The sequence below is a fragment of the Astatotilapia calliptera genome, chromosome 4 (genome assembly GCF_900246225.1).
Source record: "Astatotilapia calliptera chromosome 4, fAstCal1.2, whole genome shotgun sequence".
In the NCBI taxonomy this organism is placed as follows: domain Eukaryota; kingdom Metazoa; phylum Chordata; class Actinopteri; order Cichliformes; family Cichlidae; genus Astatotilapia; species Astatotilapia calliptera.
The window spans coordinates 21106117-21360027 of NC_039305.1; the positions used below are offsets into that span (position 1 = coordinate 21106117).

General features: G+C 41.1%; 1 protein-coding gene and 3 long non-coding RNA genes across 8 annotated transcripts; 3 read left to right on the forward strand and 1 right to left on the reverse strand.

The window, feature by feature from the left end:
- Positions 1-83384: 83384 nt before the first annotated feature.
- On the forward strand, positions 83385-213978 carry cacna1ha (calcium channel, voltage-dependent, T type, alpha 1H subunit a). Of its 3 annotated transcripts, none has more exons than XM_026165462.1 (38): positions 83385-83924; positions 85129-85625; positions 152527-152638; positions 153271-153404; positions 154247-154344; positions 158433-158592; positions 161990-162290; positions 166053-166145; positions 166946-167184; positions 168424-168956; positions 171650-171816; positions 172065-172259; positions 176647-176798; positions 178214-178399; positions 178529-178646; positions 183786-183941; positions 184379-184466; positions 184597-184871; positions 185937-186308; positions 188037-188140; positions 188711-188834; positions 190642-190710; positions 190830-191014; positions 192315-192441; positions 192758-192883; positions 193598-193687; positions 194243-194456; positions 198359-198510; positions 198611-198720; positions 199242-199375; positions 199569-199639; positions 201249-201327; positions 203278-203399; positions 204344-204502; positions 204580-204720; positions 205952-206117; positions 206455-206511; positions 208450-208465. In XM_026165462.1, exons 2-37 carry the CDS (start codon positions 85153-85155, stop codon positions 206463-206465), a joined length of 6036 nt encoding a protein of 2011 aa, XP_026021247.1. In that variant the 5' UTR covers positions 83385-83924; positions 85129-85152; the 3' UTR covers positions 206466-206511; positions 208450-208465. The 3 variants fall into 3 exon arrangements, with proteins under 3 accessions (XP_026021247.1, XP_026021245.1, XP_026021246.1); XM_026165460.1 differs by lacking the exon at positions 206455-206511 and adding an exon at positions 208701-213978 and having other exon boundaries at positions 83386-83924; positions 208450-208607; XM_026165461.1 differs by lacking the exon at positions 206455-206511 and adding an exon at positions 208701-213978 and having other exon boundaries at positions 83386-83924; positions 194243-194435; positions 208450-208607.
- A 4464-nt stretch (positions 213979-218442) lies between these two features.
- Positions 218443-220855, forward strand: LOC113020044 (uncharacterized). The gene is made up of 3 exons (XR_003272139.1): positions 218443-218475; positions 220308-220488; positions 220587-220855. It is a non-coding gene; the product is annotated as an uncharacterized LOC113020044 (long non-coding RNA).
- A 47-nt stretch (positions 220856-220902) lies between these two features.
- On the forward strand, positions 220903-223032 carry LOC113020045 (uncharacterized). Of its 3 annotated transcripts, none has more exons than XR_003272140.1 (5): positions 220903-221077; positions 221564-221725; positions 221978-222085; positions 222191-222306; positions 222449-223032. It is a non-coding gene; the product is annotated as an uncharacterized LOC113020045 (long non-coding RNA). The 3 variants fall into 3 exon arrangements; XR_003272142.1 differs by having other exon boundaries at positions 221978-222015; XR_003272141.1 differs by having other exon boundaries at positions 221569-221725.
- Positions 223033-245792: 22760 nt separating this feature from the next.
- On the reverse strand, positions 245793-246759 carry LOC113020046 (uncharacterized). The gene is made up of 2 exons (XR_003272143.1): positions 246596-246759; positions 245793-246177 (listed from the first exon to the last, which is right to left on the reverse strand). It is a non-coding gene; the product is annotated as an uncharacterized LOC113020046 (long non-coding RNA).
- Between the last annotated feature and the right edge of the window lie 7152 nt (positions 246760-253911).

Here is a 253911-nt window from a genome sequence, read left to right on the forward strand (position 1 = left end):
ATATGTAGTGCTTAATAAATGTATTAGACTATATGTCATAAAAAGAAGAAAACACAAATCGTTTAGAAATCTGTCAAAAACTTGTTTCTAAAATAAAAATTGCATTATTATTTATTAGGTAATTAACAGACTGGATTCATATTTTTCCACCGGACTTCTCTGAGGTGTCAGAATTGATGAATAAATCAAGCATAAGATTCAAGCACTGAACCGATTTTTCTGTTCAGAAATGCAAGTAAATAACTGTAATTTGGTGCTTTAATTAAAAAAGATTAACATGATTTATTTTTTTTTCAGCTTTTTTATAGAACAGTTCATTTGAAAGTTCATGGATACAAGAATAATTATATTTGAACATTAAAAATGTCATTTTGATTAAAGAGCTTGCACAGACTGGTGGATTAACCATCGCAGAAACAGAAGAAATTATTTTGGCAATTCAGGACAGCATAAAACTTACACTGGGTGGTGTTCTAGTAATTTATGAAGTACTGTATATGTTCCTTTTCTTAAAAATGACTAGTGTGCTTGAAGTAGTCTTTGAATTATGAGGGAAAATGTAAAAAGTTACAATTACCCCCAGTCTCCCCTGATGCTTTCTCTCTAAGGATATTCGAAAGGGTGCATTTTCACAAATATTATGATATTTTCCTAAATCTAACCACATAGTTTAATTGCCTCAACAGCACCAGAAAAGTGAAAATTATATAGAAATATTAAACTACATGGCAGAAAGCTTTTCTGGGAGAAAACCCTGAGAGCAAACCACGTACGATCAAACTACACCGAGGACCTGGTTGTTGCATGGCTGGGAGCTTTAAATGAAACCCAACGAGTCCCATTTCCAAATGTCAGGTCTGCCCTTCCATTAATCAAAGTGCATGACAACGACAAGCATACACTGTATAAACAGCATGTATGTGATGAACACATTGGTAACCCTAAGTGCACGAACATCGTGTTCTTTGTCAAGCGAATGGCACTCTTGTTTCTGCAAACAAAGATGGAAATGTGCAATTGTGGTTTGCCTCGCATTCAAATGCATTATATGGCAAACACATAAACAGAGTGCAGTGTTTCCACTATGTTCAACTGCGTAATGTTCAAATATGAAACAAATATAAGAGGGAAGTAGTATTTAGTTAAATTAAGTGGAAATGTGCTCAGCACTTTACCAAATTAACATTAAATTGTACAACATTATGGTAACAGCTGGGTTTGTAATGCAGTTCCACTGAGTTTATTCAGATGCTACTACTTTTAATTGGAAAACATCATCCACTATATTTTCTCTGTTTGCAACATGCTGCCACATTTTCAGTCAGGAGGATGTGCATTCATGTTCACGTTAAGAAGGTACAACGTTTTGCTTAAGACATAATACAAATCTGCTCCTTTAAAGATCTTAAAATGAGATACATACACCCTCAGATGAACTAAAAACAGGACAGAAACCAGCATGTTACCGCTTATTTAACAAATATTCCATATGAATCAAGTAGTTAAGTAGCAGCCAATCAAATGCACTTGATTAACTCATCATCAGCAAGTGTGATGTGATGACTTGTGCTTGTTTTGCACCACAGGACCTGGGCACTTTGCATTCATTTTGTCCACCATGAAAAAAATGTTTTCTCGGGTTAAATGTGAAGACCATCTGTCTGACGGCTAAAGCTTGGCCCAAATTGGGTCATGAAACAAGACAATGATCCCAAACACAGCACCAAATCTAGTGCAGAATCGCTGAAAAGGAAAGGAATCAAGGAGCTGCAATGGTCCAGTCAAAGTCCAGGCCTCAAACTGATTGAAATGCTATGTTGGGACTTTCAGAGAGCTGTGCATTAGTGAATACCCGCAAACCTCAATGAACGAATGTAAGGAAGATTACCGATTACTACAAGCTACTAAATCAATCAACAAAAATCATCAAAGATGTTGTTTGGGCCAGACAACACACCTGACATCTGCCCTTAATATGGTCGGGTTAGCTGAGTTGTGGCGGTCAAATCTGGGCCATACAGTCATTGCTATCTGTGGTAACCTACAATGATTGATGGGAACTGCAACTTTTAGGGGTTAAGAGAAACCAAAAGAGCAAAAGGCACATTAACAGAATATTCATATTCACCTGAACAAAATCCAGAACTTGACAAGATCACTGGATTGTCTCAGTTGCAGAAAGAACAAAGACTCCAAACACGTTTGGCGAGTCACTTCAAGAATATACCTGATGGATAGAAGTTTGTAAAGGTTAAGTTAAGATACAATATTACTGTCTAGCTGAAGTCCCATCTCAATGTGGAGCTAATTGCTGTAAAAACATAACTGGTAATATAGGGCAGCTGGGCTAAATATGTATGAAACTGTTTCACGATGAACCACACTGTAACTGCGCATTTCTTTTTAACTAACAGCTGAAACTGCATCAAACAAAGCCTCCCAGGTGCAGCTGCACCTTATAATCTGGGCTTGCCCACCAACCCTTACCAAATTAGAACATGGCAAGTGTTTTAAGGGGACTAAGTCTGCAGTGTGAAAATATTTTGCGATCATGCAAAAAGAAAACTGCTGCAAAAGGGAGTAACGCTTCGAATCCACCAGAGACTACTTTGTAGCAAATCTAAGGTAAGTCTGATTTATAGTTTTTCTCCTGCTCTGTTGTTTCTCTGTAGCCTCGATGCACTCTTTGCACTCTTTCCACATTACAATATGTCCTGTGGTTTAGCCACTCATTTTGTTCATCGAAAATCCAGCAGTTCTCAAACTGCTTTTGAAAATGTTCAAAAGGAAGAAACACTGTAGTCCATCCCATAGATGGAAACACATACAGAAGATCAACCGATTGCGTGTTTGAGAATGGAAAACTAGGCATTCAGCAGCGAAACCCTGTAATATTAGTGGTCCTATGTCCTCATCCACGGTGACACAGACAGTGGTAAAAGACAGGCTGCTCATTCGCCCACTTCAAAATAATACTCAAGACCTCACTGCAGCCATTCCTTTTTACATTTCAAAGGACTGGATGCCATTTCAAATTGTCCAAAGGTCTGGCTTTGTGAAGGTGATGAAGGTTGCCATGCCTCCCTACAAAGTGCCATCACAAACATTATTTTTCAAGACTGAAATCCCAACCTGTACAAGCAGATTAAAGCTGCTGCTACATAAAATAAAACTTCAGTTCAAGGTACATGCTTTGCAGCAAGTGCGGGGCTGATCTACCACAAAATCAAACTTTTCAGTCTCTGTTACCTCAGAACAAGCTGGCATCAACCCTGGAAACACTGTTTCCACAATATTAGATGAGTTTTGTTTCTCTGGGTTTTTTCAGTATGCCAGAAAAATACCTGAGCTGCATAACAACAGAGAACGCCAAAATATGTCTGAGGCTTTCAAGGTGTCTTTAGATCTGTGACTTGTGGCGTTTTGGCCGTTACTTGAACCTTGCTTTTAGCTGAAAATACTTGATGCTTCCAGTTATTTAGTCAACGGCTTCTTCTAGCTGGAAAAGGAGCATAGAATGCAAAACAAAATACAGATAGAGTGACCCAGTAGGGATCCACACATAAGCAGCTGTACATATTTGATGCCTAAAGGTTTTCTTCTGCGCTTTCTTAACTTATAAATATGACAAATGGCAGTTGCTTAGGGTGGAAAAAAGAAGGGAAAAAAAGCTATTGAGCGATTGTTGGGGGAAGTTGGTATGTTTGAACTATTTGATCCAATAATTTTATAAGAACTACAAGACAAAGATTTTTTTTTAACTCATTTTACTCAAAGTTCGGCATTTAACATGTTGATTTATGCAAAGTGGATACAAAGTTGCCTTTTAATTGCAAGTTAATTTTTCTATATTTCAAATTTTTACCTCTTACAAGGTAATGTGTTGATACTCTTTGTTCCTATTATGCATTTATTATAATCATTATTTTTATTATTTTAATAAAAGTCCATGTTGTCTGGTGGCTTTTGCAATCAACACAACACATTTATAAGTTTCTTTTTTCAAAACTGCCCTTAAAGAACAAATTTATTTCTATTTGCTAAACAGAACAATACTTGATTCACATTTTTTTACATTTTAAATCCAGTTATGACATCAGTTCAGTTCAACCAAATCACAACAACAGGCAAATTTAGTTTTTATGGCCGATGGTTGGGTTTTTTTGTTTGTTTGTTTTTGTAACGGTATAAACAGTGACAGGTGATGGATTGGCCAGAGGCTGGCAGTGTGTAAAAATAACTGGTGGTGGCTATGGGGGAGCTTCCAGAGGCCAGCAGGTGGATGAGGGAAGGGGAGGCAGGAGGAGGAGAGACCCGAGGCGGCCGCCGGTCCGAGTGTCAGGTGAACTGAACTTCAGGTAAGAAGTTATGAGCTGCAGTCTATCTGGGTCAGATATAAACCAAGTTTAGGTGGAGTTTATTTTCGTTGTGCTGACTTTTTACAGTCAGTTACAATAACTCGTACTGCGCACTAGCTAGCATGACGGAGTTTCTATACAGCTGGGTGGGTGCTATGATGTTACTGATAGTGAACTTTATTTTATTCATGAGGTTACTTAGTAGAGTTTCCAACCGTCCTGTAAAAATGAAATCGTCCCCTATTCAGAGAAAACATTACGCGTTTGGTATTGAGCTGAAAAGGAACACAGTTTGTCCCGGACTTCAGCTAGAGTGAAAAAAAAGACACAAAGCTGGAGTTATTCTGTGTCTTTGCTGCACAGCTGCCTCGTCTTCTCTCATTCTTTCTCCTCTTTCTACTTCAATCATGAAACTGATCAATGGTCAACTGATTGTTTTTTCTCTCTTGTTTGTTTATCGCCCACTTTGCGCCAAAACAAGGAAACCGGCGGATGTCGCGCTAAACAACAGCAGCACGTTTAAGCTTGATCAGCTGTTGTTAGAATTTATTTAATATTAATTTCTAGTATCAGCTGATGTTTGCTGGAGCCACAGCTGTAAAAGCTGCTGGTCATGATATGGTTTGGTTATCTGGTGAGAGGGAAACATGAAGATGAAACCAGGAGATGTCCTCACTGAATCATCAGAGCTGAACAGGTGATGGAGAAACAGGTTTACCTTTTAGGTGACATGAATGAGTTGAAGGGAAGTTATGAACTGTTTCTGAGAGACAAATAACACCAGCATCCTTTTCTAAGTAGCTGACAGCTGGTAACTGTGCAGGGGCGGGTCTAGCAAAGTGTTGCCAGGGGGCCAGGTAGAGCATTAACAGGGAAAGGGGGGCACAAAGAAATACTTTCTCATTTTCATTTAAAATGTCTGGCTGTTATTAAATAATTATCAGAAGCTTACAACCAAAGTTTTCATCTGATGTAAAATGTATAGACATCATACATATACCAACAAGACTGTACATCACTGTCACAACAGCATTTGTTTTCATTCAAAGACTTTATGGTTTTTCCTATAATACCTGGTGGGCCGGTCTCTGCGTGCGTGTTCATGGAGCTGCATTTTCACCTGCTGGACATCACTACCTGACAAGTTTAACTGTCTTCAGAACATTGCAGAGGCCTTGGTGACAGTGTGGAGCTCTACACACACGAAGAGTGTCCTCAGGTATCCGTGTGAATGCTGGACACTCGGAGACAAGAGATCACATTAACATGTGTATCTCTGTATTAACAAATATGTCACGTTGGCCCAGTTTATTTTTCTTATCATTGTTATGAGGAGACCATAAACAGCATTTGCATTTTCTGTTGTACAGTTCATTTGCTGTTATGGAGTTCTTGTTATGGATAAAAAGTCTTTTTTGTTTCAGAGTAGCTGATAACTATTCGCTGATAGCTGCAAACATCTGCAAACAAATATAATTCTATAAAGTTGTTCTATATAGTGTGTAACTGTTAATATAGAGCGTTATTAAATTTATTGCTAATGCAATCATATGGCACATCTTCTGAGGAAATTTTAGATGGCGCTCATCATCAGAAAGGTTGCTGACCCCTGTTCTACAATAATGTAGAAAAAACAGATAAAATCCCAACAATCATACGAGCAAGCGCCTTGGCAACAGTGGGAAGGAAAAACTCCTTTACAATGGGAAGAAACCTCCAGCAGACCCAGGACCAGGGAGGTGCAGCCATCTGCCTGACCGGTTGGCAGTGAATGAAGGAAGACCGGACAAAGACATGCAGTGAGATTAATAATAACTAATGATTAAATGTCAATCCTAAATCACTGACCATTTAGCCATTCATAGAACTAGCTACATTAAGAGTAGACTACTTAACTCGTTACTTAATAGAGAGCTTTTTAAAGAACTTAGAAAGTGGAGAATATCCATATCTGCCAGGTTTCATGAAACAAAAAGTGCAATTTAAAATTGCCCCGCTATTATCAGCATGATTTATTCCTTTAGTGCTGTTCAGAGTCAAAGATGGCCCCTCGTGTCTTTCTCGAGAGATGAAACATTATTATTACTCCAGAAGAATTAAGCTCTGTGTTATTACAGAGAAGGCTTTGACACTAATTTATTTTGAAGCCACTGCATTAACATTTATTATTCATAACACATTTATAATTTAGCAGTATCTAAATGATGAAGAAGTCAAATTTTCCAGACTTTTCAAACCCTACACCTTGAATTCACCGCAATGACGGTGGGGTTGGGTTCAGTGGGATGTATCCTGAAACGCTATCAGAAAGGACTTTGGCCTCAGAATGGTGAATAGGGCAATAATTAGGCTACATAGTTATTAGCTGCTTTTGTTCACATAATTAGCCATATTTTAGTTTCAGCGTAGAAAATCAGCTGTTTCTATCCACATATTTTTCTCTCTTTCTGATAGGCGTCTGTGTATTCTGCTGTCAGATAGTCTGACTGAATGCTGAATGCTGTCTCCATTCTATTTGTTCCACTTCAACACCATCATCCCCCCTACAATGGAAACCTCCTTTCCTCTCACCTACTGCATCCCACATCTCCCGAACCATTCCCTCAATTGATGAAGCTCAACAATGAAGCAGCTGGCAAACATTTCTCCCTTTTACTTCCAAACCCCATGCATCACTTCTCATCTTTATCCCAGCATCTCCCTAAACCTCCTTCCCATCCTCCCACCACCTCACTGTCCCTCCTTCCTCTCCTCCTGCTACATTTTGTCTCTATTTGTTTCTCCACCTTCCATATTCCTTCTCTAATATTCATCATTTCCCCATTGCTTTTAACCTCCGCCTACCTCCATGTCCCCAGCAGCTTTCCTGTTTTCCTCTCTCCTCATCTGAACCAGTTACATTCTTATTCTTTCTCTCCTCAGTCATCCTTCTTCCTGCCAACTACCTGATTTAGAGGCAGACAGCTTTATGACTGACAGCCCATTTAAAGCTGCAGCCAGTTCGAAGGGGTCAGCTGGCCTGTATGGGATTTCATTTTTCCCCCTTTTACCTAAAAACTGGATAAACTGTAAAAACTGGAGTGCTGTACACAATGCCAATGTTCATATTTTGAAATATAACCTCTATATACCATCACACACCATTCATCTTGTCACTTAATAGTTGCTTGGAAATGCCTATTGCTTACATTGGAAAAACACACATTTCATTGGATACAGTGGCAAATATTTTTATTTATTTTTTGTTGCTTTTTGGTCTAACAATGATCTCATGCCTGGAGGCAGTCTCTGGGAAAATGTCTGGATGAAGTGCCCTTCACAGATGAGTGTGAGCTATCCGGGACAAGGGGGTGCGGAAAATAGAAACAAATGGAGAGAGCAAAAGAATGAGAGGAAAAAGAGGGTTACGCCATATTTCAGACTTCCTCGTATAAACACGCACTGTCTCTAACAAGCTGTCACAAAACATTACTTATGACAAGCAAACAACAGGAGCGAGACATGCAGATAGAGTTCAGTATCTCAAGCTGTGACTAATGGTTTATGACCACTGGTGAAGCTCATAGGAGGAGACCTTCACACTTAACCTGCTGCTGAAGTGTATGCAGGGCTGAGCAGCTGTGTGTGTGGTGGGGGGGGGGCAGCCACAGAGAAAGTGACATAACCAGGAAGTAAAAGAGAGAGAGAGAGAGGTGAATAAGCAAAGTGGACAGGAAGGGGGGGGCAGAAATAATGTTGATGGAAATGGAGAATAATAAATAGAGAAGAGAGGGAGAAAAGAAATTGAAAAGGGGCTGGGGAAGTGTGAGAAACAGCCTGCTGAGAAAATATTGAAAGAATGAGAAATGATTAGCAAATTGGCAGGTTAAAAAAATCTGAATAATAATAAAAGCACTGCTCAGCTATGGTTCCCAAATCCGGGTGTTTTCACTGTATGCCTAATAACAGCTGTTCTGGACTGTGTGGGTGTGTACATACAGCTTGACATCTTTTTCAGCTTTGCTGCGCCTGCTGCGCTGAGACCGCTTACACCTTTATCACTTTTACAGGTCATTTTCATGGTAAATGTTTCTATTCGTCATCGTAGGAGAAGCGCAGTGTTGCTAATAACATTAAGTGTGGCTCTCCGCCCTCGCGAGCCAGCACGCGCGGCATCAGGACCCTGAAAACAAAGCGGTGAAATGGAATTCAGCCATCTTCAAATGTAATATTTATACCCATGCTTTTTACTGTGACATTTCAAAATATCTTTTGAGAAAAGGCTTACTGCATTCTTAATAGAAGTTGCCCTTCAGAGAGCTCATACAACCTCAAGAAGAGCCCTGCTCATTTTTAAAAAGACCCTATTAAGCTGATTTTGATCCTATCTTTTTTTGTAGGGATCTACTATAGAATGGTTCATTTTCATGTTCTAAAACCAAATAGTTTTCTTGTATTACACATTTCAGCAATCCTTTTCACGCTGCTTTTAGCTGCTAGCTAAAACTCCTATTGGTAAGTCTACTTATATTCTTCTAGCTTTCTCTCTAAGTGGTCATTTTACATGTTAATGCTTCAAAATCACAGCAAATCTATTATATTCAAGTTAAATGAATGATGATTTTTCTAGAATATGTTTATGTAATAATATTGTTTGTAATGTAAAATAGCTTCAAAGTGGTAGCTGGTTTGCGCTGTTTACTTTTAAACTGCTGCTTTTTTTTGGTCACTTTTTAATCCTTGTTCTGTGTGACAAAGGTTAACAGGGAAATATTTAGAAACGTGTGAGTAGCAACAGCTAAAATGAATTTTTTCTGCATAACTTTATCAGTATCTTTCATTTTGGAGGAATTTTGGCCCTTTATTCTACACAATGACATTCATTTGCGCACAATTCTCTTCAGGTTCAGCCACAGCATTTCAAACAGGCTTATCTGTTGATTGGACCATTGCATCTTGATTATTTTTTTCTTTTTCAGTTATTTTATCCATGTTGTAGATTTGCTGTCATGCTTGAGATTGTTGTACTGTTGTATGGCCCAATTTGGGCCAAGCTTTAGCTGTCAGACAGATGGTCCCACATTTAACTCTACGTAGAATACTTTGGTACACAGAGAAGTTCAAGGTCGATAGAATTACTAGAAGGTGCTCATTTCCTGTGGCTGCAAAGCAACCCCATACCATCACACCTGCACCACCGCACTTGACAGTTGGTGTGAGGTGTGTGTGCCATTTTAATTTGTACTGTCATAAACTTTAACATTATCATGCTAACTGGGGCCTATAGAGTTGCTTTAGAGCTCTTGATCTTTTTGGGGTTTTTTTTATAGTTTGTCCGAGTTTTGCTTGGTTTTCTGGGATACCTAGTCCTTTTTTGGCTCAAAAGATCACGACATTGTGTTGATGGACAGATTAATTTGTAGTAAAACCAAGAATGTTCATAATAGCGTCTCCGCTGCCAGAGAAACATCCATAGTTTTCATCCCTAGAAGTTGAGTCACTGGCTAAAATAAGCTGTCTTCATGCCGTCCTAACAAGACAGATTGTGTTATATTATCCCTATTTTCACTAGATGTCCATTAATTCATAAAGTAGCTTTTTATGAAGACAGCTACCTGTGCAATACCTAATATATCCTACCTGTCCAAAAAAAGAGAAGAAAAAACACTCCAAACTGTCAGCTGTAGTCCTTCACATTCGGTTTAATGAGATGTTTCTGTATCTGTCTTCTCCTCAGTCGAGCTTCTCCAGCTCGTTCTCTGTTACTGGCTAAACTATCTGCAGTTTCTTGTCTGCGTCATCTTCTTGTCTGCCTAACCTGGACTGCTTTATAGGGTAGCTGAATTTTACAGTTTGGCGTGCTCGTGTGTTTGTGCATGTGTGGGGCAACCCAGATAGCAAAGACTATTTTTCCCAAATGTGGCCCACATCTTCTGTTTTTTGTTTTTTTTTACTTGGGTTGAGTGTAGCTGCCACTACCCACCCACAGGTCTACCATATACGGGCTAAATGTCATTCAGACTACATCTGGCCTAGCCAGCACCTGCTGTAACCCATTTCAACCCCATCTCGTCAGTTTTTTAGCCACACCGGCTCACCATAATTGATAGCAAGCGTAACTTCGGACTACACCAGGCCCATACGACATTAGCTGATGCCTTCACTGGTGCCAAAAGTAGCCCAGATTAGGCCCTAATGAATCTTCTATCTGGGAAGTGAATGAGTGAGTGAGTGAGTGCCCGTGTGTGTCTGTATGTGTGTGTGGTCTGTCTTTGGCCCAGTTTGAATGTTGTATTCCCTGTGGGAGAGGTACCAAAACTCCACATCATATTTTTAAACTGCCCTCCCCTATCTCTGCCTCTCCCTAAATGTCTCTCTGCCTAAGACTCTGAGTCCTTTTTGCTCCCATGTGCCTATCTGTCCAGAATGAGGCTGGTCTCTTTGGGCTGAAGGGTTCTTTTCAGCTGTTGTGCACATTGGTACATATTTTCTCGTTAAAAAAACAACCCCCCCCACCCCCCAAAAAAAAACACAAAAAAAAAAAAAAAACCAAAAAAAAAAAAAACCCAGACACTATTCACACCTTAAAAAACTAATTTGACAGTATGGAAAATAGTTCTTCTTGCTGACAGATGAGAAAACAAATACAATATGTTCATGAAGGTGAGGCTACTACCAGCAAACAGCTAAAGACAGACAATAACGTGGTTAAGTAGGCTTGTAACAAAAGAACAAAATCTGCATTTACATGTAAACCTCGCTAACTGACATGTGATATCTTAGAGGGTTGGTGATGGCAGAGGGATCTGTTTCACTTTAGTGAGCCAAATCCTTGAGATATGTATCAGAATCCAGTATGCGGGAATAAAAAGTTAGAAATCTAAGCATAGTCGTCACCTATTCAGCTGGATAAAAACTGTCTATTCAAGAAGGTTGCTTTCGTTCCATATCTACTGCTGAAAGGCTAAAATAACACTCTGGTACTGATACCCCAAGCAGCTTTCGCCTCATCTCCCCTTCTCTGAGAGGTTGTACTGCCCGTAGGCTACCATCCAGCTCTGTAACCTCTACTGTCCTTCACGGAGGAGCCGATCATAAGAGGCAGAGGAGAGGGAGTGAACAAGGTGGTACGAGAGAAAGTTATAGGGACCAAAAAAAGATAAAGAGATGAGGCTACTGGTTGTAAAAGGTTGCCGCTTTCAAGTATCATCAAGGACTTAGCAGGGGAGAAAATCAAGCAGCTGTTGAGGAGGGGATGGGGAAAGGACAGATAGATCTGAAGAACTCAGAGGGGAGGTAATTTAGATATTCATCACCAGAGTGAGTCTTTAAGGTCAGCCTGGTCTACTGAGTGCACCAGTGGCGGAGTAATAACTCATGATGTTGTTGGCTCAGGTTGGAAAAAGGGGCAAGTGGGAGTAGGGGGAAGGGTGAGGGAGAGGTTTTTATGCATTCCAGACTGCCAGATAGGAGCTGATTTATATAATGATTTATATAACACAGTTACATTTCTGTTGCTCTGATTCTTTTACCTTGAATTGCGACACACGGTACAGTAATATTACGTTGAAGCAGAGTACGTATCACTCCGCGAGGCTCCTCGGTAGCCGTAATGCTACAACAATCCATCAAGCAGCGCAGCTTCGTAGCTTACCAAAGTCATACCAAAACATTTTTTGAAAGGTTTCCTAGCACTGTGTACCACATAAAATCGGTTCAAGGTTCGTAAGCACAACCAGAATTCATACATAAGGTGGACTGTCGATTTTTGAGAAAATGAAAGCATTTTAGGCCGTCTGTCAATGCGTTAGCCCGGTTAGCTCGTTAACGCCGTCCAGCCCCACACACGGGGTGATCCGTGGTATCTCGTTAACGGAGATTTGCCCTGTTAATGCAGTTATGGCGTTAACGTTACGCTGACAGCACTAAAATAGTAATCTTCAAATGTTTTCTTTTTACTGACCAGCTCCTCTTTGATAGCTGCTGTGTGCATCTTGTTGCCTGCAAGTGAAGCGATGGGGGAGGGGGAGTTGTGTTCAGTGAAGGAGACATTGTCTCTACGCAATGTCTCTACATTGCGTAGAGACAAAAGTGGATGAAAGAGAGGCAAACTTGCAGCTCCACAAGTATAATTATAACGTAACATAGACTATATCGATATAAACAATATTGTCACATCTCATATCTCGTATAAAAATATATCGATATATTTAAAAACCCGATATATCGCCCAGTCCTATCCTCTACCTAATCTCATGAGCCAAGTGTTGGTCACAATCACCCAGGGTTTCGGGTGAGCTCATTGTAAAACCTAGCCCCACCCTATCATGTGATTTCCTGAGGTCAGATGGCCTAGGGTGTGAGTGGGCGTTAAGGCGTCTGGGAAGGCATCTCAAAACTGGATTATAGATGGCACACAGTTGGTGTCGTAAACCACCGCCTCTGTTCAAAGATGGCCGCTCACAGTGGACATAAATGGCTTCTTTCACTCCTCTTTCAAACCATCTGTCTTCTCTGTCCAAAATGTGAACATCTTTGAAAGAGTGACCTTTGTCTTTTAGAAACAGATGGACTGCTGAGTCTCCGTGGAGGTGGCTCTTCTATGTTGTGCCATACGTTTGTGAAGTGGCTGTTTGGTCTCTCCAATGTAGAGGTCTGGGCATTCCTCGCTACACTGTACAGCATACACCGCATTGTTAAGTTTGTAACAATCTGCAGAGGTGAAACATCTTCAAGTAACTTAAAGAACTCCAGACGCTTTGCTTTCTAAGCTCCTTCCACTTCCATCCTTGACAGCTGGTACAGTGTTCTAAGGTTTGAAAGCCTCACCTTTATTCTTCCCATTGTGACCAAATAACTCAATCTCTGTCTCATCTGACCATAAAACTCTTCTCCAGAAGGCATTTTGCCTATCCAAGTAGGCAACTGCAAATTTCAATACAGGTTGAAAGTGTGGATTTTGGACCTGGGGCTTCTTTCTTGGTCTGCATCCTCTCAGTCCATGACCAGCATTTTCTAGTTCATGGCAGACTTGAGTCTTTGTGGATTCTGGGTTGTCAAATGTGTCAATGAAATGACACAGCATCTTATACAATTTCCTCTCATTTGAGAGCAACAGTTTGTTTCTCCTTCCAGGCATTAGCAAAACATGCACTTACTTGTTGTTTGAAGTGATGATCTTGGAATCTGAAGTTGTTTAGAGATGGCTCAAAGAGACCTTCCCAGGAGGAGAATTCTGTAAATTTCAGTCCATTCTTCTAAATTTCAAATTGTTTTGAGTATTTTTCAGTTCCATAAGTGCTGTCCAACAAATTCTTTTTATATTAGCAAAGAGAAACTACCAGTTCTAGTAAATTATTATCACTAACAGGAGGTTCATAGGCTTTGGTCTTATCAGGTTAAACAGTCTAGAACCTTCAGCATTACTTATTAAGACATTCAAGTGAGTGTTTGCATATATTTGAGCCAATATATACTTTTGACACTGTATAGATTAGAAAAATATCCTAAATAAATTCAAACTTGTGCACTTAATTCTTGTTTTTTAAAGTAATTAAACATGTATGCTGCACAATCATTCAACCCTGGAAAACAAACAGTTCAAAGAAATCATTAAAGGACCAAAATTATCATGACATTCGTGCCCATGATGAGTGTATGAAAAATTCTCAGCACAACTGTATTTACAGGATAAGAAAAAATATCCTGTTATCATCTTGCTTGATAACATAATTATCTGCATAAAGTCATAAAATGAGAACATTAAAGTAACATTAAAGTACATGAAGTACATGAAGATAGGTCACTGTACGTTTCTATTAGTCAGAACAGCCTGTAACAGCTTTTGTGAAGGAGCACACACAGAAAGCCGTAGCATCCCATGTCGCTACTCTAATTTCACCTCATTATTTGTACTCACAGAGATTACAGGAAGGCTCAAGATGCCGTGATCTACTTGTTCGTTTTCTAACTGATAACCTCCTATATCTGTTCCAACACCTGGCATTTCTGGAGCACAGCTGAATTTGCTGATTTAACAATGTTGTACCTGGTGGATGACACAATGAAGAATCATCATTATGTTGCTTTGATGGTCTCCAGTAATGTCTGCAGTGAACTAGAAGTGTAACTCATCAGATTTGTCAAGTGCAACACTTATGTGGCCAGAAGCCCAATACACTTACTGTAAGTTTCAACCAGAGGCCATGCTTTTCAGCTTGGTATGAGCGTGCTTGTTAAGTAGCTTATGTCTCAGCTTCAAAAAGAGCATCTGAATTTCATCTGATTTATTTTTCATCTGGCCAGTATCATCTAAAATAGGCTCCAGTCAAGCTGCAGTAACCTAATTTCAAAAATGTGTTGTCAAATTGTCAACAACTGCCTCAAATAACCCATTGAACCTGGTAAATCATAGATAACATAGTATCCCATGTTATTATGCCCAGTGCTAGATTAAGAATCGACATGTTTTAGTGTGCCAAAAACATGTTTAGAGATACTCAAACACAGCATATCAGCACAGACACCTCATACCAACTGTGGTGGAAGGGTGATGATTTGAGCTTCTTTTACACCACAGGACCTGGGCACCTTGCAGTCAGAAAGTCTACCATGAACTCCTCTGTTTAGCCAAAGCTTGTCCCAAATTGTGTCATGTAAGAGGCCAATGAGCTTCATGACAGCAGGAAATCTACAACAGAAAGTCTTAAAAAGAAAAGAATCAAAGTGTTTTGTTAGTCAGAGTTCAGATTTCAGCCTGACTGAGATATGAGACCTGTGCACGCAAACTTCAATAAACTGAACTTATAAAGAAGAGTGGGCCAAAATTCCTCCACTACAATGTGAGAGAGCGATAAAGTTATTAATAAAATGAATGCTTCCAGTTATTGCTGCTAAAGCTGGCTCTACAAGTGGCTGGAACATGGAGTGTACACTGCTTCTGCATTTTCATTTAGTTTTTGTTGAATAAATAAATGCATGGTGTAATCATCGTGTCATTGCTCACTCGACTAATGGTCAGACCTGTTAAGGACTAGCAGGTCTTAAAGCAGCTAGCAGGTAAAACTCTAGAATTTAAACAGGGTGTACTTTCTTTTTAGCATGATAATATGACCGCATGCTCCTGCGGACCACAAAACTTTATGACACAGCAACTGTGCTAACGGGATGATCTTGATATGGCTAGGGAAATAACCAGGAAGCAGACATGCTAATATGATTTATATCACATTCTAGCTCAAAGGAGTCTCGCAGAGATCGATAGAGAAATTGGCTTTATAGTAGCTGTCAGCCAGTGCATTTCAATTTTACAATATTACGCCCAGGTTGTTTTGACATTCTGGGCTTCTTTTAAAGTCATCAACATCTTATGTAATGTGCATGCATCTTGTGAACATAGTTTCACTGTAAGGGCTCTAAACCTGTAGCCTACTTTGACTGAAACTTGATCTGTTATGAAGCTTTTCATTTAATCACGTATACGTGAACATTAATCTATACAATATAAGTGTTTGCTTAAAGATTTTGTATACTTTGTGAGTGTTTTGGGGAGCTTTTTGATCATGTATTTACAGTTAGTTCACCCAAGTATGTATTCTCCATCCATCAATTGCTCCATTTTTCTTCAACTGCTTTTCAATATTGCCAGTCAATCGAAGGGCTATCGCAGTCAGATACATTCACACTTGCAAGTTATCCTCGAGGTTATGTTTCTCTTTGAATTTGGTACAGGTGGGTGGACGATAAGTAACATGTAAGTTGAGTGGCACACAAACACACTAACTGATTCCATTTATCCATCATCAATTCATCACGCATCTGTCCTCCTCTCTGTTATCTTATCTCGTACTGACATGTCTGACATCTGACTTCCATTATCACAAATATCAGCCGGCCAGTGCTCTGCAAGGACACGCACACACACACACACACACACACACACACACACACACACACACACACACACACACACACACACACACACACACACACACACACACACACACACACACACACATATTCTCAGCTGCCTTATAGAGCCAGAGAGACTCCAATACAGGCATGTTCAGACACACAAGCTGGTGGTAAAAACAAAAGAAATCCAAAAAAACTGGCACACGCATAGAGGTATGAAATTGAGCGTGGAAACACACACGTCCCAAATATACAAGCATAGTTCTTGTTTAATGTTTTTACAGCTGGTTTTTTATCATGCATCTCTGGTAGCATTTCCCTGAAAAGAAAGAAAATCATTACATGAAGTCTGCATTTTATTTTTTTGCTTACAGAAAATAACAATATGGCCTCAATAAAATTTTGATCGATAGCAGAAATGACTCAAGTAAACAAAACCGCCTGTGCGACTGTGTCTGAGTGAGCGTCAGCAAATGAGTAAAATAAGAGAGGTCAGGTACAAGTGTCACTGATTTATAGCTGGCGTCTGAAGGCTCAAGAATTTATTATGGAAGACTACTAGTAATGTAAGCATAACTGTATATACAAAAAAAAGAAAAGAAAAAGAGGGTGTGGGGCAGAGCATTATCATTAATATGGCTCCTCCATTAGCTTGAGTGCTTCTGTGACAACATAATGGCCGTCGCCCAGACAACAGGGTCATCACAGTTATGAACACGCCCGGCAACTGCTAGTGTCGACAAAGTGGGTCCCGAAGTTCTACGTGGGTGGAGCAGTCTCTTCAACTAAGATGTGTACAGATACTTAGCTTGGGCAGGGCAATTCCTTGGGATTCAAGAGGTTTTCAAGCTAATTAATAATAAAAGTGGGGATGATGGGAAATGAAAGAGAAAAAAAGCATGAACAAGCAAGAGAGCAAGAAGGACTGCAGGGGAAACAGCTAGTGGATGAAAATGAGAAAGTGCGATGGAGGAGCCTTCCTGTGAGAGTTGCTTCCGAGTCAGCGCGGCTACAATGGAGTTATACTGGTCCATTTTCCCAAAAAGCATCTTAGTGGTAAGATGAGCTGTTCCATTATGAACCGATGGACAGAGAAGCGCTTAAGATGGTTTCATAATTCACCGTCCATTAAAAGTGATTTGAATGTAATAGATTCTTGGAAGGATGAGAAAGGGAGGAGATGATGTAGACGAAGAAAAAAAACAACCGATAAAATAAAAGTCAGCATTATGATTTGTTATATAGAGGTTTTCCAAACTATGCCCATTCGTTGGGAGCAGGTTAACTGAGGCAATCTTGAAATCCTCCTCACTTGTAGATTTTTATAACTCCCCCTGTGGGATCCTGAGGCATTCCCAGGCAATCAGCTGCACAATCCTATCCGGCCTGTCCTGGGTGTACCCTAGGGTCTTCTGTCGGTTGGTGTTCCATCTTCTACACCAGGGGTCAGCAACCCTGGGCACGCGTGCCACTGGCACGGGAAGGGTTAACTGATGGCACAACCATAGCTGGACTGGCCATCGGGCCCACTGGGAAAATTTCGTTGTTTTGTTTGTTTGTTTTTGTAATGGTATAAACAATGACAGGTGATGGATTGGCCAGATGCTGGCAGATGTGTAAAAATAACTGTTTGGTGATGGCTATGGCGGAGCTCCCACAGAGGCAAGCAGGTGGATGAGGAAAAGGGGAGGCAGGAGGAGGAGAGACCTGAGGCGGCCGAGTGTCAGGTGAACTGAACTTCAGGTAAGAAGTTATGACCTGCAGTCTATCTGGGTCAGATATAAACCAGGTTTAGGTGGAGTTTATTTTCGTTGTGCTGACTTTTTACAGTCAGTTACAATAACTGACAGTAAAATAGCTAGCATGACGGAGTTTCTATACAGCTGGGTGGGTGCTATGATGTTACCTCTCCTGTTTCTACTTCAATCATGAAACTGATCAATGATCAGCTGATCGGCTTTTCTCTCTTGTTTGTTTATCACCCATTTTGCGCCAAAACAAGGAAACCGGCGGATGTCGCGCTAAACAACAGCAGCACCTTTAAGCTTGATCAGCTGTTGTTAGAATTTATTTAATATTAATTTCTAGTATCAGCTGATGTTTGCTGGAGCCACAGCTGTAAAAGCTACTGGTCATGATATGGTTTGGATATGTGGTGAGAGGGAAACATGAAGATGAAACCAGGAGATGTCCTTACTGAATCATCAGAGCTGAACAGGTGATGGAGAAACAGGTTTACCTTTTAGGTGACATGAATGAGTTGAAGGGAAGTTATGAACTGTTTCTGAGAGACAAATAACACCAGAATCCTTTTCTAAGTAGCTGACAGCTGGTAACTGTGCAGGGGCAGGTCTAGCAAAGTTTTGTCAAGGGGCCAGGTAGGGCATTAACAGGGAAAGGGGGGGCACAAAGAAATACCTTTCTTTCTTATTCTCATTTAAAATGTCTAGCTTTTAACAAATACTATCCAAATCGTACAACAAAAGTTTTCATCTGATGTAAAATGTATAGACATCATACATATACCAACAAGACTGTACATCACTGTCACAACAGCGTTTGTTTTCATTCAAAGACTTTATGGTTTTTCCTATTATACCTGGTGGGCCGGTCTCTGCGTGCGTGTTCATGGAGCTGCATTTTCACCTGCTGGACATCACTACCTGACAAGTTTAACTGTCTTCAGAACATTGCAGAGGCCTTGGTGACAGTGTGGAGCTCTACACACACGAAGAGTGTCCTCAGGTATCCGTGTGAATGCTGGACACTCGGAGACAAGAGATCACATTAACATGTGCATCTCTGTATTAACAAATATGTCACGTTGGCCCAGTTTATTTTTCTTATCATTGTTATGAGGAGACCATAAACAGCATTTGCATTTTCTGTTGTACAGTTCATTTGCTGTTATGGAGTTCTTGTTATGGATAAAAAGTCTTTTTTGTTTCAGAGTAGCTGATAACTATTCGCTGATAGCTGCCAACATCTGCAAACAAATATAATTCTATAAAGTTGTTCTATATAGTGTGTAACTGTTAATATAGAGCGTTATTAAATTTATTGCTAATGCAATCATATGGCACATCTTCTGAGGAAATTTTAGATGGCGCTCATCATCAGAAAGGTTGCTGACCCCTGTTCTACACCAACAGCCAAGTATAGGTGGCAAACTTAAATCAACCCTCCTCCCTTTAAAAAAAATAGAAACAAAAGAAAAACAGAAACCAAACTCACATTTTCCATGTCATGTTTCTTTAATTAGGAGAAACCAGAGCCCCTGCCGATTATTATTATTGTCCCATTTGATGTCTTTAAATTTCCGTCCCGACTCATCCGTGTGCTCGAATGTCGATTGCTTTTGACAAGTTAAAGCTAAAATATCTCAAAAACTATGGACTGCCAGTGTGGTGCATCTCAGAAAGCATTTCTCTACCTAAATACAGCCTCACAGGAGTGATAACATGGCTTCAGACTCACATTATTAACACCAGAGGTCGAGAAATAGGTGATACAAAGAAGACTGGTGAAGATGAGAGAGATGATAGAAAAAGCTGTGGAGTGGCCGATCGCCTCAAACGACTGCAAGAGTACAAACTTTACTACAAAAGGACATATAGAGGTTTGAAATACGTTCTAAGCAAGATTACTATGTTCATAAACTCGTGAGCAAAGCAGCACATACAGTTCCATCACAGTGTGTGTGTTTTTACATTTGAAACGTAAAGAGTAGCAGGCAGCGTCCCAGAGGCCATAAAATCTATATTTCAAGAGCTGCAGAGCTGCTGTAGGCTTCTGCTGGGTGCTTTGAAGACCAAAGCGGGGTGGGTGAGGAAGGGGGAGCTGGGTGCGGTGGGTTGAGGAAGGGTGAGAAATGTGGTGGTGGGTGAAAGAGACAAGTCGGGAAGTAAAGTCTAGAGGCAGGGAAGGAAGGACTCTAACACACATGACACATGTAGTTAACAGCTGATGGGAAAAGAAGGAAAACTGAACTAATCATAAAGACCCATTGGAGCAATTTTTCCAAATACTATGAAAAATAAAACACTTTGAGCATCTCTGAAGGCACAAATTATGGACAGGGTTTATAAAAGATCATTCCCAATATGTCCATGACTCTGTGCATAACATTTTTTTTTTATAAATTGGTCTAATAGGACAGAAAATACTTCCAGTGTCTTATCGTGTGTCTCATTCCAAGTAGTAAAAATAATCAAATAAGAGTTAGTCACTGAGTTATGAGAATAATAATATTTGGATTACTACACTTTGATGCAATGTTGTGATAGCTAATCCTAGCCTTTTATGGTTAGCACACGTCTTTGGCCCCACAGCAAGTAGCAACTTTGTTTCTCCAGTATGGGAAACATGTTAAACCTGTATGTTGCATGCAAGAGTTAAAAGGCCAGGAAGGGTGGCCTTTATCACCAAGAAGCCTTACCATTTTATGACGCACAATAGGACCTCAACTGTTTTCTCGCTATCTTCCTTTTAAAGGCCTCAATGATTACAGTGGCAGAGGTTGTGTTAAAGCAGTAGTCAAAGAGGTTTCAGGAATGTGGTGGTGATGTAATGGTGTGGGGATATTTTCTTTGCCAAGAGTTGCAGAAACACCACAGGCTACCTGAATACATCCTTTATGACCCCAGTGTGCTTCCAGCAGGATAACACACCATGTCACAAAGCTCAGATCATCTCAGACTGGTTTCTTGAACATGACAGTGAGTTCATTGTACTCAAATGGCCTTCAGATATCAGTCCAATGGAGGTTTCTGTCACGGTCTGACTAGGGCAGACCGTATGTTGCAGGGAAGGACTCAAGCGCAGACCGAAATGAGATATGAATAACAAAACAAGCCGTTTATTAAGGAAAGAAACGAGGGTACAAAATAATAGGGAATCGATGAAAACTAAACAATGACCTAAACTGGGTGAACTAAAACGAAACATACAAAACTCTAAACATAACGAACTGACAGGGATACCTGGAGCGGAGACATAGGAACAACGGAGCAGTACATAATTACGTCACAGGAGGAGAGTAACTGAACATGATGAACACAGACACGCCAGACCTCTTCACAATAAAACAGGAAACACAGTGAGATATAGACATGACAACTTGAACTTGACAACATAAGCCACAGACATGAAATACATGAAAAGCAGGGGAGACTTAACATAGTGGAAACACGAGGGGAAAATAACTAGAAACACCTAGGCATGATAGACTTAACATAGTGGGAACACAAGGGGTAAATAACTAGAAACACCTAGGCATGATAGACTTAACATAGTGGAAACACGAGGGGAAAATAACTAGAAACACCTAGGCATGATAGACTTAACATAGTGGGAACACGAGGGGAAAATAACTAGAAACACCTAGGCATGATAGACTTAACATAGTGGGAACACAAGGGGTAAATAACTAGAAACACCTAGGCATGATAGACTTAACATAGTGGGAACACAAGGGGTAAAAATTAACTGGAAACAACTAGGCATGATAACGATGAACTTAGGAAACCTGAAGGCTACATAAACTAAACACAAAACGCTGGGTCAGCAGACCCAGGATCATGACAGTTTCTCATGTTGTTCGCCATATTGGATGAGATCCAACCATCGGTTGCTCGGAGAAACATGTTTTCCTCCACTTAAAGAAGGCGCTGAACCAAAACCCTCCTAGTGGTTGCTTTGTTTGCCAGCACATTACCATAGTTGCCTGTAGTTTTTCATGTGTCTGTACATACTTGCTACTACTAGCTGAGTGTTAGTAAAACTAGAAATGCAAAAGAAAGAAGCTTCTGTTAAGCTGTGAAAAGTTCAGAGAAGGTTTTCCGTCAAAGTTGTGCCTCAACAATGCAGCCAATATCTTTCAAAGGGCGTTGAAGGAAAGCCTACTCCATTTCAAATTGTCCAGTGTCCACTTCAAACCACGACCAAAGCAATCATAATTAAAAAAAAATATGTATCAATCTTGGTCAATAGTGGAATAAGGACTGCTTGGGGACTGGTTGCCAACTGATTGGGGAATACACATTCTGTTTAGTTACCAGTGGTTGCCAATGGATCACTGACTTATCTGTGGTTTCATATGACTGGGACTTTAGTGTAATTTTCCCAGCGATTGCCACAAACTTCCAGCAACCACTCACAATCAGTAGGGGAATACACATTTTTTGACTGGTGGCTGGATACCAGTCTCTGGCCAGTTCTGAAGGCAAAACAAAGGTCACTGTACCTAACAAAGTGGCAAGTGAATGTATATTAAAGTTAGATCTAACAGTCTCTGTCACACCAATGGCTGAGTGAATGGCTTTAATTAGTATTTGTAATGTCAAAACCCTTATTAATTCATATTAATTATTAACATCACAATGACGAAGCAGGTGGCCTTTAGCATTCATAGCGCGTTAGCTCTGCTTATGCAGAATGCACTGAGGGCTGGTGGGGATATAGATGTGAGCTGATATGTGAGATATTTTCAGGTGATATTCTTACTGACAATGTACCTTCCTGAAACAAACATTGGCACAAAATAGGCAGCATGGAACATGGAGTGAATAATGTAAGTAATGGGAGGTATTTATATATTTATGTGATTTCCCAAATGACATTCTTTCTTAATCTACTCAGTTATTTAGCTTCTTTTTCAGACTTGAACTGCAATCCAGGAAAGGATTTTGATATTATGCTGAGAGAAGGGCATTTTCTGACCACTTACGGTAGTAGATCTCTTATAGCCAATCAGAATATAAGCCAATGATTGTATTAATATGCACATATATCAGAAAGAGAACGACTAAGAAACATGTATATTATTATCAATCCTACTGCACTTCATGTACATATACAAAAAAAGAAAAATCCTGGTGTACATATATAGCTTTTTGGCTTTTTTGTGCACTATTTTTATTCTTTTTTCCTATTTTTTCATTTTCTAATATATATGTGTAACTCACCTCCTGTAAAAAGTGAGTTTCCCCAGTGTGGGATTAAATAAAGTCTTTGTCTATGTCAAAGATGATGATGATGAACACGTTGAAGTTCAGCCGAAGGGTTGTTCGCGTCTGTGTCTCTCTGCAGAATTCCCACACTTTCTGCATGTGCGTGGGCGCGTGCACGTTTGCATGCACGAGCGCGTGTGCTCACAAGCATTAACTCGTCGCAGAGAGGATGCTTTACACTCTCAAACAGTGCAGTCTGGTCGCATAGCAACAACATCAGCCCCCTCCCCTCCTCTCCCTCCATCCCCTGTTCCTCCTCTTCTTCTTCTTCTGTTCTGTGCGAGCATTTGAACTATAGCGTAACCTGAAAACATCCTTAACGGTTTCGCACGCTCACCTCTGAGAGTGCTGCTCCCGTTCAAACGGCAACATGGCGCACATGTGTGCATTCGAGTCTCTGTCTCTTTGTGTCCCTTCTCTCTGTAGATTTCACAGAGCCGAACACATGAAAGCAGAAGATAGAGGAATAAGTCCTCCTTCCAGCTCTGCGGTATTACTGAGAGAGAGAGCGCGAGAGTCACACAGGAAACCAAAATCAAGACTGCAGTTCAGCTTTATACTGTGTGTAAATTTTGATGTGATGTTTTTACTCTTAATATCAGTGTGGGGCTTTAAAATCTGGCTTTAGAGTTTTCTCCTTCAGAGTGGCTTCCTTTTTTTAATATATATATATATTCTTCAATTTCTGTCTGTTTTTCCTCCTTCATCTTTCTTTTCTACATAGATCACCTCTGCTCTTGTTGCAAATTGGGATTTCTGCATGTCTTGACAATCAAATTACACCCCCCTCAGCCACCCCTGCTTTCTCCCCGCTTTCCCTTGTGGCCTAGTTAGAGAAATATGCATAACTTCTTCATTTACCCCTGCAGCCAAAGCAGTACACTAGATAATTCACTGTACTAACAGATGCTGCAAAACTGCCTTTTATTATCTACTTGACTGCTGTGATATCCTCCTGATGCTGTGCCACTGCCACAACTGTCACCGGATGAGATGCTGCTTTGATGTACTGATGCATGTAACGCATGAAGCCTAGAGCCATCGTCTCCATATTGAACAGTAATCATTACAACAGAGTATGCAATGGACGTAATTCAAAAAACCGAGCAAAGCCGGGCGACTGTAGCTCCAGATTAGCACTCGTATCTGGGGTGTAATTGTGTGTTTAAAGATGTGACGCCGCATGCATTTGTTTGGATTGCAGTGCAGAAATGCCCTGTGCTGGCTGTGGCAGGGTGCGTACAGTTTTGTGCATTTAACAATAGGCGAAGATTGGATTTGAATAAATATGACTGTAATGTGGTATCTCACTGCGCAGCCAGCAGAGAGGTTGTTATGACCCAGTAATCCAAACATTAATAAAAAATTTTTAAAAAGTTAAATTCTGCCAGAGGAAGGCAAAACAAAGCAGGAGTGTCAGTTACATTACTTCACATAAAGGCAGGATTTTTAGATGGAAAACACATCATAACATTTATAATAAAGACTGCCGTTGTTGTTGTTTTAATGGCTCAACATATTGCTTGAAGTGGTGAAAGCCTGTCTTGGATTTCTGATATTATGTCCTCCCACCACAGATAACACGCTGAGGCATGATGATAAATGCCTTTCGCGGTGTTTCTGCAACACGCCAAAGACTTTAATGAATTTAATGGTTGAAGATGTAAACAGAACAAAAGAAAAGGCAAATTTTATCTTGTGTTTAATTTTTAAAGTTTGTGATAAACTATAAACTTGTGATGGTTTTAGATTTTGTAGTAGTTTTGTTCTGGTCATCATCCAAGGTGTACTTGCCTGTGTCTCCTTTTTTTTCCACTTTTCTTTTTGTGTCTTTTACATAGACTCCATAAAGTGATTGATGTACTCTAGCCTTCAAGTCAAAAAGGTGAAAGCAGCATCTTTAACTGGCATTCCTTTATTGACCAGCAGGGGGCGACTACAAAATCCTCCTGTGTAAAGTCTATGATTACTGCTCTCATGATTCTTGAGTTTTTGTACTCGCCGTAGCCATACACCATTGCACACCTCTTAGATTTTGCAACTCATACTGGCCTGGTTGTAGACCTAAGTATGTGGTTGTACTGCCATTTCAATCTTAGTTACATTATTCAGAGTGAGATGCTGCAACAGCTTGAAAAGACTTCCTGGAAAAATAAAAACCTCCAAAATTTCTTTGCTATTGGTTTCAGCATCCTTGACTTTCATACCAGCACTAATCCAAAGATTTAGATTTTGTCTTAGTGATGACACCTATTATTCAAGAGAGCACTGTAACCAGAAGAAGAAGAAGAACCCGCGCTCTCAGCACCAGTATAAATTGTGACTGGGCTGTGGTCCTGAAGATAAAGTTTCACTAGCTGGGCCCACATCCTCATTTGAGGTTTGACAGGTTTTAGTAGATGAAGGTGTGGCGTGGACGTGAATCGAGCTGCGTTTTGGGGAAGGCCTCTAAGGGGACTGGCGGGGCCTCCCGGGTCTAGCAGATCCCCATGTACTAAACAGAAGTGAAGAAGTTAAAGAATTTAAAAGGGTAGGGAGGGTGGGGAACATAAACGAGACTGAACCGCTTGTAGAACTGGGGGAACATATATAGATAAGAACCAGAAGGAGCTTGTTTGGAGGCGTGGTCCTGCTCCTGAAATTCTGATACTTTGTCTCCAATGAAGATTGTGTCCTTTGTGGTTGGCATACCTTGTGACCTACAATTCACAACTGAGTGTGCGGTGTCCCTCAGTTTCTCAGTTTCCTCCACCCTTCATTCATAACATCTTCTTTTGAGAAGCTCAGATTGGCCCAGGGCTTCAGAAACAACCTTTGTGGTCCCACGGGTCCATGTCCATCTTTGACAAACAGTCTTTTACTGCTTTACCTTCTGTTTCAGTCCTCTGTCTTCCCCATGTCCTCATTAAAGTGGACTTACACTACATGTTTTAAAGCTAATTTACAGCATGGAGACCGACTCTAAAACACTGTCATACATTTAAGTCTGTGAAGGTCTCAGTCATCCAGGTCATGGTCTTAATCAATCTTAATAACTTGAAAAAGCAACTTCTTTAACTTTGTGAAGATGAACTGAAGAAGTCTCTTGGATGAGAGCTGAAACCTCTTCACATTAGTGATGTGCGATACCACTGATTTCCTTTCCGATCCGATACCAAGTAATATTCAGGGTGGTATCGACGATACTGATCTGATACCGATACTTTGTACAAAAACGTATTTTATTTATTGTATCTCAAATTATAGTTTCATAATGATTACAGGACATCAGATTACTTGTTCTTATCACTTAATAATGCAGAATTCATCATATAGAAATAAAGAACCTGAAGTTGTGCACTATTTGAACACCTTGCCTGCCTGCACCTGTCCCTGTCCCTCTCCTCCTCAGTTCGCCTCAACATACGCTCGTCATATTCTGTGATATGATTTACTCTGAGGTGTTTGACAAATTTTTGGTGTTGCCACAACACCTCACTTTCTTGCCACATGTATCGCAAACCACGTCTCGGCTGTTTGTGGATGTAAAATACGTCCGCACATAACTCCAATTACGCTCAGCCATTGTTGTGAGTGCGCACGCCAAGGGGCTGCGACATTTATACAGCCATATTTTGCACATGACTATGAAAGGTGGAAGAGGAAGTAGTTCCTTCCAATTGTAGACAATCCGAATGAAATAGTTTCTTTCCACTGTGTTCCTGTTAATGATAAACTACAAATTTACCCTAAATTACTAAAATATCGATATTTTAATGTGAGAATCGATTCTAGAACATGGATGATTGGTATCGGAGGAATCGATATTTCAGTATCGATCCGCACATCACTACTTCACATACTTAAAGAAGTCCAGTTGCTTTGTTCAGTCTAGCTCTTACTCCTGACAAAACCATAACAAATCCACGTTTTAATATTCACAGACGGTCACCTTTTGACCTCATTAATATAAACAGTCATCTGCAGTGATGAACACAAAGACACTACTTTCCAGTACCTTCAAGTTAAGCATGTTAGCTTATTGTTTTGGGCTTGCAGCCATTTATTCTTATGACTCTTGTTATGTTTCCAGCTGCAGCAGGTGGTTGTTTTCAGTGAGTTCAAAAAAACAACAAAGCACTCAACTGCACACTACCTGCCAGGCAGCAAGCAGAATGTACTGTATCTAAATTATAGCAGCAGATAACTGAACGTACTCGAGCAGTTAGTAGCTAAGGAAACATATTTTTCTCTGAGGTTGAAAGAAAGAGCAAAACAGAGCTCTTAAAAATCAATCAGGGTCATTTGAAAGTACTCTGACTGTAAGCTGAGGCTTCTAGTTCTTGGTAATTTTATGTACTGAGATTGATGAGTCCGCTCTGCATGGAGGCTAAATGTGGACGTGGACTTGTGCAGGAAGACATTGACAACGTCACTAAATTACTTGAGAATCAGCAGAGGCGTCACTGTGATGATGATGAGTATCAGAAATAAAGGTGACATCCTACAGTTCAGATTAATGATGCTGTACATAGTTTGTATCGGATATCCTAACTTGCTAATGTCCACTCAGGAAAAAAAACAAAACAAAAATGATTGTTTAGGGGAGACAGGGTTATATCTAGTGTGTGGTGTGAAGATGTTTCCACATCTAAAATATATGACATCACAAAGCGATTGTTCACTATGAATATTGAACCTGGAACACTTTATGCTTTACGAGGTAAAGCAAGTCCGTCTGAAGTCATTACACCCCGTTTGCTCAAAACGAATGCAAAATGACACGTATAAGCAGGATGCTACCACCACTGCCATAAACACACATACTTTTTTTGTCACGGCAATAAATCTGAGGGAAATTTAGATGCCTGTTTAAACCCGGATGATGAACGACAGAAAAAAACTGAAATGACTCCACAACAAAAACCACATCTTCTCTCTGATAGGGGTTTATGAAGGACGGATAGAGAATATGGAACGGATTGTGGGGAGGAAAGCAAGAGATGTGCGGACAGAATAAGGTACACCTGAGCATCTAAATCTTCTCGGTGTGGCTGACAGTCCTGGGCTGACTTTTTGTGTCCCCGCTCTACCTGTGAACAGCTCACACTGTCACAGCAGCCACCTTGCGAGCAACTTGAACTGAAGTAACAAGACAGTTTTGGGGCTCGAGGGTTTCTTCACTGTAGTGTCCAGAGACCATTTGTCAAACTCTGCCCTGCATGGTGACTCAAATCTCTTAGGGCAGCAGTCTTTTTGTTTTCTCTCTCTGCAGTTTTCTTTTAAAAAAATAAAGCCAATCTTTGGATAAAATTCCCATATTTTGTTTAGGATATTTTAAACTCGTCTGGATAAAGGTGATTGCACCAGCACCGTGTCGTGACATGTTTAAGACTTCCTGGTAGAAACCTTTGAGAGAGCAGTCTGAGAACCTGCAAAACATAACACTTAAGTGACCATTTTGGCAGCAGGTGGTTGCCCCTCACAGCTGATTGCATCCTTGACAGCTGTAGCCAGGAGCGCGCAAGTGGGCCCACGGCGACAGCACGCACGTAGAGAATTGCATTCATGCTACACTGAACTGACATTCTATTAAAAAACTAGAATATTAATGAGCGAATAATGAATCGATAACAGCCATCAAGTGTCCATTAAAGGAAATGTAGGAAAGGGGAGGAGAAAATGAGAGCTAGTGTTGATGACAGGCAATAAGACTACCGAGAGCACCACTCGTGTTTGGCCTAGTGTATTTAAAACAGAAAAAAAGAAAGTAATCTGTGTGTCTCATGCTGCTGCCAGAGGTGCAAATGTTCTCATTTCCTTTCATGAGAGGATTTCACTTGAACACAAGATGAAATTTTTAAAAAAGAGAAGAAAAGACATTAAATGGGTTGCTTAATGAGGCTGTTAGTGTCCAAAAACTTTTTAATTCTCTCAGTTATTGAGTGTGCTTAGTGTCAGTGTACGTGTGTGTGTGAGTGTATCTGCCTTGATCCATATTAATCAGCTACTGTCTAATCCAGACATGGTGATGGTGCCTCATGAATTAAACATAACCAAACTGGGGAATATTCAAGATATTTAGTGTTACAAGATAGTTAAACTAGTGCCAACGTCGACCGCCCGTCCATCTATCCATCCATTCATCCTCCGCTTATCCGGATTGTGGGGGCAGCAGCCTAAGCAGAGCAATCCAGGCATCCCTCTCCCCAGCTGCCTCCTCCTCCTCACACTGTGGGGTTCCCAGACCAGCTACAAGATATAATAATATAGACTCCCTGGCTCTACCCCAGAGCTTCCTTTGGGTAGGAAATGCCCTGAACACCTCACCCAGGAAGTGTCTATGAGGCTGCCTAGTAAGATGCATGAACATCCTCAACTAGCTGCTCTCGATGTGGAGGAGTAACGTCTCCATTCTGAGCCTCTCTTGAATGACTGCACTCCTCTGTAAGGGCGAGGCCAGCCATTGCTGACATTTATATCTGTAATCTCGTTCTTGTGGTGACTACTCATAGCAGGCGTTCAGAGGTGAGGGTACGGACAGAGGTCAACTGGAAAATGAACACATGAATATTTACAGTATATGCACAAAAGCTATTGTTTTGCTAAGATTTAACTTACTTTTTTTCTGTGATTTCTGACACTTTTCTATATCATTTGTTTCTAATTGTGTGGAAATCTTTTGTAACTTCAAGCAATATGCGAGGATATCATGTTTCACTGACTAGCAAAAGAAAGTCTTTATAATGTCATACGAACACAATATGATTGGTTAAAAAGTTTGCGATGAGCCAGGTTTAAACTTCCTGGTTCATCTTACATCTTCACTCCAGTTGGACATCATTTCCCTGTGAGGAGAAAGGAGAAACAACTCCTCCCTACGTATACACACACCAGAATCTGTGCCCCGTCCACTGTGTCCAGTAATTTCCCACTACAGGCTTGTATGAGTGTGGCATTTTCTTCAAACACCATTAGGGATGGGTATCGAAAACCGGTTCTTGTTGAGAACCGGTTCCCACTGTTTCAATTCCTTGGAATTGTTTGCCATTTTTGCAAACGATTCCCTTATCGATTCCAGTCGCCCCGAATGACGTCACCACGTTGCGGAGCGTCATTTACCTGGCAGGAAACACGACGGCTCAAACGCTCAAAAGTTTGGTTATACTTTACGAGAACGGATGATAACTTGCAATACTTGCAAAGTAGATATTTCATTTAAGGGAGGAAACACTACGAATATGCAAAAGCATTTGCTCACAAAACACACGATGACCTTAAATGAATGTCGTGTTTTTAATTCCGCTCCGGACTTGTGAATCTCAACCCAGCAGCAGCGGTAACGTTTGCACGTCCTCTCCCGTTAATGCGGCAGGTAAATCATCAACTAACAGTGCATATTATGTTAGCGCGATCTGCCTTATTACAAAACCTGCCATTACTGTGCATTTAGGTGACCATGATGAGAGAGACAGACAGAGTCTGGCTGGCTCAGATGCTGGCAGTTCTCGCTGCAGTCTACTGGTAGCGTCTCCTTTCAGGCCAGGATAGACGAATGTCACCGAGCAGTGACTCAGTTTGTGGTAAAAGGCTTGCACCCATTTGCCACAGCAGATGCCCCCGATTTTAGGTAAGTGAATGTGTTTAATTGTAGGCAGGGACATTACTGGATATTCTTGTGTAATTGCTACAGAATAATTTATGCTATACTTTGTTATTGCTACAGAAGAATATTTATTTTATTATTTTACATTTACAATTTTTTTCCTGGGGACCCTGTGACACCCATTGAAGAGCCGTAGGCTGGATCTCTTAAGATCTCACTGTTGGGTTTGTAAGGCCATGTTACTCCTAAATTTCTACCTTGTTCAAAGAGAAGATATAAAACAAAGTTCTAAGCTAATCTACCTTAGTGTTCTCCTTTTTAAAAAAAAGAATCGATAAGAGAATCGATAAAGAATCGAATCGTTAAACAGAATCGAAAATGGAATCGGACTCGTGAAAATCTTATCAATACCCATCCCTAAACACCATACTCCATATTATCCTATAAAACATAAATGTGTAATAAAAGATAAAACATAAATGAGGTTAATTCCTGACAGTAACAAGCAGAGGTATAAAACTAAAGATTCAAACTTAAGGAGCAAAACCAAACAGAGAACAGAAAATAAACAGCAATTAAAAATCCACAAACGCAACTCCCTGTCCAAAACGGGAGCACAAGAGTGCACAAATCATATTTTAACTAATAACTGTCATAAATGTGCAGATACTGGTCTGGTTAATTGCATGGTAAATGGACTCATATAGTGATTTTCTAACTCTACTAGAATTCTCAGAGCACTTTAGAGAAGTCTCATTCACACATTCACACGCACATTCATATAGATACTTTTCTTCCACATCTGACTCGTTTATATCAAACCATCAACCTTCTGATTAGTAGATGACCTGCTTTACCTCCTGAGCCGCAGCCACCACGTACGCATGTACATTGTGCTTATAATGTCAAATATGTTGTATTTTTATCACGTATTAGAAGTATAGAAAATTTGACACATCTCATTTTGTTACTGCCCAAGCCCTTCTGATGTTTCCCAAAGTACAGCAATAAGGACACAGGGAAACATCCATGTGCTTTAGCAAGTCGTGATAAGAACCAGAAAAGAGATTTATTTATTTCTCTGCAGTAGAAGTAAATCCAACACAAGGACCCTGATAGCTGTATTCAGAGCTCAACGAGATAGTGAGGGATTACAAAGGTTGACCACGATAGAAGGGATGCTACAGCATGACTATCCCCCACAGACCACACTCTGAAGTGTCACTTGTAGGATAATGCACGTTAACCACTTCAGCTCGGCTACGGCACAGATAACCACACAGAACATCTCTCAAGGACACTGAAATGGGCTCCTTGTTACTGTCCAAACTCCCCCAGATGCCTTTTCTCTCTGCTGAGAAATATGACCGTATGACATGGTCAGAGACAAGGAGTCAATCCAGAAAACACTCATTTAGAGGATACCAAGAATACCAATGAATATGTTTTTTTGAGGAAACTTTCTAATATGCTTGATAAATGTTGTGACTGGTATATAGCATTCACTGCTGTGATGAATAGGTGTGATTTGACTCCTCATAACAAGAGCCAGTAAGATATAGAGAGCAATGTCACGTTTGTGCTTTCAGCATCTGTCAAAAGTATTCACTACCCCCTCGTTATAAAAATAGTACATTAAATGTGTCATTTATTTATTTTTTAAACCAATTTTTTTTAGTTACATGTAAAAGTGAAAGCAGAGGAGAGAATTGGGTCATTGCATTGAGTCTCCTTTTCTGGAGAGCCTTCACAAGTGAACAGGAGTGCGCTCACCACACGAGCCCACACACCTGCACTTTTGAGTGCCATGTGAGTTGTGTTTGCCCACATCCTTTTGTTCCACTTTGAGTGGCTTCTCTAAGGGCGTTTTCACACCTATAGTTTGTTTGCTCTGGTCCGACTCAGCTGATGAGTTTTAAATCTTGTAGCTTTTTCCTGTGGCTTAAAATGTTTCCACACAGAGAAAAGTCCAAGCGAAAAAACACGTTGCTGCAAACCACATGACAATATTCAATCTGCTTATTGGCCAGATGTGTCGGGACAGGAATAACAAAAATAAATACAGGAAGAAGGTGTTCTGTGCTCTGGAATACTGGAGAACATGGAGAATTTATGTTCATTTCACAACTAGCTCATACAGATCTTTGCACATCTACTGTGCCTTTGTGCATCCAAGAATAAAGCATACATGGCTTCAGGAAGGGGTATTGCTTAAACTTGCATCGTGCACCTGGTAGTTGGGTCGGGTCACATTCACACCATAATTAAACGGTCTCGGTTCACTTGTTTTGGTCCACACCTCAGTGTGATTACTGACTTCACATCTCCACAGGTGAACTACACCAAGAGGGAAAACGAGCAATTCTAAAAGGAAAGGAAATGAACCCCCACACAGAAGCAGGGATCTGATGTCTGGGAGAAAAAGGCCTGTTTAAACAGGGGCAGGGCGAACCTCGTTACTCATTACACCATCCCAGCACGCAAAGGAGGTGAGAGAAGCAGAGGAGGAAAGAGGAAGCAAGCATTCTATGCACAAAATTCTGCTTACATTTGTATGTGTCATAAATCAAGTGCCAACATTTTCTTGCATGCGTTTGACTTTTTATATGCACACTTTGATTTTAAGTAGCGCCTGTTTCTGAGGTGGAGACGCATTCAGTCGTGCTTTCATGTACCCAAAGTGACTTGGCTGAATATGAGAGGATATCATGTTTCAGTCTATATTGACTTTACTGTCTAGCTATTATAAATGATTCCAGTCCATTTTCTGTATATTTGCAGCAACATGTTGAGCAACGAGACTGGCGGGTGTGCGATATGACTCGTATGCGTCAGAGTCTGTCAGGCAGCCTGTTTGTGTGTGTGTGCGTTTATTGTGTCTACATGTCTGTGAACATACGTGTGCATGTGTGTGTGACTAAGAGAGCGAGAGAGAGAGAGAGAGAGAGAGAGAGAGAGAGAGTGCTAGCATTTGCAGCTGTTCGCTAAAGAATTCAGTGTCCAACAGTGGACGTAGAGGTGGATTCTGGGAGTGAGTCTTCATTACTGTGAAAAGCCAGGCAGCTTCTCTACAACGCCACACGGTGTTGAATTTTAGACCTCTTATATCCTGCCAGCTCTGGTTTAGTTCAGGAATTAAGGTTACAGTTTAAGACTAGAGCTGGGATTAAGATTTTAGCCCCTTAGCTGCAAAGCATTCGTGCAAGTGTGTTTGTCTTAGCGTCAGGTAACTGCACCTGTTCCATCACAACACGCGCGACTGAGCTGCAAAAATAGTGAACCACACAGACAGGTTTTGTATTGGCCTCAAACACACCCAAACCATGACTCCCCATTATACGTTCACTCTCCATCTTTGTTTTTTTTTTCCCTCTCATGTTGCTCGCCGCTCTCAAACGATCATTGCATCAATATGTGCTTCATACAGCAAGCAGCTGGTTATTTGCTTTGGAGATATTAACCTCAGCCTGGCTCCAACATATCATTTGTCATGTCATTGCTGTAAAGGTTGACAGGATTTTACAATAGGCAGCAAAGAACAACATATTAGACCATTTCCTCATTTATGAGAATCTTGATAAGCTTCTGGTAGTATTACACGCTAATGTAGACTAGAGTAGAGTATTAGCTCTATAAAACATAACTACTGTCACTTAAAAACCAAGGATCATATTCTGTTCATTGTTTCCATTTCATGTTTTTTCTCCTTTCCATGTATTTACTCCATTACTTCAATGTTCTGCCAATCCTCCACAACATGATCATCTATTATTATTAATCACTCCATCACCCCCTCCTTCCTCTGCATCTCTTTATAATCTTAATTCCCGAATTCTTGCTTTCTCCCTCTTCCATCTCACTTCAATTAAGCTAAACTCACTGTAGTGGTAAATACCAGCAAATACTGCAAAGGCTTTTTGCTCTCATCAGTACTGATGAGAGCAAAAAGCACCAAGCCTGTTGAGAGTTAATGCAGATAAGCAATAATTATTTCCTGGAATATACTGTATACCACACAACCTCACTTTTCTTGCGTCAGGCTTTATCTGTCAGTTGAGTGCATACGTTCTGTATTGGTCACTTATGCCAGCTTTTTCCACAAAACAAAGCTCTTATGTTACGAAATTAAAAAAAACAACCTTCCCACAACACTTTGCTGTTCCCGGCCCATCCCATAAGGTCACTCTGTCTTCTTAGCTGATATAAGACTACCCCACCCCTTTCTGTATTTATAGTTTTTTAGATACATGTTTCAGATCATAAGATAAACATTTAATATTAGATAAAGAATACCTGAGTACATACGACATTTAGCTTTAAAATATGATTTAACTTATTAAGTGAGGAAACTATCCTTTATGAAAAAGGAAATAATTTCTTTTTAAAGTTCTTGCTGCCAACCAGCTGGCACAACCAGTTATTAGGTTTAGGGGGCAATTACTTTTTCACACAGGGCCACGTAGGTTTGGGTATTTTTTGTCCCTTTAATAAATGAAATCATCATTTAAAAACCACAAATTTGTTTGATAATCTGAAACATGCAGATGTGACAAATATGCAAAAAACTAAGTTTAACACATCACCAGGTTTTTTTTTTTTTGTTGGTTTTTTTTGCACTTTTATGACTGTGGCTGAGTATATTACGTGAACGTGGTTGTAATCATGCCTACCAGCTCATAGTGTGTTTTAATATGGTTTGTTTATCCTTAAATGTATTGTGAATGGCCTGGTACTAATGTAGTGTTTTTCTACTCAAAATACTTTCTTACTACAAGCCTCAACTCCTCTGAGCCACAGAAGGTAGAGTAGGTTAGAAGGTAGTGTAGCCTGTGAAGTTGGCCCAATGTGTGGGCTTATTTGTAATCCCAAAAGGTTGATTCTGTTCATCTGGACGTAGCGTTTTCAGTGGAAGAAACGTTTTATCACTCATCTAAGTGACTGCTTCAGGTTACGTCCACACGTACCCGGGTATTTTTGAAAACGCAGATTTTTCTCTGCGTTTGCACCTTTCGTCCACACGTAAACTGCGTTTTCGGTCACCGAAAACGGAGATTTTTAAAAACTCCAGCCAGGGTGGATATTTTTGAAAACTCAGTTTTTGCATTTATGTGTGGACGAGAAAAACGCAGAAAACGCAGCGTCAAAGCTGTGCGCCTTTTTTGACGTCACACTGTGCGCCACGTTATTGTTTCAGTGAAATGAATTTCTACAATACTGTTACTGTTAATTGTCCTCTCTGCAGTGTTTAAATGCTTACATATACACACACAGTTACTGTCCCTCCACACATAGGACTCGGTTCTGCTTCTATGCCCCATCCTTGTTTACTATTTCCCACTGAGGCTTCTAGACTTCTGATTGGCCAACATTTCTACACGGTTAGGAATATATCGCCACCTGTTGTTTTGGCATGTTCCTAGCAGCGTTTTCCTTCATTTCTGCCTTTATGTGTGGACGGGATTATTTTTTAAAATGAAAACGGAAAATCTCCCTTTTCAAAAATACCTGTGTACGTGTGGACGTAGCCTCAGTCTCAGCTGACTGCAGGTTTCCCCAATCTTATAAACAGTACATTTGCACAATGACTGAAACCAGCCCACCGAATGAACAATGGGCTTGGAGGTCAGTTCCTTGATCATTAATATGCAAATTGTCATTGATTGACAACCACTGATCAATGGTCATGAGGACCATTCACGGAGAGTTGGGGAATAGCTGCAATCACAGCTTTGTAAGATGGCGAATTCTTCATCTAGTGTTGTGTCTCACTCAATGACTCCTATAAAGACACATTCTGATTTAAGCACTGATTTCAGTTGCTGTGATTGTCTAGAGCAAGTGATATTGTCTAAGTGAAAGACAGTTCATTGCCTAGATTGACTGAATGATCTAAGATGTGCTACGAATCAAAAGAGAGACATTGTTTCTTTTTTTTCTCAAAGTATGACATACAAAGAAAAAAATGACAAAGATTGACAGCGTGAGAAGGATGTACACAGTTTGCAAATCCTCAGAGTGAAGGGATTTCTGCCAGAGAATTGAATTTAAGAACTCTCAAACCACCAGAAAAAAAAGGAGAATCGAGATTTTGGGGGCAGGCTACAGCGATGGATGCTTTTCCTGCTGCCCCCCTTAATAATCGAAAACCTTTATTGCAACTTGTGAGGCTGGGCACTGCAGAGGCACCACATTAAATGCACACGTACCTCTGTTATTCTTCATGTGACACATTATCTCATACATTAGGACAGACCCTCGCGCAAATAAAACGAAAAATTAATATTTGATGTTTGAAAAAAGATGCCGCGAGGAAAAAAAAATACTTCAAGGCTGATACTTTACAACCATCTGTTTAAATTAATAGCCTTCTGTGAATAGTGCTGCCAGGTTCACAGTGTAATGACATTCAATGTGTAATTGTTACCAGCTAACAGAGCTGGAACATGCCGGAGAGCAGAATTAAATAATTTGACATGCAAATTCAAACTGGCTTGGCCACACAGTTTTGGCCGTAGTGTTCTCTGCACCAGCTGGTCATTTCTGAGCCTTGGCTGGTTGCTCAGTAGTGGCTATACTGTCATGGTGTGAAGCTGCACAATTTGATGCCTTTAGTCACAGAGCGGTCTAGCGAGCGCCGTAAATGTCACACCGGTATAGTGATTCCCAGCAGATTAAAAGTGATGAAAGGCTGAGATTTTTAAAAGAAATAAAAATAGTATTTTCAATACTCACTGTACAGAGTGAGAAAGTATACCCATTTTGAAATTTAAGTGCATATTTTAATGGGAAGTTGATTATTTTCACTGTGTATTAGAAGTCATCTGATATAGGTTGTGGCTATCACACAAATCATGGGTTAATAACATACTCATGCATTTATTGCATTTTCCATATAATCGCAATCACTTAAATGTTTATTTTAGGCAGATTTTTTGCAAAAGGTTTTCTGCTTGTCGCCGCAAAGCTCTGCAAAGACGGTCTCTGGGATTACGGTTTATCACTGGAGACAAAAGTATTTATGTTGCTACCATAAATCTAGGCCACCAGGAGTGCAGGCCAGTGTTTCTCTAATGCATTTTAACAGTTTGAAATTTTACTGCTGACTAATGACACTTATGTAAGGAAGGGCAGGCTTATATAATCACTGTCACAGACAGCAGGAAGAACAAAGAGCAGATTTCCTGGTCTCCTGTGTCTGATCCTAATCTGGCTCCTGACATTTAAATAAAGGAGATTAATGTCATAAAGTGAAATTGTATAGGGCTAATGACAGATCGGCCATCACCTTTAAATACCAAAACCATGCACAATTGTTTTACCCTTTTTAACAATAGGATCATTGGCTGAATCCTGACCTTCTTCCCTGATGAGCCTCAGATGATTCTGTGTTGTTGTCGGAGCTCAGGACTATAAGACATAACAGCAGCTGAATTAAATATAACCCTACATCATTAAAATTTCAGTTTTTGGCTAAAGCATTGTTTCAATCCTATCAGCAAAAGACGAGAGAGCAATACTGCAAAAAGTTTGTTGTATTTTTTATTCAATCAGTTGTAATTCTGTATTATCAAGTTGTCCTAAAAATTCCCTGAAAAGCCAGCTGATCCAAAATGCTACAGCGAGAGTACCGACAGGGACGAGAAAGAGAGATTTCTCCCACACTGGCTTTTCGTCTTTGGCTCCCTGTTAAATCAAATCGAATTTAAAATCTTACTCCTTGTATACAGGAGTACATATGTATACTTAAAGACCTCAGAGAACCGTATCACACCAACAAAGCACTTCAATCTCAGACTATTGGCTTACTTGTGCAGTATTTATGTATTGAAAGCCTGCAGTTCTGTGGAACAAGCTCCCAGTTTGGATTCAGGAGACAGACACCGTCTCTACTTTTAAGATTAGGCTTAAAACTTTCATTTTGGCTAAAGCATATAGTTAGAGCTGGATCAGGAGACCCTGAATCCTCCTTTAGTTATGCTGGAGCTGGGGGTTTCCCATGAAGCATTCTTCACTCACTGGCTCCCTTCCACAGTGTCTTTTGTCCTGTCTCCCTTCCCTCACTCAGCTGGTTGCAGCAGATGGCTGTCCCTCCCTCAGCCAGATTCCTTCTGGAGGTTTCTTCCTGTTTAAAGTGAGTTTTTCCTTCCCACTGTTGCCAAGCGCTTGCTCATAGCGGGTTATCTAATGGTTAGCGTTTTGGCTGTATTATTGTAGCGTTTTTACCTTACAATATAAAGCAGCTTGAAGCAACTGTTGTGTGATTTGGCACTTCATAATTATTTTTCATCTTTTTTTGAGTAGTAAAGGAAAATACTGTGAAAGGAATAAATTTAAAGCCCACTTTGTATCATTTCATGTGCAGAATCCCAATGAGGTTCAGTGGATTTCTAATAAAGAACAACCCCTCCTCCAAACTCGAGCCTGATCACTTCATCAATATTCTATAACCAGCCCTGACCTCTCTCTGTGCGCCCCCCCCCAAAGTTGCACATACACAGCAGGAAACATTATGCTGAAGGAGGAATAAAAAAAACCCCAAAAAACAATTGCCCTTTTGGTAAAGATGGTGCTGCTGCTGTTGTTCTCCACTCTGACAGCCCAGGTTTGGAGTAGCAGTCACTGTGTGTGTTTGCAGCATTGTGCCCTCAGCGTTTGATAGGTGAGAATGTGACTGCGAGGGAAAGAGAGTCTTTATTGCAGACATCCATGATTTTAAATCTGTAGACTCATGAGCTGCATTTACAGCTGAACTGAGAAACTGCTATGAAAACGTGCGTTTAATGAATAATTCTTATACTTAATTAATTAAACAAACGTCACTGTCAGAGTTTACCCGACTCTGTAAATTTAAAAAATAACTTGAAGGCAGCACGGTGGCACGGTGGTTAGCACTGTTGCCTCACAGCAAGAAGGTCCTGAGTTCAATTCCACCATCAGGCCGGGGTCTTTCTGTGTGGAGTTTGCATGTTCTCCCCGTGTTTGCGTGGGTTCTCTCCGGGTACTCCGGCTTCCTCCCACCGTCCAAAGACATGCAGCTTGTGGGGATAGGTTAATTGGATAATCCAAATTGCCACTAGGTGTGAATGTGCGAGTGAATGTGAGTGTGAATGGTTGTCTGTCCCTATGTGTTAGCCCTGCGACAGACTGGCGACCTGTCCAGGGTGTACCCCGCCTTTCGCCCTATGATAGCTGGGATAGGCTCCCGCGACCCTGAAAAGGATAAGCGGAAGTGGATGGATGGATGGATGGCTGGAACTTGAAAACAAGCCAGAGGTTGGTGTATATTATGAAATATCAGGTTGGCCATTGAATAGTCTGACATTTTGGAAAGTTTGCTAAAAGTCAAATGAAGGTGAGCACTTGTGAAAGTAATTCTACCAACCACTTAACAAGTAAGCAAAATAGCTAGTTTCCCGAAATGATTCAAAATTCCTTTAAAATACTTGTAATAAATAATTTTATCCTTTCAATAGCAGTTTATTTTTAAACAGTGAATATTTGGATTAAGAAACAGTACTCTTGTTGTCCATCAGGTTAATGCTGACTGTCTCTACAAAAAACAACTTTTTAGCATTCAAATGTTTTTAAATCCTCGTTTATTGGCACTTGCTTAATCTCAACCCATGCCTTAACCCGAGCCTAACCTCAAACCGAGTCTCCACACTGAAATATAATGATGGTTTTATGGAGGTCCTGGTTTTTGTTTGTTCCCAGAGGGAAGACAGATTCCCATAATGTGTCAAAGGAACAGATTTATGTTCCAACAACATGACTAATAGAAACACACACACACACACACACACACACAATTTTCCTGTTCCACAGTGCTGGGGATTGGTTTACACACACACACACACACACGATAAACCTCTTTCCTTAATTACCTCAAGCCTGCAAAACTCCTTTACACGTACATTTGTAGTCACACATACTGCACACATACACATACAGACACACATATAATTTTACAGTTGTGCACTTAAGGGTATGTAATCTTTACTTACAGCTCAGTAGTTATTGACAGCTGACGTATCACACCTATTCAGCTCTCCTGTAACAAGAGGCCAAAGGGTTCAACGATGGGTCATCTGGAAAACCCAGTGTCGTCAACCACCTGTTTCTTGTGTGTGTGTGTGCGTGTGTGTGTGTGTGTGTGTGAGTTTCTGGGCATTTTGTGTGCTTGCTTACACAAAAGAGGGAGCAGGAGGAGAGCGCGAACAAGTGAGTGATTGATTTTATTTGACACTGTGTAAGAAACATAAATAAAATGACTGCAGGCGTGGAGGCATGTCAGCAGGAGCAGGGATAGCTGTCAGGACTATTAACAGCTCCCAACTCTGTTGACTTCAACGTCACTTTTTAAATCCCTTAAATCCTAACTCACAATCCACAAGTTTTAAGCTTCAATTTACAGCCACGTCTTCCAGTCGTGTCATTGTGGTAATTCGATGAAAAGCCAGTGATGGATGGGCCTGCTAAGTAGCATACCTGCACCGCCACAAATCAAATGTCTGCTGCACTGACTAGCAATAGAGCCTTTTTTAAAATTTGCATACTAGAAGTGTGAAAACTATCATCATTCCAGTCCAGGTTCAAATTTTCTGGAATTAACTTCTTCACAGTGGCATAATAAAAAATTGGGTATAGTCCCTACAAGAAATAATCCATTTCATATATTTCCACTGTCATCCATGCTCCAGTTATAGTGGCTATGCCCCACCACTGGATAAGACTGAGGTCAGAGGAGAAGGGGCAAACTGATAGGAAAGCAGCAGTAATTCAAAAACCCCTTGTTATACCGAGGTATGCAGAAGAGTATCTCTGAATGTACAACAATTGAATGTACAGCAGCAGAAACATAGAGCTGCTCTTCTCAGTTAAGAGCAGGAAATTGAGGATACAAGGTTAAAAGGATAAAATTTGGACAATTGAAGATTGGAAAAACTTCAGAGATTGATGTAAATAACATGAAAGCATGGATCCATCATGTCTGATATCAGTGGATCAGGCTGCTGATGGCGGTATAATTGTTTGAGGGCTGCTTTAATGGCAAACTTTTGAGGCAGCTTGTACCAATTCCTACCTCAGAATTGTTGCTAACTATGTCCATTCTTTTATAACCACAGTGCACCGATCTCCTGATGGCTCTTGGTAAATGGACTAGTTCTTATATAGCGCTTTTCTACTCTGAGTGCTTAGAGTGCTTTATATAACACAAACACTTCATCATTGAGCAACTTGGAAGTAGTATCTTGCCCAAGGATACTTGGGACAGGAGCAGCCAGGGATCAAGCCAATTAGTACATGACCTGCTCTACCTCTGGAGCTACAGCTTCCCCAACAGGATAATGCACCATGTCACAAAGTTCATATCATCTCAAACTGGTTTGTTGACCATGACTGTACTCAAACGGCCTCCACAGTCACCACATCTCAATCCAATAGGGTACTATTGGAATGTCATGGAAGACTCACTTCTTGGATGTGCAGCAACTGTATGATGCTGACATGTAAGTATGGACCAAAATCACTTAAGAATATTTCTAGCTGCTTGTTGAATCTGTGCCATGAAGATTTGAATAAAAGGCTGGGGACTGTATGTTATTGCATTAGAGATGTAGTGTTGGAATGAAGCACTTCATTGATAGCTATATTATGTTATTGTAGCTGCTTCCAACCTGGAGAAGTGCACATTAATAATGTATAAAATAGTTGCTGCAGGGGTCTCCATTACCAGGAAGGGTAATGCATTAATACAAAAGCTGAATCAGTGTGATTTTGACAGAGGAGCAATAAACAAACAGTACGCTGGTGCTGACAATGCAATCAATATGCGGATTAGCAAGGAAGCCAAATAGCATGTGGAGTAGAAAAAGATGGATTTTTCATGAGGATGAAACAAAAACAACTCATCACCTAGTAAATATCCATGAGTGCCAGATGAAAAGAAAGAAAAGAACTTTGATTTCAAACTCACATAACGCAACATAAACGGGTGCAATGTCAAGTTATTCAACAGTATAAAAGATGAAACTGACAAAAATCCAAAGAAGTGGAACAACGAGAGAGAGGAAACATTAGGAGATGAGCTGACAAACTGACAGACTGAAGAAGGAGACACAAAAGACACACCAGGGAGAGTGAGAATAAGACACAGGTTAGCTCAGTCAAGACAGCAAAAGGAACAACGAAGGGAGGCAAAAACACAAGAAGACCCACGTGGGAATAATATTTAAAAGAAACACTAAAATATTAGTTAAAAACAGAGAAGGCATTAAAAAATTTATATACACTTGTTTGTAACTCATAGTTGTCATATTTTATCTCATCTGCATGATGTTTAGTAGGGTTTTCACTATGTTTCGTGATTGTTACTCATCCAAGATGGCTGACAAGTTGATGTCACGTGGTAAGCAGTCACGTGTCCGTAAAACCTCTATAGAAAGGTGCGCAACAGATGTGGATAGCCTTGAGATAAAGGTGTAATTCTGATGCCATGCAAATCCCTGGAAAGATTTTAACAACCCTGCAAAGGGAAAAAAATTAGAGTATTTTTCACTGCTGCAAATCCTTTACAACCCAAAGCCAAGCTACTGTTTAAGATTAAATTCCCTTTATCCCAGGAGGATTAATGACATAAACTCTTTCTCCTCTCTTCTAGATATTTTACTTACAAGACTACTAAAAGAGGTTTATTTTTTAAAAGTCTTTTAAAAAATTTTCTTTTCATTCCTTCCAAAAAAAAAGAAACCTTGAACTTTACAACCTGAATAATACTTGCCAAACTCCTGGAGGAAGTTTATTCTAAATTTATAACCTACACAAGTGACCATTTACTATAGCAAAGGGTTTGTTCAAAAGGCTATATTTGAAAAAAATATATTTCTTTCCATTTTTAAACCAACGCTACATAAATCTGTTTAAATCTGCTATGTTTAAATCATTTGGTAGAGGTCCCATTACGTGCCCTTGAAGTTGTCCCTCTTCAAGTTATTCTGGATCTACTCAAACCGGGAAGTGTTGAGTCGGAGACTGTAATGGTGTAACCCCCAAAAAACTCTGGCACAGTCAACACCTGACAGGTTCAGGTGTATCAGGACTTTCCAGTTGAACAAGATGTTGACAATGCCCCTCTGTGGGACCAATGAAGAATGCAGGACAGCATTAATGTTGAAAAGAAGGGAAAATGGGTTGGAAATGGGTTCTGACTTGGAAATTGAGACCTAACTCTTATGATGATCCCATATATGAAATTCGGCGTATCAGACACAGAAGTTGACTTCGACTTCCACAGTGAACTAAGAAAAGAGATTGTGACCTTGAAAGGGGTAAACTGACAAACCTTTTGGTCACCTTTAACATGCCACTAACCTTGAATTTGGCCATGAACTAAACATCTTAACAGTACAAGTAAAACAGCTATTGGTTTAATTTGAACTATTGGCAGGATTTCTTTCCCTCAGTGATGGCCAAATTCCCATTGATGCTTTTTTCTCCATCAATCTTGATAATTGTAACTCATTATTCATTAGACTGCACTCTAAATGCATCAAAGAACTGTAACTATGGTGTATAATTACCCTATTCTTGCTTCACTATACTACTTACCAATGGTCTTCAGAATTGATATCAGGTTGTTTTTCCTTTCTTTTAAAAAAAAAAAACAACTTCAGTTTAAATCACAGAGAGGCCTTGTTCCAACTTAAATTAGGGACCTCCTCAACCATTACAGCTCACTCTCAAATCTGTAGAGCAGCTGTTGTTCTTGGTCCCAAGTTCAAGGCTTGAGATGGAAGGCAGCAGAGCATTTACCTTAAGGGTTTAACAATGTGGCACACCTTTCAGCTGACAAGAAGAAAGTCTTATCGTTATCCTGAAAAGCTCCTATTTACAACAATATAGTAGGTCTTGAGAGACATGAGTACCTAGCTTGGCTAAGAATTTGACCTTGACCATTGTTTGCCCAAGGTCAAAGTTGACCTTCAAGAAACCATATCAAGTAATATATCAAATAAAAGGGCACAGAGGGAGCTGTAAAACACACTTTTTATATTTTCAATATGATCCCCTAATATATCACAATGATGCCATAACAGGCTGACCTTAGCATTTTGTGATCAAAATATGATAAAACATCAAAGTTTTAGGTGGTCCTTGCCATTTGGGCCAAGTTGAGCTCTTCAAGTACTGTTGTTGTTGGAAAGGCTGTCAGCTGTGTGGGGGGGCCCCCTTGTGGCGAGAGAGCACAGTTGCACTATTGAGCACATGTTCCAGTGATCAGAGTTGGAGCTAGCACATAGCAAGAGCCGCCTGGAAGACTGACTCTGCAGGGGGTGTCTACACACGATGTGAGTTGTGTGCGTCGCTAAAGAACTGTGAGTAGACGTGGAGCCATGCCTGAAAAGGACAGTTTTAGTCTTTTTTGCCAATTAGACATTTAGTGGATGTAGAAGTGCAATGTGTATCGACCTGTTCGCTATGTGGCTAGTTCATGCTACTAATGCTACCTGTTATGCTACATACCTGCTAGCTGTAAGCTAAACGATTTGGTGTTTGTGATATATTGTTGTTGGGTGTATTGGCAATCAATGTCATGTACTGTAAGGGTTTGGGAGTAGTGTATGAAACTCGTGCATGTAGATGTTCATATAGGAATTCCCATTTGTAGTTCTGGTTAGATTCGAAGAACGCTAATGCATCATAATTCATGACTTAGATGTTTATTACATTCAGTATTCTGTATATGTTCTGTTCACAGACCACACACACCCACACCCCTCACCACTCTGTAAGCCTGCGGTTGCATTACTGTGTTGCTGTACTGAGCTGTTAAGCTGAGGAATCACAGTAAAGACGGTATAACCTTTATCTGTGCGTTCTGTGTGTTCTGACCGACACCCCAAGGTGAACACCACTGCTATTCAGCCAACGCCTATACAGTCCTGGGTTCAACCCAAATTAACATTGGTCCTTCGAGCCGGAGGGTGCTTTCCTTGGATCCTAAAGATGCAGCCTAGTTTCTTCTCCAGTGAAGATGTCTCAGAATCAACTCGCCCAAGGCGCCAAGTACAACCTCCTCCCTACCTTGCAGACTATGAGGTGAGCTTGGTGGGCCACCAACGAGACATGACACCCTACCGTCACTCGTACACAGCACAGTATGCACCCAGGCTAGAAGAGCAAAAGCAGTACGTGCCATCGGCAGTGTCTGTACAGACCTCCCGCTCGTCTAGCCCAACAAGTCAGCCTGGATGGGAACACACCGTGGATGAATGGACCGCTTCCTCGAATGATCTGCAGGATATGCGGCAGCATGTGCCCAGTAGGGATGGCCTGAACCATCAGCCTCCTTCTCCTTTCCATCGACCATGGGAAATGTCTGCAGTTTCGGGTTCGCAGTAGGGTATGAATGGCAGACCTCAGCCTTACGCCCAAACACGTGAACCAGACAGAGGTGGTTACCTGTCGGAGCAACGGGACCAGAGATCACCCCCAACACATGTCCCCCCTCTGTCTTCCTCCCAACGTATGCAGCCCATCAGTGTCCCCACGATTAGTTCCCATACACATAGAATAGATGCACGAACGAGTCCATGGCCGCAGTATGACAATAGGCAGGACATCCATGCTCAACAAGAATACCAAAGGCCATACTTTCGCCCACCATCAGCTCAGAGTATTCCACCCAAGGATACTACAATGATTGATACATTGGATAGGATGATGGGTGAACTACAGCTGTTAAAGGAGCAGACACTGACAGCTAGTCGGCCAACCCCGCCATTCCCCAACAGTGCACCTTCCTTTCGGTTTGAACATCCACCTATCATTCCGCAACATTTGAAGCCTCCTTGGCAGGAGCAGTTTTCTGCTAGTGCTTATCCCAGTTTCCAGAGTCAAGCCCCCACCAACATCTGGAGCCAGCAGCCCGTCGCCGAGGTATCAAAACCTATCATAACATCATCGCAATATAAACCTCATCCATCCCCAGCCTACCAGCCACCACATGTAATGGCACAAGAGAAAACATACAGGGGTCCAACTCCAAGTATTCCTGATCTCATTAAGAAGGACCCAAGCGAGTTTGCCCGGTTAAAGATCGCACTTGACAATCTACTGCCACCGGATGGGACAGAGCTTTTCAAGTTTCAGATACTGATGGATCATTTGAAACTAGATGAAGCACGTCTCATAGCTGATGCATATCTCAATTCTCCATCCCCCTATACTGACACCATGGCAGCCCTATCGGAGAAGTTTGGTCAGCCCCACCAGCTAGCCCTCAGGAAGATTGCCGGTGTTATGGATGCACCGGACATTCGTCGCGGGGATGTGGAGGCTTTTGAAAGATTCGCACTGCAGATTCGGGCTCTCGTTGGTATGCTGAAGACCCTTGGTCCGGATGGCGAAGTGGAACTGAAATGTGGCTCTCATGTGGCACGGTTCCTCAGTAAGCTGCCAGCTGAAATGAGGTCTGAGTTCCGGAGACACATGTGTCGCCATCCAGGGGTAGTATACAACCTAACAGACTTTTCAGACTGGTTACAGCTGGAAACATGGTGCCAAGATAGCAGTACCCAGCTTGGGGCTACAGGGCAGAAGGAGAGGGTCATCCAGAAACCAGAGCGCCTGAGAGAGGCGAAGTCAGTAAAGCGCATGGCCACTATCCTGCATGGCTCAGAGAACCTGCCGACGAAGCAGCCTGTCGAGTCGGTGAGCAGCAAACCAGCTGTCCATAGCAAGAAGAAAGGCCTGCTGAAAGCTTACTGCCCCTACTGTGATACGGAGGACCATTACCTGAGTCAGTGCCCCATATTCCAGTCGTTTGATAAGGCTCAAATCATAGACTGGATTAAGACAAACCAGCGTTGTTGGCGATGTGGCAGATCACATCAAGCAGCACAGTGCAATCTGAAGAAAGCTTGCAGCCTATGTCAAGGCAAACACCTTCAGATCCTGCATGAGGTCAACGCCAAGAGTGTGAAGGAAGGTACTTGCCTGGTGAGCTCTGCAACTGAAATACTCCACCTAGATAAACCTTCAGATTCTACCCGTGTTCTGCTTAAAGTGATTAGAGTTCTCCTGAGAAATGGTGACAAAACTCTGGACACTTATGCCATCCTGGATGATGGCTCTGACCGCACCATGCTGCTCTCCTCTGCAGCTCAGCAACTGGGCCTAACAGGCACACCTGAAGACCTCGCCCTGAGAACTATCCGTCAGGATATCCAAACGTTACATGGGGCCTGCGTTTCATTCACACTGTCCCCTATCATGCAGCCCCAGAAATCCTTCCACATAGCTAATGCCTTCACTGCCCAGCGGCTTGGCTTAGCTGAGCATTCATATCCAGTTACCATGCTCAAGAGAAGGTACCGACATCTGACGGACTTGCCCCTACAAACCTTCAGCAGAGTTTCACCCCTGTTGCTAATTGGGGCTGATCACCCACATCTCATAAACCCTATAGAGCCTGTGCGCTTTGGATCACCAGGAGGGCCAGCTGCGATGCGAACCCGACTAGGATGGACTCTGCAAGGGCCTGCAAAGTCGCTTGAGTTACAGTTAGAGTCTCAACAGTGTCTCTATACCTCCTGCAGCCCCCTATCTGTTGAACTCCAGAGGAATGTGGAGAAGCTGTGGCAAGTGGATGTTCTACCATATAAGAGTGAAAAGGAGGTGACAAGGTCGAAGGAGGATCATGAAGCCCTTCAGATATTGGAGGCCAGAACAAGGCGCGTGGAGGTTAAGGGAGTGCTCCGGTATGCCACACCCTTATTGAGGAGGAAGGATGCACCACTTTTTCAGGCCACCCAAGAGGCGACACTGCCCAGCCTGAGGAGTATGGAGAGACATCTGAGCAAAGACCCAGTTAGGGCTGCTGCATATATGGACGAGATTGAAAGGTTGGTGACCTCTGGGTTTGTAGCCAAACTGCAACTGGAGGTTGCCTCTCAGAGCCAAGAGAGTTGGTACATACCTCATCACATGGTCCAGCACAATGGCAAGAATAGAGTGGTCTTTAATTGCTCTTTTCGACACAAGGGACTTAACCTGAACGAGTCCCTATTGCCTGGCCCTGTCCTGAGCCCTTCTCTGGTTGGAGTGCTCCTGCGCTTCAGAGAACACAGCATTGCCATCAGTGGTGACATAAAAGGGATGTTTCACCAGGTGTGCCTACTCCCGGAAGACAAACCGCTCCTGAGGTTTCTTTGGCGCAATATGAATCGGGATGAGCCCCCTCACAGCTATGAATGGCAAGTCCTTCCCTTTGGGACAACATGTAGTCCCTGCTGTGCCTCCTTTGCGCTACAGCGGCATGTCCTCCTGCATAGTGAACCAGGAGAGGAGGTGAGGTTCTCCATCGAACGGTGCTTCTATGTGGACAACTGTCTACAGAGTGTTTCATCGATTGAAGAAGCCCAGCAGTTGGTCAAGAAACTACGGCAGCTTCTGGCTTCCGGGGGTTTTGAAATTCGGCAGTGGGCTAGTAATAGGCCAGAAGTGATTAGTCATCTGCCATCCGAGGTACGGTCAGACAAACTGGAACTCTGGCTGTCACAGGACCGACAAGAAGCGCATGAATCAACCCTGGGACTGAACTGGAACTGTGAGACGGACACCCTCAGCCTCAAGCACCGACCCATTGACTATGGAGAGCCCACTATGAGGAACATATATCGAACCCTGGCTAGTCAGTACGACCCACTTGGGTTCATCATTCCCTTCACCACCAGGGCCAAGATTATTGTACAGCAACTCTGGGACAAGCATCGAGATTGGGATGACCCCCAGTTACCTCATGATTTGCTGCACCAGTGGAAGACATGGAAGGGGGAGTTGGTGCATTTATCAGAGTTAACATTGCCACGATGTTACACACTGCCGCACATGGATCTATCTGACATTGCAAGAGAGGTACATATCTTTTGCGATGCATCAGAGCGAGCCTATGGCTCTGTGGCTTACCTGAGATCAGAAGATCATTATGGTAATGCGCAGCTGTCATTCCTCATGGCCAGATCACGGGTTGCTCCAAGGAAGCAGATATCTATTCCCAGACTCAAACTCTGCGCTGCACTCACTGGAGCCCAGCTCGCAAAGCTACTTCAGACAGAACTAACGTTCAAGGTGACCACATGTACGCTGTGGTCTGATTCAACCACTGTCCTCAACTGGTTGCATTCCACATCCTGCCATTTCAAGGTGTTTGTTGGCACCAGGATTACAGAAATTCAAGAGCTTACTAACCCCAAAGACTGGCGATATGTGGATTCTACAAGAAACCCAGCTGATGACATCACAAGGGGCAAAAGTCTCACTGAACTGGCCAGCCCAAATAGGTGGACTCAAGGACCAGATTTCCTCCTCCTACCTCCTGACCAGTGGCCCTCCTGCCCATCGTTGGGTGCATCAGACCCAGAGGATGGCATCGAGCTAAAACGTTCTGCCATATGTCATATGGCTAACACGACCCCGGGTAATCAAACCCCAGAGGCCCAGCAGTTCAACACATGGGCAGAATTAGTAGAAGCCACAGCTAAGGAGATTCAAAATGCAGCAATGCAGGGTGACCCAGCTGGGAGTAACTCATCTACTGCAGGGGCCTACACCGAGGCAGAGCAACAGATCTTGAGACAGATTCAGATGGACTGTTTCCCAGAGGACTACCACCTACTACAAGCAGGCAAACCTATACCGGCTAACAGTCAGCTGCTATGCCTAGCACCGCAGTATGATGCCAATCATAGACTGATCCGGGTTGGTGGCAGGCTGCGGCGAGCAGAGAGCCTTGATCTGTCTGTTGTACACCCTGTGGTCCTGGATCCCACCCATGTGTATACCAGACTACTTATTCAAGATGTGGATGCAGGTCTCGGTCATCCTGGCCCAGAGAGAGTATTCGCTGAGCTTCGGCGGACTGTATGGATCCTGCGAGGTAGAGAGGCCGTTAAGCGGCACCAACATAGTTGCATGGATTGCCGTAGGTGGAGGGCAAACCCAGCTTCTCAGCAAATGGCTGACCTGCCGCCTGCCCGCCTTAGGCTGTTCAAACCTGCCTTCTATTCGACTGGCATGGACTGCTTTGGTCCTTTCTGGATCAAGATAGGCAGACGCAGGGAGAAGCGATGGGGCATTTTGTTTAAGTGCCTCACTACTCGGGCCGTCCATATAGACCTCCTGACATCCATCGACACTGACTCCTTTCTGATGGCCTTCCGAAGGTTCATTGCGAGAAGAGGGAAACCGGCAGAAGTTTACTCGGATCAAGGGACAAACTTCAAAGGAGGGGAAAAGGAGCTCCAGCAGGCATTCTCCATCATGAGTCCGGACCTCCAGCAGAAACTGGCTAAGCAACAGGTTCGTTTCCGCTTCAACCCACCTGCAGCACCCCACTTTGGAGGCACTTGGGAAAGAGAAATCCGCTCTATCAAAAACGCCTTATACACCTCTGTCGGCTCTCAAACAGTGAGTGAGGAAGTACTCAGGACCGTTCTTACAGAAATCGAGGGTATCCTGAATGCCAAACCCCTAGGTTATGTTTCTGCTGATGTGGCTGACATCGATCCAGTGACCCCTAACTACTTGCTCATGGGGCGGCCTGACAGCTCCCTACCTCAGGTAGTGTATCCCGAAGAAGAAGCGCTAGGGAGGCGAAGATGGAGACATTCGCAAATCCTGGTGGACAGATTCTGGTCATCTTTCATCAGACACTATTTGCCTAATCTCCAAACTCGCATGAAGTGGCAGAGACCCATGGAGGACATAACAGAGGGAGCGGTTGTTCTGCTGGTGGATCCACAGCTACCCAGAGCATCATGGCAGATTGGGAGAGTGACGAAGATTCTTACTGGTTCTGATGGCCACACCAGAACAGCAGAGGTGAAGATACGTGACAAAACATACACCCGGCCTATAGTACGTCTGATTGTGCTTCCGGCGATCAAGGATGAGGATGACCAGGTGGGGGAGCCCTCGTCTGTATAAACAGCCTTTCCATGGGGCCAATTTGCACCGCAAATTGGGGGGCGGCTATGTTGGAAAGGCTGTCAGCTGTGTGGGGGGGCCCCCTTGTGGCGAGAGAGCACAGTTGCACTATTGAGCACATGTTCCAGTGATCAGAGTTGGAGCTAGCACATAGCAAGAGCCGCCTGGCAGACTGACTCTGCAGGGGGTGTCTACACACGGTGTGAGTTGTGTGCGTCGCTAAAGAACTGTGAGTAGACGTGGAGCCATGCCTGAAAAGGACAGTTTTAGTCTTTTATGCCAATTAGACATTTAGTGGATGTAGAAGTGCAATGTGTATCGACCTGTTCGCTATGTGGCTAGTTCATGCTACTAATGCTACCTGTTATGCTACATACCTGCTAGCTGTAAGCTAAACGATTTGGTGTTTGTGATATATTGTTGTTGGGTGTATTGGCAATCAATGTCATGTACTGTAAGGGTTTGGGAGTAGTGTATGAAACTCGTGCATGTAGATGTTCATATAGGAATTCCCATTTGTAGTTCTGGTTAGATTCGAAGAACGCTAATGCATCATAATTCATGACTTAGATGTTTATTACATTCAGTATTCTGTATATGTTCTGTTCACAGACCACACACACCCACACCCCTCACCACTCTGTAAGCCTGCGGTTGCATTACTGTGTTGCTGTACTGAGCTGTTAAGCTGAGGAATCACAGTAAAGACGGTATAACCTTTATCTGTGCGTTCTGTGTGTTCTGACCGACACCCCAAGGTGAACACCACTGCTATTCAGCCAACGCCTATACAGTCCTGGGTTCAACCCAAATTAACAGTTGTATTTCACTTTTTCAAGTGTTTCCTGATTACAATGTGTCTTTTTTATGTCAGTAAAACAATGATAACTAGATATAGGTGGGGAATTGAAGTACTATAATCCAAAATTGATTCTAATTGAAATTATAATTGCAATTCAACTGTGTCTACAGTGTTACATCAAAGTTCAAACATCTATCAAGCTAAACCACTTTTATGAATTCTGCTCAGTGGAGCAGATAGTGTTGCACAAGTGGCCCATTTGAATAGCAGAGATTTTTCTCCCATTGTGTCACTTTTCTCTTCTATTACGACAGGATGAGCACTCGCTTGGTAAATGCATTTTGAGAGTATTAGAACCCACATAAACACACAAGGAATAAAAAGAGAAATATGGGCCTTATGTGTGCATTTACCCAAATTTGTGTGTGAGTGTTTGTCTTGTTGTGTGAATGGATTGAGTTTGCAAGTGCAGGTATGGTTGTGAGTGTGTCTTTCAAGGGGTATTGGTGTCAAAGCGTGCTAAAGGTTACATCTAAAGGAAGAGAATACTCTTTGTCCAGAACACCTTGAGGCTTCACTATTTTTCTCACTTGCATTCATTACACATCGTTGGAGCTGTCTGTAGTATCAGTTTTTCTTTATTTTAATGGGCCTTCAGTAGTTTCTGATCTATTAAGTCGAATATAAAGCTATAAAGGCTTACCATCCACCACAGAAAAAGAGATTTACAGTAACCTCTAGGGCTGGGCGATATGACCCAAAATTCATATCTCGATATTTTTTAGCTGGATGGCGATATAAGATATATATCTCGATATTTTTTTTTTAAAGCCATAAGTTAAGAACAAAAAGAGAGTTCTTAGTCACACTGTGTCCCAGATGTCACACGGGCACTTTTATTTACATACAGCGTAGATGTACATGAAGAAATTACTTAAAAATTAATTATCAGCATTTCTTAAATAATCATGGTCCATAAATAAAAGAAAACAATGTTGTTTTTGTGCATAACAAAAAGCTCACAATTGTGCAGTCAAAATGTAAACTAATAGACGCTGAGAATAATAACAAAGAGACAGATTTCACAGCTGCACCACGTCTCTGAACAGGTGCCATTTGTGGTCCTTATACACACACAGTACGGTAATATTACGTTGAAGCACAGTACGTATCACTCCGCGAGGCTCCTCCCCGGTAGCCGTAATCCTCCAACAATCCATCAAGCGGTGCAGCTCCGTAGCTTAGCAAAGTCATATTAAAACATTTTTTGACAGATTGCTGAGCGCTGTGTACCACATAAAATCGGTTCGCGGTCAGTAAGCACAACCAGAATTCATACATAAGGCGCACTGTCGAGTTTTGAGAAAATGAAAGGATTTTAGGCCGTGCAGCTCCTCCGGGCTGCATGTCGTTAGTGCGGTTAGCTCGTTAGCGTGGTTAGCTCGCTAACACGTTGACGCCGTCCAGCCCCACGCACGGGACGATCCGCGGTAACTCGCTAACGGAGATTTTCCGCTTTCATCTTGTCATTGCCTGCAGGTGAAGCTATGGGGGAGGGGGAGTTGTGTTCAGTGAAGGAGAGGCGAGGCCGAGTAACGTTGCGTAGAGACAAAAGTGGACGAAAGAGAGGCAAACCTGCGGCTCCACAAGTATAATTATAACGTAACATAAGCTATATCGATATAAACGATATTGTCACATCTTATATCTCGTATGAAAATATATCGATATTTTTAAAAAACTCGATCGCCCAGCCCTAGTAACCTCCCAGCTGCAGTGCTTCAGCCCTGGATTAAAGGTTCCAGTGGACCCTGCAGTATAGACTGTTCAAAGAAAGCACGCAATCACCAGTGATTATTACTGGTTGGTCAGCCTGTCTGACCAGTGGTGAGGCAGACTAGCAATTGAAGGCCTGAGGGACATGCAAAAGTACTTGTTGCTTTAGTTATTCTCTGTAGGGTTTTTAGGGCGATCGTGGCTCAAGAGTTGGGAGTTCGCCTTGTAATCGGTTGGTTGCTGGTTCGAGGCCTGGCTTGGACAGTCTTGGTCGTTGTGTCCTTGAGCAAGACACTTCACCCGTTGCCTACTGGTGGTGGTCAGAGGGCCTGGTGGCGCCAGTGTTCGGCAGCCTCGCCTCTGTCAGTGCGCCCCAGGGTGGCTGTGGCTACAATGTAGCTTGCCATCACCGGTGTGTGGATGACTGGTTGTGTAAAGCGCTTTGCGGTCCTTGGGACTGGAAAAGCGCTATACAAATACAGTCCATTTTTTAAAAGTAGTATATTAAGGTAGTCGCGCATCTACATTTCATCTGGGCAGCAGACACTGTAAAGCAGGGGTGTCGAACTCCAGGCCTCGAGGGCCGGTGTCCTGCAGGTTTCAGATCTCATCCTGGGTCAACACACTTGAATCACATGAGTTCATTACCAGGCCTCTGGAGAACTTCAAGACATGTTGAGGAGGTCATTTAGCCATTTAAATCAGCTGTGTTGGATCAAGGACACACATAAAACCTGCAGGACACCGGCCCTCGAGGCCTGGAGTTCGACACCTGTGCTGTAAAGGACACCGTGGACAGTCACGTCTAGTGACAATGATACTTATTTTGCAGGTAAATGAATGTATTGAAATATTTCCTGATCTTTCTACCTGTGTAACATTTTTTTAATTAAAAAATGCTACTTGTACCAGCTCCTCTAAAGCTTAGTAAAAAGAAACTGCTGGTTGCCTGGCAACGTTTACAACAATGCCCCAGGAAGTAGAAATAGAGCCCAAAATTATAAAATAGAGCAATATCACTCAAAAGTCTTGAGCCATACTCATTTCTTTATATCTTGATAGGAAAATGGGAAGCTGCAGTGATATACTGAAACTCGGTCCACAAAAATTGATTTTATGTTTCGGGAAACAGAGTTTGTAATTCTGACGATCATAAAGTCAATATTTGGTATCGTTATTCTTCAACACAGTCTCTCTTAGGCAGCTTTCTTGTAATTTCTTTAAGTAGTCTTCAGGAACAGTTCCCCCGGCTTCTTGAAGGACATTCAAACCCCTCCTTTGGATGTCGGCTGCCTTTTGTTCAATTCTCTGTCAAGATGATTGCACGCTACTTCAATAAAATTGAGGTCCGGGCTCTGGGGAGGCCAATCCATGACTAACAGTATTCCACAGAGGTGGGACCAAGTCATTGTTTTGCAAGTCTCAAGTAAGTCTCAAGTCTTTATCCTCAAGTCTCAAGTCAAGTCTCAAGTAATGTCAGGCAAGTCAGAGTCGAGTCTCAAGTCACTGGTGTAAAAGTCCAAGTAAAGTCACAAGTCTGAAATTTTGAATTTCAAGTCCTTTCGAGTCTTTAAAAAAAAAAAAACGAAAAAAAGCATGTTGCAGTTTTATGCTAAATGTAAATATTAGACCATGTAATTTTTAAATCTGTGTTTTTCTCAACACATGACAAAATAGTGAACTTAGAAAATATACACAAATTGTGAAATTGCACCTCTTTAAAATGCAGCTCAATTAAACCTAGCTCCAAGAATAATTTTCACCGACAGTTCTGAGATAAGCTGCATGTTATTCTTGGATGCGGTTGTAGGACTGGCTTTAAAATCGCATGACAAAAATATCATACATAAATAAATGATTTTTTTTTAAAATATCATTTAAAAAAAAACTGCATCACCAACGTAGCCTGGACAACATTTGCTAGTTAGATGAAGTCAGCTATCTCATCGTAGCATATTTATATGCATATTTATAATTATACGGTTCTTGGAGTGAGTGCATACACTCATGAAGTTTAGTAACTTCCGGTCACTGCAACAAGCCCAGGTACAGTTTACCGACGGATGGGTGCAGGACCTTGAAATGCACCGTGTAGAAAGTAAAGACCATCGTACGTATCATAAGTTTACCAGTCTCACAAATCGTCGTCATAAATACACATTCGTTAACCGTTTATTAATAGGACCTTTGAGCTCAATGGTAATTAATTAGCAGTGGAAATAATTTCTGGTAGCATCACAGAAATGTAGCAGTGACAATAATACTGTATGCTGTAATCGTACTGGGCAATTAGTGATACAAAACAACTGTTTTATCCTGTGAATAAAAGTATATGTTTTTGTCAATGTACCATAATAACAGAAGCGAAACGCAATATTGTGTCAGGACAATTCACTATTTATGCACAATAAACACAATAAATAAAGGAGCATAGCGCGACAATTTCTGTTCAGCGCCAGATTTGCTTGTAACCTATATCACTAATTATGTTATGAAAATGACGTATTAACTACAACAGCAGACTGACCTTTGTGGAAATGCTTGGAGCAGACTAACCTGTGAGCTGGAGTGTTCTGGGACGTTATATTTGGTCTTTGAATGGCTGCAATCCAGTCGCCTCTTTGTTACTTCGGAAACATGGCTCGAACAATTTCTCTTCAACGACGTAATCCGATAACAACCGATCTCTTTAACCGTCGGCTTCCCGTGGCTGTCATGCGACCGGCTATTGCAGTTAATAATACAACAGCTTCTTGACATTTTTGTGTTTCTTTTTATCGCTGTGTAACTGATTTTAATTGAAAGCCTGCGTGCGCTAGTACCGCTTGCCACGAGTTCCCAGAATCCTTTGCAGTTCTACCTGTGAATGACGTCACATTTTCAATCTCTATATAATATGCATGTTAAATTTTATATTTGGGGTAAAATATCAAGTCTTTTCAAGTAAACCGGTTCAAGTCCAATTCAAGTCCCAAGTTATTGGTGTAAAAGTCCAAGTCAAGTCACAAGTCTTAGAACATTTTTTCAAGTCAAGTCTAAAGTCATAAAATTAATGACTCGAGTCTGACTCGAGTCCAAGTCATGTGACTCGAGTCCACACCTCTGGTATTCCATTGTGTGTTTTTCTATCCAGATAATATAGTACTGCAATGGTAGTCTGTTTTGAATCATTGTCATGCTGAAAGCATTTGGTAGTAAGATGCTTTGCAGATGGTATTGGATTAAAATCTGCATTCATAATTCCATCTGTTTTGCAAAGATTCCCAACACCACTCGCTGAAATGCAGCCCCAACTGTGTTTTACAGATGGACTTTACTGTTGTACCTCTCTCCTGACTTCCTCCACACACATTGGCAACAATTTAAAGAAAAATTCTTTCATTTGGATTCATGAGACTTTTTGCCACTGATTTTTAAGGGTTAAGGAAGAGCAAAGGTAGAGGTGGGGTGCAAAGCGGCTTGGAAATGGGAGCACAATCAACTATTTAAATAGGATCCCTTTATGAGATTTGCTACTTGTATGTCTAGAATGATGTCAACTTAGCGATTTAGCTAATCTTCCAGGATTGTGACCTCGTTCTTTGTACTTATTCGACTGATGACAAAAAAGGACAAAACAGTCAACCTGCTGCTTTGGTTGCTTTGATTTAACAACTATAAACCTTCAGGTATCTTCAGGTCCAGTTTGAAATGCAGGAATGCACACACTCCATTTATCTATATGTATAATTTTCTTTAACTCTTTATAGTCTTGAAAAATGTGGCTATATATTTGAATTTTTACCCTCACCTCTGACACCTTTATGGGAGCTTAAGAGTACTGAAAGCTGCAAAGTGCAATTATAAAACATTAATTCTAATAGTAAAGGGTGTCAAGAGAATTAGCAACACATAACTTTTTTTTTTTTTTGGCATAGATAATATAACAAAGGCAGGCAGCGTTATAAATACAGAGCACTACTTGTTCCGTGATGGGAATCTAAATGTTTCACGTGAACAAAAAATAAATGATGTAATTAGTCGCAGACTGGATTGGAGACGTGTGTTTCTAGCACTGCTACACTTCTCTCTGCTGGAGAAATACAATTGTGCCCCGTGTCTGAATCACATTTCACTTTATTTAACGGAGCACATTTATGTGTCTCAGGAAATTATGCTAACAGTTTGGTGCCAGGCAGAAAGAACATGAGCGATAAATTAAAACCGCAATGAATGTATGAAACCACAGTTTCTGCTGCTGCGTTAAACCCAACACACACACACACACACACACACAAGCCCATTTCGCTATCTTAGTGAGGACCTTCATTGACATAATGCTTTCCCTAGCCCCTTACCCTAACCCTAACCATTAAAGATGAATGCCTAACACTGACCCTTACCCTAAACCTAACCATAACCTAATTGTAACCCTGACACTAAAAGCCTCAAAAATGCCTTCAAATTTGTGAGGACCAGTGTGTGTGTGTCCTCACAAGTGACTGTTGGTTCTCACAAGTATAGTAGAATGCAGATTACAGTCCTCACAAAGACAGCTAGACAGGAAAACACACACACACACACTTCATACTAACACTCTCTCTTTCTCACTGACTTGCGAACACAAACACACACCTGTCAGAGAGCAATGTTTACCCACAGCGTGATCTGCCTGAAGGAGTATTTTCCTGGTAATTGGACCTGACCATTAGGTGTCCTGCAGTGCTGCTTCTGCCTCTGTAGATGCCCAAGTTTCTGTTCCCTCGGTTTGGATGCTGTCTCACACATCATGTGATTAAATCTCATTTGATGTTGTACCGTTATTAAGTTAAATTAATTTATGTAAGTGTCTTGTTTTCATTATCTTACTCAGGCTTGTCTGTATTACCCTTTTCAAACCACCCACCACCACTCAGTCCCTTCCTCCTCCTCCCTGCTGACTGCAGGTTATCCCACAGTCTCTCTAAACCAGGGGTAGGCAACCTTTCTGATGATGAGTGCCATCTAAAATTTCCTCAGAGGTCAGTGTGCCATATGATTGCATTAGCAATAAATTTAATAACGCTCTATATTAACAGTTAGACACTATATAGAACAAATTTATAGAATTATATTTGTTCGCAGGTGTTTGCAGCTATCAGCGAATAGTTATCAGCTATTTTGAAACAAAAGAAAAAGACTTTTTATCCATAACAAGAACTCCATAACAGCAAATGAACTGCACAACAGAAAATACAAATACTATTTATGGTCTCCTAACAACAATGATAAGTAAAATAAACTGGGCCAATATGGCATGTTTGTTAATACAGAGATACACATGTTAATATGATCTCTGGTCTCCCACTCAGAGACACAGGTCTCCGAGTGTCCAGCATTCAGACAGCTACCTGAGGACACTCTTCGTGTGGGAGAAAATCTGCTCACACAGATATGTAGAGCCAAATACTGTCAATAAGGCCTCTGCAATGTTCTGAAGACAGTTAAACTTCTCAGGTAGTGATGTCCAGCATGTAAAAATGCAGCTCCATGAACACGCACATCTATGGATTCCAGCTGCTTTGATGTCGCATTAACTGGCATTAACTCATCCAGTTAATGCGAGACAAATCTAGCTGCTCATTAAAGCTTTCTGGTTTGATCAGAAAAGAAAACATTGGACCATATGCCTGAAAGTCCCAAAAATGCATTGTGAATTCTGTCTCAAGTCTATGGATGTATCCGTGTATTTCCGTGGTGCTGATGCTGCGCTGAGCGGAAAGCTCCTGAAGCTTTTGAAGTGTCGGAATGTGGAAAGCTAACAACTTCCCTCTCACCAGTAGGCTAAGTTATTTTTAGCCAATTACAAGTTGAATCTGGTAGTTGGGGTTGTTAGCTAAGATACCATCATTAAGAAGAGGCACAACTAATGTGTCTATGCGAGCTAATTTGCGGCGATTTATTTTTTTAATGCACCTTCTCAGATTAATTCACTGTGTGTTGTGCCCAGGGCTGGACTGGGACAAAAAAATCGGCCCGGGCATTTTGACCGGCCCACCAGGTATTAAAGCCATAAAGCCTGTTGGTATATCTATGATTTCTATACATTTTACATCAGATAAAAACTTTGGTTGTAAGCTTCAGATAATTATTTAATAACAGCCAGACATTTTAAATTAGAATAAGAAAGTATTTCCTTGTGCCCCCCTTTCCCTGTTAATGCCCTACCTGGCCCCCTGGCAAAACTTTGCTAGACCCGCCCCTGCACAGTTACCAGCTGTCAGCTGCTTAGAAAAGGATCCTGGTGTTATTTGTCTCTCAGAAACATAACTTCCCTTCAACTCATTCATGTCACCTAAAAGGTAAACCTGTTTCTCCATCACCTGTTCAGCTCTGATGATTCAGTAAGGACATCTCCTGGTTTCATCTTCATGTTTCCCTCTCACCAGATAACCAAACCAACATAATGACCAGCAGCTTTTACAGCTGTGACTCCAGCAAACATCAGCTGATACTAGAAATTAATATTAAATAAATTCTAACAACAGCTGATCAAGCTTAAATGTGCAGCCTTTGTTTAGCGCGACATCCGCTGGTTTCCTCTTTCTGGCATGTTGTGGAAGTTTTCCATTAAATAAAGCCTGCAGACGAGCGGTGAGCTGTAGCTAACATTCTTTAATTAAAACACACAAAGAACAGACAACCAAGCTTGTGGAGAGCCTACATGACCGTGGGGCAGACGGTCAGCAGAGTCTCCCGAGCCTAACATGGCTCTCAGTTAAATACCTTCTTCAGGAACAAAAGGCAGTACACAGCTGTTTCATACCTTAAGGTTCACACTCCCTTGCTACCTCCCAGAGTAAGAGAAGAGACAAAAGATTCTTCCTGTGGAGTTGTCTGCTTTCCTCAACTTCCTTACTAGACCCCCACCATTTGTCTTATTGTATGAGTGTGAGACATGTTAAAATCCAGTGGCACCAAGGTATCATACAATAAAATAATTTGATTAATACATAAGTAAAAGAAATTCCTATACAGGCGCAAAGTGGGCGATAAACAAACGAGAGAGAAAATCGATCAGCTGATCATTGATCAGTTTCATGATTGAAGTAGCAACAGGAGAGGGAGGGGGAGAGAATGAGAGAAGAAGAGGCAGCTGTGCAGCATAAAGACAGAATAAATCCAGCTTTGTGTCTTCTTCCGTTCTACATGAAGTACGGGACAAACTGTGTTCCTTTTCAGCTCAATACCAAACCCGTAATATTTTCTCTGAATGCGGGACGATTCCGTTTTTTACGGGACGGTTGAAAACTCTAATAACTAACCTCATGAATAAAATAAAGTTCACTATCAGTAACATCATAGCACCCACCCAGCTGTATAGAAACTCCGTCATGCTAGCTAGTACGCAGTACGAGTTATTGTAACTGACTGTAAAAAGTCAGCACAACGAAAATAAACTCCACCTAAACTTGGTTTATATCTGACCCAGATAGACTGCAGCTCATAACTTCTTACCTGAAGTTCAGTTCACCTGACACTCGGACCGGCGGCCGCCTCGGGTCTCTGCTCCTCTTGCCTCCCCTTTATTATTATCTTTACACACCGGCCAGCATCTGGCCAATCCACCACCTTCCATTGTTTATACTGTTACAAAAAAAAAAATCATCGACCCACCGAGCAAATGCCCGTTATGCCCGATGGCCAGTCCAGGTATGGTAGAGCCATCAGTTAACCCTTCGCGTGCCATCAGTGGCACGCGTGCCACGGGTTGCCGACCCCTCCTCTAAACAGTCTTCTTGACACTCAGCTTCTTCATCTATACCCTTCCTGCCTTTCTTCCTCCTTGTCATAGCTATCCCTCTGCCCCTGATAATCAGTTTGAGGTCGAGCACTGACATTTTAAATTTTTGCTCCTCTGGCCTGTTTCAACTTTGTGCTTCTTTGCACCAAACTGTGTTTCTCCAGGATTAGACACATCATTTTTCTCTTGTAAGAATAACTGGTTATGTACCAGAAACTAGGAAAGATCTTACCATTAAATAACTGTTTATTAGTTTGTTAGCATGCAAATATATTGATGTTTTCAAATCTCAAACAGTAGACTAAAATTGTGGACTGAATAAAAAAATGCTCTTTTGTGCCTTGAGTTGAGCTGAGCTGGCTTCCCCCGTTTTGGGGTCTTGACTCCAGATAACATGAGGAGTCAATCTGACTGAGAAAACACTTTGGGAACTCCTAAATCACAAGGCAGGCCCGGCCTAAAGCATTGCCTGCTTTGTCTTCCTTTCCAACCTTTCCATAATTAATAGAAATAAAACTCATGTTTAATACATCCATATACAGAGCAGTATGACAAACATACCAAAAATGTGTCTTTCCATCCAACATCCCATGGCGCTAAAACAAATAAAATAAAAGTGGAAACAAAGAAAGTAGAAACAACTGCAGTTCCTCTAGGTGCCACAAGAGGCCGTGCCATCATACTTGCCCATGTTAAAATGCCCAACTTTATAACTTTAAAACGCACATTTACAGCCTGCTACAACAAAATGGTTTTGGCCTCTATAGATTGTTACCTCTAGCATAACAACTCTAAATAGGGTGTATAATTTCTTTATAGCTCATCGAATAACTGAGTTAGGGACACATCACATAATAGAGGCTACACCTCCAAGGTGTCTTTTACTGTTTGTCCTGATTAAACTCGCCCTCTTCATGTTGTCTTCATGTGCCATTAGAGGCTTTTGAAACATCTGTAATGGATTATCTGACCAACATTATGGCTTGATGTTTTTCCCGAAATTAACGTTTGTTGGTCCATTACTTAGTGTAATTAGACAATCTGTGCATCTGTATGTTGCACCCACAGAGTCTATGAGTGCAGTTTGCTAACCAAGCTTGCTACCATTAGCTAATAAATTAGTGCTAAACCATGTCATCCATACGGACTACAGTGGAACCCCGACTTACGAATACCCCATTTAACGAAAAATTGAAGTTACGAAGGCACTTAACGGCAATATTTCTGTCCGTGTTACCGCAAAATGCCCGCGTAACGTAATCCGCTGGCTCTGATCGGCTGAGCCTAGAATGCCTACAATGCCCACAATGCCTTCCGAATCATGTGACAACACCCTTGGCTTTCGTACTTGTGCTTCGCTGTTCCACTTGAAAGACGTATTGTTGTTGCCGTTAGCAATTAGCCTATAGCCTATTGTTCACTCAAAAGGCGCAATGGGTGCTTCGACTTACGAACATTTTAGACTTACGGGAATGAATTAATTTCGTAAGTCGGGGTTCCACTGTACATACTTACATAGCTTTCTTACTATAAGCTTCTTTTGTCTATTCACACAAGCACTTTTTTCTATGCCTAAGCACTTTGCATTCACATGAATACATTGTGGCAAACTCAAGGTTCTTGCCCAGGGATACTTTAACATGCAAGAGAAACCATAATGTGTTAAGTAATTTTTGGCAAGAAAAACCAATTTGGCTACAGCAAAGACTGGAACAGTGAAAATGTGGAGTCCCTAACCAGTAGGTGATGTAACTGTGGATTTATAGTCCAGTCATATTTTGCACATATTTTCTTGTCTTTTTTTTGTGAATGAATGAACATTTTGTACCCTGATTTTTATCATAGTCTTGATGATCTGATTACCAGACAAGCCCAAGGCATTATACACATCATTTTTATATCTAGTCATAATTTAGGGTGTGTAAACAGCGTGGTGGGTGCTGTGTTTTGTGTTGTGGTCAGAATTTTGTAAATATAGAATCTGATCTCCTAAAGTCTGATCTCCAAAGTTTAAATGCTCTTGTAAAATAGCTTGCAGACGACTATATGTGAAGGCTGAGATAGATCAGAGTTTAATGTTTACTTTGAGAAAAGTTGTTTTTTTTCACCAATTCAGTGTTGTTGCCAGGGTCCAATCTTTCAACCTGTTATTTTCATCCCAAGAAAATTACCTCAGCTTCTGCTAGTGACACTACAAAACATTTAATTCCCAGACCTCTGGAAATGTGAGCTGGTTCTCAAAAGACAGCCGGGCAGGACTGGCTCTGCACCAGCACAATCCCCAGCACTGTGTCAGTGAAAAAGAGGTGTTTGCTGCTCATGTTAGGAATTACCAGGAGAGATTTGGTTATTTATTTTTTACTCTCCCATCAAATAAATTTCAATTATCAAGAAAATAATTCACAATAATTCCTAGAGTGATTTTTACTGCCATCTGGATTGACGTCTGCTGTTTCACAGAGTTAGTGAGTGACACACCAATTGGATTACAAGGGCTACATAACCAGCAGCAGGATAGAGCAGCATTACTCTCCAGATTACATTAGATGATTAATGATCATCAGTGGAACAATGGGTTGTTTCTGCAAACAAAATGCAACCCAGAAAGCAAAGTGACACTACATTATGCACACAAGTAGATATATACAATCAGTTGCTAATTTCTTAGGCACTCAGCTAAATGTAACACAGTCTATTAGAACAGCAGTATTATCGACTGCATGTGTAAAAGATAAACCAACACCTCTGAGTGTAACATGTGCACTGCAAATCAACAGCACCACAAACATCCAAACATACATCACAGAGTTGAATCAGCATGTCTGTAAAGGAGCAGTCAAATGTAAACATTTTAACCCTGATGTAAGTAGGATTACTTGCATTTATTTACCATTATATTGATTACATTGGCAGCCCAAGTTTCAAGCACCCTAATCCTTTATGTGTTGGATTAATTTGGAGTTGCAATGGGCTCTGAAAGCAAACAGTGGTCACAAACTAATCAGCAGAGAACAGCTGACATCAGTACTTCATTAATCTCTCCTCACTGCATCAACCCTGCCCTTCCATCTCCATGCCTCCATGCAGCATGTCACCTTTGCCCCCCTCCTTACAGCCTGTCTAGGAATCCCCTTTGATCTGTAGTATGACAGCAGCTGCGCTGTGCGGCTTCCCAGAAAGCCTATAAATCAACTGACAACAGCTCTTTCTTGCTTGCTGTACACACACAAACAAACACTTGGTACAAATCTCAAAGGCACGCACAAAGTTTCTGAGTGAGCAGCTGGTTGGTCAGTTTACAAGTCAAGCCTATAAAGTGACGAGAGCATAAATGACAGTGGAAATGCACACAAAGCCATGGGCAGGTGGGAACTGGTTGAAGAAGAGTGATGCCAGGGGTGATATATCATCCTTCTACGCTTGTCTATGTCTGCTTTATATTTACCAAATATTTTGCAGTGTAGGTCTGTGGCTGGTGTTCGGGCAATAGAAAGGTTGGTGGTTTAAAAAGCTTTTGAACAAGAGGCTAAACTTTTCATGTATCATACAAAAGCAGTCCCACAAAAGTTTACTCACACCAGGTAAAGTTTGCCATGCCTGAGCACTTTTGACCCACCAAAGTCTGGTTCATTTGATTAATGCTACTGCTGAGAAGACCTGGTTCAGTTGGACAGACGCCCAAGGATAGAGCTGCGTGTCCTCAGTAACTGCCTCCATAAAAAATTATTTGTTAAGTGATTAAATCTTAGTGAGAAAACAGCATGTCACTGCTTCTAAAAACTGCTCCATTTAAGCCCCAAAATGTGTAAAACCATTGTGCTCTCAACTTTTTAAAGGTGTATGTGTGTGAAAATTAGTTGAAACTTGAAATGCTGAAACACAACTGTATTGTAGTCAGATCATAAGCACAGTGCAGGCCAGCGGAGAAGTGACGATGGGGAACACTCATGTCAAGGCAACCATGCCTACTGTGAGTAAAGGGGAGCTAAAGTGGGATTTTAGAAGTGGAGGAAACGTAAAGTTGGGTGTATCGGGTAAATGATTTACAAATAAGTGATGAAATAATCGGTATTGTGAGCTCCAGTCGATTTTCTTTAAATGACTGTGATCACCTGAGCTGTGCCGTTGCTGCTGGTGCTATTCTGAGAATCCAGCCTAGTCTTACGGGAAGTTGTGAAATAGTCAAGAAAAATCAGTCTCTTTGGTCGTGTTCATAGACACAAATGTGTAAGCACTGTATTTAAATAGGAAACATATTTTTCTTCACTGCTTTGAAAGAAGGGAAGAATTACCATGAAAAACCAACAAAACAAAGTTTTTAAAAAAGGTGACAGCCATTGTATTTTAACTCAAACCATGAACTTTTTCTGAATCTAATCTAGCAGTTTTTAATGCCTAAGCCTAACCAAGCAGCATATTTATCATTTATTTAAAAATAATACAATTAATGTGTGAAAATATGTAACATGTATGACTCGAAGTTGGGTCCATGGCTGTTGCAATAAGTCAGTTTGTGAAATTTCTTCCAAATGTCTGGGAATCTCAACGAAGTTTCACACGAACATCGTCACATAAACCGACAATATTAACATCCATATGTTTTTATTATAAATATGTTACCAGTTCTTTTAATTTTGATCATCCCCATGCAAATGCGACTTTACCTTCTCTTTTTCTGTTTGTTTCACATGTCACGTTTAATGTAAATTACCTGTACGTGACTTCGACTCGCTATTAAATACTTAACGAAGAAGAAAATCACCTATCATGAAACTACATGAGAGAATTTGACAGGCCAGCCAGCAGTAACCAAAGAAGGGCAGAAAACCTTAGTGAGTGTTCACTTGACACAAGGGTTCATGTTTACTGTGTTAGATCATCAGCTTCAGAGAGTTTTTACTAGTTTTTCATAGTGAACACAAACATAGTTAACACAGCGTGCAGGGCCCTGAGCTACATTTTCTGCAGACAGCATCACCGCAACAATGAAATGTAGATGACTCACAATAATATTCCTTAAGAAAGACAGCATAACAGAGCTCAAGGCAAAATCATACCAACAGCTTACAGAGTCAACGCCATCTGTTCTTAGAAGCAGCACTCCGATTGGTGGATGCAACGTGATTATAGTCTGGGCAGGCGATCCAGCACATCCAGCATCACATATTGTGTAGGATCATTATCAGTTTGTTCTCACACAAAGGCTATATTCAGATTTGATCACACTGCTGGACAATAATGCCTATGTTATAAACAGAGAGTAATGCGTTACTGTAATCTGATTACTTTTTCAAATAACGAGTAAAGTAAGAGATTACTATTGCAAAAAAGGTAATTATATTACTGTTCTATAAGCACGCTGTGTTACTGCGTTACTAAAACTGTGATTTTTTTTTGCGAGAATGTCTCATGACAGTGACGTAAGCAAGTGCTACGTTTGTGACAACAGCTGTGTGCAGATCAACAATGGATCATATATCGAGTGCGGAGAGAGTATGAGCGTGCAGCGTTTAAAGCGTGGAAGTACTGACCTTACTTTGAGTTTGATTCCGTAAAAAGTGACAAAAACATTAGTGTCCGTTGTGCGTGGGAAGAAAAACTTCTCTTTACAGCGGAAGAAAAACCCTTAAACTTCCAAGCAAGCACAGAGTGTGCTATGATGTAATGGGAAATTCACAGAGAAACTCGCGGAGTCTTCCACTGACCGCTGCGGCACACCTGCACCAGAGCACACCTCCGCCTACCCCACTCCTGCTTTACAGGTGAAAATAGAGCAACAGGACCGCTGAGTCTTTGATTTTATTTATTTTCTGCTGTGTTTTACTTGCATCTATTTGAAAGACTGAGTGTAAACACAAAAACTATTCTATTTTATGTGCTGGAATGTGCAGAAAATAGGTTTAAATGTTAAACAAATTTCTTCCAGTCAGAGAATGTTGCTATAATTACATTTTTGCTTGATGCATAAAGTTAAAAGATTAAAACTAATAAAAATAAGTTTTAAAAAGAGACTTTTCCACTGGATTACATTTTGTATTATGGATTATGCAGAAAAAGTAGAATTGGGCTGAAAGATCTATCGCTTTATCACCTATTCAGGTTGTAAATCATGTTTTTAAAAAGTAACTAAGTAAATAATTACTTTTGAAAATAAGTAATCAGTAAAGTAACGGGATTACTTTTGGGGGAAGTAATCAATAATTAGTTACTGATTACTTTTTTCAAGTAACTTGACCAACACTGGTTATAAACACATGTTTTACTCTACAGCAAATAGCCACACACAGTGTATCACAAATGCACATGGCTCAACAAACCAAATACAGAAAACCTTTGAAAAAGAAAAAAAATGACATAGAAATTCTCATAAACACAACTACAAAACAAGAAAATAAGGGGAAACAGACATAGAGTGTGACTCCTTAGTGTGTCACTGGGAGAGCGAAAAATGGGGAGGATTAGCCACCAGAAGCTGGCAGGACAAGGACCTCTTGGCCTCACATACACTTTCGCTCTGTCACACACAAACACACGCACGCACACAGGAACTAGGAAACGGATTAGTGAGTGGGGCTGTTTGGAGGCAGATCGGATGAAATTGTGATTCACCATGTCAGGTCACAGACTTTTAAAAGTCTGCTTTTCTGTGTGTGTGTCTGTGCATGCATGCGTGCGTGTGCATGCGTACGTGTGTGCCGCTGTCTCATTAGTAAGAGCAGTAAGGCAACTCTGTGGAGGCGATGCAGCCACAGACCTTGTTAGAGATCCATTCCTCTAACCTCACAATCCTCAAAGGACATAAACGAATGCACACACACGTGGACATGTGCACACGCATACACACACATACACACAGTGCACATAAATGCTGAATATCGTAAGCATAATATTTGATAATTATATCTAATAAGCCACATTTATTGGGTTTGAAAAGTGTGTGTGTGTGTGTGTGTGTGTGTGTGTGTGTGTGTGTGTGTGTGTGTGTGTGTGTGTGCATTTTGTAAAAAGAAAATAGGATGACGTAACTAAGCTGAAAGTCTAGTGTACACAGAGTATATAAACCAACAGTGAATGGCATCTAGCTGTAATTTGTGTTATAGCTATGTGTCTTTCTCATTTATCCAGATTAAAAAGAAGAAAATAAAAAACTAATTTCAAAAGCACTGCATGAAAGACAGAATTATTCCAAAAGGTAGCATGTAACAAACTTTGAAATGATCAAAGGCAAATGAATCCCTTTAGGCTGTTTATTGGCTCCCATCGTAGCACAAATATGCTCACCCCCTTAGGCTCAGAACCTTAAACAGAGCACGTGAAGTGCACAAATTTGTACACAGTCAAGGGTTAAACCCAATTATCCTGGATCCAACCACTTTTCTTGTCTCTAACTCCTTTGCACAAGGACCAGTCACAAGTATATCACTGAATTTGATCACTTGTTACAGCAGTGTCTCTGCAGTATTGTATTCACAATGGCCACAAGAGGGTATTTGAAGGTCCTGTTCTTCCTTATCTTAGGATGATCGTCATAAATTATAAGAGTGCATCAAAAAGCCACAAAGGACCATTACTCAAAATGCATTTAATACTACAGTCATTACTGATTACATCATTGTGTTCAGTGAGCAAACTCAATACTATTCTTCTTGGACAAATTTATTTTTAATGCCACCTTATCTGTGTCACCAGGCCCCCAAATTTAATGAAGATAGAAGTCCTATAATAAAAAGTGATTTTAAATCACTGGATAGAAAATTACACAGTGGAAGACTATCAATCATGGGTTGGCCTTCACCAGAGTCTTGACCTCAACATTATTGAAGCAGATTTGACAGAGAACAGAACAAAAGGCAGCCAACATCCAAAGAATAGCTTTGAATGTCCTTCAAGAAGCCTGGAGAACTTTTCCTGGAGACTACTTAAAGAAATGACATGCAAGCTGTCTAAGAGAGATCAGACTGTGAAGAATAAAGGTGATCATACCAAATATTGACTTTCAGGCTTTTTAGAATCACACAAGCTCTGTTTTTATTGCGTTTTTCCATAAATTGCTGCAGCTATTGTCCCAGGAAAATAAGTGTGTTGGGCTTACAGTTCTTCTGCAGAGGACTGTATATAATGGTATCTTCAAGTTGCTTGAAAAGAGAAATATTTAAAAGGTATACTTTGATTCTAAAAGTTTCATGGTTTGGTCCTAAATGTCAGCAGTCTGAAGGTACCTTTGAAGTAAACACAAGTTTGATGCATGTTCACCAAATTGTATAAATGACAATGTGCATCATTTTCCTCTGCAGGTTAGGATGTTGGGCTGTATTGGCTGTGAGTCATTACATATGATGCAGAGTATGGCAACAATCACCTGAGCAGTCAGAAACGTGAAATTGAACTCAAAGATTGTTGAATTTTCCTTCTAAATCAGGTTCCTGTTAGAATTAATATAAACCAGCTAATTCTTCTTAGTGTGAATCTTAGACGTGAGCTCGGAGACAGATGAACACACTTGTGTAGTGGATGGTATCAGTGACTTATCCAGATGGTAGGGAAGCAGAGGGTATTAGTGGATAATGTGAAGGAGGGGGAGGCTGGTGGAGCCCTCAGAAGTGGCAAGAGGGTAAAATCTCTCTGATTGGAATGCACAGCTGCACTAAGACACATACACACACACACACACACACACACACACTCGCAAACAAACAAATGCAAAAAAGCATATCATTACACAGCTGAGTATGGTGATGGGGCTGCACAGAAGTTTCTGGAAGTGTAGTGAGACTTTGCAGATCTGTGTGACTCAGCACGGGAAGTCTGCTACTTCCTGTCTGTCTCCTCATCCCCCTCTTTCTCTCTTTTTTTTCAAATCTCTGTGTCATGCCCAGCTCATTTTTCCCTACACCGTCTCACTTGTAATAGTGTGTCTCTTTTCAGCTCGCACACCTTCTAAAAAAACCACTCCGTTATTTACCGTCTTTGTCTCACGTTATGTCTACCTCTCTGCGGGAGCTCCTAATGTGACAGGCAGTGCAGACTCATCTGACAACTGTTTCAGATGCAGTCAATGGAGAGGAAAGTCTAGCAGAAAAACGCAGTGATGGATTTTAAAAGACAGACAGAAAGTACAGGAGTAAAAGAGTAAAACCTCAAATCAAGTTCACCTCACTTGTTGCCTTTTTCTCTATCCTTTTGAAGCCACTTATTTTTAAATAATCTGGACCTAAAACAGCATCCCATAATGCTTCATGAATTGTGTTAAATGAGGGCTGGAAGGAGTTAGTAGTGCATTGGCTTCCTGTTAAGTTTCGCATTCAATCCAAAATCCTGCTGCTCACCTTCTGAATTATTAACAATATAGCTCCGAGCTACCTGATTGAGCTACTTAGATTATACACCCCTGCTAGAGTATTAAGATCATCTTCCCAGTCACTTTTGGCACAGCCGAGATCCTGGCTGAAGACTAGAGGTGACCGAGCGTTTGCCTTGGCTCCACCCAATCTATGGAGTAACCTCCCCATTGCTATCCGTGAGTCTGATTCCATTCAATCCTTCAAATCGCAGTTAAAAACCCACCTATTTAGCCTCACTTTTTCTACCAGTTAATGATTGTTTGTTAGTTAGTTTAATGCTTATTTCTATCTTCAGTCTATTCTTAACTACTTTAACATGCTACCATGTTGGTACTTTGCCATAGCCTTCATCCTCCTTGTTACTTCATCTTACTCTTTTGTATGTTAAGCACTTTGATGCACCCCTGGTTTTTAAATGTGCTATATAAATAAAGTTTGTTGTTGTTGTTGTTGTTGTTGTTGTAGTAGTCATTACTACAGAAACTGGGCATCAGGGGTGGATCTACAGGGAGCAAGGGGGGGATTCTTGCCCTCCCAGCTGCCCCCTCAACCTAAAATACCTTTTGCCCATGCAAGATTGTTATTGATTTGCCAGTGAGTACTGCAGGGTGTGAGTGAAGTTTTTCTACTTTCAAGCTTGTAAAAAAAATCACCTGTGTTAAAACTTTTTTTTTTTCACATTTATACCTGAAAAGTGTCTTTGGTTTCTTAGAAGAGATGATGATTCAATAAATAGATTTAAAGTGTTTTTTGTGGATGTTTTGTTGACTCCATTTACATTTAGGGGATTTTCACATACTTATAGGTCTGCCTAGACCTCTTGCTCCTCCTTTGCCCCCTCCATGTAAAGTTTTCTAGATCTGACACTACTGGGCATTAAAACTGTTATTATAGTTAGGTCAATTAATTTGTCAGTAATAAAGACACACTTTTGGTAGTTTTGAGTCTTTACACCACCACAGTAAATTTGAAAAAAGTAAAGTGTTGCATGAACTTTTTATATTTTTATACACAGCCCAGCATTTTCAGAGGCTCAAAATTAATTGGACAGTTGACTGACAAGCAGTTTCATGGCCAGCTGAGGCCTGTTCCCTCATTATTTCCTGACAAATGAAGCAGACAAAATATCTGAAGTTGAGATTTGTATTTTCTAGCTTTTAACTGTCCTTTTTAGGCACAAAGAGATTTTCATCCCAGTATTATACAACAGTCCTTAGATTTGAAATGATCTTAGCTCGTCCAATTAGTTTTTAGCTTCTGAAAATGGAGGAGTGCGTATCAAAATGACTTTTATCTGTTTTTTGTAAAAACCTTGAATAAGAACTGTAAGTCTGAACTTCAGTCATATGCTGATTGTTTGGTTTAAAACCACTGTGGTTGACAAATGTGTTACTGTCCAAAAACTTGTGGGCATAAGTGAAAAATAATTCTCTCATAGGTCCCATATTTCCCTCGGCATCACTAAAGAGAGGCATACAGAATCCTGAAATGCATTTCAATACAAAAGTGATTGTAAACAACACTTTAGTTCAATAGCCTGTACTCCGTGGTATCTTAGATTAAAAGCTGTTACCTGGGGAAATACCATATTAAAGACAAAAGCTAGCATCACTTAAAAAAAGTGACAAAACAAATAAAAATAGAATTCAACAGATAATTTTAAAAGGATCCGTGTTAGCTCCATATGTGGGCTCCCAAAAAAGAAACATCACACATCATTTTGAAAAGATAATTCCTGTCACATTTCGTTCTTCTGTGGATTCATTTCTGTTCCCAGTGCAGCCGAAACTCTGGACCTTTTGATTTACGTTTTTTTTCTCCCCTCACAAGCTGTTTCCTGCACATTGAGTGTCTGAATTCAACTTTTATTTAGATATTCATTACAGTTCACCTTTAGAGTCAATGTCTGACACTAACTCCAAGTTTATTAGTTTCTTTAATTAATTATTTAGATGTTATTTTACTGTTTAAATATTATTTTAAGGGATTTTAAGGGAAAAATATAAAAAAAAAATACGTGATTTTACATGACATATTTAGTTTTTTTCATTATGTAAGCGTTTTATAAACTGTGACACAGCTTTCAACCGTTTTTACCAGTGTGATGTAACAGTGGTGTGTTCTTTCCCAAATATGCAATCCAATTAATCCTAAAGTCAAACGGGGAGTTTTATTTTGGAACTGGAGCTGTGACTGACAGAATTTCAATAAGTGAACGTTCAGGAAAATTAATTGTTCCCCGTCTTCTACTGACTTTGTTCATGTCCCAGTTTAGTTTAGCTTTGTTTTCCCTAATGTGAACAGCCAAACGCTGTAGGAGTATTTTAAAATCTGGATCTGGACCATAGCTAAATAAAGAGAATTCCAAAGAGCACGAGCATTTTGTGAGAAATTAACTGTTGGATGCCCTGGAAGCTTCATCTGTCATTCAGCTGTCCCTTCTTATGTCCCTTACAAGATGTTTAAAATAAAAGGACTCATTAATAATGACTAAAACAAACTAACTTACCTGAGTCAGACACTGGACACAAGTCAAATGGACTTGGGTTTGTGTGTCAGTATATCTGACTTAATCTAACTGGACTTTCTGTGAGTGTCAGTGATCTAGAGCCAGTCCAGTGACATGATGTAATTAAAGTTTAGTTGTGTTTGTTCTGGTACAATGAAACTGCAAAAGCCTCATTAAATCAGTTAGGGTTCAGGTTTAGTGATGGAAAGTCTGGGAAAAGTCCTTCCTAACGTTGTTATAATGGTGTTACACCAACGTATTGCCGGTCTTCCTCAGCGCCTTTTTCCTTCTGTTTTTCCAATCATAATGTCCTTTTCTTAACTTCTTTATTTGTCTTCCAAAACTGTTCTTTTAGCCCTTTTGGCTGTGCATATTATTGGTAAAATGCGTCTCCAGTATTACACTTCAAAAGCACTGATTCAGCGACTTTCCTGTTTCTTTATTGTCCAACTTTCACAACTATAGGTTATCTTGGAGAAACTCTAACAGTGTATAAGGCTTCATTTCATTGGCAGAGAAATGTCCGTAGATTTGAAGACTTTATCCAATGATTTCCTTGTTGCCTTACGCGGTTCATCACCATCTATGTGGACCATGATGGCACTGTTGTTTCCAGTTAGTCAGTCTTTAAAAAATAGATTCTCATAAAATAGATGCAAGAGGGTATTTCAAAGTCATTAGCCATCCAGTCATTGTGAAAGCAGCTCAGGGGGACTGGGGGACAAGGAAAGTTGTCTTTGCCTCTTAAGTCATCACATCACAGTAATCAGGACAGCTGGACAACAGCTCAACAGCCCAGTGGCCCAGCGACAAGGAACCATGGTTCTGGAGGTGTATATACAGGTACAATGACAAAGACACACAGTGCAGGTTTGATAGTTCAACAAAACCACTATATTTACATTGTGTCGTTATAACTGGGACACAATGTAAACTAAGACCTTTAGTATGGATATGACAATATTTAGAATTTAATAGGGTAATAATTAAAGTTCTACAAATATCATCCTGGTGATCACAATTAGGTCCTATTCCAAATTTATCATTGTTTTTCAGAAACTGGATATGCAAATATTATTAAGACAGTAGTTGTAGTGATTCATTGAAATGTGAGCAAACAAATGGAAATGGAGCATAAAAGGCAAAAACAGAGTCTGTATTAATCTAACAAGTTTCAAAGTCAGTATTTGGCATGGCCATCTTTAATCTTCAGCACAGTCTGAACTCTCTTAGGCAGCTTTCTTGTCATTTCATTAAGTAGTCTTCAGGAATGGTTCTCCAGGCTTCTTGAAGGACATCCAAAGCTCTTCTTTGGATTTTGGCTGACTTTTCTTTTCTCTGTCAAGATGATCCCACACTGCTCCAGTTATGTTGAGGTTCTGGGCTGTGTTCATAATTCAATCGGTTTGGGCAAGATTCCCAATTGGATTTGGATTCATCATCTATCCAACCTGTTGCCACTGATTTTCAGTCCAGTTCTTGTGTATTTGGCAAACATCAGCCTTTTCTCTCTTAAGAATGACTTGTTGACACACACTCTTCCACTGAGATCATTTCTGATGAGGCTTCAGTGAACAGTAGATAGATCAACTGGAGGGCCAGATGCATCTCTCAGGTCCTGTGTTGGGTGTTTGATGGACTTTTTCCTACAGGCAGATACTTTTCTGTCCTCAACTTGTCTGGTTTCCTTAAGAACACACTGCAAACAATGCTGAGATATGCCAGATTTTTTGACTAATAGCACGTTGTTGATGCAAAAATACTATTTTATGCCTGTCAGACTGTGTCATTTTTTGACTAAGGAAATTATGTGTTTTTTAACAGGCTGCTACTAACAAAGTGGAGAAAGATACAATTTAAAATTGGTTCTTTGCTAAGTTGTCTGTTATGTATAGACACAAGACTCACTCATTCTCTGAGTTATGGATTTTTTTATGATTTAAATATTCATAGAAAAACCTTGAGAGACCTCAAGAAAGCCCGGAGAACAATCGCTCAAGACCACTTTTAATAACTTCCAACAACGTCTGGCTGCTTGGAAACAAAAACTAAAGCCATATGGGTGGCTCTTTTGTCTTTTGCACGGCACCGTATCTGTCTTAGCTAGGGTTTATAACTAAGACACATGTTCTGTAGACACTGCACATTTGACACATGGCCTCTTGTCTGTCACGGTCAGCTCTGTGTTGCACATAAACCAGATAGCCAAGAGTTTGTGTGGGTTGAGTTGCATCAACAAAATAAACTTTAAAAAATGCAGATGTGGTTGCAGTTAGACAACAAATGTCTTTCATTCGCCATGTGAACAGGTTTGGGCAAATCGTGTCTTTTTTAGAATAAGGGCAAAAAAATCCAAACATGTTTTGTTATACAGTCAATGAGAGAAAGGGCTTTTCTAACAAGAGGCCAAAGGATGGAATAGTCAGTATTTAAAGGGTTGCTGCTTTGTATGATTGTTCATGTATGTGTTAATATAATATTACCCAGAAGGCTGCCAGATGCTGTTATACAACAGCAGATTATAATCCTGATGTTTCTGTCATTACTGCAGCTATGAAACATCATTGTCTCTCACTCTCTCAGTGTCAGCGTTTGTGCACTGCTCTCTCTCACTCTTCCTATGTGCGCGCATGTGTGTGTGTGTGTGTGTGTGTGTGTGTGTGTCCCACTCCATCTTTCTTTCTCTTTGATTACCTCTATTCCTCTCTGTTCAGTCTCTCCCCTGTTTCACTCTGAGCCTCTCTGTCTCTCTCTGGATCAGTTTGAAGTCTACCAGTAGGGGTGTATATGTGGGCAGCAACCTGCAGGTCTTTGTATCGAAAATGAGCTTTACATTTCAAGAGGTTAGCAGGTAGTCAGCTCTTGTCTATGTGTATGTGTGTGTGTGTGTGTGTGTGTGTGTGTGTGTGTGTGTGTGTGTGTGTGTGTGTGTGTGTGTGAGAGAGAGAGAGAGAGAGAGAGAGAGAGTGTATGCATGTGTGTGTGCGTGTGTGCGTGTGTGTGCATAGATAAAATCAGACAGGGTGCAGACAAATGTAATCACACTCCAGCCGTAGAGCACGAATCAGATCCACTTCTTGAAGGCATTCCCACATCAGTTTCATCAGGTCTTTTTCTATTCAAATGCCTGAACACAGATATGATTGGTTTTAGGTGTTATGACACAGAATCCAAATTTAATGAAGAGGAAGATAAACCAAGGAGGCAGGATTGCATAAGAAGGATGAATTTAAATGTTTTTAAAAAATATGTAACCTCAATAACTAATACATTAGTGAGTCATGCTTGCATCTTTCTTTTATGTATTGACATTTACATACAAGCCATTCGTTGTCTGTCTGTGTCTCAAGACAAGTGGAAACTCACTAAATAATCACCGCCTCAGACACCGCACTAATCAAAGTCTAAAGACTCTGTAATGTTTGTGAATGAACCCCAAGATTCATTTCTCAACCAGCCACTGGTTATCTCTATGATATACACTCCCTGGCCACTTTTTTAGGCACACTGCATTAGTAGCAGGGCGGACTCCCTTTTACCTTCATCTGGGACTCTCCACCATTTGACCCTAGAACTGAAGAAGCTTCTCGGATGAGAGGTGAAACGTCTTCAAGCAACTTAAAGAAGTCCAGATGCTTTTCTTTCCAAGCTCCTTAGACGCGTGTACCAGACCATGTGGCCTCTTTCAAGGTTGGAGGCACTAGAAACTCCATCCGCAAACTTCAGGTTTCAGGTGTTGCTCTTTACCCATGAAGCAAAACTATTAGCAAATGAGCTGCATCCTTCAAGTCATAAACACTGAATATTGATAACATGAGACTGAAACATTTCGGAGTGAAACATACTGATTGTCTGTAAGTATTTTAACACTGAGTTCAACCTTAGAAGACTTTAATGTCACTGAATGAGCTTCATGAGCAAGTGAACAGTCCTAACTGTTGAAACACACGCATGTACACAGACACACACACATAGACACAGGTATCGTTCTCATGTCAACATCTGTGAAGGACAAATTTCCCTCTAAATCTGGCTGTGATCCTGCTGCAGACTCTGTGGGTGGGTGTATGCGTGTGAGTTATGTAACTGCTTCCTCTTTCTTTTCTTGGTGTATTTATGAATGCACAGATATTTTTTCCTCTCCCATACCCTAATTAGAATGATTACTTTGGCACGCAGACAGACATGGGGTATTAAAAAAGCTCATCCTTTTCTCTTTCAACCATCCCTGCTTTACATTTTTTCATGCCTCTGTTTACTCCACTCAGTTTGATTTCAATAATACATCAAGAATATGTATATTTTAGTTGCTTTGTGCAATATTCACTCACGCACAGTATAGAAGTGCCTCATAGCTGCTCAGGAACAGAGGAACAGACCTCACATATACCAGCAGGTCTAACGAATAGACACCAGCAGAGCAAAGATGAGGGAAGGACAAAGACAACCGTGTGAAAGTAAGCTAGATCAGAGGACTAGCCTAGCCGAGGCAAAGATAATGGCATCGATGTTGAGCTGCGCCTCAACTTTGTTGATTTTATTCATTACTTTTGTCTTTGAAGTCTTTGTTGTGCTTTTGCCCTCCACATCTCAAGAGATCACATGTCAGTCAACACATGCAAAACCTAGAGATGCTTTTCCTTGAAATGTTTTGATAGGAAACTTGGCTTTCTTTGAAAATCCTGCCATTTTCCCTTTCACTGCTCACTCTGACCCTTTTCACAGTTGCGTAATGTAATGCACTCTTGCTTTCAGTGGAAAAGTAGTCAAACATGAATTTTCTAAATGACCCAGTTTGATATATTGCTTCTAAACGCCTTATTTACTTAACGTCACCAATTGTAAAGCACGATTTGACGTCAAACATTTTCACTTTTTCAAACTGGAAAGCTTTTTGAGACAGAAAAAAAACATTGTTTTGTGTTTGCAGTGGCTTCAATCTCACCGCAGCGCTTCAAAAGTCCAACTTAGCAGGAACAAGCAATGACACGAGATGAGGAAACCGGTAGGAAAAGGCCGGATGATGAAAGTGTGGGAGTCGGAGTGGAGGATGGTGGATGATGAGATGGGATTGGATGGGGGGGGGGGGGGGGGGGGGGGAGTTGCAGATGTCAACCTGACAAAGGAGTATTGATTATCTTTGGGAAGCACACGCGCTCCTATTGATTTGGAGCGTTGGCAAATGAATTGCAGTTTGTGAAGAGATGTTTTAATCCCCAAAGATGTAGGATAGTCTATTATTTGTCTCCCTTGCGGAATTTGTAACCACGTGTTGTGTACTTGCAGGTATTTCGACTCAGAGTTGATTTTGTTGTGTAATAAAAACAGAAACAAGCTGATATTATCAGCTACGGTTCTCCTTTGAGGAAGAACAAACTCCTGGAGGGGGGTCGGTAGAGAAAAAGCAGTTAGTTGACGAGAGAGGGAAACACAGGTTATCCAGGCCTCGTACACACAGCTGAGCAGGGCGTCAGAGTGGAGCCCGCATTAGCAAAACTCTCATAGGAGCCAAGCATAGAGTAATGAAGACAGAATTCCAAGTTTGCATGTACGAAAGCCTGGGGAGGGAGACGGACGGGTGGGAAGGAAAGACAGGTGTTGGGAGGGGGATGAGCTTGAAGAGCTCAAGCTGTCTGCATACTAGTCACTTTTTCTCACAGCTGAGAATGAGAATGGACACACACACTCACGCTCACGTCTCCTGTTGCACATGCAGATGATGGTAAAGAGTGATTCAGCTGAGCTTGTGGCTGATTAAAACCTGGGTAATTAGCATTTTCACAATATTGATGAGGAGAGCCAAAAGGGACATTTAAGAAAACCCATTGTCCCTTTAGTTTCACATCTTCAAAAACTCCTTAATTGGCTTTCAGGGTAATGGCTCAAACACCACAAGCCACAGAGGAGAACATCAACCTTTTGACAATTTATAACTTTGATCAGCTTAGCGATGAAAAGGTTTGGCAGCTGGCTCCCGTACTGTACACGAGCCCAGCATTTATACATTATTTTCCAGTATAACTGATGCTCCTAGGTGATCTTTGCACTACATAAAGCAGCTCTATTATTATTATTATTATTGTTTTTTTGTTTTTTTTTACTATTTAATTTGTAAAAATGTGTATACACACACACACACACACACACACACACACACGTAGGAAAATATTTAGTATACACATCCAGAAATGCATACACTATTATATATTGTACATATATTTATTAGTTTCAGGTTGGCCATTCTTGTATTTTGCTCGTTTGTGTTGTTGTGTTTGCACATCTCTGTTGCTTGTGGGGCTCGCACACAAGAATTTCACTCGCATGTGCTGTGCCAGTGTGCCTGCACATGTGATGTGACAATAAAAGTGATTTGATTTGATTTGATTCTCTAACGCAGAACTGTTCAATATATATATATATATATATTTAAACCTGTATTACTTGCAGTGTGATCATAAAAGGTCTTGCCAAAAGGTTTTCAAAACCACAAAGATCATTGTCAGCTGAAGACGTCTGCAGAAACGGCCAGTACTTGTCCTTTCCTGGCTCCAGTTTTTAGGCTTTTGGCACCCTAACTAGGAATTCAAGAAACTGAGTTCAGAGATTTTTAAAGCAGGGGGAGGAAGATTTGTGGTGTGGGGTGGCTTTAAGTGTCACATCTGGTCTGATTCACCCAGCGCTGCATTTTTGGATTTTGAAACGTGACGAGCCAGTCGCTATGTTTACTGCAGCACACAGACGATAAAAGCTGTGTGCATCTTTGCTCTGCATCAGTGTCTGTTTTAGAGTAAAGACGGTCAAATTTGATATAATTTACTGCATTGTCGTGCTCGACTTCAAGCTTTTTGCCCCAAAAAGCAGCAAAAGCTGAATATTGATACTGTTTAAAAACTCAGTGAAACCCACTGGTGTACTTATAAAGTGAACAACCAACTGCAGAATAATCAGGCTAAGTAAAGACAAAGATACACACAAAGATTAAAAAGATTATGTCAGATTGTTGACCTGCCAGTGTACTTAGCCATTATGTAATACACAGACACACAAAACAAAACAATCCCCCAAACTACTTTCTCTCTGCACACAGATGCTAATTATTTTACATAATGTTGCCACTAGAATGCTTGCGCTTCTATATTTTACGATGAAAGACTTTCTCGATTCCCAAGTTGACCCAAGCTGAAGTGTTAAGCATCTGCTTTTTTTTAGAGTTTAAAGTTTAAAAAGCTCTTGGTCTTTCCCTGCCACCTTTTTCACATGTTACCAGTCCATTAAACAACCATTATCACTTATTATCATGTGTCACCAGTGGGCTTGAAGCTCAAAATCCCCTCATTTCTGGAGGTATTGAAAGACACTGTCTGCTTTAACAAAAGAGAACCACAACAAAGAGAGCTTGAGAGCATAAATCAGACTTCACCCTGCAGACTTGATGTTAAACCCTTTCTTTGTTTTCCCACCAGCTCTTTACCTTTTGTGTCAGTTCCTGTGTTTGATTTATTTATCATTATTATATATATTTTTTTTATAAATGTAGCTCTTCCACACACGATTTGACAAAGAGGGCATCATGTGACTTGCCTGTGTAAGCTGGGTTTAGTTCTGCTTGTTGGTAATCGGCGTGTACAACAATGCGCCTTTTGGATTTCTATATCTACAACAGGAGTGAGCGCATCATAGGGGATATTTAATTGGGTTATAGCAGTCACAGTGGAGGCTAATGTCCACTTCCTTTGTGTCTCTGCAAACAAGATCGTCAAAGAGGTGAATCTGTTTGACGATCTTATTGTGAGTGTTAAGGTGTTAATGTGTGATATTATTTGTCTGCATTAGTTCTATACCACAAATGCATTGATGAATTTTCATTGGTGTTTCTGAAGGACCTTCTGCTGCTGATTTCAATTGGTCAAATTCTCCTTCAGTCAGAAAGATTTGATTTGAAAGATTTGATTTAAGAAGGAAGTTTTAAATCTCTCCCGATCGTGGTGTCGGTTATTCTCAAAGATATGTTTTATGGACAGAAAAGCTTTGTTCAGGGCCCATGGCTGCCCAGGAGTCAAATGAACAGTAAAGCACTTTCCTAGTATCCATCCTACATCCTGTTTCTTTCACTTTGCTCCTCCATCTCTAGTTCTCTGACTCCGTCAGCCTTGGATGCTCTTAATTAAATATAGTCAATGTAATTGTGATTGATCATTCAAGCAATATGGGAGTTTAAAGGAGTTTAAATTGATTGTCAAATCAAATTGTGGAGGCGCCGGTTGCCTGAATGAATACAGGATGAACTGTGATAAACATGCTGAACAAAAATATTAAATATAATTATAATTATGGACATGTTTATTGTGGCATTAACCATTTTGTTTGCAAGTGTTGTGTCAATTTTGTCACTGTTGGATGATATGCCTGATGTAAGATTCAAGCTTAATGCCCTGCATAACAGTGCTTTGAACTTTGGTGATATGAAAACTCTGTAGGTTATGTTGCTCTCACTGATGGATAGATGGCAAATTCCAAGATGGCTGTTGTAAAATAGAATTTCCACTCCTCACTAATTTTGGCCTAGGCTGCTGTGAACTTCCTCTGATCCACTGATGTGTTTTTACACCCCTCTGCATTTAATCATTACTTATAATTTATCGCTGGCTCTCTTCCACTGTGTGTGTGTGTTTTTTTTTTGTCCTGTCTTCCTCCCCTCACCCCCAGCCGGTCCCAACAGATGGCCGCCCCTCCCTGAGCCTGGTTCTGCTGGAGGTTTCTTCCTGTTAAACGGGAGTTTTTCCTTCCCACCAAAGCGCTTGCTCACAGAGTGACAGTGGGGTTTTCTGTTTTCTCTGTGTTATTATAGGGTCTTTACCTTACAATATAAAGCGCCTTGAGGCAACTGTTGTTGTGACTTGGTGCTATATAAATAAAATTGAATTGAACTGAATTAAATTAAATATAACTTCAAATATGTATCATATCAGTTTTTCTTTAAGTACATTTTATACTCTGCAGTGTTTCCATTTTATTTTCGATGACCCTGGAGGGTCCGACTATGAGAAAATCTAAAATGTTCTTTCACTTTTTGTCTTATCTTCCTTTGTCTTTGTCCATGTTTCACGATAAAGTCAAAAACCAAAACTTGCTTCCTTTTACTCCCAGCACGTTCCAGCATTTTTTTTTTACATTTATTTTTTACTCTAAAGAACAATATAGAAGATATAGGCACCCCCGTCCCCCACCACCACCAGTATTTCCTTTTTGCCGGTATAGTCCTCTGTGTTGGGATTATTGCCAAAAATAATACGGACCGACACACTGTGCATTAATTTCTCTCTCTTTATGCCGTCTGCTTTGTGATCCATTAAACACCGCGGTGCGTGCACGCCCAGCTTGGCTCTCTGCTCGTTTCTCGCGCCCGGGTGTGAGTCTCCTACTGTGCGCCGTATTCCTAAAGCCGGGGATCACGTCACGTGTCACGGCTCCCGGGTCCTGGGCCAAGTTTTTTTTTTTTAAATTCCGTGTCAGACCATCCACGGAGCTTCAGCTCAGAAAGCCACACGCCCCGACCCTCCTGCGCGCATCTCCGCTCCACGCTGCGTAACGAGCACCTCAGAGAGGAGCGGATGGATGGATGCATGGATGTGGATAGATGTTCCCGTTTAACTGAACGCGCCAAATCAAGACGACTTTAAGTGACTTATTTGATTACTTCCAGCGATTTCCAACGACCCTCGGATTACATCTGATCTTTGGCAAGCCAAGGAAGGATATTTTTTTTGTTTTGTTTTGATTTTTTTTAAGCGAGAGAGAAGAGAGGAAAGAAGGAAAGGGAAGCTGAGAAAGGCTGGGTGCGCTAGAAAGACGGAAAGTCACGGATCATGCTTATGGGAACTTCCGATTCCGTCTCAATAAGGTAGTTTAAAACAATAAAGTTCTTCTGTTTGCATGTGATTATTTTTATACACACTGAGTGCAGGAGATAGTCCACTTTTTAGGGGCGAAAAACGGGAAAAAGCACAGATGATGCGCGCTCTGGTGGCTTCTACTTCCATTAATACCGTTTAAAACGCGTATGGAAGTACTTTTACAGCAACTGTTCATATCAAAGTGTTTTTAATATTGTTCGGTGTTTACAAAAGAACCCCAGGAGGAGAGCTTCCAACTGCCTGAAGGGTCAGATGCGCTCTTCTCACGTAACACCAAACGGCGGACAACAAAGCCCGTTAAAAAAGAAAGAAAAAAGAAAAGCTTCCTCAAAAGGGCAAAGTCTGTTAGCTGGATTACGATCACTAATGTTTTTGTTCTCGACGTTATTCCACTTATTACAATAATAATCAGTATTGCTGTGGTGGTTTGGTTTTTTTCCTCTTTTTTGGCGCATTCCCTGCCCACCATTGCGTGGTGTGGGCTAAAAACCTTCAGCAGACCAGAGACAGAACAGTCCATCTGTTCAATCACATAGCAACAGGAAGAGAGAGAATGAGAGAGAGAGAGGGAGACAGAGTGGGAAAAACATCCCTCTACTATTATGATACTCTTATAGTACTCGCACTTAATTGTTACCTAATTTCACTAAACACATTTTCGCATTTCTACTAATTGCTGCAACAGCAGGCAGTTGTCAGTCTGTAGTGCTCCATGGTGCCTTTACTGTGTTATTACTATGGCTACTATGAAATTCAGGCTTGATGTTCTGACAGAGACTCCCAGTTTTGTCTGATGAAAGCATTTATTGTTTGTTTTTTTGTTCGTTTTAAGGGGAAAAAAACACAACTGAGAAGAAAGGCTATTTAAAAAAAAAATAAAAGCCCATGAAAAGCCTAAAGCCCTGGCAGATTTGTAAAAGGACTGTATTGGAAATCTGTGTTTTAGATTGATTGGAAGCGCCTGCTGCTCAGGGATTGGAGGAGGAAATGGCCTAAGTGTTTATTTGGCTCCTTGTGCGATTTGTCTCCAGTTGCTCTTTGCCAAGTTGATCTTTCACTCGCTTCTTTTTCTGTCACCGTTAATCTGCGTCTTTCCTCTACCTTCATGTCTGCCTCCTTTGACTCACCGTGGGCTCCCTCCCCACTTTCCGACTCCCTCTAACCTTCTTCTCTCCTCTGACCTCCCTTCAGAGTGGCTCTGCCTGATGCTCTATCATGACTGATGGCGAAGGGAGAGCGCGCTTTCAGTACGCAGAGTGCCAGGAGCTGGAGGAGGTGCGGGAGGAGGTAAGGCTTGCTGTACCGACATCCTACAGGAATGACGGCCAAGGTCATGAAGATGACCCAGGAAGAAGACGCCCGGATGATGAGGAGGAAGAGGAGGAGGTGGAGAGGACGAGAAGGAGCAGCAGGAGGAGGAGGAGGAGGAGCAGCAGCAGTAGCATTCAAGGAGATGGAGAAAATGAGTGGAGTCCTGAAGTTCAGGGGGATGAAGAACAGGAACCGGAGCTGGAAGTGGAAGATGGACCAACACTGGGAGTTCGCATCACGGCTCCCATCCGTGATCCAGACTGCGTCTCCGAGGAGGAGGAACAGCAGCCGTATCCGGCCCTGGCCCCCGTGGCCTTCTTCTGCTTAAAGCAAACAACGAGGCCTCGCAACTGGTGTCTCCGCATGGTCTGCAATCCATATCCTTTAACATGCTGGAAATCTGACCCTGGTAATCGGTAAGACAAAATATGTCCTCTGCAATGTTTGTGTGTGTGTGGTGGCACGCCTGCATACACGTTTGAGTTGTCAGTAGAAACTTGCTGCTTCTATATAAATACACAAGCACCAGTGAGAGACTCACACTGGTGACACGTGCAGACATGAAGGGCGTGTCTTGGTATTGGGCAAGAAGTAGATGTTACCTGTTGTGAGTCTTTGTCCTTTGCTGATGTGAGATTTGGCTGTTTTACATGCTAAATCTTTTGTGCAACAATTTGCATTTCCCTCTGTGTCTATAAGGTTGGTATTATAACCTCCAAATCTGGTGGGTTGGTTATTTTTAGGTAAATTAGCTTTTCTGTTATAGGACCTGTTAACACGCCTAATTGAGACAGCCCCAAGTACACCCAGCACTCGGTCTGTTTGCCTCTATAGACTGAAAGTGCTGTAACACTTACCTGGGCTGCTTTAGGCTCAGATTCAAGCACAAATTAGTTCCTGGCTATATATATATATTCTTTTGAAGCTCATCAGTCAGTTCGAGCTGTATTCCCTCTACTAACAGTTCTGGCAGCCATTTTATTCTAATAATCAGATATTTTAATTTAATTTCAAAGTGCCAAGTAGTCCAAGTGAAATTACTTCCTAGGAGAAGTGCTCATGTCTGCTTTACTTTCTATTATTACCCCCTCAGCCGAACATCCTGCCGGGATCATTTTCATCTGTGGGATGTTTTAACACACAGGAGCATAAGAACATAATGTGCATCCAGATATAGGCGCTATGAAAAGAAGCTGAAGATGAACCGCTGTAATATGTTTTTTTTTTCATTCGTGATGTGGTTAAGTGGGTGGTGTAAAAACAAAATTAGGACCTGACTCACATTTATTTTCCTAAGTGCTTCCTGAGTACCTGGAATTTAATATAGAAGGTACCAAGAGTATAAAAATACAAGCACGATTATAAAAGTAAACTACATTTATTCTGTCTCTGAGATTCTATCTCTTTGTCTTCAAGTGATTAAAAAACCCAACTCTGAATAGGTGCATTCTGACAAGCTTCTGCTGTGTTCTTGTAGACCTATGATAGTGGAAGCTTGAAGGTGTAGTGAATCTAAGAAGGATGATCTGACGTGGTGTTTGAAGTCGGAGAAGAAAAACATGGTGTAGAAAGGTAGATAAACAGCTAGATAAAGGGGCAACCTTATGCCCACAAATTTCCTCTCTGAGACTTCTGTGTGTTTTGAAGCGGAAGAAATCGAAAAACAAACTTTAAAACGGCGACATATGCACACACACACACACAGTTTTGTTTCAAAGATTCATTAATTTGCCTTCATCATTAAAGATCATTAAAGATTATCAGCTCTAGAGATTGGAGTGGATGATTCATGCGGTATTCAGACTGACACTGTGACGTGGGTCAAACCCACGTTGATGATCTGTCTGAATAGGTCAGTGTGCGTCAGCCAACGATCCCTCACGACCCTCCTCTCGAGAAGAGCTGAGCATTGTTGTGGTGGACCGCTGTTTCTATTAGAAATGTACCAAAAGGAAGTTGCAAGTTGCAAGTCGTGTCTTCTGTCATGACTTGTGGACTTGTGCCTAATGATGGTTTGCTAAAAGATTTGACGCACATGTTTTGTGTTCGGTTGCTTTGGTGATTTTGTCTTTCCGCTGCTACAAACAACTCTACAAAAGAAAGGTCAAAACCATTGCAGGACCTTTAGCCCTCAATGTGAGCAAAGCCTCAGAAGAGCAACTTTTTTCAATTGATTTAAAAAAAATCAACTCAAACCTTTATTGACATTTCTAATCTTACATATGCACAAATACAAATTTATTGGTCTGACAATACTACAAGGGTTGTCACCGTAGTAGAATTTCAAACTGATACTGGTACTGGGAAAATACTCAATAATCGATGCAATTTTTGGTACCACAGAGACAGAAAAAAGGACAAAATTAAAAAAAAAAAAAAAAACCAACGAAAGATAAGAGCAATAATGGTTCGTGTAAATAGACTCAGCTACACCTCTGTTTATTTCCTTTGCTTTTGGTGACTTGGCACCATATATTTCATGGTGATCAAATAGTGTTGGTAAGGTTGGCTGTATTGTTTCTGCCTATAGGCAGAAACAATACAGCCAACCTTACCAGTAGACTCTTCTCAGGTTCAACAAGGGGCTTTAAGAGACACTTTTTAGGGGTAAATAATTTGTTATCCTGTTAAATTAATCCTTCCTAATAACATCACTGACAGGTAGGACCGATGATGGCAACAGTAACGTTATCATTTTTTACTACCTATACCTGGTACCTTAACAATAACCTAACTGTCGGCTAATGTGCGGAACTGCTAACAGTTAAGCAGCTAACACCATCATAAACGTTAATATCTGTGTTCAGCAACTCAGTGCTGCTGAAACAGGAGCTTTACTGACCTCGCGGAATTCTTCATAAAGACTTCGGTGTCAGTCTTTAACACGCTTTGTTTTATTATGCCACTGCTAATGTGTTCAGCTGCTAGTGACGGGAGGGGCTGGGCCTGTCTGCTGTGTGTGAAGTTTGTCAGTGAAAAGAGGGAAATATGGTATCAATACTGCTGCAAATGAGCATCTAATCTGATTGCAATCAGGCATGTATTTATTTATTTATTATGACAGCCCTACTTGGTACATACAGTAACTCCAGTACTGAAAAAGGTGACGTTTTTTTAGAATTTTGGTATTGAAAAGCACTCTGTCTGTTTTGATGTCATCACTGTCTGTTACCGATGTAAGCCTTTCTGCAGCATTTCTACCATATATTTTTTAAAACTGAACCCTTGCTTACAACCTAGATGATATTATCAGAAACTCTTTCTCCTTCATGATCTGACCTTTAAGTGAAAAATTGGTTGCCCATGACTCCACACTCTGGTCCCTTGTTGATCTCGTGTCAGCTGGAGTGATAAGAAGACTGTTTAATTGTCCTTGAGAAGAAAACCTAGTATTCCCTCATGGGGTAAAGTGCCAGTGAGCCATCACCTAATTGATCACATGTCTCTAAGCACCAAAAAGCATCTCTACCAGCTTCCTCATTTCATTTTTGTGGATAGTACAGAACTCACAGGGAATTTCTCATGGGGATTAAAATCCCATTTTTTTTATGAGTTGTGCTCGCTGCAGGCGCTCAAGAATCGAGGCGTGAAAAAGTAAGGCAAGTTATGTTCTCTTACAGAACATGCTAATGGATAATAGAGATATTAAAATGGGACTGTCCTGCAGCGGGAGAAAGCTGCATCTAAAATTTGTTGTTAAATAATTTAAAGGGCTATAACGTGCCAAGCATGTGTTGGCTTCTTCTTTTTAAAAAATGGACCAAAAAGCAAAAAGTGATAGGAAGTCCGGTCGGGTCTTTTTCATCGAATGTTTTGGATTTGGACATAGAAGTCGTAGATGTTATTTGTAATTGTTCACTAAGACGAATACAGCGCCAACTGGAGCAAGCAGATGAGGAACAAAGAAGGTCCGAAAGGATTAAAGCATGTCCAGTTAAGCAAGCCGACACATAGGACTTATGGTTTGGTAACCTGCTGTCCGACAGATGCTAGTGTTGCGTTACATTACCTTTGTTTTGTTCACCGCACTGTAGCAGGGCTAATACTGCAGTAGCTGCTGAAGCAGACCACTACTATGAAGCAGATGCCCCTATGGTTAGCACATGTGCGCTTCACTGCTTGTGCGCTGATCACATGTCTGATTTCTATCTGAGTGCAGACTTATTTATTCATTTTTTAAGATATGTTGTTTGAAGTTGACAGGCTGGGCTATTTGTACCAAGACAGCAAGGCTAATGAATGAGGCGCGTACTGTCACATGCTCGGCCTTGCATTATGACTGCTCGTTTAAAACTGGATACGGGTTATGTCATAAGAGCTGATCTCACCGGACATCTCTCTGTGTTGTATTCCTGCGTGTCTGTGAGTGTGTGGGCGTGCGCGCAGAACCCACTGTTAGCAGCGCAGAGTTGGTGGTCCACAGTAGGTTATGTAAATATTTTTCGGAGCATAAATTCTCTGCCACTCAGCAACAAAATGAATGAACACATTGGGAGAAACGAGAGACTGTAGAGGAGGGGAAAAAAGAAATAAAGAAACAACTACATCCATAAATTTCAAACCACGCACCTCTGAATAAAAGTGTTTTATATCACATCCCGATTCCAACATGTGTAGTCCAACAGTAAAATATTGAATCTGTACTGAGACGGTCATTGATCACCTGTGACAGTAAAAACAGGTCAACAGTTGCTCACAGTTACCAGAATAGCATTTCAGCACAACAGCATTTGTCATTCAACTCAAGTCTGTTCCTCACTGGTGATCAACTAGTCTGCTCATGTCCAGGAAAATGCACACTTAATAGAGCAATTGATTAGGTCTTGATTAGCCTAGCATGCAAATAGACTTTAAAGACAAAATTGGCATTTTTTATTAATTTCTTTTTAAACTGATGAAAGTCACCCTAAAATATATTGGTTTAGGTGATCTCTGAGTACAGCGTGCATCCACTAGATCTCTGTAAATCCCCCTAACAATCTTCTGCTATTCCCAAACTTTTGCACCCAGACATCACGCAGATGTTGAGCGGTAGCTGGTTAAAGAGCACTGGATGCCCTACCTGCTTAAGTTGGACATTTGCGTTCTCATGTGCAGCTTCATTGTGTGACATTGAGAAAGTACATGGCTACATTGCACATGTGAGAAATCCTAAGGAGTGACAGTAGTACTGTGGCCCTGAGAGGTCAAAAACACTGCAACTAAAGGCAACATCAGCAAATAGAAAAACGCTGTGCACAAAACACAACAGAAGTTGAGTAAAATAAAATGGAAGTGTTTTGGGGAGACAATAACGTGACAGAGCAGCTGTGGGAGTGACAGAAACCAATGTGACATTGCATTGAGACCCGCTTAAAAGAAGCTATCTGTGTTGTGAGGAAGAAAAAGATGCAGATAATGTGTGCTTTAATTGCACAATTCATGTAATACTGCAGGTACATATTTGCTATTAGCCATTTGTTGTTAGCCTGTCACTGGCGCAGATTTTCCTTCATGTTAATGTCTCTCCTAAGACACTTCTGTTGTGTTGCATTCAACCTCCGCTATGTTTTGTGTGATTTTGCAGCTTTTTTTTCTATTTGCTGGTGTTTTATTTAGTTGCAGTGCATTTGACCTTTTAGAGCCACTGTACAATAGCCCTAAAATATGGACAAAAAGAATGTAGCTAGCTAATGCTGTTTATGCTAATAAACAGCATTAGCTAGCATCAGCGTTCTTTCTTTTGTTTAAAACAACTGCTTTTTAGATGTTCCTGTTGAGTAGAGACCTAAAATAAATCTGACAGTTACATCTGAAACAATCTGAAAACAAATGCAGGATCACAAGAATGAACATTATGGAGTCGCTGATTAGACGGTGTGAAAGAATAACAACCTGAGTCAAGCTGATTAAATCTGGTTCAGGAGCCCAGGCAAGGTTAATCCATTACAGATGAGTTGATTCATCGTGCTATCTGTCTCCATTAGTCATCTATACTCTAAAACATATTAAAGGGGGCCTTTTCACTTCCATTGTGATAGATGTTTCTGCACAGAGATACAAGCACACAGATCACCTGACTTTTTTGAAGTATCAGATGGATTTGATGACTTTAGATGGGGATTTTTTTTTCAATGTATTTAGTGGTAAAAATATCTGTGGATTAGCGGTTCAAAATAAATCAAGTGGAAGAGGTTTCTCTCTTTGTTTGAAGTTTTGATGGATTGGACTTGCTGTATAAAACTAGAGACAGGCTTAAAGCTGCATGAGATCAAATCGGCTGCATGAAGAATGTCAGTCAAATGTAGCTTAGATGAATCGAGGAGGCCTGTTAATGTGCAGCTTGTATCAGCGATAAAAAGGACTATCTTCAGGGCAAGAAAGTTGGCTTGGTTACTACCCTTTACTCCTGCAGTTCCATTCCTTTTTTTCTTTTTCACCCCTCCTGTTGTGTATGTATGCCTATTTATGTCTTCAAATGACTTCATCTCTGCAGTGTGTGGGATAAAGAGACTTAGCCTTCAAATTAGCAGGTAGTCCTTCTCCGACTGCCCTTCTGACTGGCATCCTGAGGTTTAGGTGTGTATGTGAGACTCGCTTCTCTGCATCCCTCCCTCTCTGCCGGTCTCAGAGCTCGACTCACTGTATTTGTATTGAGCAGTTCATCAGTGTGTGTGTGATTGTGTGTTCGGTGACTCATTATATTTGGCCTGTTCTCATCATAACAGCAGATTGGGGGTCGTGAGGTGCCCATTTCTGCAGAGACAGAGGGATCCTGTCTCTTTGACGTATCAAGTCCTGGCACACCTTGCGCAGTGCTCAAACTGTGCGTGGTTGAGCATCACTTGTGTGCTGTGTAGTGGACAAGGCCCACGCTTTCAAACGTGTTTGGTGTCTGCCAGACGTTATAACAAAACTTTGTTACAAATGTGGTGTAACAAAAGCTTTTAATTTGTCACTCTTCTGCTATTATGTACGTATTTAATCATTAGTTATTATTAATCTCAGGCTGTGTTTACAGCATGTCTATTGTCCTGTCTCCATCTCCTCAACCCAACCAGTCACAGCAGATAGCTACCCCTCCCTGAGCCTGCTTCTGCTGGAGGTTTCTTCCTTTTAAAAGGGAGTTTTTTCTTCCCCCATTTGCTCAAAGGGTGTTATCATGTTGTTGGAGTTTTCACTGTTTTCTTTGTAGTATTGTAGAGTCTTTACTTTACAATATAGAGCACCTCGAGGCAACTGTTGCTGTGATTTGGTACTATATAAAAAAAATTTATTGAACTGACTGTAATGTGTACAGCTCTGCTATACCGCACGCACCTACATCACCTACATATTTCTGCTCTAAATGTAAAATTTTTAGGAACTTTCTTTTTAAATGTAACATAGTGTCGCACATATTTTAAAAAAACAAAACAAAACAACAACAACAAAAAAAGCCGATGTGTTGTCAAAAAAAGAGAAAACAAAGTAGAGATTAAGCTTCATATACATCTTGTTCTGGGTGGAGTTTCTCCTCGTGGTGCTCCATGTCGTGGTGCTTGTTTAGCTGTGGCTGGATGCTAATATAAAGTTATTACATATAATATATGTTATAATAGCATATATAATAGCATAATATAATATGTTAACAATAGCAATATCATGAAATTTAGCAGTATTTCGTTTGATATTGATATAAAAAACAAAAAACAAAAAAACATGTAAGTCCTTTATTAAAAAGTCACTTTAAATTTGAAATCACTGACATGGTGGTGGCAGACTGTTTATTTAAAATGTTTTTTGTTGCCATGACACAGAATGAAATATTAGGGTGGTTGCTAAATAGTTTACTAACGTTACTTCGAGGTATAGTGTTATTTACATTATATTAGCTTAAGCATTTACATAGCATTTAGCATTACCCAGTGCAAACATTTTAGCCTGTAGGATCTGGTTGATTTCACAACAGCAATGCCTGGTGACTCAAATATTATACTATGCCACACTTACTGCGTTTCTTACATATACATGATATTAACTAGCGACAGACCTAACTCTGAATAAAAGCTAAGTAGACGTAAACATTAATTAAGCTAGCAGTCACTGTTTGGTTTGGGAAGTCTGCAGCTGTGAGAATGCAGGGGTGCTTCTCACAAGCAGTCTGTTCTTCCTGCTGCCAAAAATAATAGATCAGCCCTGGAAGGCTGAAATTAATACCAGAGATTGAAGACCAGTGAAAATTGTTTGGATGAGAGCATATTGACTAAACAATCAACCACTTGACCCTGAGACCTCAACAACAGAAAGAAAAAAGGTTTGGAAAGGGGAAGTGAAAAATATGATTAAGGGTTGTACAGTAGCGTACACGTATTAGTATTTAAAGGATATGTATTTGGTCATATCCATAGATAGGAGAACTTTTGAAAATCAATATTTAATTAAAATACATTTAGGCAAAATATAAATTGAACATTTTAGGAAATTTTTAAAAAGCAGCTTTGGTACTAGAACTCAAGCTTCATATCACTACTCAGTAGAGTAAAATGATGTTTAGGCCCACTTGGAGGATAATTTTTGTTTACCAAAGCATTATGTAGCCAAACATGTTAAGTAAACAAATGTGCATTTCCAAGTTAAAGTGTTTGAAGCCCTTCCAGATATTTATTGCAGAGCAAAAACTGCTGCCTTCGCCAAGTTGTGGAGCAGGGTGTTTACTTATGGTTGGGTTTCCTTATATCCTTTGGGTGTTTTGAGACTTATGAACTATGCAAGAGCTTACTAACTATAATTATTAAAATTGTTTTATGACTTTTTTTTACTTGCAAATCCTAAAAATGAGCAATTTTTTGTGAATATACGAGGCTAATTTTGTCATTAACAGTTCGGGGCCACACTGTGTGTTTCAAAGCTATTTTTAGCTGCGGGAACCTGCCCCAACTGCTAATTTATCTCACTTAGGATTTGTAAAGTCTTGTTATTATTCCAAATACCGGTGCTGTGTTAACATCAACACAATTTACAACCAGTAACAAATCATCGCCACCAGCAGCGAGTCCACAGTAATTTGCATTGGAATCAATAAAGGGCCTTTCACTGGTGTGCTTGTTACCAATGAGAATAAGCCTCTTTACAGTGACCGCATGTTTGCTGCCATCTTTGCTCGTAATGCTTCGCAAGACTTGTTCAAATGGCCACTGTTTGCACAAGCAGTGCTTTGGCTCAGATCTCATGTATGTAATTGGAGCGGGTGTGGCTCAGGTGGTAGAGCGGGTTGCTCACATATGGTAGGGTTGCCCGGCCCTCCCCATACACTGGTTTGGTCCACTGCTCCTCCGCGTGTGTTTGTCTCATCTCAAACAGAAAGTACTTGTTTCTTATTTTTGGATCGTTAATTTTTGAAGCATCGTGCGTAAACGTGTGTAAATCTTTATGCGTCAGTTTGAGCACGCCTGTGAGAGGGCAAACGCGTGTGCTGTTTGCTGTGTGTGTGTTGTGGGATAACTTCCACTGCAGTAGGATCTTTTGTTTATCCCCAGGCTCACTGTTTACAGGCTGCTTCACAAAATGATCTGGAACTAATAGCACTGATTTTCATGTGTGCACTGGCTGAGTGTGTGTGCCCCCGTGCACGAGAGCTTACTTGAGTGCGCTGTAAGAATGTGCCATTTGGCATTCGCAGAACACCATGTGTTTAGGCAGTGACCCACACCTGCCCCAGGCACAAATGGTCTGTGGAATCAGAGGATCTGCGCTCTGCTGCACTGCACCGCTGTTGTTGTTGTACCGTTACATTACGTCACACTCATTTACCGAGCACTTTTCCAAAATGACTTTGAGTGAAAATAGTACCAAAAAAGACCCTTCTGCTAGCAAACTACATGGTTTCCTGGAGAGTCTGGGTCAATCTCAATGAGTTTGTTAGCTGTTGGTGTTCACTGTTAGAAGGTTCATGTAAAGCAGACTACTAATGGAATACTCCAGAATACGCTGAGATGACCCCTGATCAGTTGGAGGATGAACATTTGACTTTCTTTTTCTTATGATACCTATCTCCCAGTCTTCAGGCACTCCTCATTTCTTTAAATTTGTTCTCACTGCTTTCGCTGAATCTATGGAAAAAGCCAGTGATGACAGAATTCGACATGCATAAGATAGTATTTTTGCAACGAGGTGATTCCCAAAGAGATATTTGCCAAAAAAGTTGTCATATCTTGGCATGGTGTGAGGTGTCTCCTCAAAAAATGTAAGGAAACTGGATATGTAGAGGACAAAAAAAACACCTGTTATGCTTTTAAAAAAAGTCCTTAAGAAATAAAGAAAAAAAAGCAAAGACCTGAGAGACGCATCTAGCCCTTCACTTGATCCATCTACTCTTCACTGAAGCTTCATCAGAAATGGTCTCAGTGGAAGGGCCACTGTCAAGAAGCCATTTACAAGGAAGGGAAATAGGGAGAAAAGGCTGACGTATGCCAAATTACATAAGAACTGGACAGAAAATCAGTGTCAACAGGTCTGATGGAGCGATATATCCAGATAGTTCTTATGAAACGCGATGGAGGCTCATGTCATATCGGGTTTTGAGGCTGCATTTCAGCCACTGGTGATAAGGATTGCTTTAAGTTTGGTGGCGATATGAGCACAGAAAAGTACAGTCAGATTTTGATCCACCATGCGATACCATCTGGAAAGCGTCTGATTGGCAACAGCATCATTTATCAGCATGGCAATGATCCCAAACACACTGCCAGTGCAGTAAAAGCGTAGCTGGGTAGAAAGACAAACAGAGAAAAATAAATGTTGTCAAATATTGACTTTAAAGCTCATTAGAACAAACTCTGCGTTTCCCTTACGTACTGTATTTCCGTTTCTGTTTGCACATGTTCCAATACGGTATTCTGACTCTTCACCTATTTCAGAATTACAATACTTTATAAATCAAAGGGCAATTGTTTGTTACAGACACTCACAGATAGTATAGCTCTGAGAGATAGAAAATATAAACACTATTTAAAAAAATGATGCATTATTAAGTAAAAATAAGACAAAAATGTTACAGAGAGAAAACACAACAGTGTGCAGCAGAGACAAGTGAAAACAGGTGAACAGGTGACATAAAATTCTGAGGCATCCAGTGATGCATTGTGGTTGAATGAGTCTTTTGCTGAAGGTGCTCCTGTTGCTGTCCAGCACGAGATAGAGAGGGTGTGAGGGATTTTTCAGTATTGACTGCAACTTGGACTCATTTCTGAAACCTCTGTCGGAGAGTTAAGCTCCACCCCCACAGTGTTACTGGTCTTGCAGATCAGTTTATTGAGTGTGTTGTTATCTGTACACCACAGTCCTCAGTATAAAACATTGAAGGGAGATATAAACTGATTACATAGAAGTGAACACATTCTTTTACTATAGTGACATATTGAGGAGACGGTACAGTGGCCTACAGTGTTCTTTCTGCTCGGTATGGTGTTTCACTCCTGTCAGTCAAATCCCCTGTAGTGGCAATGCCACACTGATTGGGCCTCTGGTACCGTGGGTGGGTTTTTTCAGCAGCTGTTGCCATGGCTGCGCATCATGTTGATGAATGTACGCAGATCAGCTCTGTATCCAGAACATTTCCCGCTACCCTCACCAGGGATATCCATACTGAAAGTGTGAAGCGGTTTCTTTTAGTCGAAGCGTTATGGAAAGAAGTTAAAACAAGGCTGGAAACACGAGACAGGGACAAATAGGGCAAACTCTTTAGGAGATGAGAAAGAGGGACTGGGATGATTGGGAGATGCCAAGCGAGCAGAACGTTAAGAAATCGGAGAGGAAAAAGAAGCAAGTGATATAAAACAGACGAGGGAGGTCAAAGACAGAGGACAGGAAGTTAACAAGTGAGGCGAGAACGAGGGCGAGGAGAGAAGGATAAACAGTGCAAAGAGGAGAATCAGAACAGCGGGAGGGATGACGAAAAGCGGCGTCGAGCAATATGAACAGGAGGGTAGAAAGTAGAGAAAACTGGTCTTTTGAAGCATGGCTTGTGCACGTACAGAGCGCTCGGCCAATCACAAGTGCGAGCGATGAACATGTGCCCCTGTGTCCTGTTTTTTTCTCCCCTGCTTGTTGATGGTTGCTGCAGTGAAGATGCAGCGGCGCTCTCAACCTCAACATACAACTCCATTCTCACCCTCCTCCCCTCCCCCCGTCTCCCTTCTAAAAAACAACAAAAAAAAAGCTGCAGGTGAAAAATAAAGCATGCTCCTTCTTTGTTCCTCTTCCCTTCTCCTCTCATTGTTTTGTTTCGTCTTGCTGCTAAAATGCGCGCGAGTCCTGACTGCAAATGCATCAAAGCACTTTTTTTTTGTCACTCTGTTGGAGGCAGAGATCAGTTATGGGCGTTATTTTCAGTGTGCTGCAGTGTGAAATATGCATTTTAATGCACACATAAGCTGTTTTAATACAGAGGGATTTAAAAAAAATATTAATTTTGTGTGTGTGTGTGTGTGCTTTAAACATAATTGTTGGGATGTTTCATTTTCTGTCATGATTTCTCTCACACTGTCAGCATTTGACATGAGCTCACTCCTAGTAGTGTATTGATTTTAAGGTTGAGTGTGTGTGTGCGTGTGTGTGTGTGTGTGTGTTTGTGTGTGTGCGTGTGTGTTGCCCTGGTGGCTAAAAGGTGGAAGTGGAGGGGAATAGAGTTCAGTGAAAGAGGATTGATCCAGACTATAAAACAGGAGGTGAAAAGACAGAGAGTCGGGAAGTGTAATTGAAAATCTGAGAGATTCAGAGGGGCCACTGGCTCTAACACACACACACACACACACACACACAGACACACACACACACACACACACACACACACACAACCTTAAGGGGTCATGGAGAACTGGTTAGGGGATGTTAGTACAGGGTTCTTGGATTGCATTAGGGCTGAGATTATCATAGTCAACTGTCTTCATTTCGTCCTCAACTTGGTGCTTAGTATTCAGTTATGTTTTTAGGTCATATTGCTTTGTTGCGCTTGCTATTTAGTAGCTGCACTGCTGCTCCTAATGAGCTTTTTTTATTTTTTTTTATTTTAGTGGGATGCGTGTGTTCATGCTGCTTTGAGCCATCTCCCCACAGTCAGTCTCCACATGAATAGCACAGCAGAGCTCGTCTTGCTGCTGAACACATTACTGCCTGAAAGATGGTTAGAATGACAGAAACACACACACAGGGAAAGAAAAGAGGGACGCAGCACATGACTTGACACTAATCACCTACTTTGCAGCTTTTAAATTTCAGACAGCACTGTTCAGCAAAAATCTTGCACCAACCCAGACACACGCTTTTGTTTGTGTGCGTGCGTGTTGCAGGATATTGATGATTAGGTAAAGGGCGAGCTTGCGAAAAAAATGCAGGAGTGTGCATCCGGCGGCGCACACGTGCACATGTGTGCCTATGCGTATGAAAGAGTAATGTGGAGATGGATGAATAAATAAAAGATCTGGGAAACCCATCAGCAGCTAGCACTGGGTTGTCATGGCAATGCGGACAGCACAGCACATAGCATGTGTGTGTGCGTTTGTGTGACTGAGTGTTAGAGAGATCATATCACTGCAATGTTTTAGCAAGTATGTGTAACTTTGTTTCAGTCCAGACCTCCTTGAAATCTAACAAAGAGAAGCTTACTTTTCCTTTTTTCTCCTTTCAATCTGCTGCACTCGATTCCGAGTCTGAAATCACTTTAAAGCAAAATACAAAAATATAAAGCAACAGTTTTGTATTCAAGCACAGTGACTTGAGTGGGGTGGTTTTGCTTGACACGCAAACTTTAATATTTGCCTCGTCTTGTTATGCAACCGCTGATGATGTAGCCTGTCCTTCCTGTATTATGCTGTTTGACATTCCTTATAAAGAGTAATGACTGTTTTTATGCCAAATTTACAGCTACATGCTCCTCACCCATCATTGTGTGTGCTTTGTGATAGAGTGATGCTTTTACAGCGGTGGTGTGTTATATAGCCCAATACTCAGTGCATCTCTTTAGAGACCTGAAAACTGCAGCCTCTTCCTTCTGCTCCTCTTCCCCTCTCCGCTCTGCAGTATGTGTTGCCGCTTTTGTCTACAAAATAGGCCTGTGTGCATGTCTGTGTGTGTGTAGGTGTGTGCGTATAAATGGAGACAGTGTACGCATAGACGTGTAGATAAGTGTAGCGTGTGGCGCAACCTAGTTTTACGACATGGCGGTGATTGAAGGTTGATGGGGAAGAAAAGTGCCGGGTGAATTCAAAGTGCATGTGCGGAGTTTAATGAAAGCAACTTCAAACGGCACAGATGTGTGTGTGTGTAAGAGAGTGAGAGTGGGAGGAAGAGGAAGAAGTCTAGGACAGTGGGATTCTCTCAGCAAAGAGGCTCTCACTAGAAACTCTACCTGGTTACTAGGCAACAGCATAGCACTGCTGCACATTGGAGCGCTGGGAAGGGGAGGTGTCTATCTACAACATGTGTGTTTGCGTGTGTGAGTGCTGAGTCAATAGCTGTATTATTTATGAGTATTTTATAGGAAGCGCACGCGTGGCGTGAGATGGACGGAGGGGGTGAATCAAGGGTAAATTAAGGTTGTGTGCGCACGAGGCTCACATGTGCCATAATTGCAATAGTTTGCCGTCATCCTCTGTGGTTAACGGTAAACTAGTACAGGGTAAAAAGTGTCTGACTGTGTTGTTGTGAGGCGGCGGGGAACTGGCTGCCTCCCTTTGAAGTATTGGAGATAAGGTGGAGTGATTCAACACACAGATGGCTGCGTAAAAAGAAAGGAAGGGAAAGGAAGGGGGGGGGGGGGGGCTTGCTAAGCTGACCCAACATTCATTCTCAGCCACGAATTGCTGCTCATATCTGATTTTCTTTTTGGGTGACTTAGCATCCATTCGAGGGTGTAACCTGCACCAAACTGAACTGGCAGTGAACTCGCAAAGAGAGGTCCAGAGCGGGAGAAGCCGTCACATCTGTTTCATCTGGGTTGGGGGGGAGAGGAGTTTAGCAGTTGTTCATGCTGCACAGTCGAAATAAGGCATCTGACCAAAAACGAGCCATATCAGCAATCTTTTGGTTTGTTTTGGCTGAACTTTTTCAATCTCTGTTGAAAGAATTTGCCTCAGTGAGGTAATTGCAGCTCACTGGAGCTCTGCATTGGACTGAATGGTAACTACTTAAACTAAATGCTTTGCAATCTAGTTAATGTGAATCTCTGCTGTCAGTCTTACTGTGAAGCGCTGGACGGAAAGAGGTGTATGACTGAAATGAAACCCGGTGAACTCCCCTCACTGTAAATGAACAATTGCTCTCCGGAGCAAAGTTGAGGGTGCACACAAGTAGATGCAGGGTCAACGTGGATGGATTCTTCTTCTTCTGACAGTTCTAGTGATCATTAATTGTGTTGTAAAGAAGAGGCAGTCCTATCAAAAACATGTCTTATTTGCTGTTGTGTGTGTCTGTGTGCATAAGGGGGGCATTTAATGTCCATTAGACCATAATGAAGGAACAGTGCTCTCTGTGGCTACATGTAGGCTCGCTAATAGCCCTCTATTATCACAGTTCAAACACAAACACCGAAACACACGCGCAGAGGGACGCGTGAGGACGCGCGCACCCGTGCTGTCTTTGTTCGAGTTGAAAGGGCGCTGTGAAGCAGCTGAAGCAGCTGAAGTGCAGGACGCCTGGTATGTGTTAAACAGCCTGTTTTTAGCTGAAGTGTCTCTATCGTGGTGCTGTTACATACTTGTCTGGAGAGGACTCAGCCACACGTCTCAGAACAAAACACGGAACACTGTTACACTGAATATAAATCCAGCAATTAGCTGGAGCCTCATAATGCTGCTTCAGTGCAAACATGAAAACATGAGGACACTTTGATACAAAAGGATTGGAATCTTTCTGAGCTTTTGTGCTTGGTGATTTTCTTTGTGATACGAAGATATAATATCCGTTGTATACCACTGTGTGGTTTATGTAACACTTAAAGACATGCCCTGAACTATGTAAAAGCTAAAGGTTGTAAGAGAAATTTAGTGAGAGATTAGATTCGGTATTCCCGTAAAATATTTGAACACCTGTCATTTTTTTATAATTTGCTTTCTTGTATTTTTTTTTAAAGTGTTCTTTAGTTATAATACTCTAGGATTTCTGAAGATCTTTCAAAGTGTTTTCTTTGGACATTGGCTGTAATTCCCAGTGTTAATACTAGAGATGGACCGATCCGATATTACGTATCGGTATCGGTCCGATACTGACCTAAATGACTGGATCGGATATCGGAGAAAAATAAAAAATGTAATCCGATCCATTAAATATCACGAAAGCACCTCACAAAACTTGCAACACGCCGTAACTCACCTCAGAACGTTAGCATGTCGGAGCAGTATGCATCACGTGATAGAGCGGCTGTGGCATGCCGGACCTGTCGGTGGTCTGGATAGCATTTGGAGCTTCGCTAGCAACCCGGCATTTCATCTCCGACAAAGTTATCCCCGAGAGAAGTAAAGCAAGTGTGTAAGTCCATCTCTGAATGTTTGTAAAGCATTCCTGCGTTAAGCTTAACGAGCGACTGCCTCTCGCTCTCCGGCTGCTACTTCAATCGTGAAACTGCTAATGATCAGCTGATCGGCTTTTCTGTCCCGAGTCCGTCTTTGCTTTTGGCCCACTTTGCACCAGAAAGAGGAAACCAGCGGCTGAACAACAGCAGCACGTTTAAGCTTGATAAGCTGTTGTTAGAATTTATTTAATATTACTTTCTACTCCAGGATCTTTTTCTACGTAGCTGACGCTGGTAACTGTGCAGGGGCGGATCTAGCAAAGTTTAGCCAGGGGGGCCGATAGGGCATTAACTGGGAAAAGGGGGCACAAAGACATACTTTTCTTTCTTATTCTCATTTAAAATGTCTAGCTTTTAATAAATAATTATCTGACACACAAAGTTTTAATTTGATGTAAAATGAATAGAAGTCAATTACTGTACATAGTGACTATTAAGTCTAATATATATACCCTAGTAAGCTATAGTACTTTTTACTTTGGGAAGGTACCATCTGTGCAGTCTGCAATTTTGTTGAAGAAAGATGTTGAATCTATTTAATATTTCTTGAAAAATAATTGATTTCTGTGCATTTTTTTTCACACTGCATCAAATTAAGGTTCATTACGTCGATTAAGCATCATGAGGTGGCGCGTGAGGGGTGGTTCCCTATTTTTAATTTTTGTTGTTGCTGGGAGTTGGAACCCTATTAGTTAGGTTGCTTAATATTTACGCTAAGTACTCTTTAAAATACCAGAATAGGGAGGATGGTGTAGGTCTAAGTTTATTAGATTGATCAGTATTGCTGAACTATGAAATATTTTTTTTGTATACAGGTGTAACAGAATAGCTTTAGTGTAGTTGTTGTTTTAAACTTGAGTATGAACTTGCAGACTTGCAAAATGCAGCAAGATATTTTAAAAAACACTATATCGGATTCATATCGGTATCGGCAGATATCCAAATTTATGATATCGGTATCGGTATCGGACATAAAAAAGTGGTATCGTGCCATCTCTAGTTAATACCTGGATTGAAAAACACACAATCAGTCATGGATTGGCCTCCCCAGAACCCAGACAGTGTGGGATGTGAGGCAATGTGGGATCATCTCGACAGAGAATGAAACAAAAAGTGAGCCGACAGGCAAAGAAGAGCTTTGAATGTCCTTCAAGCCCGGAGAACTATTTCTGAAGACTACTTAAATAAATGACAAGAAAGCTGCCTAAGAGAGTTCCGGCTGTGTTGAAGAATAAAGGCGCTCATACCAAATATCGACTTTCTAGCTTGTTAGAATTGTACAAACTGTACACTGCACCTATTTCCCATTTCCCCACTAAAATATATAGAAATTACTTTTTCACAGTACTGTATTTCCACACACTGATATATCTGAACATAGTCTCACTGCAGATGACTGTAAATGCATTTGTTACACTTCATGACAGATACTGTTGTGCAGAAGAAAAATGTAATAAAGGAAGGAAGTCTAGAAATAAAACTTATCCAGGAATCTGCACAACACATCGCTCAAGTGAAACTTTGGAACACCTGGTTAGATTTCATTTACAAATGGTTCTAAAATACCATTTTTTCTTTTTTGGCCTCCATATCTTTAGATTATAAATACTCCAGCTAATGCAGCAGTGGGATCACCTTTGCATTCACTGCTGTCTCTCTGTCCTCTGATGTACGACGCAGACCAGAGGTCTCCGACACAAATCTTGGTTGCGTCTTTGACTGCAGAAACATGACTGGAAACCTAATGGAAATCAGGCTGTTTACACAAAGTATGACTCTTTTGTGTGACACACCTGTGATCCACACATAAAACTTTCTGCAGCAGCAATCAGCCACTTCCCTACTGCGGAGCAACAAAGTTAAGCTCGGTGTACCATTTTATCGACACGTGCACATGACTAAAACCAGGCAGACGATAACACGCTGACATTAAATTCATGCAGTGGAAAGAGAGCGGCAGAGCACATCAAAAAGTGACTCACTCATATACGATTTATTCATTCTTCCCTTTTGCTCACTCACTTAACCACTTAGAGTTAGTGGCCATTAGCATGGAGTTTGCAAGCGTGTTTTTATTACATATTGTCTCCTGAGCTGCTCTTCCTCTGGACGACATATGCGAGCTAATAGAATATGAGCGAGTTGCTTTCTGCATCCATGCTGTTTTCCCAAGTTAAAACTTTCTCACGCTGTGAGGCAGAGTGTAGAGACGCAAGACCTCCGGTGGTAAATGTCTGCAGCTTGCAGACAGCTAATTGTGGAAAAGCATCATCTGGTTCTCACCCACTGTTTAGAGCCACCTCGGACAGACTTTCAGAAACAACGACGTTCAGTTAGTTTAACCTGCAATTAACCCAGCAAGGAGAACAATTCAGTGTTTTACTGTGGAAACTCAACAAATACAAATGCAGTAAAGTAAGGCACCAGTTGGTCCTTTATGGTATGATAGTGTGCGTATGCTGATTGTCAACGTTTAGCGTACCTCTGTGGGTTTTTGTGAATAACACAGCGGTCACAAGCTTCAGCCAACATTTGTTATTTTTGTTTGGTTTTTTTTCATCGTCTTTCTATCTGTTAGGATGCCCAGTGGTGTTTATGTGTGTATGCCATAGTGCACTGCAGGCAAAGGATGCGCTAACATGAGGCTCTGTGACGGGCCTCCCACGCACCGGGCTCTGATCTGGTTTCATCCGGTCGGCGGCTCTGTGACGGCATCACTGTGGAGTTTGAGCAGGCCCTCCTTTTGGCTAGCTGTGCACCAGGAGCAGAGATTTAACAAGATGCTGCGCTAATGAACATATCAGAGAGCGATGGACTGAGGACTGTTTGTGTGGGTATGTGTGACAGAGAGGGAGGAAGAATGCGTGCCCGACATAGCGCTTGTCTCTCAGGTCAACTAAGGGTAGCAATGCTCAAGTCCATACTGGTCTGTTACTCGGAACTACACATCAGTCAAGACCAGTACAAGACGGTTACTTCCCCTTTGCAATAAATGAATCAGTAAATGTACTTTAGAACAGCATATTTCAACATCACATGTGAGCGGGAGGAGTGAGGCCAGGGGTCCAGGGCTGGAGGAGGAGCTGGCCCTTTGGTCGAGGTCTGGGCTGGTGGGCTGCTCTGCTGCTGGTGGTCTGTTCGTCTCCACCCCAGTGTGCAGGGGGCCATCTACTGGGTCTGAGTGAAGGGGGAACATCTCCAGGCGGTGAAAGGACCTGGGAGTTTGAATGGGGAGTGTGAGTGTGTGTACAGCATCCATTTCTATGTCTCTATAATTGGTTGTGTGTGTTGAGTGTTTGTGTACGTGTGCATGAGGGAGGGAATGTATACTTGTGTCTGTGTGGGCCTGTTTGTCTATGTGTCAGGTCAGGTCTTAGACTCCCTCTCTCTTAGAGCATCTCAGACTCCCCCAGGTGAGGGGCCTATTTCCCCCACCACCATCCCTCCCAGTGGCTGGTGTCCCTACCCACTGGTGGTTCTCTATGTCCAGGGCTGTGTGCCTGGGTGCTTACTTGCCCATTCCTGGGCCCCCTGGCTCTGTTGGGCCCCTGCTGGGAAGTTGGGTACCCTTGGGTCTCTAGGCCCAGAGCTCACTTGGGCTTGTCACTGCAGCCACCGGGTGCTTCTGCACTGTGGCTGCCAGGTGACACCCCCCAGGGCTCTTCTCTGCTCTTCTCTAGGTGGGGTTCAAGGTTTTCCCTGCAGTGGTCCTCCTGGGGCTCTCACACCCTGGGGAGCCTCTAGATGTCTGGGGCCTGGATCTCCTTCATGCCGTCTTCAGGTCCTAAGAGGTGGGGCTGTGGCTCCCCACACCCACTATTAGACACTTACATGGAGAAACCTTATAATCACAAGCGCGCTCACACAGGTTTTCACAGACACACTATTTTGGGCTGCTGCTACCTCTGAAATATCTTGTATTATAAGTACTGTGTGCTGTTCAGTAAGATCGTCATTGTTATTCATGCATATGTTGGTTGTTGCCGTGGTTTCTCTGCTGTACTTTTTTTCCTCAACAGGTGTTGACGCAGATTCTGAGTGTTTTTTCTCTCTCTCTTACTCTCTCTCTCTTTCTGTTAACTTTCTCCCCAACTTCACGTTCTTTCTTATTTTTTTCTTTCCATCCCCCATTTTTATCCGTTATGATTGTAATAATCCAAAATAAAAAATCCCATTAAAGTTCTAATAAAAAAAGCTTTTTGACTTCCTGAAACTTATGATGTTATTTTATATCATGTCAATACATATTAAATACAGCAGTGTGTAAACTGTAAAAAGGTGGGTTGTAAAGCAGCTTGCAGATTCACATCAGCTGTAGGTAGACAAAAACAGTTTAAATAGACCACGATGTATTGTATTTAACAAAGGGCATGCAGCTGATGTGCCTGCATTGCAGTGAAACGTGTTTTAGTGGCCTATCAGACTCCAATAAATGTAAAACTCCATCTTAAACCTAAAAGGAAGAAAAATGTCTTTAGTTTGTAGAAAGACTTCAAAGAAACACACATACAGACACATCTCTATCAAAAGAGTTTGTCCAAACCGCAGCAGTGACACTAAAGGCAGTGAAATCAGAACATTAGAGGAACAAACCATGTCACAAATATAAAAAGATACTATTTGTCATAGTATGTCAGCGGCACAAAGCGAGTTTTGTCTTTCTGCTGTCATCTACAGATCACCACCCTGTCAGATTTTACAGTTTCTGTTAATAGACCAGTCCTTACGCAAAGAATGAGGCTAAAGGTAACTGTCGGCCACCCAGACTCATAGTTGTGCTGTCGGTGAAGCTCTTGAAATAGCAAGGAAACTATGTATCTGTTCACCTATATCATGAACTGCAGTCTACAAAGACCTTAAACTCTTGCTGTAAGTACCATAAATGCCCCTTTGAAACATAGATCTCTTTCAAGATTCAAAATCCTGTATATTACACCGCTTGAAGTTATACAATATCATATCATGGATTTCCTGCTAGCTGTTTATCTGTTGTTAGTTTTATGCTAAATGCTTCTAATACCTTGGAAGCCCCAGCCTCCTGTGTGTGTGTGTGTGTGTGTGTGTGTGTGTGTGTGTCTATATCTGTGTAAATTTTTCCTAACTGAGTTGAACATGATGTTTGTGCGACGTTGCATATTATTTCCTAATTTGGTAACTCACATGGTGAGCTTTGCTGCAAGTCTGTGTGTGTGTGCGCGCGCGTGTGTGTGTGTGTGTGTGAAAGGGAGAATGTGTGTATATCTTCACAAGCGTCTAGTGTTTTTTCTGAATGATTACTATCAGGTGTAGTGGATTATGTGAATGCGTATTTGTCAGTGCTTTTGAGGGTATTGTTGTTAAGAGTCGCAGTCGTGCTTCCTAAGTTATGGCAGAGAGCGGGAGAGAGAGGTGACCGGTGAGAAAGCATAAAGCCATCTGGGCGAGAGAGAAATTCAGCCCAGTGAGATATCAGCAGGGAGGAGATAAAACACAATATGATGTTATTTTTAAAACAGAGCCAAGTTGGGATTTTTGGGGGTGAGTATAAGATGACCCCCACCTTAAGGATACTTCTGCTTTCGCTCAAGTACTTGAAACTAACCCACCGAGACGACTAAAACAGTTTTAACCTTGGGAGAAGGGATGTGGCATTAAAAGCTCAGCGTGGATAGCTTCTAATTTTACACATATTCTTGCCCACTTATATTTGTGTCTGTAGTGGTTTGAATAGTGAGGAGGAAACTATAATTCAGGGTTTAAACTAGGAGAAAGGAAAGATGCACTGAGCAGATGTGTACCCATACAGATGCTACTCAGGCCAAAATCATGGGGGGATTGTGGTCAGCGTATTTGGTAACAAGATATTTTTAGAGCACAATCACTTTTTGCAACACAACACTATTTACTGATACATTGCTCACACAGGGAAGAAATACATAGTGGTATTAAACATATCCAATTCTTCAGGTAAAGATAAATTTGCTCAAGATAAGTGTTGTTAGAGATGTTAGTTTCCATCAGACAAAAGCTCAAGGTATCCGCACCATGTTGAATAATGAATGCTTCAACTCAAAAGAATGAGTTTAAGAATGAAACAGCCTCAGCTCAAATATTCCAACATAAAGTTTAACTCTTGGTGTTGTTCTAGAGTTACGATTGAGGAATGCTGTCAGCTTGTTTGACAACTCAACATCTTGGATGCTTTGATTTAAAATGTAAAACAATATTGTCTCCCAGTTAATGAATCCTGGTAATTATAGTGATCCTCTGACTTTTCTTCTACTACTACTTTCTTCTGCTTCTTCTTCTGCTCTCTAAATCCTCCTCTATGCATTAGTCAGTCCGGATGAATATATATAAACTGCCCACAATACCAGGGTTGTCAACATCTAGGTAGCTTTGGAAATGATGACTCCTTACAAATGAATAGTGACATTACGTGTACGTTAGGTATATGTGTATGTTATTCATATTGTATGTACATTGTTCTTAGCGCAGTGGCACTTTATGATCACAGGTATCTTTAAATTCACTAAACAATGATGCTAAGGGGGTCTCTAACTGATTACTTTTTCTCATACAATGAATATTTAGGCTACGTAGAAGGTGAATATAGTTATGGTGTTTATGAACAGCCATTCTTCGAGTAAGAAATATATGACCAGATTTACTAAATGGGGTAAAATAGCATGAAATGTGATCATAGGTGTGGCTAGTTTTACAGGTCATTTACAAAGTTACGCTGTTTTCTAAACCCAGGTACAGTCAGTTCATTTCAATATTAAGCGCAAAAATTTAATGCATGCTAAATTTTAAGCGGTAAATTGTGTGTTGATAAATCAGCTTCAGTGCTTGATTTAAATATTCTCCTTCCTTGAGAAAGGAACTTGTAAACATACATACGTGACAGGGTTGGTTGCAAAAATTTGAGTTACCACCAGTTATATAGGTATCTTGTAACTGCGCCCTATTTGGAAATACAGACGATACTTTTTTACACCAAAATAGTTTGCGCTGGTGTTAACATGTTAGTAAATCTGGCCTATAGTCAGATTTTGAATCACTGTGATTGAAGATCACCTAAACGCATGTTGAAATCATACATTTAAAAAAAATTCAACAACAGAACTCAGTTATGGTTAATAGTGAAAATAAAAGCATTTCCACACAAACACAATGAGAAGAACCAACCTCAGTGATACTAATAAAAAAAAGCCTTCAATTTGCTATGGAGCATAAGGATTAGACTCAGAAGTGATGGAAAAAAGGTGATGAGTCCATATTTACCCTGTGTACAAGCCTGAGGGAGCACTGTTATGATGTGGTGTAGCTTCGTTTGCACAACGTAATGTGCCAAAATGTGCTGGATAAGAGTTTACAGAGTGATCTCACTCTTCCATCATCAATACAAGATCACGGGGAAAAATGAATGGAACTCTGGTGGAAGTAAATACGCTTATGGAAGTAATGCCACAGTGAATGCATGCTTTTTTTCTATCCACAAATTGTCTTGTACTTAATGTGAACATGCTGAATATTATTGCCTCTGAACGTCAACACGTTGTCAGCGTAATCATGTTAACAAGCTGACGATGGGAATTAGCTCAAATACAGCCTGACAGAGTTGGCTGTAGATGCTTAGTTTTGTTTATTGCCTTGTTGATTGGGTTTTTCCCGGCTCAGAATTATTATTAGTTTTTTTTTTGTTTTGTTTTGTTTTTTTTTGGGGGGGGGGGGGGGGGGGGGATTTTTATCCCTGAATAACTGAGACCTTTATTAACAAATTGATAATAATGTTATTACAGTATTACAGTATATAGTAAACCTTTGGGTGAGGTGGCGGGTCTAAACTAGAAAAAAAAACTAGACTTCAATTTAGTTGAGGCTGACAAACTTTTGCAGTGAACTTCATTGCTTTAAATCTCCAATTTGTAAAAAAGTGGCAAAAATTTCAGTAACACATATGAAAGGCCTGGAAATGAGTGAAAATCCCCAAAACAAAAGACAGTTCTTGTGGAAGAAGAAGAAGCTACTTTCAACCACTCTCTTATATACAAGGTATCACCACAGCAGCTCCCCATGTTTCATTTAGCAGATTTTTTTTACCCTTTCTGACGTAAACCCAAAAGGATTTGTGTCTCCTTGTGAGATCAAACCGGGGATCTTTCATTTATTAGGTGTTAGGTGTGCAACCCACTATCTGGAAGGAGACAGCCGTGTGTCTTTTCCAAGGGAAAGTCTGTTACTTAGTTTCTGCAGAAAAATGTTCCAAATATAGAAAGTAATGGGAATGAGGGTTACATAACAAAAACTCTTATCAAACTGCTATAAAAAGTTCACAAAAAATAATTTACATCTCCCAGTGGTCGATTTATTTTGATGGGTGGTTAAATGAGATGGTCACATTCTAATTGGGCCATAATAAAGGTTGTTGGGGTAAACATGGCTAATAGGAGTAGCCTAGAGGAACAAAGATTCACGGTTGAGAGGAGCTTCAATCAGAAAATGAATAAATGAGTGGTGAAAACAAAAGGTGGAATAAAATGGGAAAACTTAACATTGTTGATGAGTGGAAAAATGGCCTTTTCCTCAACTAGTCTGGACGAGACACTCTGAGCTAAAAGACAGATATGTGACAAAAAAGCAATTGTCTGGCAATTGCTTTGGAAAAGATGGCGCTTTTGACCATTAGGCCATTGCTAAAGGAGAGCCTAAGTCTATCTCTGGGACACCAGTGGCTTTGAGGCACATGAGCAGTTATAAACATTTAATTATATAAAACATAACAGCTCTTATTAGCTATTATGAAATCCATAATACTACATATCCATTCAGGGTCATGTGAGGGTGCTAATTCCAGCTGACATCAGGAGAGGTGATGTACACTGGAGAGGTTGCCAGTCAATCATAGGGCTTAATACTTTATATACATTATTAGTAGTTCTAATAGTAAAATATGTATAAAGTTTAATTAACCAATAATTTGCCTTTATTTTAGAATGTTTATTACAGTGTTACCAATAGAATAATACAAGGTGGTGAATAAAAAAAGAGAAGTAAAAGAAAAATATTCATAAAACTCAGTGACAGAAGAGGAGGTGAGAGCATAGTGAGATTGAGTGAGAGAAGAGAGGAGGGTTGACAAGGAAACAATGACACAAGGGGAAAGGAAATGAGATGAGATACAAGAGGATGGGTGCAAGAGGAAGGAGGAAGTGTGGAAAAAAGACTTGAGTTTCCCGCAGCAGAGACAGACTGCAGCAGAGCAAAAGAAAGCCAAGAGATGTTTCACTTCGTGGCTTCATCCACACACAGCTACGAGAAGTGCAGGAGTTTTAAAAATAGTTGTTTCTCTTTCTGACTCTGTGTCTCAGCTGTGATGCAACAATACACACTGCAGCTCATAGTTTTTAATTATTTAATTTTGATTTTGCATAAGGTGTGGGAACACCAGGGGGACTGTGTGCATGTGTATTTGCTGTCAGCGAATAAGAACAGCTCTGTGTTCTTTTGCATGTGTGCGAGTGAGCGAGCCCCCCAAAGGCAAAGGCTCCAGATGGCTGTAAAACAATGAACAGTCTTTCTGACCCTCTTGTTACTCTCTCCAATTCAATTAACAGCTGATCAAACCAAGTGGGCGAAAATTGTTCACTTCTAGAGGTTCAATCACCTCAACAACCATGTACACACACACACACACACAAACATGGAATGATGTTCTCACAGACAGTCCGAGGCACGCATAAATATGAAAATAATATGAAAGTACCAACAACATGAAACATACTCACTTAAGCAGATGGGACATCGGAGGATAAATCCGGAGAAAGCAAACAACAAACAACGATAGAAAAAGGCCAGGCAGGAATGGAGAGGGACAAGTAGCAGAGGTAGTGCTCCCATTTCAAATCAATTCAGCTTTATTTATATAGTGCCCAGTCACAACAACAGTAGTCTTTACTTTACTTTACTTTAAAATATATGGTAAAGGCCTTAAAATAATACAGAGAAAACCCTCAAAATCAGTGGGAAAAGAAAAACTCCCCTTTAACAGGAAGAAACCAATGGCAGAACCAGGCTCAGGGAGGGGCAGCCATGACAGATAGGGGTGAGGGGAGGAAAGCAGGACAAAAGACGCAAAGTAACCCAACACAAAACAGTGCAAAGAGGTGAGTGAAGAAGAAACACTCAGTGGATTATGGGAAACCTCCCAGCAGCTTAGACCTACTAAGGGAGGGTTCAGGGTCACCTAATCCAGCCCTAACTGTAAGCTATATCAAAAGCCACATTTTTAATTGTATAAAATTACTGTATGTGAAAATTACACTTTGTAGCACAAATAGGAAACAAGTGAAAGTGACACACCTCCACAGACCATTCCTCTCTTGTCCTTCCTGACTTTCTTTGCTACTGTCACTACCGTTTGCATTAGGATACATTCAGCATATTGTGGCTGCCCAGCTCATCCACCTCCTCCGGGACGCCACATCCCATGGTGCCGTCACAACATGATTTGCTGTATCCCCCTCCATATTCTCAAGGGTGTGGAGGACATACCAGGAGAAGGGAGCAGGTTCACACTGAGCACATGTGACAGACGTGAAGGAGTCTGGAGAAGCCGTGGCAAATGTTATGCTACCTGTAACGTCATCTGTGAAGAGACTAGGGCGCCAGTGTTCTCTGGCGAAAGACGATCAAGCTGCACAGCAATGGTCAGCGACAAAAAGCAAAGCATCTCAGGCCCTCATCCCATGATCATGGAGTCTGTTTCTGACAGTTTGATTAGAAACATGCACGTGGGTAGCCTGCAGAAGTCATTTTATAGGGCTCTGACAGCGCTCTTCCTCCTCCTCCGTGCTCTTGATACTGTGCAGGGAGATGCTGCAAACCTTAGTGTGATGTCACATGTGGATGTGCAGTCATGCAGTCATGAGGGACGAGTAGAGAGCAATGGTCTGTGGCCAACACCTGGAAAAACCATTCCCTTTTGGGAGTTTCCTCATTATTGCCTCTCTAGTGCACCTGTTGTCACTTTCGCTGCAGCAAAGCAGGTGAAATGGATTCATAATGGTTTAGCCCTTAAACTGGAAAGACTGATATCCCTAAAGTTTGACTGAGTGCGTGTTACGCTGTGATGATCGAGTGTTACTTTATTTTTCCCTATTTGAGCACTGTAGAATTTAATCAGGAGGTGTTGCACTGGATTGCATTAGATTTCGCAGGTGTACCTGATGAAGTGGCTGGTATTTCCTCATGTGAGCATTAGGCCTGTGCATTCTGTATGCGAGTGTGTGTGTGTGTGTGTGTATTCAAGTGAGAGAAGATGCTGATGAGGTTAATGGAATGATAGCCCTCTTACAAGCCCTCTCATTAGGTGTAATGGGGGCCTCTGTAAATTACTTCTGCCACGCACACATGCATGGACAGTGACACACACACATAGAAAGAGACAGGAAATGGGTATGGCAGAAAGTTGGATGTGGTGACATTTGATTTAAAGGAGGCGAGCATGATGTAAAGTACAGGCAGAAATGGGGAGAAATACTTTGGGAGAGAAAGAAAGACTCAAAATTCAGAGAGTATTGGGGAAAGGCTAGAATAAGCCAATATTTGTAGACTCATTTAAGAGTCTCCCGGCTGGCCTTTAAATCTGTCAGTTCCAGCTGAAATACTGTCAGTATAGGTTGTAAAATTGGCTCCCTGCGCAGCAATCTCTGCACACCTACTGGTATAGTATCTTGGCTTATGACTGGCCTTTGAATAAAACAATAAGTTCTGTCCAGTCAGCGTGACTCACCTCAGACATAATGGCCATGATACACTGCATGATTGCACTTTTATTGTAATATTCAGAAATTTACACTGTTTTTCTTTTTGCAGCCAGTTTTAATGAACTTAGTTTAATTTTGTGTTAAGTTCAATGGAGACTTTTATTTCTATATTTTCTGTTTTTTTTTCTATCACAGTTGAGGACTTTCTGAATTGCATCTCAACATAAGAATGTAACATTTAGAACATTATGAATGACATGACATGAGCGGTATAAGAGGTTCAATATAAACCCATGGGCTCTTTTATCAGGTACAGTTATTCAACTGCTGGTTAACGTAAGTCCTTAATGAGCTAGTGCATTCAGGCATGTAGACATGATCAACACAACCTGCCAAATGGGACAGAACAATGATTTAACTGGCTTGAGTGTTTAGGTGAGGGATTCAACACATGGAGCCTTAAAGCAGATGGGCCACAGCAGCAGAAGACCTCATCCAGTGTCACTCCTGTCAACTAAGAACAGGAAACAGAAGCTACAATTCTCACAGGCTCGACAAAATTGGGCAACAGAAGATTGGAAAAACAATGTCGGATCTGATAAGTATTGATTTCTTCCGTGACATTCAGATGGTAGCCTCAGAATTTGGCAGGAACAACATGAGAGCATGGATCTATCGGCTGTGTATCAACCATTCATGCTGTTGGTGGTGGTGTTAAGATGTGGGGGGATCTTTTACTCTGCACTCTTTAGGCTCCTTAGTGGCAGCTGAACTGAAACACCACAGGTTACATGAGTATTGTTGGTGGTCAAGTGCATCCCTTTATAGGACAGTGTCTACAGATGGGAATTGAGAACCGGTTCTTGTAGAAAACCAGTTCCCAGTAGTCCGATTCCTTGGAATTGTTATTTTGCTTATCGATCCCGCTTATCGATTCCTGCACTTGCACTACAATCAGCTTATTTCACATGTCAGAAGAGGAAATTTATGATGCACTCTAGAGCGTGGATATGAACATTTGTTTTTATTGCACAAAAGGACGAGATAAATGACAAAGTGCAAAACTGCAACCAGAACAGGAACAACCACGTTATGCTGCTAACACAACTTCGTTTTTATGTTAGCATCTGCCAAAACAGCATGGTAACACTAAGCTAGCAAAAAACCCCAGAGCAAAGCTGAATGAGTGCCAAACCCAGCAGCCCGAACCTTAACAGCCAGGCCCTCAACAGGTAACAAGCAGATGAGCAGTCTCCCTTTCTACCTGTTCATGTTATGAAAGCAGAATCACTGGAGATCGTTTTTTTGTGCTGGCTTTCATCTTTGCTTTATGCGATCAGCTTTGTATTTTACTAAGAGAAAGGTCTTAGAGATGTGTGTCCTCATTAGGGATCATTGTTGCTGTGTGGGGTTCTGGCCTCAGGTTTAAATTGTTAAATGGTGACTATGAGACAGTGTGTTTCAGCTGTTTTACAGAGTAACATGAAAGTAATGTAAGGAATAGTATAAAAAATAACTTTTTCCCAGAAGTGATGTAATAAGTGATATTAATAATGGAAAGGAAAATATTTTTAACAGAAGCAGTCTGTTGAGTAGCCTACTAATGTAGCAGTTAGATTAGCATCACTGTTTAATGTTAGCTTTAGCAAACATTTCAGCTTGTGGAACAAAGCTGTCCCAAACAAAATGGTAACATGCATTTCACAATAATGTAAGACAGATAATATATCGGATGGTGTTAATATAAATTGAAACTTGAATTCTTCAAGTAGATCTGGATGCCGGTCTTTTAGCTGCTCTGCTAAATTGGAAGTATTTCCTCTTCCCAGTCCAAAAAACAGACTAACATCATTTGCGTATTGCCTTTTGGGACTCAATTATCATTCCTTGGTCACCTCCTCCATGACTGCAAAGTATTTCCATAGCCAACTCCGCTTTTCTTACCAATGAGTCGGAGCAGAGCTGTTGCAGCAGTTCCGTCGCAACTGTAGTTCTGTCAGGCTTGCCGAGCTTTCTCCTTCATCTTCTTCAGCATACAATAATACACTAGAATGTAGCCATCTGAGGATTCTTCAGGTCCCGTTTCAGTGCATAAACTGCCTATGTCACATTACAGTGGGACCACAGACTAAGAAAGGTAGGAAAAAGCTAAACGATAGAGATGTGGGGATAAGATAGCAGAGAAGGTTTAAGGAAATAAAAGGAAGACGAGTTCAGAAGAGGACCGAAATGAAGCAGTCTAGCAAAGCAAGAAGCAGTACAGTCATAAATACAGAAGAGGGAGCAAAGTCAGGTTAATTACATTAGGAATGAGATGAGGTTGGGAGAGACATTGGAGAATAAGCGTGAGAGGGAGAAGTAATGTGTTTTGAAGGCTGAACGAGTGCCGTCATGAGAGAGCATCAATCTTTCCCTCTGCAAGACATGCAATCATTAATTTAGCGTGGAAGCAGCAGGTCATATCTGGTTTGTTTAGTGCACGCAACTCAAAGAGGAGAACATGCTGCCTCTTACACTACACCTGCCTCCCATGTCTTTAACCTCTTAAATTGTATTCATGTATATAATACTACCAGCATTGACAAAGATGCCAAGTGTGTTTCATTCTAACTTTTAAAGCAGTCAGCACAACAATCATCTTTGGCACCGTAAAACACGTCGTGTCCTTTATTCACTCTGCACAGAGAGAGTAAGAGAGGACAGAAAGTGAAAAAGCAATTCACTTTATAAGTGCCTTTGACAGGGAAGATAAATGTGACATTAAAACTCTTTGTATCGCTTCAGCTCTAAACAACCAGCTCTGTGCATATATGTGTGTTTCTACCTATGAGCGCGTGAGCCAGAGGGACTATGAGACTATGGGAAAATGACTGCCTTAATCATGTTCAGCATAATGTTTTCAGTTTTTATGCAACTCTGCAATGAATGCCACTTCTGCTGGGGGGAAGATCTGAGCATGATCGGGTCTTATCTGTGTTCTGGTTTAGCGTAAAGATGTACACACAGTGATGTGATGGGAGCTGATTTATCTCCAAGCCCGAGACAGGTTTGACCTTTAACTTCACTAGGGGGGAAGAAAACGAGGGAGCAAAAAGCATGGCGAGAGAAAAAGGGGAGAAGAAAGGAGGTCGGAGGGGTGGCAGAGGAGCTGGGGGGGAGGAGTGAAACTGCTTATTGTCAGTTCTTTGTGATTGCCTTTTATATTAAACACCCGTGTTGACGCTTATCTTCACAAATACACAATCACTTTTATAAAATGTCACATTATTGCTTTTAGTTTCTGAAGCTGGCTGTCTGAATGCCAATTTTTGTGAATCAAGACACAGTATGTGTCTACTTAGCACACAGCCTGGAGCTGGTGGAGCATGATTTAGTCTGGAAATCACAGCTTGATCATACTTTGACATGCACACAGTTTAAATTGGAGACTGCACATAAATCTGACAATAAGATATTCACGAGGGCACACATTCTTTTGTGCACTGCTTCATATGTAACTGTATACAAAAGATAGATGTAGCCCCCTTGGATTATCTTAAAGCCTCCATTCTGACATCATGGCTGTTGCCATCTTGCTTTTTTTGTGAAATCAAAGGTTATGTGTCTTTTGCTGCCAACCAAAATTACCAACTGGAAAACACCTTGAAACAGCAAATTGCTACAAAAACCAAGAAAAATGTCACAATGGAGAATTTGGAATTACAAAAAAAAAAAAAAACCAATACGAACATATTTTGACATCCCAGTTTGCATCAATTAAAAATCTCAGCTAGATGAAGATTGGTTGCAAAATGTCAGGTTCGTCCAAGCTTATAATGGCTTTAACCAATGCCGTACTGCATACTTAAACCATGTGTGTGTCGTGTCGTTTGACCTGTGTTGGCCTCAATTTTTTCCACACAGATAATTCAATAAGGAATCAATAAGAGAACTGACAAAGAATGGGATCAGTAAGCAGAAATAACAACACTGGTATCAGTAAGATCCTGGTAGCATCCACCCCTGCTCGTCAGAGACAACTGAAAAAAGCAGCAGAGGGTGGAAGTATAGACATTTAGAAGGCGGTACTTGTTTCAGAAGTCATAGTTATATGATAGAGTAGAAGGTTTTGTCCATTTCAGGAGCCCCTTTTGCATGTGCTGACCCCAGTTGGAGTCACGTGTGGTGTACTTTTGCCACCAAAATAATGAAAGGGCAGAGAAAAGCTGCACCCCAGGAAATGTTACTCCTGCATAAAAAGTGGAGCTGGAAAATGTTCTGTTTACTGAGCTGTCTGATTTAACAGAGGTTAAATAAAAGAGAGTAATTATGTGCATGATGAGTGTTTCCTTTTTTTTTAAAAGCTGTGTGTGTATGTGTGTGCGTGCAAGTGAGCGACTATGCATGAGGTACAAAGTGAGTATTTGTATGTATAAAGGCTTTAGGCTAATCCTATTGTATTCAGCTGGATCAAAGTTGCTTTTTAAGCTCCATTTGTTGACAATGTGATCCTGCTAATGGACTAATGTCTCCACCAAACACTGGTTTTACATGCTTGGCCACTTTAGATGTGTATTTTTGTGTATGTAGTCACCGTAGGACTGAAAGAAATCACACAGACAAACACACAAAAGGAATTATCTAGTCTTTGGTTAGAGTTCTGACATGCTTCATTGTACACCATGCCAATGATCTCCTCTTAACACACACACTTATGCACGTACACACACATGTACAGCAGGTGGCTGTCAAGTAGGGCCGTGGTGTTCTGTTCAGTCTCCTCAAGCATGTGACAGCTTCTAGACAGCAGGAGAGACATAACGATGGATAAGAGAGGGGAGAAAGTGGAGAGGGGAGCTGCCGGGGAACAGAATAAAAGAAACGAGATGCACAAAAAGGCAGAAGGGAAAAATAAAGAGCTAGAGGCCGCTGAGATACATTTTGTGTTGTATTGCCTCTGTACTCCACTGTAAGTTTTCACATCCGCTTTTTGTGTAGGCTTTTCAGTCCTGCTGCAGTGCCTGTGACAAAACAGCAATACATGCAAGTGCAGAAAAGAAACCAGTGTGCTAAAGCAGAAAGTGAAGATGGCCTGTTAGAACTCCATCACCAGGGAAATACAGATGTAGGTAGGCGAAGAGCAGAATATATCCAAACATTTTCAAGAGATCGGTTTGTGGCAGGGATCAAGCTACATGGCTGATATGTGTTTATATGTAATATAGTTTGCAACGTTTCTTTAAAAGCTTGACTATGACTGTTTTCATGTTGGCTTTAAATAAATTATCATCCTCTGCTGATAACTTAAGCACGCGTGTCCCTTTCACACCTAGGTTGGCATGTGTGTATCTGTACTTTCGGACTGCAGGTGGTGACAGTGAGAGTTGTTGTCAGGTTATTCAGCTTGTTCTCAGACTTGACTCAGGTTGGGTGCAGCAGCACATGAAGCTCTTCTACACCACCTATCCTCTGGTCAGAGTAGCCTTTTGACATGAAACAGGATTTAATACTGCGCCCAAATGAAGGCGTAAAAAGTTGGGTTGAAGTCTGTCCAACCTCACAAAGAGATGTTGAGGAAATTCATGGCTTTGTTAGGTGAGCACTGTTAAAAGGGCTTTTCCAAGGATTTGAGAAGAAAGCTCAAGGTCTTCTTCATTATCAACAGTTCCAATATTTTGGGGCTTCAATTGGGAAAATAAAAAGGTGCATATGCCTGTAAACTTAGGAAAAGGTGCTAATTAGTAAAGAATAAAAAAAAAATCACATCTGAGGAAATGTTGCCTCAGGTTAGTGTAACTTTAGGCTGCGTCCACACCGCATTGTTTTCTCTCGGTTTTGGCCTCCCGTCCACACTGAGACGTCGTTTTCGCTGATGGAAAATGCAGCGTTTCCAAAACGCTCTCGAAAACGTCTACATTTCAAAACGGTGCTTTCGCGTCGCAGTGTGGACGGAGACTTTCTAAAATGATGACACGTTAGTCATATGATGAAGTCATGTGACCAATTAAACTAAGCTAGCGGAGGGCATTATACAGCAGTTTTTTGTTTGCTCTCAATTTTGACAGCCCTATTAAAGATTAATATCAGTCTGTACGTGCTCCAGATAGCTTTTCTTCAAATTCTTTAATTCTCACTCATGTTTGCATCTTTGTACCTTTGTGGTACTAGCAGCAACAACTCCACTTCATTGTTAGTCCATTTAAAAAACTCGGTGCTTTTCCTCGACATTTTGCCGCAATGTTTCAAAGAGCCGGAAAGTAAATAAGGGACAGACAGAAATGAGGTGGGTCGAATCTTCTTCCATTTCACACATGCGCAGGACTGGAACGTAAGCGTTTTCGGCCGTTTCAATGTGGAAGCAGAACTCTGTGAAAACGACTGAAAATGCTAGTGTTGACACGGAGCGTTTTCAGACGAAAACGCCGTTTTCAAATTTATCCGGGCTAGTGTGGACGTAGCCGGAGTCAAAGGGAGCATTTGTGGTTGCAAGTGCCTGCGTTAACACCAGTGCAACAGGAACGTAGATAAGAAGAAGAACGGTGTTAATGTGTTAACTGTTTTTGGATGAACCGCATCGTTTTTACAGGAATCGAGCTCCTCCACACCACAGTCAAGAGTTTACCTTGTAACGTTTGTTAGCTAATGTATTTAGAGCCATGCTGCCAGGAGGACAAGCAAACTGGGGTTTTCATGTGGACTCACGAGTTGCTCACGTTGCCTGGCTGTCTTCCTGACTTTTAAAAGCATGAAAGAATGAGCCCGGGGACTTACAATCATTGCTATTCATGAACACGATTGATCAAAAACAAGTATGATCAAAAATACATGAACAGAAGAAGATAGTCTAACGATTTGCCCAGACTTTTTGTTGTGATTGCAAACTTGAGGAATTGCTCGCTGTTTGCAGAAGACAAATTTTGTGCTCTCATATTGATTTTGTTTTGTTTTGTTGTAATCTTTGGGTTGTTCAGCTTAAATAATTTCACTTGCCTGCTTTGAGACTTAATTTACTAGTTAGAGTGGCATGAAGTATGGCTTTAATTTGAATGCATTTAAACATTATTGTTTTACTTTTACAGTTTGGAGGGGAATACAAATCTGATAAAGCTTATAAATTATTAATAACCGGTTTAAGAAGTCTCTTGGGGTCACTGGGCATATGGATTCTCAGTGACTGATTACTCTTCTCTCATTAAACTTTAATACTTTCCATTTGTGCTGCTCAAACAATTTAATTGGGAAATTAGGGAGCGATTATGCTGTGTATCTTGCACTGTCTCGGACTGTGACAGGAAATTGCATCAAGCAGCAGACATATGGGAAGTCTTGGAAGCTCCTGACCCACAGCTAGAGTTTATTACTGAGCCCCAGACTTGAACATATGATCTAAATTAAGTAACAGGTCAGATTCATTTTTAAATATATTATTGCTATCAATAAATCCCGACATCAATGTTATTACTATTGTGTTCCTCTCTGAGTGCTATATGATCACTCCGGTGCTTTGTTTGTGTATTTTCCAATCGAGAATGCCTGTCCTCAACTTGGAATTAAATATGCAAAACATATTTGGTGTACTTTATTTTTTTTATCAAATAATAAGAAAATATATCTTTGGAAAGAAGGTGTTCCTGACTTCTGAAAAAACTGGAACATGCAGACCAAGCTCTGTGCTACACTGTGAAAAGACTCCTGCAATTGTCCACCCACACCAGTTAGAGCATTATGGTATGGCTCATTCACACGGATAGAGAGGCTTCTGTACATATTTTATCTGTTTCTATGGAAACCGTAACTTGAGACACAGTTAGCTATGAAATCGATGACATTTACCTGGCTTTTAGTCAAGATTATACGGCATGTTTCGTATGTGTATGATCCCCTCAGATCATGCCAAGATATGATGCAGTTGATTTGAAGAACAGACACACACAAAAACGCACACATATACACAAACTTACCATGCTGCCAGTGTACTTTAGTTAGTGCTAGACAGATTTGGTGCAACAGTGCAGTCTAGTGTCTCAGAGCCAGAGCATTCAACAGTGTTTCAGCAGCCCACTTCTCATTTCGGCCATTATTGTGCTTCTATTGGTACTGAAGCAGAAATTGCCTTATAAAATTGAAATTCATTGCAGCTTGTCCTGGTTTGTATAGCAGAACATTGCAAACACAGAGAAAAGAAAACTTGCTTTTCTCAGTTTTTCTGCCGTGTCACTTCTCACTTGGAGCGGAATCGAGAGAAAAAAGGCATTTCTTCGAACGTCTGATTTTGGGCAGAAAACGATTTTCCCTAAAAATACATTTGCATGCCCCTTGTTTTGCAAATAGGCTGGTAACTCAACAACACGTTGGAGGGGAATGATCAGTGGTTGCGTAACAAGGAGTGAATAAGAAGTACTTTTAATCAATGTGAAACTGCTAAAGGTAACACTTATGTGTTGAGCTGAAGGTTGCAGGGTGTTGTGGAGATTAAGGTCCTTGTGGAGTTTAAAGTGAAGCTTGCTAATAACTGAGGGTTAATGGATTAGTGTTAAACTTTACTTTAAGTGCAGTGAAGCTGTAGAAGCTTTGGGGGAACTGTGATTTGGTTTAGGTATGCAATGGTAGCAACTGCATATGGTGTTGCAGGGTGAACGAGGTACCCATTTAGTTTTTTGCGGCTCTTAGAAAGATTAAATTCAAGACTACTAATTAGTTTTTGAGGATAGGTTCAAAAGCTGAGCATATTTGCCGAAAAAGGCACCAAACATCCGAAGAGGACTTTTGAATGTCCTTCAAGAAGCATGGAGAACTATTTCTGAACACTACTTAAAGAAATGCCAAGAAAGCTACCCAAGAGAGTTCAGACTGTGTTGACGAACAACTGTGGTCATACCAAATATTACATTTAAAGATATATAATTGTACAAACTCTGATGTTGCCTTATTGTTGCTTCCCCTGCAGCTGTTGTCTATTTTTCTAGCAAAATATAAAGAAATAAGGGTTGGCTCAAATTTTTTGCACAGTACTGTACATCATGTAAATGATTATATTAGAAACTGTTGGTTTTAAGTTAGCAGGGTAAAACTATGTTTAGGTTAGCGTTAGTATACAGTTTAAGGTTCAGTCTAACAGTGGTTGTAGTTAGGGTGGTAATGTCCTCTGAAGAGATGGAAACCCGCCTGTGTGTATGTGTGTATAGGAGCAGGAGTGAGAGTGAGGAAGCGTGTGGGCATAAGTAATGAATGGATTGTCACTTTCTATTTGCTATACTAAGGCCTCACTGCACTCGTCTCCCACGGGAGGAAACACTACCTACCTCGTTTAGCTTTAAGGTTGGAGTGGAAGACCGAGGGAAGGAGGGAGTGAAGGGTGACATGCTGAAAAAAACAAAACAAAATAAAAAATATAAGCTGAAAAGCAAAAAGATTAAATAGAAATCGAGATAGACACAGACACAAAAAAGGAAGGACAGTAGAAAAAGAGAATAAAAGATAAACAGAAACTTTGAGATATCAGATTCAGTTAGACTGCACAGGTGTACCTAATGGAGTGGACATCCGGTCTAGGTTTGCTCTGTGAAGTATAGGGCCTCTCTCAAACACACATATACAGTGGGGCAAAAAAGTATTTAGTCAGCCACCGATTGTGCAAATTCCCCCACTTAAAATGATGACAGAGGTCAGTAATTTGCACCAGAGGTACACTTCAACTGTGAGAGACAGAATGTGAAAAAAAAATCCATGAATTCACATGGTAGGATTTGTAAAGAATTTATTCGTAAATCAGGGTGGAAAATAAGTATTTGGTCACCTCAAACAAGGAAAATCTCTGGCTCTCACAGACCTGTAACGTCTTCTGTAAGAAGCTTTTCTGTCCCCCACTCGTTACCTGTATGAATGGCACCTGTCCACAGCCTCAAACAGTCAGACTCCAAACTCCGCCATGGCCAAGACCAAAGAGCTTTCGAAGGACACCAGGAAAAGTATTGTAGACCTGCACCAGACTGGGAAGAGTGAATCTACAATAGGCAAGCAGCTTGGTGTGAAAAAAATCAACTGTGGGAGCAATCATCAGAAAATGGAAGACATACAAGACCACTGATAATCTCCCTCGATCTGGGGCTCCACGCAATATCTCATCCCGTGGGGTCAAAATGATCATGAGAACGGTGAGCAAAGATCCCAGAACCACACGGGGGGACCTGGTGAATGACCTGCAGAGAGCTGGGACCAAAGTAACAAAGGTCACCATCAGTAACACACTACAACGGCAGGGAATCAAATCCCGCAGTGCCAGACGTGTTCCGCTGCTGAAGCCAGTGCATGTCCAGGCCCGTCTGAAGTTTGCCAGAGAGCACATGGATGATACAGCAGAGGATTGGGAGAATGTCATGTGGTCAGATGAAACCAAAGTAGAACTTTTTGGTATAAACTCAACTCGTCGTGTTTGGAGGAAGAAGAATACTGAGTTGCATCCCAAGAACACCATACCTACTGTGAAGCATGGGGGTGGAAACATCATGCTATGGGGCTGTTTTTCTGCCAAGGGGACAGGACGACTGATCCGTGTTAAGGACAGAATGAATGGGGCCATGTATCGTGAGATTTTGAGCCAAAACCTCCTTCCATCAGTGAGAACTTTGAAGATGAAACGAGGCTGGGTCTTCCAACATGACAATGATCCAAAACACACCGCCCGGGCAACAAAGGAGTGGCTCCGTAAGAAGCATTTGAAAGTCCTGGAGTGGCCTAGCCAGTCTCCAGACCTCAACCCCATAGAAAATCTGTGGCGGGAGTTGAAAGTCCGTGTTGCTCGGCGACAGCCCCAAAACATCACTGCTCTCGAGAAGATCTGCATGGAGGAATGGGCCAAAATACCAGCTACTGTGTGTGCAAACCTCGTAAAGACCTATAGTAAACGTTTGACCTCTGTTATTGCCAACAAAGGTTATGTTACAAAGTATTGAGTTGTATTTTTGTTATTGACCAAATACTTATTTTCCACCCTGATTTACGAATAAATTCTTTACAAATCCTACCATGTGGATTCATGGATTTTTTTTTTTCACATTCTGTCTCTCACAGTTGAAGTGTACCTCTGGTGCAAATTACTGACCTCTGTCATCATTTTAGGTGGGGGAACTTGCACAATCGGTGGCTGACTAAATACTTTTTGTCCCACTGTAGGAAAATCTACATGCTCATCGTTGGATTAAACAGAGCTTTCTTACATGGGCTTAAAAAAATGAAACTACATTTGCCAGAAATCCGTAATGATCCTGACACGACTTCCTTCTGCAGGTGTTCCGGACATTGGGAACAAGATCAGGATTCATATGTTTACATACAAACACTCAGTGATTTCATTTCTTGAGATGCTGGATATAAACAACTCGGTTTATCCAATTACCAAAGCAGGGATACGCATTCATCCCAATTTAGAGAAATCCAAAAACAGGGCATATTTTATCCTCTGAATTATTTTTGTTTTTTTTACTTTCTCTTTATTGCAGTCCATGTAAGCTCTGTTTCCATGGTAATTTTCAGTAGGCTTATAGTCTGTTTGTTAATGTACAAGATATTGGAGAGTGTGATGCGCATATAAGGATACATATGATGAATGTGAATGTGACCTCAACACATGGATTCTCTTTTAGTGCCGCCTGCATTGTATTGACACTAGTTAATATTAACCCCTGTACTTCCTGTGAGTACAGCCCCTCCACCCCCTTCTTATTGCCAAATTGAAGCAGTTGCTGTGGCAATTTTGCGGTAACTGCCCCAGGTGCATCCCATGTCGTCAGCTGTTGCCATGGCTGCAGTATATATGGTTTTACTACTGTTTACTGATCACTCTTGGCCAGTGAGGCATGAACTGTACTCAAATGTCAAATAATGTGTTTTCCCTGTGGAAAGTGTTGCGTCATTACAACAGAGTAAAATGTTGAGATGATGAAGTTTGGCGTGAGATTGAGTTTTATAGTAGCACTGACGCAGTACCGACGTAGCACTGACGTAATGCACTGACTGATAACTGCCATGTTGCCTTCCCAGAAGAGTGCATACGTCGGCGTCGACTCTAACCTTAAATCCTTTCAACCTTTTGTGCGTTGTAGTACAGAACTACAACAGCAACTTTCATTCAGTGCGATCAAACATCGAGAGCTTAGGTTGTGCCGAACCAATTAAAGCAATAAAGGCTGTTTAAGTTAAAGAGCACAGTTAAGGAATCAGCTCATTTTGGGTGACGGGGGTAATGTTTTGCATTTGCTCAGGTTTCTAAGGGAATCTATACTGTATGTGTTTTTATCTGGTAATCATCCGCTTATGTAATAGACTGGACGAGAGGCAGGATGAGATAGTCTTTTCCTCCTGTGTTACATTTACTGTTGTTTTCATGCTGTGAGAGCAGTTTAGATGTGCACATAAACCTTCCTTTTCCTTTGGATCAAATCCATCACCAAAGCCAGTCTGCTATGTCTCCTGCTGTCTTGGCTAATAATAACAAAAAAAACCCCACTGAAATATCCTGCCCACTCTCTCGTGGCTGTGCTGTAAAAACCATGAGGACCTCTGGCCCAGTGTGTAGACACCCTTCCACGGCTCTGCATATCCATCTCTGTTAGGCGTGGCAAAATGCTGAAGGTTATTTGGAGAAGCTGCGTGGTGAATAAGTGAAGCACATCAGAAGTTAGCAACTGTTGTCAGCTGCTGTACACTTAGACTGCTACTGTGTGCCGTCACAAATGTTTTATGATGCAGATATCTATTTGTCTATTTCTGTATCAAAAATAAAGCCCTTAATAATCTGATTGTTGGGTCTTAGACATTGAAACTCAAACAGTACCTACATCATAAGAGCATTTCAGCAATAGAGGCAAGCACATACTCATTATACACATACATTATTTTTATTTAAAGGTTAGTGTATTGTCTGTATACGTTCCATTTTTAATCAGTAGGCCCTAAAATTCGAGCTTTTTAATTAATTATTGATGAAAACCTGTGGTAGGATATAGCCACTGTGAAGCCTTAGCTCTTATCTAGCTATTTCTGGAAGCAAATTTGAGCAAACAATGGAGTACAATTCAAACTTTTAAGCTAACGCTTGCTAGTCTGTTTAGAGAAACACGTTCACTTTTTCCTGAGTTTATCGGCTTACTCACTTGTTTGGGGTCATATTGTATAAAAGATAAAGTCTATTTCTTAAATCTTGGTCATAGTATGTTTCAGAAAGGAGGAGTTTGCGGGATATGGTCATTGGCTCCCATGTGGAGAAATTCCTCTCTGCATTTAACCCATTCACTCAGTGAAGCAGTGGGCAGCCGCCAATCCAGCGCCTGGACGCAGTGTGTTGGGACGGTACCTCAGGCTGGCCGTTTGGTGGATCTGAACCCCTGATCATTGGGGAACACTCCACCTACTGAGCTATCTCCTCCCAACCACCATCCAGATGGAGACAGTGAAGACACTGATATTGGGGCTTTGGAACTGGGCTTCAGTGGGTAACAGTGTACACAGAAAAATGGGTGACATATTTAATAATCTATGAAACAACCTCAAAAACGCAATCAGGAAGTGCAGATTTTGTCCTTTTTCAGCTAAAGAGGTTGACACTTTTGCTGAAAAAGGACCAACAACCTAAACGTTGGTGATTTTTGTATAATTTTCACTAATTTTATGGTTTTATCAAGAGAAAAAGACAGTATTGGATTAAAGCGGTGTTATATAAGTAAGTAAATGAAGGCACAGCAGTCAGAGAGAGCTTCATCTTACACTTCGGTGAAGCAGTGCTCTCTGAGGACAGACCATTGTAGATCAAAAACCATTGAGTAGTGGAGCCCGGGAGGGAGAAACTGGAGCGTACTCTTTAACTGCATTAATTGCAGGTAATAAATAACAATTACACGACCAGCCGTGTGCTCCAGTTTCCTCCTGGGCTCCGCTACTCAAGGTCTGAGATTAACATAGTTCTGTAATCCAACACCCTTTGGATTGTGGAGCAAACCTTGATGTCTGCGGAAAATATATATATATATATATATATATATATATATATATAATATAAAATTGTGTGTTTAAGTCTGTGTGCTGAAGGATGAGCTGCAAGGAAATGTGGTTCCTATGGTAACACATCCTAAAAATATGGAAACAAATTCAATTACTCTTTCACTCGATTTCTGCCCTATGCTGCCTCTGATCTCCATTTTGTGTCTCTCCGTGTCCCTCGGTCCTCCCGCTCTCTGTCTGGCGCCTGGTGATCGAGGTGATTTGGAGCAGACTCATAGGAAGGAAGTTGTTGCGTCTAAGTGCCACGGATTTAGGTTTTTAATGAAAGAGAGCGGCGAAACAACACATTCGCCAATCTGTCGGATTTTGGCGGCCTGCGCGTGTGTGTAGGTGTGTGTGTTTGTTTGTTTATATTCGTGCACGGTTGGCTTTTCTGGGGATGAGTGCAGTGAGGAGGAGTTATTTTACAGATATGAGGCAATAAGCAGAAAATTTTTGCAGAGTGGTCAAACCGTAGTCAGCATGAATGTGTGTGAGACGTCACTGTGTCAGCACAGGAAACGTTAAAAGCTCTCCATCACGTTTCTTTGTTCCTGTCTTGCTGTTTCTTCCTGATACGTTTTCATCTCTTTGCAGTGCCTCTTGTTTTTTCCTGTCAGTCTTTCTGTTAATCCACTTTTTAATCCCTTGTCTCTCTCTGTCTTTCTTGCCCTCTTGGGTCCTTCAGTTCTACTGCAGGGGCGAGGCTCTCTGCTCCCAAATGAAGAGCCAGATAGAAAACTTTTATGGAGGGAAGACGAATGTCATCTTTTAACAGCTCGGGGCTTTTCTTCTACTGGAATAATCCTTTCAGTGCGCGTGTGATAAAAGAAACTTCTCATTATGCCCAAGGAGTTGTGCCTTCTTTATTTTATAGGGGAGCTGATGCTGGATTGGGGAACACGCACACACACACACACACACACACACACACACACACACACACACACACACACACACACACACACACACACGCACGCACATACACACACAAAGACTACAGACACATACTTTGGACACACCATAACACACGCAGTCTGTCACACAGCCATGTCAGACTGATTGCTGGGTATTTTCAATTATGACTCAGCTTTGGAGTGCAGAAAATGTGAGTTATTCCCACATAAGCATAATGTTTGAGACATAGCTTGTGCTTTTAATGCAGACCAGAGGCCTTGCTTGTTGTTGGACTCAGCGTCTTCACTATAATGACTGCTGACCGCTTGCCAGAACTCTGTATTGCACTGTCAGACTGAAAGTGTGTAGGTAGTTTCTAGTACTTTGTAGTTAATTTGTTTCACTAAATCAGTGCTAATTGATTTTTTTTTCTCTTTCACAGCATCAGCATATTGAATAGATATATTTGTAGGTATATTTTTATGCACGTTATGCAGTCGAGTCCAGTTTTTACATTTCTTGGTGTTGCTCTACCAAAACGTCCTGGTGTATAGCGCTTACCTGTCAAACCACAGCAAAAATCAGAGTAAAATTACTAAATTTCTGTGTTTTTTTAACAGATGAAGAAGATGTTAATACTCTGAACCTTAATCCCTTAATTTCCCTGTTTTTAGCAAGAGCTTAGAAAAAGAAGATGCTAGCACTCTAAACCTTAATCCCTTAATTAATTAATGCTTGTGCGCCAAAAGTGAACGAGGATTAATGAAAAAGATGGTGATACAAAGATTACATGAAAGTAATAAATGTGCAAAAATTCTCAAAATCTTTGCACCTGCTTACCATTCATGCAGCATTTTTTATTAAAACACACTACATATGGTAACCTCAGTGTGCTGTAGTTTTTGCAGTGAATTTTTAAAGCATCTGATTCTGACTTTTCCCTGACCGATTACGAATTATAAGGATTGAAACATCTGCCTAACAAGCACAAGATCCTGGTTTTGATTCCAAGAGAAGCCGAAAATCTTTGCCTCCAGGAAGTGTATCAGCTGTAAAAGCTTCCAAATCAAACATGATGACCGCTTTTGAACAATCGAGCAACTGAAAGTAGATATAAGTAACAATAAACTTTGCATGTGGACAAATAAAAAAGGAGTTTATTGTTTATTCTTAACAGAGAGAAGTGAACATAATTCAATTACAGCAACACCGAACTATGTATGACTGTTTTAGACTCTTAAACTATTGTCACTTATAGCTATCAAGGCTGTTAACAAGAAAAGGAGGAAATGGAAATTCTGGGTCCAACCAAATCTCACGAGAAGGCAGCAGCAGCTAGAATTTCATGGCTTAATCCAGGTGTTGAAGCTGTGTCACAACTTTTTGAGAACTTCTTCTTGTTTGCCCCCCACAGTTTCTTCATTTAACTCCACAACTGAACTGAAACAACTGAAAACCTGACACGGTTGGACTTCAACATATAATACATGGGTCTGCGGTCAAACAAGTGAGCCGATTCAGTGAGAAATATATTTCCTCAAGAAAATAAAGAAGATATTTTAATGCTCAGCTTGAGTTTGGGCTCTTTGTGCCATTTCTTTTCAAGTCATCTTACATAAAAGCACTGGCTAGATAGCAAATATGTACCCAATACTAATTTGGTTTTGCTGTATAATGTTCAACTGTGATCATCTTCAGCACTAATGCAGCAGAGGAACCTGAAGGCAGGCTTATATAATAGTTATCCGACAATGTGCCCGGTCATTTGGGGATGTGGCCAGCTTGTGGATCAGGTGAGCTCACAGAGGAATCTGCCAAGTTTCTTCGCTCGCACATGGCCACACACAAGCTCATATACAGGTTGTGTGCACATACACTATATGCAAATACACAGGCGTTATACTGGATGTGTGTGTGCGGTGTGGCGGATACCTGGTATATTTTCTTCATTGCTACTGGCTCTACATGATGACTGATTTTGCAAGAGATTTATAATAAGATATAACATGATTTTCTTGTTTTTTCTTAAGACGTGCCTGCATGCACACACACACGCACAAGCATTCATCCATGAATATTTATCATGTTTAGCTATGAGAGTGGGTGTGTGTACCAAGTGCTCATGGCTTGGTTTGTGTCCAGATGCCCATATGCTAGCTGGCAGGGCAGGGCATATGGCCATCTGGTGGAAGGTAGAAATACAACCGATAGACTTTGACCTTTTGAGTTGTTTCTGTAATGGTAGATTCTATGGCCAATGGTCATATGATGTCTCGTTCACGTCATTGCAGAAGATGCGTTTTTGTCTGTTTCTGCTGAGAAACTTAAGAGTACATTCATACAAAACCCTGTTTCCAAAACAGTCGTTTAAACTTCTTGAAGAATAGAACTACTCTTTATGTCCTGCCATTTGGTGTATTTTCCACTGATTTCTCCCTGTAAAGGAGGCATTTCCTTTGTATGTTTTTACATTATACCGAAGGAAAAGAACAACTTTGTACTACACTTGTGCTAACCCTGAAATTTTAATAATGGATTGGATTTATATAGCGCTTTTCAAGGCACCCAAAGCGCTTTACAATGCCACTATTCATTCACACACTGGTGGAGGCAAGCTACGGTTGTAGCCACAGCTGCCCTGGGGCAGACTGACAGAAGCGAGGCTGCCATATCGCGCCATCGGCCCCTCTGTCCAACACCAGTAGGCAAGTAGGGTAAAGTGTCTTGCCCAAGGACACAACGACCAGGACAGAGAGCCCGGGGATCGAACCGGCGACCTTCCGGTTACAGATACGCTTCCCAACCCCCTGAGCCACGGGGCGACCGTGGCTCAGGGGGTTGGGAACACATGTAATAGGGAACACAACATAATTTACATAGTCATCACAACCACTGCTAGATTTACCCTTGTTGGTTCTCATAATTTGTATCTGTTGATTGCTGATCGCTCTCCTGCTATATTACCTCAGCTGTTGGTAGATTACTTCAAGAAGCAAAACCAGAACTTTCCAGGTTCTTTCAACTCTGTAGGATCCCCCTCAAGCAGTTCCTTTTCACTGCTCACAGATATAAACGCTCACTCCTTGCTTTGAAACACTTTTCTCATAACCATCATTAACAACCCGAAGACTGATAATTAATTGATTTCTTTTAGACCCCAAAAAGACATAGTTAGGTTCAAATTATGTCTTTATTAGGAGGGTCGATGATCTTGAAGTTTAACACAATGGTTAATAGATGCATACATTTAGAAAGGGCTTTGCTTCATTCGTGTATGTGTTGGCAGAGAGATTAAGGAGTAAATGTAAAGGATTACGGTTGCATTATATTACATGGACTGGTGATGCAGTTGGCATGCAGAGGTGGAGAAAAAAGAGGGGGAAAAAAGGAGAAGGGAAATGAGCGGGAGGTGGGTTTTTTTGTTTTTTTAACCCGTTCCCTTGACAATTTGGAGCGTGAGAGTAGTTTTAGGAGGAGGAGGAGGACAAGGACGGCGGGCGCTCAGGCAGGATTGAGGGTAGGGATGAGGAAACGCTGTGAAAGAAGGAGAAAAATACAGAGGAAACAATTAAAGACCAAAAAATGTAAACATGGTGGCCAAAATGCCGACAAAGGACACAAACCACTCCACCTTCCTGTCCTTAACTCTCCTCTTGCTCTTTTTCTCTGCGGACACTTCTCCGGAATCCTCGGACTGCAGTTGGTTACTAAGCAACCAGAATCCTGTTGAAACTGTGTCATAGAGACAGAAAGGAGAAAGGCATGAGAAAAAAAAAAAAAACGTGGCCATCCTAATCGCTGTAATCAGTCAGGATGTTTATGTTTGGCAGTCTTTTACGTTTTGCATGTCGTAACCATTAAATATTATCCTATTATACAATAGTCATGACATTTATACGTATAACTATTCAAGTTTCTCAGAATAGATAGATAGATAGATAGATAGATAGATAGATGTGTGTATATATATATATATATATATATATATATATATATATATATATATATATGTAGAAGAGCCAGGAAGTTCAGGTGATATGTTTATGGCTTATTTGTATAGGGACAAATATGCCACATACTTAAGCTAATTTGCAATGCCCGTCCCGAGGAGCACTGCTCATCCTGTCAAAACAGTTGCATAATGTCTTCTGCGGCTCCACAGGAGCTTTATCAAGCCTCTGAAAATAACCCTGACGGCATCAAAGTTAGAATAACAGATTGCCTCAATTCGAGGTCGTGACTTTAAAGTTAAGACAGAATTCTTGTTCCAGTTTATGGTTGTGGAAATTCAACAGGGACCGTCTTAATAAAGGGAGCTTTGACTTTAATTTTGAAAAATGTAGATTTAATCAAGATTAAACCCAGTGATAGAAACTAAAAGTCATGAGTCTACTGGTTTAGTTTTGATTAGGTATGTTGTTGTTACCTTATGGTAATACAGTGAAGCATTTCTAGTAATTCAGTAAATTGCTGATTTTTGTCTACAATTTATATATTTATAGTAACTTTAGAGAACATTGCCCTTTTTATTCTTGAAGCAAGGACACCAGATCAGGCATGTGATGGAGGTGGAGCTGAGCAACTGCACTATGTTTGGCACACTCAGGTGCACGGGACTGCATGTCTGTGCTCCAAATATTAGCCATGTTGTGGGCGGGAGTGATTTACAGAGTTATGTTATTGGCATGTGGCTTTCATGTGGGGGAAAATTAAATGTGAAGGCGTATTTTAATTGTGTGTGTGAGTTTGTAGCTGTACAGGTTTAAGGCTAAGCCCCTCTAGATGCATCTGCTCTATTTAGGGTCACATGATGGTCCAGATGACATAGAAAAGAGAGTTTCACCTTGGGATGCCTTTGGTTCAGGTATGTCAGGATTGTTTCAGTCCAGTAAGTCATGTGCACGCTGCGGCACAGCAGAGGACAAACGCTTGTGTTATCTGTTTCTGTTACATCGCAGCGAAACTGAGAACATCTATATCTGTCTTTTGTCAAAGCACAGACAGCTTTGATGGCTTTAACTGCTTCGGCAAGGACCACAAAGATGTGAAGTTTACGAGAAAACATTTCGCTACTGAAAAAAGTGTCACATCGTCCTGGAAGATTAAAGGGGCTGTGGAAAATTCGTGGGAGATGAAAGAGCACGCAGGCGAGAGACAGAGGGAATCCTGGTGTAAGTGCGTCACTGCTGCCTCATCCTCCTCTCAGGGGTGTTAGAAGGAGGAGGGACAGAGAAACGCAGGGATCGAGAGATGAAAGCGAGAACGAGGAGACGAGGAATAGAGGAGCGAGTTCAGGGACAGGCTGATTTATGAGTTTCTGTTTCTGAGTCGTGCCGTCTTTGGGGACTCAACTAAGAGGAGCCAATGTGTGGAGTTCACACGCCCTCACACACACACACGGAAAAGCACGCTCACGCTGTAGACACACGAGACACATGCGGCTCTGCAACTAGTCATTCTGTTGGCAAAATCCTTAAAGTAGTGATCACAGCAGGGGGGAGTCTTTTTATGTTTGAGGTAATGGTTATGTGTGTGCGTGCGTGCTCTAGGTGGCAGATGGTGAAATAAATGAACAATCATTCCTATCAAACAGGGCCTGGAATCTGGATTGGAAACACTCCACTGCCACATTGACAGAGTGAGACGGATAACTAGGATGCAAAGAGGAGGGAAAGGAGTTAAGGGACAGACGAAAATGGAGTGGGCGGAAAAGAGGGAAAAATGGCTGGTTTTGGTTTGAGCGGGGATCCACGGCCGAGTTTGGAGATGAGCGATAGAGGGTAAAATAAAAAGGAAAAGGAAGAAAGGACAGCAGAGGGGAAACAGAGCTCATTAACAGTGAACGGAGGGATAAGGAAGGAGGACAAACAGCTTGGGATGGTCAGTCAGGCGTTGCCAGCAGTTGGGAGAAGCTCTGAATCCTACAGAGCTCTTCAAAGCTGCTAGTTGGTTGAAATAGTAATAAGTTCCCCTGAGATTTCCTCACCACTGAATCAGTAAAAAGTAGTAATTGGTGTCTAAAAGTGGCACCATGCAAAATCATTAAATTATTTGGTGATAAGGATGCTTTATGTATATAATAATATTACAAAATGCCTTCTGCCATAAACTATGCTGAAGAGATCGATTAAACAAATATATGAGAACATCTTATAATGTACCTACAATATGTAAGCTTGTGAAATTGTTGGAAAATCTTCATTCTAGTCTTTAATGGCAAATTTGTGATCAAGCAAACACATGTAATAAACACTCACCAGCCCCTCGGTGTGTCCTGCTCGAAGCAGCCATCAGAAGATGGAACTGTGGTTATAAAGGGATCGACGTGATCAGCAGCGTAGCCAGGTAGGCTGTGGGGTTTAAATGATGCTCAGTTATTACTGAGGGGCCCAAAATGTGCCCAGAAAATATCCCCCACACCATTACACCACCAGCCTGAACTGTTACAAGGCAGGATGGATTCATGCTTTTCTCTTATTTCTGCCAAATTCTGACCAAATATCACGGCAGAAATCAAAACCAGACCAGGCAACAATTTTCCAGTTTTGGTGGGCTTGTGTAAATTTTAGCCTTATATTCCTCTTCTTAGCTGATAGTAATTATACCCTGTGTGGTGTTCTGCTGAGAGGCACTCTTCTGCTTACCTTAGTGGTTATTTGAGTAAAGTTGCCCTCGTATCAGCTCAAAAGCAGCTTGGCCTTCTCCTCTGATCTCTAGAATCAACAAGACATTGTCACCCAGAGAACTGCCGCTCACTGGATATTTTCCATTCTCCAACTACTCTAGAGATGGTTTTGCAGAAAAATCCCAGTCAATCAGTGTGGCAGTCGGGTGTGGTCGGGCTCACCTGTAGCATTGAGAGCTAGGGCGGATTAGGGAGTGGTCCTAGCTGGTAAGAGTGGTACAAATTAGAGCAGGGCGGTATGACCAAAAATATTTATCACGATATACATTTGAAAATTTGCGATAACGATATAACTGACGATATAATTGACACTAGACAAAATACTTTACCACTTCACAATTTTATTACCGCAAAAAAAAAAAAAACATTAATGTATTTTCACTTGAACAAGCAGCTGTTTTTTATGTGCGTTGCAGTTATATAAAAATGTAACAGTGCAAATGCAAATTCCTTGCTGACAGTTTAACGAAAAGGCATTTCCAGTGGGATGCATTTCCTGAGCATAACCATGTATAATATCCACAAAACTTAAAAGGGTTTATACACACACAATACGGTAATTTTATGTTGAAGCACAGTAAGTATCACTCCGCAAGGCGCCTGCCTAATATAGCCGTAATGCTCCGACAATCCATCAAGCAGTGCGGCTTCATAGCTTAGCAAAGTCGTACTGAAACATTTGACAGATTTTCGAGCGCCGTGTACATAAAATCGTTTCGAGATCAGTAAACACAACCAGAATTCATACATAATACAGAATTATAAGGGGCACTGTCAATTTTCAGAAAAATCAAAGGATTGATTTTAAGTGTGCCGTATTTTCCACAAAACACTATAATAACGACGGCCCGCTAGCACGCTCTACCAAAAATAGTGCTTTGTTGTGTATCTGACGGACGGAAGCTAAACCAGTTCTACACCACTGAAGTTGCAGCATTTTTACAAACCAGTTCTGGTTCATCCGTTTCATTCAACGATCCGCTTTCGCCCTTCTCATTCTCCGTCATGCTTTTTCTGCCATGTGTGTATGAAAACAAAGGCACTGCGCATGCGCGTTTTACCCATATTCTATCGCGATATTTCATTTTATTATCGTTGCCCAACATTATACCGGTATTACTGTGAACGGTATGATATGGCCCAGCCCTAGTACAAATGTGTCAGCTAATTCACGTCTCTCCCAATAAAGTTGGTGTGGACTGGAGGGAAAGGACAGAAACCTGGAAGTGCAACAGGACAGAGCTGCGTTCCAGCAGCCGCAGAGCATCAGCTCACACATAAACCGTGTTTGCTATTTGACAATAAAGTATTGTGACTGTGCGTCTGATATGTGATTTGCGTTACTGCACCTTGAGGCAATTGTTGTTGTGATTTGGTGCTATATAAATAAAATTCAACCGAACTGAACTGAGGAGAAAGCACAGTGACATGTTTCTGCTCACCATCAGAGTCACTAAAATCACCTCTGTTTCCAAGTCCGTTTCTCGATTTGATCTTCAGTAGTTTGTCTCGACCATGTTTACATGACTAAATGCACTGAGTTGCAGCACACGATGAGCCCAAGTGCTCATGCTAACTAATGTACACTGACCCTTTTTAAGTAAAATAAACACAAACATTATGTGGTGCCACACTTATACCAAATCATTGTTTAAAATAACAATTTGACAGATATAATTTTTTAAAGTTTTATAAATATTTATTTTTTGCTCTACATTTACCATTGAAGATCTGTCTATTGAATAAATATCCATTTTATCTGCCAACTGGTTGATAACAACCAGCATGGCTGATATCAATGATAACAATGCTGGTCTCATACAAACGTGCGTCCCGTACATAAATATTTTACCCTTCAACTTTCATCCAGTTTTTTTAAGGTATTTAAAGCACAGAGGAAATGTTGTCTTTAACATAATTGGGAACACAAATATATACTAACAAGCACTTTTTTTATACTGAGTAAACACACACAGAGTCGCACACACTGTCCTGCTGATCGACCTGAGCCAATAGCGTGATTAGCCTATTACATCTGATGGAATTGAGTTTGCTTTTCTGTAATGAAAGAGGGATGGACCAGAGCATGAAGAGCGAGGATGAGGGTGTGCAGGAGAATAGATATCGAAAGAAGCTGGAAGGAAATCCGAGGAAACGGAGGAGGACACTCGGATCAAGAGAGAGGTGAAAGGTTAAGAGGACAGATAGAAGGTGGATAACGTAGTGAGATAATGGTGGCAGCTGGAGAAAGGGGTGAAGGTTAAAGTTGAGGAAAAGGGGAGAGAGGAATAGAGATACAGCAAGATTTTGGGCCAGGGGGTAGAGGAAGAGAAAAAAGGGGGGAGGGTTAACCTTGTTTTCAGCAGGGGAGTGGGGGTTAATACTCCTGCACTCCTGCGATATTACATTTTCTGTAACATCAGCATGAATTTATGTCATGTCAGAAAATTAAATAAACTATGTACATTAGAGAAATTAAATGCATAAGGCCTAAAAGAGAAAGAGGGAGAGGACAGGGTTTATAGAAGTCAGACCCAGTAGCACTGACTAATGAGAAGAGGGCAAAGATTACGTTTACGTTGAGAGAAAATAAACAAAGATTTCGTCAGCTTTTATCCTTTTTATGTTTTTGACCCCCTTAAAAAAGATGAAGAAAAAGAACAACTTTTAAAAAGTAGCCCAACAATCAGATGTCTCACTCTAAGTATCCACTTGGTGATATTGGGAAGGAAAAACTCCCTTTTAACAGGAAGAAACCTGGCAGAACCAGGATGGCCATCTTCTGAGACTGGTTGGGAGTGATGGGAGGAATCCAGGTCAGAAAACACACTGTGTTTAGAAGGTGTAGAGATGGATGTTTTTTTGTAAGTGATAAAAAGGGTTCAGATATGAAACTTTTTGTCACTAGTAGTAAATTTTGCATAAAGACAGAGAGATCTTTCACGTGAGATGGAAGTTCGTAGCAGTTTCACAGTGTTGTGACAGCCAGTTTTCTGCACTCTGGTTTGCACAAGCATAGCTGAAGTGTAACCTACTGAGGAGAAGTGCTTTTTAAGCCTGATTTTGGGGCCAAGTCACATTTTCTAAGTGGTTTGACTAGAGATTTTATAAATCACTGTTGAAATTAAAGCCATGGTTTCATATAACTGCCCTAAAGCATTACCAAAATGGGGGCTAAGTGGTGAGACTGGCTTTCTAAAAGGACTTTGATAAAGATTTGAATGCAATTTCTAGTAGGGCTGCTCGATTATGGCAAAAATGATAATCACGATTATTTTCACTGAAATTGAGATCACGATTATTTGACGATATTTATTTAACCCTTTAAGACCTACCATAGAACCAAGTCCACCAGAGCTTATATTATTTATTTTTTTTACATGCTGTAGTGCCATTTGTGGGAGCATTTCAAGTTGCTATACATCAATACAACTGTTATAGCCCATATTTTAATAATATGTATGCATTAAGTCCATAGTAATTACATAAATTGCAAAAAAGTGCAATAAACTACAAAAAAAATTGAAAATCGTTTTTGTTTTGTTTACATATATTTCTACTTGGAGAAATTTAAGAGGTTTATCCCTCAAAACCTTAAATACAATAAAGTTGCAAAAAAATAGTTTCCCACCACAGGAAATTTATTTTGAGTGTCTTCATAGTTTTATTTTGGAGATACAGCAATTTTTATATACTGCAGGAAAAACAAAAAACAATCCTATGATGCAAATTTGCAAAGAAAACAGCAGGTGCATCATTTCACTGTGGGAAGTGTTACGAACAGCTGATAGGAACGGCGAAGCGTGTTTCTGGAATATTATGTTTTTGTTCCTGCAAGCGCTTTTTATGCAATTTTTGCAAAGCTATATGTGGAACGAAACCGTGACCGAGGACAAGCTGATGGCATCAGATGTAAGTACAACTCCTCCGGTTTCATATGCAAAACAAATTATTGCGCTAGCTTACACGGTTCAGATTCTACAGGGATTTAAAAATAGTTACGCAAAACGGAGCGTGCTGCTCTGACCGGCTTTAAAGGGTTAACAATAACTTTAAAAAAATAATATAAAATAGTGTGCAACACCACTGAAGTTTGTTTTTTTTTTAAACTCTCTTTTCAACCAACGGCAGTCACTCTCCTCTCCAAATAACTCCTGCTTAGCTTTCCGAGCTTCCCTCGGGTCCTCTTAATCAGCGGTCTCCAACCTTTTTTGCGCCACGGACCGGTTTATGCCCGACAATATTTTCACAGACGGCCTTTAAGGTGTCGCGGATAAACGAGGGAGGGGCTAATAATCGGCTCAGTCATTTTTAATGATTGTTGAAAGCCCAGATCGTAATCGTGATTAAAATTCGATTAATTGAGCAGCCCTAATTTCTAGAATACAAGGCAAATCCCCCTGGAATTTTTCCTCTTTTCACTGCTTTTGCTTAAATTTTTTCAACAGAGTTGCACTCCATTAGCCTTCAAAGCACTTTAAGACTCACTTCAGTGTTGCAGACCTGGCTGTGTTTTTCTCCGCCTCGCTCTGTGCGTATGGATGCATAGATTTGCCTTTGTAAGCCATCTGTCTTCATGACGGAGCTAAGTGCTGTGACTGGTCACTGATCTGACCCTTTCACATTTACACTAATTACATTTCATTAAGGTCCCAATTTAGTGGAATGAGGCAAACAAAGCAAAGCAGAGAGTTGAAGTTTATCCATTTGACTGAGAAATTTCACTTGACACGAGAAAGCAACAGCCATCGAGCTTAAGAGGGGAAACCGTGAGGCTCTTTAAACTGTGCCCACCAACTGTGACCAATGTCATCTGCACAGAAACATTTTAAAATATTTTAGATTCCCTTTGCCTTCCTGGCTTACTGCTGCACAAATGAGAGAAAAAAAAAACCCTGCAGAGTGATGTCATTCCATGCCGTAGCATTTTATTTGACTGCTCATTGTTCAAATCAAACTCATGTTCTTGTGTGAATGTGTGGTCGGACAAAGAAAACATTGCCTCACTGTGTAGGAAAGGGAAGTTTAGGAGCTGTAACCAGAGGGGACAGCCTAAATTTGTAGCTTATCGTAGAACAAAGAGCACTAAGCCGTGGAGCAGTGAGGGATAAGTTCTGCTTGTGAGCCGAGAGCTATGGCCCTCTTTAACTCATATGGACAAACAGAGAGCCGAGGGAGGATGGAGGCGAGAAAGAGGGTAGGGGAGATGAAATAAAGGAAGCCATAACTGGGAAAAAGAAGACAAAAGCATCCCAAATATGGTCTTAATCTTTATGCAGATGAATTGCTCCTGAGATGGGAGACAACTGGGCATCTCTATGTCTGTACTGCTTCAGTGATTCTTTACTGAACTGCAACCTCCTTCCTCCCCTCTGTGCTCTCTATGGCTTCCTCTTGTATTCACTGGCTTCAGCCTGACAGCTCAACTGGAGTGTCCTTGATATGTGTGTGTGTTTGTGTGTGTGATCTCTCTTGTGTATTCAAGCTTCTGTGTATCCATGTATGCCTACATGGAGCGTAAGGGTATTGTTGTTTTCTTGTAACAGCAGCAGCTTGTGTCCAAGTGTGTGTGTGTGTGTGTGTGTGTGTGTGTGTGTGTGTGTGTGTGTGTGTGTGTGTGTGTGTGTGTGTGTGTGTGTCAAAGCACTGTTGAACATGTAATGCTGTACTGTGTATGCTCTTATGTCCACCGCAAAAAATAGAGAAACAAGCACAGAAAATAATGCACCCTGCAAATCATGAACCAAGCGTGAGTGTAAATGCGTATACAAATACTATGCACTGTTATGTGTGTGAACTTTGTGAATGTGTGTAAGTGTTTTCACAGTCGCTGTAGGTGTGAGACTTTGCTGTGACAGAATGTGGTGCAAATGTAACAGGCTCCTACAAACGTGTAGTACTGCATTGTGATAGCTGTGTCTTGTTTACCTTGGATGGGTTTAATTGTTGCATATTTGTAGAGCAGATGCTTAAAGATGAACAGTGAACCGTACAGGTCGTGAATGTTTTGCCATATATATTTCCTAGGTGTGAGGATAAAATCAGTATATATAGCGTTATTTTGTGTGGCTACATTGCATTAATACAGGGATACGAAATATTGATATCCATCTTTTTCCGCTTTATCCGGGGCCGGGTCACAGGGGCAGCAGCCTAAGCAGAGAAGCCCATACCTCCCTCTCCCCAGCCACCTCCTCCAGCTTATCCGGGGGAACGCCAAGGCGTTCCCAGGCCAGCCGAGAGATATAATCTCTCCAGCGTGTCCTGGGTCTGCCCCGGGGCCTCCTCCTGGTGGGACATGCCTGGAACACCTCACCCAGGAGGCGTCCAAGAGGCATCCTTGTCAGATGCCCGAACCACCTCAGCTGGCTCCTTTCGATGTGGAGGAGCAGCGGCTCTACTCTGAGCCTCTCCCGGATGGCTGAGCTTCTCACCCTATCTCTAAGGGAGAGGCCAGCCACCCTTCCGAGGCAGCTCATTTCTGCCGCTTGTATCCGCGATCTCGTTCTTTCCGTCACTACCCACAGCTCGTGGCCATAGGTGAGGGTAGGGACGTAGATCGACCGGTAAATTGAGAGCTTCCCTTTTACACTCAGCTCCCTCTTCACCATGACGGACCGGTGCAGCGTCCGCATCACTACAGCCAATCCGTCTGTCGCTCTCGGGCTCCCTTCTCCCATCACTCGCGAACAAGACCCCGAGATACTTGAACTCTTCCACTTGGGGCAGGAACTCATCCCCGACCCGGAGTGGGCACTCCACCCTTTTCCGGCCTCAGATTTGGAGGTGCTGATCCTCATTCCCGCTGCTTCACACTCGGCTGCGAACCGTTCCAGTGTGAGCTGGAGGCCCCCACCCGATGAAGCCAACAGAACCACATCATCTGCAAAGAGCAGAGATGAGATTCTGAGGCCACCGAAGTGAAAGCCCTCCGCCACTTGGCTGCGCCTAGAAATTATGTCCATAAAAATTGTGAACAGAATCAGTGACAAAGGGCAGCCCTGGCGGAGCCCATCACCCACCGGGAACGAGTCCGACTTATTGCCGGCAATGCGAACCAAGCTCTTGCAACGGTTGTACAGGGCTCGAATGGTCCGTAGCAATGGGCCAGACACCCCATACTCCTGCAGCACCTCCCACAGGACACCCTGAGGGACACGGTCGAATGCCTTCTCCAAGTCCACAAAACACATGTAGACTGGTTGGGCAAACTCCCATGCACCCTCAAATATCCTGGAGAGGATAAAGAGCTGGTCCAGTGTTCCGCGACCAGGACGAAAACCGCATTGTTCCTCCTGTATCTGAGGTTCGACTTGCGGACAAACTCTCCTTTCCAGCACCCTGGCATAGACTTTCCCGGGGAGGCTGAGGAGTGTGATCCCCCTGTAGTTGGAACACACCCTCCGGTCCCCATTCTTAAAGATGGGGACCAACACCCCGGTCTGCCAGTCCAGGGGCCCCTGATCTCCACGCAACATTGTAGAGGCGTGTCAACCAGGACAGCCTTACAACATCCAGAGCCTTCAGGAACTCAGGGCGGACCTCATCCACACCAGGGGCCCTGCCACCAAGGAGTTGTGTAACTGTCTCAGTGACCTCGCCCCTGGAAATTGGCGGGTCATCCCCAGACTTTGCTTCCTCCTCAGAAGACGTGTCAGTGGGATTAAGGAGGTCCTCAAAGTATTCCCTCCACCGTCCGACAATTTTCTCAGTTGAAGTCAGCAGCGCTCCGCCAGCACTATACACAGTGCAGGTAGAGCACCGCTTTCCCCTCCTGAGACGCCTGACGGTTTGCCAGAATCTCTTCGGGGCAGTCTGAAAGTCTTTTTCCATGGCCTCTCCGAACTCCTCCCAGACCCGAGTTTTTGCTTCAGCCACTGCCCGAGCCGCATTCTGCTTGGCCTGTCGGTACCTGTCAGCTGCCTCCGAAGTCCCACAGGCTAACCAAGCCCGATAGGACTCCTTCTTCAGCCTGGTGGCTCCCTTCACCTCTGGTGTCCACCATTTGGTTCAGGGATTACCACCACAACAGGCACCAACCACCTTCCGGCCACAGCTCAATGCAGCAGCTTCGGCAATGGAGATGCTGAACATGGTCCATTCGGACTCAATGTCCCCAGTCTCCCTCGGAATGCTGTTGAAGATCTCGCAAACCGGGGCTTCTGCTAGGCGTTCCCAGCACACCCTCACTACGCGTTTAGGTGCACCAGGTCTGTCCAGCGTCCTCCCCCGCCACCTGATCCAACTCACCACCAGGTGGTGATCAGTTGACAGCTCAGCCCCTCTCTTTACCCGAGATTCCAGAACATATGGTCGCAGGTCTGGTGATACGATTACAAAATCGATCATCGACCTGCGGCCTTGTGTATTCAAGCCGCAAGAAATATTGATATTTTCTAAAAATACTTGGGGAATACTACAAACAAGAGGGCTCATCTCATGCACCAAAAGTTAAATGAAATAAACTTACAGTAAATTGGTTTAACAACAAAAAAAAATCAAAAACAAAAACAAATGTATCTCCTAATTTTTTTCCCCTTACATTTACAAAAATAAATGAGTGCCTGCCTGATGATTGTGGGGTTATTTTTACATTCTGTCACCAGCTGCAACTTGTGGTGACTAAATAGTTGTTCAGACCTTGAGGGTGTTCCACAACTATTCATGACCACTTTTGATTGGAAGGCGATTGGACAGACCGCCTGGCAGAGGCAACCTTTCTGCAAACAGTTGCAGTCTGATTTGGACCAACTGCAGTCACTCTCAGAGAGATTGTCAAAGGTTTCCAATTGCTGTCTAATCTATAAATGCAGACAGATTGCCAACATGTTGCCATCAGTCTGAATGAGTCTTTGGTTGTATTCTGGTTATATTCCTATAGAACTTGATGTTTGCTAAGTCCAAATGCACTGTAATAGTTAATGTCAATTTCTACTAAATGTGAATTTCTATCTATGTAGACAACAACAAATATTTTCAATGGTTTATGATAGTTATATTCTGCATTATCAGAAACAGATTGCATATAATTGCCAGCTTCACCCCATTCAATTGCAGACTGATAGCAGACTGGTTGCAAACTTACTCTGTCTTGTGCAACATTTATGGCATAAGAAACAGTGTTGGTATCATTTTGTAACAAAAATTAAGTGCGATACATTTATCTTATTGGATAAAAAAGATAACAGATAATAATTTGCAGTTACTGAATCAGTCAGTATATCGGAAACTGTTACAAATCGCAATAATATCATATTGTGTGTGAAGTATTGTGTTAGTATCATATCGTGGGGTGTCTGGTGTTTCCCATCTCTAATACTTACGTTCTTATTTGTCTAAAACTCCTTTACAAAATGTACACAGCTTTAGTTTGACATTCATTTTGGTTTTTAAGAATATAGTATATGAATTCTGTCTTGCCATTTAGGAAGAGCTTTAATGGCTCAAGTAGACGTACAATCCATTATATGGTGCCCACCAAGTAATGTGGTTATGCTTGAGGGTGGATAATAGAGAGTAGAGACATAAAGGCGGCAGCTGAGGTGGAGAACTGGTGAGAATCAACGATCGGGAAAAAGGAAGAAAGCAATAAAAGTTTTTTCAAGAGGAGGCTGGATTTAGAAAAAAACTCATATAGAGTTAACCTTATTTCCAGCAGTGGGTCGAGGTTAATACTCCTGCACTGTTGTAGGATAAATTTTCAATGACATGAGAAAAACTGAGAAAAATAAAAAGCAAACACAGTTTAAGGCCCCATTGTGTGTTTTATTATTGATTTCACCTGTAAAGCCTTATTAATTAGCACCAATCGTATTCATTGCTTTTCTAATGGTGGACAAGAGACTCTATTTTAAAAACCTGTTGAGATTTCTTTAGGTGTTTTGCTGTCACACCTGGGATTTTTTTTAACATCATTGTTATTAGAGATGCTTTGGTTGCTTTTCTTGATTTTTGGATCTCTACGATGTTTCTTCTAAGGTCCTGCACCTTTATTTGAGAGAAATAAGTTTTGAGATTAATCTTGTGTTTAACCATGGTTTAACGGACAACTTCATTCAACTGTTCGTTAATGCAAATATCTAATCAGCCAAACACATGGGAACAACTCAGTGCATTTACGCTCGTAAAGAATGATGTCCAAATTAAGCAGAAGGGGGAAGAGAAGTGATTTAAGTGACTTTGATCGTGGCATGGTTGCTGGTGGCAGATGGGGTGCTGAGTATTTCAGAAATTGCTGATCGACTGGGATTTTCCCACGGAACCATCTCTAGGGTTTACAGTGAATGTTCAGAAAGAGAGAAAAAGAAAACCAGTAAGCAGTAGTTCTCTGGGTGAAAATGCCTTGTTGGTGTCAGAGGTCAGATTGCCTTGAGCTGATAGGAAGGCAACAGTAACTCAAATAACCAAGATTGGAAAAATGTGGCCTGGTCTGATGAGTCTCAATCAACATTCAGGTGGCAGTGTCCCAGTTTGGCAAAAAAAAAAACAACCCATAAAAGCATTGATCCATCCAGCCTTGTGTCAAACGTCAGGCAGTTGATGGTAGCGTTGGCAAAATGGCATATTTTGGCCTTATTTAAACACCACAGCTTCCCTCAGTGTTGTTGCTGGTCATGTCTATTCCTTTGACCACAGTGTAGCGATCATCTGTTGGCTGCTTCAATAATACACCACGTCACCAAGCTCAAATCATCTCGAACTGGTTTCTCGACCATGACAATGGGTTCATTGTACTCAAAGGCCTCCACAGTCACCAGATCTCAATCCAATACAGCACCTTTGGGATGTGGCAATCATGGAAAGCTGCAGCAATTGTGTAAACTATCATGTCAATATGGGACAGACTCTGTGCAAGTTTCCAGCAGCTTGTTGAATCTGTGCCATGAAGAAAGAAAAAGGAGGTCCAACCCAGTATGAGGAAGATGTGTGGAATAAAGTATTATAATATCGACCTTCACCCAAAGTGGGTGAGTGTGGGTCATTTTCCCCTGTTATAGGTAATAGAAACAGGTGCCATACTACAATAAACTAGTTCTCAGTCGCAGACTTATGATTAAACCCAGTCCTCCATGTACAGTGTGACACGACATAGCCCTAATGTGATTTGCCCAAAGTGCCACAGCGTGAATTGACCTTAACAAGTGAGACCAAGAGCGCTGTGTGCTTGGCCTGGATTGTAACTACTGAACACAGAATTTAACCTTGCCCGTTGCACCATACAGCTTTTACATTTAAGAATGTGTGTGCTTCTCTATGTGTGCGTATCATGTTTTTGTGCGTGTGTGTGTCTTAGAAGAGAAAGTCAAACAAAATTTTAAAACCACCGGTAAGTTTGCTGTTTTCTGTTTACTGCAGTTCACTGTCTATCCCTACTCTGCTTTGCGGCAAGAGCCTGGCTTAGCTTTAAAGGCTTGCACATTAGTCCTTGTGTGTGTCTGTGCCTGCATATGTGTGCGCGTGTGTGTTTGTGGTGGATGGGTTGGGGGGATAAGACAGAAGGGGACTCTGGAGGTGTTGACTGTGGAAATTAAAGAGGAATTAGAGAAAGCAGAGCACAAGGAGGAACAGAGGAGAACATGGGAGAGAGAGCGCGAGAAAGAAGCAGAAGGAGAGAGAGCTTTTCTGAATATTCAAATCTTTCCTTTTAATTCAGCTGCAGATTACTGAATCTTTCATCTGTCAAGGAAGGATCGACCTTACACTGCTTGACTTAGTGTGTGTGTGTTTAAACTGTGCATTGCAACAGACTGACCCAAGGCATTTTCCAGTGTGATTGAAGATGTTTTTTTGGTTTGTAGCGATACCTGCAACAGCATGCTATTAACATTTTTTTTTATTACTACTCCCCCAAGGGAGCCACTTGTTTAACACTGTTTTACACTGATGTAATTGCTAAATAAGATTCCAGTACATTTGTAGATCGGGTGCACAACACAAAGCTATAACACCACCGCCTGTGAGTATTCCCCTCTTTTTTAGATACTTTGGACTCCTTCTCATTTAAAAAAAAATCTTCAGAGAATAAGCTGCTGCAGGGTTTGCATTCTTTCAGACTCCCACAATTGTATTGTTTCCGTTAGCTAGAATATCTAGCAGTTGCATACCATGGGAACAAGAGCTCAATGCGCTGGCAGAAACCATGTTTTCTAGAAATAAAGCAGTGCAGTTTCTCTGTGTTTTTCTATGTGTAATGCCTCTTATAAATGTAATCAAATCATTGGAAACCAAAATGCTGGTGCAGCTATTAAATGCATTAAAATATTTCTTAATCTTTAATCCTTGCACTACCTGCACTCCTGCATGGATGCTATAGTAGGGAAAACAGTGTTTGGAGACTGAGGACAACCCAAGTGACTCCACATATGGCCAATAATATAGTTGGTGTTTAAAACGACTTTGAAGACAAGGACCAGGTCTGCAGCCACATCATAATGGCAATATAAAATGCCATTAAGACAGTCAGACTGCTTTCACTTTGCAATTTAATGGGGTCAAGTTCGCAATGACATCCAATTTGTTTGTGATAATATGGCAATTGACTGTGATAAATTGGCAAAAGTAGCAAATTTGTTGCCATCTAGATTAGAAATTGACAATAATTATATTTCCAGTCAGAATAAGCTGGATAAGTCTTTAACCACATAACCTAGTGCTAACCCTCAAGCACACCTTTGAGCACCTTTGAGGTCTAACTTTTACCAACATTATCCCTGTGATTTTATAAAACTCCACCTGGTTTCACAAGGACAACAGCAAATGTTTTCATTTAATCCAATTTATTTTGTTGTCTTGTGGTTTCTGGTGACAGATCATGAGTAACTTGCTCAGGTTGTTTAGGTTAGAGGTTCTAGAGACAGCTGTAATCTATTATGTGCCAGTTCTGCTAAGCTACATTTGTGCCTGCGCAATCCTACACTCATATGTTCAGTGAGCGTATCCTTATAGTTGTCCTATTTTCAGAACACTAACTTAATAAATGCCTGCTGCAAAAACACTGGCTCCACTCTCCCTGAAAAGGCACAGCATTGGTTTTAAGTAAATACAAACAACATTTTACCATTTATGCTTTAATTGATCTGCACAATTAAGCAGACTCATGTCTTTTAGCTTTCCTCATACTGAGTACTCACCGTCACTAGGGAGAATAAATATGCTGGGCATTTTGGCAGAGCTCACTGCGCATTTGTAAGGTTTAAGCGTAGGTGAGTATTGGTATCTGAGGCTCAGGAAATCCTGGTGGGAACAGCATAATCTTGATGATGTGTTGGAAGAAGCAAAGCATAGTCTATTGAATACACGTAACAGTGCCACAGATGGCTAATTGTAATGTTTTTGCTGGTAGGATATTTTAGCTCCTTGTCCAAAAATGTCACATGTAATTGGCATAAATAATTGAAATTGCCTCTTTGATAATGTACTGCATCTACAGCTTAGTTGTCTAAAGGAAATTCCTCTTAAACTGATAGGATGCAGGAATTGTAATGTAAATCAAAATACACTGCAGTTATTCACCATCTTGCAGGGAATATTTCTAAATCAATGGAAGAAAAACACAAAATAATGAATATGGAGGATGCATTTGAGAAAAATGGATTTTATCTTGGTGAGAAATTAAAAATACAACATGAAAACCACACTTCTGTTGACTTTTTTTTTGCTTGTCTGTGCATGTGACCATGTACACACCTGTTGAAATGTGTAAGATTCATATATGAAAGTGTTTAGGTAAATAGGAAAATGTATGGATAAAGAAACAAGACTCATTTTTTTAAATTACAAGTATACTGATACAGAAGTTAGCTATTTGCTAATATATATGTTTTGAAGTTACAGTATAATGGCCAATAAATGAGAATTTATAAAAGAAAGAAGAGAAAGGAGAAACACCCTTCAGGCATTCTGTGAGGGTTGATGTTGCATAGTTTGACCAACAGGGGGATTCGGCAACTTCCTGGGTTTGGAGCACTACAAACTACAACGGCTAATCTGAGCAGACTTGGGTACAGTTCAGTGACGCAATCATGTCTTGCTATCAAGCCGTGAATTACATATTATCTAAGTAGGGACTTAAAACAGGGTTGCTGCCTCTCTCCCCTTCTGTTCATTCTGTACACAAATGAGTGTCGCAGCAATTTCACAAACAGACACATCCTGAAGTTTGCTGATGACACAGTAATCGACGAGTCAGGCCATGGACAGGTTGTAGATGATTTTGTGAATTGGTGTGATGAGTCCTTCCTCTCACTTAATGTGTCAAAAACTAAAGACATGATTATTGATTTTAGGAAGTCCTCTTATAGCTCATCACCCACTATCATTAAAACTGCCGATATTGGGATCGTTGAGAGTTATAAATATCTAGGTGTGGTACTTGACCATAAACTGTGTTTTGAATCTCATGCTGATGCCACTACTAAAAAAGTTCAACAAAGACTGTTCTTTTTAAGGAAAATGAGATCTTTTAATGTCTCATCTGAGATGTTGTCCTTGTTTTATAGAAGTTTTATCGAATCTGTGATGTCTTTTTGTATCGCTGCCTGGTTTGGTAACCTGACGGTGAAGAATAAGAATCGGTTGGGACTTCTGGTAAAAACTGCTAGCAAAATTTCAGGGCGCTGGCAAGATGGACTTTTGGCCATTTACAATAGAAATGTGCTTAGAAAGGCTCATTCTATTATTAATTGTGTGAACCATCCACTTCATCCACTCTTTTATCCCTACTGCGTCTTGTCTCCTAAATGGCAAATAATTGTCCTTGAATTTTCTATCATTATTATTGTTATTATTGTTTTATAGTATTGTTCTGCTTGTTCTTATCCTCCTGCTGCTAAACTAAATTCCCCTTGTGGGACAATAAAGAAATTGAATTGAATTGAATTGAAACAAAAACTATCCGCAGATTTATTAAATCTTTAAATCACAAAATGTTAGTAGGGGTAACAGTCTTAAGAGTTCTGTATTGGTGGGCTGTCATTTTTGAAGATATTTGGAAAAGGAAAAGATCTTTAACTTACAATATAAAGTGCATTACGCTGTATAAATGACATTTAATTCAATCAAATTGAAATGGTGGCACATTTGTGAAGTGGTGTGTGTACCTTTGTTAGCTTCTCTAAAATGGGTGAAGGTAACCCTAGGATCTATGTTTGCAATTCAATTCTTTTGACCAAAACATGCACATGCTCACAAAATTAGCATATGAGAATGTGAAAAAAACCTAAACGAATTGTGTTCCAGCACAAATTAAATCCAGGATATGTTCCTATCGTGGTAATAGGCTGCAGTTGCATCTCAAACAACCTCAGGACAGAAAAAACTATTTGAGGTCAAACTTGTTTGCTGATACAAACTTCTGTCTTCTGGCCTCCGATCACAGCATTAAGTCCCAAGTGTATCTGTGTTTGTGCATTTGTGTGTGGAAAACACGCATAATGTCATTAGCATATAATATTTGTATCCCTACGTTTGCGTGCGCTTCATAAGACTGTCCGTGAGTAATGTGGAAGACAATAGTCACCATTTGTTTTCCGCTTTAACTCCTTCTCTAATTAGAACAGTACTTCACCTTGGGAATACTTCTGCACTGCAGTTCAGTGCGCACACCAGATCACTGAGTGTACAATGTGCCTGAGAAAATGTGTGGGATGTGTGTTTGGGGTAAAAGCCAACCAAAGTAGAAAAACAGCAGCATCAGGGCCTCTGATTTAGGTTTCCTTCTAATCACGTTCACGTCATTTTTCCTCCTTAATGTATTTTGCATCCCGGTCTTTCTCCCTCTCTCCCTTTTTCTTGCTTAATATCTCCTCCATTGGGTATAATTTTTTTTCCCCATTTAGATGATGAGACATCTTCTAAAATGAACAACCCCACTGTGATGTAGTGTTCGTATATACATTTAAGACTTTGCTTTTGTTTTTGTAAACCGTTTGATTTATGAAGAAAATCATACTTCCACATGTTGTCAGTGCTCATTGGATGTGCTCACTGCTGTTTGTTCTTACAGTGGTTATTACTTTGTTGTGAATTGATATATATTCCACATGCTTTTTGTGTGATCGGATAAAAATGAAAAACCGAATGAGAGAAATTATTCGATTTTGACAGACGCCTTCAGATTTAACTTTTTTTTTCCTTCCAGAAATGCAGATCCAGTTTTAATTGCCATCTGTGTTGATGCACTCAAAGCACATCAAAGACAGAAACTCCATTTTATGTCTGTTCTTGAATAGCAGTTCAATATGGCATTATGTGTTAATAATTTATGCTACACCACATAGACAAAAATTCAAGGACAAAAAAATCCACAGTCATCAGACCACTTAAAATGTATTGCTTTGTCCTAAATAGATAATCTCACTCGCCACCAAAACAGGATAAAAGAATAGGACCAGCAAAAGGAAAGATTACTCATTAGTGTAAAATCAGGTCAGAGTTGATGTCTGAGACAAAGCAGGACAAAGGTTTTCAAATAGCAAACCTTTAGACTCACAAATAGAGAAATAGATGCTACTATATCACACCCACAAAGGTATATCTGTGTTTTGTGTACCGATGTTACGATACCAGAAATTTAATCATTAGTACCAGTACATGTAGAATTGCATGATGATGATTGCTGAGTAGCCTAATAACCTTACATTACTTACATTATGTTAGCTACATCGGCGGTCCCTACCCTTTTTGCACCACGGACCGGTTCATGTCTGACAATATTTTCACTGAAAGGCCGTTAAGGTGTCGCGGATAAATACAACAAAATAAAACCAGCACCAGTACCAAAATAAGGACGATTTATTCATAACACACAGGAAGACACCCAGGGAAACCAAGTTACTGATAAAAACAATAACAAAAATAATGATAAAAACCATGAAAACCATCAATTTCAAACCCAAGCCTCGGTACCAAACGAGACACGGACCAGTACCAGTCCATGGCCCGGGTGTTGGGGACCGATGAGCTACCTTACATTTATATAACGTTCGCAATTGCAAACTCTTTAGCCTATGGAACATAGCTAATTTTGCAACAGCTGCTGCACAGTTTTTTTCCTTTTCTTAAGTTTGTCTTATTTCTTGAGCATGTAATGATAGACAAGAGCACTATAGATGTATGCTTCCCCCCGACTTAAGGAAAAACTGCCGACTTGGCTCCTACGATTTAGGTCATAAACTAATCAAGAAAGTGTTAAGTTGTGTCATAGATTAAAAGAGCTGCATGGTCATTTTCCCATAGGCTTCTATTCCATTGGACTTTTCATAAAAAAAGATGTTGCCCTGTGATGGCCATTATCAATAATACGGGTTTTAGGCACTTTACAGTAAGTTGCTTTGACTATATACAGTCTGTGTTTTTGCATGCTTTTGAATTCACACAACATATGTTTTGACCTTAACTTGCTCTTGCACGTGGTTTGAGCACGTGTCCATGTTGGTGATCCTGCTCAACTGTGTGACTCTGGGGATGTATCGGCCCTGTGAGGACGTTACCTGCCAGTCAGAGTGGTGTCGCATCTTACAGGTAAGTGCTGCACTCCCACACTGTCAGCTGGGCCTGCTACACAGTATGCAGTAATGTCAGCAGCTGATTGGTTGTTGATTAACTTACTGACATGTTCAAGAGCTTTTTCAACAGAAGCACCATTCACTACAAAGACAAGAACCATATTTTTTACTTTTATTTTAACTAAGCTACTTCAATTAGTGTTTTAAATTATTACACATATGCAACCACAATGCATAAAAACACTCATGAAAAAAGTTAATTATTCATTTTCCTCTTTTCACACCCATTTATTTCTATAAGCTTTCACTGTAGTGCGATGCTGATTCCTGACACACTGAGATCTTCTCATTATATTCGAAGAGAGACATTCTTTTTGCTGTAAAATGTCTAATTAATTGAGACACAACCATAAACATGGTACGCCCGAGTTATTCCCTGCTGGGATAAAACTAACTAACTGATAAAAGCAGTCTTTGTCAGAAAACCTCCTCTAGCATTTCCACTTTTCTTGGTTCAGAACGCGACTGTTTTGATAAGAAGACTTAAAAAGGATCGTTCACTTTGCAAGGATTCCACTTCCTCTTCTTTTTATTGTTGTCAAAGCTTATTTTTGTCTGTGTTCTTGTCACTTTATCCTTTGCGACCAGGTGTTGGATGACTGCATCTTCGCTTTCTTTGCGGTGGAAATGGTTATCAAGATGGTGGCCCTGGGAATTTTTGGCTCCAAGTGTTACTTTGATGACAAGTGGAATCAGCTTGACTTTGTCATTGTCATGGCAGGGTTGGTATCCCACTGTGCCTTTTGCTCATCTCCACTAATTGCTCAATTATCTCTATCACCAGCAGCTTAAATATTAACAGTCTGCTTAGAATAAAAGAAAAAAGAAAAAGCACTTTATTTCTTCCTCCTATACTATATAAATAGGGCTCTTTACACCTCACACATTCAAGTTGTAGGTCATTCGGTGGTTCACCACGCCCAATTTGAAATCCATGGCGACTGATCCCATGACTTTGACACACACTTCCCTTGTGCTTATTTTACATTGAATAACTATTTAAATAAACTTTAGTTTTGCTCCACCTACATATGCATAAGATTTATGTCGCATTAATGAAGGGTAGGAAGAAATAGGGATGCAGAAATAAATACTGAAAGCAATATAATGTTCAACATATGCAATAAAATATATATCTATGTAAGTTTCTGTCAGCTTGTCTGTCAGTTGGAGCAATGTTTCTCTATTATTCGTTAGCCAGTCTGTTATGAGGCACATTCTCCACATAATTGCAGAGAAAAATGTAAACATGTTTAGGACCATCATTATAGCCTTCCTTCTGCTCGTTGTCACACTCATTATGTTTGCATGCTGTATCACAGACTATACAGAAGAAAAAGTGCTTCTGACTTTATGCAATTAAATGGCAAATGCACAGTAATTATGTGGGTCGCTTCAATTACAACCTTTATTAGATTATTAGTGTTTCATTTCATTTTCTTGTTGTTGCTGTTTTGTGTAGACATAAATGTGTGTGTGGTCACCATTTCGTTTTTATAACGTCTATGAAGTAAAACCTTCTCCACCTCTCTCTCTCTCTCTCTCTCTGCGACCATGTCTTCAGGATGTTGGAGTATTCCCTGGATGGCCACAATGCCAGTCTGTCAGCTATCCGTACCGTCCGAGTACTCAGGCCACTGCGGGCTATCAACAGAGTACCAAGTATGCCAGTTTCTTAGTTGTGGTTTGGCTCATATTTTCCCATATATGCAGGGTTTTTACAGCATTTCCCCAATGATTAATGTAAAGCTGTATATTTCTATCTGCCTGGTGTTACTCACTTTGAACTAAGGAAGACAGAGCAGTGTTTTGCTGTGTTTATTCTCAGCACTGCGTGGTAAATTGACCGATGATCAAGACTTTGGTTTTCATCTCACTTTGTGCCAGCCAGCGGGATCTTGCACATAGTTTGTCAATTTCCTAAAAGCTCTGTGACAGAAATAACCATGAATCTACAGCTAAAGGGGATCACTACACAATGGTGTCATAACAACTTACAAGGTTATTAACCAGCATACATTAGGCAAGCAGCCAAGGTCTTTTTCCGGACTCAGCTGCCAGTATTGGTAGCCTTTAAATATATATGTATTTATGTAAGGTTGTTTTTTTCTCATTTTCATGTATATTATAGATTTATTGCACATAAAGTGAAATATCCATATCTCTTGGCTTAATTTAGCACACCCAACCATATGGTGGTGGTTGGTCCACTGTATTTACTCAGTTCCAAATTCAACCCAGCTGTTTACCAGGAGATTTTAAACCACTTTGTGCTGTCACAAGCTTTATGGAGATGCAGATTTCCTTTTCCAGCAGGACCTAGCACCTGCCCACAGCGCCAAAACTACTACTACCTTTGCTGACAGGTTATTACTGTTTTTGACTGGCCAGCCAACTCACCTGACCTGCACCTCACAGAGAATCTGTGGGTTTTGTCAAGAGGAAGATAAGAAGCACAGATCCAAAACTACAGGCGAGCCAAAGGCTGCTATCAAAGCAGCCTGGGCTTCATTAACGCCTCAGCAGTGCTACAGGCTGATTGCGTCCATCCCATGCCATGCTGATGCAGTCATTTGTGGTAACAGATCCCCACCTACGTCACTTTATAGACATTTCTGCATGTTGAAGAATTGAAGATACTTGAGTTGTGTGTGTTTAAGTTTTCTTTGGGGAATTTAAATGATGATGACCTCACATTCATGAGTGACACTGGGGGCTGCACTGCTGCTAACTCATACACTGTCACATAGCATGGAAGACACAGTGGGTCAACACATTAACATTATCACCAAGCTAACAGTAGTTCTGGGAAAAACTTAAAGCTGTGCACAAGGTGAAATAAAACTTATTATTACTGCAACAAGTGTTCAGTTGCTCCCTAAAGGTGGGTTGGTAGATGGAGGCAGATAGAGAGAGGACAGAGGGAGAGAATGTCAGTGAAGACCCAGCTAGCTTAGAGATAGAAATTCAAGGTCAGTGATCTTGAGTTTTCTTGCCCCAAGACACAAACATACCTGAAAGGCGATGTTCATATGCTCACAGGTACACACAACACTGGGCCTCTTCTGTTTTTCTTTTTTTCTTTCACCATAAATATAGTGTCTGTAAGAACGAGCCACGTAGATAAGGCTAACACAGGTTTTCCTCCTCTGTTCTTCTTTCTCTAATCAGTCTGTCTTTCTGTTTTTCTTTCTGCCTAAGAGGATGGGAAATATTCATTGAACTACAAATGTTAACTGTGTCTTTTGTGCTGTAGCTTAGAAACAGTGAGCACCGCACTCTGATTATTTCATGTTCTCAAGGTTGATACGTGCAGGGGGCTTTTGCAAAATCTCTGCCAACTGCCTTGTGCACTCCCAGTCACATACTTTTACCGTCAAGTGAATGCGTTAGCGCAAGCCTGTTATGGTGCTGGAAACAATTACATTTACCCTGTGTGAAATGATCGCAAATTCTTCAGCCATCTGTCTAGTTTTGACTGCATGACTGGGTTTAGAAAAGCACTAGCCTTCCTCAGTTTCTTACTAGGTCAGTTTCTTGTTATGAGCAAAAAAAAAAAAAAAGGTAAGTGAATGCCCATGAATGAAAAGCACAAGCTGACAGCAATGATAACGAAATCTCCAAGGGCATCTTTAGAAACATGGGTGATTTCTCTGGTGGTTCAAGCCAGTCTCTTGTCATCACAACTTGACAGCGAAAACTGTTGTGGGTGACAGTAGTTCTGGCTTTTAAAAATACAATTTTTGTATTTTTTATATTTTGATTCCAAGGATTCCAAGAAAGCAGACTTCCTTGGTCTTGAGTTATAGTTTCCCCCATAATTTCTGAAGGGAAGTTTAAGTTTTTCTTTTGAAAGTGGCTCCTTTATCACTCATTTTCAGTCCAGTTCTTTTACCCAAACCTTTTTTACTGGGATGCGTTTTTTTTTTTTTTTTTGTTAGGTCAGTGTTTAGTGGCTTATGAAAAATTCCAGTAAAAGTAGTATAAAAAAGACCCTTAACTGAAGGCATGAAACAGTAATGCATTGTAGCATAACTCAGCAAACCTAGCACATAACCAATTTTAAATTGTAGCCGTTTTGTTACTAGAACAAATAATTTGTTGCCATTTTATTTTTATTGCATTTATAAAAAATCCCAAAAGGTAAAACAGATTTGCAGGCATAAACTTATATTTTTGCACCAACAACATGATTCCCAAAGAGCTATTAGCTGAGCTGGAATAACTTAACATGGTGTGCAGTGAGTTCTTAATAGGTTTGACAAGTAGAGGACAAAAGAAGAAGTGGCAGGCTCAAAGAACTTATTTACAGCAAATGATCAGTATCTGAAATTTATGCCCTGAAAGCTGGACACGGATGCATCTGGCCTTTATCTGATCCATCTACTGTTCACTGAGGCCTCATCGGAAATGGTCTAAGTCTCAGGGAAGGGAAACAGGGAGAGAAGGTTGAGTTATGCAAAAGTACACAAGAACTGGACTGAAAATCAGTGGCAGCAGGTCTTATAGAGTAGCTACTTTCAGCTGCTCCCTAATTCACAAGGGGTTGCCACAGGAGGTGGCTCCACACATGTGATTTAGCACATTGTGTTGCCTAATGCCCTTCCTGACACATTCCCAAAGGGGTTTGTTTCTTCTCCCAGGAGGGATAAATGCACATTTGACAACAGTAAACACGAGGCAGCCAACATCCAAAGAAGAGCTTTGGATGTCATTCAAGAAGCCCGGAGAACTATTCCTGAAAACTACATATAGACATTACAAGAAAGTTTGCCTCAGACTGTTGGTAAAAATAAAGGTGGCCATATCAAATATACCAAATACCATTTTAAACCTGTCACTCAGAGAAATTAATTCAGTGACATTAAAATGAAAGGTAGAAGATTACTAAAGTGAGGCAACAGGGATTCAACAAGATGGATAACCTTAGCTGATGAATGACTACAATTAGCAATGTAATGACAGCTTTTATCTAAATGTGACTCATTCATATATGATTTTTTTTTTTATGTATATTTAATAATAAGAAGAGTAAAAGAAAGGATAGTCACATTTTACACATTTCAATAATAACTGCATTGACAATAAAATGTTTCTTTAGCTTCTGGCACAGATTTAATAGGAATACTATTATCTTAATTCTTAGGCCCATTCTGATAACTGTAAAACTGGCAAACAAGACATTTGTTTGTTTTCCACTGATGATGATAATGGCTACAGGTAGAGTTTTCTCACGCTGTTGCACAGCACAGACAGTTTGGTCTCAGGATGAAGATTTAAATTTAATTATCACTACAAAGGTAAAAACTGGCAACTCTGTGCCACAGAAAGAATAATAATATCATAGCACTGCACATGTGATCAATGTGACAAAGCTGTGATATATGGAGGAGGAGACAGGGGACATTGTGAGGACCTCGGGGACTGGATCCCTGATGCTGCTGACGCTAAGCACATCTGACATGGGAGATGGATGCTGAATGCACGTGGTTAGATAATAGTAGCCACAAGGAAGCTGCGAGTTCAAATCCCAGAGGATGAAACGATGTCAATCTGTCACTTTCAGTATTGTCATCTGTTGTAATTATAACGTGTGCGAGGATGAAGTTGTTGGCTCCAAAAACATAAGATTAATAGAGCTCGTCAAGGTAAAAGTAAAAGGCTAGCTCGGATGGGTTTTATATTATGTCTGTCATGAATGTCGGGTGCTATTAGTCACACATCTTTGTTGTTTGTATCCCACTGTGTAGGTATGAGGATCTTGGTGACACTGCTGTTAGACACTCTGCCGATGCTGGGAAATGTTCTGCTCCTCTGCTTCTTTGTCTTCTTCATCTTCGGCATTGTGGGAGTCCAGTTGTGGGAGGGACTGCTGCGCAATCGCTGCTTCCTGGGAGAGGACATCGAAACGTGAGGAATTCCGCCTTGTGATGTAGGATAGGAATCTCTTGATCTTTTATGTCAAAGCTGCATTTGATTTTTTTGAACGATACATTTTGGTGAAACTGGGATCCAATTTAAACTTATTTTCCTTGAAAACTGACAAAAAAGGGATGAGTGAACGAGAGCCTGACTGATCATACCAATACCAGTGTTTAGGGATGTAAAACTCAATATATCGAGCGATTTTTTTTTTCAGGAACATGGAATATAAACAGATTTCCTGTATATTTGTCATTTGTAGTAATTTATTTGCTCGTTCATGGCCGTTAGGTTGTATTTGTGGCGCTGTGTTGTAGAGTGCCCTCTGGTGGACAACTATGTAATCCAACAGTCCAGATATGGTTGAAGGGTGTTTCTCCTCTCTATTCTGTACTTTTTTAATTGTCTTTTATCAGTCGTTATAAAAGTTGCTACCGATACATCAGCAAATACCTAATATCGATCACTAATATCAGCCCACTGATAAATCGGTCAGGCTCTAGAGTGAAAGGTACAATCTCGGTCTGTAAAGCTACAAATTGCTTGACAAATATGATATTTTAGCTTCCTCCCTTTTTAGTCCTGTCATAAATTCTGTTGTCATCTGGGGTGATAGTTAGCAGTAGTGAAAATGTAGAACTTCTAGCTTGTTAGAGTATGCACAATGCAGAGAAGTGGAGCAATGCTGTATCAATAAGAACAGGTCAATGTGCTGGTTTCTGTACTCTGAGACAAAGAAATAAAAATACCCCATCTTTGTAGATAATGTGGCTAAAAATATAGACATTCTAGAAACATGCTGTGTCCCTCAATAGAAAGAATTTAAATTAGCACCTATGATCATTGAAAATCATCTCCAAAAAGACCTAGAACTTATCAGCGCAAGAGAAAATTAATTCAGGAGACACTTTTAACTTTGTGGAGTGAAGTGATAAAGCTACTTTCGACTGCTCCCTTATTCACACGGGATCGCGACAGCTGGTAGCGCTACATATTTGATTAAGCAGATTTTTACACTGGATAGACTTCCTGATGTAACATCCAATGGATCACTACCTCCTCCCGGGAGTGAACCAGGAATCTTTTGCTTGGTAGGCAAATGTTTAAACCACTGCACCATAAAATTCCTGAATATGTGTAAAAGTTTTCTTGCTCAGTCCAGATTGTAGGAAATGGCAGACCATAGGTACTGACCTGAAACCAAGAAAAGATACAGCTTCTGTCGATGTGAGACAGAAAACGAGTCAGCACTGACAGACCCACAGCCGAGAGAGAACACAGTGTTCGCTCTGTTACCAAAGACGGGAGAGGGAAACGCTGCATTTCCCTTCTATGCAGCTTGCATTGTGGGAATACTCGATGAACCTATTTTTTCACATTTAGCTTTTCTCGTCTTGTGATATAACAAGATCGGATACAAAAACAGCAGACAAGCTTACTCCCTCAAAATCAAGTACACACACACAAACAGCCAAAATCGAGCTCAGTCATCATTTTAGCCGTCGGGAGTGATTTTATGCAAGAGAAAAATAATAAAAGTTGCTTCAGTAGCCACATCCTCACAACGCCAAAAGAGGCATGAACTAATTGTGCTTTTGATGTAATGGCACAAATTGTCCCAGAGTTAATGTTTCTTTGAGTAGATAAGAAAGACAGATAGAAAACCACAGCTTAATACTTAATATAAAAGATGCTATGATTCCTTTCAGAGAACAAATCTATCTGACTTCCAGGGTAAAATGAATCACTGCCCTCTGAAATAACACATGCACATGCACATACTCTTGCACTAAGCGTCTCCACAATTTCAATTGATTTTTTTCCTTTATTTCCTATTTTAGTGAGTGTTGCAGGTATTTCTTATCATATGCAGTGCCGTGGAGAAGTGTTTGCCCGCTTTCTGAGGTCTTATTTTTCTTTCAATATTCTTTTGTGACCTCCTGGATGAGTTGCTGATGTGCTCTTGGAATCACTGTTCCATGTTTTCAAAATTTATGGCTAGTGGAGTCCCAAAGCCTTTAAAATGGCTTTTTAACCCTTTCCAGACTGACGGATGTCAGTAACTTTCTCGGCTGTTTCTTTAGATGGTGGTATGGTGTGTTTTGAGGTCTTTTAGTCTTCTTCATTTTGTCAGACAGGTTCTGTTTCAGTGATTTCATAATTTATCAAATCTGGGAGTATCCATGAAGTTATTTTAAGGGAGGCCAATGACTTTTTCCTAAAGGGAAAGGTGGGTTATGATAGCTTTTTTCCCCTTAACAAATGCTCCTCATTTAAAAACTGCATTTTTTTATTTACTCAGGTTATGTTTGCCTAATTTAAAAATTATTTAGGTGATCTGAAGCATACAGATGTGACAAATATGCAAAAAAGTAAGAAATGGGTAAGGGGCAAACACTTTCTCATGACACTGAAGCTTTTGGCTTTTTTAAAGCCTTTGAAAAATAAGGAACATGATTTTTGCCTCGGCAGCATTAGGCAAACACACCACAACGGGAAAAAAAGATGACAGGAATTATGGGAATGGTGTGAAAATAAAGCAGTGCACGGTTGCTAAAGCCTTCCGTGTTAGTCGGGCATAAATATCCCTTCACGCAGTAACTGTTGTGGAGAGCTCTCCAATTTAAAGGGAGGAGTATAAATAAAATAGGTAATCTGTGGGATGCACCCAGCACTCTCTACCACGAATAGGAAACACCTGTCACCATGGATACCAATAAAAAAAATCTTGTCATAAAATAAGGGCCATGTTGTTTTTGTAAGTGAAGGATTCAAAGTGTAATGACAACTTGTGCGAATAAAAACATGAATATGGTATAATAACAGTTTTTCTATTTACTGTATCTTTCAAATGCTGAACACTAGAGCAGAAAGGCTGTTAAAGGGGTTGATCTTTTCTCCCCACATAGGTGGAGTGGATAGACAAATATTTTAGAGGCCATAGAGGGCGAGCCACCCAACCATCAATCTTTTTTTATCACTTATTCGGCTCTGACTGGAGCAGCTAGAGCTTTTTTAAAGATTATTTACAGGAAATACAAACTTCCTATATTATCTCTATAGATCCCCCAAAACAAGAGAAGCAAACCAGAAATAACTGAGAAGCCTCATCGAAATCATCAGTCATTCGTGTTGAGGTTTTATAACACGACGTATTGGCTGCAGTCATGATTTGATTTTTAAGCCACTAAGCAATTATAAGACAGAGAGTTCATCAATCCTATTACCATATTGTTGAGATGATTTGCTGATTAGAGTGGAAATCTCTGACTGAGATGTTTTGGAAGAAGAGAACACTGACTGTAATTTGTGGGGTATTTATGTTTGCCCACATGCGTGTGCTCGCAGTGATATTTGTGTTATTCTTTTTCTTTTTTTAATCCAGAATGTACAACATGTCTTTAAATCCTTATTACATGTCTGAGGAAGGTGAAGACAGCCCGTTTATCTGCTCGGCTCCACGCGAAAACGGGATGCGGCGTTGCAAAGATGTGCCACCCTACTCTCAAGACGGGCTCGAATGCACATTGCCGGCTTCTGACCTGAGTCTTAGGAGTGTTGCCAGCGGTAACTTTTGTGTTAACTGGTATCAGTACTACAACGACTGCCGCCCAGGGGAGCTCAACCCTCACAGGGGAGCTGTCAACTTTGACAATATCGGCTATGCTTGGATAGCCATATTCCAGGTAAGCGGGGACAAATGCGCAGATTTGTTTGCAGAAGGTAAAACCCAGAAACCAGTATTTGCTGTTTGCCATAGTTTTGCAAGTTTTGGTTTTCAGTTTTGTTGTTTGTTAAATCACCAAAGACAATATTTGGACTGGGCATTTTATCCATATAGAGTAACCTCAAACTAGAAAATATCACATACTACCGAACACAGTAACTGTTTACTCTCACCTGACTGTCTCAGGGTTTCATTTCATCCCCTAACACTGACATAATATAAATGAAAATCTTCAGCTTAATGACATTTCTGTTAGGATGCCTGGGTCGTTGCCCCCGAGTTTTGAGTTTATTATATTATTAATCATTTCTAGTTTTTTGGTTTCTTTGTTAGAGTTCTGTCTTATGGTTTATGTCTCTGTGTTCTCTAGTTGCTCTGTCTCCCCTGTCAGCTGTATCCCCTTGTCAATTCCGTGTCTCTGTGTTATGTTTCCTGTTTTACTTTGAAAGTCCGTGTCTTACGTTAATGTGTCTGGTTTTGCTTCCTTTGTCTCGTTAGGCCTGAGTTGCCCCAGCTGTGTTTCACTCCTGTTTCCCTTTCCCTGATTGGTCCCTCTGTGTATTTAAGCCCTGTGTTTCTCTGTGTCCGTGTCATGATCTACTCTTATCCACCCTCATCTGTCTGTCTGTCTGTCTGTCTGTCTGTCTGTCTGTCTGTCTGTCTGTCTGTCTGTCTGTCTAAGCTTATTTTGTATTCTCAGTTTTGTTACCCTTTTGAGTTTAGCATTAAAGCTGTTTTTTGAGTTCACGTCTGTCTCCAGAGTCTGCACTTTGGGTCCTTTTCCTGCCTGCACGCAGGCGTTTCATAACAATTTCACACTAATACTGGCTTAAAATGAATCGTATAAATAAATGAAGGCTGATGTTACTCTATCTTCTTAACCCACAAATCAGAGATGTCCAATTTGCATCATAAAAAAAGAGCGTAGGTGTGGCTTTTTCAGCCATTGGTTAGTGAAGCCATTAAAGAGTATTCAGGTTTGAGGCACTTCCCCATTGTCTTTCCTTTTCAGACCCCGACCATAGGCAGTGCATGCGATATAATAGTGTTTGTCCAGGATCAACACTGAAAATGACGACTCATGTTGTTGCAATGTCTTAGTTTATGGAATATGGCAGAAAAAGAAAACATTGCCTTTGCTTATTAAATATCTCTTCTTGAACAAATTTAAGCAGTTCACATTTTTACTCATTTATATAATATAATAAATAATTGTTAAGTTCTGTTACCTGTTAGCTTAGGTTACCAAGCTAACTTAGGCTACTAAGCTAACATATAAGCGGTTTGACAGCCAGTGGGTTTTTTTGCAACCAAGATGACGATGGATTTCTGAAACCAAAAGGTGACATCACTGTCTTCACTGCTATTTACTACTTTAAGAGTAAATCAGGCTTATTCTGTGTCTCCTTGATCTGGAATAGAGTTTAAATAGAGTGAAGTGGCATTGAGAAACCAGGTAATTGTATTTTTGCAAGCTCACAATATCATGTCTATGTTTCTGTTTGTTGCATTTCTAATATTTACAACATTGAAACATGAGCTATATTGAAAAGTCAGTCCAGTAAGAAACTGAAGTAGAAAGATAGCCTTCTAACAAAAATATCCAGCTTTCCAACATAGTCATGTTTCTTATCTTTTGTCTTAAAATAGTAGAAATTTGAAATTAACCCTGGTAGAAAGTCCTCTTAAGCTATCAGTGGGTGTGTATCATGACCTTAAAGCCTCTTCATTTCCACATGCCAGTTTCTGAAAGTGTATTCCTCTTTTCCCATCTTGCTAGTTCCGACTCCCCAGAAGACCATGACAGGCTTTTCCCTATCACACCCTTTGTGCTGTACTGTACTGTTGTGATATGAATTTCAGCCCTTCTAGTAGATATGTGCTGGTTTCGCTGATACTGTAGATCTGTCTGTGTGTCTAATGCTCTTTGAATTGCACAACTTGACTTTCTCAACACGAGTCTTACCTTCGCATTACTTTGAAAAGCTCAAATGCTGAAGACACACAGAGACATATGGACTAATAACAGACTACTAATCCCTCTTTGGTACTCACAGGTTTGCTCTGTTCCCACATATGTGTGGTCTCAGCTCACAATGGGCGGGTTAAGAAATTTTTGCGGATTTTTCTTCACTTTTAGGTTGGTTTAATAAGCAGCACTTTGAGTCTTAAGTGAGATTAGCTTTTTATCTAGCCAAATGTTGTGTACATGTCTCATAAACTCACAGAGTGTGGCTACAAATCCACGTTTTTCCCCACACTAACATGCAGATTTGAATATTTTACACCTGCTGGTGGTATAGATGTATATCCAGGTGCTGAGTAGTGAGTACTTATTACTGGTTCACAGTGGACGTCGAAGGCCTCCTTTGTTTTTCTCTTAAATCATCTGTCTTTTCTGTCCAAAATGTGAACATTCGCATCCTTGAAAACAGTTTCCTTTCTCCTTTAAACAAGTAGATTAGAGTGGAGTTCAATTTTGTATGGATTCATTAGGTACGCCAAAGATATTGTACAAACAAACCATCTGATTCTGAGGAGGGTTATTTGGGATGGAGGGACCCAAAAGTGGTCTGTTAAACAAAAGAGTAGGAGTGAGGGTGAAGCCACTCACAGGTGACAGCAGAGAGCGTGCTGTGTGCTGCATGTGCAAGCCATTTAGATGAATTACAGCACTGGGTACTGTCGGATTTTAAAGATGAGTCAGTAGATGAGGAGCTTGGCCTGGAAGCCACTGGATAATCTGTTTACTTCTGTGTTCTCTCTCAGCTACACGGTGTCATAATATCGCTCCTTCACATATATACTACAGTTGCCTTTCGCAAAATGGCTTAACACAGCCCAAGATTTGTATTTCGATTTGTCCACGTCCATAATGAATTAGGAATCCTGTGGTGAATTAATCAGGAACTGATTACAAAATATGTGCCTTTAGAGCTGACATTTAAATTCTTGGTTAGTTAAGTGAATGAGGTAATCAGGTGGTAAATGTACAGTTTACAAGACCTGCATAGATGTTCTTGGCTAAATGTTTTGTACCTATGTATGGTTTGTTTAGCATACGTTTACTGTTGACACATATGAACTCCTTGGTTGATCTTCTGCATTAGAGAGCAGAGTAGTCTCCTCTGGGTGCTTGTGTGTGCATGTCTCCCTGTTTGTGTGTAGGTGGATTTTACGCATGTGTGGTGTCTGTTTTTGGTATGCTTGTTCACAATTTTCCATTCACACAGAGGTATGTGCTGGCATCTGAGCCTAATGTACATACATTCCTGCTAATCTGCATGCTCCGTCAGTTTTTGCAGTGGTGTTTCAGGCTCCGCTGAGGTGTAAATGTTGAGGTGTGATTGTATTATCAGCTTGGCTGAACTTAGCCACCGTTTTCAAGTCTCAGAATCTCAAATGCTCATTAGCATAGTGGCTACATGAGAGAATTGTTTGATTTTTTTTGCACTAGCACTCACACACAAACACACACATCCTTTATAACATGTTTTAGGGACACTGCAGACTTTCTTCAGAAGAATAGCCATTAAAAACATAACTGGAAATCTGATTGCTGTATACTGGAGTACGTATGTGTCTCTGGGTATTGGTGTACATGTGTGGGTGTCTATGCCATTTTTGAAGAAAAAGTAATGGGCAGAGCTATATAGGAATGTTTGCTTTTTATTGAAACTAAAAGGCTCCCACTCTCTGTCTTTTTGTCCTCTATCACCAGGTCATCACACTGGAAGGCTGGGTAGACATCATGTACTATGTCATGGATGCTCACTCCTTCTATAATTTTATATATTTTATACTGCTCATTATTGTAAGTACCTCATTATTTTTTTTGTTTAACTTCTCTTTATATTCTCTTGTTTTGCTAGAGCCTTGAAGCAACGACAAAACGTGATTGGGTCCAAAATATCTTGTTTTAAAGGACCATTATTTTTCATTTTTGCAAAGGACTAATTCAGATAAATGTGAACGCCTGCAGCTTTCTAAGCCTGATCGACTTTTTGTTGAGGAGACAGCTGTCTATAGACAATTTTCCCTGGTTTGGGATTTTTAATTGACCTAGTGAACTAAAAACAGACACTGGATTTAGTTTTCAGACTGACTGCACTTAAGTACTTTCAATACAAAATGAGGAATTAATAACCAGGTGGAGAAAGTGCTCATCTAATTTGCAATTCATCTTTTAGTACCACACGCTAATGACATATTTAGCATACATTTCATTATTGAGTTGACATTTCAAAGTTATAGTAAGGACAAAGCCAACTCATTGGAGGATCATTTAAATTTAATTATTTCTAAGTAACTAAAAAACTTTTCAGTTTTATGTTTACAGTGTTTGACCAAGCAGGTAGCATCTCAAATAATGAATAAGCTCTAATAATGCTCCTTATATTTTTACACCGTAAGGAGGCATAAAGTCAACAGTGAGTCAAATATTTATAAAGTAAACACTGTCTTGATTCTTTATACAGAATTAAAGGTGAAATACTTTTATGACCCTAAATCAACACTTTTATGGAGCAGGCTTTGACTCAGTTAAACACACTGTATCATTTTAGGTGTTGTTGTTGTGGTTTGCACTTTCTTTACCTTTCCCTTTTCAAACAGGTGGGCTCTTTCTTCATGATCAACTTGTGCCTCGTGGTCATTGCCACCCAATTCTCCGAGACAAAGCAAAGGGAGAATGCACTGATGCGGGAGCAGCGTGCTCGTTACATGTCAAACGACTCCACACTTGCCAGTTACAGCGAGCCGGGCTCGTGCTATGAAGAGATGCTACGCTACATTAGCCATCTTTACCGCAAGTTTACACGCAGGCTCCAGAGGATATACTCTGGCTGGCACAGGTACGTTACAGGTTGTTTTTTTTTGTTTTTTGTTTTTAATTCTGTAGAATATGTCTAGAAATGTCTAATGACGTAGCAATAAATGTGTTGTGTGGTGATGTTAGCAAAAAAACAGCAACTTGGACTTTGTTACTTAGGGTGGAGATGATAGCTCAAAAATGTATTGGTAAATGTAATGGACAATTTGTTCTAAAGCCCTCAACATCAACCTTAAAAATGCCAAGTAACTTTGGTAAGATGAAAAGAATCTCTAATCCAACACAATGCAAAAAAAAGAGAAACCATCACATGGTGCTTTTTTAGGTTAAGTTGCACTATTAGCACCCCAGACTGGTCTGAGACCTCATGGCAACCTATGGAAAAATGAGGTTCCTGCGGTCGCCCGTAGTTCGCACGGAAGACTGACTTGTCTGTAAGCACTCAATACCTACTATCTGAGCTGTGGTAAAAGTGCACTGCAACCCAGCTTTCACTTTCATGAAAAGTCTCCATTTCTGAATTGTGTAACACTTTTATCCATTTCACTACTACTACTGCACAATGCTGGATATCTCCTTGCAACCAAAACAGTAACAAGGAATCTTTTGGTGGATCACCATATAACTCTTGAGACCAGTTCCACATAACAACTCCCAGTGACCTCCAGCAACCATTTGCCAAATGTTTAGGGAGTACCTATTTTATCCACCCTATGTTGGCCAGTTGGTCACTCAGTGGCATCTAGGCCCATGTGACTGAGGCTTTTGCACTTGATTTCTCACCTACTGCCACTAACCACTTGCCAAATGGTCATGAAATTCATTGTTCCCTAACGACTTGCCAGGCTATGTGACAGGCTCACCTAATATGGCTCTATTAGTACACACTTTTAATTTTCGTTATCTAGTTAATTGCTTTCAGAAGTTGAGATCAGTAAATTAGCAAAAAACACGATAAGATCTTCACTCAACAACTCTCCCCTGGCAATAAATAAATAAATAATTAAAACAACCAGTGTTATTTTTCCACTACCCAATATATTAATTCTCTACATCCCTTTTATGTTTTGTTGTTAATTTGCAATCATTTTGCGGGATTTGCCAACCGTGCACCTCACAGAATTACATTGTGCCTGCCAGAAATATATTAGAAATGCATTCTGATGCAAACACAAATAAACAAAAATCTATCTTGAATAAATATTACTATTTATTACTAGCCACCCTTAATTATTATTCATGTCTCTTTTTTTCTGAACAGTAAACGTCGTAAAAAGGTGAATCCTAATGGCAGCAGTGGAGGCAGTAATGGTGGAGGTAATGGGCATGGCCACGGTTCCAGCAGGGGCTGCGGAGGGTCAGGCCCAGGTAACGCATTGTGGTTGAGGCCAATCCATAACCTTTTACAACACCATCAGCATCAGCACTGTCGTCTCAGCAATGGCGGGCAGCACACCGTCAGCGTGGCAACCACAGAGCACGTGGACAGAGAAGGACACATCAAAGTCGGGGAGGAACTGGAGATGAAGTCGCTTACCGTTCGGAGGGGAAGTGCAAATGGAAACAACGATAACTCTACCACTGTCACCCAGCGCGTGGGCTCATTACTCGGGCGACTGAACGGGGGGATGAACTATCCCACCATTCTGCCGTCTTTTGTGTGCAGCTATAGCAGCAAGACGCCACCCCCTCACTCAAAGCAGTGCGGTTCTTGTCTGGAGCATCCGCCGAACCACCCGGCTTCTGAGCACGCCGAGACACTGACCAAGCTTTACCAGCTCATGGGACAGCACAGTAAGAAAACAATCACTGCACACAGACACATGGGTGGATCTCAAAATTGTAGAATCCAGAAAAATATGGATGTTGAATCTGCGTCTATGGGAATACCACACTTTACTGCTCACCATTGTTTTTCTGGTCAGAAAGATCAGAGGTGAGTCAGCTAAAGGAAGCTGCCACTTTCAGAGTGTTTAAACCACAACCAAATATCTTACAAAGATAAAAGGTGAAAAAATAAAGCTTTTCTTTCGCTATTTGTCTTCCACCGTCCTTTAAGTCTCCTTCACATTCTCTTTGCGACGCTTTAGAATTCCCTCGGGCTCCATTATAGTTTTGTCATCACACTCACTTTCATTCAGTGCTCTTTCTTTTACCCTGCGTCCTCATCCCAAGCTTGACCTGAAATAGCCCGTGGCTGCTTCTGCGGTGTGTGTGTGCATGAGTCTCAAGAAGCACTTAGAGCCCTGACAGGAAATCCATGTCTCAAGTGTTAAAGTCATCAGCGCAGAGAAGTGGATAAAGGGGCAGGACTGACTGAATCAACACAGTGTGTGGGGGGAACAGTTAAAGGAGGAAAAGTATGGAGTGTTAAGGAATGTAAACAGGAATGCAGGTGTGTTATGGTATTCTGAAAACAAGTGGCTGAGGAAGGAAGAAAATATGGAGTTTATTAATGTATTCATAAAGTATGAAAGATTTAAGGCCCGCATTGAGAAGCTGAAAGAAGGCCGCCAAGAGAAAAATAAATTAGAGCAATAAAAAGAAAGAGAAGAGAGCTGGGGGAGGACACATAAAGGAGGGCTGGATTCGGGGATACCGAGAAAATAACAGAGAGCAGAAAGACAGGAGCTGCGCAGAAATGGTATGAAAGACATTTCTGTTGTGTCATTAAAGGGTGAGACTAACAGTAAGCACGAGAAACTGATGTTAAGCAGCCTGAATCCTTTTGGAGAGTGAGTGCAATGCTTAAAAAAATATCACCCTAAATTGTACTCTGTAGTAAAGATCACATATTTACTCATTTGAAGGGGGATGTGTTCTGTTTGCTTTCAGCACTGTTAGGTAACTCACTATCTGCTAAACCTTATAAGGTATGGCTTTAGAGTGTGAATCATGTTTTTGGTTCCTCTTCACTTTTGGAGGACCATGTTCTTGGGAATATTTTCAGCTCTGTAGCCCTCTGATTTCACTGTAATTGTAGCCTTATTGAATAACCTTATACGATGGGATCAGTTTAAACAAAATTTTCCCCGGACAAGGGTTTTGTACCCTGATGGAATTTGCAAAGGTAATTTGTGAGTATGTCAAGAACTGGAGAAGTGTTTAAGATTATAAATGACAATAAAATACAATGAGAGCACACACAAACCTTTTTTAATAGCTCGGGGTATAGACAGTGTTGTAAACAACTTTATGTGCTGTTAAAGCTGCTTTTGAAGAGCTGACGTTTTCAGAAGTCAAGCTTTGCCTGTGTTAGTTTTCAGCTGTGCTTTGCTCTGCAGTTCCTCTGTACTGATTTTAAAAGGCTCCAGTCAGAGAACAGAAGGTGAGACGAGGCAGCCGAGATCTCAAACTGTGGGCGAGCTTGCAGTACTCACTGCGGAAACTTAATGTGTGCTGGCCGCGTGCTGAAAAGGACGGCCCTTCAGCACAAAATGCAAAATTTCACTTATGTTAATGTCTTCGAGCTGGGTCGTTATACCACAAGGTTTGTCTCTTTGTCTCTTTATGTTGTCCTTATAAAAAAGTCGACCACATAAACATGTAGAAGCACTCATTTTTACTCCCCTCCAACTGTTCCACTTTTACAACAGTAAGCTTAACAAGCACCAGCAAGTGCTTTGCAGTAAAGGACTCGCCAATGATTCCCGGTGCTTTATACTACATAGAGTTGGTCCTACTTTGCTAATGGGGACTTCAGATCTTTTATCTTTTCTATTATTTATAGTTTTGATAAAGAATACACTTGGATCAAACGTAAATCAAAGCTAATGTCGAAATATATGATGTGCTTTAGTAGTAAAGATGCAAATTAGAGCCTAACTTTCATTGATTTCTTAAGTTGTCTAATAATATCACCATACCTACTTACAGATGATCCCTGCTTCAAATATGTAATTTTAAGAAAGTTTATTTTTATATTTACATTTAAAAACTTGATTTATTTACATTGATTTACTTGATTTACAGCAGGATATAGAATATATAATGTTAGAGTCGGACCGAAATAGGACTGATGCTGATACTTGGTGGTATTAAAAAGCTGATATATTGGCCAATATTTTCTTTTCTTTCAGACACACAAATATAAAAAGATTTCATTAAAAAATGTGTGTTGTTCTTATTTACGCACTTACACTCGATAAGACTAAACTTGGATTAGCTGTTTGTTTGCGGTGTTCAAAACATGTTGTAAACTGGGGAGCTGAGCGCCCTCTGGTGGACAGACTGTACAATGGCAGCATTCATATCGTGCTTGAAGGGTGTTTCTCTTGTGGCCTTTTTTTTAAACTTTAAAAATGTTCAATTAATTGCTGTTATAAATATCAATACCAATATACTGGGAAGTCGATATTAATTTAATATAATTTGTAAAAAAAAATTACCAAACCAAAACATGTTTGCTCATTAAAGATAAACACATAGGACAGTTATAGAAACTCCTTCAGCAATGTCTGACCATCATCACCCGTTCTTCCTTTCAGGTCGCCAGCGGCTGCTCTACCAGCTGGCGGGTATGGTGCCCAGCCCTCTTCTCTTGGAGCTACTTAGCTGCCCTTTGTGTGCCAGCAGCCTGGAGACCTTGGAGCTGGAACTGGGAGACCTAGAGGGAGGCAAGGGAGAGGCAGATGGACTACACGACTTCCCTCAGGTCAGAATGGATGGTTGTGGACTAATGATGATTTTAAACCTTGATGATTAATTCACAAGTGTTGATTAGACATATAATGATGATGAGCATGGTATATAAATAAATAAATACAATCTTTTAGTCTTCAAACCTAACACAGTGTTGTATTTGTGGATTATTTTGCATAGCGCCTAAAACTACAGTAATTAAAAAGCACAAGACGTCCTTGTTGGTGTTTTGACTTATTGTATCCAAAATCTTGTATCCAGGGGGCCGATGTGAGAGGAGTGAGGGGTCGGAGCAGACGCCGTGGGGTTGTTGAATACGAAAATGGAGTGGTTCGTGCCTGGCGGGACCTCAGGGAAAAACTAAAGAGGATTGTGGAAAGTAAATACTTCAACCGCGGGATCATGATCGCTATTCTTGTGAATACTCTCAGCATGGGAATAGAGTACCACGAGCAGGTAAGACACAGGGGATAGGGTGTCGGGCGGATTTTGCTTTTCTGGGAATATGACACAAATCAGTGGTTTAAAGCTAAGAGGACTACTGGTGACAGGAGTTTAGTGAAAACGGGTAGCAAGTGTGTTTAAACAAATGCCTTTTTATGGCTCGTTCAGTCTGGGAGTCTGAATGAGAGGAAACGAGAGTTAGAGATGGAGGCAGAGTGAAGAGGGCTGAGGGGCTGAAGGAAATAAAGGGAAGGAGGGGGGTGGAAGGAGTAGCACCCACTCGTTTCCTCTTTCTCACACATAAATTACACGTCCAGGCACTGTCACACACTCCAGACTCACAGTTTCGACTTTATCCTATGTGGCCAACATCTGGAAAGTTTTACATTAAATAATACCATTGCTCTTTCCCTTCTCCGGTGTCACACGGACACATTTATGTAATGATATTTCACATTTACACATAGGAGCTGTTTCACTTCCCAGCAGGTCTGGAAATGGCTACAAATTCAAAGAAGAGATTCTGGTGCACGAACAAAGACCATTCCCTTCTTTCCTCTCTCTCTGTGTCTCCATGTCTCCCTCTCCAGGGGGATGTGTGTGCGTGTGTGCGCACATGTGAGTGTGTTTCTATCTTAGTGGCATAAACATAAGGAGCGACTAGAAGAACCATGGCCTTTTTAGGGCAATGACACACACATACACACACTCAAGCACACACATACACATGAAGCGAAGTGTTAAATACGAGTTCCTCCTCCCTTCAGTAGTCATCATCCCACATATGTTACACCTCGCCAACTTTTTGAGACTATGAGTGTAGCTGCGTGCGCGCGGAGAGGTGTATAAATGTGGGAGGCATAGTGCAGACTTTGTATGTGTGTAGAGACACAAAGAGAGAGGAAAAGAGAACAAGGGAGGCGATCAATGCTTGTTTTGGCTGCATTTAGATTTCATTTTAGAAATAGGCCGAACGTAAAATCGATGTGTAAACTGACGTGCGCATAGTTTTCACACATGGAGCGTGGCACCCATCAGATGAGGTGCTGAGCTGATCTTTAACCTCACAAATTTCATTACAAATTAAATTACAAATTAGCGGGCCTTGATTGCAACATAAAAACTGTGTCTCTTGTTACTTAATCAAAGGTGGTTTGACAACAACAAATGCAATTTGTGCAATTTTAAACGTACCTACTTAATTCTCATAAGAAATAACAGGTTTCTGGTTACTTTGGTTCACATGTGAAAGATTTTTTTATGTGCATAACGTTCATGTATGTTACAGTTGTATTAATCCTGTCCCTGATTAACATTCACGGGTTCACCGTGTAAAATTAAATACATAATAGATGTTAAGGTACACTGCGTAACTGAGTCCACATGATTAGGCTTAGATTTTTACAGGGCTGGTATTACGATAATCAATGTTTTTTTCTGTACACTGCTTTGTACGGTGTGAGGTATGCAAGTCTCTGTTTTGCTTTTTGTCCTCTTGTTCCTAAGGGCAAGGTCATATGCAGAGCTGTGTTCAAAATTCTACACTCGAAATGCCTCCTTGTGGGTACTGAGAGTATTTCATTTTGATTGACCACCGCGTTGGTCAAATGTAAGGGTGGAAGTAGAAAACGGCATCTAAAGCAATAGTCCAGAGTGCTCGATGGGGACCATAAAACAAATTGATATACGCTTAAGAGCTTGTTATAATTGTTAAACCTCTCAGTTTCAAATGATCGCAGCAATACAGAGTCGATTGTTTCATGAGGCTGACGACTCAAAGGCACCTTCACTGTCGTTATTAATATGAAGAAAAGTGCTTTTTTCAGCTTTTCCAGTCCAGTTTTGTTTTTCATTTGCCCAACAACTTAAAAATGCTTTTCTTTGAAGGTGAAAGGAGTAGCATATGTAGCTTTTGCTGTGGCGTGAACTCAAACCCAGGCCCTGTTGTGTAGCCTTGGGCGTGCAGGGATCCCACTCAACCAGGTTAGCTGTAGCGGCACCCACAGCTCTATACCCTGGAGTTGTTTTCATTTATTTTATTCTACCATGTCAGACATAGTGTGCTGTCCTTTTTCAACATGCTGTTAAGTGGTACACAGACTGAATAAGAATCATCTGCAAAATTCTTTTTCACTTCTCCAGTGTAAAGACGGAGGGCCACTGAGGTACTGAAAATGCCATTAAGTCCAGTGTTAAACAATAATACATGTGTCTAGTACTATATTTGCCCAAGACAAACGCTTCCTGACAGCTCTTTTGAAGTTTTATTGAATTTATTTTAGGTTTTTCGTGGGATGTTTTGTCTTTGAAAAAAAACAACAACTTGTATTCTTTCTCTCACAACACAAGACACCAGCAGTTATATTTGAGTCCCTTGACATTACTACTGTGCCTCCCTCCCTCCCCCCCATGCTGGTGTTGTTTTTAAACTCCCTGAAAGTCCGCGTTAACTCACAAGCTCATCAGCAAAAATGCTGTATAATTTGTTAATTTGTTACACAACCCTGTTCTTACTCCACATTACTAAACGCAATTCATATTGATAATGGGCTTACAATTATAACAGCTTTAGCAGCAAGCATTTAAACTACTGTCAATCTAGCACTGTATAACACAAGTACTATCAGTGGGTACGCATGATATTGACAGAGATGTACCATACATACATTTTTCGGCAGTTGTTAAGGTCAGCAAAGAAGTACACTATGTTGCCAAAAGTATTCACTCACCCATCCACATCAACAAATTCAGGTGTACCAATCACTTGCTACATACCGCTAAACTTCATGTGGCGTTCAGATGAGCTCAAGAACAGTGTGTCAAGAGATTTATGGGATGGGTTTACATGGCTGAGCAGCTGCATCCAAGTCTTACATCACCAAACACAATGCAAAGCGTTGGAAGCACGCCGCCAGTGGACTCTAGAGAAGTGGAGATGTGCTCCTTAATTGATGAATCACACTTCTCCATCTGGCAATCTGACAGACGAGTCGGGGTTTGACAGTTGCCAGGGTAACGGTACATGTCTGACTGCATTGTGCCAAGTGTAAAGTTGTGTGGGGTTGTTTGCCAGTAGTTGGGCTCAGCCCCTTAGATCCAGTGAAAGAAACTCTAAATTCTTCAGCATACCAAGAACTTTTTGGACAATTTCATGCTCCCAACTTCTTGTGAACAGCAGTGCAGAAACCAAGGTCCATGAGGACATGGATGAGTGAGTTTGGTGTGGAGGAAGTTGACTGGCCTGCACAGAGTCCTGATCTCAACCTGATAGAACGCTTTTAGGATGAATTAGAGGAGACTGCAAGCCAGGCCTTATCAGTGTCTGATCTCACAAGTCCACTTTTGGAAGAATTGTCAAAAATTCTTGTAAACACACAGCCTTTCTAGAAGAGCTGAAGCTCATAAGCTGCAACATGTGAGCTGACATCATATTAAACTCTGTGGATTAAGAATGGGATATCACTAAATTTCCTATGCATGTGAAGGCAGATGAGCGAATACTTTTGGCAATATAGTGTATGTATATTAGCGTTGTCAGTGATACTCATAAATATGGTCTATCTGTTATGGGCCTGGGGGTTTGGGTCTACTGCTTGTTGACTCCCACATATGCAGAGAGTCACAAGTGGTGTTAATAAGTCTTCCTTCTGTGGCATGAGAACTAAAATCTATCACAAGCTAAAGAGTTTCACAAACTGTGAGGGAGAGTAGAGAGAATTTATGGTTTCAGTCATGTGGGGATCATAAATATTCATTACGTGTGAATTTTGGGACTGCACAATGCTTGTTAGCAAAGACTCTTGATACTTAGCAAGTAAAACGAAATGTAATAAAAAGGCTGGTGGTTGAAGGGCTATTTTTTAAGAGCATTTAATGTTCGTGCAGGAGAATGATGTGAGACTGAGGTGCAATGTTGAAAGTCCACATTCACATACGCGCTATTACAATGGATTTGTAATAATGTAACTATGGTTTTCCAGCAGACTCGCAGACAAACAACAGACTTGCAATGCTTTAGTTAGTTTGTCCTGATGAGACGCAGTGTATGAACTCAGGATGTGGCACCAGAAAATTTACTGGAGCGCAAAAATGCAGAATTTTTAATACAAGATTTGACGTTTTACAAGAGGGCCTCGGTTAAATCTTTGCTGGATCACTGAGTGTAATGTGGTAAGTGAAGTAGATTAGCAGTTATAGATTGGTGTTGGCCCTATATTGATTGATAGGGCCTGGCTGCAGCTCTGATGTTGACTGATAATGTCTCAGCTCATGGCACAATACAGTGGACTTACTAACTATCTTGCTTCTTCATTCTTTTGTTTTCCTTCCTGCTTTATCTCCCATGCCCTCCTCCCCCCTCTTCTTTTCTTTTGCATTCTCTTTCTTTTGCTCCATCCAGCCCGAGGAACTGACTGATGTGTTAGAGATCAGCAACATCGTTTTCACCAGCATGTTTGTCCTGGAGATGGGTTTCATGCTGCTGGCTTTCGGCTTGTTTGGATACATCAGGAACCCATACAACATCTTTGACAGCATCATTGTTATCATCAGGTAGTATTTATCCGTGCTGTTTTGTCTCCACGTAGAGAAGAAAGTGCAGAGAGACCAAAGCAATCAGTAGCAGACAAGTAACAGTTGGAGGTATAGCGTGTGTCTAATTTCTCACCAACTTGAGGTTTCAGTTGTCAGGTTCAGTGCTGTAGCATCTCTTCTGTTGGTAAGATTGTCACAGTCATAAGGGAACACACGTCACTTGCTGCCTCAGCAGACTCCTTACTCTGTCAGTTGAGGTTTGCAGTGTGGCTCTCATTTAGCTTTGGGCCTTTCAAACTGTGATGTTCGGTTACTTTTGCTTTTGAAATAGAATTAGCTTTCTAATCACTACAGATAATCCTGTTACTACTGGTGAGCCACTTTAAAACACACATGTAATTACCTCTGCCAAGGATGTCGTGTTTTTGGTAGTGTGTGCATGCGTGTCATCATTGTGCCTGCAAACATGTTAGCTCAACAACTTTTAGATGAATTTCAATAAAACTTTGTAGGGTTATAGAGTGGAATCATATTAACAGTCGATTCAAATTTGGCTTAAAACTTCAAAGTAAACATAATGATTTAGTGGTTGAAAATTGATATAATTCTTATAGATAAGGTATTTAGTTTAACATATAGAAAATAACATATTAGAATAAAATGAAATAAAATATGTCACATTTCACCTTTGACCTCTCCTTCAAGGTCAATAGATTGATTTGAATGTCAAAGTGATAATAACTAATAATAATAATAATAAATAAGTCTTATAGCTCTATTTATAGTTAATGATGTAACTATATATTATTAACTATATATGGAGATTCTAAATGTCTCATTATTTTATTATGAGTTTGTTATGTACATTACAGTAACAGGTTATAACTGTTTAAATACATGAGCAATGTTCCTGAATAAGTGTAAATGTATATATATTTTTGAAAAAATATATGATTTTTAAAGTAACTTTAAAAAGAACAAATAAAATACAATAAATATATAAAAAGATAATATATTTGGTTAAAAGTAAACACTCATGCTATGCGATACTGCAAATTTTGGTATTGATCCAATACAAAGTAAATACAGGGTCAGTAGTGCCAATACCTATACTGTTACCGATATTTTGAACTTATAAAGGCAGCTTTTGTAGGTGAGAGCAGTGTGTCATGATTTATGAGATGAATCATCAATTTGGGGAATAGACTTAAACTATCAATCCTATGTTGTTAATATCGACCTGATATCAGTACCACCATTGGTATTGATACTATGGATATTTGGATCGATCTGGCCACCTTTAGTACTGCCTGGAAAGTGAGCAGCCTTGGTGGAGGTTTGTCCTCTTGTTTTGCTTTGTTTATGTGTTTTTTCACAAACAAATTTACTGAAGTTGTCCAGTATTTTAATACTTTGTTGTGGGTTGTTCTCAGTGTGTGGGAGATAATTGGCCAAGCAGACGGTGGGCTGTCAGTCCTGCGAACGTTTCGTCTGCTACGAGTTCTGAAGCTGGTTCGCTTCCTACCCGCTCTGAGGAGACAACTCGTAGTGCTGATGAAGACAATGGACAATGTGGCCACCTTCTGCATGCTTCTCATGCTTTTCATCTTCACTTTTAGGTAGGGGCTAAACAGATTTAACATTTTTCCCACCTGTCTCTCTTCAGGCTACTTTCTAGTGATGGAATATTGATGAGTATTAATGCAAACATCCAAATGAATATGTCTGCATTTCCTTTTTCTCTGCAGTATACTGGGCATGCATCTTTTTGGGTGTAAATTTAGTTTTCGCACAGAGAATGGAGACACCATCCCTGACCGAAAGAACTTTGACAGTCTGCTCTGGGCCATTGTCACTGTGTTCCAGGTTAGTTTCTGACTTACACTGTGCAACACTATAAGTTTGAATTATCTATAAGTTGGCTTTTGCTTTCCTATTTTTATGTCACATTGTCCAAACTGTGCATGACGATAACAAAATACGAGCTTACCTGTATCTACAGCTATAATATACATATACTGTAGGCATCCATTATAATAACCTGTCCGCGCCGCCTCTGCTTCAGGGAAAAACAGAAAGAGACAGATATATAGGAATAACCACATGGCCTATATAAATTGCTTAGGGAGGGTTCTGATGAAATTACAGATAAGGTGGTGAACTGAAGCCTCCATCTTACAAAGAACTGAAATAAATAAAAATTACTGCACATGTCCTCACATGTTATTGGTGGCATGGAGTCTGACACACTATTCTAAATGTCTAAATCAAATGTCAAAGTCAGTCTAGAGTGTGTTCGCGCGCACGCGTGTGTGTGTATATATTGCATATTTCTGCCAAGCGTCTTCTCTTGGTCCAATGCTGTAGAAAATTCTTCCCCCAGAATCTCTCTTTCACTATCACTTCTATTTTTTGCTCTCCCTCCCTGTGGAGGTTGTTCAATTGCACATGGATTGTCCTCTTTTCTATACTGGATGCCTCAGCATAAGACTAGAACACATAATGCAGAGCACTGTCTCACTTTAGTGCTGAAGAAGCATTTTGCCCTGAACTGACTGTCATACGCTTGCAGTAGTTTTCTGGAGTAGCTACAGTACACACAAATGTATGCATGGCACATACAGTGGGGGGAATAATTCTTTGATCCCTTTGTAAGTTTACTCAGAAAGAAACGAACAAGCTCCAAAAATCCAGAAAATAAATTATGTAAAAAATTATAAATAAATTTTCCCCTCATTTAGTTAAATATATGTATTTGATCCCAAACCCAACCCACAGATTACAGTCAGTCAATTACAGATACTACTGACCTCAGCTCATCATGACTATAAAGCACACCTGTCCACAGAATCAGTTTCTGTTAGGTGTGGCTGTGTGCAGGCAGGAATAGGACCCAAGGTGCAGACTCCGGAGACGGACGTGAACTCAAAAAGGCTTTAATTAGGTACTCAAAAATATAACATAACTGAAAAAACTCAAAACAAACTTAAACTGGAGAAATGACAGAACACACAGCTAAGAAAACGGTAGATCGCGACACAGACACTAAGAAACACAGGGCTTAAATACACAGAGGGAGCAATCAGGGAATGGGTAACAGGAGGGAAACACAGCTGGGGCAAATCAGGCCTAACGAGACAAGGGGAAGCAAAACCAGACACATTAACATCAGACATGGACTTTCAAAGTAAAACAGGAAACATAACACAGACTCACGGGCAGGCACTATAACAAAGGGAACAGAGACGTGGGAACAGGGCAGACACAAACATTGACTGAACACGGGGATATAGGAACTTAGGATACACATAGACGCGGACTAGACAAGGGGATGCAGGTGATAAGGGAGACAGAGCAACTAAAGAAGACAGAGACATAAGCCATAAGACAGAACTCAAAGAAACCAAAAACTAGAAAGTATAAATAATATCATAAACTCCAAAACCCTGGGTCGACGACCCAGGCATCCTAACAGTACCCCCCCCCTTAAGGGCTGGCTTCCAGACAGCCCAAACCAAAACATCAAAATCAAAAAAACAAAAACAACCCAACCAGGGTGGGCGGCGGGGGAAACAGGATGGAGGGCTCGAAACAAACCAAACAAGGAGCCAGAAACAATAAAAAAAAAAAAAAAAAAGTGCAAACACTGGAGCCCGGAAAGCAACAGAACAAAACACAGAAACAAAGTCCAAAACAACAGCACCAAGGCCCAGGCAAAGTCCAAAAGCAAACAAACAAAAGAGCTCACGAAAGGCGCAGAGGCCCAGGCAATAGTCTCAAAAAAGTTCAGGGGGCCGGCCCGGAGGCTGACGGCACAACAGTCCAAACCCGGGTAGGTCAGGGGGGCGGCCCGGAGGCTGATGGTCCAAGAGCCCAGAAAACAGGTCAGGAGGCCGGCCGGGCGGGAGGCACTGGTGGCGACGTAGTTCAGGGGGCCGTCCATGACGGCGGCATAGTTCAGAGGGCTGTCCATGACGGCAACGACGTCCAGTCATCGTGTAGGACGAGCAGGCCGGACAGGACGTGCAGGCCGGGCAGAACGTGCAGGAACAGACAGATTGGAGACCTCAGGAGCAGACAAAGCTGAACACTCGGAGACTGGACCAGGCGGAGCTGCAGAGGCCGAGGCCGGACCAGGTGGAGCTGCAGAGGCTGAGGCCGGACCAGGCGGAGCTGCAGAGGCTGAGGCTGAATCCGGACCAGGCGTAGCACAGGCTGAGGCTGAATCCGGACCAGGCGTAGCACAGGCTGAGGCTGAAGCCGGACCAGGCGAAGCTGCAGAGGCTGAGGCCAGACCAGGCGAAGCTGCAGAGGCTGAGGCCGGACCAGGCGAAGCTGCAGACTCGGAGGCCTGACCAGGCGGTGGAGCCGGTGGTGGCTGAACGGCCCCCTCGGACCCCCCAGCGAAGACAGGTGGCTGAACGGGCCCCTCGGACCCCCCAGCAAAGACAGGTGGCTGAAAGGGCTCCTCGGACCCTCCAGCAGGAAGAGGAGGCTGAAGCGGTTCCTCGGACCCTCCAGCGGAGACAGGAGACTGAGCAAACAACTGAGGCGGTAACTGAGCAGGTGACTGAGCCGATAGGTGAGCTAATGTCTGAGCTATGGAGAGAAGTTTAAGTTGTATTGACTGTTGTAACGATGGCAGTAATGGCGGGTGAGGTGGTGGATTAGCAGATGGTTGGACTAGGTTGTCTGAGCCTACGGATCCTACAGAAAACTGCTGGACGGGCTCACCTGAGCCTCCAGCGAGGACAGAAACAGGTGCAAGTACCTGCCGGACACCAGCCACTCCCACCCGAGGAGAAGGTACGGGTGCAGGAGCTAACTGGTTCCCGGTCATCCTCACCCTGGGAGCCGGGACAAGCACAGTCAACGGCTGGGCAGCTGCAGTCCCCACCCGAGGAGCTGGTACGGGTGCAGCGACAGGCAGAGGCTCAGCCAGCCTAGACACCTGAGCAGGGACCAGCTGGACCTCAGCCTCCCTCACCTGAAGCACTGAAACAGGTGCAGGGGAATGCTGGGCCTGAGCTGCCCTGGGAGCAGGAACACAATGGTGCAAAGGAGCAGGCTCAGCAAACACAGACTCTTCTAAAACGTTTTTTAACTTCCTACCACCACCACGTCTAACAGTCTTAATAGTCTCAGTCTTAGCAGTGTTCATATGATTATTAGTTTCCAGCTCCGAGGAACGACAGCAATCACAACTCACCACCGGGAGTTGCTCCGCAGAAAAAGAGTGGTGACGGTGTGAGCGTCGCCTCCTCCGGGAAGTGGGAGGTGGCGAACTGGGCTGCGAATCCTCCAAAGGACCGGGCTGCGATGAGGAAGCAGAGAGTTTGTGAAGCTCAGAACGTGGCAGACCCAAAAACAGAGCGAAGGACTGCAGCGGAGTGAGTCTACCGTCCGGCGTCACATAATCTTTCTTCCTCCGCCGCTTAACTCTCTTGTCGGACTGGTATTCCAGGGGTGAAGGCGGAGGTGTAGCGACTGGAGAGAAGGAGCACGTGTTCAACCTGATCGCCCGAGGCATAGACGCTGGCTCGGCCGTAGCCATTTGGAGGCTGCGGGGCCCTCCCAAAGCCAAACGTGACCCATAGAAGGGTGACTGGAGCTCCTGGGCATGCTCAGCTTCCTCCCTCACGATCTCCTTGAGGAAGGCAGAAACTGCGGGTCGCTGATACCACACAGAGTCTGCTGGGTCCATGTTCTGGTCACGATCTTCTGTTAGGTGTGGCTGTGTGCAGGCAGGAATAGGACCCAAGGTGCAGACTCCGGAGACAGACGTGAACTCAAAAAATGCTTTAATTTAATACTCAAAATATAACAAAACTGAAAAAAACTCAAAACAAACTTAAACTAGAGAAATGACAGAACACACAGCTAAGAAAACGGTAGATCTTCCATCACAACCTCATCACCACCAGAGGCACAGCCACACAGTTGTTAGAGGACATCAGGAATAAGACTGCAGACCAGCACAAGGCTGGAATGAGCTACAAGACCATTAGCAAAAAGGTGATGAGAAGGTGACAACCGTTGGTGCCATTATTCAGAAGTGGCGGAATTATAAAATGACCATCAATCGTCCTCATGATCATGAGAAAGGTGGTAGACATCCCAAATGATCTGAAGGCAGTTGGGACCACGGTCACCAAGAGCACCTTTGGTAACACACTACAGTAGTGGATTGAAGTCTTGCAGTGCCCACAAGGATCCCCTCCTCAAGAAGACACATGTACAGGCCCGTCTTAAGGCGGCTAGTAAAACAAATGATTCAGAGAAAGCTTGGGAGAAAGTGCTGTGCTCAAATGACACCAAGGGTCTTTGGCATCAACTTGACCCGCCATGATTGGAGGAAGAGAAATACTGAGTATGACCCAGAAAACACCATCCCTACAGTTAAGCACAGAGGTGGGAACATTGTGCTTTGTGGCTGTTTTTCTGCTAAGGGTGCAGGATGACTTTACTCCATTAAGCCAATGGACGGGTCTGTGTACTGTCCTAAAGCATACAGCACCACCAAGGCAAGAAACAAGTGGCTAAAGAAGAAGTGCATTAGGGTCATGAAGTGGTCCAGCCAGTTTCCAGACCTCAGTCCTATAAAAAAAAATCTGTGGAGGGAGCTGAAGCTTTGAACTGCCAATCAATTTATAACTTTTATGTTTTATGTGTACATATTTATGTATACACACACACATACATACAAGCACAGTGAAGTAGGAGGGCAGAGATGGAGCTTGCAGACATGCAAACACATGTAGACTCACAAACGTCCCATGTTAACCTATAGACAAACAGTATATGAAAATGAAGTATTTCGCCAGTAAAAGCAGCCGAGCATTTCATGTCTTCATGTTAATTTCTGCCAATATCTAAGGCTTGAACTTCTTATCCCCACTTTTAGTTTCATATCTCTAAACCTCACATCTTCCCTGTCCTGAATTTCTCCTTCTCCTTTCTTGTTAATGTGTGTGTAAATCTCTGTGTGTGCCATTCATTTCATAGATTCTTACCCAGGAGGACTGGAATGTGGTGTTGTATAACGGCATGGCTTCTACCTCTCCATGGGCGGCTCTCTACTTCGTTGCTCTTATGACATTTGGCAACTATGTGCTGTTCAATTTACTAGTGGCCATCTTGGTTGAAGGCTTCCAGGCTGAGGTGAGAAGAACTCGGACTCGTTGGTTTCTACATACAATAAAGGGTTCAGTATTTTTGGATTGTACTGGTTTATGAGCGGTCACCATTTTCCAGTATGCTACTTGTAGGCTTGTTTTACATTTTCAAAGCTGGTAATAAGGCACTCATATTGGTGCACATAATGTTCATAAAAGACAAAAGTCCTTTTCATTCCCTGCAAATTTCCTGTAGTTTAGCATAGTAAAGCCTTTGAAGAACATAAAAAGGAAGGGGAATTTCCCAGTCACTATCAGTCCTTTATCATTCAACCATGTGTACCCAGTGTATCTTTGGAGCGATTTAATTTGCTCATGGTCTGGGTGTTGATTGAAAAAAAATTTCCCCGTGATGTTAAAGTCAAAACAAAATGGGAAGCCAATACAGAAATATCATTGTTGTCATGTATGCATGTGTTACAGGGTGACGCTAATCGGTCAGAGTCAGATGATGACAAGAAATCAGACAACTTTGATGAGGACGAGAAGATAGAACAGTTCAGAGACACAGGTAGTGGTGTTTTCATGATATTCCTTTTCTGCTTTTACAGCTGATTGATCAGTAAAAACTGTAGTGAAAGCGGCAGGAGAAATAAAGCAATATGAAGCATTATAATATGCTGTATAACTCTCCTCCACAGAGCTAAAGCTCTCACTGATGATGACAGGTAATGGTCACATTGACCCTCGTGGCTCTATGGCTCCTCCCATAATCATGCGCACAGCAGCCACACCCATGCCTACACCTAAGAGCTCTCTTGGACCTGAGTCCATCCTCGGGGATGAGCTCATGTACATAGACGGAGCACCTCAATATAGTGAGGTAGGACTGGGTTTTCCTGAGGCAGGGGTCGGTCACCCAGAGTCCCGACGGGGAAGCTCAACATCAGTGGAGCCATACGATCCGCCTTCTCTGGTAAGTTATATGAAAGTCTTCATGTAAATACCATGTACAGTACAATATCTTCAGTTAATCATGAGTTAATTATTCCTGGTGGACTCACTGAAGATTCAGTAGATGTTATGAGGCTTGTTCTTTTATTTGAAAATCCATTTTCCTTATTGCTGATTCAAAATAAAAAAACTCACATCAACAATTTTTTTAAAAAGGGTAGAAGATATGAGACCAGCTTCATATGTGCATACCCAGTGGTTTCAAATGGAGTACCAAATATGGCCTAAAGAGCTAGTGAGCCCAGTGAGGTAACACTAGAACTAATCACAAGCTTCAAATGTTTCATTTCACAGAAACCAATCAGATCCACTTATGTCATATTTGTGACATTTAGCAACACCAGTTCTGTGAATTCTAATCTGAGTGAGAGAATAGCTATGATTTAGTCAGGCTTTAGGGATGCTTGACTTAGCTGAATTGATTTAACATTAATATATCATTTTCACTGGCGTATACACATATGCAGAAGGGAGCGGTGGTTTGGGAAGGTAGTCTCTGAAGGGGGCATGCTCACTTAACCACATTTACAGCTGCAAGACACGTAATTAGGAGGTCAGTGTGACACAAGGAGAGCGAGTATTCCAAAACTGGAAAATAATTTGGACACAGAGAGCCAATCATAGTCTTGTGTTACATGAGCGGGAACAAAAAACTGTTTGTAACTAAAGCATTTGGTCAAGTCTCAATTTTATGTCTATGAAATGTAGTTCACAGCTCGCTAATTTAACAACATTGAGAGAGATTGTGGGAAAAGCAGTATTCAATATGATAATTACTGTCTCAACGGTTGAGAACCATAATGAAAATTAAGCTAATAAAAGCCCTTGTTTGAGAGACTCATCAGAAATTTTACTGTGGAAGAGTGGGAAAAAGTATGAGAACATATGAAACGTTGTCAAATTTGAAATGATGCTACTCTCAGCAGATGATGAAAAGTTTTAACTGTTAGCCTCTTAAAAGCTGCTGTAACCGACATTCATTTTCACAACCACACATTACGCTCGCCCCTATTTTCTGTCTCTTCAGAGCCTCTCTAGTCCCGGGCGGCGTTCTCCTCTTCCTCCCCGTGGCGCTGGAAGCTCATGGGGAAGTCGACGCTCCAGCTGGAACAGCCTGGGAAGGGCACCGAGCCTCAAAAGGCGAGACACCAGCGGAGAGCGGGAGAGCTTGTTGTCTGGGGAAGGTGGAGAGGATGAGGATGCCAGGGATGGCAAAGTGGAGGCAGGGGGAAACAACAGACCAAAGCCGGGGTCCTTGGAACTGCTGCAGGCGTCTACTCTCTGCCCTTCTGTGGTAGCAGACTATGGTGACTGCAATGGGAGGACCGTGACCTACAACCCGAACGTGAACTCCGACCCCAAAGAAGACTCCTCCCCAGAGGACGATTTGGACGATGATGTAAGTGGCATTTGGTTGTTTCGTTTACTCTGCGGCTCGTTTTTACAATTAAGTACAGATGCTCGTGGATGGATTTTGAAATGTTATGTAAATTCCTAATCTGTGCTCTCTGTCACTCTGTTTACACATTTTATTTCATTTTCTTCTCTCCTCTTGCAGTTCTCCCCTTCTGCCCTTTGCGTTCGCTTACTTTTGTATATAAATTAGAGTGTGCATTTTGTGTTCACACTGCAAAGCCTGGAGGGACACTAATTGTCATGCCTTAATTGATTAGTTTAGGCACTAATTGTTTTCTCAGTGGGTACAAAACAACTTGAGTACATGCAATCAGCACACTTATATATTTGTGCGTGGAAAACCTGGAGAGGCCCCCTTCCACTTCCCCCTCCTTGGTGGTTTTGGATGACCTCTTACGCGACAGTGTTCATGGGTTTATTGGCTCCAAATTGAGTTCATAATGCCATGAAATCCGCAGAAACAAAAGCCCTCTCCCCCGGCGAAGTGGATAAGTGAGGCTTAATACAGACAGTGTATTGATACATGGGTGTGTGTTTCAATGCACACTTGGAAGGGTATACACTGCGTGTGTGCACACGTTGTGCCAACTGAGGTGTGCACATACACGTTCTTCTCTGTGAGTGTCTATCTCAGATTATGGGCTTCGACTCCAAGGAGAGCTGAGCGGTTGGTTCTTGTCACAGGCGCACACACGCAGGATACGCCCAGATGCACACGTGCTCACATAATGGGCAGCCTGCCAAATAAGCAGTTTCTGAGAGGCCTAACTTTGGGTTGTTTTTAATTAGAATCCTGAAGTGCAGAAGCTGTGCACCTAAGCTTTCTTCTGTTTGTTTTATTACAAACTTTAATGAGTTTCAAAACACTTTCTATTGAGCTTGTGGCCTAGCTAAGTTGGAGGTCCGCCTGTTATAGTCCCAATTATCTCCCTTTACTTATGCAATGAAACACGTGTTTACTATGCCCCCATAGATTTAAGTGCAGAACGGCTAACATCAGCAACACCGTGGAAACTCGGCTTAAAGCCGTGCATTGCTTCTCTCTAATAGGATCTGCAGTGTAATTGTTGACGGGTTGTGCACATTAGAGTCATCATAATACAATTTTACTTTTAACTGATAAACATAATATATAGTTTTGGCAATGACATTTAGCAGCATTCAGTTATATAAAAAGCTCTTGGGCTTACGCAGTTTCTCCACCTTCAAGGATTTTTTTGCATGATTTAATGTTCTAGCTGATCTTCAGTCGGGGTTTAAGGAGTGCACGCAGAACAAAAAGTAATAACATTTTTATTGCTCGGATTCTACAGATTGCATGCATAGTTTGTGGAGCAGCTGTCTATTTTTGGAGAGGAGCGCATCGTCCTTTTAGTAGCCTTGCTTCTAATCTACAACAATCTCAGCATTAATTAAATATTTATCAGTTGCGTTAGCTTCGATGTGTATATTAATATGTGTAAAAATGTGAAAAAGTATATCTGCCAGAATACTGAACCTTTAGATTTGCAAGACAAACCATTTGGAGTTTTTCACTGGGTGAGATTTGACGCACTTAGCTTTGACTGTAGCAGACATGACGGTAACAACAGTAATAAACATTTCACCAAATGCAAAGGTGACACCTATAGTTGGTTCGGAGATATTGACAGAGAAAGTAGTTTTGTTGTTGGTGTTAATGATGTTGATGTGCAACCATCGTTTTCTGCAGGCTTCTTTTTGCTACTGGACCAGGAAGGAGTTCCATAACATGAAGCCCCGATGGTGCAAAGAGCATGAAGACTGGACGCTGTACCTGTTTTCTCCAGAGAATCCGTAAGACAGACACACACACACACACACACACACACACACACACACACACACACACACACACACACACACACACACACACACACACACAGTAGTCTTTTCATCCTTGCATTCATATCTTGGAGATTTACCCTAATCCTGTAGGATCACAGTTACTACACTTACACTAATCCTAACCCGAACCTAACCCCAAACTATTTATACTAAGACACAATGATTTACATTTTCAGCATTAGCTTGTGTCACCAAAGTGTGATTGCACTGGCAGATTTATGTCCCACCAGCATGAGTTTCACACACACACACGGATCCATATGAAGAATTCAGTCCGTTCTGTTGTCACCCTCTGCCATCCATTTTTCTGCTTACTCACTGGCCTATTCCTCTCTGGTTCTTCTTTTTTTAATTTAACTATTTCTGTCTCTTGTATTTTTTACTGAATTCTCACTATTATTTATTTGATTATCAGTTTTAATAAATGATGGATATTTTATTGTTTTATCAGAGTTGCGTGTATGTTTGTCTGTGTTTTTTTTAATTTTTTTAATTTACTGTTTTTGGGGGTTTTTTTAGGTTCCGTATGTGGTGCCAGAAAGTGATCTCTCACAGACTGTTTGACCACATAGTTCTAGTTTTCATCTTTCTCAACTGCATCACCATTGCTCTGGAAAGACCTGATATAAAAAATGACAGCACGGTAAGACACACACGCACAGCCAATACACACCAGGACTGTTTTATTTAGTTTCTATCTCTTATAACTGATCCTTAATTAAGTAAGAGAAACAGGCAAAATTTCCTCTGTTATATGTGATGCTTTGATGCTTTTTATCCCTTCCATTGTTACCTGTAGTAACAAAGGTTTCTTGCTTGGGCTTCACATACACTCAGCTTGTGCTTTAGTCTGGGTACTGGGGTCTTTCACTACATTCACATAGTAAAAAAGAAAGTACACGCTTTTTAAATTCTAAGGTTTTAGATATCTGCAAATAATGTGGTCCTTAACAGTTCTTAAAATTAGGCAAATACAACCTCAGATATGAGGTTGTCCATTAACAGTTAACACATTACATTAACAATGTCTTAGACTCTGCAAGCCTCAGTTAACATATCAAATGTTAAAGTTAATGAAGGTAGAGTTAGAAAAAAGCCAAAGAAGCGTGTCTTGTTTGGAAGGGTTGCCTGGAGAAAGGCTCTTTTCTCTAAAAAGAACATGGCAGCATGGTTTAGGTTTGCAAAGCTCCATCTGAACAAACCACAAGAATCCTGGAACAATGTCTCTTGGACAGATAAGACCAAAGTGGAGCTGTATGGCCATTATGCACAGTGCCACGTTTGGTGAAAACCAAACAGAACATATCAGCAAAAACACTCCATAGCGACTGTCAAGCACGGTGTTGGGGTGGTGACTTGTGCTTCTTTTGCTGCCACGAGACCTGGCCACCTTGAAGCCATTGAGTCAAAGATGAACTTTGTATACCAAAGTATTCTAGAATCATCTATCCTGCAGCTAAAGCATAGTCCAAATTGCTTAATGGAAAAAAATCTACAACAGAAAGGCTGAAAAAGAAAAGAATCAAGGTGCTACAATAATGTACTTGTTTTCAACTTTGTCAGCTTTGCCTTCATTTTCTATTTTCCAAAGTAAATTAGTAAAAGCAAAGAATTACAAAACATTTATTCACAATATATCATATTATGTGCTTTTTGGTGCTTGATTGATGATTATTTGCAGAAAGCTTAGAAAAAAATTGTCACTAACCGCTGTGTGAGGCAAGGAAGGATAAGACCCGAATGCAGGGCTCTCAGGCAGAACGTGAACTCAAAAACAGCTTTATTGCCAGATTCACAAAAAAACATTAGCTAAACTGGGAAGGAGCTAGAAACTAAAATAAACAGACAGCACACAGCATCGAGGGATGGCAACAGACAGAAGGAGATACAGACAATATTTCAAGAGGGTGTCAGGGCAGGAAACACCTGGGGAACACAGCTGAACATAGTCTGACTGAAGAGGCAGGGGAGCCACATTACATTACACATACAGGACAGATGACCATGAGAATAAAACAGGAAAAAGACGGACCAGACACAGGAAGACAGGGAACACAAACACTGAGGCGAGACTGACAAAAAACAGGGAGCGAGGGACAGAGACTTGAGCTTTATAACCAGACGTGACCACACACAGGGGACGCAGGGGAGGACCCACCAAGAGACTAATACCGACTGGACACAGAAGGGAACAAAATCAAACAAGAACTATGAACTACAAACATAACAAAACCGAACATTAGCATATCAATAGTTGGGTTGAAGACCCAGGGCCATGATAAAAATCATTTTATTAAAGTGTACAAGAGCTGAAAGAATAAAACTCCAGAGTTTAAAACCTTTAAAAAGACACATTTTAGACTGATGCTAGATACTCTGTACTCTGTAGTGTGATGTGGCGTGTGCTACATGGTATGTGGGCTGAAATATAATATCACTCTCTTCTTTAGGAGCGACATTTCCTGAGTGTGTCCAACTATATTTTCACTGTGATCTTCCTAGCAGAGATGGCCATTAAGGTAAGAATCATTTCCTTTTCTTTCTTCTGTAGATGAACCTTTTTCTATTTTCTACTGGATCTAGATTATTGTGATTACTGCCTTGTGTACAGCTTAATTTGTATTTTAATAATTCCCAGGTTGTAGCTCTTGGTTTCTGCTTTGGGAAGCAGAGCTACCTCCAGTCCAGTTGGAACATTCTGGATGGTGTATTGGTGTTTGTGTCTCTGATCGACATTTTGGTTTATCTGGCCTATCATGGTGAAAACAAGATCCTGGGAATTCTGAGAGTACTTCGCCTGCTACGAACACTTCGCCCACTGAGGTACATGTTGGATTTTCTTTTGTATGTGGATACTGTCTTCTCACCTTTTGGAGGGTTATAGTGTAGTGGTTTGCATATTTGCCTAAAGTACAAAAGATCCATATGTTGATCCCAGGAAGACACACAAGGAATCTAGAGTAAATATCTGCTGAATCATGTGCAAATTTGCAGTGCTACTTTATATCGTCAAAAGTATTTGCTCGTCTGCCTTCACACATATACACTTCACTGACATCATATTATTAATCCATAGGCTTTAATATGATGTCAGCCCACTCTTTGTTCTGGGAAGACTTTCCACAGGGTTTAGGAATGTTTGTGGGAATTTTTGACCATTCTTACAGAAGTGTATTTTTGTGCACTGGTTTGCAGTTATATTGGAACAGGAAGGGGCCAATCCCAAATTGTTCCCACAAAGCTGGGAGCATGGAATTGGCCAAAATGTCTTGGTAAGCTGAAACATTAAGAGTTCCTTTCACTGGAACTAAGAGGCAGAGTCAAACTCCTGAAATACAACCGCACACTTGGCACAGTGCAGTCAGACAAGTACCGTTCCCTGAGCAAACGCCAAACCCATACATTCGTCACTCTAGAGAACCCATCTCTAGTGCTCTAGAGTCCTATGGTCCTATGCTTTACAAACACTGCATCCGATGCTTTACATTGCACTCGGTGATGTATGGCTTGGTTACAGCTGCTCGCCATGGAAATCCATGGATAAAGCTCTCTTCACACTGTTGAGCTAATCTGAAACCACATGAAGTTGGGAAAGTTGGGAATCTCAGTGCACGATGCGACTCAGTATTTGCTAACCCTGCTCTGTGAGCCTACTACTACCGCTCTGCAGCTGAGTTGATGTCGTTCCCTGTAAATCCCACTAACACCTGACTGTGGAATATTTCGTAGTGAGGAAATTTCGCGACGGGATTTGTTCCACAGAGGTGACATCCTATCACGGTATCACGCCGGGACTCATTGAGCTCCTGAGAGCGACCCATTCTTTAACAAATGTTTGTAGAAGCAGTCTGCGTGCTTGTGTGCTTGATTAAATACACCTGTGGCCATAGAAGTGATTGAAACACCTGAATTCGATGATTTGGATGGGTGAATGAATACTTTTGTCAGTGTGGTGATGGAAGGGATCCCTTAGGAATAAGGGGAAATTTGAAAGTAGCTTTTATATATTGATGCACATGTGCTGGATACTTTTTTGTTGCTCTACCTTGTTTGGGTTCTAGTTTTTTAATGTGCTGCATTTATTTGTACTTGTGTTAAACATGTTTTGGTTTGCGTGTTCCAGGGTGATCAGTCGAGCCCCAGGATTAAAGCTTGTTGTGGAGACTCTCATCACCTCTCTTAGACCTATTGGGAACATTGTTTTGATATGCTGCGCCTTCTTCATTATCTTTGGAATCTTGGGGGTCCAGGTAATCACTGTTCCACAACACAGAGATGCCTTACACCTTTTGTTGCTTAAATGTCACTCAGTATCCAATCAACAATTAGCTTTTTGTTTGAGCATTTTTGAAAGAATGACAGTTAGGTGAAGTGTGAAAAGAAACAAGATGACCTGGTATTACCCAAGGACTGAGGGAAACGTATGATAATAATATGTTCTACAAAACTTCCCTTTATTTCTTCATTTCTGGCTTTATAAGCTACAAACTCTGGTACATAACATGTAAATGGATACCAAAATAGCCCCGCAGATAACTCTCTCTATGTTTTTCTGTTTCACTCTAGCTGTTCAAAGGGAAGTTCTACCACTGTGAAGGTCTGGACACAAGAAACATCACCAACAAATCAGACTGTCTGCAGGCTAACTACCGCTGGATACGAAAAAAGTACAACTTTGACAACCTGATTCAGGTAACAAACAATAGATTGAGGGTGAGATTTGGCAAAAAAGATGGGGCATGAGTGTGGAATCAGCACTGCACAATCTCACTGTGAGCTGTTTTAACTAACTTTACAGTACTGTACAAAAGTCTTGAGCTATCCCTCATTTTTTAATATTTTGTTTCCAAGGAGCAAGGATGAGTTTTTAATGAGGTTTTGAGAAACAGTTCTCCAGGCTTTCTGCAGAGCTTTCAGAGTTTTTCTTTGGACACTGCCTTATTTTCAGTCCAATCCTTTTAATTTTTGGTATCCAGTTGTTCCATAATTTTTTAATTGTTTTTGATAAATCACCCCTGGGGCGCCTCTGTCAGTGCGCCCCAGGGTGGCTGTGGCTACAATGTAGCTGCCATCACCAGTGTGTGAATGTGTGCGTGAATGGGTGGATGACTGGATATGTAAAGCGCTTTGGGGTCCTTAGGGACTAGTAAAGCGCTATATAAATACAGGCCATTTACAGGCCATTACCTTGCTGCATCTTCAGCAAATAATTACTTAAAAATGTCCCAACCTCTATGACATATTTCATGGTATTAATATATTATGTTATTATTATATGCAGAACAGCACAAAATCACCTAAGGCTTTTAAGCTTCTAGTAATGATGGAGAAATAGAGTTACAAGTCAGCATAACAAACTGATCACATGTGTAATGACTTCCTGTATTGTTTGTGTTTAATATCCAGGCTCTGATGTCTTTGTTTGTGCTGTCGTGTAAGGATGGCTGGGTTACCATCATGTATGATGGGCTGGATGCAGTAGGAGTGGACCAACAGGTAATGGTGTGAGAAATTGCTAAGCTGTAAAATTGCCTTGTGTCAGGTACACAAAAAATATCTTTGTAGTGTTAATCTACATCCACCCTCGAAGTGATTACTTATTCGTGGATCGTTTGAAGGTGACAGTAAGTCGTAGGCGGACGTTCCATGATCCAGTTCGCCCAGGAAATCCTCATTGGTAGTCCCTTCAGTTGCTCACTTCGAAGTTTAGAAGTTTATCTGAGATCCCAACCACTTCATGTTGCCAAATGTCACGTTCTCTAGTCTGTGGTTGTGACATCACTGCATATCGCGTCAAATGTGCACACAGCTTTAAGTGACAAAGAGAAAACAGTTTAAAAGGTGGAGCTTTCCCTGAACATTTTCTAGGGATTTGACCTGCTTCTGAATGTTGTAAGTGATAAGATACTGACAGTTTGGGTGCTGGTATCTCTTCTACTTGCACAAGATGATCAGAAGAGCTAAAAGTCCTGTTCTTTTTTGTTTTCAGTAAGAAATATGCATAAAAAACTGAAAAAGCAAATATTCTCTGCTGTCTTCTGCTTTCCTCAGCCTAAAAGGAACAACAATCCTTGGATGCTCCTCTACTTTATCTCCTTCCTGCTCATCGTCAGCTTCTTCGTCCTTAATATGTTTGTTGGGGTTGTGGTGGAGAATTTCCACAAGTGCCGACAGGACCAGGAAGAGGAGGAGGCGCGCTTACGGGAAGAGAAGAGGCTCAAAATGAAAGAGAAAAAGCGCAGGAGTAAGGAGAATGAAGGGGCTGGTCGGTAGTCTATTTTTCTGAGCACTGCCTGCTTTCAGAGCCTGAAAAAAAGAGAACGGGAATGAGAAAAAGAAACAAACAGGGATACATGTATATATGACAGACTGAAACATTAAAAGAGGGAGAATTTAAAAGACTGGCTAGCTCACGCAAACAGTGATCGATCACTGACAGGGGGCGTGGACTACATCAGTCTGATGCATGCAAATGCATGACTGCAGCCCTACTCTTACCCTTTTTCTAACACTGCATGAAAAACTTGAGCAGTTGTTTTAACCTAAAACTTTGTATGCTCACCCTTTAATTAATGGAACTGCCACCAGTTTAGTGTAAAAGTATTAACAGTACTTAATCTATTTTAAATACGTCTCAGATACCAAATTTAAATACAACAAAACCTGTAATAAGCTAACTTTTGTTTTTGGTTTCATTACTTTTAAAAAGCACCTTTATAACACTTGCTGCATGTGAAAGTAATTAACCGCTGCATTTCTCCAGATGTCTTTCGAAATTTTGCTAGCAAAATTTGAATTGGTGAAATGCCAGTAAACCCCTCCCTCCTTGCGAATGCATGTGCAACACTGACCATGAAATGGTTCTTGTCATGGATAGAAGAAGAAGGATATTTCCTGTAAACACGCTTTGACTGGCAGACTCAGAAACATAGCAGACACTTTGGCTGCTATACCTGTAAACACCTTGGGTAGCTGCGCTGTTAGCATATGTTAAGTTACGTAGATAAAAATTGTTGTTTGTTGCACCTTATAGCTAATGCAAGGACATGCTGGTAGAAACATCAGAAACACACCACCCACTGCAATCATGATTCAAAGTACTGTACAGTCACAATACAGAAGAGTATTTCATTTAGGGACTTGATTGTGAATGAGAGAAATTTGTAGAAGTATTTTGTCTTATATTCATTTACGTAATCGCAGAGTTACATTTTAAGGCAGTATATGGTGTGAGCAGAACACAGCTATTTCATGTTCTAATGGCACCATGTCTCACTGGTCTAAAACTGCTCTTGATAAATGTAATATAAGCTACTTGAATGTCTCAGAGGAATGAGCCTGTTCATAGGGATTTGGGCATATGATCAATCAAAACTCACTGATCAATCAAAAAACGAATGTAGTTTTAGACTACTGAGATTTTTTTTCCTGCAAGTATTTTAGAGAAAAGTGGCTCCAGTGTTTGTTCAACAGCACCCCCTAATTCTCAAACTAAAATCTTAAGGAATTTGACAGCAATATTAACTGATTAATTTGAAATTATTGAGCTCAATTTAAAGCGTTTAGATTATTGCTAAAGCAGTACAAGCTGAACGATCTCATTTGTTAAAGGATGGTGTTGTTGAACATACCCTGCACAGCCCCTCTAAATCCTAGTTTTAAAAAGAATGGCATGAAAGCATGCAGTCGATGCATAGGGCAGGGCATGGTATACGTGAGAGTATGTCAAAGACATTCACATACACGTTCGATAATTACAGTGGACATGTGAGTATGCAGTCTAGTTTGATAACAAGCACATATAAATAGCCAGGGTCTCATTTGTAAAACACTTGTTGTATGTTGGCACCGTAACAAAAATGTATAAATGCACACAAAAGCAAAAAATGCCATCCACCAAGATATCAATTTGGATTGGCTTCTTCTGTTCATACACAATGTAGTCCTAACCTATGTAAGCATCTGTGATCCTTGACTGGGTAGTGCTATCTCAAACAGCAGCAAGTTTCACACTTACAGAAATGAGAAAGTTTAATTAGCGTCAACATTCTGACTATTAACCTAATATTAAATATGTAAACATGGCATTAACATGCATAACCATAAAACATTTGAAACAGCTAGTTAGCATTGGTAATGGTATTTTCAGTGCCACTGGACTTCCTTAATCTGGCTAAAAATTGGCTTATGTTTCCTCCTCCTCTAATGTCACTCTAACTTTTGATTCTTAAGAGTGCAACATGCACGGCACTTGCTTATCATTACGTATGCACAATTGAGGTCAGAGGTTTACATCCACTTATCGTAGGCATGAATTTCATGGTAATTTTGGGCTTTCAATGATTTCTTTGAACTGTTCTTTTTCCAGGGTCGAATCATTGTACAGCACACATCTTTGACCACTTAAACAAACAAGAATTAGGTGCACAAATATATTCATACATCCCCACTAATATTTGGTGTCTCTAAGCAATTTGTGCTTCGACCAGATGCTTTTGGTCACCGTCAACAACCTTCTGGCATAATGCTGGCAGGATATTTAACAACTTGTCTTGGCAGAGTTGGTAGAGTTTATTTTTATTGATTGGTGTCATGGCGCGGACTCAACTTTTAACACATGTACAATAGGGTTAAGGGCGGGGCTTTGGGAAAACCATCCCAATAGCCTAATGTTAGCTTGTGTTATCCATTTCAATACTAGCTTTGATGGATGTTTGAGATCATTGTCCTTTTGGAACACCCAATTATATCCAAGTTTCAACCATCTAGCTGTTGATTTGAGGTGAATTTGAAGAATTTAGAGATAGTCTGTAATTTCTTCCATCTTCAAAGCATGATGATACCTCCGCCATGCTTGACAGCTGGTACAGTGTTCTTAGGTTTGAAAGCCTCATCTTTACTCCTCCTAACACACTTCCTGTCATTTTGGCCAAATAGCTCAATTTATGTCTCCTGACCATAAAACTTTTCACTTGGTCTAAACCCTGTCAGTCCATTGTGATGTAAAATGAATTTCACTGTGGACACTGATGCTGGTGTTCCAGCAGTTTCCAGTTCACTGCAGGCTTCAGTCTTAGTGGTTCCCTGGGTTATTCCTCAACATCTTAACCGATTTCCTCTCATCTGAGGGTCAGAATTTGGATCTTCTTCCGGATCTTGGCAAATTGGTGACATATTCAAGTAACTTGTACTTAAGTGCAGTTGTTTAAAGGGATAGTTCTCTGCAGAAATCTATGGTTATTTAGGAAAAAGAAAGCCACAACTTGTGTACATCTAGAATTCTATTTCTTAGATCTTCTCTGAGTTCTGTGGACTTTCAAATTGTTTCGAGTATTGGTCAATCCAATCAGTTCTGTCAAACAAAGAGAACTAACAGTTGTAGTCAATCACGATCACTAACAAGAAGCTGAAAGGCCTTGGTGTTTGTAGAGCCTTCAGCACCTTTATTAAAAGATTTAAGTGAGTGAATGTGTATATTTGAGCTTTTATGTAAACTTTTGTGGATTATAGAAAATCAAAAATAAATTCAGTGATGTGTGTCTAATTTTAGGTTTTTTTTTAAAGATGTATGCGGTACAGTTATTCCACCCTGGAAAAGGACAGTTCAGGTTTCACGAAAATCCATAAATCCCCATGATGTTCGTGTGGATGTAAATTTTTAAGTAGAACTGTACGTGTGCAAATTTACGTACAAAAGTATTTTGAGTAATAATACTAAATATGTGATCCCTTTAAAAAATGAATACATGCCATAAATATCTTAGACTTCGTGTTACTCTCATGTCCTCACTTATTTAAACAAGCCACACAAGCAGTAGCATGCACATGCTGTTTAAGGAACAGGGACAAGGGGAGCACCACCGCTGTGAGTAAGTTTACAATTAGAGGATCAGTGGGTCGCCTGGTCTGCTCAAGGGCCTCTCTGGTGTGACATGCGTACCAAAATAGCAGAATCTTATTAAGGCACAAGCATATTTTGGTGAATAAAGTATGAAATGGAACAGCAGTGGTGGTTGCCTTCTCTTTGCCCCTTTGCCTTCCGGTGCACACTGCTACACATACAACACTTTATCTTCAGACAACAGTTACTCACCAAAGTGAGTCTCTCTGCGTGTTTCTTACTCTGTCTTTCATATATTTGTTTGTTCCTGAATTTTTGTGATCCAGAGGCCAAGCTCGGGCGCTACTATGACGACTACTCTCCCCTGCGTCTGTCCATCCACTCGCTGTGTACCAGCCACCACCTGGACCTCTTCATCACTTTTATCATCTGCGTCAATGTCTTCACCATGAGCATAGAGCACTATAAACAACCAGTGGTAATGCGTGCCCTTACAAACTTGCTCAAATGGAAAATGTTGTGAAAGATGTCTCAAATTAATCTGTACGCTTCTCCTTACATTCAATCTGTGCACTCAGTATTTAGGAGAGGTTCTGAAGTACTGTAACTACGTGTTTACCTGCATCTTCGTCGTTGAGGCCCTCCTCAAACTTGTGGCATTTGGCATACACAGGTTCATCAGAGACAGGTAAAGCAATGAGAATCTCTATAGCATTGTTTCCCACTAAAGTCAATGTAACTATCTCGCATAAAATGGTTACAAAAATTATTCCCTACTTAATGTGTAAATTCCTGCCTTCCTTATTTTCCCACAATTGTATTGAGAGCACTGGGTGGTCAGGGTACTTATCTTTTTCAGAGTACCCAGGTGGAGCGCTATCATGGTTTGCCTCAGTGTTTTCCCTACAAAAGAGATTAGTGGGTGGGCTGCCCATTAATCTAAACAGCCTCCTCACTATTTAGCATCAGCAGCCAGGCAGCAGCAACATTTCATCTTCTGTTCCCATCTGTTCTCCTTTTCAGCTAACTCACAATAACCTTTAAAGACTAAGAAGGAATTTGTATTACTTTGTTGTTACAATCACCCGCTGGTACTAGTTGAATATGCTGCATGAGCGATGAAAGAGAAGCACTGTATCTTGTGTCTTATTTTTTATTGATTAATTTTTTTGCCCTTTTCTTTTCTACCCGACTAAAAAATATTCTCAGGTGGAATCAGCTGGATTTAGCTATAGTGGCATTGTCCATCATGGGCATCGTCCTGGAGGAGCTGAAAATGAAAGGCACATTACCAATAAATCCAACCATCATCAGGATCATGAGAGTGCTCAGGATAGCACGAGGTACACATACGCTTACCAATCTATCCTTGCTTATGTTGTACACACTTACATCATTTCACTCTGTTAAGTTATCCTAAATATTCTAATAGATCTGGCATCAAAAAGAGGATCTCAGATGTAGATAAAACAGTTTCCTACTAACCCTTTTTCACAATTATCACAGTAAAACGGCTGTTTCAATGTCTCTCTGCAGTGCTGAAGCTTCTAAAGATGGCCACAGGGATGAGAGCTCTGTTGGATACTGTCATGCAAGCACTGCCGCAGGTAAACATGGACTCTGTAATGTCTCAACCACAAAAGAGTGGTTTTGCTTTTTTTTTCTTATTTATGAAAACAGGGTCAGGATATGAATTTTGTTCAGAATAGACAGCCCTGAAAGATTTATGCTTTTTAATAAATATTTAATTCCAGGCGTATCCTTCCACATTACAAAATTCATATCCTAACCCTCAAGTGTGTTTGTTTCTTCAGATTTTCGCCGGCTTATTGCACATCACATTTGGTTTTCTTAGTAAATGTGCCTTATAATAAATGGCACGCACACTGCACACAAGAGGAATTTTATCACAGAGTCAGTGAGTTCATTAGTCAAATGGATACCCGTGCACATTTTTGCCACCGATCTTGTGATTTCTTTTTTTTTTTTTTTTTTTTTGAGTCAGACTGTTCCTCCCTTGTGCTCCTTTTTGTGCTTTTGCTATTTTGTCAATGCACCCACCATTTTTTTTTAGGTGTGTCAGCAGATGTCGCGGATGTATCTCTCTGTTATTGCGTGGCTCAAATCTTAGAGGCAAAGAGCAGCTGTGCCAAAGATTATGATGTGTGTGCAGTGACAGACGTTGTTCTGCTATTTTCTAAATGTCAAGTATTCGGATATAACCATCCCAGGCACAGAGTGCACGAGGAAAGATTTTTAGAAAATGGAAAAGGAGATGAGACATGCTGGTAAATGATGGCACGATGCACATGTAGTCATAGGAGGTGCACACTGTCCAAGTTATTTTTGAATTTTTTGATTTTTAAGCGCGCAAGGGATTTCTCCATGCAATGGGTAGAAAAGGGAAAAAGAAGTATTTTATGCTAATGCATAAATAAGCATATGTGGTATCAAATATATGCAATAAGACAAGAGCACTCAGAGAGCACATCTCCTCTCAAAAAGAAAGGGCTGTACTAAAACGGTGATGTTTTATGAATTCTTTTTATTACAACATGCTGACATCAGGATGTTTTTATAACAATATGCTGATGTCTGACCTTTAACACATTTATAGTGTTTTTTATTGTCTTTACCAATATAACTGGGACAGAGCTGGCTGATTTGGCTTCTATAAGCTGAAAGAAGTTGTGACTTTAAGATATTTTCATGCACTGTGTAATTTTGGAAAACTTTCTGGTGTCATTGTGATGTCATGGGCATTGTGTTAATGTACAGCTCTCCCCATGCCCATTCACATGATATATTACTTGATATGGTTTCTTTAAATGTTTTTTCAAGGTCAACTTTTACCTTTGGCACAAACAATAAAGGTCAAGGTCAGATCCCTGGAAAACTGAGGTGCTCGTGCCAAGCAAGGCTTGTTTTTATTGTTTTACCCATTTGATGTGATCTTGATGTGATTTTCACCTAAATGAAACCAACTTGTACCATCACACAAAATATGAAAATGAGATCTTGGAAACTGTGGATGCTACACTGCTAACAAACAGACAGACAAACAAATGGAGTCAGTTATATACTCCCTCTCGATTATATACTCCGGAGACAGTGCCTTCTTGTCCCTGGATCTTTAATGTTTTAAATGGTACTGTTGTTTTTTTGCAGAAGATATCTAACATATTTTGGGGTTTGTTTTTTTCTTTTTCCTTCCAGGTGGGAAATCTTGGTCTTCTCTTCATGCTGCTCTTCTTCATCTATGCTGCTCTGGGAGTGGAGCTCTTTGGCAAACTGGGTCAGTCACCAGCAAGAAAAAAACAAAACAAAGACACACACACACACTGCTCCACACACTTTGCCAGAAAAGGTTTTTGAGTCCAAGCATCACTATTACAGTCACGATTTGCGGCAAATTTCCCCCCTTTTTTTTGTATCCTCCCTTCCTGTTTTGACCAAGGAAAGATCACATTTGCATGATCCCATTTATTTACATTATTGCTTCTTCAATGGATTCACTCTGTCCAACTCATTTTGCCTGAGTTTGTGTGGGAAAAGTGTTAGAAAAAAGAAAAAAAGGACTTCTGGGAAGATGAAATGAAAAACAACTTTCTGATAAAGAGGTTGCTTTCGGTGAAATGTTATGATCCTCTGCTACACGCTGGGAATAGAAGATGATGTCTGTTTTGCCGATTTATGCAACATGACCCATCTTCAGCTTTTGCAGAGATTTTTATGAATGTTTGGAAGTGCCAAGCTAAATGCTGATCCATGCCTGTCAGGGTGAAATATGTTTTAACTTTGGAAGTTTTGAAGGAAACATCGTGGCACAGAGCGGTGGAGAACAGGAACGTTCCCTGCATTCACGCCAGTAAGAAAAAGCTAAACCTCATCTTCGAACTTACTTGCGTCTCACACAACCCTTGTTACATAGGCCGTCGACAAGTCTTTAGTTTTATTATAACATGGTGTTTTATACATTTTCACCATGGAAGAGGAATTTAAACTGACCAACAATTATGCGACTAACTGACAGATCTTAGATAAGCGTACGTTGGCAGACTCTGTCCAAGGTATCTGCCCAAGGCTGTGTAGATAGGATGAGGGCACAGGGGGCTGAATGAGTGTTTAAATGTTAATACAGTTCTGGCTTCATGTCATTTCAGGGTCAGGTGTTTTCAGCATAGCTTGTAATTAACATATTCCAGTGTGGATCTGAATCTAGATTTAATAATTTATCTGGTAGTCTACACCCAGATGAATCCCGATTTCCAGTGGGCAGGAGTTAAAGGAAGATTACCTGAGAAAGGTAAAACAAAGGGGGTAGAACAGTAAATGGTCTATACAGGAGCGAGCTCCGACTGGGAGGAAAGAATATTTAGTAAGGTGTGAAAGCAAGGAGACATTGACTTGAGTGACTTAGTAGATCTCATTAGTTTTCCTCATTAGGTCTAATTAGGTCTAAGTCACCACTGTTAGATGAAACTCTCTCTCTACATATATATATATATCTTTTAAATGAGTTTTCTTACAATCTGATCTTGTGAAATAAGTTTTTTTACGTCTAAAAATATGTTTTTGCTAATGATGTAGACATATTAAAGGCGTACACGTGAAATACCTGCAGTCCAAAAAAATGAAAAAGTCAGATGTTTAACGTTTGACTGAATATATTTGAACTGAAGCTGCTTTTTCTGAATTCTCAGCAGCCTCTGACTCAGTCGTCTCCCATTTGTTAGAGCCACAGCGAGCGTTTCAGTCTTGCATCAGTATATGCAAGACTTGATTTCATTACAAGTTACGCAAACCTTCCCTATCCATTTCCTCTGTGCTACACTCTCACATTGTTTAATCCTCTTATTTGTCTCCTGGTGACTGATGCTTAGAATAATAAACATGGTACATAATACTCCAAGGGATGTGTTATTCTTCTCAAGCATGCTGTTAATGTGACCTCAGGTTTGAGGCAAGGGAGGATATCTTCTGGTGGCTATTCTCTTTCTGTAAACAGGGCCTCGAGAGCTTTCTGTTAAATTGACCCAAAGACTGTCCCCTGGAAGACTTTTCTCATTCGCTGTCCTGTGCCACGTCCATAGGGAGACGCCACTTGGAACTAGTTTACTCTGCATTTATATGATTGAAGAAGTTGTATTTTGTATGGAAGTGCGGCACGTTGTATTTCTCGTCTTCTTTTCATCACCATGTTTATAGCGCAGCTTAATTAACGTCTTCTGTTTGCTTTGATTAGAGTGCAGCGTCGACAACCCATGTGAAGGTCTGGGTCGTCACGCAACCTTTAGAAATTTTGGGATGGCCTTCCTCACACTGTTTCGAGTGTCCACTGGAGACAACTGGAATGGGATTATGAAAGTATGAACAGACACACACACAAACGCACTTGTATGCACAACATGAGCTCTAATAAATGATGACTAGATTATCTCATAACCGCAGAGAGCGACGACCTCGAAAAGCAATTATGAAATGATAAAGTAGCTTAGAGGAGACCAATGTCAAAACTTTCACATTTTGAGTTTTACTTTATTAAAAAATGAAATTCTGAACGACACAAAAATGTGATCGTTTACAAATGATGTGACAATGTCATGTGTTTTTCTTTTTTTTAAATGAATTATAATTTTTAGGTATAGTGTAGAATCTCTTTAACAAGATCATGTTAGGGAAAAGGTGTCAAACACAAGGCCTGATGCTTAAAAAAATGACATGTTTGTTGAAGTCACACACCTTTTTTCTAATATTAAGATATTATGTGAAGGATTAAATGTGTAAGTAAACTTCTCCACTCAGGCTCGTAAGTGGCCCACAACATAAGCAATGCCTCTTGAATTCCAGCAGAGGGCGATGCCACACAGTTTCTCTTTTTAACCACTGCTTTAAAAAAGGCACTTTAAAGTAGATTTCTGTCTTTGTACAGACAGTCTGTTTTATGTTGTGTGTAAGAAATGTACGCGTCTGTCAGTTTGGCGATTTTTTTTGAGCTAATTCAATATAAAAACAGGACGTGATTTCATGCATATACCTTTTAGGAGTGATGGAGAGTGGGGGTTGTTTAACAATGTGCAATGTTTTTATTTCTTTTTTTACTGATTATGAACTACTTACATCATGTCTATGTGTGTGCTTAAATTTGTGTTTCTTTGTTTCCTGAAGTTACAAATGAGTAAATGTGTAAAACTGTGATGCTTACAAAAGTCTTTGCAGCTGTGGATGCCCAGCTTTTTCAAGTGGTGACTGTGATTCGGTGTCGAGGTAAAACTCTCTGCTTCTTCATTTTCTCTTCTTTTTCTTTTCAGGACACATTGAGAGAGTGTCGCCGGTCTGACGAACACTGTTTACCATATCTGCCCTGGGTTTCTCCAATTTACTTTGTCACCTTTGTGCTCATGGCCCAGTTTGTTCTGGTCAATGTGGTGGTGGCTGTTCTGATGAAACATCTAGAGGAAAGCAACAAGGTGCAGTAACTTGAGTACTATCTCTTTGGTTTTTGGCTTTTTAAATGCACAGATATTAAGTAGATATATATTTGCAGGATGCTAAAGAGGATGCGGAGATTGATGCAGAGATCGCCTTGGAAATGGATAGGGAGAGGGATCGCAGACTAAGCACAAATTCCAACAACAGCTCAGTCGGAGGGACCTATGTGGGGCCATGCTCAAATTCACCTGAAGAGGTAGGAAGACAAAACTGTGCTTATTAGCAATTGCAGCAGTGAATTTAAGAAAGCCCAAGCTATGATGTGTAGACAACTGGGTCTCCAAAGTTGCAGCTCTTGTGGGGTGTTCTCAAAAGTGGTCCAAGGAAGGAACAGTGAACAGATCACACGGGTAGGCCTTCACTCCCCACGTGCAATCTGATCCAACAGACGAGCTACTGTTGCATCAAATAAAACTACTGCTGACCTTTCTGCCGCCTCCCAAGGTGTGTCACTTACCTGGGGAACACCTGGCACCAGATGTACTATGGGAAGAAGGCAAACTAGCGGAGGCAGTGTGATGTTTTGGGAAACCTCAGGTCCTTCCATTCATGTGGGTGTTACTTTGATATGTACCTAAGCACTATTGCAGACCATGTACAGCGTTTCACAGAAACAGTACTTCCTGATGGCTGTGGCCTCTTTTGGCAGGATAATTGGGCCTGTCAAAAAGCAACAATGGTTCAGGAATGGTTTGAAGTGCACAAAAATAAGTTTGAGGTGTGGACTTGGCTTTCAAATTCCCCAGATCCCACTCCAATCAAGCATCTGTGGAATGCGATGGACAAACAAGTCTGATTGCTGGAGGCCCCACCTCACAACTTAGAGGACTTCAATGATCTGCTGCTAACATCTTGATTACAAACACCTCAGCACACTTTCAGGAGTCTAGTGGAGTCTATGCCTCGATGGGTCAGGGCTGTTTTGGCAGCAACAGGGGAAACTACACAATAATAGAGAGGTGGTACTAATGTTATGCCTGATCGGTAGAAATGCAATATTACGAATAAAACAAGGTATAAACATATACTTTGTTATTACATCTTACTGCTGGGTTACAGTCTTTTAACAAATACGGAAACATTTAAATACATGTTTTGGGTTGTGCATAGAGCTGGCATGTAATTCAGCCCATGTTTCTCAGAGCCTGATGAAAAGATGACAAACGATGCTCTCCTTTAACCTTTACCTTTAAGATAACTTTAAGAGACAGTTCTTTGAATTTGTGCGTGTGTGTGTGTTATTTTCAGTGGTTGTCCGTACACTATCTTGCACCAGAAAGATGCCACAGACATGGCATTCATATTTTTACCTGTCTCAACCTGCAACACAGACGTCAGTCATCAGAATCACGCAGCGCTCTATTCTTTCTTTGTAAAAACTGCAGCTGTTGGTTTTAGCACTGAGTGGTCTCTGTCTCCCCCTGCAGGAGGAAGAGGTGCAGTACAACAACCAGAACCTGCTGTCATCCAAGATCTCTGTATCCAGGATGCATTCTCTGCCAAATGACAGTTATATGTTTAGACCGGTGCGACCCGCCAGCGCCCCCTACCCTTTAGAAGAGGTAGACCTGAGTCCCCAACACCAGCATTCAGGTAAACTAGATGTTAAATACTAAAATATTGATTGTGAGAGTAGCATCGCTTTATTATTGTGAAGTTTTGGCATTTTATTTAATCTGTGTGGTAAACAGACAGAGACACAGTTACTAAATTTGTTAACTAAACTTCACAAGGTCCAATTCAAACTAGTTAAAATAAAAGACTGAGTAATGTTTATCTCACATAGAGTCAACCTTATACCTATCCTACATAATGTTATCTTTTTTTCCTGTAGTTTCACCTTCTGTGTGTTTAAAAAAGAAGTCAGAACATAAAGAAACAATGCTCAGAACACATCTCTAAGCACTAACAAGAACTGTTTCATTTGCAGTCAGAATCTAATGGCATGTTGTGTCCAGGCTGTGGACAGGCCCAGCTCTGTCCTAAGGTACTTACTGTAGTGGATGAGTCGATACACGTGAATACCTGCAACTTTCACACAGGCTCATCTGCTCAGCTGTGAAATGGCCGAATACTAAACTATAGTGGTCGTTGTCTTCACAGTCAAGTTGCAAAGTCAGAAAAGTGCATATGTTTAAAAATGTGCAGTCATCACTTCTCTTTTGTCTTTTGGTTATTGTCTAGTTAAAAACAAAAAAATGCTGGGATGCTGTGTCAGTGATTTGATTTGATTTTCATAAACCTCATATGCAATCAAAAGCACACAGATGATGAAAACAGAGACATTTAGTTGTCTTTTTGGGTTCTCTCTGTGTACTCCGGCTTCCTGATTTCGTCTTCTTCTGTTTTTTTGTTGTTGCATATTTTCACACTTAAATGTTTCAGACAGACAGAGATAGACAAAGATAACCTGAGGAAAACAAAATGCCGTTTTTAAATGAATATTTTGTGTATTAAATGAAAGAACTCTATCTAAACCTACCCGGCCCTGTGAGCCAAAGTAACTGCCCCTCTGTTAAATCATGAATTGACAGATTAACTGCATTTTTTTTGGAAAGCTGGATTCAATTTTAGTAGCCACACTTAGGCCCGAATACTGTCAGACCTGCTGAATCAAAAAATCACTTGAATAGATCCTGTTGGACAAACTCAAGGAGGTGAAAATATCTCAAAAAGCAACACATCATTTCAAGATCTAAAGAACCAGCTGAGAAACAGTCATTGGCATCTGTCAGTCTGGAAAGAGCTACAAAGACATTTCTAAGGCTAGCTTAGATCCATAATCCACAAATGGTGGAAACTTGGAAGAACTGTCACTTCCAAGGGTGGCAAAACCAGTTATTAAGTTTCAGGTGTAATTACTTTTTCACACAGAGCCAAATCGATCCCTTAATAAATAAAAAATAAATCATTTAAAAACTGCCTTTTGTTATTACTCTAGTTATCTTTGTGTAATATGAAAATCTGTTTGATCTAATAAGTGTTACAAATATGCAAGAAGTCAAGAATGGAGTAAGTACTTATTCACCTTTTGCACAGCATCCCAGCTTTTGTCAAAGATGTGGTGTTTTAAGAATAATATTTTGTCATGTGACTTTACAGCTTGAACTGAAAATATCTACTTGAAATGAACTCGTTTACGCTCTGACTAACATTTTATTGTTTTATTTCTATTATATCTGCACACCCCGGTTCGGTGAGCCTTAATGCTCTCTGCTGCAGGTTCCAGAAATTCTCCTAGTTCACTGAACCTGTGTGTGCAGATCACCTGAGAGCCTGGCTACACAGTTTCACCACACAGATTGAACATCTGATGGATGTGGTCTCTTGTGCACTTGACACCTGACACATTAGAGCGCTATATTCTGTCAGGACCCTAATTTCCCTTGGCATGGCGCAGTAGAGACAAGTGAAACTGTTACTGTAACCAGGATCTAATGTGGAATTTTACATGCAGCAAGCTGGCCTTCTGCGACTGTTTCCCTGAAAAGTCAGCTCGGTGCTGCTGCTCAGCATACAGTGTAACAACCTACTGTATGCGCTAATGATTTTTTTCTTCATCCAGGAAACACTTTATTTTGATAGCACATTTTAAAAAGCAAATTTTCAGCCCAGAAAACTTCTCCAGGCTTCATATCTGAAGCTGTTATTTATGACCACATCTTCCACTTAAACTTTTATTTGAATGGCTGTTTGTAAGATCCAAATGTTCTATCATAATAAAGTGTTAGCGATGTCATACTTTGGCCATGACTCTTGAAATATAATGCTTTAAAAAGAACAGAAAATAACATGTGTTTCTTTATGCCCAGCTGTGCACGTGTTTTCTCCAGAAGTGCATGTGTTTCTGTCATTTTTGTGTGTGTGCCGTGTTCTATCACGTTTGACTTGATGACATATATGCTTTGCACATGTCTCCCTGCAGTCTCAGTGATGTCGGTCCACTCCCAGCCCTGTGAGAGCCACTCTCTGCTCCAGGTTCCGGACATTTCCCCCGTTCACCCTCGGTCACCTCCATCCCTGTCTCTTCCTCGCATCGCCCCGCCAACACCCAGCCCCTCACCACAGGCCCTGCATAGGCAGGTGAGAGACCCCGTTTCACGCTTATACACACACACACACATACACACATTTCAGCAGCTTCTTATACCCATGCGTTCTGCTTTTCTGTTGCAGGTGGCGGTTAAAGTTGATTCTGTGGAGTCTCAGGGTTTTGAGCAACAGGAGAGGACCAGCTCAGTCCATCTGCCCCCCCTGTCCCCTTCACAGCTACCTCCTCATCCATCCTCCTTGTCATCACCCCTGCCTGCTTCTCCCTCCTCCCCCTCCGCCTTCCCTCGCTATCGTCCTTCTCCTCTTCCTCCTCTGCTGTCTTCCCCTTCTTCTCTTCCTCCGCCACCGTCCTCCCCTTCGCTGCTTCTCCCTCCACCTCCCTCGCCCCGCGCCCCCTTGAGGCCTGCCAGCCTCCGGAGACCAAGGCCGCCCTCCGCCATCTCCCTCTGTGACCCGGCCGACGAGGAGGTGTATCACATCACCAGCTCTGCTGGCCACAGGTGGTGGGACGGGGAGGGAGGTGGGACGGAGAGCAGGGTTAAAGTGGGCCGCAGCCACTCCCTCTCCCCGTACACCTTGCCGTCTGCCCTCGACTCCTACTCCTCCACCTTTTCTCCTCCTCCTCCTCCGCTGCCACCATCCTCGTCGAGGAGCGCACTGAGCCTGCTTGGAGCCGGACTGAAGGACCGCGACTTCAGGAAAGGCTTCAGCATCGACAACCAGGGCTTCCTGGACAAGCCGCCATCACTGAATGCCGGATACGCCGACGACCAGCGGCGTCACTCCATCGAGGTTTGCCTCCCAAGGGCTGGAACAACCAGCTCTAACGAACACTTCACAGAGGAGGCCTACTGGCTGGAGAAAGGCGGTCCTGTGAGGGTGCAGTCTGTCAGGAGCAACCACAGAAAGAAGAAGATGAGTCCTCCATGTATATCCATTCACCCACCCTCAGAGAGGGAGCACGCTGAAACCGCCTCGCCCCCCAAATTATCTGATTGCAGCACGATGCTGAGACGCAGGACACCCTCCTACGACTTGACGCCACACATGCAGTCAAATACAAACGCCCAAGACGCGTCATCAGATGCAAACACGCAATCTCCAATGCACAGATCGCTAACGCCTGTCCATGTTCCTCTGCGAGCAAACTCGCCCACTTGGGCACTGGCTCACTCGCGACCGTCTACCCCAACACGCACTCAGACACACACCCCTCCCCACGCCTACACGCCTACACACCCACACATCCCCATCAGCCCGAACGTCTTTATCCAGCCTCACACCCCTCTTGTCCCAATGCCTTTGTCACAGACACGCCCTGTCTCCCCTGCTGCGGGGCACATCCCCCTCCCTCAGTTCACCTTCGACCAACCGCAGTCCAGATACATGAGCGGCCTATCAGCTGGCATATCAGACACCGACACGGCCACCTGCTCTTCCCCTTTCGACGGCAGACTGGGAAGCGGCGCAGGATTCAGTGCAAAGAATCGGAGGACCGCCCAATAAACACCAGTTGTTTGATTCTGGAGGTGAATCTGGTTTTAAATCTCTGAGGCTGGAGCAGCGGCGCCTCGGCTAACCTCAGCAGAGATGGGAATAAGAGGTGTTTCTTTTCAGTTGTTTTTTTGTCAAGATGAATAATGAACAGACATTGATTACTCTTTCCAGAGAGAAGCTGGTACAGACTTGAATAAGAGACAATGGATCCATTTGTTTTAAACCCAGCTGGAAGGACAGCAGATCCACAGCTGGAGGCTGTATCAGGCAAACAGTGCTCACTGTACGCGGTGTGTCGGGGACTAATGCAGATAACACACCAGGACTAAAGCCACCTAACTCCGTAGCCAAAGTTTTTTTTCACACACTGTCCTCACCTGCGCGAGCCAATCAGGAAGCAGCGTCTGGCTGATAACCTCTGACCTTTTAACGGGAAGAGGTTTGTGAAATGCGAGCGTAAGGGGGGGAATTGTGGGATATGCAACTTCAGGTTTTCTACAGAAGTTCTGCTTGCCCCTCCTCTGCTCCTCGGATCACATTGATCAGAGCAGAACTCTGTATGTGTGCGTGTGTGCGTGTGCGAGCGTCTGAGTTCTCTTACGTGCGATTACTGTCAAATCTGTTGTTGTGGAAGTCGGCCATGTAGTTCTTACGCCTGTAAACGACAGAGAGGAGGAGCAGGGCAGAGCTGTAGTGCGTGTGTTTCTCTGTGTATCTGTGCAGTGTAAATAAAGGAAAATACTGTATTTGGTGAGGTAAAAATAGCTCTATCCATATGCACATATTTTTATAGAGATCTAAAAATGTTTTTTGCACACAAAATTTGAATTTCAACTTTGCTCGTTTCGTTTGTTCTCCTCCGTTGTCCTCTTGTGAATGTATGTCTCTTTTCAAAGAGCGAGGGAAGCCGTGAAGGAGAGCGCCCCTCTCCTCTCAGCCTGCCAGCTGAGGTCCGAGGAGAGCGGGTTTTATTTTTCTATTTTGAAAAAGAGATCGAAGAGAACAAGGGGGGGGAGGGTGTGTGTTTGTGTGTGTGTGATGTGTTTCTGTAGTTTTGTCTCAGATTTCTATGTAACCGGTGTCTAAATAGGTATCAGTCTTAAGAGTATGGGCTCAGTGATGCGAAGCATTTATAGAAAGAGCAATGTGAGTATATATTTGACTAAGATGTGCTAATTAGTTCACGCGCCCTAGCTCCACATTCAAATTTGGCCGTTATTATGGGCCACATCCCTGCGGGGAGTTTAAAATCCAGAAATTTCAGGGCAGGGAAAAAAATAGATTTTTTATTTGCTTTGATTCATTGAAATGAAATGAATCATGGCTTCACTGAGCCTCTCCTCTAGTGCTGTTTTCAAGCTGGATCAGCTTCGACACCTGTGTTTCTGTACATCTAAAGACAACCAAACTAACTAACTTACTAAATATGTGTAGCCAGAGTGCAATAATAATATATACTTGTGGAAAATATAGTTATCATCCACATTACATAAAAACAGCCACACTCTTGTATTCATACTGTAGAACTGCTAATACATGCTATAAACCCATTTTTTTATATGACGATTGAGAATAGCTCTCTCACTCTGTCTGGTGTTCGTGCTTCTATAAGTACTCGTACCCTGAGTGTGGCTGTGCTGGTGTGGGTGTGGCTGGAAGCGACGTTAGGTACTGTAGATTTCTCCAAAAGCTCAGGCCCACCCACTGATGGGGTTACTGTAAACAGAAGAGGGATCCGCACCTCTGCCGAGGACTCGACAAGCCATTTATCATTCTGCTTTTTGTTTCTGTCCTCACTGACCGGCACCTCGCAACTTCAGACACATCGGTTTACTGACGCACCGGTTTGCCACATGTCACGTGGGCCATGCGTCCAGGAGCTTCATCGAGGAGCTGAACGTTTTCTTCCTTCTGTCCTGGCAGAGCACAATACGTAATTGATTCTGTTATGTGCACGGTGTGGTTTGGCACACATATACACACACTCACACTTGAAGCATCCCTGTAAGCTTCATTGGTACAGATACCCTTTTCCAAGGCAGCTGGCTTGGAGGGTGTCTTTATTTTATTTTTATTTCTTGAGGGGGGGAGGGTCAGCGCACAACATGCACAAATCCTCAGTAATCTGAGTGAAAACCAAAGTGCTCCCATATCGTATCTGTAAACACGTAAGGCTCCGTTCTTCGTGTTTGTGCAGATGAAAAGGAAAGAAAATCAACCAAACAAGTATTTATGATAGATTTGTGAAACAGCTGATCAGACAATTGCTGGAAATTTGCCCCCAGTCTGTCTCAAAGGGTACTAAATAATTAAAAAAGAGGTGATTTTTTTTTCTTTTTTACATTCATCAGATGCATAAATTACTTTGAAAGTCTGCAAAAACTTTTGTAAACACAGAGCCAGGAATGAAATCAATTAATAAATCTCCTTCTACATTCTCTTTGGCTTTCCCCTTTACCGAGCAGCACGTGTGTAGACAGACAGGTTTGGTGTTAAACACCTTTAGACACCGTTAAACACAGGGTCTCCTTAAAGCTACAGTTGGCAACTGTGTAATCAGGTGGAAGGGACACACACACACCAACAATCCCCGAGTAAATGTTCCCATCTTGCAAAGGCAGAATGTAAAGCTCCTATAGGTCTTTTGGTGCCAGTCCTCGTTGAGCTCTGACACACAGGAGTACAAAGCTCACTAAATGACGTCGCAGACGGCCACAGTTAGTTATTCACCTGCTTCAAATCCTTTTTAAAAAAAAAATCATTTTTGAGTGCTTGAACACGCTGCTTCGTCTCGTTTCCTGTCCTCTTCCTGCACAACACCGTCAGCAACGGGAGGTTTTAGGTTCTCCGTAGAAAACCCTCTTCTCTAAACGGTATCGCCGTATTAATCGACACGGTTCGGTAGAGTGACTGTATAATTGTTCTTACGATTTTGCAGATCTTTGGATCTGAGTATTTAAATCCTGTTTTTGAGGAAACAGTTTTGACTATTGCATGTTTTGGTTTAAAAAGAAGACGCAGAAGAAGAAGAAGAAAATAACTTTTGGGAAAGAATCATCTGGATGTTTTCGAGATTTTGATATTTGCATTTTCAGATGTTTCCATTTGTAGATCGACTACCTAATTGCACTGGGCTCTTAATAATTGGTATCTGATAAAATACTGATTAGACGACCCTATTCTTTATTGTCCAATGCAGTACTGGGTGGTTATTTACAGTGTGAGAACAGAGCTCCTCTTTATACAGTTTTATATAGAGAAATGGAAACCTGGTTGGTTCTGTTTTCTTAAGAACCAACATTATTTAATGTTGACATGAACTTTTTTTTTCCACTTCTCCTCCAGGTAATCTAAACATAGTAGAACACTGGTGATGGTGAAAATATTTATCTGATGTATATTTTATGTAGGAGTAGCCTCGGCCCTGATGCTCTGTAAAGGACTGATCAGCGTAGTGGTTCATTTTCTTGACTAATATCGAGCTGGTCCGGTGAAGGCGATCGCGCTCCTCACACGGCTGAACCTAGAGAGCAGCAGAAGGTTCAAACTGTGATAGAACTTGACTTTGATGAATCAGAAGCCTTGTTTTCTCTTTCCTTCCTTCCCTTACAACCCTTCACCGACTGACCCAAGCACCCCCACCCCAACCCCCCCCTCAAGCCTTACAAGAAGGGGAGGAGGTGCATGTGTACTGTCTGTCAGAGGAGAGTCAATGTGTCTGCAATAATAAGCCCCGCCCCCTTGCCATTACTCCTCAAACGGGGAAAACGGGAGGGGACGGGATGGTGTTTAAAGGCTCGACACGCAGTTGGACTCTGTTGTATCGTTGATAATTAATGTGCGATGACCAACCATTGTCCTGAAGGATGTTTTCCTGTCAATTAAAAAACTGCATTTTTAAAAAGTTCCTGACAGTTTTGTTTGTTTGGGTTTTTTTCTTCTGTTCATTGTGCTTATTTGCCCTTTAATAAATAATTCCTACTGTGTGTGGGCATGAGAGCCGGACCAATAAATAATCCAGACACAAGTTTTAGCTCATGTTACATTTATCAGTGTGTGTGTGTGTGTGTGTGTGTGTGTGTGTGTGTGTGTGTGTGGTTAGAGTGGGGATTTGAAAAGATTAAAGCTTTAACCTAAAATAATGCAAATAAGAACATGCCAGCTACTTTTTTTAAGGTGGCATTTCTCTTAGGCTTCTTTCCCAATCACAGCTGGGATGCACTCTGAAGTTGATAAGGATTAAGAAGTCTTTCATAAAAGAGGCTATCAGCCTCTACAATACAATACATCTATTACGCTGAGAGGCATCTACCAGATATTATTATAATATGGGATAAAGAAAGTATTTCTCATCTAATCTCTGGATGGATGGACAATATACAGTATTGTGAAATCTTGAGCTTCCCCTCATATCAGAAGGAGCCAGACTTGCAAGGCAGACAGATATTTTATCTTTCTTTTTTTTTATAAGTGGTCTTGACTACTATAATTCTCTGCGTTTCTGGAGATCTTGCAAAGTTTTTCTTTGGACATTGGCTGCTTTTCCACTCATTTTAAGTCCAGTCCTTGTACCTTAAAATGAGTGGAAAAGCAAAAATTTTTCTAGCAAAATATTTAAAAAAATATGGATGGCTCAAGACTTTTGCACACTACTGTAAAGGGTAACTGTTGTGTTAGATATAGAATGAAAGAATCTTGAAGGGAAATATTAAGTATTAAGGTCACATTTGTGAAGACTGTGACTTAGTGATGTTCAGCAAGACAAAATCCACCAGTGGCAAAACACAACACCTGTTGTTCCTTGGATCTGCTGAGCCACTCGCTCCACACAGCAAAACCTTCTTTTCTGTGATTTCTGACAACTTACATTCTTTTTTTGTGTAAGGAGCAGCTTCAGAACATAATTATAAAGGTGAAAAACCAAAGCGGTGCACTTATTCGGTCAAAAGTTTTAACCCAGTGACTACTGGTGTAAAAACAAGCTATTCCATCTTTTTATTGCTTTAACAAATCCTATACAAATGTGCAAATTTACAAATTGTGCTGCCAGGCTAACACCAATGAAACAGTGTTTCAAGACAATGCATGCTTTTTTCCTGTTGTTGCTCTTTTTAAGTTTCTTTTAATACTCAATAATTCTTTTATGGACACACTCCTTTACTCTATTATTTTTCCCTCTGCAGGAAGAAACTTGACCTCTACTTGAGCACTGGCAGGCAAATCTTTTAATAAACACATATTGATCCTGTTGTTACACACCACAGTGTGGTTGCTGTGTAGAAAGTACAATCTATTACTGTTTCACAGACTGTGATTAAAACCTTACTTAACTTGAGTGACATTTTCTAAGTTCTCCATGATGCTCTGTAACAAAGTATCACAACCACTAGATGGCACTGTTTGATTGTAAAATGAGGAATCGGAGGCTCTTCATACAAGGATGAACCAAAACATTAAAACTGCCTCCCTAATAATTTGTTGGCAGTGCAGCTCTCACCCTTCGGAGCACGGCCACAAGACCTGTGGGGGTGTCTCGGGACCCTGGCATCGGATTATTTGAATCCTGTGAGTTACAAGATGGGGCCTTCAGGGATCGGTCTTCTTCTGACTTAACAAGTCCATAAGTACCAGTGAATCCTAGTTTATGATGCATGGCACTAGCAGAGGGTTTGCAGCTGTCCTTATTAGGCGACAAACAGAAGAACAAATGATAGTGTGCAGACAATCTATCAGGACTACAATGAGACATGGTCGGAATAGTAAAGTGTGCTTCTCCGTCTGTGGAGTTGGACATCTGCACCCGAAACACTGCAATCTGATCAAAAGGGAAACAGCAATCCATTCTTCCAAGACATGCTGATCTTTGTGCATAATGCTGCAGACTAATGAGCCCAATCTCACCTCCAAGCTTTGCAAGATCTCATTTAAATATGACCAAGGAGTGCTGACCTTAATGCACTTTCTCCCACATTCATCTGACATCAAGCTTTGTGGAAGTTTTTGCAAGCGCTTGAAGAGAGCCGACGGAAATGGCAAGGAGCCGATAAAATACTTGCAGATTAAATGTTCAACTTAAATTGTTGAACTGATGTTGATTATTTTGGACACTATTTGCCCCCCTTTGCTTTTGATAAAAATATTAAAGGAGTGTTTCTTGACTAAGAGAGCATTACCGAGACCAAAAACTGCAGGAAAATGTATCCAATCTGTCAACATTGTGATGTCTTTGAGTTCAGATGCTCTGATTCTGAAGAGATTTGGCAGCCTGATATAGTTAACCATTCCTCTCACATAGTTTTGCTGCAACATTTTCCCTTTGTAAACCTTCGAGACACCACTAGATGGTGCTGCTGAACATAAGCTGTCAGTGGGAAAATGTGAGGATAACCTCTAAAGCTGCAAGAGTGTGTGCACATATTACAGTGTGTGTATGTGTCTTTACGTGTGTGTTTGTGTGTAATGTGTTTTTGTAAGAAGTAAAGGTCAGGATGACAGATTCTCAGAAAAAAAGAAAATCAAAAGCCTCCCGCCCCGCCTTCCAAGCCGCAAACAGCAGCGCCTGCTAACAGCTTGTCTTTTAGAGTGCCAGTTATATTTATTTTGATTATTTATGTAAACCTTTATGTAGCTCTGAAAGACTCAATTTTAATTTATTGCCTGTTTCTAATAAAATCAGCTCTGGGCTTTTTTTTTTGTTCGTTTCAGCCAGCTCTGCCTTTTGATGTGTTAACAGACAGATTCTGGGTTTGGATGCAGCTCTGCATCTCCACGATTGAAATTAGCCAGTTTAAGCTGCATTCAAAGACTCCCTTTGCCTGCGACCATTTAAAGACGCATCTCTCCTTCTGGCTTATGGTCTCTTTGAAGCATGTTTTAAAAGGCAGCCTTGCAGATACTCTCGCATCTGTCTCCATATGTCCCTGCACTTACCTGCTCTTCAAACAAGTCAGTCACCTGGCACTAGTCTGCTGTCAGCCAGGCAGGTTTCTATCTTCACAGCGCCATGAAACATCCGCTATCTGCTTTTAATTGGATATCTACATTTGGTTGTTCAGCAAAAGAGGCTTGGTTGTACCACTCTTCAAAAAGTCCCCTCCTTCAGCATCTGCTTATTTTCGGTGTGAAGCAGATTTGTCAGGTGGTGAGATGACAACTTCTGTCTGTTGAAACACGAGTAATATATGCACAAAAGAAATGTGGCATCCAGTTGCAGTAAGAAACTTGCTGATATTGCTGGTGGGTTGAATGAGGGTAATATATATGTACACACACACACACACACACACACACACACACACACACACACACACACACACACACAGATATCGCTGTGATTACAGTGAGGTACATGTGCAAAGTACAATGAGGTCTCTACATGCTAGCTTTAGCTGCTGACACTTAGCTTCATGACAAATAAACACAGCTACCAATAAATACACTATATGCCAGGGTCAATTTTTTTTACTGTTTTGTACCTGCTTACATGCAGATATACACGTTTTTACACAGTCTCTAGACTTTTGCTAGGTGGACTGGTCTGTTTACCCCTACTAGACCTGCTCGTTTTAGGGGACCCTTTTACACCCTTCTGTGGTGTAACGAAGCAATAACAACTCCTTCAGTAATACAATATATTGCCAAAAGTATTCACTCACCCATCCAAATCATTGAATTCAGGTGTTCCAATTACTTCTGTGGCCCCAGATGTACAGTGGGGCAAAAAAGTATTTAGTCAGCCACCGATTGTGCAAGTTCCCCCACTTAAAATGATGACAGAGGTCAGTAATTTGCACCAGAGGTACACTTCAACTGTGAGAGACAGAATGTGAAAAAAAATCCATGAATTCACATGGTAGGATTTGTAAAGAATTTATTTGTAAATCAGGGTGGAAAATCAACACGTTCTCACTCCCAACTCGTCAAACGTGTGACGCATGGTCAGGCTCCCTCTGCTGCACTTATGGACGCACAGGGTACCCCTCTCGCGTCGGGAATTGACGTGAAGGGTCCGCGGAAGTGCCTTTTGTCGGTATATTTAGACATTTTCCAAATCACATTGTAGTGACGTATACAGAACACAATAAATTATATAATGTAAACAACTACCTGAAAAACAGGTAGAACAATACTTTTGTATGGTTTATTGCATTTACGGAGGGAGTGATGTATGCTGGGTAATGGCACAGCTAGCTACTGGGTGACTTTATTCACCCGCTTCGGCTGTTATCAGTCCATACAATGGGCGTTATTAGCACAAACCAGTCCCATAGATATGGGCCATCTCCTGCTAGATTGTTCAGAAGGTTGTTCTCATCCATCCAGATGGAGGATCACTAACAGGAGCGTGGAAGACTCCAGAATCCACTCTGGCTGGAATCCGGTGGATATGCAGTGTGTACAGGTAAGACCATTTAAACGGACAGCATTTATAGAATGACTATTAAAAGTCAGCGAGTGTCAGTAATGTTAATGTGGTTATGTTAGTAATACACCGAGTGCTAATATAACAGCTTTAAGATGCATTTGTAGATGTTATTACGTGTTTTACCGTCTTTATGGTGCTAGCTTAAAGTTACGGTGTAAACGTTAGCTTATATTGGAGTAAAGCTGTTACTGTTTAAACGATGTTAGCACAGAAATATTAGCTTCTGTCATGACTGATGAAGTTACTAGTTAATAAAGTTTCCAGTAAAGTGTTTAATCGCAGCCACAGACTGACAGCAAATATCTCGATTAGCTTCAGTGCATCTATAATAAATATGTGCAAGTTTCAGTGCTTCGTTTAAACTGTATGATACTTATACTGACCCAGGGTCAGTGTAAAATACAATCCTAGCTGTGTGAACAAAGCCTGGCTCCTTTAATCCTGCATGACAAACCTCAGGATGCAGGTTATTATTACTCTTTCCTGCTGGCACACCTGTCACACCTGAGAGTCAGCTAGAAACTTACAGTGACGTGGACATCATGCAAAGACTGCCAGACTCTGTAATACTGCAAATGATCAGTGACTCAGGTTAACACTAAACTTTAAACGGCACCTCTGTGTCTCTGTGTGCTGAACATTTAGGATTGAGTCAGGCTGCATCAGCTGAAGCTGTTATTTGTATATATCAGTATTTTTTATTCAGGTGTGGGGAAAATACGTAAGACTGCAGTGAAGCGATGCAACAGATGAATCCCTGGCCAAAGGTATCGTACTTAAATCAGACTACTGATCCAGCCACATCAGCCTTTTGTGAGGTCTGTTTAAAGTTGACTAAAAGTGAACTGCAGGTTCCTGAGAGGTGGACTGTGAGCACAGAAACACATGTTCATACATACAGCTGCAGCAAACTTACATTAATTTTAAATAGATTTGTTACTCTGATGTCTGTCTCTGTGTTAGTCCTCTGACAGACTGGTGACCTGTCCAGGTGTGCTCTACCTATGACTACTGGGACAGGCTCTAGCCTCTGTAATAGAAATGTTCTGTTATTCTCATTTAAAGTATTTAAGTGCTTATGCATATGCTTAGTTGTGACACTGTTACTGTTCAGTGAAAGTTTCTAAAACTAGATGAACTTACTTCAGCGTCAGCAGTTTGAGAAAACAACTCCCTTTACAGGTGCTGATAAGGCCAAGGGCACAAAACAGCTTAACCATTGATCCGTTAGGTTTCATAGCGAGACACGTGAAGTGTGGTAGGATCAGTTTAACTTCCTCCCTCTTCCTTGGAATGCATAAAGGAGGAGGAGCACGACCTCTGTGGCAGCGCTGACATGGCTGAACTGTGATGTTTGATGTGTGTTGGCGCAGTAATAAATAGCTTGATCACAGCTCTTTCTGTGTTGCAGACTTTATTTAAAAAATTCCACGACACAGCCCCCCTCCCACTGTGAACCTGAATTGAATATTCAGAAGACATTTGTTTAAATAGTTCTACAAATCCGAGCTGTTGGTGTGTCCTTGGATTGTGTGGTAATAATATTAGAGCCTGCAATCTTTCTTACTGAATCTCTACTATGAGTCATGTTACCTGAGATTAATTCTATGTTTACCTGTCAGCCTGGACGAATGTGCTGTGTGAAGGAAATTAAATTAAATCAGGTCTGAACTGCGTACATTTAAGGAACCTGTTCATATTTAATTGAAATATGAACCAGTGATTTTTTTGATTGCTGATTCCAAGAGAGTCTTTGTGGAAATCCTGTTTGGCTTTTTGTTATTTTAATTCTCTTCTCTGTTTTCCAGAACAGTTCTCCACAGTCGCTGTCCACATGGGTCAGTGGGACCAAGAAGCACTCTGCTAATGTGTGGACTCTGACCAGCAACATCCAGCAAGACCCAGACAGCGTTTTCTATCTCCCAGCTGGAGTTTTTGTTTGTCTGTGACTGGAGAGTCAGATTTTTGTTGAGCTTCACACTTGCAGAGGTAAGTCAGTTTGCAGAGATCCCTCCCACCCTGGCTTTTATGTGCTAGATTTCTTATCTGAAACAGTAATATTTCAGTGACTGCTGCTTCTACCACAGGTTAATACACTCTACTGATCCCTGATGGGAGAATCATCAATTTTGGCAACAAAGAAGCCTGGTGGATGTTTGTTTACAGTCTGATGATGGGACATCATGCTCTGCATCTTCAAAGTTTGCCTCCTCATTATTATTCATACCCAGTAATGTGAAGTATGCTCATATCTACTATAACTGAACCAACCTGGTGCTCTTCATTTATGGAGGCTGTTGAGTCTGAATGTTGGATGTTGTGTATCTCGTGTTCTCTGGGCTTTGTTGTCCTCAGTCTTTTCACAGGATCAGAAAACAAAACCAGGAGGCGCGTACATGTTTCTTCTCCATGATGTTTCTTCAAATGTTTCTTCTGGATGATGATAAGACTGACACGGGATGCCACCTTTGGTCTTGTGATGAAGCAAAGCTCAGGAAGAAGTGGGATTAAATGGTACCCACATGTGTGCTGCTGAGAAGGATGTACAGGGGCACCTGCAGCCAAATCCAAGCCTCAGGTTAGTTGTAGTTGCAGAACGCTATAGGACTGAGACAGCTGAGGCATCAAATGTTTGATTAAACGGATGAAAAAGAGAAGTTTCTTCCCTATAATTATCACTTCTTAAAATCTGTAGCAACTTCAAGTCTGTCAGCATGCTGAGCATGCTCAGAATGTGACAATATATTTTTGTTCAATATTGAATTTCTTTCAGTTGCAATTGTTAAATGAAAAAAATAAAAATATATATTCTTATAATTTAGCAAACTAATTTATCAAAAAAATATACATATAGCTGTATTAGTTTTAATAAATTAATTTGACACCTGTATTGAAAATACCATATTGTATTCATACAGAATCAGTTTGGTATCATTGTTTGTCTGCTCACTGATTGTTGAAGCTAAGAGCTGCTTTGATCTGTTTAGATCTAAAGTATCCAAAGTTGAGCTCTGATGTTTCTTCACCCCTGTGTGTGTGATATGTGATTCCTACATGCTGGCAGAGCAGAGCAGCAGTTTGTGCTCACAGATGGTGACGGTGTGGAGAGACGGTGGTGTTTCCTCAGAAGAACCAGCAGAGTCACAAAGGACACCAGTCCATCTCACCACCTTGACTTGCTGACTGATGCTCGTCTGCACTGCACAGAGGAAATCAGCTGACCGAGGTTTGTCCAGTGACGTGTTATGAAATGTATATTTGTTTTATGCTTACAGATATGTTTTTCTTGACAGAGGCTCTGCAGAGGTTAGACAAAGCAGAGAGAACATGTGCTTTACATTTTACTGTGATTTATTGAGATATTTGTTGCCTGATGTTCAGCAGGAATGCAGAAATAGAATCAAAGGGAGATGTTTTTGATGTATTTGTAATGATGTAAGTAAATCTTCAATATTATTTATTTGCTTGGTTATATTAGGAGTGTTTCTGAGTGAGGGGGGAGGAGTCATCATCCAGGTAAAGTGACGTAGATCCGTGGACACACTTGTCTCCCCTTTAAAGGAGACGATCCAAGTCATCCTTAAATGTTAGTGCTTTTAAATACACAAACATTTTTAAAGGACAAAAATGAACATCCAACTTTGACTGTAACACAAAAGAAATCTTTGCATGTGTGTTTTCAAACTCTCAGATGGGCAGCATATCAGTCTTGGACTGTCTAACCTGCAGCACTGAATGACCACCACACATGAGCATGTTCCTGCAACATTCAGCATCTGATCCTTCATCTGTGTGCTTCTGCTTTTGGTAAGTAGAGTTACCCAACTCCAGTAACTCTAAACACATGCCATCCATTTCTGACGGCCTGGTTACTTCCTGTCAGTTACTTTAGAAACCATGTGGTCACCTGACCTAACACTGTTTCTTCTTCTTCCCCTTAATGTTCAAGTGTCACATGTCAAACAGCTGGAGAGGAAACTACACCAGTGTACTGGGATGTTTCAGCAACACGTGCCAGATGCTGTTCCTTCATGGTGACATCACCAGAGACAGTCCCGCCCACCTCAGGACCTCGCCATTGATCATGATGATTATAATGATGACAGCGAGCGGAACTAAGACTGTAAAAATCCACGACCAGAATGTTTCTTTCTAATTATTAATGAATACTGAGAGCCTCTTTCTCTGTTTTGTCTGTTTTGGGGTTGTTTTTTTTACCTCATTTGTTTCTAACAAAGTTCACAAACTCACACAGTTTACATTCTGTATGTTTCCATCTTTACCAGCCACACTCTAACTGCATTTAAGAAAATAATCCTTAGAAATCGTCGTTTTTCTCTTTTGTAATTGATGATAATTCAGTGAATATACTGCGCTGCTTCCTTTTATTGCGTCACACATTGCTTTAAGTTTTTCAGTGTCCAGTTATTTTTTACTGCTGTTTGAATTCTCTGAATGTTTGACCCTGTAGACTGTTTGATGGACTGCTTGTCTTCCTGTTTGTTACCGCCGCCTGTTTTTTAATAAAGATTTGGATTTCTGACTTCAACACAGCCTCTGCGTGTCCTCCCTTTGTGTCCTCTTCCTCTGTGAATGTGTTGCATGTGTCACAGATTCATTTTATTAACAGCTTTCCCACAGTGAGTTGCATCAGCATTCATTCACAGCACATTTCAGAAGGATTCAGATTAATACAGTGATCTTACAGTCAGAATGATCCTGACAGAGTGCCACTGTGAATGATCTTTCATCAGGTAAATTTTAAAGTTCAGTATTTCAAAGCAGGAGTTATGAAGAATCATGCTGGCATTAGGACTAATAATATGTACTTACAAAGTCAAAGTTTTTTAATTATGCTAGAATACTGGAAGACAATCAACTTTGTGTTTTCCGCATATTAATTATTCTGAAATAGAGACGGTGACCCTAACTGTACAGAAGCACTAAACAACTGACAATCTAACAGACATCATTGGCCCGAGCTGTCATGCACAGTGAGTCTGATCCTTTGCTGTGAGAGTCTGACAAGCATGTTTCTGGTCAGTTTGGAACAAATAATATCACAATGTTGATCTTTTTTTCAATATTCCTTCTCTTTTACGACATAAACTGTGATCAAAGCTACTTATGTTCACAGCATGTAATAATACTGACAGTCCAGGGCATTGTGGTCTGTTGAGCTAGGGTTAGGGTTAGCAATTCAGACATATGTAATCAATATTAAACGTCTCTGACGTGGGCCACTGTCCGCAGTGTTGGGAAATCCATACCAGGCTGGAACGAGTCAAGGTAGGTGAGCATCCACGAGAAGACACAGCAGATGCATCCTACTGACAGGACCAGGAGACTCCAGAAGCCGAGCATCTTCTCTTCAGTGCCATCCTCTCCTGTCACCCTCTCTGCCCGCAGCTCTTTGAGTATGGGGTAGATAAGGGCGCAGAGAAACCCTTATTACTAATTTGTATTATAATTCAATTTTCATGAAATATTCATATTCAGTATCGGTCCTTTTATATTATAACCACGTATCCAACTAGGCTCATGGTGGGGCAGGGCTCTGTCCTGGGATGCTTGAGTACAAGGTAATGTACACCCTGGCCAGGTATCCAGTCTGTCAGAATTGTTTTCAATATTTGGTTCAAAAACACGAGTGACAACAAAAATCCAACTAGGATTCTTGCATATGATGAATGAAGTCTGTCTTTGACTGTATTGTCCAGCTGATCCATCAAACCCCCAGCAGGTAAACCTTATTCATGACATAACACGGCAACAATGTAAAAAATGAAACAGCAACAGTCTAAATGTAAAGTGCATTCTAAACTGCTCTTCAATAAATCATATGCAAAGAGTCATTCAGGTCTGTAAAACGTGAACTACAGAACCCAGAGTCTTCATCATTAAATCTCTGGTTGCTTCATTTTTCTATCCTATATCAGATACTTTAAGGTTAGGTTAGGTAAACTTGCATTCTCATGGTGAGGCAAAGTGCTTTATGTGTGTGTGTGCGTGTCATGAACGGCTATAAAAGGCCTATAATTAAAGAACAAAGCGGGGTTTGAGTTCGAGTTGCGGCAGACTGTCACTACTTGTAAATGGAACGCAGCCTCCCTACGGCGGACAGCTATTAACAGGAATCGGACGCGGTCCACCCAAGTCCACAGCAACCACCATAGCAACCGCCTAGCATGACCTTAAAAACATGTTCTGTCTTCATAACTATCAAAAACGTGAAATGATTTGCAAAGTGTTTAAGTGTTACAGCTGCAGAGAGCTGTGGCCGCATCTTTGGAAGCTGTTAACATAGCTAATAATATACGATGTAACCATGGAGACAGTCAGTCACGTGAGCTAGCGGTGCACGTTTACTACAGTGAATAAGGTGATTGCGTCCACACGCTGCAGAGGGTAAAGACATTACTTCAATATTGTTTTATATTGATATATATTTGCCTTCTGTTGACCATCACCTCAGGTTCACCATCACAGTTTCAGCATACAGATGCACACTGTCTAAATATGAACACATTCAAAAACTCATGTCTCAGAAATAAGCACAGCTGTTCATGTTTGTCATTAGAGTTTTATTTGTAAGAAAATTATGAGCTTCATATTGTGTATCAAATAAAAGAACATTTCACAACTCTGAGTCAACAGAAACAGGTAACAGAAATGTCTCTAATGTAGACGTGTACAGTGTAGTGTAAGCATTAAAAGATCATAAAGGAAACACTAACATTTATGTGAAACTAATTGTAATAAAAAAATGAACAGGTGCTTTATAGATGTAAAAGAAAGAATCTGAAAACAACACTTTTTTGGTCTAAGTGATCAAAGTAGAAAACAGAACTGATGTTCAAGAACAAACCGTAGCTGCACTAATATTACACATCTCCATTGTTGTGGTGAACAGACATGTTGCTTTTAAAACCACATGCAGTGTGTGACCGTGACTGTTCACTGAGACCATGAACGCCACTTTGCTGAAGCCTTCGCCTTCTTCTTCTTCTTCTTCTAAATTGGAAGCAGAAGGAGCATGAGCTGCTTTGATCTACTGAAAGGAAAAAGCAGAACATCTGAGTTGAAACCAGTCAGCTGAAATCATTAAGACAGGAACAAATTCAATGCAGTGTCTCAAGTGGCTTAGCCTGTTACAACTGTTGATACAAGCTAAATACGGTTAACACACAGTGTCAGGGAGCTCCAGTGTGGGAACTAGTGGCTTTAGGGCTTTAGGTTTGTAGTCATTTAACTTTCATCCATTCATTCATTTAATTCAGGAGGAAGAAATGTCAGGTTGATGCAGGCTGGTTACATGCATTTGGTCCCATGCTGTCTTTAACTAAATGACTTGGTTCACTTTATGGCTGGACTGTATGTGGGGTTATATCATGTTATTTGGGCAGGAGTACCTGTCCCCTGTTAGACTTAGAAAGCTTCTCCATAAGTAGAGTTTCTAACTCTTCTAGCACATCTGTGGCTGACAGCTTTTTGGTGGCTCTTTTTACCCCACACTGGTTGTGAGTGTGTAAATAGCCCCACTAGTTCTTTTGGGTTGCAGTTAACTTGGGAGGAAGGGGTGGGTCTGCCATGACTAGATGAATAACAATTATCTGGGATACATAAATTTCATAATGCATGCATATATCTCTATAAACCTGCCTGAGGGCTGCCATTTTTACATTCAGTTATTTCTCTGCTGGATCTAAATAATGAATGTGTTACAGTTAAACTGACACTGGTCAGTGTAAATGGCTCATTGGGACACAGAAACCTTTAAATTAAACCTGATATTGAGTGTCAAACAATATCAAAGCTGTAAAAGCTGTTTACAGTCAGAATTTATAAAAACTATGATTGTAAATAAATTCAAACAAGTGAGCTTTTCTCTTTGTGCTGAACATCAACACTGTGACTTCTTAGACTGTAAGCTTTACTTTAGCACAACCAGTTGTAGAAGCCGTCACTCCAAATGTCTTTGATAACAAGAAAAAAATACCTTTTCAGTCCACGGCCTGAAGTTCTTCTCCGACATCTTCTGCCATCGGCTTTGTCTGCTGGTTTGAAGACAATAAACCACAACAAGATGATTTAGTCACTTTGTCTGCATCATGCAGCTCGAATGTGTCGTGTAACGATGTTGAATAGCCGTCGTTATCCCTCTGCTGCGTCAGTAGGATTGTACTGTACAGCATCTCATTGATATGTGAGGAATGCTAATGTAACACGATAACAGACTTACATCATTAAAACATAAAGGACAGGAGATATTTAGATATTTTTATATTTATATTACATTTTATAGCTGACGGATATTACTAAATAGATAGAATTTACTAAATAGCTGGATGAACATGAAAAATATGTCTATAATAACAAATGACCATGAGAGCCAGTAGAATTAATTCAACTGGACACTCGAAAGACGTCCTTAAATGCTCTTTAAGTGGCAGAACAGATGAACAAACAGTTAATTGCTTACTTGAGATGAAATCTGCTCAGCTACTTTGAAAACAGCTTCTAACTGGTTCCTCCTTTAACAGGATGACTGCTCAGGGGTAAGGCCATCATGCAGTCCAGCAACCTTTATGGTTCTGCTTTGATTCACCAGGAACTATTAGGGAAACCTTCCAGCGCCACCTGTGAAAGACACAGGCATAAACATACAAACATTTATTAACATGTTCCACAGTCTTCCAGTTTGATTTTCTCATCCTGTGGACAACAACGTACATGGATGCAGGTTTATTGTTAACTTTTGTAAGGTTTATTTAGTGAACATATCCAGCTGCAGCTCCACTGTGATCCTGAGCTGGATAAGCACTTAAGAAAATGTGTCAATAAATGGACATACATCAACTTACTATATTTATCCAAACAGACGGGACCAATAATGCTTCACTGAGTCAGAGACTTTAATGTCTCTTCTATGTAAGAATGTCTCGTGCTGATATACCAGCAAACTTGACAACAAAGGTTTTTCAGACTACATGTAGCTGTCCTCTATGTCAGCTAACACATTTACATTTATGTCACACTTATTTCTGCTTTCCCATTTTATAATTATTACTTACATTTTGATTAGATACCTTGAGTTTGTAAATGATCAGATTACATAATTGGAATACAATGTATCCAATTCAGGGTTGCGGGAGGATGAAGCCTATCCCAGCTGATACAGGACAAAGACAGGCTGCCAGTTTATCGCAGGGCTAACACAATATGTGTAACAGAAAATCCACTTAAATGTTTGATATTTCTTATAATAATCATAATTATGACTATTATTTAAAGGTTTCTTTAAATAATACGTTTTGATTTTTTATAACCTCTAAAATATAAACCTGAGCTGTTTCAGATTCTGACCTCTGACCTCACTGCAGCTCCCTCTTGGAAGTACGTCTGCTTCTTGTCTACCCCCAGTGTTGACCGCCTGCCCTTGATATCACGTACTGTACCTGAGGAACAAAAAAGGACAAACACTTGCCTTCATTTAAGAAGTACATTCATACAGAGGTAATCTATGGAAACACACTAGTTCACCCTTTGGGAGAAATCAGTTCCTGTGAAACATTTCTGTAAATGAACATCATGTGGAGAATGAATGAAATGAGTTCTTCAGGTGACTCAGCAGTCCCACACTGACAAATGAAATCTAGTTAAACTATTAAGCATATTTGCTCTTCTGAAATCTGTGTTAAACAACAACAAACATAAATTAGTAACAAAAACTACAGCTGAGTATAGGCTTTACAAACCACCAGCAGCCATAATGCTAAATTTTAATCTTCAAATGTTTCTGAGCTGTCTTCAACCTGCTTTTAGCACATTAAAGTCCCACAGTCAATGCAGCCTGACTCAATCCTAAATGTTCAGCACACAGAGACACAGAGGTGCCGTTTAAAGTTTAGTGTTAACCTGAGTCACTGATCATTTGCAGTATTACAGAGTCTGGCAGTCTTTGCATGATGTCCACGCCACTGTAAGTTTCTAGCTGACTCTCAGGTGTGACAGGTGTGCCAGCAGGAAAGAGTAATAATAACCTGCATCCTGAGGTTTGTCATGCAGGATTAAAGGAGCCAGGCTTTGTTCACACAGCTAGGATTGTATTTTACACTGACCCTGGGTCAGTATAAGTATCATACAGTTTAAACGAAGCACTGAAACTTGCACATATTTATTATAGATGCACTGAAGCTAATCGAGATATTTGCTGTCAGTCTGTGGCTGCGATTAATCACTTTACTGAAAACTTTATTAACTAGTAACTTCATCAGTCATGACAGAAGCTAATATTTCTGTGCTAACATCGTTTAAACAGGAACAGCTTTACTCCAATATAGGCTAACGTTTACACCGTAACTTTAAGCTAGCACCATAAAGACGGTAAAACACGTAATAACATCTACAAATGCATCTTACAGCTGTTATATTAGCACTCGGTGTATTACTAACATAACCACATTAACATTACTGACACTCGCAGACTTTTAATAGTCATTCTATAAATGCTGTCCGTTTAAACGGTCTTACCTGTAAACACTGCATATCCACCGGATAGTAGCCAGAGTGGATTCTGGAGTCTTCCACGCTCCTGTTAGTGATCCTCCATCTGGATGGATGAGAACAACCTTCTGAACAATCTAGCAGGAGATGGCCCATATCTATGGGACTGATTTGTGCTAATAACGCCCATTGTATGGACTGATAACAGCCGAAGCGGGTGAATAAAGTCACCCAGTAGCTAGCTGTGCCATTACCCAGCATACATCACTCCCTCCGTAAATGCAATAAACCATACAAAAGTATTGTTCTACCTGTTTTTCAGGTAGTTGTTTACATTATATAATTTATTGTGTTCTGTATACGTCACTACAATGTGATTTGGAAAATGTCTAAATATACCGACAAAAGGCACTTCCGCGGACCCTTCACGTCAATTCCCGACGCGAGAGGGGTACCCTGTGCGTCCATAAGTGCAGCAGAGGGAGCCTGACCATGCGTCACACGTTTGACGAGTTGGGAGTGAGAACGTGTTCGGAAAATAAGTATTTGGTCACCTCAAACAAGGAAAATCTCTGGCTCTCACAGACCTGTAACGTCTTCCGTAAGAAGCTTTTCTGTCCCCCACTCGTTACCTGTATGAATGGCACCTGTTTGAACTCATCATCTGTATAAAAGACACCTGTCCACAGCCGCAAACAGTCAGACTCCAAACTCCGCCATGGCCAAGACCAAAGAGCTTTCGAAGGACACCAGGAAAAGTATTGTAGACCTGCACCAGACTGGGAAGAGTGAATCTACAATAGGCAAGCAGCTTGGTGTGAAAAAAATCAACTGTGGGAGCAATCATCAGAAAATGGAAGACATACAAGACCACTGATAGTCTCCCTCGATCTGGGGCTCCACGCAAGATCTCATCCCGTGGGGTCAAAATGATCATGAGAACGGTGAGCAAAGGTCCCAGAACCACACGGGGGGACCTGGTGAATGACCTGCAGAGAGCTGGGACCAAAGTAACAAAGGTCACCATCAGTAACACACTACAACGGCAGGGAATCAAATCCCGCAGTGCCAGACGTGTTCCGCTGCTGAAGCCAGCGCATGTCCAGGCCCGTCTGAAGTTTGCCAGAGAGCACATGGATGATACAGCAGAGGATTGGGAGAATGTCATGTGGTCAGATGAAACCAAAGTAGAACTTTTTGGTATAAACTCAACTCGTCGTGTTTGGAGGAAGAAGAATACTGAGTTGCATCCCAACAACACCATACCTACTGTGAAGCATGGGGGTGGAAACATCATGCTATGGGGCTGTTTTTCTGCCAAGGGGACAGGACGACTGATCCGTGTTAAGGACAGAATGAATGGGGCCATGTATCGTGAGATTTTGAGCCAAAACCTCCTTCCATCAGTGAGAACTTTGAAGATGAAACGAGGCTGGGTCTTCCAACATGACAATGATCCAAAACACACCGCTCGGGCAACAAAGGAGTGGCTCCGTAAGAAGCATTTGAAAGTCCTGGAGTGGCCTAGCCAGTCTCCAGACCTCAACCCCATAGAAAATCTGTGGCGGGAGTTGAAAGTCCGTGTTGCTCGGCGACAGCCCCAAAACATCACTGCTCTCGAGAAGATCTGCATGGAGGAATGGGCCAAAATACCAGCTACTGTGTGTGCAAACCTGGTAAAGACCTATAGTAAACGTTTGACCTCTGTTATTGCCAACAAAGGTTATGTTACAAAGTATTGAGTTGTATTTTTGTTATTGACCAAATACTTATTTTCCACCCTGATTTACGAATAAATTCTTTACAAATCCTACCATGTGGATTCATGGATTTTTCTTTTTCACATTCTGTCTCTCACAGTTGAAGTGTACCTCTGGTGCAAATTACTGACCTCTGTCATCATTTTAGGTGGGGGAACTTGCAAAATCGGTGGCTGACTAAATACTTTTTTGCCCCACTGTATAAAGTCAAGCACCTATGTGTGCAGACTGCTTCTACAAACATTTATTAAAGATGGGTTGCTCTCAGGAGATCGATGAGCTTCAGCTCAGCGTGGTACTGTCACAGGTCCAGCCATTAAATTTCTTCACTGCTAAATATTCCATGGTCAGCTATTAGTGGTATTACAACAAAGTGGAAGCAATTGGCGATGACAGTAACTCAGCCACAAAGTGGTAGGTCACATAAAAAGGTCAGCATACACTGAAGCACAGAACGCACAGAGGCCAGAGGCTTTCTGAGTCAAGTGTGACATACTGACAAACTTCATGTGGCCTTCAGATTAGCTGAAGACCAGTGTGTAGAGAGCTTCATGGAATGGGTTTCTATGGCCGAGCAGATGCATCCAAGCACAATTCAAAGCATCGGATGCAGTTTTGTAAAGCACGCCACCACTGGACTCTAGAGACGTGTTCTCTGGAGCTACAAATAATGCTTCATTGTCTGCCAATCTGATGGACAAGTCTGGATTTGGTTATTGCCAGGGGAATGGCACTTGTGTAACTGCATTGTGCCAAGTATAAAGTTTGGTGGAGTGGGGATTATGGTGTGGGGCTGTCTGTCAAGGCTGGGCTCCTTAGTTCCAGTGAAACTTTATGTAAACACCAGTGCACAAAGCAAGTTCCATAAGAACATGGATGAGTGGGTTTGCTGTGGAAGAACTTGACTGGCCTGCCCAGACTCTTGATCTCAGCCTGATATAACACACAGTCTGCGATGAGTTAGCGCGTTGACTGCGAACCACTCCTTCTCATCCAACATCAGCGTCTGATCTCACAAATATGCTTCTGGAAAAACACTCAGAAATTTCCATAATCACAAGGGAGGGCCGACATCATATTAACCCTATGGGTTGAGAACGGGATGTGACTCAAGTTCGTATGCGTGTGAAGGCTGATGAGCGAATGCTTTTTGGCAATACAATGAATGTCACATTGGAGACAGAGACGCACATGATTCACTGAGCATTTCTTCTTCACTCATCTCTTTTCACTCTGTTTATACACCTGTTACTGAGTAGAAGCAGTTTTAATGTTTTATTCTGTCTTTTATTGGTTTGGTTTTATAAACATGGTTTATCCATGTTTGTATGTATTTTAATTTAATTGATTTTATTTAAAGTTTTTATTTTACTTCCTACCCACATCATAATCAAAGCACACTGCATAAAAAGAGGTAAGTCAACAGAAGTCACAGAGCCCAGGCAGTCAGCAGAGGAGTCGCAGAGCATGCACAGAAGTGGCACAAGCATGAAGACCGCAGAGCTTCAGCAGAGCAGCAGGCTGGAGAAGCCAGACAGATGCCAAGGAGATTGGCCCTGGAAGTGTCTGCAGAACTGGTGTTGGATATGGTGGAGGAGTTGTATGGAGTAAGGCCTTTCTCAGTGAGATGCAACCAATGAAAATGAGGGATTTCTGTGATAGTTGGTGCTAGAACATCTATTTCAAGACTGTTGCACGTGTCATACATTTTATATACGTGTGGGACTTTTAGCTTGGTTTTGGTTTTAGTTTTTTTATTGTAAATAAATGTTATCTGCTACTCTTGACTTTTGTACTCCTTGGCCATGACCGCTATTTATTTTATTTATTTGTTTTTAGCTGCTCTCCACCTGATCAAAAAGGACCTCCCTCTTCCTTCTCCTTTTCCCCCATTGCCCACCACTATTGTATTTAATCATTAGCAATTAAATCAGTTAGACTCCAGCTCTATTGTGTGTCCTTTGTCCCTTCGTTCTGATTGCCGGGGCTTCTTTCTATTATTGGAGGGTATTTCTTTACCCTAAAATGTAAAGTGCCTTAAGATGACTATTGTTGTGAATTGGCGCTATATAGATAAAACTGAATTGAGCACAACAATAGTCTCAATTGAACATTTCTATAAGACCCTTGTGCTTTTAATTAGAAGGCATGATAATCATCGAATAAATAACCTTAATCAGCAAATCACTGTGCGGGTCTGAGGAAGATCATTTCTAGTCCAACAAGTCTTTGCTGATACTTCAAATCAGACATTTTAGACCTCTCTATTGTTACGAACTGAAAATATAAGTTCATTTGACCATTTATCAAAATATATTTAATTTATAGTTGAATGATGAATATTATTGAAGGTCTAGCCTCTCAGCTTTGATGTGAAGAGAAACAGCAGGGAAATTTCAAGCCTCAGTGTTTGAAGGAAACTGGATATATAAACATGAATAAGATATCAATTTGTCAAGAATACTTTGCAGGCAGTGGCCATCCTGAGTCCTGACTTAACATCCAATCCCAAAAGACTGTGCTTCCCACCTGGCTACTCTTTTCCTGAAGATGTGTTTCAGTCTTCAGCCCCATTGGGTTTGAGATCTGGTGAGTTGCTCACCCAGGTAAAAATAATAAACCTGCTTTCCAATTTGGGTCATTGTCCTTCTGTGCTGTGCCATCCAGAGAACTTTTCAGAATCTGAGCAAACAGTAAAATTTTTTCAGAGTTCATGTGGCTGTTTCTGTCTTTTGTCCCATTCTCCGAAACACTGGTGACTCAGCCCATGCATCAAGCATCACACCAATGCACTGGGTTTTACAGGCTCTGTCCTGGGCTTTTCATCATTTATCACATTATTTTAAAATACATGACTGTGTACAAAAATAGTTTTAATTCTTCAAGGGCTAATGTAATATATTTTGTTCAGTGCCTTAAATGAAAAAGTGAAAGTCTTCCCTCTAATCCCATATAAAACAACTGTGACTTGAATACACTTTGGTACAAAACTTAAAATGAAAGTTGCATCCAAGAATATATGGAGCTGTCTATATTTAATCTCAGCTCGCTGCCAAGATTCAGATATAGTGAATTCCCTCAGACCCACATGATCAATTTCAGAGTAACATTAAACATTAAAAGACAGAGAAGCAAGAAGCCACTTACCAGAAGAACACTTGGCTTAATGCTCCTCTGGGAAATCAGGGTTATGGTCACTGCAATTGTTTCATCATGATCGTGATTGAATGATTATGTCTTTTTTTTCATCTGCGTGGGTCCAGTATTTTATAAATGTTAAAACACCTCGTTGATTACACTCACAGTTTGCCTAGAGGTGAGTAATATTTTCCTCATTCTCTGTGGTCTGGTTCATCATTACACGGCCAGCATTTATGTATTTCATTCATTATTATCAGTATACTGAATATATAAGACTTGACCTCATTGTACTAGGAAAATGGGAAGAAGTGCATATTGAAACATGTGCAAACATAGATGGAAATAAGGCATAATATACAGTAAGGCCGTATATGAGGCAAAACAGAGTTTGTACAGTTCTAATAAGCTCAAACATTAATGTTTCATATGACAACATTTTTTTTTCTTCAGCACAGCCTGAACTGTATTAGGTGAGCTTTCATTAAATAGTCTTCAGGAAAAGTTAAAAACAAAACATGAACCTACTTTTCTGTGTGCATAATTTTAAATTGGACAGCACCACTGACTGAAATGCAGACCCAAACCGTGACAGAGCCCCACCGTGTTTTACAGATGGCTGCAGACGCTCGCTGTTGTACCGCTCTTCTGATGTCTGCCTTGCATAATTAAAAAGACTTAAACTAAAATTTTCAACTTTGGGTTTGTCTCCTTATCAGACCCGTTGCTACAGATTTACAGTGCTGTTGTTGAAAAATCTGGCATAATTCAAACTCTGCTCCTTATTTCCCTTCCCTTAAAAAAGCTTCTAGGTCAATGTGAGGCTGTGTCAGGCAGGAGGTGGACTCAAATGCAGGACTCAGACACAAAAGGTGAACTCAAGGCAGCAGCTTTATTGCTGGGAAAAATAACTAAAACATAAGCACAAAAACAAACTAAAATCCTCAACGTGAAAAACAGGAAAAGAACATTGTGAAAGTAGAAACATGGAACGCAAAGAGACTTATACACATAAGGAAGCACAACGCAACACAGAGCAAGGAAAACACAGGGCTTAAATACACACTGGAGCAATCAGGGAATGGGAGACAGGAGGGAAACACAGCTGGGAGAAATCAGAGCTAACAAGACAAGGGGAAGCAAAACCAGATACACTGCACACAGGAGTGGGATTACCAACATAAAACAGGAAGCACACAACAGGCACAGAGACAGACTAGACACTGAACATAGAGACCTGACTGACTGGGGAGACAGAGGGAACAAGGAGACGAGACATGACACAACAAAGAACATGAGAAAGGCAAAAATAAGAGAAACCAAAATCCTAGCACTAAATATATAAACTAAACCATTACAAAACACTGGGTCACACATCCAGTACCATGACATTCTTGACAGCCACAGATGCTTTTTTATGACTCCCACTTCTTCTTTTGTCCCCCATGTGTCCAGTATCCTCAAATTTATTAAGCACATGTAACCACTGACTCATTTTAAATAGTTTAGGACAGCCAAACTACGGACCAGTTGCTAGGTTCGGCAGGGCTACAATAGAAAGCGAGGCGAATGCAGAATGAAATGGCTGGAGACAGGAATTTGAGCAGCAACAGTTATTATTTTGCACAAAAATGAAATAAACAAGACACAAATTCCACATTGACAGTAGTAGTGATAATAACCATAACAATAATAAGAAGCCGGCAAAACAAAAATAACCCCAAAAATAGTCGTTTGAGCTCAATATTCAATTGTCTTTTTGTCTTTGGTCATTTGTCAAGTCAAAAATTCTTAGTCTAGTTCTTGTTCTCTTTCGTTTGTGGTTTGTGTGTTACCACTTGGGAGTCTCCGTCGAGGAAGAAGAGTAAGTTCCTCTGCAAAGTTCAGTCTGGGCTCAGGCTCACCATCTCCATCCGGAGAGAATCCATTGGAATCCAAAATCTTAGTTCCTTCCACACGGAAAAGGGAAAAAAACCTAGCCTGCACAACAATATTAACATTATTGTACACAGCCAGCTCCGTTTCTTCTCTTGTATCACAGCTATAGCTTTAGTTCTTTATCTCTTTTCACATTTCTTTCACATTACCACAGTAATACATTACATGCATGCTTTGAATATATCTCTCGTTATACATGAAATTATTTTAACCATGTAAAACAACAAATGAATTTCTTGTTCTATTTTTAACCATGAAATTATGATTAATAGGTATAACCAGCAAGATAATACATTTTTCCAATCATCCTTCGAGTATGCTAAACAAATCCTACCACAACAGCATTTCAACCGTTTTTAAACAGCAAATTACCACTCGCGAATCGGTATGAACAGAAGAAACAACTTTTAGCAACAGACTAACACATTATTAACTTTTCAAACCCATGGGCTAAACTCACCAAAATGTTAGAAAATTCCGCACGAGCTATCCGTGACCTGTCTCATCTATTTCCACTTGCGAAAAGATCTAGCTCATGTGAAATGATGGTCTGGTGTTTCGGAAGACGGGGCTAAAACCACCTTCAACCAATGAAAAAGGCATTTATCCCTTGTGATCCAGCAACAGAAAAATAAAGTTTGCTAGAGGATCACACTTCCTTTTTTCAAAATAAATGTTTCTTTTCAAAATAAAATAATGGTAAATGGTAAATGGCCTGTATTTATATAGCGCTTTACTAGTCCCTAAGGACCCCAAAGCGCTTTACATATCCAGTCATCCACCCATTCACGCACACATTCACACACAAAATAATGAAAATACATTTATACAATCAAAACGAAAACAAGAAAAAAAATAACAAAAGGTAGTTTTCTCTACTGGGTTACACTCTCCCCAGCTAAATGTCATGCACGTCTCGTTGCATGTGTAGCCAGTACTGTCCCTCTGTACTGTTTAGGGACTCAGAAAAGGCTATGCTCAAACCCTGGAAAAGTGATTTCACAACAGTAACTAGAGGGTTTCCTAAATCAGGATAATCAAGTCTGATTCTTGTTGACTGTCTTACTGGTTGAGTTGTAATGGGATCACAACTGTCCATCTCATCAGGTGAGTTAACAGGCTGGTTTCCTGGTTCTTTAACCAAATCCTCAGGTGATTCATCCAATACGGTTCCCGTTCCATTGTCCACAGGATCGTCAATTCCAATCTCATCTCCATCTGGTAAGTTTTCAACAAGCACATGATTGGTAAGTTCGTCTTTGCTTGCATCTTTATCCATATTCAGCTCCTTGTTGCTAGCAATTTCAGAAAGGTCACAATCAGGTAAGTTTGTAATGTCTGGTTCATGAGAAGGTTTTGGATATTCATGTACAGTAGTAAATCTGGTTATTTCTTCACATGGGGAATCATCAACCCATTGAATGAAAAGTTCATTGTCAAGTTCCATTGATTCTTCATCCTCATTGCTTTCTGTGACAACAGTTTGACGCGTTTTAGGACGGTGAACCTGCTGTGGCTCAGATGTGTCTGCGGTGGCAACCAGGAGGAAACTGCAGGGAAGCAACAGGTCTCTGTGTAAAGTTCGGGAGGGACCTTGCTTGGACTCGGGTTTAACAGTATAAACGGGTAGGTCGCCTGCACGTTTGACTACCACATGGATGTCTGCCTCCCATTTATCAGCAAGTTTATGCTTGCCACGCAGCCGCACGTTTCTAACTAAAACCCGGTCCCCAGGTTCAAGTTCTGAAACAGTTATTTTGCGATCAAATCTGGCCTAATTCTTGTCTGCCACTTTTTGTGCGGTTTGAGAAGCTAACCTATAGCTTTCCTCTAGCCGTTTCTTGAGACTTTCAGCATATTGCTGAGAGGAAGTCCATATGCAAGATCAACAGCTAATCTGGGTTTTCTGCCAAACATCAACTCGTAGGGTGTAAACCCTGTTGCATCACTACGGGTGCAATTGTACGCATGTACTAATGGCATAACATAGTCTTTCCAGTGAGACTTTTGTTTGGATTCCAGTGTTCCTAACATACTAAGTAGTGTTCTATTAAATCGTTCAGTAGGGTTACCACGTGGGTGGTACGGGGTAGTTCTTATTTTCTTTATCCCAGAGATCTCACACAGATCTTTTATCAGTTTTGCCTCGAAATCAGGACCCTGATCGCTGTGCAGGCGCTCAGGTATGCCATAGTGGACAATGAACTGGTCCCACAGGCACCTGGCGACCGTTCGTGACTTTTGATTAGAGGTGGGCAACGCGAGGGCAAACTTAGTGAAATGATCGGTTATCACAAGGATATCCCGTGTGTTGCTACTGTCTGGTTCTAGACTGAGAAAATCCATACAGACGAGTTCTAAAGGTCTGGTTGTTGTTATGTTGACCAGTCTAGCTGCTTTTTCAGGGGGACTCTTTCTCCGTATACAACGATCACATGTTTTCACTTTCTGCTCAACCTGTGTCGCCATGCGTGGCCAATAGAATCGGGTTCTGACCAGATCAAGGGTTCTGTCGATACCTAAGTGGCCCATGTCATCATGCAAACTTTGGAGCACTGAAGCTCTGAGCTCCTCAGGAAGAACAAGCTGGTGGGTCACCTGGTCTCCATCTTGTCTTTTTCTGTATAACACCTCATTGTGCATTTCCAACCAATTGAGTTCCCTAAGCGAAAGAGGGAGATCTGGGAGTTCTTTTCTAACAGTCGGTGGAGGTGTCTGACCATGTTCGATTTGTTTGATAACTTGGCTGATTGTCGAGTCTGCTCTCTGCTTATCCTTAATTTCTGATTGGGACAAGGCAGGGATGGTTGGTAAGCCATGATGTTCTTCTGAAACATAGATGTCTGGAATCGCGTCAGCTGAGAGGGTAAGCGATTCTACAAGTGTAACACCACTATCCTGACAATCATCACTGACTTTTACAAGGTGATTTTGACAGATTGCTTGGACAACATCACTATCTACAAGCTTTATGGTGTCAGTGGTGTCAGTGTCAGCTAGGTGACGCTCTACAAATTGGCTTACACGCTCCTGCTCTTTCCTGGACTGGACATCATTTACGAGTTCTCCATGAGGACGTCTAGACAACCCATCTGCGTCTAGGTTGTGCTTGCCCGCTCTATACTGTAACTTAAAGTTGTAGTTAGATAAAGCGGCAAGCCACCTATAGCCAGTGGCATCTAACTTAGCAGAGGTCAATATGTATGTGAGTGGGTTACTATCTGTAACCACAGTGAACTGACCACCATACAAATAATCGTGAAACTTTTCAGTCACTGCCCATTTGAGTGCTAAAAATTCCAACTTGTGGGCTGGATATCGTGCTTCACTTCTTGATAACCCACGACTGGCAAAAGCTATGGCTCTGAGCTGACCCTCCTGCTCCTGGTAGAGTGCTGCACCTAAGCCAGTAGTACTGGTATCGGTATGGAGCACATAAGGCAGCTTCGAGTCTGCAAAGCCTAAGACGGGGGCTGATGTTAGCTTTTCAATGATGGAGTCAAAAGCTTTTTGACACTCTGCGGTCCATCGGTCCTCAAATGGCAGTTTGGGATCAAAGTAGGTCTGGTTGGGTTCTTTGGACTTTGATTTCTTACGTAGTGGTGGGTAACCACGAGTGAGGTCATTGAGTGGGCGTACTATGGACGAGTACCCTTTTACAAAACGTCTGTAGTACCCCGAGAACCCCAGGAAAGATCTTAGTTCTTTGAGATTCTTGGGCCGTGGCCAGGTCTTTAGGGCCTGAATCTTTTCGGGATCCGTCTCAACTCCGCTTTCAGAGATTACATGCCCAAGATACCGAACTGTGGTTTGGAAAAATTTACATTTTTCCTGCGATAACTTCAGGCCATACTCTTTAAGGCGATGGAGTACCCGCATAAGTCGGCGTTCGTGTTCTTCCAAACTATCTGAGAAGATGATGAGATCATCTAAAAAGACGAGCACTTCATGTAAGTTCATATCACCAACACAGCGCTCCATCAGCCGCTGGAAGGTGCTTGGGGCGTTGGTTATGCCCTGCGGCATGCGGTTAAACTCCCAGAACCCAAGCGGTGTCACAAACGCGGTCTTTTCTTTGTCTGCCTACTCAACTTCTATCTGGTAATACCCAGATTTCAGATCGAGGACCGTGAACCACCTGGATCCTGAAAGGGCAGAGAATGTCTCTTCCAGATTTGGAAGTGCGTAAGAGTCTTTTATTGTTTGCAAGTTCAGCTTGCGAAAGTCTATACATAGACGCACATCATTGTTCCGCTTTCTCACCACAACAATGGGAGACGAGAAAGGTGATTGAGACTCTCTTATCACACCTGCAGCAAGCAGCTCCTGCAGGTGTTTCCGGACAGCCTCAAGATCTTGAGGGTGTATAGGGCGTGCACGGTGCTTGAAGGGAGTCGGATCATTAAGCTTGATGGAATGTTTCACCTTGTTCGTACACCCAAAGTCAAGATCATGAAAAGCGAATACTTCCGGAATGTCATTGAGTTGCTTGGTTATCCTCTCTTTCCATTCATGTGGAATCGGAGAGTCACCAAAATTGAAATTCAGCGGTGTCTTACTTGTGGCTGACTCATTAACACTGGTGACATTATGCTGGGACATGATACAATGGAAAGCTCCCAGCTCTGCAATGACACAAGTAGACGGGATAGTAACATCTTGTTCTGTTTCATTTGTAATCATAACAGGCACTTTGTGTGGAGCTCGGGAAGGAAGTGTTATCAAGCAAGTTTTAACACAAAGGCCACCAGGCAAGGAAGACTGAGAGGGGTGTTCAACTATGGCACACGTGTCTGCTGCAGTACAATGAACGTTAGCAGATCCCTCTAAAACTACTGTTTGGCCTGCTGGAACTACAACTGTAGCCTTGCCTGACAGGGTAACTAACCCAATGCTCCCATCTTTGTTCTGTGTATGTCTTAGTTCTAGAGTTTTCAACAGGGCTCTAAACCCGCAAGGACTAGGTAAGTAGTCAGAAGTCTTAAGGTCCAAAAATTTTTCATAAAGGACATCAAGCGTGTTTGTTCCCACCAACACTGGGGTCTGACTGTTTGGATGAGTGTCTGGAACAACAAGAGCTAAGGTTGGTATGTCCATCTCTGCATCTAAGAAGTCGTTTGGAAAAGTAATGCATGTCTCTATATAACCCAAATAGGGGATGGGCTGACCTGCAGCACCCTCCACTTCCAAAAGATCATAGAGTGGGTTAAGGTTTTGATCTGGAAAGTTCTGTTTGTAGAACGACTCAGCGACTGTGGTCACTTGTGACCCTGAGTCCAGGAGACAATTTACATTAACGCCAGAAATGCTAACTACTGCTGTGCATTTAGAGCCAACCAACCCTTTTGGCAGACTATACTTCTGTGGCTTAGTGACAGATTGCTTACAGTTAGCATGTTGCATGTACTTAGTGGGACATGATCGCCTGGCTGCAGTCTCCATTTGCCCCGCAATAGAGACTGTTTTCAGTTTAACTGTTCCTTAGTGGCTGGAGGGTTCTCAACCTCCCATTTCTTCTGTTTCTCTTTAAACAGTTTGCGCTTTTCAGCAACTAGGGCTGGGTTTGGTTCATTTTCGCAGTTTGGCTTGATGTGGCCATCTTCTCCACATTGGAAACAGTACCACGGTTTGGGTGGGGTACTTTGAGTTTTAACTGTTCGTTCTGAGGGCTCCTTGCTCACTTTGTCTGGCTTTCGGTTTTCTTTAGACTTGGTATGGGAGGCATATCTGGAATTCTGCGCTTTTGATTTCGCGGTCAGCTGCACCAGTTGGGCCTGGAACTCTGCAACTTGCTTTGAGAGTTCTTTAATTGAGCTTAAGGTGGTTGTGTCTTCATTTTCGTCTAAGCAGCCTTTGACTGTTTGGAGGTGGTATGTCGCTTTTTGTTTCGTGATGTTCAAATGTTGCTTCATTCGCATTGTTTTGGTAGCATTTTGGTCTTCTTCTGTGCGTAATAAGAGAAGCAACTCAGGAAAAGATGGGGGGTTTATCCGTTTTTGTTTTAGTTGAAGTGCGTTTAAAAGGGAATCATCCCAGCAACCACGACAGAACTGCGTGACAAGGAGTCTGTCAACATCATTGCTTAAAGCACCACCCCGTTTTACAGTGTGAGTTAAAGCTACCTGAAGGCGTTGTACGTATGACGACGGTTTCTCACCTGGATTTTGGAAGGTGTCAAGAAATTTGGCGTAAAGCTCTCCACCATCTTGAACTGTCCCATAGGCAGAATCCAACATTTGAAGGTAGTCTGCAGGTGAGCTGTCTGGGTTCAAGTGCTTAACTACGTCAGCTGCCGGGGGTAAGAGAGACTCAAGAATCTTTCGCGATTGTTGCAGTTGCGACATGGAAGTGTCACTCAAGATTAGTTCAGCACTGGAACGCCAAGTATCATAATCTGGCTCATAGGTTGGCCGGGGGTCCTTGCCAGAAAAAGCTCTGAGTTTTTGTGAAAAATGTTGCACTGAATGATCATCTCTTCTCACAATGTGCTCAACTACTACACGCTGCACCTCAGGAGGGTTTAAATCAGGTGCAGGTATGGTGGGTACACTATGAGCTGGGTTTCTTGCAGTGTGATTTGACTGGTTCGATTGCTGTGCACCATCAACACTGGGTTCAACAGCTGAAGGCTGAAACTCAGCCAAGGGAGATTCAGGTAAGTCAATTTGCTCTGATTGATCATGTTCAGGCTCTTTGATTGATTCAGCTATCTGTGACATCATGTCTTTCAGAACATCTGCAAACCCTCGGCCGCTCATTTTGGCTAGGTTTTTTAACTCAGTGAGATATGACTTGGTTGTATCATTCCCCACACATCGCGTGTATACGCTTGCAAGAGACTGTATTCCAGAGGTGGGACCAAGTCATTGTTTTGCAAGTCTCAAGTAAGTCTCAAGTCTTTATCCTCAAGTCTCAAGTCAAGTCTCAAGTAATGTCAGGCAAGTCAGAGTCGAGTCTCAAGTCACTGGTGTAAAAGTCCGAGTCAAGTCACAAGTCTGAAACTTTGAATTTCAAGTCCTTTCGAGTCTTTAAAAAAAAAAAAAAACGAAAAAATAATGTTGCAGTTATGCTAAATGTAAATATTAGACCATGTAATTTTAAAATCTGTGTTTTTCTCAACACATGACAAAATAGTGAACTTAGAAAATATACACAAATTGTGAAATTGCACCTCTTTAAAATGCAGCTCAATTAAACCTAGCTCCAAGAATAATTTTCACCGACAGTTCTGAGATAAGCTGCATGTTATTCTTGGATGCGGTTGTAGGACCAGCTTTAAAATCGCATGACAAAAATATCATACACATTAAAAAAAAACTGTATCACCAACGTAGCCTGGACAACATTTGCTAGTTAGATGAAGTCAGCTATCTCATCGTAGCATATTTATATGCATATTTATAATCATACGGTTCTTGGAGTGAGTGCATACACTCATGAAGTTTAGTAACTTCAGGTCACTGCAACAAGCCCAGGTACAGTTTACCGACGGATGGGTGCAGGACCTTGAAATGCACCGTGTAGAAAGTAAAGACCATCGTACGTATCATAAGTTTACCAGTCTCACAAATCGTCGTCATAAATACACATTCCTTAACCGTTTATTAATAGGACCTTTGAGCTCAACGGTAATTAATTAGTAGTGGAAATAATTTCTGGTAGCATCACAGAAATGTAGCAGTGACAATAATACTGTATGCTGTAATCGTACTGGGCAATTAGTGATACAAAAAACCTGTTTTATCCTGTGAATAAAAGCATATGTTTTTGTCAATGTACCATAATAACAGAAGCGAAACGCAATATTGTGTCAGGACAATTTACTATTTATGCACAATAAATAAAGGAGCATAGCGCGACAATTTCTGTTCAGCGCCAGACTTGCTTGTAACCTATATCACCAATTATGTTATGAAAGTGACGTATTAACTACTAAAAAACACTGACCTTCGTGTAAATGCTTGGAGCAGACTAACCTGTGAGCTGGAGGGTTCTGGGACGTTATATTTGATCTTTGAATGGCTGCAATCCAGGCCATCCGTCGCGTCTTTGTTACTTCGGAAACATGGCTCGAACAATTTCTCTTCAACGACGTAATCCGATAACAACCGATCTCTTTACCCGTCGGCTTCCCGTGGCTGTCATGCGACCGGCTATTGCAATTAATAATACAACGGCTTCTTGACATTTTTGTGTTTCTTTTTATCGCTGTGTGACTGATTTTAATTGAAAGCCTGTGTGCGCTAGTACCGCTTGCCACGAGTTCCCAGAATCCTTTGCGGTTCTACCCGTGAATGACGTCACATTTTAAATCCCCATATAATATGCATGTAAAATTTTATATTTGGGGTAAAATATCAAGTCTTTTCAAGTAAACCGGTTCAAGTCCAATTCAAGTCCCAAGTCATTGGTGTAAAAGTCCAAGTCAAGTCACAAGTCTTAGAACATTTTTTCAAGTCAAGTCTAAAGTCATAAAATTAATGACTCGAGTCTGACTCGAGTCCAAGTCATGTGACTCGAGTCCACACCTCTGCTGTATTCTATACTTAACCCCGCTATCGGATATGTGGTTGTAAGGTAACGGCTAGGGCTGGGCGATATATCGAGTTTTTAAAAAATATCGATATATTTTCATACGAGATATAAGATGTGACAATATCGTTTATATCGATATAGTCTATGTTACGTTATAATTATACTTGTGGAGCCGCAGGTTTGCCTCTCTTTCGTCCACTTTTGTCTCTACGCAACGTTACTCGGCCTCGCCTCTCCTGCACTGAACACAACTCCCCCATAGCTTCACCTGCAGGCAATGACAAGATGAAAGCGGAAAATCTCCGTTAGCGAGTTACCGTGCGTGGGGCTGGATGGCGTCAACGTGTTAGCGAGCTAACCGCGCTAACGACATGCAGCCCAGAGGGGCTGCACGGCCTAAAATCCTTTCCTTTTCTCAAAAATCGACAGTGCGCCTTATGTATGAATTCTGGTTGTGCTTACTGACCGCGAACCGATTTTATGTGGTACACAGCGCTCAGCAATCTGTCAAAAAATGTTTTAATATGACTTTGCTAAGCTACGGAGCTGCACCGCTTGATGGATTGTCGGAGAATTACGGCTACAGAGGAGGAGCCTCGCGGAGTGATACGTACTGTGTGTGTATAAGGACCACAAATGGCACCTGTTCAGAGACGTGGTGCAGCTGTGAAATCTGTCTTTGTTATTATGCTCAGCGTCTATTAGTTTACATTTTGACTGCACAATTGTGAGCTTTTTGTTATGCACAAAAACAACATTGTTTTCTTTTATTTATGGACCATGATTATTTAATATATGCTGATAATTTATTTTTGAGTAATATCTACGCTGTATGTAAATAAAAGTGCCCGTGTGACATCTGGGACACAGTGTGACTAAGAACTCTCTTTTTGTTCTTAACTTATGGCTTAAAAAAAAAAAAAAAAAAAAAAAAATCGAGATATATATCTTATATCGCCATCCAGCTAAAAAATATCGAGATATGAATTTTGGGTCATATCGCCCAGCCCTAGTAACGGCTCAAGAGCATCAACAGCAGTACCTGAATTGTACTCAACAACAACACGAGATAAACTCAGATTTACCATCATCTACCTTTAAGACTCTTGAGATTGACCCATACTGTTTTAGGAATTCAGTCACCTCATCAATTTGCTCATCTCCAGCTATTTCGCTCACGATCACCGAATTTGGGACTTTAACAGATTCACGTTCAACAAGACGGTCCATTTGGGGTGCGTTATATACTTGTAATCACATGAGAAAAAGCCTCCTGGCTGGCTCGCCAAGACTTACTGTAACCACTGACTCATTTTAAATAGTTTAGGACAGCCAAACTACGGACCAGTTGCTAGGTTCGGCAGGGCTACAATAGAAAGCGAGGCGAATGCAGAATGAAATGGCTGGAGACAGGAATTTGAGCAGCAACAGTTATTATTTTGCACAAAAATGAAATAAACAAGACACAAATTCCACATTGACAGTAGTAGTGATAATAACCATAACAATAAGAAGAAGAAGCCGGCAAAACAAAAATAACCCCAAAAATAGTCGTTTGAGCTCAATATTCAATTGTCTTTTTGTCTTTGGTCATTTGTCAAGTCAAAAATTCTTAGTCTAGTTCTTGTTCTCTTTCGTTTGTGGTTTGTGTGTTACCACTTGGTAGTCTCCGTCGAGGAAGAAGAGTAAGTTCCTCTGCAAAGTTCAGTCTGGGCTCAGGCTCGCCATCTCCATCCGGAGAGAATCCATTGGAATCCAAAATCTTAGTTCCTTCCACACGGAAAAGGGAAAAAAACCTAGCCTGCACAACAATATTAACATTATTGTACACAGCCAGCTCCGTTTCTTCTCTTGTATCACAGCTATAGCTTTAGTTCTTTATCTCTTTTCACATTTCTTTCACATTACCACAGTAATACATTACATGCATGCTTTGAATATATCTCTCGTTATACATGAAATTATTTTAACCATGTAAAACAACAAATGAATTTCTTGTTCTCTTTTTAACCATGAAATTATGATTAATAGGTATAACCAGCAAGATAATACATTTTTCCAATCATCCTTCGAGTATGCTAAACAAATCCTACCACAACAGCATTTCAACCGTTTTTAAACAGCAAATTACCACTCGCGAATCGGTATGAACAGAAGAAACAACTTTTAGCAACAGACTAACACATTATTAACTTTTCAAACCCATGGGCTAAACTCACCAAAATGTTAGAAAATTCCGCACGAGCTATCCGTGACCTGTCTCATCTATTTCCACGTGCGAAAAGATCTAGCTCATGTGAAATGATGGTCTGGTGTTTCGGAAGACGGGGCTAAAACCACCTTCAACCAATGAAAAAGGCATTTATCCCTTGTGATCCAGCAACAGAAAAATAAAGTTTGCTAGAGGATCACACTTCCTTTTTTCAAAATAAATGTTTCTTTTCAAAATAAAATAATGAAAATACATTTATACAATCAAAACGAAAACAAGAAAAAAATAACAAAAGGTAGTTTTCTCTACTGGGTTACACACACACTGCACATCATGCTAAGATTTGTCACATTTTCAGCTAACAGCTCTTTGGGAATTCCCCTGTCAATGAAAAAAAATCCTATTTTTGTCTGTCAAACTGTTTTAATCTATAGATTCAACTAAAGAAATTAAAAGAAATAAGGTGTTCTTGTGAGAGGCTGCTAGTAACAAAGTGCCTAGAGATGCAATTTAAAATAGCTTCTTTGCTAAGATGTCTGTTATATGTAGATGCAACACTAGTTCATCCCTTGAGTTAGGTGCTTTTTTATGCTTCAATGATTCATAGGTCACTGTTAAGCCCTAAAAGTGCTTACATGTACTTCTACAACTTTGCCTCATTTAGTTTATGCAGCTCTATGAATATGCAAATCCCTGCCTCGCCTGACTCTCCCCCTGTATCTGTGAGTCCCACTCATTTGGTTGTCTTGCTTCACAGAGGGAGACAACAACTCCAAAGTTTGTGTTTTCTTAAGGAGAGGAAGACCTCTCTTTACTCCCAGGACTGCTTCGAAACACAAAAAAGCCATTGTCGCTTGTTCATCATTACATATAACAAAAAGTCCTTAGTGCCTAGAGCATAGCAGTGAAAAACTTGAAAACTAAAACTGTCATTACAAATAAAGCAATTGGGCATCAACACTTGTGAAGCGTCTGTCTACTGAAGCAAACATGGTGAAACAGAGAGCAGAGCACAGCAGCGGATTAACTTTCTTTTTACCTCTCATACTGAGCTGAAATGAAACTGGCCCCACTCTTCCAGATGATCAGATTAGTATCTCAGGTTTATTTGAAATCTTGATGATTAGTTGATGGTTGATTAGTATGATTAGTCTGGTAAGACTTTAAGAGTGCGGATTTCTAAATTTGATTATACATAGAGCCCCTCCTGTATAAAGTGATAAGACAGCTTTGGCCTGATGATATCATTTTGTCTGTAAGACATCTAGAGGTTGGTGAGAGTAAAAGACCCTTTATCTGAAAGGAACATCAAATGTTATAACAGTTATATAGGATACGTACGCCATCTGAAAAGATAAGCTTAATGCATGGCTCTCCATGTTGTAAGCATTGTGCTTATCTCTTTTTTTTTATTATATAAATGTATCTGTTTTTAAATTTTCATCTGCATATCCTGCATAAATATTATTTTTGCATGAGGAAAACCTGGCCTCTCCTGCATTTCCATAAAGGCTGTTAATATTAGAATCTTTTCTTAATAAGGCTGAGAGCTACACATAAACTAAACCTACAGTAGTTCATATTATGCGTGATGCTTTAATGGTCCAATGGCAAGAAATTCCATTGCAATGAGGTAAAAACACAACAAAACTTTGGCCTTGGTGCCAAAGAGAGGCTCTATGAGCTCCACATGTTCAGAGATCACCGAATAGTGGGGCGAAAGAAAAGAGGCAAGATGTGTGGTATTTCACAATGCAACCAGTGGAAAGGTAACAATTAAGGATGAAGTCATGCTGCTCAGGAAAGTGGAATAATTTCTGATCTCATCACCTTATCCCATTGGTAGCTAATGAGGCTTAAAGATACTTTGTCAGGAAATGCTGAGGAAATGGTGTAGGCTGATGCCGCTGAATACCTGATGCCTCGTATTACCGAATGCCACACAAAATAAGAATAACAGAAGTTTCACTCCAGTAAGTGCGTGACAATGAGATTTCAAATGAACTCCAAGTGGCAGCAAATTATAGTTTTCAAACTCAATTTTTAGAAGTTCATTTCTTAAGTCTGGATATCATTCCAGGAGGACATTAGGTTAATTTAACGTTTCACAATGTGAAAGTCGTGTCGACCATCTGCATTGTTTTGATTTCTTTTATTTTAATGTCGTGCTATCATTTATTTATAAGACGAGTTTTTGTTTCTTTATGAGTGGAATAGGTTTTTCCAAAGAGAATCAAATGAATGGAAAGGGAGAATAATGAACATCTGTTGTTAGATTAAAAAAAAGAAGAGAAAAAACTCTTTGCTTCAATCAAAAGGTAAAGTTTTCTGTTTCTGTCTTTCTTACATTGTAATAATTGTTTCGCAAAAGGTTTTCCCCCCCTTTATTCTATCATTTCCCTGTCTTCTTATGAATTCTGGTCATTTGTGTTGCTCACTATTATTCTGTGTTGTGCATGCTCCTTTTTTCCTCTGTGTTTTCTGTGCCTGCTCCCGTTTCCTCCCACAGTTTAATTGGTCATTCTAAATTGGTCCTGTGACTGACTGGCAACCTGTCCGGCACGTACCCCGCCTCTTGCATAGTGACAGCTAGGATGGGCACCCGCCCCCTTGTGACCCTGCTGGATAAGTGATTAAGAAACTGGATGGATGGACGAATGGATGGATTTGTCCAAGGCAGGAACAATATTTCTTGCAACACTGACAGGTTGTATATGTGATACATTTAAAAGTGCCACTTTCTGAGTTTAACAGGATTTAAGAGCAGATTGACATAATCGGGGATTTTCTAAACAAATTGCATGAAGTATAAAGACTTCATAAACACTGTGGTAAAGATATCATATCGTCATAATGTACCCCAGTAGCCCCAAGTCTTTTTGGTCTCTTCCCAAATACTAAACTAGTATACAGTGCTTTTCCTCTGTTGCTCTCTCTCTCTCTCTCTCTCTCTCTCTCTCTCTCTCTCTCTCTCTCTCTCTCTCTCTCACACACACACACACACACACACACATGGATTTGTCTTCAGCACCTGTGTTACTTTGAAACTGTATTGCATATTTAACTTCTGGGATGTATGGATTTATGCTTTAGGAGGAAATATATGCCATAGTTATGTTACAACATAGCTATGGCATACATAGTTACTTTACAATGACGATGAAAAAGAGCGCTTTGTCTCGGTAGGAGCAGCCAAATGAAGGAGTAAATCCCTCGGACAGCCCCTGATGCCCACTGTCACAGACCATTCAAAGAAGCAAAGGATATCCTGGTAGCTCATAAAGTGGTGAAATTAATGTTTCCATCATTGTGTTGGTTCTTCAGCATTACACTCAGGTGTTATTGGTCATTACAGCTGTTACTGATAACGGATAAACTATATTCAGACATTTAAATAATATATTCAGTGGATGAGTGATCTTTTTTTTGATTTTTGGAAATGAAACAACACATACCTCAAACATAAATTATGAAAAAATGTCTAGATGTAACACACTAACCTTTTTGTGTGGACTGTCAAGTCTTAATACAGCCCATTAAAACAGCAGAATTTGACCCAAAGTGCTTTAGTACGGAGCCCCGCAGGGGACATGGGAGAAAAAAAAATTAAGATGGACTTTTGCGAGATCTTGCAAAACTTTTGCGAGATCCCGAAAGTAAGGACACGCAAAAGTTTTGCATCTCCGTACTTTAGAGACGCGAAACTTTTGCGAGATCTCGCAAAACAAACTCGGGATCTCGCAAAAGTCGAATTCCAACAATGGTGGCAGCTACTTAGTTGTAATATTACTCTTTCTGGGTCACAAAATACACTTTTAAGATATTTTGAGTCGTGAATGTAGTTGTGTAAATGTCAGATATCTGCTCGGTTTACAAGACATCACATATTTGCAAAAGTGCTCCGACATTTTCGGAGATCTGACACCCACCATCTCAAAGCTAACGGGAGGTCAAGACCTACTACAGCCGGGAGGAACACCGCTTTCCCGGTACATCGTGCCTCGACCTCCCGGTCGGCTTCGAGCTGGCGGCCTCCAAAGAATGCGGCTAAAACTTTTGCGAGATCTTGCAAAAGTTTTGCGAGATCCCGAGTTAGTTTTGCGAGATCTCGCAAAAGTCTGTCTTAATTTTTTTTCCCTTCCATGTCCTCTGCGGGGCTCCGTATTTTAGAGACACATTTATATTCCAGAGCTTCAAAAAAACTCGAAATGCAAGGCAGTTGGAAAGTTTGTTTTGTTGTCTTAACTCAGTGGTTCCCAAACTTTTTTTGCTGGGCCCCCCTTTGTTTTACAAGAAAAATGTTCACGCCTCCCCCCACCTAAACACTTTTTAAAACTCCTTTTTTGCGTTTACGTGTGGACGAGTTATACAGAGTTCGTCACGCAACGTCAAAGGTATGTGCCTTTTTTCACGTCACGCTGTGCGCCACGTTATTGTTTACATGCGATGAATTGCAGAATGGCAGATAGAGACGAAATACGGTTAATCTGACTATCTGCAGATAGCTTACATACACACGCAGCTACTGTCCCTCCATTTAGAAAGGCAGAGGCGTCACGGTGTGATTATTAGTGTGAATGCTTGAAAAGCATTCACAGTATTGTTGTTGTAATCTTTATTAGTGTGAATGCTTGAAAAGCATTCACAGTATTGTTCTTCTAATCTTTATTATTATTATTAGTGTGAATGCTTGAAAAGCATTCACAGTATTGTTCTTCTAATCTTTATTATTATATTTTATCTATTCCGTACGTTTTTTGAAAGCCTACTCCTTCAAAACCATTCAACTTAGAAAAACCATTCAAACATCGTTAGATTCCTATTATTTTGGACAACATTGCTTGTATTTTTCTCATTTTTAACATTTATATTTTTAATTTTATTCAACTTTATTCAACAAAAATTTCCCATGTATTTCAATGGGGAGACCCTTCAAATTCTCATTCAACTTACTCATTTTTAAACTCTTACTACTTCCACATACATTGACATAGAGCCACCATTCAAACTTTAAAACGAAGACAAGACATTCAACTATTCAACTTGTATTTATCTTTTCAATATCTATTATACTTTTTCTTCAGTTCCAGTTTAAGTTTCATGATGTTTTTTCACCCGTTTCAAAATTTATAATGGGTGTGTATGGGACGGAATGTTGGGGCTAGAGTGAGGCAGCTCAACTGCTAGAGTGAGAGGAGCAAAAAAATTAATCTTAAAATCTTTTTTAAAACTGCTGCTGTGTCCGCAGCGTTTGCTCTACAGGTATGATTTTACCCTCAAAACGTAGCCATCGCTGTCCTCTTTCATCCAATGTGTTTACTATTGTACTAGGTGTTATGGTTCTTTCATAAATGTCACCAATGCACAGCCTCCTCCCTCCAACTCTTCCATAGACTCTAATGTTAAAATGGCTCAGAAGGTTCGTTTGAAAATCAGAAGAGCATGGCGTCTTTCCACTGTCACCACGTCCATATAATAAATTCCACAGACATGAAAACTGAGAATTTGGTAGACTAGACATTGCTGTCGCTCACAGTGAAAGAATTTTGTCAATACGACTTTTACTTTGATTGGCTGCCTGGGGACCTGGCAGAAATATATAGAAATACTATTATTAAGCATAAATACTACATTTAGTAGAAATACTATGTTTTAGCACAAATATTATAAAAAGAAGAAAAACTATAATTTAGCAGAAATACTATATTAAGCACAAATCCTATGAAAAGCAGAAATAGTATGATTTAGCAGAAATACTGTATTTAGCACAAGTACCGAAAAGTACCAGAAATACTATGATTTAGCAGAATAGTAATAACTTATTGAAACACAAATGCACAGAGGGACACACAAACACAGGCTCTAATCCAGTCAACCAGTCTAACTATGTTCAATTTAAATCCTACAATGACATGCTGTCAAATAAGGGCAGGGTCCTCTCTCTCCCACTAAACACACACACACACACACACACACACACACACACACACACACACACACACACACACACACACACACACACACACACACACAGGGAGAGAGGACTAGTTTCTAGGTCACCCTGGGAGCTGCTGAATTTGAATCCACCAATCAGAGAGGCTGTTTACGTTTTCCCGCCAAACAGGTGCATCTTTTTACACACGCAGCACAGAGACATAGACCTGCTTCTTTCAGTTTATTTCACATAGTGAGGATTCCCCTCAAACAAATGACCATAATTTCCTAACCATAGGGGCTAGAGCGGTCATTCTTACACCGTTTTGTTCAGAAGAGATGGGGGAATCTTCAAGTGTTGACAATTTATCATTAAAATATGAATTTTTAGAGATATATGAATGGATGACTTGTTGACTTAGAAGCCACGAATTCCCCAATATGCAAATTTGAATACCTGGAGCCCACATACATGATTGGCTGGCTGGGAAGCTGTGCAGGCCCTGATTTGTGGATTTGAATTCCTCAGCCCTCAGATATGATTGGCTGGCTTAGAAGCCATGAAGGCCCCAATATGCAAATTTGAATGCCTCAGGCCCCATATATGATTGGCTGGGAAGCCGTGCAGGCCCTGATTTGAAAATTTGAATTTCTCAGTCCTCACAGAGGATTGGCTGCCTGGGGACCTGGCAGAATATATAGAAATACTATGATTAAGCATAAATACTATATTTAGTAGAAATACTATGTTTTAGCACAAATACTATAAAAAGCAGAAATACTATAATTTAGCAGAAATACTATATTAAGCACAAATCCTATAAAAAGCAGAAATAGGTGATTAAGCATAAACACTACATTTAGTAGAAATACTATGTTTGAGCAAAAATCCTATAAAAAGCAGAAATACTATATTAGGCACAAATCCCATAAAAAGCAGAAATAGTATGATTAAGCATAAATACTACATTTAGTAGAAATACTATGTTTTAGCAACAATAGTATAAAAAGCAGAAATATTGTAATTTAGCAGAAATACTATATTAGGCACAAATCTTATAAAATAGCAGAAATAGTATTATTTAGCACAATAGTAATAAGTTAAACAGAAAAATTGGAAAAGCAAAATGGACAGCTGAAAAATGCTGAACATGCTGAGGGTCCCTCAAATATACTTGTTAAATGAAAAAATCAGCAAAAAAATGCACAGGGAGAGAGAAGTAAGTTTCTAGGTCAGCCTGGGAGCTGCTGAATTTGAATCCACCAATCAGAAGCGCCTGTGTACTTTTTCCCGCCAAAACATGTGCCTCTTTTTACACACGCAGCACAGAGAGGCACAGGATTATTGCAGCCTATTTCTCATAGTGAGGACTCCCCTCAAACCATGAA

Coding starts and splice junctions, on each gene's coding strand:
- cacna1ha (XM_026165460.1), top strand. CDS start 85,153: ATGACTGATGGCGAAGGGAGAGCGCGCTTTCAGTACGCAGAGTGCCAG. Junction 198,721..199,241: donor CACAGGTTCATCAGAGACAG/GTAAAGCAATGA, acceptor AAATATTCTCAG/GTGGAATCAGCTGGATTTAG. Junction 204,721..205,951: donor GCTCAAATTCACCTGAAGAG/GTAGGAAGACAA, acceptor CTCCCCCTGCAG/GAGGAAGAGGTGCAGTACAA.